At 44.3% G+C, this 219242-nt stretch overlaps 3 protein-coding genes, 1 long non-coding RNA gene and 1 pseudogene across 9 annotated transcripts; 2 read left to right on the top strand and 3 right to left on the bottom strand.

Moving 5' to 3' along the window:
* Nucleotides 1-17415: 17415 nt before the first annotated feature.
* On the bottom strand, nt 17416-63784 carry atxn3 (ataxin 3). Of its 4 annotated transcripts, none has more exons than XM_086002811.1 (12): nt 63696-63756; nt 58405-58641; nt 56580-56744; nt 54608-54652; nt 50272-50357; nt 49950-50016; nt 47380-47467; nt 38521-38659; nt 37590-37759; nt 24008-24140; nt 21813-21886; nt 17416-21181 (listed from the first exon to the last, which is right to left on the bottom strand). In XM_086002811.1, the coding sequence occupies exons 2-12, from the start codon at nt 58435-58437 to the stop codon at nt 21090-21092; spliced, it is 1092 nt and encodes a 363-aa protein (XP_085858937.1). In that variant the 5' UTR covers nt 58438-58641; nt 63696-63756; the 3' UTR covers nt 17416-21089. The 4 variants fall into 4 exon arrangements, with proteins under 4 accessions (XP_085858937.1, XP_085858938.1, XP_085858939.1 ...); XM_086002812.1 differs by lacking the exon at nt 63696-63756 and adding an exon at nt 63122-63646; XM_086002813.1 differs by lacking the exon at nt 58405-58641 and having other exon boundaries at nt 63696-63784.
* Nucleotides 63785-65067: 1283 nt separating this feature from the next.
* On the top strand, nt 65068-77054 carry LOC147109163 (uncharacterized; annotated as a pseudogene).
* A 1276-nt stretch (nt 77055-78330) lies between these two features.
* On the bottom strand, nt 78331-88022 carry ndufb1 (NADH:ubiquinone oxidoreductase subunit B1). 3 transcript variants are annotated; one of them, XM_086002808.1, is made up of 3 exons: nt 87913-88022; nt 81712-81852; nt 78331-78700 (listed from the first exon to the last, which is right to left on the bottom strand). In XM_086002808.1, exons 1-3 carry the CDS (start codon nt 88005-88007, stop codon nt 78664-78666), a joined length of 273 nt encoding a protein of 90 aa, XP_085858934.1. In that variant the 5' UTR covers nt 88008-88022; the 3' UTR covers nt 78331-78663. The 3 variants fall into 3 exon arrangements, with proteins under 3 accessions (XP_085858934.1, XP_085858935.1, XP_085858936.1); XM_086002809.1 differs by having other exon boundaries at nt 87758-87924; XM_086002810.1 differs by lacking the exon at nt 87913-88022 and adding an exon at nt 84230-84324.
* Nucleotides 88023-88108: 86 nt separating this feature from the next.
* On the top strand, nt 88109-132414 carry cpsf2 (cleavage and polyadenylation specific factor 2). Its single transcript, XM_086002807.1, has 15 exons — nt 88109-88329; nt 99851-100026; nt 102921-103080; nt 103395-103500; nt 105949-106078; nt 106729-106844; nt 108693-108880; nt 111347-111637; nt 112485-112582; nt 117913-118113; nt 122340-122492; nt 122610-122835; nt 124554-124862; nt 128915-129049; nt 129924-132414. Exons 2-15 carry the CDS (start codon nt 99878-99880, stop codon nt 130014-130016), a joined length of 2355 nt encoding a protein of 784 aa, XP_085858933.1. The 5' UTR covers nt 88109-88329; nt 99851-99877; the 3' UTR covers nt 130017-132414.
* Nucleotides 90269-99964, bottom strand: LOC147109161 (uncharacterized). Its single transcript, XR_015080179.1, has 3 exons — nt 99877-99964; nt 99390-99496; nt 90269-90571 (listed from the first exon to the last, which is right to left on the bottom strand). It is a non-coding gene; the product is annotated as an uncharacterized LOC147109161 (long non-coding RNA).
* Nucleotides 132415-219242: the final 86828 nt, after the last annotated feature.

The raw sequence follows: 219242 nt of genomic DNA, 5'->3' as shown, positions 1-219242 counted from the left end.
AGGCGATCGACACACCTGCCGGGCAGACCCGTTCCAACCCCCACATACATACGTAAATCCCCTGTTCCCCTTTCCACCATTTATTCCAGCACATTTCTACTCCCCCCCTCGCCCCCGTATTCTGTCGGTACGTATCGTCCCCCAGTTTCTCCCAGTCTGTGGATCTGTTACCCTTGGCCTGGCCCAACTTCCTTAACCACCACCACCGTCCCAAGGGAATGTGTCCCTCACATCTTAGACAGCCGCGTTTCCCCTCGGTCATCCTAACCCGTGTGGCTGTGACCTGCAGTTTGGGACACGGTATGGAAGCTTCTCCATAGGTGAAACCCTCGCTGCCGGAGTACCGAGTCGAGTTCGATCCCAGCCACACTGGCCACCTTCCCTTGTGGAAGTAAGTGGCTATTCCATCCGTGTCCCCTGTCCTACCCCCCGTGTCACGGTAGGCCCGTTCCCTCCTATGCAGCCATAGAGGAAGGACACCTTGGTGTCTCCTCTTTCCATGCTGCCAGTTCCGATCATTATGAATAGAAGTACGATATCCATATCCCTTTGTCCCTCCAATCTCCTTTGGTTCCCTAGCAAAACAAAAGCGAAACAGTTCCGTTCTGTGAGAGGGGTTTCTTCCACAGATCTGGTTTTGGTTAATTACAAGATATTTACAGTGTTCCCTGCCACATTGATGAGCACCCCATTTAAGACCTCTCCCATCGGGGCCTCTTGCGGCTCGCGGTCGGTGAGTAGGGAGGCGTCCACGGCACCCAAGGCCGTCGGACCTGACTGCTCCTCCTTACCACCCCGTCCTCCGGGTCATCATCGTCCCACACCATGGGAGGAAGACTTGCGTCCACCAGGCTCATGACTGTGCCCTGGTGCCTCTTGACCTTTGTTTTCCCCTCCTCGGGGTTAAACAACTTGCACTGGTTTACATAAAACCATTTCATGCGTTTCGGGAGTTTTACTGCATATACCATGGGGCTCGCTTTATCCATGATATTATAAGGCCCTATATACAGCGGCTCGAACGCCCTTACTCGGGCGAAATTACAGACTATTACCTGGTCTCCCACCTCCCACTCGTGGGTTCTCTGGGGTTCTAACAGCAGCCGATTTTTCTGGTGCTGGCTCCCCAGGTTACTGGCTGTTTGCCAGTGAATCTGTTTTAAAGTCTCGTACAGATTCTGGACAAACCTATCCCGTTTTACTTCCCTGACCTGCGCTTCGGTGAGGACCGGCGCCAACACAAGGGTTGGGGTGCGCATAATCCTCCCGGTCATAAGCTCGTGTGAGGAGTACCCTGTGCTTCTGGAGGGGCTGGCCCGGACACCCATTAAGACTAGAGGCAAGACCTTGTCCCATCTCTGCGGGAACGGGCTTATCTCCTTCCTCAGTCTTTCTTTCAGTGTCCGGTTCATGCGCTCCACAATCCCCGATGACTGGGGGTTGTGAGCCACATGCCACTTCCCTTGTATTCCCAAGAGTTTTAAGGTGGTCTGCATCACCTGCCCCGTGAAATGGCTCCCTTGGTCGGACTCCACGACCTGTGGCAGCCCCCACCGGGAGAACACTTCCCTCACCAGGATTCTAGCTGTTGCTAGTGCCGTGGCTGCTCGGCAGGGGAAGGCTTCCACCCACTTGGAGAATACGTCCACCAGGACTAAGCAGTACTTGTTGCCTGCTTTAGTGGTGGGCAGTGGTCCGATGAAATCGACTTGCAGGGACCGCCACGGCTCCTCTACCCTCCAGGTGTGTCCTATGGGGGTTTTCCTGCGCTCCGGATCGGGGTTATTGGCTGCGCACGCCAAACAATGCGCACAGAAAACTTGGACATCCTCCCTGAGCTGGGGCCACCACCCTGCCTCCTTTACCCTTTGCCAGGTAGTTTCTGGCCTTGGGTGTCCCACTCCCAGGCTCCCATGGGCCAACTGGAGGAACTCCTCTCGGTGCTGTGCTGGGACTACCCACCGATCCCCTTTGAAAAGCATCCCCTCTTTGATACTAATGTCCGCTGCCCCAAACGGACCTTCTATGGACTCCCCATTCTCTCTCTTTACCAGGACGGCCTTAAGGACGGGATCCTGGGCTTGGACCTGCTTTAAGTCCGGGGCCAAAGCTACCCACTGTGTGCCTCCCTTGTCCTGGATTGCGGCTACCGGACCTGCTTTGTACAGATCCCAGAATACTCCTTCCCTGGCCCCCTGTTTGACCAGCTCGTCTGCCTTTTGGTTGCCCTCCCACTTGGGCTCTGTCTTTGAAAGGGCTTTAACTTTGTGAATATAGTGATCTCCCTGGGTGCCTGTGGCCTCCAAAATTTTACCTAGCAGCGGTGTTGTTGCTAGGGGCTTCCCATCTGTGGACTTGAATCCGCGCCTGGCCCAGATTGCCAAGTATTCCGTGCATGAGTTGCATATGAACATAGAGTCCGAGCAAATGGTGTAGGGGGTGGGGAACTCATCGGGGTGGGTGACCACGTATGCCACCGCCGCCAGTTCTGCATGCTGAGCGCTTAGGGTGTTGGGGAGTTTAATGGCCTTCGCTATTTTTGCTGTAGGGTCATAGATTCCGCACCCGGTGAGATGCTCCCCCTTCACGACTGAACTGGACCCGTCTATATAGATGTCCCGGCCCGTCGGGTGTATCCCGGCCCGGAATCCTTCATCTACATCCCACACCCCTTCTACCGTACACGTGTGGGCCGTCCCTGGGTAAATCATGTTGGTTGCTAGCTTTGGCTCGGTCAACCCCTGCACTCTCAAGTTCATCTGCGAGAGCAATAAAGTCCAGCGGGCAATGTGAGCACTGCTCACTGTCCCGTCCTTTATTCTCCCGTCCAACAACATCTGAGTGGGGGTATGGTGGGTGAGTAGAACTATCAGGGATGATCCCGTAAAGAGCTGTGAGCGCTTTACGGCCCAATGTGTGGCGAGATGATGCCGCTCGCAATTGGAATATCCCTGTTCTACCTCGGTGAGAACCCTAGATGAGTAGACCACGGGCCGTAGCTTGCCGTGTCGCTCCTGGAGCAACACCGCGCTCAAGCTATCCCCGCTGGCTGCTACCTCGAAGAAGAATTCTTCCCCACCGTTGATGCCTCCCAATGCGGGTGCCGTCTGCAAATCCCCTTTGAGGTGAGTGAATGCTTCCTGGCAGTTCTGATCCCACTCCCACTCGACTCCCTTGCGGAGGAGCCGAAGCAGAGGGGCTGCCGTGGCTGCATAACCCTCTATGAAGTCCCGGCAGTACCCTGTGAGTCCCAGAAAAGACCTTACCCCGGTCACATTCTTGGGGGCTGGTAGCTCCTGTACTGCCTTCCTCCTAACCTCGTCTATGGCCCTTTCACCGGCCCTTATGGTCAGCCCGAGGAATTTGACTTCCTCCTGGCCGATCTGGGCTTTCTTGGGGTTGACCTTGAACCCCGCCTCCTGCAACAGCTTTAGCAGCTCGTCCAGCAGTGGCCTGTGGTTCTCCCCCTCCGTGGAGAACAAAAGCAGGTCGTCCACGTACTGGATTAACTGGTGGGATCGGCTGAAGCCTTTTAATGCTTCTGCCATGCATTGGTGGAATATGGAGGGGCTGTGTCCATGTATACTGCTGCCCTTCAAAAGTGAATGCAAACTTGTATTGGTCTTCCCGTCTGAGGGGAATCGACCAAAACCCGTTGGAGATATCCAGCACCGTGAATGTGGTTGCGGTTGCTGGAATGCTCCCTATCAGATCGGCGACAGCTGCGACTGTGGGCGCGCAAGTTGGGATGTTCTTATTGAGGACCTGATAGTCCACGGTGGCACTCCACGACTGGTCGGGTTTCTTCACTGGCCAGAGTGGTGAGTTCACGTGGGTGGCTATTAGTCTCGACACCCCCGTTTTACCAGGGATCCCAGTGCCGTCTCCAAGTCGGCTTCTGCCTCCCGGGGGAAACTATACTACCTTTGTGGCCGTGACATGGGGTTCCCTTGCACCTGGACCTCTACCCCGGCCACCCTGCCACAATCGTGTTTATGGCTGGCGAATGCGGCGAGGTTGTCCCGCACATTCGCCTGGTACTCGGTTGGGGCGCTACTAACCAACTGTTCCAAGTCGTAACTCCCTTTTGGTTTCATGGTGCATACACTACCCATTCCTCCCTTATCTCTGGGGATCACTATCACCTTCTCTGTCTCGTCTGAGACCACTGCCCCCTACAGGCAGTGATTCCTCAGGTCCACAATGACCCGGTTGGCTAACATGAAATCAGCCCCGAGGATTCCCCACTCTGGTTGCTCCCATTTCATTAGCACACACTTCCACGTGGTGCGGAGGGATCCTAGCTCTATTCTCAGGGGTTTGGACATCGCCCCCATCTGCTCGTTCCCTGTGAATCCTGTTAGGCTAAATGGGACCTTGTTAGACCTGAGTGAATTGGTCGGGTCTTCCAAATGGACCACCGTGCTGGAAGCTCCGGTGTCCACCAAATATCTCCCCTGCACCGTCTCCACCCCCACCTCAACACAGGGCCTGTCCCACTGATCATAAGTGAGCGGACACAGGTACTCAGGCTGGGCACGTTCTAGTCAGGAGGAAGGCGGACATGCGGGTGCGGTCGGCGTTATGCTGCTCACGGCAGCGTCTAGCCTTCCTTCGTCCTTCCCCAGCACCGTGCGAAGGGCGGGCACCAGAACATCAAACGGTTCATTGATCGCCTCCTTCGCCTCGGTGACCTGGGGTTTTCGCACGGGAGGACACCCTTGGCCGGACCTCCTCTTTTGGGCCGGGCAATCCCACCTCCAGTGTCCCATCTTCCCACACTTGAAACAAGTCTTAGACTTGTCGGTGTTACCCCCTTCCTGACGCCATTCCTTCCTATCCCCCTTCATCTCATGTACCCTCCCCTTGTGTTTGACCTCCTCCCCGGAACCGGCCCTAAAAGCGAAGCCCAATTTCTGGAGCACGCCTGCCTCCATGTTCGCGAGGTCCTCGGAGTCAAACCATGCTTCTGCCTTGGCTTTAATCTGTGGCAGGCTGTTTGCACCAGGGTCCTGAGCCAGTGATTTCTGGGGACCCCTATCAGTTGTGCGCGGTCTGGTGCACCTCCAGTTGCCTTTGCGTACACCGGCCATAGCCTGTCTGCAAATGCAGCCGGTGCCTCGCCGGCCAACTGTAGAGTCCGTTCCACTTGTGAGAACGGACTACCCTGGGTGTGCCCCATGGCTCTCAGGATCTCCTCTTCCAACCCTTCTGTGGTGCCTCGCCCCGTTTTTGTGGCTGCGGACAGGCTCCGATACAGTTTCCCATCAAGGGAGAGCAGCATCAGCCTGTGGATCTCGCCCTCGCTACACCCGTTGATCCCCCCTACCTGCTCGACCTCCATAAAGCTATCCTGTTTTAGTTTGGGCAACTCTGCTATCATGGCTTGCAACTGCGGGGTGGTGAATGGGACCACGTAATCGCTCTGCAGCGGGCCCTGGTCACCGTTTGGTGTGGGTGGACCGTACTTTTGCTGCTGCAGAGGATACATTGGTCTTGGTGGCGCTTCCGGCGCCGGTGGGACTTCCCGGTCCTGAACCTTATCCTCTGCTTCCTGACCCTCCTCATCCCAATCCACCCAGGTTTCCCCTGGTGCCATTAAACAGACCATGCCTCTGGCCCCAGACAAGGCTTGGGTCAATTTTTTAATCCTTTCTTCGCAGGGACCGTGATCAGAGTCTTCATAGCCCCTACTTCTAGCTACCTTATGAGCTATTTTAATGTCCCTTAGCTGACCCTCCAAACCGTCAACTCTCGTTGTTAATCTTGCGTTCTCCTCCTGTAAGGTCTGCTCATTTAACCTGGCCTCCGTAACCTGACACCGCAGGTATTCCCCCATATTACGGGAGGTCTCTTCCTGTGCATGTCTTTCCTCACGCAACTCCTCCACTAGTCTACTCCTGACTATCCCCCTTGCGTCTGACTTGCCTTCAGACTCCTTCAGCTCGTTTTTGAGCTTTTCAACCTGCTCCCAGAGCAGTTGAACTTGCTTTTGGAAGCACAGGAGCCAGATCGCCTTCTCTTTGGACTTCCTGTGCTCCTTGCTCCCTGTCCACTCTGCGGCCCTATCCTGGGGACACTCAGAGCGCAACATCTCCAGCACCCATTGCTGGGATACGTTAACCTTTTTAAAAACGTAGGAGGAAATTCTGTCCTCCATTCCGGATCTCTTGCCCTCCAAACTGTCCATGTCTAATCCACAACCTATTGTCCTGCCAGCGGTCGCCAAATCTGTAACCGGTTTTTACGGTGGCCAATTTCCTATGGCCCCTGCTGCAATCGCCAATTATTGTAAGTAGTTTTTGTAATGTATGTACCTTTAAGGGGGAGAACTACTTTTTACAGCTCATGTATACTGTAGTACCGGCAGTGACCACACCTGTATATAACGTTGAGTAGTAATCTGTACAGTTCAGTTGCAGTCTGAGCCACGTTGAGTAAACACCGTTTGTACCGTTCTCCGCAGTCTGTGTCTGATTATACACGGACATAACAGTGGCGACGAGGCAGATTCGAACCTACCTGCAACTCTGCATCACCTCCCAGGGATTCGCTCCTGGAGAACAGTGGAAGAAGGTTGAGTCCAGAAGCACGGGCGTCGACCACGGGCAACTGCCCAGTCATCCAGCGGAGATTTGAGCATCACAGGGGAGGCTGTCGAGAGCCAGGCTTGGCTTTCCAGTCACGGTGGTCCAGCGAAACGGGCTGGCAACAGGTACTGCGCAGACCCTTCCCGGACAGCGGCGGGCTAGAGCCCGACCGAGTGGCACAGAAAAAGGCCGAGCAGCGTCGACGGGGGAAGAGAGAGAGGGCAGAGCGCACAGGGCGCAGCCAGTGTTCAGGACCGAGCGGCGTCAACGGGGGAGAGACACGAGAGAGAACAGAGCGCAGCCGGTGTTCAAGGGCCGAGCAGCTTCAACGGGGGAGAGAGGCGCGCAGGAAAACGCGAGGCGCGAGGACCGCAGAGAGCGGCGTTGGCAGCAGCGCAGGAGCAGCGCGCAAAACCCACAGGGCGTCGCCATTTGCCACGAGGACCGCCGAGAGCGGCGTTGGCAGCAGCGCGGGAGACGCCATTTTAAGCCGCAGCGGGGAAGGAAAGCGCGGGAGACGCCATTTTAAGCCAGTCTAACCACACCCAAAAATGCCGAAGAGTGGCAGTATCACAGCGTTCGACAATGAAGTCGAAGATTGGACGGCATATGTCGAACGCATAGAAGTATACTGCAAGGCGAATGAAGTGCCAGATGACAAGAAAGCGCTGGTATTGTTGAATTCAATGGGTGCAAAAATGTATGGCTTACTATGAAACCTAGTAACCCCAGAGAAGCCAGTAGAAAAGGATTTTGAAAACATAGTGTCAATCCTACAGGACCACTTAAACCCCACACCGCTGCTGATAGCAGATTTAAGTTTCACAAAAGGAACCAGCATAAAGATGAAAGTAATGCTGAGTATTTAACGGAACTGCGCAAGCTATCGAAACACTGCCAGTTTGGAACGGGACTAGCAGATACTTTAAGGGACAAGTTTGTGTGTGGACTTCAAAGTGAAGGAACCCTGAAACGGCTTTTATCTGAAAAGGACCTTACGCTGGAAAAGGCTTTCAGCATTGCGGTATCATATGAAGCAGCAGCACGGGGCACTGCAGAGATACAACAGAGACCGCAAGAATATGGCACAAACGAAATGTCATATGGAACAGAGAAGTGCTATCACTGTGGCAGAACAACCCACGACCAGAATGATTGCTGGTTCAAAGACAAAGTGTGCAGACAGTGTGGAAAAGTAGGACACATAGCACGAGTCTGCAGGTCGGGAAAGAAAACCAGCAATAAGAAACCGACCAAAGGAAAGTACAAGAAGGTACATAAGATAACGGAGAATAGTTCAGACGAACAAAAGTGTGATAACGACTCCGAAAGCAGGGAACTGAGTTGTCTGAAACTACATAATGTGATCACAACAGAGGATCACCGAACCATTTGGGTCACTCTCAAGATAGCAGGAGTCCAGGTAAAGATGGAATTGGACACAGGATCAGCCCTAACAGTCATAAGCCGACGGGACTACGAGCGGCTATTCTCGCACCTACCCTTGAGAGACACAAAAATTATTTTGAAGACGTACACGGGGCAAAAAGTCTACCCCAAAGGAAAAATAAGGGTGACCGTTATATATAACGGTAAGGAAACACCAAAACTAAACCTGTATGTATTGCAAGATGGAGGACCACCATTACTGGGACGTGAATGGATCCGGGAAATACAACTGGATTGGCATTCCATACAGGCACTGACTGTGGCTGACAAAAAGGATGACAACGTCACACCTGGGCGACTGTCAAAGATCCGAACTGACGCGAAAGAAGTGTTCCAGCAAGGACTCGGAACACTAAAAGGCATGACAGTGACGATTAAAATTGAAGGAAACGCAAGTCCAAAATTTTTTAAGGCCAGACCGGTACCTTATGCGATCCGCCCAGCCGTCGAAGCAGAGCTGGAGAGTCTGGAACATTCAGGTGTACTGTCCAAGGTAGACTGGAGCGAGTGGGCTACACCCATCGTCCCTGTGATGAAAAAGTCATTGAGCAGCACGCCTGGGGAACCAAGGAAGGTTCGCATCTGTGGGAACTTTAAGGTAACAGTGAACCCGGTCCTTCACACTATACAATATCCACTTCCACGGATTGAAGATATTTTCGCCTCACTATCTGGAGGGAAATGCTTCATTAAGATTGATCTGGCCCAGGCGTATCTGCAAATGGAGGTAGAAGAAGCATCAAAAAAAATACCTCACAATCAACACCCATAAAGGTCTCTACCAATACAACCAGCTGGTATTCGGGGTAGCATCAGCTCCGGCTATTTGGCAGAGGGCAATGGAACAAGTCCTGCAAGGGATCCCAGGGACCCAGTGTTATTTGGACGACATCCTGGTCACGGGCGAAAATGACAGTGATCACCTTGCCAACCTGGAGCAGGTGCTTACTAGATTGCAGGTATATGGGCTCCGAGCTAACCGCCCCAAATGCGAGTTTTTTAGAAAACAGATCTCGTATTGTGGCCACGTTATCGATAAAGAGGGGTTACATAAGTCCCCAGAGAAGATTGAGGCTGTAGTCAAGGCTCCAGCACTGGAAAATGTGTCCTCGGGCTGGTAAACTACTACCATAAGTTCTTGCCAAATTTGTCTACAATACTACACCCACTGAACACCCTACTGCAAACTGGGGTGCCATGGAAGTGGAGTGACGAATGTAGACGAGCTTTCCAGAAGAGCAAAACACTAATCACATCGAAAGAGGTATTGGCCCATTACAACCCAGCATTACCAATTCGGTTGGCATGTGATGCGTCACCCTACGGCATTGGAGCGGTGCTGTCGCACAAATTCTCGGACGGCTCAGAGAGGCCAATAGCCTTTGCGTCACGATCACTAACCTCAGCCGAGCATGACTATGCCCAGATTGACAGGGAGGCCCTCAGTCTAGTGTGGGGAGTGAAAAAGTTCAATCACTATCTGCACGGACAGAAATTCACCTTGCTGACTGATCACCAGCCTCTTGTCTCCATTTTTAATCCAAAGACGGGCGTTCCGGTGATGACTGCGCAACGACTACAAAGATGGTCACTTTTTCTAGGGGCGCACCACAATGAGATTGAATATAAGGGCACGAAACAGCATGGAAATGCTGATGGGCTATCACGCCTGCCACTGCCTACTGCGGAGGAAGCACCAGCAGTGGATCCTGTCGAAATATTCCATTCGACTACAGTTAAATACCTACCGGTAACTAACGCTTGTATCGAAAAGGAAACCCGAAATGACCAGACACTGTCTCGGGTATATGATTTGACGGTGAAGGGATGGCCAGCACATGGCGACTCACTGTTGCCAGCATTCTCGACAAGGAGAGAACAGCTGTCAGTGTGCCTGGGGACCTTGATGTGTGGATCCCGAGTGGTAATTCCACCCAAGTTAAGGGATAGAGTGCTCAATGAGCTTCATGAGGGTCATCTGGGAGGGGTAAAAATGAAAAGCCTAGCCAGGGCTTGTGTGCTGGCCGGGAATCGATAAACAAATTGAGGGCCTGACAAGAGCTGCTCAGGATGCCAGAAAGTCCAAAATGCACCACCACAGGCCCCTCTACACCCATGGGAGTGGCCCTCATCTCCATGGCAATGGGTGCATATTGATTTTGCTGGTCCATTCATGGACTCAATGTTTTTAATAGCCATGGATGCGCACTCGAAATGGCCTGAGGTCATCAAAATGTCCTCCACCACCACGGAGAAAACTATTGCAGTCCTACGGACCATTTTTGCCAGGAATGGCTTGCCAGAACAGATTTGCTCAGACAACGGACCACAGTTTGTATCCGAAGAGTTCCAGAGGTTCTTGAAAAAGAATGGGATAAGGCATTACACATCCGCCCCGTATCATCCAGCCACAAATGGATTGGCTGAGAGGTTCGTACAAACCTTTAAGAAGGCAATAAAGGCTATGTACAATGACAACATTCCGCTGCAGCACAAGGTGGACAATTTCCTGTTCGCCTATCGGAATGCGACACATGCAGTCACCAACCAGGCCCCAGCCATGATGTTCTTTAACCGAAGGTTAAGATCTCGCCTGGATTTGCTCAGACCAAACGTACGAAGAGATGTTGAGAGTAAGCAATTCCAGCACATCCATGAGAAGCCAACAAGGAGCTTCAATGTAGGGCAACCAGTCTTGGCCCGCGACTACCGAACAGAAAAATGGCAGCCAGGAACGATATGCACATGGCAGGGCCCACTAATGTACACAGTGGACGTTGGGGAGAGCATCGTGAGACGCCATGCTGACCAGATCCTAGAGTCACAGGAACAAGTCAACCCCATGCCTCGCCCATACGTACCTGGTGATGAACCCGACATACAGGTAGCATCTACCCCAGAAACAGTAGCATCGGAAGCTGATGAACCAACCGACGACAGGGGGCCAGAATCGCCTCCGCACCAAGAGCAAGACACTCGGGAAAGGCGCTATCCAGAAAGGATCAGGAAGCCTCCCCAAAGACTGAATTTATAAATAGACTATTTTCAGCTAATGTTGCATGTTAAAAGTGTTAATTGTAATTAGTTTGATATTTAATTGTTAAATGAGTGTTATGGTACTGTTAATCTAAAAGGGGAGGAATTGTAATGTATGTACCTTTAAGGGGGAGAACTACTTTTTACAGCTCATGTATACTGTAGTACCGGCAGTGACCACACCTGTATATAACGTTGAGTAGTAATCTGTACAGTTCAGTTGCAGTCTGAGCCATATTGAGTAAACACCGTTTGTACCGTTCTCCGCAGTCTGTGTCTGATTATACACGGACATAACAGTTTGGCCCCGCCCGTAGCGAGCACGCAAACCCCCTTACTACAAGTTCTGGATGATAGGGATTACTGAGGACAGATTTGAACACGGACAGCGTTTTCAGGCTCACCTGTACAGTGTTTATTAAGGTTAACTAAAACCACTCCACTCGCATACAGTACAAGCGGTGTGAACACAACAGTACAGTTTAAAACAGTACAACCCTGACTTGTCCAACAAGCCCCTGCCGTGCTGACTTACCACGGCCAAAAAACAACCTCCCGTGAACTAAACTATCACAGGACCCTTCCAACGCTAAACCCCCTTCTGGTTTGGTAGGAACATACAGGTACCCCCTCACACAGCCAAGTGATCTTGTGGGTGTGTAGGCTTGGCAATGCTCACCTAGATTGCCCCTTTTATCTTGCTTGCAGCTTCCTCCGTACGTCTTGGCTACTTGGTTCCGTACCGGCCTTACGGCATGCGAGCCCCAGCCTTAGTTGACGTTCGTCTCGGTTGGAAGATGATGCGCTATCAATTACTCATAAAAGACTGAGAGTTAGAAGAGTAACTAAAGGCTTTTATTAACAACAGAATGGAGGTCTGCCTCGCGTGGTCGACCGGTCCAGGATACAAAGGGCTGGGGAGCAGTCACCTTTATACTAGGACCTGTGGGAGGAGTCAGCCGAGGCATGTCCAGGCATGTACACAGTGGAATACAAACAGGACAAACAGGAATACAAACAGTGGTTTACCACAGAAGACAGCTATCCAAACTGCTCTTTTTATACCCCTCCAATACACAAACCGTTGTCTGTGGTTTTAATGGACACATGGCCTGGGGGAATGGGTTTTCGATCTCTTTTCAATAACGAGTTCATCTTGACTAGAACAATGAGTTGTCAGCCTTGTTAATCAAGATTTGGGAATGGGCCTCTTGGGCCATTGTTCCCAGGACAATTTGTTTCCACACAAATGAGTCATCTCCAGCTTGAGTGGGTTTTACACTGCTCCCCCCCCCCCCAAACAGCCTGTCCAGTTTTTAATAGGGGTTAAAAATCCCCAAATCCATGAAGTCTGTGTTGACTGCTACACCGCATCCCTGCCCTCATAAGCTTGGAGTGTATTATTCATTTTTAGTTTTTTTTTTGTTAACATCACCTGTGATATTTGTGGTATATGGTACAGGTTATTTTTATCAATAGATGGATTATCAGCTCTATAGATACTTCACATAAAAACAAATACACCATAAACCTGCATCTCTGGTGCTCAGGAATTCCTTATGGGTATAATGAATTCAATGAAAAATATTAAAATCTTCACGCACACACATACATGCAAACTGAAAAAACAACGGCAAATTTTTCTGTCTTTGGAATCAGCTTTTATGCAGAAAGCCACTGCAATACTCCAGATAAAAACCCTTTGGGAAGGAGATAATCCGAACAATCGCCCACTCTCAACAGGAAACAAAAAATAAAGTTCAGCTGATCTAATTCTTGTATGCAGGATTTTATTAAATAGGATTACAATCATCACAAAAAGCAAAGCTTAAATGGTTAGATAGCATACAAGGAAACTAATACCTATTTTAAAGATAGTACTATTTATTCAATAGGATTAACACTAACAGATTAGGAAACATACCTGATTTTGTCTTCAGTGCAGCACAGCTTTGTTTTTCTGGTCGATCTGAATTTTGGGGTTGCAGGATGATATGCTAAACCTTTATAAAAGGCCCCAGTTGGAGTTTTGAGAGCAATTCTGTGTATCACACTTTAGGAACGATGTCAAGGTCTTGGAATGAGCGCAGAGATTTACTGGAGTGGTACTAGGGATGAGGGACTTCAGTTATGTGGAGAGACTAGAGAAGCTGGGGTTGTTCTCCTTAGAGCAGAGAAGGTTAAAGGAAGATTTGATCAAGGTGTTGGTTCTCTTACCACCTGCCACTGGCCCAGTCTGGCAGCTATGTCCTTCAGGACTCGGCCAGCTCGGTCAGTAGTGGTGCTACCGAGCCACTCTTGGTGATGGACATTGAAGTCCCCCACCCAGAGTACATTCTGTGCCCTTGCTACCCTCAGTGCTTCTTCCAAGTGGTGTTCAACATGGAGGAGTACTGATTCATCAGCTGAGGGAGGGCGGTAGGTGGTAATCAGCAGGAGGTTTCCTTGCCTATGCTTGACCTGAAGCCATGAGACTTCATGGGGTCCGGAGTCAATGTTGAGGACTCCCACTCCCTCACAACTGTATACCACTATGCTGCCGCCTCTGGTGGGTCTGTCCTGCCGATGGGACAGGACATACCCAGGTATGGTGATAGGACTTTGGGACGTTGGCTGAAAAGTATAATTCTGTGAGTATGACTATGTCAGGCTGCTGTTTGACTAGTCTGTGGGACAGCTCTTCCAATTTTGGCACAAGTCCCCAGGTGTTAGGGAGGAGGACTTTTCAGGGTCGACTGGGCTGGGTGTGCCGTTGTCGTGTCCGAAGCCAGTTGTCCATCCAGTTTTATTATTATTGTTTCCATAGTGGTTTGTTACAACTGAGTGGCTAGCAAGCCATTTCAGAGGGCAGTTAAGAGTCAAACACATTGCTGTGGGTCTGGAGTCACATATAGGCCAGACCAGGTAAGGATTAGTGAATCAAATGGGTTTTAAGAACAATCCGATAGCTTCATGGCCACCATTACTGATACTAGCTTTTTATTCCAGATTTATTTAATTTAAATTAAATACATTGTGAAGAAGAGCAGAAAATTGCAAAAGGACAGATAGTTTATGCAAGTAGTCAGTGTTGTGTATGTACCTTTAAGAGAGAACTGCTTTTATACTGTAGTACCGGCAGTGACCACACCTGTATATAATGCCGTAGCAGGCTTCTGTACTTTCAGTTCCAGCATACCCTCTGTTCAGTAAACACCTGTTATTACCGTTCTCCTGCAGTCCGTGTGTTATTGATACGCGGACACTACAGTCAGAATGATGGTAGATGCAGTTTAATGCAACAAATTGTGAGGCAGTAAACTTTGGACACAAGAATGGCAGATAGGAATACAATCCAAAAAGGGGAAATACTGGCGGGGGGGGGGGGGGGGGGAGAAAGAGAGCAGGAATACAGTAGATAGATAGAGATTTAAGGATACAGGTATAGAAGCCATTGAAGCGGGCTTGCAAGTTCAAAAAGTGATGAAAAGGGCCAACAGGATGCCAGGCTTCATCACAAGAGGTATAAAATGTCAAAGTTATGAAATATTACTACGTTGCTCAGACCTCATCTGGAATAGTGTGTTCAGTTTTAGGCACCCCACCTTAAGATAAACTGACCTTGGAAGGAGCCCAGCAACACTTCACAGGATGATACCTGCAGTGAAGGGATTCTATTCAGAGACTAGATAATGGATAATATTCTCTGGTAATGAGGAAGTTAAGGGGTTAACTAATTGAAGTATTTAAAATACTAAAGGGAATTGACAAGGTAGATGGTGAATGAATGTAGCAGGGGAATTTATAACAAAACTTAGGCGCAGAATTTGCTGGAGTGGGGCGTCTCGCGGCGTGCACTGTTAGTTAAGCTTGATTCTGCACCCTTCAGCTCAAACAAGTTTTGCCAACAAAGTTGCTGGAATTGTGATCTGATAACAGCGCGGTGAAGGCAACAGTGCCTCTAGGACCTTGGTGAACAATGCAACAACCAGTGCATCTCCTTAACCAATGAGATTGAAGGATTGAGAAATAAAGCGGAAGGACTGAGAATCCTTTGTCTTTACTTCAAAATAGGAAGCATTGTGAATTCACTTTTTTTTTTGCTTTGTCTGCTTTATTCATTCACCAATATATTCAGTTATTTACAGGCGGATCATGAAGAACATTAGTTTGCAGTTCTCTTCATGCCAGCTATCCCCATCATTTCAACCACCACAGGTACAGTCAGAATTAAATAGAACAGTAAGGACTTCTAGTGTCCTTTTCAGTATTTAACAGCAAAAAAAATGTATCCGTTAAAAAAACACTGCTGTAGGAATCTGCAGACATTAATGATTTGGATTGTGGTTTGTGCTACTGAAGCCTGCTCATATCCAATTTAACAGTCACACTTGTGGGTCTGTCAAAATGTGATTTACATCTACTTCTGCATTGGATTTCACAAATTTTCACTTGGACTTCAGCAAATCCATCGACTTATGTTTTAAATAGGTCAAAAGAAGTCAATGTACAAATTAAAAGATCCATTGTCTCAAACTAAAAATGGAGGGTTAACACAGCAACATGCTGAACCAAGACGGGGGGAGGGGTGGTGGAGAATGTGATCGCCCATCATTACCATAAAAGAACCTGAACAAATGGAAGCAAAACAGCAATTAGGTACCTGGGACGTGTATATCTAGAATAAGTTTTTACCATTTCTAGTGTTTAACTCTGCAGTAAAATTCCTCTCTGAATTGGACAAAGTGCAGGAGATCAAGTTTGAGAAGAATAAGAGAACATGAGGTAAATTAGGAAGTAATGATTAGTGAAGCTAAGCTTGAGGTTTCAAAAGCCTGAAACTGTAGAGGGCGGGGGGCAGGGGGAGAAAGAAAATGGGGGAAATTTTAACCACACCAGCCAGTGTCATCGGGACCCGACTGCAATTTTAACCCGAGGCCGGCCAGGGCGAGCAGTGATCCTTGCCCGCTAGGCCAAACCTACCGGAAGCTGCATGGAGGGCTAGAAGAGGCCCAGTGAGGTAATTTGTTTAACATTGTTAGGTTTCCTTGTGAGCCAGGAGAAGCGGAGTGCTCCTCTCAGCCTCCCCTGTTTTTCTCCACCCGCTGACCAGAGAGAATTGGATAAATGCTTGAAGGGAAAACATTAACAGGGCAATGAGGAAAGAGCAGGGGAGCGGGACTAATTGGATAGCTCTACCAAAGAGCTGGCACAGGCACAACGGGCCGAATGGCCTCCTGTGCTGGATCATTCTATAATTCTATGCAATAGGCAGAATCTTTAAGACAGGCAAAACAGGTATGATTGAACCAATCTGCAGTTACAAGATCGGATAGAAGCGGAAAATCAAGCTAGAATATCAGTTATTTCATTGGCACAAATAGAAGGTTCAGGAATTTGAAGCAACAGCGGGACCAGGAAAAGGCAGCAGAAAATTCTGAAAGATCTTAGTTGTGTGATCTATAGTGCCAAACTGATTTACAGAGTTTGTTGCAGAGTATTCTGCAATAGGTGGATACAAGACAATCATATGTCATATACAAACAAGTAGAAACAAAATATCTGCACAGAATGAGGCCATGACTAAGCCCACGATTGTGAGGACAGCACTAAATATTTTAAGTTTCAATAAAATATTAAAAATGTTTGGTGTCAAGAACTTCTAGTAAACCACTGGATCTGATTACCGTGGATGATTAGAAGTAAGTTTCCATAGGCATCTCTGAACATGGAAAGAGAAAACTACAAAAAACCGAGTATTATAAAAATTAGGCCTTGCAAAGACAAATCATCATAGCATTCAGTGTTTTCTATAATTGCAAAATCATAATCACTACACAAGAAATAAGCAGATATTAACTGCAACCAGGTGTTAAGTAACTGAATTCACAAACTATAGTTGTGTTCAATAGTGTACTAGATAATGAAATTAAACATTATACAAGGATTTAAGATCTGAAAAATTAAAATATTGCTGTTTATTAAAATAGTTATTCTTTTAAAAAAGTTGTCGTGAGAGAAAATGCTTTTCAAACACTTCCGTCTTAATTCAATATTTCTTTGGCTTACTTAACTACTTGTAATAATTAGTTGGTTTGCTGCTTATTCAGCATCTTTTAACGTGTTGTCAATGAGTATTTTTTAATCTGGATTTCCCGGTTTTGTGTTACCTAATTCTATTTACAGCTGAACTGCAAACTGTCTCAGTACTCCAGACAGTTCAGTTTCAGACAACTCATTATCTCTAAAAGACGGAATTGCACGTTTAACCAGTAAAAACATATACACGTGTCGGAAGTGCTTATCAGCTCATTACGTCATTATGACTGAACAGAAAATGACTCACAGTAAAACACATACGTCCAATTCCAAAAATGCAACTTTATTTGATACAGTGACATGGATACTATTTAGAGACCAACACATCTTATCTCCAGTGTGCACACGCAAAAAGTGTTGCAAAGCACATTTAATCATAGGTTACGCCAGCTGCCTCCTTGGCAAAGTGAAACAAGATAGTAAGGGACTCTTATTTCTTCCGACATTCGTTACTGTCTTGGTCTTTAACTTAAAAGAAGCCGAGTTCAAATTGCGATATTTGTTACTGCGGGCAACTTCTAATACATAAAGAAATTAAAATCCAAACTTCAGTAAATACCACCAACATAAAAGTATTGCAACTGTTTCAGCAAACACTTAAAACATTGCCACATTTAAAAAAAAAAATAAAGTAGCCGGAGATTATAGTAGTTTAAAATTATGCTATAGTTTGGAGGTGATACGGTTAAAAACACACTAAAAGCTGCAAAAAGAGCCAAGTTCTGGTTTTCATTTTCTGTTCAATGACCCCTTTCCTGAAAGCCCCGACTGTATCTGAGGTGAGGTTCTACAGGCAGTCGCCCTCTGGTTCCTTACAAAAGAGGCTATTTTTTCCATGAGCCTAGAGACTGTGTGTCAACAGGCTGTTCCTCTAGAGGCCAAGGACTGGATAGCGATCAGAAGCAGAAACTCGGTTTGATTTTTCCTTCTGTTACTCCAGGTACATGGAGGCCAATGATCCTGCCCACTGTCATAGAAACATAGAAGATAGGAGCAGGAGTAGGCCATTCGGCCCCTCGAGCCTGCTCCGCCATTCAATGAGATCATGGCTGATCATCCAAATCCAGTACCCTGTCCCTGCTTTCTCCCCATATCCCTTGATCCCTTTAGCCTTAAGATATATATCTAACTCCTTCTTGAATATATTTAATGAATTGGCCTCTACTGCCTTCTGTGGTAGAGAATTCCACAGGTTCACCACTCTCTGGGTGAAGAAATTCCTCATCTCTGTCCTAAAAGGCCTACCCCTTATCCTTAGACTGTGACCCCTGGTTCTGGACTCCCCGGCCATCGGGAACATCCTTCCTGCATCTAGTCTGTCTAATCCTGTTAGAATTTTATAAGTTTCAATGAGATCCCCTCTCATTCTTCTAAACTCCAGCGAGTATAAGCCCAATCGACCCAATCTCTCCTCATAGTCATTCCTGCCATCCCAGGTATCAGCCTGGTGAATCTTCGCTGCACTCCCTCTATGGCAAGAACATCCTTCCTCAGATAAGGCGACCAAAACTGCACACAATACTCAAGGTGTGGTCTCACCACGGCCCTGTACAACTGCAAGACATCCTTGTTCCTGTACTCGAACCCTCTCGTTACAAAGGCCAACATACCATTTGCCTTCTTAACCACCTGCTGCACCTGCATGCTTACCTTCAGCGACTGGTGCACAAGGACACCCAGGTCTCGTTGCACTTCCCCTTCTCCCAACCTATTGCCATTCAGATAATAATCTGTCTTCCTGTTTTTGACACCAAAGTGGATAACCTCGCATTTATCCACGTTATATTGCATCTGCCATGCTTCTGCCCAATCACCCAACCTGTCCAAATCATACTGGAGTTTCTCGGCATTCTCCTCACAGCACACACGCCCACCCAGCTTTGTGTCGTCTGCAAACTTGTCAATCCAACTGAGATCAGGTCAACTTTTCCCAGGCCAAGGACTGAATCTGGTCAAGAAACTATTTTACAGAATTTTCTCTGGCAAATTTGTTTGCCAGCTTCCCGATAAGTCAATGGTTAAATACTGTGCATGGTATCACACTATGCCACAAAGCAGGACGCTCTCATGTTTGATTCCTGGCCTTTGAGGAATTGATTCACCTCAATCAGAATGGCAATGTGGCTGCTGCAAATGGCCTCAGTGTTCCCAGGCTAGGTGATGGGAGGATGGCAGAAGTGGGGGAGGTAAAAACAAAATTATCGCCCTGACCACTATCATGTGCTTCTGCTCAAAGATGTGAGTTTCCTTCTATGCAGATAATTCAGCTCAGCCATGATTCCACTGTGCCATCTTGCCCCTCACTTTAGAATAACCTGCTGACATGCACGGTTTAGACCAGTGTGTGAAGAATGCCACTTACACCATGGTGCTGGAGGGCTGCTAGTACCTGCAAAACTGTACTCCAGGTTACGTCAAAACCTTCGGGCGAGAGCAGAGAAATGAGGGAATGCAATACAAATACTGGCATTCTCTCCTCAAATTTGCATTGAATTAAAAAAAATGCATTTTACAATTTAAAACAATTTGTTCTTGGGATGAGGACAACAAAGGCAAAGCAACATTTATTACTCATTCTAGTTGCCCTGAGGGCATTAAGAGTCCAGCACACAGTGGGAGACTGGAGTCACGTGTAGATCAGACTTACCCGAAGGTCATTAATGAACCGGTTGGGTTTTTAATGACAAACCGGCAGCTTTCATGGTCAATTATTCCTGGTACTAGCTCACTTATTATCTGATTTATTGAATTCAATTTCAAAATATGCCACAGTGGGATTGAACCCCTGACCTCTAGCTCCAGTACCAGAACCACTAGGCTACCATAGCTACAGTATTATTCTGAAGGCCTAAATTCGAGCCATGGACAAATAACCAATCATTTGCCAAAGGTTAAGAAGTTTGAGCATGCAGAAGAAAGGATACAGACTGCAACAGATTACACTATTTTATCTTGGTCCATACAATCAAACACATGGCCTTTATACAGACGTTAATATGCAGTGTAAGCATCAAGAAATCTCAATATACAGCAATTTTGACTGTGTTTATATTATTCAATCATAGGAATACAGCATACAATCCATAAAATACACACAGCCAGCATCTAGTCCCTTCTATTTCCCAGTGAAAAACTTGATATGAAACCACATTTAAAAAAAAGACTGAGCTGACCTCACATTGATGATTAAATGCAGTTTGCTTTAGGTCATGTAATTCAATTTTTTACACTTATGTTCCCTGGTAGGATCTTCAAGTGAAATTAACAGATTAAAGTGCAGATTCGAGGACTTAAAAAAAGAACCTGCATAACTCCAGTACACATTAAACATATGTGAACTATATGTGAGAGAACAATTAAACAGCATTTAAATACCAATGCAAGGTCAACATCCGAACAAAAACAATTCTGCAAACTTTCAAGTGTCAAAAAACCCACAAAGCTCACATGTTGCATATCATCTCCCTCAACACCTCCGAAATTTAAATGAACCTGATTTTCACATATGCAACAGGTAAGGGATTTAAAACAATTATATTCATTTTCAAAAAGAACATAACATTTCAGTATTTTTTCTTTCTAGGTCCCATCATTGGTTATACAATTAAACCATGAAATGCCAAAACACAAGGTTTATATGGGTGCAAAATCTTTCAACTCTTCCCTGTAATTTACTCAACTAGGTTGTGCATGAAGAGGGCATTTCAGAAGGTAAGGTGCTACAACTGAAGGCCAGAAACTTTAAACCTTGTAGTTTTATACCACAAATGATCCCATAAGACAGCCGCAAATGCTATTTGCATCAAGAGTGAATGTAATCTTTGCTCCCTCTGAAAACATATGTATATTTCTCTTTGTGGCTGAACTACAAGGGGAGTGCAGTTCACGCGCATCAGCAATGAGAGTACAGTTGTTGCTGGTACTTTAGTTTTCGTATTAACTTCCTTCCCCTTTTGAATTATCATTGGCATCAGCTCCTAGTGATTTCGACAGATCTACTTGAGGCAGCTCTCGTTCCGTGACGGCAGCTATTGATAGGGGGAGAAAAAAAAGCTTATTGGTTCTAAATATCACAACTTTTATAAGTCAGGTGAAGAAAGGATGTCCTCATCCCAACCTTAAAAGCTTGGAATGTATTATGTTTTATTTATTTTTTATCACATGCGATATTTGCGGTATATGGCATATACTATCCTAAAACATCAGATGATGGATCAATGCCAGCTCTATAGATGCTTCACATAAAAACTGATACATTATAAACCTACATGCTCAGGAATTCCTTATGGGCATACTGCATTCAATGAAAAATATTAAAATCTTTGCGCACACACATACAGGTAAACTAAAACTTAACAAAAGCAACAGCAACTCTTTCTCGGTCTTTCAGATTAGCTTTTATGCAGAAAGCCACTGCAATACTCCATAGGTAAAAACCCTTTGGGAAGGAGATAATCCGAACAATCGCACACCCTCAACAGGAAACTACAAATAAAGTTCAGTTAATCGAATTCTTGTATGCAGGATTTTATTAAATAGGATTACGATCATCACAAAAAGCAAAGCTTAATGATTAAGACACATAAGAAAGCTAGTACCTATTTTAAATATAGTGTTAATCCTATTGAATAAATAGTACTAACAGATTAGGAAACATACCAGATTTTGTCTTCAGTGCAGCACAGCTTTGTTTTTCTGGTTGATCTGAATTTTCAGGTTGAACTTGTTGCTTCCTGGCAGAAACAAAATGTATGGATGGAGACATAAGGCATTCCATAATATACCTAGCAGTACTTGCAATGTGTAGCTTCTCTGTTGCTCCTAAATATAGCCAGATATTCTCTACTGGGATAAATTAATTGTGAACAACACTGATTAATAGTTTAACATGCAAGAAGTGGTATGTGTAAATGCTGAACACTAAAAAAGTTTAAAATGATGATTTTAACTCTTAAGAGTGTCATGATTTATTTGAAGATAGTTATCTCTTTTACAGCAGAAGTCTGCAAAAGTAGGCTATTGGGAGAGTTTTGCCTTGTGCTCAGGATACTGGGATTATTGCTTATTCTTTTCCCATGGGGCCGTTAAAATCTACTGGGTGCACTAGATTATCACACTGTCAATTTACTTATGGGGCCGGAGTTCAATTGAAGCCAGACTGATGAAATGACCATCTCGCAGCCACCCCCCGCCCCCCCCCGGTTGCCTGTCAGGATTCCATGGAATTAGTTTGCACAATGCAAACTCAGTTCCTAACAGATGTGGGTCCACAGCACAAAAATGCTCCTACGTTGGCATGAATTGGCAACTTTCACAGATGCTATTAAGCTATGAAGAATACTGAATTGTGAAGAGAGCAGAAAATTGCAAAAGGACAGATAATTTATGCAAGTAGACAGAATGATGGTAGATGCAGTGTAATGCAACAAATTGTGAGGCAGTAAACTTTGGATACAAGAATGGCAGATAGGAATACAATCCAAATGGGGAACTGCTGGGGGGGAGCAGGAATAGATACATAAGAGATTTAGGGATACAGGTATCAAAGTAATTAAAGCAGGCTGACAAGTGCAAAAGTGATGCAAAGGGGCAACAGGTTGCCAGGCTTCATCACAAGAGGTATAAAATGTCAAAATTATGAAGTATTACTTCATTGGTCAGACCTTGTCTGGAATATTGTGTTCAGTTTTATGCACCCCATCAAGATAAACTGACCTTGGAAGGAGCCCAGCAATACAGTAAACTCTTTTGTATCTGGCACCTATGGGACCAGGATGGTGCCGGTTAATGAAAAATTCAGGATAACAGAGAGGTATACCTACCAAGGCAATTTTTAACACAAACAAAAATAAAAACCACTGACTAACTCGGCCACCATGGGAGACTCGGCCTCGGCAAAACGAGTGCTGGATAGATTCGGCAAGGTTAGCGGTTATCTATTTTGCCGGTTATTAAAGTGTTCCAGATGATTAAGTGCCATTTAAACAAGAGTTTACTGTAATTCACAGGATGATACCTGCAGTGAAGGGACTTAACTTAGAGACTAGGTAATGGATAATATTCTCTGGTAATGAGGAAGTTAAGGGGTTATCTAATTGAAGTATTTAAAATACTGAAGGGAATTGACAGGGTAGATAGGGAATTTATAACGAAACATAATCTTAGAATTCAAACTAAGTTGACTAAAAGCAAATCCAGAAAACATTTCTTCACACAGAAGAACTGTGTGAATGTAAAGCCTAAGAAGGCCATAGATGCCGTATCAATTGAGATATTGAAAATGGAGGTGGGTACTCATTTGGGAAGATGAAGTATTAAAGATTGTGGAGACAGGGCAGGGAATTGGGACTAAATGGTAGAGCTACAACAGCTAACAAAGTGGCGGAACAGGCACAATTACCTACTCTTGATCCTATGTAATTTCACTCAGATGGCTAGTAGAAGAAATTGAAAACAAATCCAACTTGTAGAAGTATGACGTATTCTTTTGAGGCTGGGGCTAAGAAATTGCTGAGACTAGAGTGGAGAGATAGGAAGCAAGCAAGCTACTTCAAACTGTAGCTGACTAGTATTTGGAAGTGCTCAATACTGACACTGGTGACTCAAACAGAAAAATTCCCTGTTCCTACTTCAATATCTCTTGCCTCAATGAGCACAAAAGTTAATCAAAAGAAAAATACTTGCAAAGTCTATTTTAAAGGAGAAGAAAGAAAACCTCAGAAAAATTGGCAATAACAAATATTAATACTGTGAAAGTGCAAAGAAACTCAGTCCTCAAAGGGTCAAAGTCACACATATTCTATCATGGACATTAAGCCAAGTGTTGTAGCAGTCCAGATCTATGGTCTGCTTGCCTCTCAAAGTATGCTTGTCTACGTCTTCGTAGCTCCTCTGCCGTAGGAGCTTCAGTTTGATTTGTCCCTGAAGGTTGTGCAATATCATTCTGGGATGAGGTCACATCTGAATTTTCTGTATCTTGTCCAAAACCTAGGAGATTTATTAATAAGATTACGTTATTAAAAACAGCATAAATCCAAATGCTTAAAATGCTACATTTCAATGGTGATTTGAGGATCAAATAAACCTATAAAAGTGCTTTATTTTCTTTCCATTATTAGTTTTGTTCGGTTTTATTTAAGCTCTTTCCCACCTCTTCAAGTTCCTCTGCAACATTCCTAACTGGAAAGGGTGGGTAGGTGACTTGTACCAACACTTCTGCCATTATCGTGACACACGACTGGGTGTGCAGATCCAAATATTCTTCCCCTTTTTAGGACAAAAGTATTGCACTCCACATCCACTGACCAAGTATGGGAGTTTTCCATGTGGGAAATCATGGTAAAAAGCTCACCTTGTATGGCACAACACACTGGTAAACCAGTGTGCTATGGTTCCAGTGCCTTGCCGAAAAGGCTACAGCAAACCAGATTGGGAGCCTCAGTGGTCACACTAGTCGACTGATATTTTTGCATCTGATCACTGATGGTTAAAATGATCATTTAAATGACTGTAATGGTGGAACAGCAGGATTTTGCAGTCAGAATATAGGTGATGCCCAGTTATCACATGGAATGACAAGGTTCTTATTTTGTTAGCTTATCACAAAGATTATCTTTGCTAGTCAGTGTACAAAAAGATGCATTCCATCCCCCCCACCCCATCTTTACCCATCCTTCCTGAAGGCAGTGACTGAACCCTGGTATTCATGCACAAGCCTGACAGCAAGTGTCAAACGTGGGCAGAGCACCAGTCAAAACCAATCCTGTACCAAACCAATATTCACACACACACACTTCCAGCAGGGGTGACTGGATTGTGACCTGACTGCTTTCTTTCCTTCCCAGCTCAGAGGGCAATTTCAGCAATTGACTGCTGCCCCAGCTCAGATCAGGTAACTAAGTGAGGGACTGAAACTGGAACTTTCTGGTCTGTGCAGTTAAGTAGCACACTACATGACAGTTACCCAATGAGCAATCAGGGAATTCAAAAATGTAATACAGGAAACTTTGGTTTATCCGGAGGTTGTATGTCCGGAATACTTGATCTAACGGCAAAAATCAGGAGCTGTTTTCTGTAAGTTTTTTTTAGATCTCGTTCTTTTTTTTTTTCCCCAGTCAGCCACTGCATGGTCTGTAGCTATAGCAAGAGCTTCAGCTACAGACGCTTGCAGCTGCAGCCGACTCTTTAGAAGCTGTTGCTAAGCAACAGTGTTTGTTGTCAGATGGAGATGAAAACCTCCGTATGCTTCAACATTAACTTTTTATGTCCGGCAGTTTTGATAGATCGGCAACATGCCGGTCCCGTCAGTGCCGGATATCACAAAGTTTCCTGTATTCAACAAATTACCAGTGTACAACTATGAAACAGGTACAATGGAATCCACATCATTAAAAAGGGGTCCTCACTAAGGCGCAGTCCTTGAGAAATATATATACTTTCAAAAATGAGACGCTAACACACTTTTCGGAAATAAGTCCAGTTTTAAGTGGGGGAAAATTTTAATTCGGTGGAATACCTGATTAACACCTTTTATAAGAAAAATCCACATTGCTGTGGAATACAAAAGACACCATTCCTACATACAATTTATTTTTATGTCGTAATTCCATTTATTTCCATAATTTGTTCTACATGGAAACTCCAATGGACCTAGAGTTAAACTGCAAACTAACGTATTCTAGTGGACAGTTATCCTAATGATTAACAAATAGTTCTAATGGAAGGTCTGCATGTGAAATGTTAACTTTTCTTGTCTCTTTTAAAATGCTGACAAACCAGCTGTGCATTTCCAGCATTTTCTATTTGTATTTCATAATTTCAGCATTTGCAGTTTGTACATTTGCTGGAATCAGGTCAAGATATCTGTTCTGTGGTCATGACAAAGTAATTAAATACCTGTAGAAATGTGAAATAAGGCCAGTTAGCCCATCTGACTTGCCCAGTTATTTAGGATCATTTTCAACTCCCTCCGGAACCTGTTGCTTATATCATCATGCTAACCAGATCACTGAATACCCTCCTCTGATGACAGTAATTAGTCTAATTAATAGGGCTCATTAACATGCATTCCCTGATCATTCAATCCACTTTCTAAACTATAAATCTCATTTGCTTTTTGCTACACCTTTCTTTTGCTGGTTCTGAAACAGCTGAATTGAAAACAAATTATTTAAATATACGACAATTACAGTTCTGTTACAAAACACCTCATATTGCCGTTGCCTATATAACATTGTTCGCCAAACTTCATACGATAAGAAGCAGACTCCCTGGAATACATTTCCACACCAGCGTATCCACTATGGCAAAGTTCCGATAAGACCAACTCAATTTTGTAATTAGAAAGTTGTAGCAAAGTAAAACTGTAACCTCATCCATGAAAAAACAGAACTAAAATGGTACACCTTCTAGAAACTGGTCAGACTGCTGGGGCCAGGTTGCCCATTCTTTTGGTCACAGACCTTGCATGGCCCACAGAAACCCAACTCGGGAAAGGGCAGGAAATTAGCATTAAAAAAAAACACAACTAAAATTGAAAATCATATGGAGAAAAAAAAATGACAAACTGATTTGAAGGAGCCATCTAGGACCAGCAGAAGGCCATTCGGTCCATTGAGCCTTCTCTTGTTATTTTGTTAGTTGTGGCAAATGACAGACAATAGGCTGTGGTGCCAAGCTGAATTGCTCAGGCAGAGGCAATGAACTTTTTCTATTAGAAAGCAACAGAGATGCTGCTGAGTGCAACTGGAGAAAAAGAATCGAGGTCCGAGGTTCCAGCGTTGATACACAAGCATACAAGGCTATAATGAACAATGCTAACGGTGGGCGTCAGACCGTATCCTAATATATGTAGAGAACAAATGCACACAAATTTGTTTTGCTTAGACTGCAATCTCTGGGCTCCCCTGGTGATAAAACAAATTTAAATCGAGGAAGGATCCAAGTTAGATCCTTAGTTTGTATTGAATTAGTTCTTCTCCATCTGGGGAAGGGGGCACTAGAGGGATGGAATTCAACAAATAGCCTGAAAGCCCTGTACCAGAAGGGGATAAACAGCCAGGGGTCAAACCCCGCTGGAAGTGAGCATGGGAGGGCATCAGGTGAGGGCAGGATTGAGCTTGGCTGGAGCGCAACTGTGGGAGAATAGCTTGTGAACACTCAGTAAAGGAGAACATATAAAATATGGCCATTTGGGGAAAAATACTGTATCTCAGAAAAATGTCAGTTCATTCAGAAGAGGGTATAAACATGGCAATGAAAGAGGAACAAATATATAAAGTTTCCATCATTTTGAAATCATGCTTTCTGCTTTCCTTTGCCACAAAAGTATTCTACACAGCAGCTACCTCATCGATTTTATTGAGATATTTCTTTTAGTCTTTTTCCAATGAGAGAAAGTTGAGTTCTTATAGCATCTCTTCACAGCTCAATGATGAAAAACCAGAACAATTCTTGTTACCTTTCTATGAAGAGTTTAGAAGAATGAGAGGGGATCTCATTGAAACTTAAAGAATTCTGACAGGACTGGACAGGCTAGATGCAGGGAGGATGTTCCCGATGGTCGGGGAGTCCAGAACCAGGGGTCACAGTCTAAGGATAAGGGGTAGGCCTTTTAGGACAGAGATGAGGAGGAATTTCTTCACCCAGAGAGTGGTGAACCTGTGGAATTCTCTACCACAGAAGACAGTTGAGGCCAATTCATTAAATATATTCAAGAAGGAGTTAGATATATTTCTTAAGGTTAAAGGGATCAAGGGGTATGGGGAGAAAGCAGGGACCGGGTACTGAACTTGGATGATCAGCCATGATCGCATTGAATGGCGGAGCGGGCTCGAAGGGCCGAATGGCCTACTCCTGCTCCTATCTTCTATGTTTCTATGAACTTTATCTATTGCCTGTTTTTTTGTAGTACAATAACCAAATACCGAATACTCTATGTGTGTGGTTTTACCAATACTTTATACAGTGTCAGTATAATTTCCTTAAATGTACTCTGCAGGTCAAATAATTCATCCATGTACTGTCTTTGCCTCACAATTTTTCCTTTACAAGGTGTAAATGTCTTGTCAACCCTCCTTGTGCTCCAGCTACTGAACAATATACTGTTTAAGTTAGTACAGGAATCCCGCCCCAACCGTGGTTTTGCCAAACGCAGATTTCACGTATACACGGTTTCCACTCTGCGACAATTTTTGTCAACTGCAGCAGTGAAATGCGCATATCTGCAGTTTTAAATTTAGGAATAAGGTAAAAAACATGATTTTTATGCTATTTATATGCTTTTTATATTCTTTTTTAAATTGTGTTTATACTGAATTTGCCAACCGCGGTTTTACTAACCACGGGGGTTTTCAGAGACGTATTCCCAGCGGTTGGGGAGGGATTCCTGTATATGTCAGCACCAATATTCATTACCTTACATTTCCCAATGTTAATTCCCTCTGCCCGGTTACTAAGCCTTTGCTTATCGTCCTGAAGAATATCCCCTTCTTTGGAATATTCGACTTTGAGACAACTTGCCATCTGGGAATGCAGACTTTCTATTTAAAATACTCTGAAAGCTCAAATAAATACTATGAGCAGCAGCAGGTGTCCCAAACCCATTCCTATGGGACTCCATCAGTTTAGGTAGAACCATTGCAAAGTCCAATATTGGTTACACTGCAATAAAATACTTCACTGGTTAGCTAGAAAATTACTGCACTGATTTGTGACTGACATTTTAGGTGTGGTAGAACACAAAAACCTGCACGAGGATGGGTGGGACTCCAGATTTGCATCTTTACCACCAATACCTTCTTTGTTCCCTGTTGCCTAGTTAAATGTTTAGCTAGTTCACAACTTTTTCCAAAACCTCAAAAGCTTTCAGTTCAGCTATGTGACTTGTGAGCAACCTTACCAAATGTTTTCTAAATGCCAAAATATAGAATAGCAAACACGTTACACATTTAGTAACTATATAACGACCTCAAAAATTGCTCAATGTGTACAATTGTCTTTTCATAAATCCACTTTGGCTTGGATTCACAGTTTTCACTCTCGCTAATTACTTAGTAAGAGGTTTTTCCAAATCAGTTGGTACAGGCGAGTTGTCTGAGCTTTGCAATTTTCCATTATAGTATCCCTTACACTAACTTTAATCAAAATGTATTTAAGATCCAGAATTGCTGGAACGCACTTTAGGCTAGGGGCTACTGTCTGTGCTTTAATAACCATTTATGAGATAACTGTCCTCCTTTAATGTACCCTGTTACACCAACTAATATAACAAAAAAAATTAGCTGGTTCTTCAAATGAAGCTTCAAATATTGCAATACCTCATCGACCATTTCATCGCTGACCATTATTTTCTCCACCACCTCAGGGGCATCCACTGCCATTTGTTACTCAATTGGGAATATTAGCAACATCTTCCAGGGACAACCACTGTGAAAAATAATTTTAGAATTCAACCGTACTATCTTAACCCTCTCATCTGTAAACATATATTACTTAAAGTGTCTACAGTATGGTTAAAAAAAATCAAAATGTTACTTCACTATTACAGGATTACACTACAACCTTAATTGCAGATTTTAACCCACAATCATTATACAAGTGGGCTCTTTTGTACATCTAAATCCCTTTTTGAGGCTACTCTTCATAACTTCACACAAGTCACCTAATGGCAATAAGAAAATCAGCATTACCCAAAATGATGAAAAACAAACACATCATAAATTACAAAATAATTTTCAAAAATGTAAAACCTTATATAAATGAAGAGAATAATCTGTACTTTATGAAGAGCCACAACAACATTTCTTGTTTACATCTGGTATCTTAAAACCCAAAAGTGTTTCATCAAGGCATTTTAATCTCTACTACATTACTCCAAAGCAAATCCTCAGCATGAAACAAGCCTCCTGCAGCACCCAACCACTCCTCTCCCGCTGTGAAGCACTGATGTCTGCTGTTGCACTTCTGATTCTCCTTCCTTTAGCGGTCACTCTTAAATGAACTTCCAAACTTAAGAACGCCTCCAGTCTACTGCTACATAGCTAATCCCTTTGTAATAGTGTCAACACACCAAATGAAAAGGTAGCCAGAGAGAAAACCAAGCCAGATGTACTATAATGAGTCACCAACATCCACCAACAAAATTAGACTCGCTAGATTCCAATTATAAAACGAATGCTTTTCTTTGTAACTCAAATGGAAAAAAAGCCGTTACAAAATAACACTGTCTGCTAATCCACAAAGTCTTGGTTTCTTTGAGTAACCATTCAATTTCCCATGGTACACGGTAAGTCAGCTAACACAGCCACACTCTCGCTGGCTTCTGCTGTCTTTGTGTAGCTGTTGTTCTCTCTCTCTTTCCTATCTTTTATTTTTCTTCTTTTCTGTTTTCCCTGCCGCGCCCTCCCCCCCTTTAAATCTTGCTTTTGCTTATCTGTCATTATCTTCCTCTGCCTTTTTCTTCCTACTTTCTTTTCAGCTGGAACGGTATGGCAAGGGGAGAAGCCACTAACAGCTGAAGGCTGCAGTTTATGGGTGGCAGTTGAGAAAAATGCAGCCATCAGCATCCCCAAGACCCATCCCTTCCTCCAAACACTCATGCCCCTCAAACTTGTTCCGCCATTCAATCAGATCATGGACCATCTGTACCTCAACTCAATTTACCTGCCGTTGCTCCATATCCCTCGATATCCCTACCTAACAAAAGTCTATCGATCTCAGAGTTCAAAATTTTAATTGACCCAACAACCACAGCCTTTGGGGGAAAGAGTTCCAGATTTCCACTGCCCTGTGTGTGAAAACTGCTGCTGGATTTTCCTCCGAAATGGCCTAGCTCTAATTTTAAGATCATGTCCTTTTGTTCTGGACTTTTCCGCCAAAAGGCAGCAGTTGTTCTGGATCTACCCTATCAAATCCCTTAATTATTTAAAATACGATGATTAGGTCACCTCTCAACCTTCTAAACTCAAAGAACACAAACCAAGTTTATACAATTTGTTTCTCTCTGAAGTGGATGACCTCACACCTCCCCACACTGAACGCCATCTGCCATAGTTTTGCCCACTCATTTAATCTGTCCTGATTCCATCTACACAACTTACTGCCAATGTTCCCTCTAAGCTGTGCGGCCGTGCAGTAAGGGGAAGGTCCTGTGCAGGCCGCTCACCCGGCTTCTCCATGTAAATACCGCGCATGCGTGGACATTTAAAGGGACCGCGCACTAAAAGAAACAGGCTGCGCAGAACAAAGCGCAGCTTACAGGGAACACTGCCTACTATACCTAACTTGATCTCATCTGCAACTCTCTATTCCTTTATCCAAGTCATTAACATATATGGTGAAAAGATGAGGCTCCAATACAGATCCCCGTGGAACACCACTTATCACATCCTGTCAATCAGTGAACAACATTTTTATCCCTACACTCTGTCTCATACCTCCCAACCAATTACCAACTCCTGTCACAACATTAACTCACAATTCTGCCCACTTTCATTTTTGTTAATCTCTTGTGTGGAACCTTATCAAATGCCATCTAAAGTTCATATAGACAACATTCAGACACTTCCCTATCCACAATGCTAGTGACCTCCTCAAAAAATGTAACTAGATTAGCCAAGCATAACATACCCTTCACAAATCCACGCTGACTCTCTGACCAGCTCCTACTTGTCCAAATGCTCAGTCATTCTGCCTCTGATAGTTTCCAGTAACTTCCCCACAACTGATATTAAACTGACGGGTCTGTAGTTACTTAGTTTCTCCCTCCCTCCTGAGAGATGCTGTGGTCTTCAAATGAAAACTTTATGGAAGGCATTAAAAGAAAATTCAGTGGATAAATTTAATCATATTATTGTGAAATATATAATTTGTTTAAATCCTTATTTTAGACATTAGAAATTTAATTACTGATCAAAAAAAAAAATCAGAAAGCATTGAGTAATTTGTGAAAACCCATTGGCCAGATTGCACAATTACAGGGTGATATGCTCCAACTATTAAACAACAACTATTGTGTCATACAATGTGAAGCCGTTAACATTGAAAAGACCGATCACATCGCCACTTATAGGGGTAACCGGTACTGCAGGCACTGGAAGTTTTCAATGAAAAGTGGGTCACATGTACTGAATTTAATATATAATAGGTAGCGCTATTTTTCTTTTCAATTTTTCCATGTTATGCCCTTCCCTGCTGTTGTTGATTGCTACAAGGTGTTTAAGAGTGGTCAGAGTTTGTCTCGTAGGAAAGCACCTGGTTTCCGCCTGCCTATTTCTGCATGGTTGATATTGGATACTCATGTAAGGATTCCTGAATGTATCCTAACATTTTGTAACATCACATGCTACAACTCCAACACTCCATACTTTAGTGAATGCTTAAATGGGTAAGTTGCATATTTAAATTAAAAGGCTAATTTTTATTGGTGGTTAATAAGACTATACATTCTTGTCAAATTTATGAAGTGAAATTCTTGTTAAAAATTGCAGAATGGAGGCTGATTTTGTAATGAACTTACTTTAGTTATGAGGGGAGATTAGAAAAATTGGGACCTTTTCATTAGAACAGAAAAGGGCAAGAGGAGATCTGACAGGTGGTCAAAATTATATGGGGTTTTGATAAGGAAAAACTATTTCCACTGGTCAGTGAGTCAATAACTGAAGGGAGAAATTAAGATAAAAAAAATGAAGGAATAAGTTAGAAGCCTTTTTACGCATAATGTTACCTGAACATGTAACGCCTTAACAGAAAATGGTGGAAACAGAATCCATAATAATTTTTAAAAGGGAAGTGGATAAAAAAATATTTAAAAGGGTATAGGGAAAGGGGACTAAGTGGATAGCTGTTTGGGAGCCAGCGCATGCGCGATTGGCCTCCTTCTGTGCTGCAGAATTATATGATTCTAACTTCGTACTAACAAATTCTCTGAAATTCATGGCTTTGAAACTTTTGGCAATGCAGTTACGTTTGTGGATTGCTAACTATGGAGATAGAGCCATGTCAAAAGAAAAATTCACCCACTATGTTACTTATCAGCATTCAACTAGATATCTAATTCTAGGTACTTTACAATTATAGATTATTCCTAAGGGATATACCTAACTGATTCCCATAATGGGTTTATTTCATTGAAGTAACCCGGAAATAGACATAATTACACTTTGACATGTCCAAATATATGAAAATATTTATTCTACTTTAAAAATAAATATATACAGGAAACTTTGTTATATCCGGCACCGACAGGACCGAGCTGTTGCCGATCTAGCAAAACTGCCGGACATACAAAGTTAATGTTGAAACATACGGAGGTTTTCATTTCCGTATCCGACAACAAACACTGTTGCTTAGCAACAGCTTCAAACAGTTGGCCCGTACCTTGGAAGCATCTCTGTAGCTTAGCAACAGCTTCAGAGAGACTTTCCAGAGCCTGACTGTTGGGGAAAAAAAAGCCACGAGAAGAAAAAGAACCTAACAAAACGGCTCCTGATTTCTGCCGGTAGATCGAGGTTTCCGGACATACAACCTCTGGATAAACCAAAGTTTCCTGTATAGAAAAATAGAAGATAGGAGCAGGAGTAGGCCATTCAGCCCCTCGAGCCTGCTCCGCCATTCAATGAGATCATGGCTGATCATCCAAATTCAGTAACCTGTCCCTGCCTTCTCTCCATATCCCTTGATCCTTTTAGCCTTAAGAAATATATCCAACTCCTTCTTGAATATATTTAATGAATTGGCCTCTACTGCCTTCTGTGGTAGAGAATTCCACAGGTTCACCACTCTCTGGGTGAAGAAATTCCTCCTCATCTCTGTCCTAAATGGCTTACCCCTTATCCTTAGACTGTGACCCCTGGTTCTGGACTCCCCCGCCATCGGGAACATCCTTCCTGCATCTAGTCTGTCTAGTCCTGTTAGAATTTTATAAGTTTCAATGAGATCCCCTCTCATTCTTCTAAACTCCAGCGAATATAAGCCCAATCGACCCAATCTCTCCTCATACGTCATTCCTGCCATCCCAGGTATCAGCCTGGTGAATCTTCGCTGCACTCCCTCCATGGCAAGAACATCTTTCCTCAGATAAGGCGACCAAAACTGCACACAATACTCAAGATGTGGTCTCACCAAGGCCCTTTGATTTTTTTAAAAACTACAAACAAAGGTAAACATAAAAACATAGTTTTCATGTTTTATTTGTGAATCAGTTATAGAACAGAACAGTAATGAAACCTCTCCCTCTCGAGACTGTATGTACATACGGTATACAGTACAGCTTTGCTCTCTTTCCAGCCATGCAGGGATGTGAAGTCTATCACCTTCTTTTGTACATTTCTGTTTCAAAGGATAAAAACTATTTTAATCTTCTATCTGTCCAAATAACATATATAGTAACTGTAGAAATATGGTAATTTAAATTTATTCTAATTGAAATGAAAGAAAACTGAACATTAGGACCAGTGGTGATTTACCATATCTTGCTTTTCACAGAAAGGGCATCAAAATCATCAACAATTTAGACAAATATGAGGAGATAAACTAAACTTGGCAAAGTCCCAAACTCCAAATTGTTGTAGATCAATTGAAGCAGAGGGAAAAGTAGGGAAAAATATGAATGCTCCACACTGCCTTAGCAGTTTTTCCTCCACATACTTTGGCTGTGGGCTGAACATATAGCAGCTAAAACAAAAAAAAAAGAAAAAAAAAAGACACTTGCATTTCTATAGCGCCTTTCACGACCTCAGGACATCCCAAAGCGCTTTACAGCCAATAAAGTACTTTTGAAGTGTAGTCACTGTTGTAATGTAGGAAATGCGACAGTCAATTTGCGCACAGCAAGCTCCCACAAACAGCAATGAATTAAATGACCAGATCATCTGTTTTAGGTGATGGTTGAGGGATAAATGTTGGCCAGAATACTGGGTGAACTCCCTGCTCTTCTTCGAATAGTGCTATGGGACCTTTTACGTCCACCTGAAAGGGAAGATACGGCCTCGGTTTAACGTCTCATCTGAAAGACGGCCCAGAAGTGCCAGTCTAGATTATGTGCTCAGGTCCCTGCACTAGGGTTTGAACCACAACCTTCTGACTCAGGTGAGAGTGGTACGACTCAGCTAAGGCAGACACCTTTAAAGATTAGAAAATTACTCAGCAGGCAGAGAATTTGAAAATATTTTGCTACTGTTTTGCTAGGTCCTACTTACTTTTTGCAAGTTATTTGGTGTTTTAATAATCCAGTGCATTCTCCATATTTGGATGGCAATTGCCCAGTTTGCATGTGAATTGCTCCAAACGGATGCACAATGATGTAGCTGTACCTGACCCTGGTTCCAGCTTTTAATCACTTCAATGCTAAGCCGAGGGCCACTTCCCAATACAAACAAGTGACTTTAGAAGCACACACACCTCCCAGTGGGCACTAATTCAATGTCCATCATTCCATGTTAACTCTACACATGCTGCATACTTCTACAATAAAATATTATTGAGAGTCGGTACCGAGGTGGGCAAGAGCTGAAACCAGCAAAAGGCACAAGCATGCTATGCGTGTGAAAACCAGTGTACGAATGAGGAAATGTCTGTAACAATCCAGATATGATGAACAGCTGGCAGATTAAATTATCAAAAAACCTATTCAACAGTACTGTAAGAGAAAACGTTACATTATCGATCAGCTCCTAAGGAAAGATTACCAATATTTGAAGTTTAATTTGACACGGGAACAGCCCAGCTAAATTCCAGGAAAACCACTGCGAGAGCAGGAAGGAGTCTAAGGGATGGCACTGCATTTTTCCTGCTTGGTTCACAGAGCAACTCCAGTGTACAAGTGCAGTGGTTTCATGATTAGAGCAGACAATGGCTAGACAGGGTAGATGCTGGGAGGATGTTTCCCCTGGCTGGGGAGTCTAGAACCAGGGGTCACAGTCTCAGAATAAGGGGTCGGCTATTTAGGACTGAGATGAGGAGAAATTTCTTCACTCAGAGGGTTGTGGATCTTTGGCATTCTCTACCCCAGAGAGTTGTGGATGCTCAGTCGTTGAGTATATATTCAAGACTGAGATCAATAGATTTTTGGATTAAGATAATCAAGGGATGTGGGGGTAGTGCGGGAAGGTGGAGTTGAGGTAGAAGATCAGCCATGATCTCATTGAATGGTGGAGCAGGCTCGAAGGGCCGAATGGCCTACTCCTATTTCTTATGTTCTTAATGCATCATATTGCGCAGACCAAGATTTCAGCTTTAAGTCTGAGTTGAAACAGGGTATAAAGATACTCGCATCATTCCAGGCAACTTATTTTCTGAAAGCAACATCACAAAAAGCTACCATAATTTTTATGGCCACCAAACTATATTGGGTCAGACAGTTTTCTTGGCAAGATGAATTACTGTTTCAATAATAATAATAACTGGCTCAGCCATCGCTACACAAGCTAAAACCTGCAATGATCACCGGTAGGACCTTACTCTGAAAACAAGGATCTGAAATATAAGCTCCGGATTGGCATGTGCTCCGAGAACCTTACTGCTGAGAAACATCTCTAATCTTCTCCAAAAGAAAATCTAAGAACAGTTTACGGAATGCAGATTTTGTGGATGTATATAACCAAGTAAAATTCCATGCAGCAAGTTGGGATAAAATAGAAATACTGCATCGTCTATGTGTAACAGAACTGACTTCACCATTACTTAAGACTCTGGACAATCTACATGTATTAGGACAATGCCACAAATAACATTGCATCAGAATTGCACTTATTTTGTTTTCAAATTTAGCACTTTGCATTAAACGATGGAGGATTTCCAGGTCAGCATCACTGCACAATTTAAAGACATAATAACGATGAAAGCAAAAAAATAAAAAAAGGTCATTTTTTTGGTTAAACTGTTGCACCCATGCTTTTTGCAATGCACTGGATTATAGTTGCCAGTAATAAAATATTTATCAGCATGAATTCCCTTTTATGCGTGCTTGCCTTATGCAGTAAATGCAGGGAGATATACAAATAGCACCTAGATTTACGTATAGTTGATGGGAGGTTTGCTACCAGGTGAAGGTGTTACAGGGTTGTACAATCAATCAGTTAAAAGAAGAAAAACAGAACAGCTTGCAAATGCTTTTCATGTCTCTCAAATGTCCCAAGCGCCTCATATGAATTATTTTCAAGTGCAGTAACGGTTATATTGCAGGCAAGTGCAGCGGCTGTTTTATGTGCAGCAAGATTCCCACAAACACCAACAAGATGAATGCCCAGTTAATCTGGTTTTCTTCCCTGGTACTGGGTGATGGAGAAATGTTGGGCAGGTGGACTCTGCTTTAAAATAGTGCTAAAGGAGCTTCAATGCCCACTTGAACAGGCAGACAGGGCCTAGGTTTAATTCTGTCATTTCAAGGACAATACTTGTGACTGGGCAGTACTACCTCAGTAGGGCACCAACCCTCACCTTGCATGCTGAGGTGAATTGCTCTTCGCAGATCTGCTTCTTCATCTTCTGTCTCCATGTGTTGGCGGCTTAGTGTCAAAGCCCGCTGCAGATTTTCATCATCTTCATCCAGAACATTTGTAACTGATTTATTCACATCAACCGCTTGTTCCCAGTCATTGCTCTGTACCCTATAAAACACAATTAAAAAAAAAATGAATGGCCAGAATATGCCGTTGATAAATACACATGCAAAAGCCTCTTACAGTTGTTTCATTCTTACTGACTTTTAATCATATTCCATATACTGTTAATCCAATACAGGGTATTTTTTCCATTAGTCTTTTCCAGTGCTTGTGTTATTATCCACTGCAAGATATAAACAACCACATTTTGTTTTCCGGAACATTCCTGATCTTAGACTGGGGAAATGGGTTCCTAGAGGAAATAACTAGAGTTAAAATCAATCAACATCCAGGCTCCTAATAGGGTAGTACAGGAAACTTTGTGATATCCGGCACCGACGGGACCGAGCTGTTGCCGTCCCATCAAAACTGCCGGACAAACCAGCACTAATGTTAAAATATACGGAGCTTTTGAGCTCCGTATCTAGCAACAAACCCTGTTGCTTAGCAACAGCTTCTAAACAGCCGTCCGCAGCTTGCAAGCGTCTCTGTAGCTAAGCAACAGCTTTAGCTAGACCTTGCAGAGCCTGACTGGTGAAAAAAAAGCAACGAAAAGAAAAAAAACTTACTGAACCGACTCCTGAATTTTGCTGGTGGATCGAGCATTCCGGACAGTTAACCTCCGGATAAACCAAAGTTTCCTGTACTGGGAGTGTTGCCACACGGGAGTCAGACATTTACATGGCATAACAGGCCTAGAAATGAGGCATATCAGGTGGAGATTATTTTACAAAAGAAAGAATTTTAGCAGTTTTATTCCTCAGTACCTCTGACCAATTTCTGTTTGCTGATTTGCCTCCTCTCCGATTAGCTTTGGTCTCTCTCGTTGCACCACTCTCATCCTTTTTAGTAACTCATCAGCTTCACACTCTGGCAGTTCTCCTCTTACTACAAATATCGAATAACCTGGAGAAATTAAACAAGATTCACTCGTTTTACTACAAACTGACCCATACTCATCCATCCTAAATGTGTTCATTCTGACATAATCACAGGCCTCTCTTCAGGCGAACACCCCAGATTTAGTCATATTTTACTTTACCGACTGACAATGAACCTGGTAAAATACCTAATTAGTCAAGATCAAGGATCTCCGACTTTTTGGAACAATGGGCCGGATCCACATGGCATAACTACTAAATGGGCCACATTTGACTAAAAACACTTTTGTGTCAAGCAGAATCACGATTAAGCACAATGTCCTACACAACCGCTTTCTTTTCCGCTAAAACATTTGCACATTTATTGAAAACCATCTACAAAATCCAAGCCCCATGCATTAAAACTCCAAGGACCCCCCACCCCCCCTTGGCACTAAAATTCAGAAACTCATCACTAAAAATCCAAGCCCCCAGGATGCAAACAATCTATCCCCATACGTTAAGAAATTTGCAACAAACAATGCATACTAGAGTGCCAGCTTGGCTCAGTCCAAAACACGATCACCTCTGAATCAGCGTATCTGAACCAACGTTCTCGCTAAGCTGTGCAGCGTTATGGCGTTCCTGCGCAGGGCACTCACTGGCTTTACAATGGGAACAACCGTGCATGCGCGAAAAATTGAATGGGCTGCACAGCCAGTTAAAGGGCCTGCGCACCAAAAAAAACCAACAGCGACTATTGGTCTGAACCCCACACCAGGTTTTGAGATCACAATCTAGACGATGCCGCAATGCAGTGCCGAGGGAGTGCTGCATTACGGGAGGTGCCATTCTTTAGGTGGGGCATTAAACACTTTTTGAGGAAGAGCAGGGAGTTAGCAGGTTATCTGGCCAACATTCCTCCCTCAACCAACACCACTAACAAAATTAACTTATCATTCAGCTCACTACAGTTTGTGGAATGTTGCTGGCACAGAACAAATGCTGCATTTGCATCTACAAAACAGACACTGCTTTTGGGGAAATTTTGATTGTGATAAGATACCAAAGTTTATTTTAACGACATTTTCCATGACATTGCCTGGTCTATGCAAATCATTTGAATAAATAAAAAGTAAAGGGAAATGGAAAATGTCACACTGGTGCACTGTTCTAAGGTTGAGGCTGAAGCATGTAGATAAAGACAGTAGAGAGAAAGGATCTTAGCTCTGAAAATCAAGAAGTAGAATCCGTTTGGGTGGAGCTAAGAAACAGCAAGGGGCAGAAAACATTGATGGAAGTTGTTTATAGGCCCCCTAAACAGTAGTTGTAATGTAGGGCAGAGTATAAATCAGGAAATTAGAGGCGCATGCAACAAGAGTAATACAGCAATCATGGGGGACTTTAATCTACATATAGACTGGGCAATCCAAATTTGCAGTAACAGTGTGGAGGACGAATTCATGGAATGTATGCAAGATAGGTTTCTGGATCAGTATGTTGAGGAACCAACTCGGGAACAGGCTACTTTAGATCTAGTATTGTGCAATGAGAAAGGGCTAATTAATAACCTTGTAGTAAAGGGTCCTTTAGGGAAGAGTGACCATAATATATGACAGAATTTTATATTGAGTCTGAAAGTGATTCAGTTAAATCCGAAACTAGAGTCTTAAATCTAAACAAAGCAAACTACATAGGTATGAGGGGCGAGTTGGTTAAGGTCGATTGGGAAACTACATTAAAAGGTATGACGGTAGAGAAGCAATGGCTAGCATTTAAAGAATACATAATATGATAGAATTTTATATTGCAAAGTCTATTAGAGGCATGGCAGGGCAGCTCAGTCCCGTGGAATGCACATCCTGTGCCATGTGGGAAGTCCTGGACGCTTCGTGTAGCCTGGACGACCACATGTGCGGGAAGTGTCGCCAGCTACAGCAACTCGAGCTCCGGGTTTCAGAGCTTGAGCAGCGGCTGAAGTCACTGCGGTGCATACGCGAGGCTGAGAGCTTTGTGGATAGCACGTTTCAGGAGGTGGTCACCCCTCAGCTTAAGAGTAGGCAGTGGAATGGGTGACCACCAGACAGAAGAGAACGGCCAGGCAGGTAGTGCAAGAGTCCCTGGAGTGCATCGCGCTCTCCAACTAGTATTCTGTTCTGAGTACTGGTGAGGGTGATGGCTCCTCTGGGGAGTGCAGCCAGAGTTAAGTCCATGGCACCACGGGTGGCTCAGCTGCACGGTGGGGGGGGGGGGGGGGGGGGAGGGAGGAAAAATTGTGCAAGAGCGATAGTGGTAGGGGATTCGATAGTTAGCGGAGCAGACAGGCATTTCTGTGGCCGCAGACGTGACTCCAGGATAGTATGTTGCCTCCCTGGTGCCAGAGTCAAGGATGTCACTGAGCAGCTGCAGGACACTCTGAAAGTGAACAGCCAGAGGTCGTCCTCCATATCGGTACCAAAGACATAGGCAGAAAGAGGGATGAGGTCCTGCAGGTAGAGTTTAGGGAGCTAGGAGAGAGATTAAAACGCAGGACATCAAAGGTAGTAATCTCTGGATTGCTCCCAGTGCTAGTGAGTACAGGAATAGGAGGATAGCACAGATGAATGCGTGGCTGGAGAGATGGTGCAGGAGGGAAGGCTTTAGATTCCTGAGGCATTGGGACCGTTTCTGGGGTAGGTGGGACCTGTACAAGCCGGACGGGTTACACCTCAACTGAGCCAGGACCAATATTCTCACGGGGTGGTTTGCTAATGCTGTTGGGGAGGGTTTAAACTAGCTTGGGCAGGGGGATGGGCACCAGCATATAGGAGTAGAAAAGAGGAATAAGGTGCATGAAAGAGTGAGTTTGTTGGATAGTACACGAGAAGAAATTAGTACTAGAGGCGGAAGTTGTACCATATTAGATCGGAGCAGACTAAGAAAGACTACGAAAAATTCAAAAATGGGTTTACAATGCATGTACGTAAACACACAAAGTGTGGTGAATAAGGTTGGTGAGCTACAAGCACAATTAGTCATGTGGCAGTATGATGTTGTGGCAATAATGGAAACGTGGCTTAAAAACAGTGAGGACTGGGCACTTAATATTCAAGGGTACAAGGTGTTCAAAAAAGATAGGGAAGGAAAAAAGGGAGGTGGGGTGGCAGTCCTGATTAAGGAAGACATTGTAGTGTTGGAAAGGGAGGATGTTCTTGAGGGGACAAGGACAGAATCCATTTGGTTAGAGCGGAGGAGCAAAAAAGGTAATATTGGGGGTATTCTATAGGCCTCCAAATAGTGAGAGGGAGGTAGAGCAAATCTGCTGGGAAATCGTAGAGATATGCAAGAGCTATAGAGTGGTGATATTGTGGGACTTTAATTACCCAAATATCCATTAGGATAATGCTAGGGTAAAGGGAAAGGAGGGGGAGGAATTTCTGAAATGTGTTCAGGAGAATTTCCTTGACCAGTATGTTCTTGGCCCAATTAGGAAGGAGGCATTGCTGGATCTGGTGCTGGGGAATGAGGTGGACCAGGTCGACCAAGTGTCTGAGAGAGAACACTAGGGTACGAGTGATCATTGTATCATAAGACTTAGATTAGCAATGGAGAGGGGCAAGGAACAATCTAGAGTGGAACTTCTAAACTGGAATAGGGCTAACTTCAATGGGATGCAAAAGGATCTAGCCAGGGTAAAATGGAACCAAAGACTGACAGGAAAAACTGTAATGGAACAATGGGTGATCTTTAAAGGAGATGTTCCAAGTACAGGCTAGGTACATTCAAACAAGAGGGAAGGGGAAGGGAACCAAAGCAAGGGCTCCTTGGATGACAAGGGAGATAGAGAAGATGATGAAACAAAAAAAGAGGGTGTATGAACCAGACCAAATACAATAAGCTGAGAGGGGATGTGATGAAAATACGATTGGCAAAGAGAGAATATGAGAGTAGAATGGTGGTTAACATAAAAGGGAACCCAATAATCTTAGAATCACAGAAGGAAGGAGGCCATTTTGGCCCATCGTGTCCACGCCGGCATGTAAACAGTAAGCGGGTAGTAAGAGGTGGGGTGGGGCCTGTTAGAGACAAAGAAGGTGATATATGCTTAGAGGCGCAGGGCAAGGCTAGAATGCTCAATGAGTACTTTGTATCAGTGTTTACTAAAGAGGTGGATGCTGACAAAATATCGGTAGAAGTGGAAAAGGTAGAAGCAATGGAAGGGGTGAAAATTGATAGACAGGATGTACTAGAAAGACTGGGTTTGCTTAGAGTGGACAAGTCGCCTGGTCCAGATGGCTTGCATCCCAGGTTGCTAAGGGAATTGCGGGAGGAGATAGCGGAAGGGCTTTCCATAATTTTCTAATCTTCCCTAGATGCGGGGAAGGTGCCTGAGGATTGGAAAGTGGCAAATGTGACACCATTGTTCAAGAAAGGGTGTAAGGACAATCCTAGTAACTACAGGCTGGTCAGTTTATCAGTGGTGGGTAAAGTTTTAGAAACGATAATCAAGGAAAAAATTAACGGGCACTTGGAGAGGTTTAAGCTAATTAAGGAGAGCCAACACGGATTTGTAAAAGGCAGATCATGTTTGACTAATCTAATTTAATTTTTTGATGAAGTAACAGAGAGGATTGATGAAGGGAATGCAGTGGACGTTGTCTAAATGGATTTTTGGAAGGCATTTGACGAAGTACCACATAGAAGGCTGGTTAACAAAATTGAGGCTCATGAAATAGGTGTGTCAGTGGGAGCTTCGATAAGGAATTGGCATAAGGACAGAAAACAGCGAGTTGTGGTAAATGGCTGTTTTTCAGACTGGAGGATGGTAGACAGTGGTGTTCCCCAAGGGTCAGTGCTGGGGCCACTGCTTTGATATAAAATGACCTAGATATTGGAATATAGAGTAGAATTTCTAAATTTGTCGATGACACCAAACTTGGGGGTGTGACAAACAGTGATGATGATACCAATCGACTGCAACAGGACATAGAAAGGCTAGCAGAATGTGCAGACAAGTGGCAGATGGAATTTAATACAGAGAAGTGTGAGATGATGCATTTTGGCAGAAGGAACAGGGAGAGGCAATATACACTTAATGGCACAGCTTTAAAGAGTCTGCAGGGACAGAGGGACCTGGGAGTTAATGTGCACAGGTCCCTGATGGTGGCAGGACATATTGAGAGAGTAGTTAAGTGGGATCTTGGGCTTCAGAAATAGAGGGATTGAGTACAAAAGTAGAGAAGTTATGCTGCACCCTTATAAAGCACTAGTTAGGCCACAACTGGAGTATTGCGTCCAGTTCTGGTCACCACACTTTAGGAAGGATGTGAAGGCCCTTGAGAGGGTGCAGAGGAGATTTACCAGAATGGTTCCGGGGATGGGGGATCTTAGCTACAAGGACAGGTTGGAGAAGCAGGGTTTGTTTTCATTAGAGAAAAGGAGGTTGAGGGGTGATTTGATAGGTGTACAAGATTATGATGGGTTTGGATAGGCTAGATGGGGAAAGGCTGTTCCCACTAGTTGATGGTACAAGGAGTAGCGGACACAGATTTAAGGTTTCGGGCAAGAGATACGGGGGGGGGGGGTGTGAGGAAAAACTTTTCCACGCAGCGAGTGGTGATGACCTGGAATTTGCTGCCGACGGAAGTGGTGGAAGCGGAGACACTCAATGTTTTCAAGGGGAGACTGGCTAGGCACTTGAAGGAAATAAACTTGCAGGGCTACGGGGATAGAGCAGGGGAAGACTGGATTGCTCTACAGAGAGCCGGCATGGACTCGATGGGCTGAATGGCCTCCTTCTGTGCCGTTGTAACTCGACATAATTTACAACAAATATACATTCCTTTAAGGCACAGAAACCCCACAGGAAAAGTGGTCCAACCGTGGCTAACAAGAGAAGTTAAAGATAGTATTCGATCAAAGGACAAAGCTTAAAATGTTGCCAAAAAGAGTAGTAAGCCTGAGGATTGGGAGGATTTTAGAATTCAGCAAAGGAGAACCAATAATTCAGCAAAGGAGGACCAAGAAATTGATAAAGAAAGGGAAAATAGAATATGAGAGTAAACTAGCGAGAGACATAAAGAGAGTGTAAAAGCTTCTATAGGTATGTAAAAAGGAAAAGATTAGTGAAAGTAAATGTGGGTTCCTTACAGGCTGAGACAGGAGAAATTATAATGGGGAATAAGGAAATGGCAGAGAAATTAAACTTTGTGTCTGTCTTCACGGAAGATGCAAAAAACTTTCCGGAAATAGTGGAGAACCAAGGGTCTAGCGAAAATGAGGAACTGAAAGAAATGAGTATTAGTATAAAAATACTACTGGAGAAATTAATGGGACTGAAAGCCAATAAATCCCCTGGACCTGATGGCCTGCATCCTAGGGTTTTGAAAGAGGTGTCTATAGTGATAGCGGATGCATTGGTTGTCATTTTCCAAAATCACAGATTCTAGAATGGTTCCCGCAGATTAGTAAGTAGCAAATGTAACCCCACTATTTAAGAGAGGGAGGGAGAAAACAGGGAACTACAGACCAGTTAGCCTGACATCAGTAGTAGGGAAAATGTTAGAATCTATTATTAAGGACGTGGTAACAGGGCACTTAGAAAATAATACTAGGATTGGGCAGAGCCAACATGAATCTATGAAAGGGAAATCGTGTTTGACAAATCTGTTCGAGTTTTTTGTGGTTGTAACTAGCATCGTAGATAAGGAGGGACCAGTAGATGTGGTGTATTTGGATTTTCAGAAAGCATTCGATAAGTTGGCACACAAGAGATTATTAAACAAAATTAGGGCTCATGGGATTGGGGGTAATATACTAGCATGGATTGAGGATTGGTTTATGGACAGAAAACAGAGAGTAGGAATAAACGGGTCATTTTCGGGTTGGAAGGCTGTAACTAGTGGGGTACCGCAAGGATCAGTGCTTGGGCCTCAGCTATTCACAATCTACATCAATGATTTGGATGAGGGAACCAAATGTAATATATCCAAATTTGCTGATGATACAAAGCTGGGTGGGAATGTAAGTTGCGAGGAGGATGCAAGGAGGCTTCAAGGGATATAGACAGGCTAAGCGAGTGGGCAAGAACATGGCAAATGGAATATAATGTGGAGAAATGTGAAGTTATCTACTTCGGTAGGAAAAATAGAAAAGCAGAGTATTTTTTAAATGGAGATTGGGAAATGTTGGTGTTCAGAGGGTCCTGGGTGTCCTTCTACACGAATCACTGACAGTTAATATGTAGATACAGCAAGCAGTTAGGAAAGCAAATGGTATGTTGGCCTTTATTACAAGAGGATTTGAATATAAGAATAAAGACATCTTACTGCAATTATATAGGGCCCTGGTGAGACTACACCTGGAGTATTATGTACAGTTTTGGTCTCCTTACCTAAGGAAGGATATACTTGCCATAGAGGGAGTGCAACAAAGGTTCACCAGACTGGTTCCTGGGATGGGGAAGATTGTCCTATGAGGAGAGATTGAGTAGACTAGGCCTATATTCTCTAGAATTTAGAAAAATGAGAGGTGATCTCATTGAAACATACACAATTCTCACAGGGCTTGACAGAGTAGATGCAGGAAGGATGTTTCCCCTGGCTGGGGAGTCTAGAACCAGGGGTCACAGTCTCAGAATAAGGGGTCGGCCATTTAGGACTGAGATGAGGAGAAATCTCTTCACTCAGAGGGTGGTGAATCTTTGGAATTCTCTACCCCAGAGGGCTGTGGAGGCTCAGTCGTTGAGTATATTCAAGGCAGAGATCGATAGGTTTTTGAATATCAAGGGAATCAAGGGATATGGGGATAGTGCAGGAAAGTGGAGGAGATACAAGATCAGCCATGATCTTATTGAATGGCGGAGCAGGCTCGAGGGGCCAAATGGCCTGTTCCTGCTCCTATTTCTTATGTTATTGGGACAGAGTAAAGGGAGCTTTACTGTATACACAAATATGCCCCGCCTGCCTTGGAATTGCTTGATGCTGACAGAGTACCTAAATGGAAAATGTTCCACACCTCCGCATAAACATCCATCATCTCAATGGTCACTGAAGTCACAGGAAAGAGAGAAGGGAGTAAAGGTAGAAAAGAATGGATTGTACTTGCAGAGCTTTTTAAGGGACATTCTAACTTACGTTGGGGTGAGACTTTAAAGAGTTATGATTGTTTTTGAAGAATCAGAGAAGTTATTTCTGAATTTTTATTACAAGATAACTGAACTCTATCCAGCAAACTGGGATCTCCACCTCCAAAAGCTCTTACTCAGATTACCATTAAACTGTACGTTGTCGCTGCTGTACATTTCTACATTTGTTTATTTTTCTGTCCAATTTCCTCCCCAGCTTTTCTGAAGGAGTTACCTCCTTGCTGAGCTATGGTTCCACGGCCACTAGAGCCTAAATGGCAAGCATTAGCAGGCTATTTAACCATGAAGGCTTGACAGGTTTTTACATTCAGAATAGATAATGTCTACAATTGAACTTTTTTTCTACAACTAAAGGTATAATCATCGGTATCAAAGCATTTCTTTGGTGCGTGTGTGCCCTAAAATATAACTCGCTGTCCTCATTTATGAAAGAAATGTAAAACCTGTGAGCGACTAATAATTTGCATCAGCTCTGAAATAACACCTGAAAGCTTTGCATCATTAGCTATACTGTTTATAAAATGGTAATTGCACCTCAAACTAATCAGAAATACTGTTTTGCCATTGATATTATTTATCTAGCTAGAATTCTACTTTTATTAATAATGAAAGAAATTGCTGGGAGATTGAACAAGGGATACCTTCTTGCTGTAATTGAGCCAAGAAGAGGGCGAGGTAAGTGTCGGAGATCAGCTCTGGACCCGTCAATAAAGAATTCAGGTTAAACCACTGGCCAGAAAAGAAAGCAGGAGTTATTCCTTACATCTATGACATGTTCATTAGAAAGGTTCATCACCTTCACATTAACTTATTTTCAAGTACATCTACGTTTTTCGCTCGTGATTTTTCCCCTGCCAGAAAATACATTAGTAATAGTACCACCTAGTGGTAAACCTCTGGTTAAACAGTCTGTAGTTCAATAGACTTCCGAAGCCTGGAAACAAGTCAGGCAAACAAAGTACACCCAAGGCCGAGATTAGCCAACTCAGCAGATGGGGATTGAGCCCGAAATATTCCTGATCTGAATGGCTCAATGTTCCACTATGCAGTAAATTTACCAGCTGAGATAGTGGAGAAGGAAATTTGACTTCATCCAATGTACAGTATTAGAATAGATTATGTTTTTGTGTAAAGGGCAATTTCTCCAGTGCATAAATGCACCCCTTAAAACATCTTAAAATTAGAATCATGGTGTAAAGTTAGGCTTTCTTGCATTTAATAACAACTTGTGTTTACAGGAAACTTTCGATTTACCGACACCTAAATAACCGGAAAGCTCGGTTAACCGGCAAAATTCAGGAGTAGGTTCATACTTCATATTACTTGCCTTCCTCGATGTGGTGCTGTGCAAGGGTGTGGCTGCAGCTGTTGCTAAGCTACAGAAACGCTTGGAACCTGTGGCCATTGTTCTGAATCTGTTGCTAAGCAACAGGGTTTGTTGCTTTATACGGAGCTCTCAGCTCTCCCTATCTTTTACTATAGCGCTCGGTTATCCGGAATTTTTGATGAACCGGCACCACGTTGGTCCCGGATAAAAAAAAAGTTTCCTGTATATAGTGCTTTTAACAAAGGAAATCATCCTGTCGTGCCTAACAGAGGCGCAATCAAAAAACATAAATGCTGAGCCAAAGAAGGAGATATTAGGAGGTGACCAAAAGCTTACTCAAAGAAGCGAGTTTTAAGGAGAGTCTTAAAAGAAAGAGAGTGAAGTGGACAGGTTTAGGGAGGGAATTCCAGATTGCGAGGTCTAGCCAGCTGAAGGCAGAGCTGTCAACGGTGGGGCGAAGGGAGAGAGGGAATGCACAATAAGAGTGGAGGGGGCAGATGATGCATGACTGGAGATGGTTATAGAAATAGGGTGGGGCAAGGCCATGAAAAGATCTAAACAAGATGATGAGAATTTCGAATTTGAGGCACCACGGGACTGGGAGTCAATGTAGGTCAGCAAGGACAGGGATAATGGACGAGCGAAACTTGGTACAGGATAGGGTACAGGCAGCAAATCTTTGGATCAGCTGAAGTTGACGGAGGGTGGAGGGTAGGTGGTTAGCCAAGAAAGCTTTGGAATAGTCAAATTTGGAGGTGAAAAAAAACATGGATGAGGGTTTCAGTGGCTGATGGGCTGAGGTGGCCAATGTTATGGAGGTGGTAGCAGGCGGTCTTTGTGATGGCGAGCATATGTGGTCAGAGGCTCAGCTCGTGACGTTGCAAACAGTCTAGTTCAACCTGAAACAGTGGCCTGGGAGGGAGATGGGAGTCATTGGCAAGGGTACCGAATTTGTGGCGAGGACCAGAAACAATGGCTTTGGTCCTCCCAGTGTTTAGCTGGAGGAAACTGCAGCTCATTCAAGACTGGATGTCAGACAAGCAGTCTGACCGCACTGAGGCAGTGGGGGGACTGAGACAAGCGGTGGAAAGGTAGAACTGGGCGTCATCAATGTACATGTGAAAGCTAATCCCATATCGGTGGATGATGTAGCCGAGAGACATTATGTAGATGAGGAAGAGGAGCAGGCCAAGGATAGTTTTAGGGTTGGTGGGGGGGGGGGGGGGGGGGCGGAGAGAGAAAGACTCCAGAGGTAATGATGCAAGGGCTGGAAGAGAAGACATTGCTGGGTACAATCAGATAGGTATCAATGGAACCAAGCAAGGGCAGTACCACTGAGCTGGACAACAGTGAAGTGTTGGAAGATAATGGTGTGGTCGACCGTGTCAAAGGTTGCAGAGAGGTCAAATAGCGGTAGTGCACAATGAACACAGTCACAGAGAATATCATTTGTGACTTTAGTTAGGGCCATTTTGGTGCTGTGGGAGGGGAAGAAACCTGATTCAGGCAGGAAAGGCTTGACCTGCTGAACCATAATAATATGCAATTATATAGCAACATTTTAAAACCCTATGTCTTCAAAAACAAACCAAATATGTTGGAACTTCTTTTTCCCTCCAGGTGAAGTTTTTTTTTTACATTAAATAAAAGTAATGAGGATTCCTGAAACAGAAGAAATTGCAACTATGGGGCTGTGCAGCAAATCTAAAACTGAATCTGTGGAATACTACAGATTTGTTTTTAAATCTTTAAGTTGATTAGAGGTGAAACAATCTTGGGAAATATTGGAAACATTTTGCAAAGGGAATGCTCCAATTCTTCTGATATTGTGGAGATGAGATTCAGAATTCTATAGCAGTTCTTTAACGTTAAAGAGGGAACTACCTGATTTCCTAATTTTCGTACTGTAAACCAATGTTCTTTGTAGTTGCATATAAATGCCTTTTCAATTCTGTGGAAACAACAAACATGTGGATAGACCTTAAACCATTTCATAAGGAATTTGTTGAATCAATATAATTTTTCAAAATGCCTAATTCCAAACAAAATGACTATTGTATATTTGTGACTGCTTTAAGAGAATAGTTTGAAAAACTGAATCCAAAATCTGAAAATTAAAATTAAGATCCACAATAAAAAAAAAATATTTATAATTTCAATCTTAAAATACTGAGAACACACTGTATTTATATATAATGTGTCTTACACTGGATCAATCCTTAATCGCTGATATTCTGGGCTGTTGAAGATGGTAATCTCTAAACCCCAGACTCTCAAGGCACTACTAATCACCTGCAGAAATAAAATTGCTTTGAAAGCTCTTTGGATTTTATAGCAATACAGTGGAACCCATTTAAAATACACAATTCTAAAAGCAACATCTAGTTTAAACACATGCAAAAATCTATGCACTAATTGTAAGACATGGCATTGACAAGGGACTATTGCTTTCATTTTCTTGGAGCCCAATGCATCAGTCCCTCCCTCCTCCCACCTAACAATTAGGACTGTTGTCGGTGTACAGTGTTTGCAGTTATTTTCCCAATGGAAAGCACTAGAGTGAAACTGATTGTTGTACCTCATTTCATTATCTTGTGTGACCACTCTAAAAACATGCTGTAGGTAGTCTGGTGAATGGGGAAATTACTTATTCTTTACAAGTGCTTTGTGTAAACAGTGTGTGTTTAACAGTCTCGCAAAATGTTATGCAATTTTCAATTACTTTCACAATACTTCTGCAACATCCCCTTTTGCAGGCTTGCATAGAAACATAGGAATAGGCCATTCAGCCCCTGGAGCCTGATCTGCCATTCAATTAGATCATGGCTGATCTGATATCACTTGATACCAATGTTCCCTCTAAGCTGCGTGGGCACGCAGCAATGGGAAAGGTCCCGCGCAGGCTGCTCACTGGCTTTTCCATTTTAAGTACTGCGCATGCGCAGAAATATAAAGGGACCATACAGTAAAAGAAACAGGCTGCGCAGAACAAAATGCAGCTTGAAGGGAACATTGCTTGATACCCTGACCGAATAAAAATCTGTCACTCTCAGTCTTGAAAATGACAATTGACTCAACATCCACAGCCATTGCTGGGGGAAGGGGGGGTGGGGGGGAGGGGGTAGAGAGAATGAATGAAAGAGTTCTAGATTTCCTGTAGCCTGTGTGTGAAGTGTGAAAAAGTCACTCTTGAATGGTATAGCTCTAACTTTAAGATTGTGCCCCTTTATTCTGGATTCCCTCACCAGAGGAAATAGCTTCTCTGCATCTACCTTATTGAATCTGTTTATCATTTTTGGGTGAGCTTCAAAACATGTAAAACAAAGTCCTCTTCCATTTGACTATCAAATCTCTTCATGCCTTATTCATCAAAAGAACATTAGCATGGCAGGATCCTGCTAACCCCAATCAAAAGAAGATTTGGAGAAGGTGCAGAAGAGGGTGACCAGGAGGATACCAAAATCTTACCCCTCTTAGTTATGAGGAAAGGCTCCAAAGATGAGGGTTATTTACTTTAGAGAAAAAGAGAAGCTTTTAAAGGTTTTAAAATGATGAAAGATTGGGTACATTCCAGTTAGATAGGTTATCTGAATTGGGTAAGGGAGATAGATTTTATAGACATGCTGTCTGGCCTATGAGCAAAGTTAGATTGGGTGCCAGGAAGTATTTATTTTCATGGTATGGCTCTTTAAAAAGGAACTTGTTAAGTTCCTGAGAGTTGATGTAATTTGTAGTTGTATGGGTTAAGTTGCTAATTAGTTGTGATTATAATGGGCCGTGGGGAACCACAGTCTTCTGGGGCTTTGCTCGACTGCCCAAGGAAATCGGGAGAGGAATTCCGTGGAGTTTTTTTTTGTTGCATAGACTGCAGTTTTATTTTTACTTCTTCTCAAATGGAGATACTGTGGTTAAAGGGTGGATGAACTGTATTAGAGGTTTCATCTTTGACTGACTTGGGAGGAGGGGTGGAGGGGGGCAAGGCTTGATGGGCCCAATAGTCTTTTTTTTTTGCCCTTTCAAAATGTTTGGAATTTTCACTGTTGATTTACTAATTATTTCAAAACTTTTCCTGAAAGGGCTGGGGTAGCAGCATGGATGGCTTCAGCAGTCGGAGGAGAGGTGCGGAGGGGGAGGGAAAAGGATTGGTCTAGAGGACTAGAAACTCTTTCAGAAAAACCCAACTATACACCCAAAGAACCACAGAGGAGTGATAGTATCAGAGGCCATGGAGGAGTCACGAGACTGTTCATGCCCTGCTGCACTTAGCATGAAATAAGCAGCTTATGGCGGGAAAGAGATAAAACGGAAAAAAATGCACACTGGGGGTGGTGATGGGCGTGTAAGGTAAACAACGGAACAAAAACAACTTTTCATAACTTCTCCAAGTTTTACTTCTAAAGATACAGGTCAAAGTTTGCATTATTTTGAAAGTTGTTGTCATGAATGCATTTTAAATACCTCAATTGCTTTGTGTTGGCTTATCCAGGGTTTTTTAAAAGTCAATCTACACAAGCAAGCAAAAAGGGATATTGCAGTTTGCTTTGATTCGTTGCATAGTCACATTACCCTATCAGAGCCACTAAGTCATATTAAAACTTAAATAACATAGCCCATGTAATCCTTCACCAGAAAAACTTGCAATTAAAAACATTACTTTTCTAAAGCACCACTTCAACATACTTTGGCAATAACAGGATTTGTTGGCACTTTCAATCTTGTACTGAATTATCTAGGTTAGTAAATTTGCAATGCCAAAAGAAACAGATCAGAAAGGGTAGCTGAAGATATTTTTTGCAATTAGCTTTCAGAATTTTGCATTTGTTGGTTATTGCTCAAAAATCAGCTGATTTCCTACACGTGCCTTCTAGTTCTTCATCTTCAATTGCCCTTAAATGATCGAGACAATTCAGCAAACCTCGCCAACTCTGTTAAATATCCCACTGGAATAGAAATGTCTGTTCACAATTGCCATATAAACATGTTGTCCTTTTTGTCTAAACATACTGACCAAAACAGATTCCTGCCCAAGTCAACAGATTAAAAAAGTATAATGCTGCCAAATTCAGATTGATATAAAAACACGAGGAGCTGAAGCAAAAAAGTGTTTACTCAATAGCTCCAGTGATGCACTGCACAGCTACACGAGAGGAGGACATTAATGCAGCACCTTGATGTTATTCTAACAATGCACCTTTTTATTTATGAGGGCAGAAATCCATTATTTTCCTGGTTATATTATCTCCTATTTTTCTCGTCTCTCCAAGCCCGGCATCAACTATCACTAAGAGGGCAGGCAGCTAACCTAGTCGGGAATGATTTTCCATCGGATTTTCCCATCTTTTGGCACCTTCCTAAAGCAACAACTCTAAAATGGGAAATTCAGTGGCATAAGATGGGGGAGAACAAGTATGTACTCCACCACTGAATGATTATGGTGGTGCTACAATGCTAATGCATTGTGCTTTCCAAATATTAAGCTATTTCATCATCAGATGAAGTATAGATTGGCTCGCTAAACAAAACAAAAACAAAAGTGAACTATTACAGTTATTATACCCTGAATAGTTTCCCCCTCAGGAACATCTTTTGCTTTCTTTATTGACAAATATAAAATGCTGACCCGTAATGGCCAAGAAAATAAATACTGGCTGCAAAGCACATATCCAAATATGACCAAATTTGTCCAATTCCTCCCCCCACCTGCCCCACATAAGTGTACATTAAAGTACATTTGAGAACAATGTGTTTACAATGATGAGTTATTACCTGCAGGACAATTAGGCCTATAACTGTAACTACCAAAACTGTTATTTATTTAATCATTACCTTCACATCTTACCCCCTCACAGGATTACATTCACCCGATTCCTTCACTAGTTAAAGCTGTTAATTTGTGACTATTGTGGTGTCTAAGCAACCGTAAAAACCCATGGTAGCCTCTTCATACCTGCCAATAACTAAAACATTGCCCATTTGTAAGCACGCCGATTTCCGGTTGCTGTATTACCCCCCACGCGACCCCCCCCCTTTCAATTCTTTGTTTGATGGTCATTTCAGCTATAGATTAGCCACATGCAACGTTTATAGTAGAGGTAGCTTGGAAGTGATAACTAGGGACAGAAATTCAAATTCTGCAAACGCCAATGATATCCATTTTTCTATACTAAAATTAATGCACACTGCTAGTTTATAGGTGAAACAGCGATCACAGAACTGACTTAGAAACAGCACTAACAGAAATTCATGAAGGAAATGACTTAGAAAAAAAGGTCAGAAGTTAAAATGAGATAAGTAAAAAGCGAAGGATGAGAAGGACAATGCAAGTGAGCAATAGAGGAAAAAAGACAAATCAAAACATCCAGTTAAATTCAGCTCGCTAGCCCTGTCCACTATGACTGTATTTAATAATCTTATTTATCAACTACAAGGGCTAAAATATAATGATTGTGTGCAGAAAAGGAGGGGGGGGGGGGGGAGAAATTAAAAAAAAAGTTTTATTGCTAAAGGCAACAGGTTACAGGGCTTAAAAATCAGACACTTACTTGAATTGAAAAGAATCCACTATCATCCATGTTCCCTGAAGGTTGCTATATTGAGAGAGAGAATGAAAAATAAAGATGGGATAATGCAAACTTTCATGGTACAGACTAAATGGCCAAAGGTGCCCATTGTTGATTGGCAGATAAATTATGTGAATATCTGCATCATTTCATCAGACAAAACTAAAAGTACCAAGGCTGGGATGGTGTTTTAGTAATATAGGATTCATATTACAGTTATAAAGCTGCTCTCGACATCAGAGTGAATTTACTATCGTAATTCTGGAATCTGTGTCAACATCATAGTGCACGAGTATTTTTTTTTTTTAGATGAGCTAGTCCAGGGAGCCTGAAATTCTCTGTAGTCTAAAGAAATTTTCCTTAAGGACCTGGCAGCAAGTGGAAAGTGAATGCATGCATTTCTTTTGAGGGGAGGAGTCTTTAGACTGCTATATCTGGTGGAGGGGTTAATATAGAATCATAGAATCAGAATAGTACAGCACAGAAGGTCGTCACTCGGCACATTGAGTCTGCACCAACTCCTTCGAAGAGCAATCCAGTTAGTCCCACTCCCCCGCTCTTTCCCCAGATCCCTGCTATTTTTTCTCCTTCAAGCATTTATCCAATTCCCTTTTGAAGGCTACTAATTCAACAAATTAACATATTTTATGTGGGTTTTCTAGTGTGATTTGATGAATTAGATCAAACTAGAGTTTCAAATTAAATAATTTAGCAATTTCAATCATCAGCTAGAATGGCATATGGGAGCTCCAACACTACACTGCAAAGTGGTAAGGACATATTCTGCATCTATGATTCCCTACACGGTGTATTCCTGGTCTTAGCCACATCACAGAGTGGACACCAGGGAGGCAGAGGAAGGAGAGTCACTCAAGAGAACATCTTTGCAGCTAGGCATAGGAGTAGGACTGGAAGAGCCCAGGAGCAGGTTGCTCACCTGCCCTCATACAAGGATGGTGCCCAGAGACTATGCCAAGGGAGGTACAAAATGGCAAGGACTTCTTTACACATCCTCTGTAGTTCAGAAAAAGTCGCAAAACTGCATCTCATTTTGTCCCACTTGGAGCAACACTAAAAGGATCCAATAGAAAGCCAAGTATCCTTAATTGCAAAAATTTGGATTTGTAACAAATGAAGTGAGTTGCCCTCATATCCAAAATCATAGGGATCGGAGGCTATGCTCTCACCTCAGATTTAAATTCAGTGAATTGGCTCCCTATGGGAAAATGTAATTAAGTGTCTGAACTGTTTTAGTATCTGATATGGTTACTGATTTTCTTCCCCGTTCGCTCAATGAAGTCGACATGACGAGGTAAGTCTTGTAGAACTACATTGCTACGGTCTTAATTGGGCTCCCAATATTGAAATGTAACATCTGCATTTGAAGTCCTCCCAGTCAATATGGAAAGAACTTGCATTTATATAGCACCATTCACAATCTCAGGCTATCTCAAAGTGCTTTACAGCCGACGAAGTACTTTTTGAAAGGTAGTCACTGTTGTAATGTAGGAAACAGCAGCCAATTTGTACACAGCAAGGTACCAAAAACAGCAATGAAATAAATGACCAGATCATCTGTTTAAGGAGTGATGGTTGATGGATAAATGTTGGCCAGGACGCCGGAAGAACTCTCCTGCTCTTCTTCGAATAGTCTTGGGATCTTTTACGTCCACCTGAGAGGGCAGACGAGGCCTCTGTTTACCATCTCATCTGAAAGGCGGCACCTCCAACAGTGCAGCACTCCCTCAGTACTGCACTACAATGTCAGCCTAGATTATGTGCACAAGTCTCTGGACTGGGGCTGGAACCCACACCGTCTTGACTCAAAGGCGAGTCATGGCTAACACCGAAAAGGTAGAAGTTCTCCGAAGCGGTCTACGGATGGGGGGGGGGGGGGGGGTGGTGGGTGGCAGCACTGCTCATACTGATGTTGATTTAAGGTGTAGTTTTTAACCTGTAAAAAGATTTTGTATTCCTCGGTGGTAGTGCCTCCCTCTGCCATTCTTGCTCGCTCCTCTTCATCCAACTGCTGCGCAATTGTAGAGAGGTCTATGGGGCTGAAGTACTCTCCCTGCAGCAAATTGTTGAGGCAATGTTGAGCACAGAGGGACCCTTCTTGCTGTGGAATCAAGCAGAGCAAAGCCCATCAAATTTTCATGTGAACTGCTGGAGACAGAGGTCTCGTGCACTGTTGTGTAAATATGTCGATATTGCATAAAAACACTCAATTGTTTATTGACAAATTAATCTTCAATTAAAAAAAAAAATCCTGCAATGGAGACAAAACATGTACATTGCAATTTGGACTTCTTACCAATATGGATTAAAGCTCAACTTCAATTGACCATTTCGCACTTTCTATGGACTAAACTCTGATTTTATGCACAGAATATCTGGAACAGCAGAATACATGGTGAACAGCGACTCCTTATAATATTGGGATATGTACCAGAAATAGTACAGAATGCCACCATATACTCCAGCTCGCTCCATGCTGGCAAAAAAACCACACTGATGGACTATATAGTAATTCATTATTTATTGTGGTAAGTAAAATTATACAGAAGCAAGATTAAATTAGCAATGAGATTACAATACAATATACTTAACTTTGATGCATTAATCTGCTCTCTGAATCAAACACAACAAATTGTTTTGAGATTCTTAACATCCTTTTATCGCAATTATTCATGTGCGGTTACATCATACAAGGGCTCTAAGCACCATAGAGTTCCAGTTCATCATTGCGACATGGAGCTAAATAGTTAAATCAAGTAAACCAAAACAACGTTCAGCAGTTGTCATATCTTTCCCAGCCTGTGCTGCCTCTGGAGACAGAACTGGCAAACACACCACCCCACTTAAAGGAGATTTTTACACTTCCAGGTCAAAGTAAACGTCAACAGATAAGAGTCTTGTTAGTGGGAGAGTCATCACAGATAACCACTGACTTTTTTTTGCCGTGGTTTGAGGAAGCAATCAAACCATTTTGTCCTGGCAGGAGGCTGACTAGAAGCAATCAGTATAAACAGAAACCAGTCATCTCCCTTCAAATCTGCCTCCTACACTCCAGATAGGGTTTGTGTATTCCTCATTGCCCCACACACAAAGACAAAAATTCTCGTCAAGATTGCTGCTAACAGAAGCTCAGTTTTAAATTTGTTACACCACTCAGCCAATTACAAATTCAGATAACATTTATGATTTGAAACTGGACAGATCAGAGATTTCTGCGACATTACAAATGCGTGAATGTACCAATTAACCCAGAGTGCCGAGCACCTTTACAATGCTTAAATAGATCTTCTCTATTACATCACAAAGATTAAATTAGTACCAAATCAATGACGGATGTATTTTGACTCTTGATATCAATGTAACAGGCGTTAAAAGGTCACGGGCCTCAAGTATGGAGCACACAGGTTTTAGATCTGTAGAAAATGAATCCTTACTGGTGCTGAAGACCAGTTAATTTAGAAAATTGAAACTGGTTAGATGTTTAAAAAAAAGTCAGCAAATGAAAAGAAATAGAAAGTAAATGATGGGAAGAGAAGTAGATGATATTCCTGCTCCCCCAATCTAAAAGCTGAAAAATATGCAGTAACCCAGGCAGCACCATGTAAACACTTTTCTTGGGTTATATTATCCAGATCAGTGGCTTGGAACTTGGATCTGAGTGTGGGGGTTGTGGTGGCAGAAGCAGCAAGAAATATTTTCCCCCCTTCTAACTAGGTAGAACATTGATATTCATTGAGTTCTTTAAAAAACTAAAAACTTACTAGTTTTAATACAGGTACTGGTGCAGAAATCATATCACAGTCCTCAAAGCATTAAGTGATTGTTCAATGTACTGAAATACATCAGCATTTTGTTAAATGCTATACAGACTTCACTTCCCAATATTCCTTGTTCACATACTGCTCCACAGTGACAGCTTATCCAGATTCCATGTGTATGCTGATAATATCCAGCTCTACATCTCCAGAACTATCCTTGACTCCACGAATGCCACTGTGCTGTGAAACATCAAGAAAGAACTTGCATTTATATAGCACCTTTCACAACCTCGACGTCCCAAAGCACTTCACAGTCAATGAAGTAATTTTGAAATGCAGTCACTGTTGTTATGTAGGCAAATGCAGCAACCAATTTATGAACAGTAAAATCCCAGAAAGAGCAATGAGAAAAATCACCAGATAATCTGTTAGTTGAGGGATAAACGTTGGCCAGGACACTGGGAATAACTCCCCTGCTCTTCTTCAAAAGAGTGCCATGGGATCTTTTATGCCATCCAAGAGGGCAGATGAGGCCTCAGTTTTAATGTCTCATGCATTGAACTGTCAGCAAAGATTCTGTGCTAAGTCTATGGAGTGGGGTTTGAACCCATGAGAGGCAAGAGTGCTACCACTGAGCCAACACCGACATGGGGGAAGAACTTCCACTGCTTTAACACGAGCAAGCCCATACATATGCGGTTCTGCTTCTACCAAAAACTCTGCGCTCTAGTCGTCGCAGACTATATCTCCTTACTCAGCTGCTTGCTCAGGTTGAAACCGACAGCATGCAACCTAGGTGTCCTGTTTCACTGAGCTAAGTTTCAAACCCCATACCCTATCCATCACTAGGGCAACCTATTGCCACCACTGCCTGCCTCTGTTAATCATCAGGAGTGACTTTTCCCCCAATGCTCTCCTTGCAGACTCCCTGCACGCCATCCTGAAGTTCTACTTGTTTGAAATTCTGTTGCCTGCTCTCCATCGCGCTTGCCCTCAATAATCTCCATTAACTCCTTGTCCTTAGAGATTGAATTCAAAATCCACAAATTACAAACTTGCCTATGCTTTACCCCACCCAAATCTCCAACATCCACCAGATCTACATCCTGCACGTGCCCTACACTTTTATTACTCTGGCACCCCCTTCAGCTGGCTATGCCTCCCAACTCAAACTTTCTTGACCACCTCCAAAAACCTACCTCTTCAACCATGTACTTGGCCACGTCCAACTACTGCGCACCTTCTGTTACTACTTTGTGACACACCTTGGGACAGTTACTACGTTAAAAGCATTATATCATTACATGGTCCAAAGTGAAACAACTTGAAATGTCAACTGTTCCACCACGAAAAGCAAAGACTTGCATTTATCTAGTGCCCATCATGACCACTGGATGTCCCAATGCACTTTATAGCCAATGAAGTACTTTTTGAAGTGCAGTCACTGTTGTAATGTAGGAAACGCGACTGCCAATTTTGCGCACAGCAAGCTCCTGTGGTAAACCACTGTTTGTATTCCTGTTTGTATTCCACTGTGTACATGCCTGGACATGCCTCGGCTGACTCCTCCCACAGGTCCTAGTATAAAGGTGACTGCTCCCCAGCCCTTGGTATCCTGGACCGGTCGACCACTCGAGGCAGACCTCCATTCTGTTGTTAATAAAAGCCTTTAGTTACTCTTCTAACTCTCAGTCTTTTATGAGTAATTGATAGCGCATCAGCTCCCACAAACAAATAATCTGTTTTAGTGATGTTGATTGTGGGATAAACATTGGCCAGGACACCAGGGGTAACTCCCCATCTCTTCTTCGAAATAATGCCAAGGGATCTTTTACGTCCACCAGAGAGAGCACAGGAGGCATCGGTTTAACGTCTCATCCAAAAGACAGCACCTCTGACAGTGCAGCACTCCCTCAGCACTGTGTCAGCCTAGATTTTTGTGCTCAAGTCTCTGGAGTTGGACTTGAACCAACAACCTTCTGACTCAGAGGCGAGTGCTACCAACTGAGCCATGGCTGACATTTTAAACAAGTCTGATTCTCTCTTCAATAGACATCCATACAAGCACACCTCAATTTCCCCCAGCTTTTTGCAGCAAGACTAAGGCCAATTTTGTGTCCCCACCACTGTCTACACAGAGATCAGCTAACTCACTAGAGACCAGGGGTTGAGCATGGGACTTCCTAGTCTGTACGGCTCAATGCTCACCACGTGGTGAATTTACCCATCGTCAATCACTATTCATCACGGATGGCACCACTGTATGCACATCTGCATTTTCCAACAGTGATCACTGGGGAGGGAACTGATCTGATTTTCCTTTTGGCTTTGAGACACAGTGCAATTGTAGCCTGCCCAAGTCAAAATCAGTTAACTGAGTACAGACCAAGCATGAAATCTGGGCCTGTTTTGATCTATAAATCGCTTGGTACCACACTGTGTTGTGTATTTATCCACTGGGGAGGCTCCATCAGAGAGTTCTATTTAACACAGACATCTAAAATTGTTATATGCATTAACATAAGCAAAAATATTTATTTGGATCCAAGGAGGCTGCTCAGTGCATTATTATGGCTTCTATGTTTGGTAGGTTGCAGGCTCAAACTTTAGATTTGCACGGGAGGAATGGCCATTTGGATGAGGGTCCTTGGTAAGGGGACCAGGGTAGGGGCAAACAAGCTCTCTAGCTGAGGCAAGGTGCTGAATCAGGGAGGAACAATTGGAGTGTAGCAACCCCCATTATGTTACTGACTGGTTTAAGAGTGGAAATGGCAGGACCTGTCAAGGGGTCAGCCTGCCCACTTTTTCCAATCAGAATATCGCTTAAAAAAAAAGTTAATGATAAAATTCTAGATCAAAGAATTTGTCGTTCTCTGATCAATAGATTGCCAACTTCCCTACTGGATGATCACATTTAAATAAAGAGGGCCACAGTGGTCATTTGAGCTTGTCACTGTTGGGGAACGCATTCCTTCACTGAAAGAGTTTTGAATAATCATCCCTTGCATGGCACCATATACATGCATTCAGCAATTAAGGTTCCAGATTATTTTCCTCAGAGAGGCAAAGGGAACCAACAGTATTTCCAGCATTTTGATCTCAAAGAGTAATCATTTATGAATTTGTTCAAAGTTATAACTGTTAGAATTTGTCTATAATTAGAGCCGTTAGAATCATAGAATCTTACAGCACGAAGGAGGCCATTCAGCTCATCGTGCCTGTGCAGCTCTTTGAAAGAGTTATTCAATTAGTTCCACTCCCCTGCTCTTTCCCCACAGCCCTGCAAATTATTCCTTTAAGTATATATCTAATTCCCTTTTGAAAGTTATTAAATCTGTTTCCACCACCCTTTTAGGCAGTCCATTCCAGATTTTAACAAATCACTGCGTTAAAAAAAAAAACTCATTTCCCCTCTGGTTCTTTTGCCAATTATCTTAACTCTGCCTTCCGATTATCGATCCTTCTGCCACTTGAAACAGTTAGCTTTGATACGAAAAGCTCTGTTCATTCAATCCTCACATTCCAAATGAAATGGCCAGAGAAAGGGGAACAATTATTATTTTAAAAACCTCATTTCTAGACCTATATTTCAAAACAGTTTCTTGAAGAACAGCAAGAGTTGCATCACTTCTAGAAAAGTTAAAAACACAAATCAAAAATATTGCAATAACACAAATCCAAATGTAATTTACAAAATTGGACAATCTGTGTTGTACATATAGAAGTAAAAATAGTACACTTGTACAGGAGATTCATCATCAACATAAACTTAACCAGTTTATCTAATACTGTATTGCTGTGCACAATAGTCAGAGGCTTACACAAGCCTTACATCAAATATGAATGGTCATTTACAATCAGATGTTTACTGTACACACACACAAAAAATCAATAACATAACCACACTGTATAATCAATGTGAAATTTACCACAATTAAGCAGAACTACTATATACAAGTGACTTCCTGTGACATTGTACACTGGGAGTCAAGAAGTGCTGCCTTCAAATGAAGCAGGTTTACAGGGTATGTGCTAATAGGACCAGGGAGCAGTTGTAATTCAGTCCCCATTTTAAAGTCATACATTCACATGTCACATTGTAATCACAACCAAAATTTTACTCCAACGAGCAAACCTATTCAATAACCTAACATGAAGGCAGCTGAATGTCCACACATTATAACTGAAATAAAACTGTATGAAGTCATATTTCCAGCAACTTTACTCACCATAATAAAACTATAATAGGACAAGTGTACTTTTATACAGTGCAGTCTTTCAGGCTAAACACCCAACTTTTCCATGTGCAGATGACCCCCTGCATGTCATCTTTGAGTCACACAAGGTGTAGTAATTAGTGGTGTACTATGCAAATTGTTTTCCTATGTATGCTTTATGATAACCATTAAATTTGTGTTGGCAGCCCTCGATTTCAAAATTCTCATCCTTGTTAGAATTCCCTGCCTAAACCTCTCCACCTCACTACCTCTTTCCTCCTTTAAGACACTCCTTAAAACCTACCTCTTTGATCAAGCTTTTGGTCACCTGCCCTAATTTCTTATGTGGCTGTGTCAATTTTTTGTCTTGGGACGTTTTACTACATTAAAAGCGCTATATAAATACAAGTTGTTGTTGGATCAGAAACGGAAGGTCAGAGATTGTTGCAAACGATGTATTTAACTTTTCAACAAACTGAAAAGATCAATTTCAGACGACTTACACAAACATTACTGGATAATAGTTGGCAGTCCTCGCCTGTTGAATAGCCTGTTCTGCGGGTCGCTACAGCTTTCTCTTTAGATACAAAAGCAAAATACTGCGGGACGCTGGAAATCTGAAATAAACCCGTTATATCTGTAACTTTTTCCAGTTCTGACGACAGATCATCGACCTTAGACGTTAACTTGGTTTCTCTCGCCACAAACGCTGCCTGACCTGCTGAGTATTGCCAGCATTTTCTGTTTTTATTTCTCTTTGGCTGTTGGGCTGAGACGTTAATCGCCCTCCCAAGCCCCCCAACACACCGAATTAAATGTAATGATTGCATTGCGACTCAGCTCATCCACCGCGCCGAGCCTTGAACGGCCCCAGTAGCAGGCGGCTAGCTTTCCGCCAACCAGCCGGTTCTGCGAAGCTCACAGCTTTTCCCTCCCTCCCCGCGGCCGTTTCATCGCCAACCCGCGGCGGGGTAGGGAGGGACAGCCCTTTGATCAACTGAACGGCAACCCCACACCAGTCTTTTCTGCCGCACACCGCTGCTGACATTTTAAAAGATAATTTCCGCCTCAACTTACTTTCTCGTGAAATATCGCCTCCATGATGGATAATGGACCATGGTGCTGTGCGGCGTGACCCCGCCGGGTCAAGCGCCACGAACCAATCAGCGCCCGGGCCACACAGGCAGGCAGACACTGCCGGCCTCCCTACGTAAACAGTGTGAGCAGCTGGTAGATGTGGTGGCAGGACTGAGGCCTGCACTGGGGCAACTGCTAGCACCTCAGTGCCATTGATAGCAAGAATGACACAAGAGTGCAACTCTCCTTGATGAAGATTTTTTTTTTAACACAGGCCTGGAGTTTTCCTACATTACAACAGTGACTACACCTCCAAAAGTACCTTGTTGGCTGTGAAGCGCTTTGGGACATCCGGTGGTCGTGAAAAGGCGCTATATGAATGCAAATCTTTCTTCCTTTCCGCAATCTCATTTACGCCGAAATCACGCCGTGTCGACGGAAATTTACACCCAAGTTTCCTGCCCAATGCTGGAATGTAAAGAAAAAGTATAAAACACGTGCACATTCAGTGTGACCAATAGGGCCCAAGGAAACTCGAACGGTGCACTACTGAAGCACTGAGCATACGGCCTGCCTTGGAAGTTGGAGGTAAGTGGCAGACTGCTTGTTCTGGACCGATGGACTATTTTATGTGTGCAGATAGCACCCTCTGGTGGTGGTTATTGTGTTAGCAGTGTGTTTGTATGAAGCAGAGGTCATTTGACCTTTGTTCCTTTCTTCCTGTGTGAAGTCATTTGACCTTTGTTCCTTTCTTCCTGTGTGAGGTCATTTGACCTTTGTTCCTTTCTTCCTGTGAGTGGTCATTTGACCTTCGTACCTTTCTTCCTGTGTAGCACAGGAAGTAGAATTCCAGGAAGAACCTGGCAGTAATGGAGGATTCCATAAGGGTTTCACAATCCAATGTAATCTGATTTCATATGTTAGGCCAAGCGCAATATCTGTGAGTATCTTTGTTTCTTAGCATAATAGCAACGTTGTCAGAGTAGTATTTTGATAACACTATGTTTATAAAAGGTTAATATTTGATAGTTACAGAAGTGAGTCTAAATGTTAGTTAGTTATACAATTAATCAATTCTACTGTTGTAAATATGTTATATCTTATGTAATATCGAATGTATAGTACTCAGTTTATGTACAAAACATACTTTATCTTTGTTTACAGTTTCACAAAATTGTTCAAGTAAAGGCTTCAAACAGCAAATGGCTTCACAAAGAATTATTTTGAATAGAGTGTTTAACTTGTTGGATAACTAGATAGGAGCACGTCTAGCGCGGCCAGTGCACTGCTTCTCGCTTTAATTTTTTTGGGGGTAAACATTTTTTATTCAATGTGTTTTCACTGTCTCAGCAGCATCTCAATTTTCACAGAGATGACCACCGCTGTAACATCCAAGAGAAGCAAGACAACCAGGAGGAGGACTTGTAGTTTCACTGAGGAAGATCTGCAGGCTCTCCTGGAGGAAGTAGAGATGAGGAGAGACCGACTCCTTGGGAGCAGAAAAGTCAAGCCGGTCCAAATCATTAGTTGTGGCACCTGGAATGAGGTAGCACTGGCCCTGAGTGCCAATTCTATGATTCCCAGGACCTCAGAGCAGTGTCAGAAAAAGTTTAATGACCTGACCAGATCTGGCAAGGTAAGACACTCACCATGCGCTCCCTTTCCTCTTTACCCACCCTGGGCACCATCATACTCTAAGCTCTCTGAATGACTGAGAGAGACATAGATATTGCACAAATTAAAGTGATAGATTGGGGGAAAAATCCAACTATAAGGGAGTGAGGATGGACCTAAGGGAGGTAAAAAGACAATTGGAAGGCAAAGAGGAAATATGACATTAAAATATCAAAGACTATAAAAAGAAATAGTACAGTATTCTACAAGAACATAAGTAACAAAAGAATAATTAAAATAGGAATAGGGCCACTAAGGGCTAGATAAACTCACAGGAGATGACACTGAAATGGCATTGATACTGAATAGATACTTTGCCTCAGTTTTCACTGAAGAGACTAACAATGTGGAGAGCACATGGAATTGGAGCTAACCTATTGGCTTGGATAGTGACTTGGTTAGGAGCTAGGAGACAGAGAGTAGGGATAATGGGTATCTACTCAACTTGGCAGGATGTGACTAGTGGTCCCTTCAGGAATCTGTACTGGGGCCTCGGCTTTTCACCATATTTATAAATTACTTGGATGAAGGAATAGAGAGCCGTATATCTAAGTTTTCTGATGGCACAGTAAATAGTGTAGGTGGGAGTAGAAAGTTGCAAAGGGACATTGATAGGTTAAGTGAATGGGCAAAACTGTAACTGATGGAGTTCAGTACGGGTGTGAGGTCATCCACTTTGGACTCAAGAAAGATAGAACAGAGTATTTTCTAAATGGTGAGAAGCTGGGAACTGTGGGTGAGCAGAGAGAATTAGGGGTCTAAGTACAGAAATCACTAAAAACTAGTGGACAGGGACAAAAAATAATTTAAAAGGCTAATGGAATGTTGGCCTTTGTCTCAGGGGGTTGAAATACAAGGGCTGGAAGTTATGTTGCAGCTGTACAGCGCTCTGGTTAGGTCCCATCTGGAGTACTGCATTCAGTTCTGGGCACCGCACCTCAAGAAGGAGAGATTGGCCTTGGAAGGGGTGCAGCGCAGATTTACCAGAAGCTTGTATTCCCTTGAATATAGAAGATTATGGGGTAATCTATTGAGGTGTATATGATGATGAAAGGATTTGATAGGGTAGATAGGGAGAAACTATTTCCTCTGGTGGAGGAGTCCAGAACAAGGGGGCATACCTTAAAATTTGAGCTAGGCTGTTCAGGTGTGCTGTCAGAAAGCATTTTTTCACACAAAGGGCAGTGGAAATCTGGAACTCTCTCCCTCGAAAAACTGTTGTGGCTAGATCAATTGAAAACGTCAAAACTGAGATTGATAGATTTTTGTTAGACAAGGGTATTAAGGATTATGGAACCAAGGTGGGTAGATGGAGTTACGATACAGATCAGCAATAAATTAATTGAATGGAGGAGCAGGCTCGAGGGGTTGAATGGCCCACTCATGTTCCTATGAAATGACAATAGTAGAAAAAGTCAAGAGGGATATTACAACAGTTAAAATAGAAAGAAAGGAGATACTGAACAAACCTGAGGAAGGCAAGGCCCTGGGTCTAGATGGATTGGACCTGAGGATACTCAAAGAAAGGAGGAGATAGCCGAGACAATAGTATCCATATATAAAAATTCAATAGATAAGAGTAGTGCCAGAAAAGTGGCAGATAGCAAATGTCATTCCTATCTTTAAAAAGGGAGATGGAACTATAGACCAATAGCTTGATGTCAGTGGTGGGGCAAAGGAAGTGGGAGATGCACAAGAGGCTAGAGTTGGAAGAATGCAGTGCCCTTGGAGGCTGCAGGGCTGGAGGAGATGACAGAGATAGGGAAGGATGAGGCTATGAAGGGATTTGAACACGAGGATGAGAATTTTAAAGTCAAGATGTTGCCAATGTAGGCCATTGAGCACAGGGGTGATGAGTGAATGGGACTTGTTGAGAGTTGGGATACGGGCAGCAGGTTTTTTGGATGAGCTTAAGCTTATGGAGGATGGAAGATAGGAGACCAGCTCGGAGAGCATTGGAATAGTCGAGGGGAGATAACAAAAGTATGGATGAGGATTTCAGCAGAAGGTGGGCTGAGGCAGGGCCGAGATGGGTGATGTCACAGAGGTGGAAGTAGGCGGTCTTTGTGATGGAGCAGATGTGGCGTCAGTAGCTCATCGCAGGGTTAAATAGGACGGCGAGGTTGCGAACAGTCTGGTTCAGCCTGAGACAGTGACCAGGGAGGGGGATGGAGTCGGTGGCTAGGGAACAGAGTATGTGGCGGGGATCGAAGACAATGGCTTCGGTCTTCCCAATATTTCACTGGAGAAATTTGAGATTGATAGATTCTTATTAGGTAAAGGTATCAGAGGATATGGAGGAAAGGTGGGTTGAGGTACAGATCAGCCATGATCTAATTCAATGATGAAAGAGGCTGAAGGAGCTGAATGGTTCCCAATGTTTAATTAGAAGAAATTTTCGCTCATCCAGGACTGGATGTCAGACAAGCAGCCTGACAACACAGAGGCATTGGTGGGGTCAAGAGAGGTGGTGGTGAGGTAGAGCTGGTTGTTGGAAGCGTACATGAGGAATCTGGCATGTTTTTGGATGATGTTGCCGATAGCCAACCTTATTAAATTGTTTGAAGAAGTAACAGAAAGAGTAGGCAAGGGCAATGCAGTGGATGTGGCATTAATGGACTTTCAGAAGGCCTTTGATAAGGTGCCACATAAGAGGTTCATGACAAAGGTCAAGGCATGCAAAGTTATGGGCCAGGTAACAGAATGGATTGAAAGATGACCAGAAAACAGGGTAGGAGTTAAGGGAAGTTTCTCAGATTGTCAGAAAGTGGGAACTGGTGTCCCGCAGATATCTGTGCTACAACCACTGTACCATATTTATAAATGATTTGGGCTCAGGAAATACGGTGTCAACATTTACAGATGATACCAAATTGGGGGAATAGCTAATAATGTGGAAGACAGCATCAAAATACAGGAAGACATAAACATGCTTGCAGAGTGGGCAGATAAATGGAAAATTAAATTCAATATAGTGAAGTGGTTCATTTTGATAGGAGGAAAAAGGAGGCCACTTATTTCTTGGAAGGTAGGAAACTAAATGGGGTAGAAGAGCAAAGAAATCTGGGAATAGAGATGCATAAATCGTTAACAGTAGCCGAAAAGCGTGCATATAAAGTAGTGGGGTTCATTTCTAGTGGAACAGAATACAGAAGCAGGGAGGTACTGTTAAATTTCGACAGAACCTTGGTTAGACCACCCTTGGAGTACCGTGTGCAGTTCTCTCCATGCTACAAAAAGGATATTGAAGCACAGGCAAAAGTGCAGAAAGGATTTACAAAGATGTTAGCAGAATTGAGAGGATGCAACTGTCAGGAAAGATTGAGCAGGCTGGGGCTCTTTTCTGTGGAAAAGAGAAGACTAAGGGGAGACCCGATAGAGGTCTTTAAAATCATGAAGGCGTTCGATAAGGTGGATGTGGAGAAACTGTTTCCAGTTGTAGGTGAGTCCAGAACAAGGGGGCAGAATATGATAGTCATTAACAGGTAGGTAAAGAATTTGTATACAGAGTGGTGAGAATGTGGAACTCGCTGCCACGTAGAGTGGTTGAAGCAGAGAGCGCTGAAGCTTTCAAGGGGAGGCTTGATGCATGCATGGGTGAGAAGGGAATGGAGGGGTACGGGGGCAGGGTAGGAAGAGATAATTAGATTGGGAAAAGGCTGGTGTGAAGTATAAATACTGGCAAAGACCAGTTTGGCCAAATGGTCTATTTCTGTGCTGTAGATTCTATGTAATTCTATGTAAACTTCAGACTGCACTCCGCTTAAGGGCACCTCTATCACCCAAACCTGCAGTACACATGCCTGCACAGCTCCCTAAACACATGGGAACTGACTAGCACAACCTCCAAACATGCTACACCAATTTGACACTCTCGCACCTGCACCTCTACAGTGACATTTGACACACACTGATCAACTGCAAGCCTAACCTACATTCTCTTTTCACTTTGCAGGATAAGTTGGCGTACAACGCCAGAGAGAGGAAGATCAGTGTGGAGCAGATCTCCATCTTTAGAACCCTGACCTCCCATGAAGAGAAAGCGATTCAGCTCCTGGGCTGCGACCCCATAGCGGCTGTGACGGAAGCTGAGGTCGGCAGTATGCCGCCGCGAGGTAAGTACCTATGTTCCTGTTATCTCTGCATGGCAGCCCTTTGCACCATTATACGGACCCTTCCGTTCGCCCCCTTTAAATGGAGACTGCATCCATTCTGACCTTACTCTTTTTTTCCCTACAGATCCACCAAAGGTGCAGCAGCTAACTGAGGAGGAGCAAGAGGAGAAGCTCCTGGAGGAAATGAATGAAGAGTACCTGGGCCTCCATGTTCAGGTGGACCTTCATGAGGAAGATGATGAGGCAGAAGCAGACAGGACCCTAGTCTTCTGTCCTCGTCTGAGAACACACCATCCTTGCCTCCTCCAAGGCCCTCCATCTCAACAGCAGTGTCACCTAGCTCATCTATTCCAAGCACCAGCGCAGAGACAGGCCCTCGGGGGCAGCTAGTTTGGCGGAGTCAGGTAAACGTACCGGCTGAGGCTGATGGTTCAAGGGACCAGGAAGAGTGGGAAGTGGGGGAGGATGTGGCCACTTCTCCACAGAGGCAGGGTAGAAAGAGGCCAAGGACTGAAGAGTCATGGGACCCAGACCTCACGAGTTGTCGCCTTAAAAGACACATGCTCCAAGAACATGAAAGGTACGCTGTGATAAGTGGCAACATCATGGAGGCGGTGTCTGCGTGAACCGATGCAACAAGTTGCAGCTGCATTAGGGCATGCAGTAGATCCCCAGGTTAGAGCCAGACAGGATGCAGTCAGGGCCTCCGCCTTCATGGAAGCTCATACTGCAGCTCTGGTGGCATTGGGGGACAGATTGGAGGGCACCTTGAATCATGGTTTCCAGTCTCTGTCTAACGCAGTGACTCAGGGCTTCCAGGATTTGGTGGCTGCCATCAGACTAGCCATCCAGCTGAAGACTGGGGCCGCAATTTCAGGACCAAGTGGAAGGGCGGTGGTTGCAGTCCAAGTGCCTGATGCTGCCGACTCTCAGGACACCAGCACTTGCCAGGATGATAGCAAAATACTGCAGATGCTGGAAATCCGAAATAACAACAGAAAATGCTGGAAAAACTCAGCAGGCCGAGCAACATCCGTGGAGAGAAATTAGAGTCGACGTTTCGGGTGAACCCTTTTTCAAAACTGGAAAGGAAATGAAATAGATCGAAGGCAGGGCTGCGATAGAATAAAAGAAGTAAAGAGACATTAAGAGGTATTCAAAACCAGACAAGATGGTAATAGGACAGTGGAGACAAAAGATGGCTCAGATTAGGTGTGAAGTGTACTGGCAGGATGAGAGACAGCTGCCATGTGGGAGAGAGAAAAAAAGGAAAGGGGGGGGGGAGTATGTTTATAATCTTGCAATTAATGTCTGCAGTTTGACAGTGTGCTTATTCTGTACTGAGTTACTGATGCAGGCCTATCTTTGGATATTTCTTTATTAAGGTTCAACGTGCACTAACAGTTCTGTGGAGAATGTTTTATATCTTGCAGTTAATGTATGTAGTTTGTGCACTTATTCTTTTCTGAGTCATTAATGCAGTTAATGGGGAGGGCAAACAAGGCAAGGGAATGCACAATAAATGGTAGAAGTGCGGAGGATCAATCAGAGGGACCTTCATGTCCACAGATCCCTGAAGGTAGCAGGACAGGTAGATAAGGCAGTTAAGAAGGCATATGGGATACTTTCCTTTATTAGCCGAGGCATAGAATATAAGAGCAGGGAGGTTATGCTAGAACTGTATAAAACACTAGTTAGGCCACAGCTAGAGTACTGCGTACAGTTCTGGTCACCACATTACAGGAAAGATGTGATTGCACTAGAGAGGGTACAAAGGAGATTTATGAGGATATTGCCAAGACTGGAGAATTTTAGCTATGAGGAAAGATTCGATAGGCTGGGATTGTTTTCTTTGGAACAGAGGAGGCTGAGGGGAGATTTAATTGCGGTGTATAAAATTATGAGGTGCCTAGATAGAGTGGATAGGAAGGACCTATTTCCCTTAGCAGAGAGGTCAATAACCAGGGGGCATCGATTTAAAGTAATTGGTAGAAGGATTAGAGGGGAGTTGAGGAGAATGTTTCTTCACCCAGAGGGTGGTGGGGGTCTGGAACTCACTGCCTGAAAGGGAGATAGAGGCAGAAACCCTCATTGCATTTAAAAAGTACTTGGATATGCACTTGAAGTGTCGTAACGTACAGGGCTACGGACCAAGAGCTGGAAAGTGGGATTAGGCTGGGCAGCTCTTTTTCGGCTAGCACAGACACAATGGGCCGAATGGCCTCCTTCTGTACCGTAAATTTCTATGATTCTATGGCGAATGCTCTAGATCTCCAATTTCTCTATTCAGCTTGAAAGTTCACTTATTTTGTGCCTCGTCATTCATGGAAGCCAGTATGTGTTCTCTTCATTGTTGTATTAAAGTTGAATTATCACTTTTATTCTCTGGTTTATTAATCATTGAAACCACAGTTACACAGGCAATGGTCCCCACAGATGGTTCTGAGTTCACTCAACTGATGAAAGTTGGCAGAGTGCTGTGGGGGATAAGAGAGCTAATGCATTGTCATGCTTGTGTGGGCATTGCTTTCAGTCTTTTTTGTTTGAGAGCAAGGGAGAAGGTGGGCAAGCTGTGTTGTGTAGGTGGAGGCAATCCGGTGCTGAACACCTTTGTAACAAGCTGCCCTCTGACAGTCCTGGCAGCTCAAAGCAGCGACACATCTGAACGGACATCATCCATGGGCTCCGGGGGGACCTTTGGCTCAGGATCTTCTGGTACCACAGGCTCCTTGCCAGGTATGTCCAGACTGAGCCCTTCCCATAAGGCAAAATTCTGAAGTGCACAGCAGGCCAATATTATTCTTGCCACTCTCTCTGACACGTACTGGAGGACACCCCCTGACTTGTCTAGGCATCGGATTTGACCTTTCAGAACCTCCATGATCCTCTCTATCACCTGGCTGGTTGCTGCATGGGCTCAATTGTAATGCTCCTCTTCATTGCAGGTTACACAAAATGGTGTCATGGCATCAGGGGGTAGGCCTTGTCCCCCCAGGATCCACCTGACAATTTGCCTCTGTTCCCTGAATAGCTGTGTGATGGCTGAATGCCACAGGATAAAAGCGTCATATGGCAGCTTCCCGCATGCTCTGCGTTGACATGCACTATCTGTTGCAATGCTTTATATTTAAAAGCGTGACAGGCAAATGTTGACATAGGATTTTTCCATTTTAATGTTGACTTAAAAATGGTGCTCTGAAGTTATGACACAGGAAATGCCCTACAGCAACTCATCCAAGCTTACTTTGACAACTCTTCAATCTCTACCACCAAGGAGGACAAGAGCCGCAAGACAGTGGGAACAAGTTTCCTTTCAAGTCTTACACCATCCCGACTTGGGCATATACCACCGTGCTTTCATCGCCACTGGGTCAAGGGCCTGAAATTCTCTATATAACACGGTAATGGGAACACCCATCAACAGAAGGATTGCAATTCAACAAGGCCCACCACCTCCGTCTCTGAGCAACTAGGAGTGGACAATAAAAATGCAAGTGTCGCCCACATCCCAAGAACAAAATAACCAAAAAAGTGCACACCAGTTGATGTATATACACATATATATACATAAATAGATCTCCTGTGGTTGTTTTATACTGATGTGTTGCCATGTAATGCACAGTGTGCTTTGAGCCACTGATTTATGATGACTGAATAAGTCAAATTCTATTCTAATTATATGGTATTCTTGAATTTTTTATGTGTTTAAGGGATTGAATTTTGTAACTATTCATTTTTCTGTGAAAACGAAATCTGGTTTTGATTATTTTATCTATGTATTTAAATTTTGTCCCATACCTTTTTTAAAGCTGAAGATATCCAACAATATATAACAATGTTAGCGACAGATCCCTGATTAGCAGTACAGGAGGGCAGCATCATGCAGTTTAGCAACACTGGTTGCAATCCTAAACTTTGGCAGCATGCAGGAGGGTTGGTCCTGGGATTCAGCTTCACTGGAATGGAGATTGGGGATGTTTTCAGCAATGGGGTAGACGTATTGAGGTTGAACAGCATGGAAGGTGGAATTTAGAGGAGGTTGGCAGAACTGGGCGGGTGAGGGGTAAAAGAGTGGTAAAATAAATGCATCGCTGCTGCATAAATAAATAACAGTCCTCTATTTGTGACTTTGCCTCTCTGGAATGGTAAATAAACTCATGGCTGCTTTGATCAAACTTTATTTTTAACCAGCAAAATTCAGTCAGCAATTTTTGCATTTCTTTGTAAACCCTGCCCCTTTTCAACCATTTACCATCGACATCCTTCATAAATGGATAGTCTTCCTATCGGGCACTTCCAGCAATTAACTCATCATTTGAGTGGACAAAACTTTTTTTTGGATTTTTTTTAAAAAAGTACTTATTTTTAGGTGTCAGCCGTGGCTCAGTGGTAACTCACTCGCCACTGAGTCAGAAGGTTGTGGGTTCGAGTCCCACTCCAGAGACTTGAGCACAAAATCTAGGCTGACACTCCACTGCAGTAGTGCACGGTTGGGAGTTGTTGTCTTTCAGATAAAATGTTAAACCAAAGCCCCTCTCAGTTAGAACCATCTTGAAGAAGAGCAGAGGAGTTCTCCCAGTGATCTGGCCAATATTTATCACCCAGCCAATATTACTAAAAAAAATTATCTGGTCATTATCACATTGTTTGTGGGACCTCATTGTGCGCAAATTGGCTGCAATATATCCTAAATTACAAGTAACTACACTTTAAAAGTACTCCATAGGCTGTAAAATGCTTCGAGACGTCCCGGGGTTGTGAAAGGCGCTATATAAATGCAAGTTATTTCTTTCCTACGTCCTTAGTAGTTCTAATGGCAGTTTTCTTGCCACTTCCTCATTTTCGATTCTCATGTTCCCTTCCTTTCAGTTGTATTTTGCTTGCTTCAACAAAGTGTGACAAAGTATGAGATGACAGAAAGTCAATGTAACAAGCAGCAAATGTGTGCTCATCAGAACTGTTATTATATCAACTATGTCTGCAGCACATGTACTGTACTTCACACCAAAGGCAGTCATTTGACACAGGAGTCAGTATGTCTGTAAACTGAGTGGACTCAGAAAATCACACTTAAAAAAAAAGCCTGCAATTAAGCAGACTTCATCCAGTGGTTACTTAACAGACTGTGTCTGTAAAGGGAAATAGTATTCTGCTGCTAAGGTGAAGCTACCTGCTGCATTGCAAGGTATAATAGTCTTTATATAAAAAAAAGTCTTACTGTGATTCAATGCCACGGAAGATCTACGAGGAAGATTAATAATGGCACCATATCATGTTTATCACATTACACTTTTTGATTGGCTCAAAAATACATTAAAAAAATCAAGTTGAGTTCATGGGACTTCCTTAAATGAAGAGCATTAACCAGGTAGCAGACTAGGTAAGCATGCAGGTGCAGCAGGCGGTTAAGGCGGCAAATGGTATGTTGGCCTTCGTAGCAAGAGGGTTCGAGTACAGGAACAAGGATGTCTTGCTGCAGTTGTACAGGGTCTTGGTGAGACCGCACCTTGAGTATTGTGTGCAGTTTGGTCGCCTTACCTGAGGAAGGACGTTCTTGCCATGGAGGGAGTGCAGCGAAGATTCACCAGGCTGATACCTGGGATGGCAGGAATGACGTATGAGGAGAGATTGTGTCGCTTGGGCTTATACTCACTGGAGTTTAGAAGATTGAGGGGATCTCATCGAAACCTATAAAATTCTGTCAGGCCTGGACAGACTAGATGCAGGAAGGATGTTTCTGATGGCTGGGGAGTCCAGAACCAGGGGTCATAATCTAAGGATAAGGGGTAAGCCATTTAGGACTGAAATGAGGAGGAATTTCTTCACCCAGAGTGGTGAACCTGTGGAATTCTCTGCCACAGAGGGCGGTGGAGGCCAGTTCATTAAATATATTCAAGAGTTGGATATATTTCTTAAGGCTAAAGGGATCAAGGGATATGGGGAGAAGGCAGGGACAGGGTACTGAGTTTGGATGATCAGCCATGATCTCATTGAATGGCAGAGCAGGCTCGAGGGGCCGAATGGCCTACTCCTGCTCCTATCTTCTATGTTTCTATGTTACACCTCCTGGAAGGCAGATGAAGGCCATCTCCCTTGTGAGTCCAATGAACATCATTTTTGAAGCGGGGCAGGGAAGCACATAACATACAAGGATTTTTTTTATTTAAAGAAAGACTGGTCATTTACAAAGCATGCCAAGACTTGCTGTTTATAAAGCCTGACCCCACCTCCTTCCCAACCTAGTGATAGAAAAGACTTGACAGCACTAAAAACAATAAAATAAAGCAGATCAACTGGTGTGCACATAAATAAAATCACAGTAAAATGTTCCTTCACCTCTCTTCAAGGCTTCTTGTGTGTTAAAAACAGTACACCAGCACGTGCAAAATTTGAAGTTTGGCACAGATGCAAGTTTTAAAGAGTAAAAAGCCAGTTGCCTATGTACTTCTGACCTGAAACTAACCCTTTACAAGTTGCAAGGTTTCCTCAGCAAACAATTAAACTTGAGTGACCTTAGCCTGTGTTAACCTTTGTTAGCTTAAAAGGACATACCTCTACTGTAGCCAAACAGTACATCATGCATTACATGTATAAAACCCGTCCTTTAAAATAGAATATCCAACTTACTGTAAAAAATGCCACAGGAGATCCACTATAGAGTCATAGAGTTTTACAGCACAGAAAGAGGCCCTTCGGCCCATCGTGTCTGCGCCGCCCATCCATCCCTGTCGTCTAATCCCATTTTCCAGCATTTGGTCCATAGCCTTGTATGCAATGGCATTTCAAGTGCTCATCCAAATGCTTCTTGAATGTTGTGAGGGTTCCTGCCTCTACTACCCTTTTAGGCATTGAGTTCCACATTCCAACCACCCTCTGGGTGAAAAAGTTCCTCCTCAAATCCCCTCTAAATCTCCTGCCCCTTACCCTGAATCTATGCCCCCTTGTTATTGACCCCCCTACTAAGGGGAAAATTCCTCTTTGTCTACCCTATCTATGCCCCTCATCATTTTGTACACCTCAATCAGGTCCCCCCTCAGCCTTCTTTGCTCCAAGGAAAACAACCCCAGCCTGTTTAGTCTTTCTTCATAGCTGAGGCGCTCCATCCCAGGTAACATCCTGGTGAATCTTCTCTGCACCCTCTCCAAAGCAATCACATCCTTCCTATAGTGAGGTGACCAGAACTGCACACAGTACTCCAGCTGTGGCCTCACCAGCATTTTGTACAGCTCCATCATAACCTCCCTGCTCTTATATTCTATGCCTCGGCTAATGAAGGCAAGTATCCCATATGCCTTTTTAACCACCTTATCTACCTGTTCCGCTGCCTTCAGGGATCTATGTACATGTACACCAAGGTCCCTCTGACCCTCTGTACTTCCTAGGGTCCTACCACTCATTGTGTATTCCCTTGCCTTATTTGTCCGTCCAAAATGCATCACCTCGCACTTTTCAGGGTTAAATTCCATTTGCCACTTTTCCGCCCATCTGACCAACCCGTTTATATCGTCCTGTAGCCTGAGGCTTTCCACCTCGCAATTTACCACCCCACCAATTTTCGTGTCATCTGCGAACTTACTGATCATAACTTTTACATTCTCATCCAAATCATTTATGTAGATCACAAACAAGGGACCCAGCACCGATCCCTGAGGTACCCCACTGGACACAGGCTTCCAGTCACAAAAGCAACCTTCGACCATCACCCTCTGCCTCCTGCCACTCAGCCAGTTTAGGATCCAACGCGCCAAGGCACCCTGGATCCCATGGGCTCTTACCTTCTTGACCAGTCTCCTATGCGGGACTTTGTCAAAAGCTTTACTGAAGTCCATGTAAACCACATCCACAGCATTTCCCTCATCCACCCCCCTAGTCACCCCCTCGAAAAATTCAATCAGATTTGTCAGACATGATTTACCCTTGACAAAGCCATGCTATCCCTGATTAATCCTTGCCTCTCCAAGTGGAGACTAATTTTGTCCCTCAGAATTTTTTCCAATAATTTCCCTACCACAGATGTTAGGCTCACTGGCCTGTAATTCCCTGGTTTATCCCTGCTACCCTTCTTGTATAATGGTACTACATTAGCTGTTCTCCAGTCCTCTGGTACATCCCCCGTGGCCAGAGAGGTTCTGAAAATTTGTGTCAGAGCCCCTGCAATCTCCTCCTTTGCCTCCCACAGCAGCCTGGGATACATCTCGTCCGGGCCTGGGGATTTATCCACTTTTTGGCCTGCTAAAACCGCTAGCACCTCCTCCCTCTCGATGCTAATATGTTCAAGTATGTCACAGTCCCCTTGCCCGATTTCTATGTCTGCATCGTCTTTCTCCATAGTGAACACAGATGCAAAAAATTCATTTAAAACCCCGCCTACATCATTTGGCTCTACACACAGATTGCCACTTTGGTCCCTAATGGGCCCTACCCTTTCCCTGGTTATCCTCTTGCCCTTAATATACTTATAAAACACTATAAAAATTAAATTTTAAATGAACAGAAGATGCTTCAAAGCTCGCTAACACTCTGGTAAAGCATTTAAGCTACTGAAATATTGAACATAAATTCCACTCCCAACATACCAAAATTCACAGGGATATCAGTCAGATTCTGTAGGATTATCGACAGCTCAAAACTGGTAGATACACGAATGAAACAATATCAAACATACTCCACTACAAGCATAGTGACCACTTGGAATTGATTGAAATGTTTATATTTTTCCCTTGCTAATTCCCAGGGCAGGAGAATGAGAAGGGGACCCATGAGCACAAATCTATGTCTTACCATTTCTCATTTAATATTTTACAATTTTAAATTTAAAGGTTGAAAGAAATGATTCAAACAAAAAATTAAATATATAAGGTTTATTAAGTCTGACTTGTATACATCCAAGTTAATGAAACAATAAATACAATGAACTGTCATGCATTTTTAAATTTTATACTCCAGTGATGGAAAGGGGAAACCGTGGCAAATCTGAGGATTTTAAACCAATTATCTGTTATATGAAGATAAGCATTTCTCGTGATGGGTCAAAATCTAATACAGTAGAACAAAACCAGCATTATTCAAATAAACTTTCACTGAATCCCTAATTGAAGATTTGTCAAGAATAAAACTGCTGTTGGGTTGGTTTTTATGCAAAAACAGTTCCTTGTTTTTTCAGCATAGTTTTCGGCTCTTCACTTCCATGTAGTTTCTTCATCTGGTTTCAATTCCCTAAAAGGAGCGATAATATGATTAATTAAAATATACAACAGTTCAATTACAGAAGTAGCTAAATAGGTATTAAACCCTGTTCTCACATTACTCACTTTCCTCACTATTCAAAGTTAAGACAGAAGTACCTCTGTAGCTCGTTACTTGAATATACTGATTCTGGGCAACTTTTTCAATTGCACACTGGCAATTCATATACGTAGTACAAAATTCCTCTCTGCATTTCATCATCCAGGTAACAAAAGTTTAGATTGGCTTCAACATGCTTCTGCTCACCAGTAATGTGAGCATACTAAAAAAAATGCAAGCTTTCTGTAATATTTGTGAAAAATGTATCTTCCGAAGCTTTGTTTTCTAAAGTCTCTGAATCTGGCCACAACAGCAGTATTTTCTTCTGAATCTTTATTCTGCATGGTATGAAGCCTGCAACCGACCCGATGACCCATTTCACTTCAGATCATAGAACCTTTACATTATGCTTCTTTTATAGGAATTGGTAGGTTGCCAATATTGTAGAAACTTTAAAAGTAGCTTCTGCAATTGCATCCTGGGAGAGTCTGTTCTTGTTTTTCCTCTATGTGGGGAAGGGCGGGGGTAAGACGAGAGGGGAAAGAGAAGGAAGAAGGTGGAGAAATCTATATTTCTGACTAATAGGTACGGTATTTGTAGGCAGTCTTCAGTCAGGACAAACAGTTTGCTTCTTTCAACCAAATGTGTTTGGCTGCTGCAAGAAAGACTCAGGACTATTATCCATGAACCGTGTCTCAACAGGGAGTTCTGTTAACTTGCAGGTGAAGATCTGAGAGGCCATCATGTTAACTGAAAATCCATCTTTCATGCAAGAAATATTTCACAGTGGGTTAACTTTGATGGTTTGCGAATACCTGTCCATCTGCCTTGGCACTAGCCTGGATCAAAAGAGAGATATACAACTGGGACTGGGGTCATTATTGGCTAATCCCCATCTCACTGCATTGCTCTATGAGCCACAAGCTAATGAAGGATTCCATAAGATAGTAACTTTCAGGCAGAAGACCGTTGGCATATTTAGCCCACTTATCCACATTATTCACTTGGTGCATTCCTAATAACCCTAAATCCCATTTGTTGACAAGAATCTGTCTAGTTCCTTCTTGAAATCCATTAAGGTTTCTGGCTCCACCACCCATGCTGGTAATCTTCCACATACTTGCCACCCTTTCAGTAAAGACGTTCCTTGTGCACTTCCTATATTCTTTTGTTGACCTTAATGTATAAATATGACCCCCTTAAGCTTAAATTTGGGATTAATAAAATTGTAAATATTTGGGATTAGCAGTCTATCCATGTAATTTTGTTGTTGAGTTTATGTCTGAAGAAGAACTTGTATTTATATAGCGCCTTCAACGTAGTAAAACACCCCAAGACACGTCACAGGAGCGTTATCAAACAACAACATTTGACACTGAGCCATATAAGGAGACATTAGAGCAGATGACCAAAAGCTTGGTCGAAGAGTTAGGTTTTAAGGAGCGTCTTAAAGAAGGAGAGATAGAAAGGCAGAAAAACTTAGGGAGGGAATTCCAGAGCTTAGGGCCTTGGCAGCTGAAGGCCACCAATGGTGGAATGATTAAAATCAGGGATGCTCCAGAGGCCAGAATTGGAGGAGTGCAGATATCTCGGAGGGTTGTAGGGCTGGAGGAGGTTATAGAGATGGGAAGGGGGCGAGGCCATGGAGGAATTTGAAAACAATAATGAGAAGTTTAAAAATCAAGGTGTTGCTTAACCGGGAGCCAATGTACGCGAGTACAGAGGTGATGGGTGAACGGGACTTGGTGCGAGTTAAGACACGGGCAGCAGAGTTTTGGATGACCTCAAGTTTACGGTGGGTAGAAAATTGGAGGCCAGCCAAGAGTGCGTTGGAATAATCAAGACTAGAGGTAACAATGGATGAGGGTTTCAGCAGCAGATGAGCTGAGTCACGGGCAGAGTCGGGCGATGTTACAGAGGTGAATGTGATGGCATCATGGGAGGAATAGGGGGAAACAGGTAGGAGCTACAGTGCTTAACAGCTTAAGGTTTTCTTCCCCCTGCTACCCTATGAGTCCATGATTAAGGTAGGCAGACAACATAGAAGGGGGCTCTGAAAATGCTACTTTGTAGTTGGTTGCAAAGACTTGCAGCAGAACAGCTTAGGTTCATAGAATCAAACAGCACAGAAGGAGGCCATTCAGCTGATTGTGCCTGTGCCAGCTCTCTGGAAGAGCTACCAATTAGTCCCACTCCCCTGCACTTTCCTCAGAGCCCTGCAAATTTTTCATTTTTAAGTATATATCCAATCCCTCTTGAAAGTTACTATTGAATCTGCTTCCACCACCCTTTCAGGCAGTGCATTCCAGATCATAACTCGCTGAGTAAAAAAAATTCTCATCTCCCCCTTGCTTTTTTGCCAATTATCTTAAAATCTGTGTCCTCTGGTTACCGACCCTCCTGCCGGTGGAAACAGTTTCTCCTTATACTCTTATCACAACCGCACATCAGTTTGAACATCTCTATTAAATATCCCCAAAATCTTCTTTGCTCCAAGGAGAACGATCTCAGCTTCTCCACATAACTGAATTTCCTCATCCCTGGTACCATTCTGGTAAATTTCCTCTGCACCCCCTCCAAGACCTTGACATCCTTTCGAAATTGTGGGGCCCAGAATTGGACATGGTACTTTAGCTGAGATCTAACCAGTTGGCTCAACTTTTCTCTTTCCCACATTCCTGCCTGCAAGAGGACATTTAGCAAGAGCACGTTGTAAGCCAACCATAAACAATGAGATTTTAAGCAAATCATGGACATTGAAAATTTTTCTACGGTTGGAATAAAGACTTTTTAAAAATTTTGTTGAACTTTTCGATCACTAAATGAATGACACTCATCAAGACCAATACAGTATTGTATTAAAATAATAAATCCTCAATAAGCGGTATCGCAGCCACCCAAATTAATCTGTAAATAAGGCAATATGTAAATCTTGTACTCACCGCTTGTACAATATACTTTTGTTTCTGAATGCAGTAAGTTTTCCATCATTTAATCTATCGAGATAACATCCCAGTACAAAACCCAGAGGGACAAGGATATTGGTCCAATGCTCACGTATGATGCTAACCAGATTCATTATGCTGAGAGGAAAGTAAAACAAAAAAATTCCTGAAGCACATAAAACAAATTCCTGATGAAAAGGTGCTATATTCCTACCTACATAGGCATGGCTACCCGTTTACCTTGGCTGTAAAAGAGATCCTGATAAATTGGTCTAAAAGTTATATCTATGATTTGTACTCCAAGTAAACAGGTGACAAAAGAGCCCTCGCTGTCCCCATATTTGTGATTTACAAGAAGCTGCATGAAGGTAGTATTCATTCACAATTAGTGTGGAAAGTGACTGAACAAGGATGACAACTTGAATTGAGAAAATGCATTAGAGTAAATTACATCACTAGAACAGGATTCTTTTCTGCAGTTTGTAGTTCATTATTACTGAATTAAAAAAATACATTTACATACCTCTATCATTTCTGTCAGAAATGTCTCAAAAGTGCTTCAAATACAAATTAATTACTTTGAAGTGCAGTGACTTATGTAGGTAACCGTGGAAGCCATTTTCTGCATAGAAATATCCCACATACAGCAGTGAGCTGAATGACCAGTTAATCTATCTTTTGATGGGACTAGTTGAAGAAGGAATTTTAGAAGAATTCTTTGGTCTTCTCATCTGAAGAACATTTTTAATGGCTACTGCATGCCTCTTGCTACATTGTGAACTCAAACATCAATCTTTAGGAACTTTGGCTGTTTGGTGTGTTTTGGCAGCTAAATGCATTTCAACTGACTAGACTGACACTGCTGGCAACATTACAAATAATATAAACATATGTATTTTAGCTTATAATTGAATTATCTGGACAACTGGTCACACATTGGATGGTCAATACAATACAAAATAATTTTTGGTTCATTTTCTGCTATGATTAGTATCCAGAACAGTAAAATGTTAGCATCACGATACCTTAACAATAGCGCTAACTATTTGGCTAGTTATAATAACTATTATGTTCTAATCAATTTTCCCTCAATTTGTTTGGCGCGCGGTCCCATTAAATTTGCTGTGCGGTCGCGGTATCTTTTCCAGCGGCAGCAGCTGGTGAGCTTCAGATTGGTGAGCGGCCGCCCACCTTAGGGGGAGCACTGGTTCCCATATAAAAGTTAACTTTCAAAACTGAAACAGGAAATAAAAGCCACCATTTATAAAGTAAAGCTGTATCATAACAACAACAAATTATATTTATATAACACCTTTAACGTAGTAAAACGTTCCAAGGCGCTGCACAGGAGTATTTTAAGATAAAAAGTTTGACACCGAGCCACATAAGGATAAATTAGGGCAGGTGACTAAAAGCTTGGTCAAAGAGGCAGGTTTTAAGGAGCTAAAGGAGGAAAGAGAGGTAGCGAGGCGGAGAGGTTTAGGCAGGGCATTCCACAGCTTAAGGCCTAGGCAACAGAAGGCACGGCCACCAAAGGTTGAGCGATTATAATCAGGGATGCTCAAGAGGCCAGAATTAGAGGAGCGCAGATATCTTGGGGGTTGTGGGGCTGAAGGAAATTACAGAGATAGGAAGGGGCGAGGCCATGGAGGGATTTGAAAACTATGATGAGAATTTTTAAATCGAGACATTGCTTAACCGGGAGCCAATGTAGGTCAGCAAGCACAGGGGAGATGGGCGAACGGGACTTGGTGCGAGTTAGGACATGGGCAGCCGAAATTTGGATGACCTCAAGTTTACGTAGGGTGGAATGTGGGAGGCCAGCCAAGAGTACATTCGAATAGTCAAGTCTAGAGGTAACAAAGGCATGGATGAGGGTTTCAGCAGCGGATGAGCTGAGGCAGGGGCGGAGACGGGCGATGTTAGTGAGGTGGAAGTAGGCAGTCTTTGTTATGCTGCGGATATGTGGTCGGAAGCTCATTTCAGGGTTAAATTTGACATCAAGGTTGCGAACAGTGTGGTTCAGCCTCAGGCAGATGTTAGGGAGAGGGATGGAGTCAGTGGCTAGGGAACAGAGTTTGTGGTGGGGACCGATATTGGTCTTCCCAATATATAATTGGAGAAAATTTTTGCTCATCCAGAACAATCAGTCTGACAATTTAGAGACTGTGGAGGGGTCGAGGGAAGAGGTAGTGAGGTAGAGCTGGGTGTCGTCAGCGTACATGTGGAAACTGACGCTGTTTTCGGATGATGTCGCCAAGGGGTAACATGTAGATGAGAAATAGGAGGGGGCCAAGGATAGATCCTTGGGGGACTCCAGAGGTAACGATGCGGGAGCGGGAAGAGAAGCCGTTGCAGGTGATTCTCTGGCTACGATTAGATAGATAAGAATGGAACCAGGCGAGTGCAGTCCCACCCAGCTGGACGGCGGTGGAGAGGCGTTGGAGAAGGATGGAGTGGTCAACCGTGTCAAAGCCTGCAGACAAGTCAAGAAGGACAAGGAGGGATAGTTTACCTTTGTCACAGTCACAAAGGATGTCATTTGTGACTTTGATGAGAGCCGTTTCGGTACTGTGGCAGGGGCAGAAACCTGATTGGAGAGATTCAAACATGGAATTGCTGGAAGGATGGGCTCGGACTTTCAAAACTGAAACAGGATATAAAAGCCACCATTTATAAAGTAAAGCTGTATCATAAAAGTCGAAGATGAAAGGCCATTCAGCCCATCATAACTCAAATCCGCCACTATTAGGGACACAATAGGAAAATTGGAGGTTAACAGAATCTACGTGATCCTCAAGCCATTAATGAGGTAATCAAAGAATCAGAAACGAGAAAACTTTTTCAAAAAATGTTACAATCCTCCCATTAAAATATTTGTTTCGCCCTCTTGTTAGCTTTTGCTTCGTCCTGCAATATTTTCTGTAACTCTTTGTAAAGAAGTTTCTCTTGCCCTCTGTTCTTGTCCTGGTTAATATTTATCCCTCAACCAACATTACTAAAAACACATTATCTGGCCATTACAAAAGCAAGATACTGTGGATGCTGGAAATCTGAAATAACAGAAAATGCTGGAAATACTCACAAGTCACCTTAACTCTGTCTCTCTCGCCACGGATGCTGTCTGACCTACTGAGTGTTTCCAGCATTTTCTGTTATTTCAGATTTCAAGTATCCGCAGTATTTTGCTAATGTATCTGTCTAATCTTGGCTCTACTGTGGCTGAGTTGGGAGCACTCTCACCTCTGAGTCAGAAGGTCATGGGCTCAAGTCCCGCTAAAGACTTGAGCACAAAAATCTAGGCTGACATTCCAGTGCAGTACTGAGGGAGTGCTGCACTGTCGGCGGTGCTGTCTTTTGGAGAAGACGTTAAACTGAGGCCCCGTCTGCTCTCTCAGGTGGACATAAAAGATCCCATGGCACTATTTCGAAGAAGAGCAGGGGAGTGCTCCCTGGTGTGACCTAATTAACATCACTAAAAAAATGATCGCCAGAACTTCGGATCCCCACGGGTGAGTACGCGCTGGGTACTCACGTGTAGGCCCAACGAAAGTGCCGGTTTCGTGCATGCACTGCACATGCGTGGGAAACCGGAACTTCCGTTCCCTTAAAGGAAGGGGTTCACAGGTCGAACACGTGTGCCAGAGAGGCAGCGTGTACGCCTGGAACTTATGTTTTTTTTGCAGGTTTCTCCAGGAGGGTAAGTCTCCAGCAGCTACGCTTTTAAAAAGCAGTCACAAGGCCTGCTTTTAACAAGGTAAGTGGTGAATTAAGTAAAATTAAAACAATTTTTCCACAGGTTTATTATTTTTAAATACTTTAAAGAAAGGTAAGTTTATTTTTAGCCCCGTTAGAAACTGTAATTAATTTTTTTTAAATTTAAATTATTGTTTAAAATAGTTATTTTATGTAATTTATAGTTATTTTAAAAATGATTTTGTAAAAAAATGTATTTGAAGTTTTAGTTATGTTTTGGGGCTTAACTCTATTCATAAATTTGACAGGTCTTCCTGTCAAATCTATGAATAGAGATTCCCTGCTACGATTGGCTCTCCGTGGCCCACATGATCCCAGGGCAGCACGGTGGCACAGTGGTTAGCACTGTTGCCTCACAGCGCCAGGGACCGGGGTTCGAATCCGGCCTCGGGCGACTGTCTGTGTGGAGTTTGCACATTCTCCCCGTGTTTGCGTGGGTTTTCTCCGGGTGCTCCGGTTTCCTCCCACAGTCCAAAGATGTGCTGGTTAGATTGATTGGCTATGATAAATTGACCCTTAGTGTTAGGGGGATTAAATACGTGGGGTTACAGGGATAGGGTGGGATATGTGTTGGTGTAGGGGTTACGGGGATCGGGTGGGATATGTGTCGGTGCAGGCTCGATGGGCCGAAATGGCCTCTATCTGCAGTGTGGGGTTTCTGTGATTCTGTGACACTTCGAACTAACAGCACCCCTGGGATACGCAAGCACTACGCGCCGGCATTTGGAGCAGGCCCAGGATCGGAATCCCGCGCGGGCCCACAACACAATGGCCGGCGCGCTAGGTAAACATAGAAGATAGGAGCAGGAGTAGGCCATTCGGCTCCTCGAGCCTGCTCTGTCATTCAATGCGATCATGGCTGATCATCCAAATTCAGTACCCTGTCCCTGCTTTCTCCCCATATCCCTTGATCCCCTTAGCCTTAAGAAATATATCTAACTCCTTCTTGAATATATTTAATGAATTGGCCTCAACTGTCTTCTGTGGTAGAGAATTCCACAGGTTCACCACTCTCTGGATGAAGAAATTCCTCCTCATCTCTGTCCTAAATGGCTTACCCCTTATCCTTAGACTGTGACCCCTGGTTCTGGACTCCCCCGCCATCGGGAACAGCCTTTCTGCATCTAGTCTGTCTAGTCCTGTTAGAATTTTATAAGTTTCAATGAGATCCTCTCTCATTCTTCTAAACTCTAGCGAATATAAGCCTAATCGACCCAATCTCTCTTCATACACGTCATTCCTGCCATCCCAGGTATCAGTCTGGTGACTCTTCGCTGCACTCCCTCCATTGGCAAGAACATCCTTCCTCAGATAAGGCGACCAAAACTGCACACAATACTCAAGGTGTGGTCTCACCAAGGCCCTGTACAACTGCAGCAAGACATCCTTGCTCCTGTACTCGAATCCTCTCTTTATGAAGGCCAGCATACCATTTGCCTTCTTAACCGCCTGCTGCACCTGCATGCTTACCTTCAGCGACTGGTGCACAAGGACACCCAGGTCTCGTTGCACTTCCCCTTTTCCCAATCTATTGCCGTTCAGATAATAATCTGCCTTCCTGTTTTTGCTACCAAAGTGGATAACCTCGCATTTATCCACATTATACTGCATCTGCGCAATTGCCCAACCTGTCCAAATCATATTGGAGTTTTGCTGCATCCACCTCACAGTACACACCCAGCTTTGTGTCGTCTGCAAACTTGGAGATATTACATCTAGTTCCCTCGTCTAGATCATTAATATGGGGGAAAGAGAAGGGTAGTGTAACTGATTGGATAGCTCTACTAAGGAGCCGGCGCAGGCTCGATGGGCTGATCGCCCTCCTTCTGTGCTGGATCATTCTATAATATAGGTAAGTGCAGGTCGGAGGCTTGCATCTGTGGGAAGCCTCCAACCAGAATTTCTGGGCCATTATCTGGTCATTATCACTTTGCTGTTTGTGGGAGCTTGCTGTGCACAAATTGGCTGCCGCGTTTCCTACATTACAAGTGACTACACTTCAAAAAGTACCTAATTAGCTGTAAAGCACTTTGGGACATCTGGTGGTCGCGAAAGGCGATGTATAAATGTAAGTCTATAAGTCTGCCTAATCTGTTAGCTTGTCTGTCGTCCTGAAGACGCTTGCGTTCTTCCTCACAGCTAACTATGCTCCTTATTTTTGTGTTGCCTGCACATTTTTATAACTGCTGTGTCCCCTTTACCCACATCTTCTTCTTCTTAGGTAGTCCCTCGGAACCAATCCAGGGTCCGGGGCATGCACTCGAAGCAGCGGCCCTCACACACTGACCTTTAGCGGCAGCGCCAAGCATTGGTTAGGCCGCGGGAGAGAAGCAACAAGGACAAACGGGTCTCGGCAACCCGGGCGGAGGCGGCGGCGGCCAGGGTTCAGGCTGTGCTCAATCCACCGCTGGGGTCAGCGTCCAACCCGAGCCCCAGACTCACCTGGCGCAGTTCTCTCTCTCTGTCACTCCGCCCACTGGTTCCACCGCCGCGTTCGCCACCGGAGTGAAGGGCAACGGGCTCGCCCATCTCACCATCGGAGAGCAGGGGGGGGCGGTCAGACAGAACCCCTCACCCTGGGACAACCGCCTTTATCATCAAGTTCATTATTATCAACTGCACTTTCAAAATAGGACCGATCGGAGGAAACAGATTCAAAATAGCGCGAGTTTTATGGGATTGGCCGATTTTGGGTGGTGGTGGTGAAATGGTCGAGTCCGTTCACCCCTGACCCGGTGGCGCACTGGAAGATGGCGGCGGCTGGCGGGCTCGCGTTGTGAAGTGTTCAGGGAGAGCGAGAGAGAGGCCTGGGCGGCCGGCCCGGTGAAACAAACGGCCTCGGCGCTTACATTTAACCCGGTATGTTTATTGTGAGGAGTCACATTCTCTTCCTTCAAAAACCAACGGGTTGTGTATCGGGGCCCGAGGGTCACCGCGCCGCCGGCCCCGGTTTAACGCACGGGGGAGGGATTGGAGTTTAAAGACTAACTCGGGAAGGGGTGGGTGTTACAGGCCGCAGAGACGCACTGTGGATCTAACCTGTCTGCATGTTCCTTTTCGGTGGGTAATCCCCGTACAAAAACTTTCACATGCACAGGGACTGAGGCAAAACAGCAGTTCTCCTTTAGTTTTACACAGTAAATCTCCGAGTCAAGTGCGAGAAACTCATGGATTTCTTTCTCGCTAGGACTGAGACCACTCGATCAGCTGCCTGTGCCGCTTCCCTCCCGCCTGAGCGCTCACTGGGCCAAACTTCCTCCAAGGTTCCCCCCTGCCCTAGCCCTGAACTCTCATCTTTCTCCAGTTTCTCTCCTATCTCCCCTCTCATATTGAAATCCACCTCCAGCTCCCTTGACCCTATTCCCACTAAACTGCTGACCATCTTCCTGGCTCTCATGTTAGTTGACATTGTTAACGGTTCTCTCTCCTCAGATACTGTCCCCCTCTCCTCCAAATCTGCTGTCATCACCCCCTTCTCAAAAAAACAATCCTTGACCCCACCATCCTTGCAAACTACTGCCCTATCTCCAACCTCCCTTTTCTCTCCAAAGTCCTTGAACGTGTTGTCGCCTCTCAAATTGGTGCCCATCTTTCCTGGAACTCCATGTTTGAATCTCTCCAATCAGGTTTCCGCCCCTCCCACAGTACCGAAACAGCTCTCATCAAAGTCACAAATGACGTCCTATGTGACTGTGATAAAGGTAAACTAGCCCTTCTCAACCTATCTGCAGGCTTTGACATGGTTAATCACACCACCTCCAATGCTTCTCTGTCGTCCAGCTGGGTCGGACAGCACTTGCCTGGTTCCATTCTTATCTATCAAATTGTAGCCAGAGAATCACCGGCAATGGCTTCTCTTCCTACTCTCGCATCATTATCTCTGGTGACCCCCACTGATATTCTTGGTCCCCTCCTATTTCTCATCTACATGCTGCCCCTCAGCGACATCATCTGAAATCACAGCGTCAGTTTCCACACGTACGCTGAGACATCCAGCTCTACCTCGCCATTACCTCTCTCGACCCCTCCAGTGTCTCTAAATTGTCTGACATCCCGTACTGGATGAGCAGAAATTATCTCCAATTAAATATTGGGAAGACCGAAGCCATTGTTTTCGGTCCCCACCACAATCTCTGTTCCCTAGCTACAGACAGTCCCTAAACCCTCATCCAGGCCTTTGTTACCTCAAGACTTGACTATTCCAATATACTCCTGGCCGGCTTTCCATGGTCTACCTTCTAAACTCGAGTTCGTCCAAAACTCTGCTGCCTGTGTCCTAACCCGCACCAAGTCCCATTCACCGATCAGCCTCGTGCTCGCTGACCTACACTGGCTCCTAGTTAAGGAACGCCTTGTTTTTAAATTTCTCATCCTTGTTTTTAAATCCCTCCATGGCCTCGCCCCTCCCTATCTCCTTCAGCCCCACAACCCCCAGAGATATCTGCGCTCCTCTAATCCTGGCCTCTTGACCATCCCCGATTTTAATCGCTCCACCATTGGTGGCTGTGCCTTCAGCTGCCAAGGCCCTAAGCTCTGGAATTCCCGCCCTAAACCTCTCCGCCTCTCTTTCCTCCTTTAAGATGCTCCTTAAAACCTACCAATTTGACCAAGCTTTTGGTCATCTGCCCATACATCATCTTATGTGGCTCGGTGTCAAATTTTGTTTTGTAACGCTCCTGTGAAGCGCCTTGGGACGTTTTACTATGTATAAGGCACCAGAAAATACAAGTTGTTGTTGTAGCCTAACTACCGCAGTTGACGTGTGATTTGTTTTTAGTTTATTACAACAATCAACATAAAGTGCTATAATTTATTATTTCTTTACCATGATTAAAATTAAAATGTTTTCAGTAGCATGCAAGTACATCCAGACCATAATTTGTACAATATTCTTGGAAAATACAACCAGTATTATTCACAGTAATTCAATGCAGGTGAATTGTTAAAAAATAGAATTCTAATTTCCCCCTGAAACTGATGTATGTTATACAATGGGACTTGGCGGTATACTGCCTGATGTAAAACTCATACCCTTAAAGCCTAAGTTGGTGATGGTGTAATTTTCTGTCAACCACGAAGTCCCATTCTTAGCCTCTGTTTGCTGTAAAAAGGAATGCAGTAGTATGAGAAAACGACTCATTTTTGTGAAAGAGCATTACATACGCATTAGTAGAGGTGTGAATTTGGGAGAAGGAGTCACTCACATTGTGCTGGATTTTGAGTCTTGGTTACTTGTTTATGAGACTATGATCAAGAGGTGGCTTGGGAGGATAGCGACAAAGATGAAAAGAAAGACCACAAGGGAGAGGGGAAAAGACAAAAAAGGAGCAGATAAAGTTTATTGGGGCAGAAATTCGGGTCGGGGGCTTGCCGCGCGTGCAAGCCCCCGATCTGCAATTACCCGACGCGCCGGCCGTTGAGCTTCAGGGACGCCTGGAATTCCTGTTTTAAAATGTTAACTCCCGGGCAGCGTCTGACGTCACGCCGCCCAGGAGTGCAGCCAGCGCGAAGCCTGGAGCGCGCTGTGCAAGTGAGACACGCCCCTTGAGGTCTCATTTTAATAGGACACGCCCCCAATGTTTCTCACAAGCTGCAAAGCATTTTTACATGTAGAGCAGCATTTTAAATAGGTTTTTGGTATTTTTAAGAAGCTTTTGGTAACTTTTATAAACTTTTAAAAACATTTACATTATTTTGAAGAATCTGAAGTAGTTTTAAACAGAATTAAAGCGATTTAAAGACTTTTAAAAGCCCTGAAAGCATTTTTTTCATTCCATTTATTTAATTAGCAACGTCGTCGTCGTACGTGTCTTCACACTGTTCCCTTTGGGGAACTGTATGAAGTGGTGGAAGGATTTCTGGCCGTGATTAACGCTCCTTCCGTGACCGTAACCATCTTTGTACCAGCCATTAGGGTGGTTAGTCCTATGGCGGGAGGGCTTTACGGGCTCCCACAACCTATACGAGGGGGGGGGCCACCCACACCCACGGATGCAAATATCCCACTGGATGTCTACCCAGAATTTAGAGCCGGAGCTCCGACTCCACTTGCCGGGACTGTCTGGAGCGGGGTTAGAAACCCTACGCCGTGTGGCCCAGCGGCGGGGATGCTACCGCTGCGCCAAAGGCCCACTCAGATTAGCAACGTGAAATGGCTGGAATGAGCACAATTCACGGCATTAAAAGAACTCACAATTGAACTGATGATGACCTCAGCAATCTCCTCAACGAGGTGGAGGCGCAGCACCTGCTCATCATTGGTAATGAGAAGTCAAAGGCGCCGCAAAAAGGACAGATGATAGCTTGGTCTTTCAAGTGGCAGCATAGGGCTCCAGTCACGGGGAGGGAAAAGGCGCAGGAAACGTATGGGTGTCACCTTTTGTGCGGAGTAGGCCTTTTGCGTAGCGGTAAGCATCCCCGCCGCTGGGCCAGAAGGAGTAAGGTTTCGAGCCCCGCTCCAGATAGTCCCGGCAAGTGGAGTCGGAGCTCCAACTATAAATTCTGGGTGGACATCCAGCGGGATACTTGCGGGTGTGGGTGGCCCCCCCCCCCCCTCAGATGGGTTGTGGGAGCCCGTAAAACCCTCACGCCATAGGACTAACCACCCTAATGGCTGGTATGAAGATGGTTATGGTCATGGAAGGAGCGTTAACGTGGCCAGAAATCCTTCCACCACTTCATACAGTTCCCGAAAGGGAACAGTGTGAGGATACGTACGACGATGACCTCTTGCGCAATGCACCTCCTTGGACCCTCAGTCGCAGATGCGAGGGGGCAAATCGTGCAATTGTTAAATTTTTCATTTTATTGCTATGTAAAATGTTGGCCCAGTAATTCCGTTCCAAACGCGTGAGTACGGTCGGGGTACTCACGCGTCTGGCCGGAGGAAATGCCGGTTTTCAGCATGCACAGCGCATGCGGGGAAAACCGGCATTTCCTGTCCTCTGAACGAAGGGGTTCAGAGGCAGAACGCGTGCGACTGCACAGGCAGCGCGTGCGCAGTAAAATTCGCCGGTTTCATTCATGCTTTCAGTGAGGTTAAGTCCTTACAACTTACACATGAAAAAAGCATGAGTACAGTTGCTCCAGAGGCTGCGGAGGAAGATATATTTTATCGTGGAGCTTCTGAAAGGCAATATTTTTGTTTGGGAAAGGGAGGAAAGTTATTTTAAGAAATGCTGAGGTAAGTTTTAAAGTTTATTTTTGTTTTTTAAAACGGGTTTTCAGTACTGTAGGTAGAAGGAGCAATTGTGGCTATGTGAATTGAATTTGCTGTGTTTATTAAATGTGAAAATGACTCCAACATTTTTAAGAGAGAAACTTTTCATCAGTAATATATTCTTTTAAGTAATTATGTATGTATGTCTGTATATATTCCTTTGCGTATATGTATGTATAATATATTCCTTTACTTATGTGTATGAATGTATGTATTTAATTATGACTTTCAGAGAAAGTAACTGATATACCTATCAATTCAGTTCATGAAAAGCGACGAGTTAAGTTAGTAACTATAGGTTTTTATTGGCTAAATAACAGAGCCCACCCTCGTGGGTGATCGGATCCAACAAGGAGGAATACCAGCCAGTCGACCACCTTTATACCTGGGCAAGCAGGCGGAGCCATGGGCGGAGTCAGCTGTGGTCAGCCCAGGTATAACAGCGTGGCAAGAGGTAACCTTGTGTAGTGATACAACAGTGATAACCATAGTGTAACGATATAAACAGTGATAACCATAGTGTAACGATAGTGAACGATAAAAGTGGTTTACCACATTCACCCCTTGTTTAAATTTGAGTCCGGCGGGGTGAAGTGTACTACCAGTTCGGGTATGTCAGTCTATCCGGAGGCCTCATAAGCCTTTCTGATCGGCGTGGCGGCGGAGGTGTAGTATTCGAAGTTAAGGCTGGTGTCTGCGTGGTCGGCGAAGGCTCATGGGGTTCCGGCATGCCGTCTACCAGGGCTGGATTTGGGGGAGTGGTGGGGGGTAACGGTGGTGTCTCAGGGGTGCCCGAGGGTGCAAGGTCTCGTAAGGAGACTGTGTCCTCCCGCCCGTCTGGGTATGCCACATAGGCGTACTGGGGGTTGGCGTGCAGGAGGTCCACCCTCTCGACCAGGGGGTCTGTTTTATGGGCCCTCACGTGCTTCCGCAGCAAGACGGACCCCGGAGAAGTCAGCCATGTTGGTAGCGAGGTTCCCGTAGTCGACTTCCTGGGGAAAACAAACATTCATTCATGGGGGGTGGCGTTAATGGCAGTGCAAAGTAGTGACCGGATGGAATGCAGCGCTGCCAGGAGGACTTCCTGCCAGCGAGAGGTTGGGAGGCCCTTAGACTTTAAGGCTAAGAGAACGGCCTTCCAGACTGTCGCGTTCTCTCTTTCCACCTGGCCGTTCCCTCGGGGGTTGTAGCTGGTGGTCCTGCTTGCAGCAATACCTCTCGCTAGTAGGAACTGGCGAAGTTCCTCGCTCATGAAGGATGAGCCCCGGTCGCTATGTATATAGTTCAGGAACCCGAACAAGGCGAAGAGGTCGTTCAGGCATTTGATGACCGTGGTACTGGTCATGTCTGGGCAGGGGAAGGCAAAGGGGAAACGGGAGTACTCGTCAATAATGTTGAGGAAGTACACATTACGGTCAGAGGACGGGAGGGGCCCCTTAAAATCGATGCTCAAGCGCTCGAAGGGGCGGGTGGCCTTGATCAGGCTTGCTCTGTCCGGCCTATAGAAATGCGGTTTGCATTCGGCACAGGTTTGGCAGTTCCTGGTCATAGTCCTGACCACCTCGATGGAGTAGGGCAGGTTGCGGGCCTTAATGAAGTGGTAAAGTCTGGTGACCCCGGGGTGGCAGAGGTCGTTGTGGAGGGTCTGCAGTCTATCAATTTGCGCGTTGGCGCATGTACTTCGTGATAGAGCATTTGGGGGTTCGTTCAGTTTACCAGGCCGGTACAAGATATCGTAATCGTAGGTGGAGAGCTCAATTCTCCACCTCAAGATCTTGTCGTTCTTGATTTTGCCCCTCAGCTTGTTATTAAACATTAAAGCGACCGAACGCTGGTCGGTGAGGAGGGTAAATCGTTTGCCTGCCAGGTAATGCTTCCAGCGTCGTACTGCCTCCACGATCGCCTGGGCCTCCTTCTCGACAGAAGAGTGTCGGATCTCAGGGCCCTGGAGGGTCCTTGAGAAGAAGGCCACAGGTCTCCCCGCCTGGTTAAGGGTTGCAGCTACGGCGAAGTCGGATGCATTGCTCTCCACTTGGAAAGGGATAGACTCATCCACCGCGTGCATTGTGGCCTTAGCAATGTCTCCCTTTATGAGGGAGAAGGCTGCGCATGCTTCTGCTGTCCGGGGGAAGGAGGTGGACTTCATGAGGGGTCTGGCTTTGTCCGCATAATTGGGCACCCATTGGGCATAGTAAGCGAAGAGCCCCAGGGTTCTCTTCAGCGCCTTTGGACAGTGGGGGAGGGGAAGCTCCATGAGGGGGCGCATTCTTTCGGGGTCGGGGCCGATGACTCCGTTCTCTATTATGCAGCCGAGGATGGCAAGGCGCGAGGTGTTAAACACACATTTCTCCTTATTGTAGGTGAGGTTCAGCCGTTGGGCCGTACGGAGGAATTTCTCCAGATTAACATCATGGTCCTGCCGGTCGCGGCCGCAGATGGTGACGTTATCTAGATAAGGGAACGTGGCATGCAGCCCGTTCTGGTCAACCATCCGGTCCATCTCCCTTTGGAAGACCGAAACCCCGTTGGTGACGCCGAAGGGAACCCTAAGGAAGTGGTAGAGGCGGCCATTCGCCTCGAAGGCGGTATACTGGCGGTCCTCAGGGCGGATAGGGAGTTGGTGATAGGCCGACTTAAGGTCGATGGTGGAGAATACCCGGTACTGTGCAATCTGATTGACCATATCAGATATGCGGGGAAGGGGGTATGCATCCAGCTGGGTGTACCGGTTTATGGTTTGGCTGTAGTCGATGACCAGGCGGTTTTTATTGCCGGTCTTAACGACTACGACCTGGGCACGCCAGGGGCTGGTGCTCCCCTCAATGATGCCCTCCTTCAGGAGACGCTGCACCTCAGAGCTAATAAAAGCTCTGTCCCCGGCGCTGTACCGCCTGCTCTTGGTAGCGACGGGTTTACAGTCGCGGGTGAGGTTAGCGAACAAGGAGGGGGGCGGGACTTTGAGAGTGGAGAGGCCGCAGGTGGTATGCGGCGGGCGGTTTAAAAACTGCTGGTTGTAGACTGTGAGTGGGGGGAGGGGTCCACCGTATGCCAAAGTGACACTTTGGAGGTGGCATTGGAAATCCAGCCCTAGTAGGACGGCAGCGCAGAGCTGGGGCAGGACGAGAAGTTTAAAATTTTTATACTCCGTGCCCCTAACCGACAGGGTCACAACACAGTAGCCGCTGATGTCTGTTGAATGGGACCTCGACGCCATCGAGATCCGGTTGCGCGTTGGCCGGACAGTGAGGGAGTAGCGGCTCACCGTGTCTGGATGGATGAAACTCTCCGTGCTTCCGCTGTCGAACAGGCAGGTAGTGGCGTGGCCGTTTACTTTGATGTCCATCATGGACTTGGACAGGTGATGCGGGCGAGCTTGGTCAAGTGTGACGGAGGCTAGTGTATGGCTGAGCGAGCTGCTGTAGTCTGCGGGTGAGGCGGTGGTCGGGTCTGGAGACAAGGTGGCGGTTGAGTGTGGTGAACAAAATGGCGGAGAAGATGGCCGCCCCCACAACTCACATGAGGCACTGCCGGCGTCGGTGGCCTTGATCAAAGATGGCCGCCCCCACGGCTCACACGAGGTGATGCTGGCATCTGTGGCCTTGATGAAAGATGGCCGCCCCCACAACTCGCATGAGGCACTGCTGGCGTCTGTGGCTTTCCCCCTGCAGGCCTTCGCGAAGTGGCCTTTCTTGTGGCAGTCTGAGCAGGTCGCGTTTCTTGCAGGGCAGCGCGCCCTCGGGTGTTTCGCCTGGCCACAGAAGAAGCAGCCGGCGGCCCGATCGCGGGGCTCCGATGTCGCAGCCGGTACCGGGGGTGGCGGTCCCGATCGGTTCCGGGACACCGACGCTGTGGTAGGCCCCAGGGGCGGCGGTGCGAGGGGTATTGCGGCCGGAGTCGGGCCCGAGTCCCAGGGTCGCGCAGCACAGTACCTGGAGTACGCCTCGAGGTCCCGATGGGCCACTTCCAAGGAGCAAGCGAGGATAGCAGCTGTTTTCAGGTCGAGGTCCTTTGATTCCAGCAGTCTTTGCCGTGAGTAGTCTGACCGAAGGCCTTTCACGAAGGCATCGCGGATATTTCCATCGGTATGTTCTGCAGCTGTTACGGCTTTAAAGTCACAGTCCCTGCCGAGTATTTGCAGCGCCCGTAAGAAATCATCAACCGACTCTCCTGGCTGTTGCGAGCGGGATCTTAGGAGATGCCTGGCGTACATTGAGTTTACAGGGCTCCGGTACTGCTCTTTTAGCAGGTTGAGGGCGTCCTCGTATGTAGCAATGTCCCGGATGAGAGCAAATACTTTAGGGCTCACCTGGGCGGTCAGAACTCTTAGTTTGGATACCGGAGGCACGCCGGATTCTCCCAGGTAGGCTTCGAAGCAGCTCAGCCAGTGTTCGAAGTCGAGGGCTGAATTCGCAGCCTGTGGGTTTAGATCCAGGTACGGCGGTCGGAGGGCTCGCAGCCAGGCCGGCTGCTGGGGCTGTTGTAGCTGGCCGTTTGGATGGGGCTGTACGTTTGGCTGGCCGTTTGGCTGCTCCAGTACAGACATTTCAAAATTTAACCAATAAAATTGATATACCTATCAATTCAGTTCATGAAAAGCGACGAGTTAAGTTAGTAACTATAGGTTTTTATTGGCTAAATAACAGAGCCCACCCTCGTGGGTGATTGGATCCAACAAGGAGGAATACCAGCCAGTCGACCACCTTTATACCTGGGCAAGCAGGCGGAGCCATGGGCGGAGTCAGCTGTGGTCAGCCCAGGTATAACAGCGTGGCAAGAGGTAACCTTGTGTAGTGATACAACAGTGATAACCATAGTGTAACGATATAAACAGTGATAACCATAGTGTAACGATAGTGAACGATAAAAGTGGTTTACCACAGTAACTTATTGGAAAATCATAATTAAATACATACATTCATACACATAAGTAAAGGAATATATACATATACGTAAAGGAATATATACGGACATACATACATAATTACTTAAAAGAATATATTACTGATGAACAGTTTTTTTCTTAAAAATGTTGAAAATGTTACATTACTCATTTTAGAACAGTCATTTTCACATTTAATAAACACAGCAAATTCAATTCACACAGCCACAATTGCTCCTTCTACCTACAGTACTGAAAACCCGTTTAAAAAAAAAAAAAAAATTAAACTTTAAAACTTACCTCATAATTTCTTAAAATAACTTTCCTCCCTTTCCCAAACAAAAATATTGCCTTTCAGAAGCTCCACGATAAAATATATCTTCCTCCGCAGCCTCTGGAGCAACTTTACACATGCTTTTTTCATGTGTAAGTTGTAAGGACTTAACCTCACTGAATCCATGAATGAAATCGACGAAGTTCACTGCGCACGCGCTGCCTGTGCAGTCGCATGCGCTGTGCCTCTGAACCCCTTTGTTCAGAGGACAGGAAATGCCGATTTTCTCCGCATGCGCTGTGCATGCTGAAAACCGGCATTTCCTCCGGCCAGACGCGTGAGTACCCCGACCGTACTCAGGCGTTTGGAACGGAATTACTGGGCCATTATTTCTCTGAATTATAGCAGGAGAAAAAATAGTTAGAAGGAGCCAACATGGATTTCAGAAAGGAGGAGATGTGGTGGGACTAATGTACGCAGATCACTTAAATGCTGCCTGGTATGAGGAAATAGAAATACGAAGAAAGATGTGAAAATTGAGGCTGTTTTTATTAGAACAGAGGAGGTTACAGGGTAATTTGAGGCAAATGTTTAAAATTATGAAGGGATAGATCAGAATAGATGGGAACAGATGGTTTCCAGTGGTTGAGTGATCCAAATGAGGGGATGTAGATTATGATTAAATGTAAGCGATTTAGGGGAGAATACAGGAAAAACCTTTTTACATAGAGGTTTGTTAGGCTGTGGAATACACTACCAGAGTTGCTGATTGCAGCAGGGAACTTGTCTACATTTAAGAACAGATTAGACAGGTGGTTGAAGGAAAGGGAGGTTAAAGGGATATGGGTACAAGGTGGGCACGTGGGATTAGGATTACTGCTTGTGTGGAGGATAAACACCAACACAGCTTGGTTGGACTAATTTCTACCTAATTCTGAGAGAACAATGACAGTGGGAGGTATAGGCTGGGGAATGGGGATATAGATGGGATAATAAACACGAAGAACTTGCGGGCAACAGATTGCTGGTGGGCGAAGGAAAATCTTGTAACATAGTGCTGGCAGACAATCTGGTTTTTAGACTTTTTGTTACAATTGATGTATAATATTTATATAACTGGTAATGTGGAATTTTGTGAGGGTGAGAAACATGGCTTACAATAAAGGAATTTATTTTATATCGATACGATCTATATAATCAATATAAATTATAATGGTACTTAATAAACATGGGTCTGTATTGGGGCCTCTCAGATTTACTGTATGCATAAGTGGTCAGATTTGAATAGAGGAACAGTGAAACTTTGGTGTGCAGCTACATGGGTCACTAAAGGTTACTGCACAAGTAGATATGGCTGCAATAAATCATTGCTTTTGTATCTAGAGGCACAGAATACAAAAACAAAGAGGTAATGTTGAACCTCTGCAAGGCCTTGTATGCAGTGTGGGCACCCCATTGTAGGAATGATATAAAGAAGTGGGAAAAGTGCAATGTAAATTCCCTGGGAATGAAATGTTAAGTTATAGAGCCTTGAGAAGTTACCTTACCTTACGAGCAGCAACCACAGTGCCCCATTCTTCTCCTTCACCAACTTTTGCACCCAGTATGTTCGCTCGGGCCTAATCTCGCCATCCTCCTTCCCGCCTGTCACAGCCTGTCCAGAAAGAAAATTTAGTGATTTAGAATCTTTTAGGAAGATGGAAGCGATAACAGACAAATGAAATTTAGCAGCTGCACATATTCACTAATCTGTGAGAATTGCAAGCCCTGTGTGCAGCACGCCAAACTGTTAAACTATTCATCACTGAGCGTGAAAGATCTTTTGGTAGGGCTCAAGTTAATTAGGAATAAAATACATTAAAATTCAGCTGCTGAATTCAAAAATAGATAATATTTTTTATGCACTGATCTCCAAATCTGATGTCACTTTGTCAGTGACATTTTATTTCTATTTAAATCCTATATAAATTCTGTTTATATGTATTAATAACTTTCTCAATTTTGCCAGTGGCGTTTGCTTATTTGAAAACCAACCATGACGTCCATCATCAAGCTGACCGCCATTTCTGGAGTTCAGGAGGAATCTGCCCTCTGCTATTTGCTGCAGGTGGATGAATTCCGCTTTCTGCTTGACTGTGGCTGGGATGAAAGCTTCTCCATGGATATAATTGATGCACTGAAAAAGTAAGCAAAATATTACTTATAATGACTTAATTTATAGCTAGGTAGCTGAAGGCACGGCCGCCAATGGTGGGGTGAAGGAAATTGGGGGTGTGTAAGAGGCCAGAATTGGAGGAACACAGAGTTCTCGAGGGTTGTAGGGCTGGAGGAGGTTACATAGATAGGGATGAGTGAGGCCATGGAGGGATTTGAAAACAAGAATGAGAATTTGAAAATGGAGGCATTGCTGGACCAGGCGCCAATGTAAGTTGGTGAACACAGTGGTGCTCGATGAACATGACTTGGTGCGTGTTAGAATACGGGCAGCAGCGTTTTGGATGAGCTCACGTTTACGGAGGGTGGGAGATGGGAGGCCGGTCAGGAAAGCATTGGAAAAGTCAAGTCTGGAGGTAACAAAGGCTTGGACAAGTGTGGATTAATTAAGGAAAGCCAGCACGGATTTGTTAAAGGCAAATCGTGTTTAACTAACTTGATCGAGTTTTTTGATGAGGTACCAGAGAGGGTTGATGAGGGCAATGCGGTTGACGTGATGTACATGGACTTCCAAAAGGCGTATGATAAAATGCCACATAATAGGTTTGCCAGCAAAGTTGAAACCCATGGAATAAAAGGGACAGTGGCAGCATGGATATGAAATTGGTTAAGTGACAGGAAACCGAGGGTAATGGGGAACAGTTTGTTTTTCGGACTGGAGGAAGGTATACAGTGGTGTTCCCCAGGGGTCGGTACTGGAACCACTGTTTTTCTTGATATGTATTAATGACTTGGACTTGGGTGTACAGGACACAATTTCAAACTTTGCAGATGACACAAAACTTGGAAGTATAGTGAACAGTGAGGAGGATAGTGATAGACTTCAAGAAGACATAGACAGGCTGGTGAAATGGGCGGACATGTGGCAAATGAAATTTAACGCAGAAAAGTGCAAAGTGATACATTTTGGTAGGAAGAGCAAGGAGAGGCAATATAAACTAAAGGGTACAATCCTAAACGGGGTGCATGAACAGAGAGACCTTTGGGTATATGTGCACAAATCGTTGAAGGTGGCAGGGCAGGTTAAAAAAGCATACGGATCCTGGGCTTCATAAATAGAGGCAGAGTACAAAAGCAAGGAAGTTATGATGAACCTTTATAAAACACTAGTTCAGCCTCAACTGGAGTATTGTGTCCAATTCTGGGCACCGCACTTTAGGTATTCAAAATCATGAGGGGGTCTAGACAGAGTAGATAGAGAGAAACTGTTCACATTGGCGGAAGGGTCAAGAACCAGAGGACACAGATTCAAGGTGACTGGCAAAAGAACCAAAGGCGACATTAGAAAATCTTTTTTACGCAGCAAGTGGTTAGGATCAGGAATGCAATGCCTGAAAGGGTGGTGGAGGCAGACTCAATCGTGGCTTTCAAAAGGGAATTGGATAAGTACCTGAAGGAAAAAAATTTGCATGCCTACGGGGAAAGGCCGGGGAAGTGGGACTAGTTGAAGTGCTCTTGCAGAGAGCCGAATGGCCATCTGTGCTGTAATCATTCTATGATTCTATTCTATAAGAGGCTTTCAGCAGCAGATGGGCTGAGGCAGGGGTGGAGACAGGCGCTTTATTGAGGTGGAAGTTAGTGGTCTTGGTGCAGGAGATGATATGGAGCTGTAAGCTCAGCTCGGGGTTGAATAGGATGCTATGGATGTGAATGGTCTGGTTCAGCCTCCGGCAGTGGCCAGGGAAGGGATGGAGTTGGTGGCTAGGAACGGAGTTTGTGGCAGGGGCCGAAGACAATGGCTTTGGTCTTCCCAATATTTAATTGGAGGAATTTGAGATTGATAGATTCTTATTAGGTAAAGGTAACGGGAGACGGAAGAAAGGTAGGTGGGTAAACGGAGTTGAGATACAGATCAGCCATGATCTAATTGAATGATGGAAGAGGCTCAAGGGGATGAATGGCCTACTCCATCACCTGTAGGTGTTAACTTGGTGAATATGGTACCGGGGTAATAGGAAACGTCTGGTACATTATCCAAATGGCCATTCTTCACATGGCAGTTGAGACAGTGAGTGTTTATAGACCGTTCAGTCATAGGAGGCATCACAGTTAAGACTGATTCCAGTATTTGTCTATTTTCCACACAAAGATACTTTCTTTCAGAGGTCATTGAACACAAGAAAAGTCAGAGATGTACAAAAACCATTCAGTCCATTGAAGTTCATCCCCCTTGTGTATTAAAATGGCCCATCACGACATCCAGTTGTACTTTCAATAACACCAAAGTTTTTGCAGCTATGACCTTACTTTGTAGACTTATAAATATTTATGACCTTTAATTGAATACATTTTTCCTTCTGTTTTAAAGTTTTTCACTGATTTCCATTTATGTCCTTGGGTTCTATTTTCTTGGTTTAATTTGAAGTCATAATCTGGGTTTATTTTATCTATATCATTTAATATTTTATACACTTTAATGAGGCCCTGTTGCCTCTGTAGACTAAATCTTAAAACTTCTCTAATATTTCCTCATGACTCATTCCCAGGGCTCAAACCTGGAATTTCCCAGTGGTCTGTATTGTTCAGTATAGTATCACGTGGCATCATTGAGCCATGGTAAAGCTTAAATCAGTTACATTCATCAGAAATTTAGAGAAATCTTGGTTCAAAAATTGCCTGATTTAATTTTTTTTTTTAAGTACAAACCAGTTGTGGGTTTTTCATTTCACTGTTTTTGCAGATTTGTTTCGTATCTGACCCAAATTTCAAATCTGCAGTTGCTTAAACTTTCTACAGCCATTTTATTGAATGAAATACATACAGTACTTTGTTCATAATTACTACTTGTCTGTACTCCATTTGAGTAAAAGGATCGATTAGATTTGAAGACAGTTACTTGTAATGAATTGCAATTTTTGTTGCAGATATGTTCATTTGGTTGATGCAATCCTACTTTCTCATCCTGATCCCTTACACCTGGGAGCTCTCCCTTATGCTGTTGGGAGGCTGGGTTTAAACTGCGCAATTTATGCCACCATTCCCGTTTACAAGATGGGGCAGATGTTTATGTACGATCTCTATCAGGTGAGTTAATTGAAAGAAATCTGTGTTCTCAATTCTGTCATTAAGAATACTGTTGATGTTCACCAAAGCCTGGACACCTTAATATTGGTAGTAACAACATTCCTGTAGTGGTCGCAGGAGCTGCCAACTGCAGCATGTCTCTACAATTCAGCCTGATGTGTTATTGTTTTTGCTTAAACGACGCATTGATTTAAAAATAATTAAAATCCTAAGAAAGTAAGACATGTTTATTCTAGTTCATTTTCAAACATTGAAATATTAAGCTCATAATTTAATTTGCAAAATTGTAAATGGATTTCATTTCTTCTTACAAGTCTCGGCACAACACTGAAGAGTTCGCCCTGTTTACTTTGGATGATGTGGATGCAGCATTTGACAAAATTCAGCAACTGAAATATTCCCAGATTGTCAACTTAAAAGGTGCGATCATAAACAGAACATGGCTAGAGAGCTATTAGTTGAATTTATTAACTTAGAACCATTAAATAATGGGAAATTTACAGTGGTAGTACAGGTTGATGTCAGTGTGCTGTAGTAGGTGGATAGCTTACAGATTTGTGCCTCCATGTTGTACTCCTACATGAATTTTCAATCTCACCTGGATTGTTTGAAGATATGTCATACGGAGACCAGGCACTTGACCTGAGAAAGAAAGACTTGCATTTATATAGTTAGTGCCTTTCATGACCTCAAAGTCCCAAAGCACTTTACAGCCAATTAAGTGTAGTCACTGTTGTAATGTAGGTAATGTGGCAGCCAAATTGCGCACAGCAAGGCCCCATAAACAGCAACCAGATAATGTTTTTTTTAGTGATGTGGGTTGAGGGATAAATATTGTCTAGGATACCGGGGAGAACTTTAAATAACAACAGAAAACGCTGGAAAAACTCAGCAGGCCAGGGCAGCATCCGTGGAGAGAGAAACAGAGTTAACGTTTCAGGTCGATGACCTTTCGTCAGAACTGGAAAAAAGCAGGAAAAGGAATAGATTGTGAAGCAAGTTAGGGGCTGGGAATAGGGGGAGGGGATGAAAGAACAAAAGGGAAGGTCAGTGATAGGCTAGAAAGCAGGAGAGATTAAGAGACATCAAGAGATATTCAAGGCGAGAGGAGGTGGTAATAGGACAGGTTAAGGAACAAAGGATGACTATAGATGAGGTGTGAATTGCTCTGGCAGAATGAAGGACAGCTGCCACGTGGGAGGGAAGAAAAAAGGCCAAACAAAAGTGTGGATTAAAAAAAATAATAAAAAATGTATATATATGTGATAGGGGCCGAGGCTATGATCTGAAATTGTTGAACTCTATGTTGAGTCCAGAGGGCTGTAGAGTGCCTAATCGATAGATGAGGTGCTGTTCCTCGAGCTTACGCTGAGCTTCTGTGGAACAATGCAAGAGGCCGAGGACGGTGAGGTCTGAGTGGGAATGGAGCGGTGAATTAAAGTGACAGGCCACCGGGAGCTCGGGGTCCCCCTTACGGACTGAACGGAGGTGTTCCGCAAACCAGGGAGAACTTCCCTGCTGTTCTTCAAAATAGTGACAAGGGAACTTTAACATCCACCTGAGGGGGCAGACGGGGCCTCAGTTTAATGTCTCTCCCGAAAGACGGCACCAGCACAGCGCTCCCTCAGCGCTGCACTGAAGTGTTAGCCTAGGTTTTGTGCTCAAGCCTCGAGTGGGGCTTGAACCCACAACCTTCTGACTCAGCGGCAAGAGTGCTATCAACAGCCATAGCTGACACCTGAGGGCGCGAGGTAAAGTTGGTTGAGCCTGTTCAATCTACTCTTGCACAACATCTATTGTTGATTTACAGTGCAGTATTATCATATACCTGGGACTGGCTTACTTCTTGGCTGGGGAATTGTGCAGAACACTAAAGACTCCCACTGTTGCCCTCCTTCCATCCCACAAAAGGTAGAATATATCTGAAAATATAATCTAAACAGGATTTCAGATTAGTTAATAAAACTTAATAGGTGGGGAAAATTGTCCCGGGCACAAAACGGGGGCAACGAGGACCGATTTCAGGGCACAATGTCCCGCGTCTGATGTGTGCCTGGGGTATGGACACAGCCATAGTGGTGGAGGCGGCTTTCCAGACATCCGTAGTGCCCACCGGAAATGGGCATTATGCCCCTTACATATGTAAATCAGGGACATGATGCCTGTTTCAAGACCCCTCCAGCAAATTCAGCAGCACAGAGTACATGTGGCGTATCCAGTAGTCCATAAGGAGACGGCACCAAAAATGTACGTTTTCAATATACTTACATTGAGCTGGTGCCAGGAGGAGCAGGTGTTCTCCTCCTGGTTCTACAGCACTACTGTGGGATGCTGCCAGCCCATGCTCAGCACCAGAATTCTTGCTGTGGTGTGCACATGGCCGTGCCGTGGTCTGAGAGGTTCCGTGCAACCTCTCTCTGGCTTTTCCATTGTAGATATCATGCATACACAAAAATTTGAATGGGCCGCGCATTGGGGGAGGCAAGCCATGCAGGAGGCAGTGCAGCTTACGGGGGGGACATTGCTAAGCACCTCTCCCGTTCTCCTCTCTCCCCCACCCCTACCCACCAAGCACTTGCCTGAGAGCCGTCACCGCCTAGGCAGCTGGCCCAAATTGGATCCCAGTGAATAGGCAAGCTGCCTCTGGTGCGACAGGCTCTGGCAGCTCAGTACTATTATTACAGCAAGGCTCACTTCCTGTTGAGCTTCAAGCCTAATGGTTTGTGCATGCGCTGGGGGCACGCCTTTAGTTATGCACCAAAACTGACTAACAAATTTCTGGTCCAATGAGTATTCAAAAATCCAATACGCAAGCTGGTATCTTTCACACTCAGTTTTTGAACTTTTTCCTTTCTGTCTTGTATCTAGGTAAGGGACATGGTCTATCCATAACTCCTTTGCCTGCTGGTCACATGATTGGAGGAACAATTTGGAAGATTGTGAAAGATGGAGAAGAGGAGATTGTGTATGGAGTTGACTTTAACCATAAGAGAGAGATGTGAGTAACATTGCTAGTGTCGGCTTAGCAGCAGTATGTAACATTTGCTTCTTGTGAAAACCCATATACTGCACCAGATAATAAGATCGTCAACGTCTTCTGAAGAAATCTAGACACAGCTGTACGTGGAGCGGTGTATTTTTAATAATAAACAGTATCTGTGGTACAAGTCAGACCACTTCACCTCTTCTCCACAACCATCCAATCTTGCCGTATATACCCATTTATCTTTTGACGCCTTTGAAAGTTTACATACGGGAAGCAAGATGAGGGTTTAGGAGAAAAATAAACTGAATTGTGCAGGAGAAAGAAGCAGTAATAAGTAATGTGCACAGTTTGGGAAACTATGTTAAATCCTAACACGTTATATTTGTCAAAAATCATCAAGCACTAGGATTATTTCTTTGTTTACATTTTTGACCTGATCTTTTCCTCTACATTCTTTTTTGCAATGCATGGACTATGCTATGCTATGTACATGGATCTTCTTTAAATGACTGATACAGGCCTCCAGCACAAAATCTGAAATCTGAATTTTGACTCCAGTCAGGCATGTTGCTAATAACTTTACATGGACCTTGGTGAAACCAGTTTCAAAAGTAATTACTAAAGGTACTACTTAAAAGCTAATTGTCTGTTTTATTTCTTAGCCATCTGAATGGATGTTCACTGGAAATGATTAGCAGGCCCTCATTACTCATCACAGATTCTTTCAATGCCACTTATGTTCAACCCCGAAGAAAGCAACGAGATGAACAATTGCTCAGTATGTATTTCAACAATTGCTGGTATTGAAAACCAGAATTGAAGTGGCTTTCACCAAAAATAGACCAGTGCCATTGTCACATTCAAGTTACAGCTATAGAGGGTTTTAGAACAGTTTTTTAATCTTTCTGTGCTTTTAAACATACGTTGAGAGGCATACAAAGGATAATTTTCAAGGTTTAAGTTTTCTACTTATTCTCTTATATTTCTGAATCATTCAGTACATGAACATTTACATCATGAAGAAACTTACTGGTTTGCATCAAAATGTGTTATTTTGCTCTATTTTCTTACTGTAAAATGAAGGATTTTTACATATGCAATGTATGGTGGCCAATCTAGTTCTCCCCTCTCCTTTCCCACTCCAAGAAAACTTAGTATTTGTGGCCACTGTTGCTTTACTGGCACCTGAGATTCCCAGCCCCTCCTTCATGTTCCCCCTTCTGCTTGTGTGAAGCTGGAAAATCCCTCACCAGCACTCATTGCTGACCAGCGTCGCTCCTCAGGTTGCTGGCTGTTATTCCAGCCAAATACTTGTCTAGGGGCTGGTTCTAGTCTTCCAATTGGAGGAAGTACAGTGCCATGCTTAATTTCCAGAGTTTTTAGCTGAAATGGCAAGCGGGGCCTGAGTATTCCAAGGCAAGAGAGAGACTGACAGCAGATGGGCAGGAGGAATTCCCAAGTAAAGGAGAGATTTCTTGAAGTTAGCAATGAACAGGAGGACAACTGGAATCGTGTTTATCTCTGGCAACCTTCAAAATAGCCAGACTGGTTCAACCACATTTGTCATTTACTTAAATAGAACCCCATTCACAGCTTGATTTGATTTTGCAATTGCTATTATAGTTTCTTTGCACCATCATGTTTGACTTTACAATTCAAAGTAAAATGAAATAGCAGTGCTAAATTGCAATTTTAAGACTTTTGAGCTATAATTTGCATATTACCTGCCAACAAAAGCATAATTTGAGACAAATTCAATACAGGTTTGCAGCTAAACCTTTGCACAACTCTTATCATATGCTTATGTTCAAATGAGCCAATGTAACTGGAACTGGCATTATTTCACTTTTGGAAGTAAGGGTGGAGGTAATATTGTTTCAGCTGATGAGTGTAATAAATTATTTTAATTAGCCAAACCTTAATTTAGGGTATCTGACAAAACCATAAACACACTTTGTGGAAGGGGCTGTTATCGCTATGAGCATTAATGACAATTATAATATTTTTTCTGTGCACCATTGTGCTAATTGTTGGTAGAAAGTGGATTTTTAAAGCTGCCAGAATTAGAATTAAAAAATTCTGGCATGCTTTTGCAAAATCCTTCGAGGTGAATGTCTATATTGATTTAAAGCTTCCCCGATCCCCCTCTTTGTTGTACCATTTCTAGAAGGCCTCATTCTAAAAGATTAAATCAGATGATCCAGAATGAGGCTGTACTTGTTTGGAAAAATCATGTAAACCTCAATGAGTAAAACTAGTTAAATCTTTGAAAGTGCATGTATCTCTTATTTTCCAAGTAGATTGGTGGTAGAGAAAAAGATGGATCAGCAAAACAAGGGGGGAACCGATACAGGGAGGAAGAGAGAGTAGCAAGCAGAGGGAGAGCATCATAGAGAGTTCTGTTAGTCCCATAAAAGCCAATATGGAAGTAACGTTCCTTCGACCCTTAGTAGAGTTAATTAATGTGATGCGTGCACCACATTTGAATATAATTGGGAATCCCTGCATTGGACATACACATAGCACAAACGTAACCATTTATTTCTCAAGTTATAAGCTTGACTGCTGGTTTGTGCCAATGTAACCATTCTCAGTGTTTTGTTTCTCCATTTGTTTTGCCTTGCAGCCAATGTCCTGGAGACTTTGCGTGGTGATGGCAATGTGCTGATCGCTCTGGACACTGCTGGCAGAGTGCTGGAGCTAGCTCAGCTTCTGGACCAGATCTGGAGGACCAAGGATGCTGGGCTGAGCGTTTACTCTCTTGCTTTACTCAATAACGTTAGCTATAATGTGGTGGAGTTTTCTAAATCACAGGTTTGTCTGGAAGCTTTTATTTCATTCTGTTTCGAGCCAGCTGGAATTGGCGATTTTACAAATTAATGAATCAAATTTTAATTGATCAAAAACCTTATTGGATCAAAGTTCAGTTTCTGCCCCTCTTCACAATATTAACAAAAAATTGTCAGTTAAATAAAAAGTTTACCATATTTTTAGAAATGGAAGTGTACAGGTCATCGGAAATTGTTTATGTAAAACACTCTTTTCCCCTTTTAATTATCACACACTGAAAACCCTTTTGTATCTAGTAAGAGAAGTCTATTTAACACCAGTCTTATATATAAAAAAAAATTTAGGCTCTGAAATTCAGGAATGAGCCATTCAGGCTGACTTCAGCAGCAAGCCTGTCAGTGAGTATATCCATAGAGTTAGCTATACTTGCTATTTTCTAGTCCTAAATACCAATTGGAGGATTTTGAAATTCAGCAGCTGAGTACATGGCATTACTTAATTAATGTGGAATGTGAAAAACAAATGGCTATCAATACTCAATTATTCTCCATGATTGAAGATAAACAAATACTTTATAAAAAATTAAAAAAAATCCCTTGCTTTCAACCTTTAAATAGAATTGCATTTAGATACATGGATTTTTTCTCCAGCGACTCAGCATTTGCTTATAAGCTGATTTCACTCCACCTCACTAAATTTTCACAAAATGACAATGGCTTCCTCTTAAATATTCTGAGTCGTAATTTGCGGCCCCTACGGGTGCATATGAGGTGTGTATGTGCCCGTGGGGGCCTGCGCAAGTTCCGGGTCTAGGCATGCGCTGCAACCCAGAACTTGCGATCTGTCAAGAATTCTTTTGACAAATCATCCACATCCGGAGAGTTGGGCTATTCTGCCCAGCGAATGCCCGTGAAATTCTTACGCCTGGTAAAAGGAATACCCCAAAAAGTACACCTAGACATTAAATACATTTTTAAAAAACCATCACATATTTAAAATGAATTAAAATGGCATTTAATTAAATATTTAAAACAAAAATGTAATTTTATTTTTAGCCCCTTTAAAACATATATTTATTTTTCAAAACATTATATTTTTGTTTTAAATATTTAATTAAATGCCATTTAACTTAATTTTAAATATGTGATGTTTTTAAAAACATTTATTTGATGTCTAGGTGTATTTTTGGGGATATTCCTATTCATGCTTATGGGGTTTCCATACATACGGAATCCCCATAAGTATGAATGGGGATTCATTTCTGTCATTCGTTGGTCTGGCCCACGTGATCCCAGGGGCGCTCGCGAACCGCCTGCACCCCTGGGATACGTGGGCCTCTGCCCACGCGTACCCAGAGAGCCCCAGGACCGTGGATCCCGAGGCCCCAGGTACGTGAGCATTTTATTTGTGGATCGGAGGCATTTCCCAGCGGGAAGCCTATGACCGCAAATTCAGGGCCTATGGCCTAGAAATTCATTAAGGCGCTGCCAGCTTTGCGGCCAGTTACTGCCTAAAGAGGGCTTCTGCGCCAAAAAGGAGTTTGCGCTGATATTCAGCGCAGCGGTATTGGCGGCGGTAGCCGTTAGCGCTGCGCCGGCACCGATGACGTCATCGGTGTGCGCAGTGCCCCGGTTCCGCCCCGAAACCGGCCCGATCCCCATATTTAGTTGCGGCCGCAAACAGCGACCAGAAAACGGGGCCATACTGTAGCCTTAGTGGGGCGCTTTAAGGTGAAGGTGCGGCCGGCCGCTTTTTCGGCGGCCGCCTGCCCGCACCTCCTTCCCCGGCCTCCTCCACCCCCCCCCCCCCCCCGCGGCATTGTCGGCTGCTTTCCGCGAACCCGGCACTTCTCCGTGGTGCCGGGCTCATTTGCCGGCACTATCCAGCGGCGATCTCCCCGTTGCAGGCAGCTCCCCCTTAAGAGAAGGAGGAGGCCTGCAGTACCGCAGCCTGCCGCTCCGCAGCAGCTGGCGCAGCGGCGCCAAGAGCGCTGAAATTCAGTTTCAGCGCCCCAAGCGGAGGCGGGCACACCCTGGAATAGCGCCCGGTTCCGAATTGGGGCGCAAAAACTGAATATCTGACGATCGCAAATGGCTACCCGCCCAGCGCTAACTTTTGGGCGCTAGCCAGCTGGCGGGGCCATAGTGAATTTCTAGGCCTATGTTTCTATTCAATATTTGTATGCATGACCAGTTTGCTACAATTATGAAAATCTGAATTCGAATCGGTAACCTTATTTTGAAAGTCTTTTTACAAACATGATGTGACTCATTAACCAGCATTTTGGTTTAAAAAAAAAAGTATTTTGGGAACATTCAGGTGTATGCCTATAAACATTCTATTGTTGAAATGTTAATGCCACTTTCCCTCAATAGTCAATCTGTTTTACTTAATTTATGCTGTTAGCAACCCTCACCGCTTATGGAATTTATTGAACTAGAATTAGGACACTGCAATAAAATATTGTCTCAGTTATTCCTTTAATTTTAGGTAGAATGGATGAGCGACAAGTTAATGAGATGTTTTGAAGACAAACGAAACAATCCCTTTCAATTTCGTCACCTTTCTCTGTGCCACAGCCTTTCGGACCTGGCTCGAGTGCCCAGTCCAAAGGTTGTACTGGCCAGTCAATCAGATATGGAATGTGGGTTTTCACGTGACCTTTTCATACAGTGGTGTCAGGACCCAAAGAATTCTGTGATCCTCACTTACAGGACGACACCAGGAACACTGGCGAGATATTTGATAGACAACCCTATCACCAAAAAAATGGATATAGAGGTAAGGATGCAACTGAAAAAGGCAATAGCTTAAAACTGGCGATGTTGTTGTCTTGGACGTATTGATGAAAAACCTTAAGCATAATAGAACCAGACTGTCAGTGAGTGAAGGCATTTGCAGCTGATGATGAAATATAGCTTCAAAAGGCAGCAAATGGATGAGAGTGGATGCCTCTCTGGTCTCCTGGGGCATGCACCATCCCCTGTCTGAGAGGACAGGAAGGCAGTCAGCTCCTAGGCCTCCACCAGTGATTCATTGGAGATGGTCCTGAATAGTTGCACAAAAACAAGTGGGGTGATTTGCCTTCTATCTCTATCGAAGAAAATAATTTTCCTGTACTCTGTTCCCTTTTAATGGTCCACCTGATGGTGGGAATTCACTGTGTGGAGAATTGCTGCCACAATCTACATCCCACTGCTCAGTGAGTCAGCATTCTGGAGTATCGGTGCCTTGTGCCATCCAGTGGTAGAATTTTCCACAGCTCTCGGCAGTCATTCTGTATTAGCTGTACCTTTATCCATTTTATATTTAAGTGCCATGCTTCTTAACGCATTTGAGCACTGAATAAGAAGAATTAAAGAGGGTATTTGATACTGTAACAATGGAGCTTTGAACAATATATATTCTATCAAGCACACATGTTTTGTTTTTGAAGAATTAAGTGCAACTCTTATTAATTGTAAAGAGTTTGAGCCCAGCTTTTAACTTATTTTCTCTGAGGCCCCTATTATATCTGGCTGGCTACATATTTGAACCTCTGATTAGTTTTTTTTTATGGTAAGCCTTGAAATACGTAACAATTTCTGTGTCATCCTATTCTGTGACGTTCATAATTTTCCGTTAATAGATTAGACGGCGTGTAAAATTGGAAGGGAAAGAGTTGGAAGAGTATCTAGAGAAGGAGAAGCTCAAGAAAGAGGCAGCTAAAAAGCAGGAACAAGAGGAGTAAGTAGAAGGGTTGAATAACCTGACAAAGTTGTGGTTTGGATTATTTTTTATTTTCATTGCTCTCTGGGGATGTAATATGGATCTATTTTATAGATGGTGTGTTGGTGATATTTCAGTCGTCAGTGGACACTTCTACAATTGCATGGACCTTTGGCCTTATGTTAATCCAAAAATAAATTAATGTAAGATTCCAGCCACAAAATGCAAAAAAAACTCGTGGCTGGATTTTACGAACCTCGGCGGGTCCATGGCGGATGACGTTGGTGGTGGATCCCGACCCCGCTGCTGTCTCCATCCCAGCCTCTGAAATGAATTTACCGTGATTGGGCTTGTTAAACCCACCCAGCGCTTTTCCCAACCAATTAGAGGAAGTGGGTCTGATGGCGTCATTTGGTGACGTGTCATTGGCCGGTTTCCTTAAAGGGACCATGGGCAACTTTCTTTTGACATTTGTGCTGTCAGTGTTCTACAGCATTGAGGTGCTGCAAACATTGACCAGCACTGCACAGAGGTGTAGGGCTGCATCCAAGCTCTCCCACGACTCTCTCCATATGCTTATGGAGGGAGTCACAGCACACAGGGAGGTCCTCTCCCCTTCCAATGGGCAGAAGAGACCTCCTCAGGAGATCAACACAGCCTGGTTGCACATTGCACAGGAAGACACAAGCAGGGATGTGATCAGGAGGACCAGGCTGTAGTGGCGCAAACGTTTCAATGATCTCAGTAGATCACGAAGCATTAGTACAAAGCCACACTCAACCTCATCCTGCTCATCATTGGCTGTAAAGCGTTTTGAGATGTCTGGTGGTGGTGAAAGGCGCTATATAAATGCAAGTCTTTCTTTCTTTCTGTTGTGCCTCTCATCACATCCCCATCACTTTGCCTTCCCTACCCTATTCCTGTACATCTTTACTCACACCAGCTTACCTTACACCTCCACCTGTTCCTCTCTATCTACATTATCACATTCCCATTTCACTAGCCACCCCTCATACTTGCCCTAGTGCAATCATACCAACTAACAACACACAAGGGTGTTTTATGCAATGTTCATGTAAAGTTTCTATTAATGTGGTGTCAAACATTGAACCTTTATTTTCAGCACTTTGTGTTCTTGAACAGATTTGTGTGCCCCTTTGGAAGTGGCTTAGTGAGTTGCAGTGAATGGGGAGACATAACGGTACCCCCTGCAATGGTGATGAGTGTGAAAGGAATGGCTTGGGCATTGTAGGGATGCTTTATGGTGCTGGTGTGGGGTGGTGCCAACCTGGCGCATCATGTGGCAGCCAGGGTGTACAGCGTCAAGTGAAGTAAATCTGGCCATGGTGAGGCCATCGCTGGCCTCCCAGGCAGCAATGTGGTCAGGTGCTGATGCCCTCTGTCCTGTGCAGCATCAATTGATTGTGGAGAAGGTTGGTGGTGGTGTTGGTGCTGCTGGTGTCTCTGGTGATGCTAGTGTTGGGGCTGATCATGGTGGGATTCTGAGGACCAAGGTGAGAAAGTTTCAAGGGTACTCATGCTGATGGAATAAATGGCAGGTGAAGTAGAGATGACGGAAGCGATCTGTCAATGGTGGGCGAGGTAATGAGGTCAAACTGGATGGAGACTTGTGTAAAGACTTGCAGCATCCTGAATCTGTAGTGGAAATGTAGTTTAGAGAAGCTAGTGGTTAAGGGAACATTTGTCAATCAGCTGGGAGCTTTGATTTGACATTTGAAGCTGTCAACTCATCAGCTGATTCAATGGCCACTGACCTCCCGCCTCAGCTTCACAGACGAGTTCTAGGCACAGCAGGAAACCGGTGGGCAACCTGTCAAATCCAAAAAGCTGGGAAAAAACCCATTGATAAGTGGCTGTAAACCAGCCATGAATGATTTTAATTGCTTCCTCCGCCGCCGCTGCGTGTCTGGTCTGCTCAGCGCTGTCAGACCCGACATTTGGTAAAGGCGCATGGTGACGGGTTCACAGTGGGGATCCGATCCGCTGGGGGGAAAAAAACACTTTCCCACATGACCCTCCACCAATCGCACCCGCTGACCCCTCGCAAAATCCAGCCCACTGTCATTGCTTTATTGCATTACTTGGGAGTTAAACATTTTACAACTTATAGCTAGTATATTGAGACAGATTTCAGTTTGTCTTTGTGGCTCTTAATGCTCAGCTAAGATCTCAGTGCTGCCTTCTATGGACTGTTGTGCCGTGAATATAAGAACATAAGAAATAGGAGCAAGATTCGGCCCTTCGCGTCTGCTCCGCCATTCAGTAAGATCATGGCAGATCTTCTACCTCAACTCCACCTTTCCGCACTATCCCCATATCCCTTGGTTCCCTTAGTATCCAAAAATCTATCAGTCTCTGTCTTGAATGTACTCAACGACTGAGCATCCACAGCCCGCTGGGATAGAGAATTCCAAAGATTAACAACCCTTTGAGTAAAGAAATTTCTCCTCATCTCAGTCCTAAATGGCCGACCCCTTATTCTGAGACTATGACCCCTGGTTCTAGACTCCCCAGCCAGGGGAAACATCCTCCCAGCATCTACCCTGTTAAGCAGATGTTGTAGAATTTACACAATTTCAATTCAGTGATTAAATGCATTGCAAGAAAAAAATCCACTTCAAATTTCTTTACTCTGTATATGAAATATGATAAAGAATGTTTTGAAAACAACAATAGTTGAACAGAAAGACTAGATTACAGTTAAAATCAACTGTTAAAACAACTGTACGCTGTCCAATACTGTAAGCAACTGCAAATTAAGATTCATAGTTTAAAAATGATAGTCTTCTATACTCTACCAGTACAGCTACAACACTGGCATCTATCTGACAATGTGGAAAACTGCCCAGGTATGTCCTGTCCACAAAAAGCAGGACAAATCCAATCCGGCCAATTACCGCCCCATCAGTCTACTCTCAAACATCAACAAAGTGATGGAAGGTATCATCAACAGTGCTATCAAGCGGCATTTACTCACCAATAACCTGCTCACTGATGCTCAGTTTGGGTTGCGCCAAGACCACTCGGCTCCCGACCTCATTACAGCCTTGGTCCAAACATGGACAAAGCAGCTGAATTCCAGAGGTGAGGTGAGAGTGACTGCCCTTGACATCAAGGCAGTGTTTGACCGAGTGTGGCATGAAGGAGCCCTAGTAAAACTGAAGTCAGTGGGAATTGGGGGGGTGGTGGGGGGGGGGACCTCTCCACTGGCTGGAGTCATGCCTAGCACAAAGGGAGATGGTTCTGGTGGTTGAAGGTCAATCATCAGAGCCCCAGGATATCGCTGTTGGAGTTCCTCAAAGCAGTGTCCTAGGCCCACCCATCTTCAGCTGCTTCATCAATGGCCTTCCCTCCATCATAAGGTCAGAAGTGGGGATGTTCACTGATGACTGCACAGTCTTCAGCGCCATTCACAACTCCTCAGATAATGAAGCAATCCATGCCCACATGCAACAAGACCTAGACGACGTTCAGGCTTGGGCTGATAAGTGGCAGGTAACATTTGCGTCACAGAAGTGTCAGGCAATGACTATCTCCAACAAGCGAGAGTCTAACCACCGCCCCTTGATATTCAAGCATTACCGCCGAATCCCCCACTATCAACATCTTGGGGGTCACCATTGACCAGAAACTTAACTGGACCAGCTGTGGCAACAGGAGCAGGCCAGAGGCTAGGTATTCTGTGGCGGGTGTCTCACCTCCTGACTCCCCAAAGCCTTTCCACCATCTACAAGGCACAAGTAAGGAGTGTGATGGAATACGCTCCACTTGCCTGGATGAGTGCAGCTCCAACAGCAATCAAGAAACTTGCCACCATCCAGGACAAAGCAGCCCGCTTGATTGGCCACCCCATCCACCACCTTAAGCATTCACTCCCTCCACCATCAGCGTACAAGATGCACTGCAGCAACTCGCCAAGGCTTCTTCGGCAGCAACTCCCAAACACGCGACCTCTTCCACCTAGAAGGACAAGGGCAGCAGGCGCATGGGAACACCATCACCTCCCAAGTTCCCCTCCAAGTCACACACCATCCTGACTTGGAAATATATCGCCGATCCTTCATCATCGCTGGGTCAAAATCCTGGAACTCCCTACCTAACGACAATGTGGGAGTACCTTCACCGCACGGACTGCAGCGGTTCGAGAAGGTGGCGCACCACCACCTTCTTGAGCAATTAGGGATGGGCGCCTTGCCAGCGACGCCCACATCACAAACGAATAAAAAAAAAATACTGTACTTCTATTTATGATTTTTGAAATTATAGTACCTTTTGAATCATCCTCTCTGAATAACCCTTTTGTAAAGTTCTGTTTTAATATGGCTTACAGTTGGTAGCCAGCTTTGAGACAAGATTACATTACACCTTTAAAAGGACGTAATTTTCCCTGAAAAGTTGTAATATAAATTTTTTCCTAGTACTTTGTAAACATGTGACCTGGTTATATAATTCCACATTTAAAGTTCTTTATTAGCTTTCATGTATTAACATGCCCTCTGGGTCCTTTCACTTCTCAAATAGAGGCAATTCCTCTTTAATATGTTAAAAGTTTAATTGAATGTGACACTGGAAGATACTCGGAAACTAATCATCAAACTTTGGATGTGTAATTACATTTATTACATAAATTTCAAATTCTCTTGATTACATGGCTAAGCTTTGTGATATGAAGATTAAGTGTGAATGGAGAAAAAACCCATTTGCGCTGTCAAATCCATTGCTTTCACGCTCCGTATTATGGTCTCACCCTCATTTAATCACCTCAGTAAGTTCTGCAAATTTGTTCCCTGCTCCCCAAGTTAGCCAAGTAAAACTGCAATATCTATCCAATTGCACTTCCATTATTAAAGCCTGGCCTTCCATTCATGATCTTTGCATGATTCGAAAAGTACAAAAACTATCCGTTACATATTAAAAAATTGGTCTCGGGATTTCAACGGTAATGCACTAGTAGGTGATGCTGTCACTGTAACGTAACATTATGTGATAATTTGAACACAATGGGGTGCTACCTAACGTTATAATTATTTTTTGTATTACCTAAAGAAATATTTTCAAACGGATTCTTTATATAATACACAAGTTTTTCTAATTATTTTAAACGTATACACAGGTGGGGGTTTGATAGAAAATAAGACTTTGTGCAGGATAACTGCATAACGAAACAGGGCCACTGCACGTTTAGAACGTAGCTGGAATTTTAAAATTTCACTATGAACAAAATACCATTGTATCAGTGTAATGTTAGTTTAAACTGTATTTGCTACGGTACATTTCTTTGTTTGGATCTAAATTTAATAGTGTCCTTGGTTGTGTTTTCCTTGCAGGCGAGATGTTGACTCGAGTGATGAGAGTGATGTGGAAGAAGACCTGGACCAACCACTGGCTGGAAAAACCAAACACGATCTCATGATGAAAAGTGAGAGCAGTCGCAAAGGAAGTTTCTTCAAACAGGCTAAAAAATCATACCCCATGTTCCCAACTACTGAAGAGAGAGTGAAGTGGGACGAATATGGAGAAATAATAAGGTATATCCGACAGACCTAACTCCTAAAAAGGGCATTTTCTTCATAAAAAACTTTTGGCAAACTTTTGTTCAAATATAGAAAACCATTTAATGTGTTTGCAAACAAGTCACAGTGCCTTGAATTTCTTGAGTCAAAAACAACTTTAATGTAGAGAAACATCCTGAGGTTATTTTTTTGTTTATTTATTCTTAGAATGCGAACAGCAGGTTTCCTTCCCTCAAGGACATTAGTGAACCAGTTCAGTTTTAAGACAATCTGGCAGCTTCAGAGTCACTTTTACTGATCCCAGTTTTTTATTTCCAGATTTAAAAAAAAATTGAATTCAAATTCTCAAACTGCCATTGCAGTAACATAATCACTACATCACCATACCTGCACTACTTTCAGAGGAAGAAAGGAATGATGGATGCATGCATGCATGCACAGCCTTGATGGGAGAATTAGGAGAGGTGACCAAAAGCGTGGCAGAAGAGATGGGTTTTGAGAAGGCTTTTAAAGGAATAGAATGAGTTCTTATGATGTTGAATGCACTGCCTGAAAGGGTGGTGGAAGCAGATTCAATAATAACTTGCAAAAGGAAATTGGATAAATACTTGAAGGGGACCAATTGGCCGGGTTATGAGGAAGGGGCAGGGGGATGGGACTAATTGAATAGCTCTTTCAAAGAACAGGCACGGGCACAGTGGGCCGACTGGCCTACTTCTGCACTGTATCTATTCTATGAGAAAGGTGACTGGGTTTACGTAGGGAATTCCAGACTATAAGACAGACAACTGAAGTCAAGTACCAACTTGACTGATCATCCGCTCCGACTTTTTACTGCTGGTGCAGAATAGGGCTAATTGCCCACCAACTGCCCAGCAATTACGTATGAAAATTTTACGGCTGGTGCAAATAGGCGCAGGGCCTGTTTGCACAGCATAAGGGGATACCTCCTGACAAATCCAAGTATATATTTAATTTTAAAAGTTTAAACTTACAAGCCAGTCTTTCAAACTTACCATCAGGTGAGTGGTGTTCTAAGTGAGGCTGCTATCTTTGAGATTCTGAGGCCGGAAATGGAAGTATTTACATATGACCCACAGGATTATTACAGTTATATTTATTGTCCATGAAAAGTATTTATTATCCAGGAAAAGTAAAGAACTGTCTTCGAATAGATTGCTAAAGTGGTTTGCTGGGAGGAAGAAAATGAAAATGTAGATCATTTGCAGAATAACAATGCATTCTGCACACACCCAGACCCCAAAATCACAGATTGAAGTATATTTTCGAAGTACTTAAGTTTAAATGGAGAATAGCCCTACGATCTCTAATAGTATTAATGAGAGACCTTCTGTTTGCTGATTGAAGCACCGGCCCACGTGATCCAGGTATGCTTACGCACACGGTGCGCCCCTGGGATCCGTGGGCCACTACGATACCCTCTATTCTGCAGTGTCTGACAGCAACTTCTCGGAGGAGGGTTCGCAGCAGGTAAGTGCGCATTTGGTTCAGCTGCCAGCAGCGCAATCCTTAGAATGCCGCCAACAGCAAAATCAGGGCCACATACATATACCATATGTATTTCCTTGCCAGATTCTAGTTTTAGTGTTATGAAGCATTTTGCCATTCTTAACCACACGATGGCACTATATCCCAGTTTGTTTTACAATATCGCACTTCCTTCGCAAATTTATTGCTTTCAGCATCTTTTCATAAAAAGTTTAGTTTTGGAGGGTCTGTGAGTGCAGATTATTCCTGAACTACAGAATTATGGAAGCAGTATATAGCTGCTGAGATTTTGCTGACTGCTAAAATTAAACATTTAAATAGAGACGGACCTGCACCGTCATATATTCCTGCTATTCACTAAATGTTGCTGATCTCAAATTTGTACTTTGTGGAAATTTGAATCGCAATGTTAGTACTGTACAACCTTCCATTGTTATTTAACTTCTTACACTGTGACTCTTTCTAGAAAACTTTTTTGTTCCCAGGTAACTCAAAATCTGAACACTTAAGTAGTCAGGAAGCATACAGTGCTGGACTTCCCTCATGATCTCGAGGGCAAATCTTCAGTGCAGTGTTGCCAGAAATCTTATGTAAAGGTCGCAACTGTATTAACTTATTTGTTCCTTTTAATTTTGGACATGAGTGGGGAACTTAGCTGGAATCATCCATTCATTCATGTCATGTTTTGTGTCTTGGATGACAAATGCTCCTGTCAAGTAAACCTGGCCTGAGTAATGGTTTCCTGGGCTAATGCACCAGCAACAACAGGTGATAAAACACTAGGGGGGAGAAATTGGGTGAGTAACGCCTAAAGAGGCAGTCAGTGGCTGTAGCGCCACTGGCTGCGTCTCCGGCGATATTCAGTAGGGGCGCTAATGGTGGCGTTAGGCATTTGCGCTGCGCCGCCACCGATGACGTCATCGGTGTGCGCAGTGCCCCGTTCGCGATATTTGGTAGCGAACGCCGCAGTTGCGCCGCTCGCTACTCGCGCCCGGTTCACGGGGCCTTACTGTGCCGGCAGCGGCGCAAGTTAAGGTGGAGGTGCGGGGCGGCCGCTTTTTCGGCGGCCGCCTGCCAGCACCTCCGTCCCCGGCCTCCTAACCCCCCCCCCCCCCCCCGCAGCATTGCCGGCTGTTTCCCGAGAGCCCGGCACTTCTCCTTGGTGCCGGGCTTATTTGCCGGCACTCGCGATCGGGGATCGCGCTGTTGCAGGCACCTCCCCCTTAACAGTGGGAGGAAGGCCTGCAGTACCGCAGCGTGCCGTGCCACTGCGGCACGTTGCGCTGCGATAATCAGTTTCAGCGCCCTAAGAGGGACGTGGAGCGCCTCGAGCCTCGCCCCGTCTCCCTCGAGGGGCACTGAAACTGAATTTCTGGCGATCGGTATCACTCCGATTGCTGCGCTAAAACCTGCGCTCGGGCGACTTTTGCGCCACTTTGGCGCCCCAACCCAATTTCTAGGCCTAGATTTTTATGAATACAGATACCTTCAACCATGCAACTCTTGGATTAGCTGCTTTGTTTTGAGAACAACTTTCAAAAGATAAGGCCTCGCCATGAATGTTCAAGTGACATGAGATACCTTGTGTATAATTACTCTTCCAGCATTACTTTATGTGCAATGTACATGATCCATTAGCTCTTTGTGGCCAGATCATGTATGCTGGGACGTGATGCTATTTATTTTAATCTGTTAGATTTCCACAGATCATTTCACCATTGCTGTCTACAGTGAACCACTTTGATTCTGACCAAACTGTTGACCATCAAATTTCCCTTCCTGGTGCCCATGCTAGCTGAGAATATAAATTGTTCTCTCCTCAGGTACAGGCCCCTCTCTTACAAAACTACAATTATCACCCTTCCTCAAAATCCCATCCTTGATCCTTCTTGCCCTTGCACATTACAGTCCCATCTCCAATCTCACTTTCCTCTCCGAAGTCCTTGAACCTGCGCCCGTCTTTCCTGCAACTCCATGTTTGAAACTCTCCAATCCGGTTTCTGTCCCTGCCATAGCATAACAACCCTAATCAAAGTCACAAATTACATTCTCTTTGATTGTGACCATTGTGTACTATTTCCTCCTCCTTGACCTGTGTGCAGCCTTTGACACAGTCGGCCTCACCAGCCTCCAACTTTGTTGACCAAGATCTTAGTTACACTTCCTAATATCTCCTTTGTCTCGGTGTCCATTTTTATCTGATTATATTTCATGGGATGCTTTTCTACATTAAAGGCGCTATATAAATGCAAGTTGTTGTCTGGTTTCGAGCTGCTTTGTTAAAGGCTTGCTTGTCCAGATGTGTGGTGCAGGGGGACCTAAAAGAAGAGGAAAAGGGGAGAACATTTTGTAAGGCAGCTGATGTTTAGCCCTTCCCCCTATATATTTTTTTAATGTTGTGATCTTTTACACATGAAGCAATAAAGCTGCTTAATGCCTATCTGGGTTGTTTGGAGAATGACAACTCCTGCTTGTAGCCTCATTGGATCTGAGCAAGTATTGGTTTTCTCCAAAGTCATTGATTGCTTGAACCTCTGCAGCTTCATTGAACTCTGCCATATTTCTCATTGTATATAGACAGCTGACTTCTCTTCTGCTGTAGAGACTTAAAAAAAAAAACTTCATTTTGACGTTCTATTTGATATATATATATAAGCAGATGTGAAATCCAAAATTGAGCTTCCTTCTTCTGTGATTCCTCGTTGGTGTTTATTGCTGCTTCTTTATTTCAGAGCTGAGGATTTCTTGGTTCCTGAACTTCAGGCAGCAGAAGAAGAAAAGAGCAAACTCGATTCTGGTCTGAGCAATGGCGAGGAGCCTATGGATCAGGATCTGTCTGATGTTCCTACAAAGTGTGTCTCCGCAACAGAAACCATAGAAATCAGGTTGGTAATTTCTTAATGTTTGAAAGCGATATGCCTTGTATACAGAAAATCTGCTTATTTTTCTTCCACTAAGATGAAATGTATTGGTTCATCAAGTAATTTGCCTTTATCTTACAGAGCCAGAGTGACTTATATTGATTATGAAGGACGCTCAGACGGTGACTCTATTAAAAAAATTATTAATCAGATGAAACCCCGGCAGTTGATTATTGTTCATGGACCCCCAGAGTCCAGCCAAGATCTTGCTGAATCGTGCAAATCATTTGGTGGAAAGGACATTAAAGTTTACACACCAAAGCTTCAAGAAACAATAGACGCTACTAGTGAGACTCATATCTACCAGGTAATACAATTTGAAGAGTAATATAGTACATGGATATTAATTGCTGGCTATTCAGATTTCTGCCTTTAATTCAAATGATATTCTAGGCTGAATAATAACTTTCAAGTGTCAATTTTGAGTCAGTAGGTGCTGGGTCCAATCCCTACTCTCGGACTTCAGTAAATAATCTAGGCTGACAATTACGTGGCAGTATTGAATGAGTGCTACATTGCTAAAGGTGCTGTCTTTCAGATGCGATGTTAAACCAAGGTCCCGTTTGCCTGTGTAGATGGGACTAAAAAATCCTATGGTGTTACTCAAAAGAAGAGCAGGGAGTTCTCCCAGTGTCCTGGCCAACATTTATCCCTCAACCAGCTCTACCAAAAATAGCTTAACTAACCATTCATTTATTTACAGTTTTTGGGACCTTATTGTGTGCGAATTGGCTGCCACGCTTGCCTACATTACAATAATGGCTACACTTTAAAAAGTAAGTTGTGAATTGCTTTGGAATCTTCCAAGGATGTCAAAGGGGCTAAATACCTCCCAAACCCACGACCTCTACTACCTAGAAGGACAAGGGCAGCAGGCGTATGTGAACACCATCACCTGCAAGTTCCCCTCCAAGTTACACACCATCCTGACTTGGAAATAGATCGTTGTTCCTTCATCGTCGATGGGTCAAAATCCTGGAATTCCCTCCTCACCACCACCTTCTCGAGGGCAATTAGGGATGGGCAATAAATGCTGGCCTTGCCAGTGAATCGCCCACATCCCAGGAACGAATAAAAAAAAATAAGAACAAGTTCTTTCTTTAAAATAATTTTAAAAAATTAGAAGTAACAATACAATTTCTTGAGTTCTGCTGCAGTTTCCCAAAAGCCAGAACCATAATGCACCACAGCATTGTCAACATACTGCTGCTTAAAACGTTTGATCCAAAGTAGATAATCCTGAGCGGTTGATTGTATCTGCATACTTTTGGAAAGATATCTTGTATATAAGATTCTCTAATGAGATAGGAATCACTCCTAATTTGCAGCTTCAAAAGGCAAGACATCTGCCCTGAGTGAACAGAATTTATTAATTTAACACCCGGTTATCACAGTAGCCTCAAATCTTTGGAAGTCTGCCGGAAGCCCTACATATTTCTGAAATTGATTTTATGTGAAGCCAAAGTTTGATATTTTCCAAACCAAATTAGAGCGACACAAATAGTAAGATGCTTATCAGTTGAGGAAATGGAACCCTTCAGGGTGTTGGCACTGCAATTAGATTTATTCAAAGATTACAATTGTGTTCAAAGTGAAGGACACAATAACCATAGCCAAAAGTTTAAAACAAACAGAGAAACTACTGAATTATTGCTCAGTACTTTAATATATTCTAAAAAATTGTTTTAAATTCTTATCAATGAAAAAAGCATTCTAAAATACATTAGAAATAAATTCTAAAAGAACTTCAGTGGAACAATGCTTTTGAAAATGTTCATGAACGTACTGATTAATCTAAATTCCAGGAATGTCATCTTTAGACCGTGTTTCAAAAAAGGTTTAATACATATTTAATTTGTGGATTTTATATTGTGTATGAAATTATTATAGTTCCCTCTACATAGTAGCTTATTGTTAAACTGCTCTATCTTTGCATAACCAGCACCGGCATGATGGGCCGAATGGCCGCCTCCTGTGCTGTATCATTCTTTGACTTCCTAATGTTTGTATATTTCATTCTCACAGGTTAGACTAAAGGATTCTTTAGTCAGTTCTCTTCAGTTCTGTAAAGCAAAGGATGTGGAGTTAGCCTGGATAGACGGTGTCTTGGACATGAGGGTGTCAAAGGTAGATACTGGGGTCATTCTGGAAGAGGGAGAGTTAAGAGAGGATGAAGAAGGGGAAATGCAGGTTGATGCTCCGTCATCTACACATAGCTCGGAACAAGTTGCAGCTCAGCAAAAAACGATGAAGAGCCTCTTCGATGATGATGAGAAAGAGACCAATGAAGATCTCGATGTAATTCCCACGCTGGAGCCATTGTCCCCAAACGAGGTATGGAAATGACATTGAGATACTGTACATTGTTAGATCGTCAACATTCATTTCCCTGCAAATCGGACCATAATCTAGGTTGATTGGACATTGCAAATAATGGGAATTGTTGAAGTCCTGTACTGTTAATGTGTCTTTATCGTTAAAAACAAGTATTAATTTTTTTTTAACAAACATTGTGTATTGGCATTTAAGTAATAGTCATTCCATTATTCTTCCAGCTTTTGTTTTAAGATAAATGTTACGTTATTGTTCTGGATTGCAAGCTATGTTCTAGCTTCCTCTTGCACAGACTGTGTAACAGTATCTCCCAGTCAACAGAAGTCTGGGAACAGGTATATGATAGAGAGAATAATGGGGCTTAAGAAGTATAACTTAATTTAAATTAGCCAAATTTATCTCTTCAGTATACACCGCTATAGGTTAATAAACTTTGGAAATCACAGATTTCATTATAGGCCAAATGTTTTTTCACACATGACTGTTACATGTCAGTAATTGATACAAATAAGCTAGGAATTGAAATATATGGGGTTTATTTGATTCCCATATATGGCTAAAAATATCTGAAGTGGAAAAAAATCTGATTAGGCAGCACACTTCAGTTGCCTGACTTGACAAGAGAATGACCTGTATATTTAAAATTAAGTGTCAAGATATGTGTACTTTTAGAAAGCCTTTGATGTCAAGAGCATCTTGTTAATGGCTTATCTGTGCTTTTTCCCCTCTTCAGCATGTAATTGAGTTTGAGTGACTGGGCACAATAGATTAAAGCTTGTAAACAGAGTCTGTGAAATTTGATAGTTGGTGATGTGACTGAAACCTAAATTTAATTAAAATTTACAAGTCTAATTATTATTCAGCCTTTGCCCTTGCCAGAAACCATAACTGTTCATGGAAAAAAAACTCTTGATGAAGTCAAAGTATTAGTCTGTTTTTTTTAATCATCCATCTCTTCAAACCATATCTTGTACAGCAATTATTCCTTACTTGTATTTAATTTGTGTTTCAGTTAAGTACTTAATGTAATATGGTGCAAATTTACTCTTTAACTGTAAAACTCCAACAAACTACTTAATTGATAAACAGAAAGAATCCTTTTAATAATACAAAGTATGCAACTTAGTATGACCACTCTCAAAAGAAAAACATCATGCTCCTTGTGAGTCAGTAAAGGTTCGGTCCTGATTCTATGAAAGTGCTTTGGTGTTAGTTCCAGCCACTGTTGTGAAAAATACTTTGTTTCTAAATTGTTGGATTCAGTGTTTTCTTTTTATATTCCCTGGGAAACAAAGAATAAATTCTAAATTTCTTAATTGTTTTTAAAAGTTAAATGTCCAAAGATGGTTAGTAGTGGCTATAAGGATGATTTTTTTTAAAAGAATTTGGGGTTATAAATAACTTTCCATCAGGACCAACAGCATCGCTGGGGCTAGTAGAGTTGTAATCATTCATACTTCTAAAAATAGGTCGAATTACTGGAATGGTTTTACAAATGTTACGGTTTTTTAATTAGATATTCTCTCTGGTCACTGTTGTCGTTAGTTCATATAAGTGGACCTCATGTCCTGTATGATTCAATGTGCACCTTTACTGTTCAATATGTAGTTAAATGATAGCTTGACTTCGGGGCTGTAACATAGAACCATTGTTGTGTGTACTGGATACTGTGATCTTGCAGCTGCAGCCTTGAGCATTCTCCTATCTTCACGGAAGGTGGACTAAAAAGCACTCCAATGAGCTGATTCAATTGTAAACCAACAAACTGATTTATTCTACATAAAATACATGAATGAACTGAATACAGTTTTTGCAGCAAGATTTATCTATTTCCTATTACAGCTCGTAGCATAAAAATAATAAAAGTGCAACTCTACTGCTGTTCTGGGTGAAAAGTCACTTTCAAGCTAGTATTCCCAAGTTAACTGGCCATGTCTTTCTCTGTTAAAGGCCGTATTTAAGGGCTGTAAATACTATTTTAACATAGCCAATTACCACTCCATCAACCTCCATCCAAACACCAGCAAAGCGATGGAAGAAGTAATAATGATGAAACAATAATCAAGCAACACTTGTCAGCAATAACCTGCTCGCTGATGCTCAGTTTGGGTTCCACCAGAGCCTTTCAGCTCCTGACCCCGTCACAGCCTTGATCCAGACAAAAGCTGAATGCTAGAGGAGAAGTGAGAGTAACTGCACTTAACGTCAAGGCAACTCTCGACTGCTTATAGCACCAGTGAGCCCTAGCAAAACTGAGGTCACTGGGAAACTACAATGGCAGGAGTCATACCTGACACACAGGAAGATCGGCATGGTTGTTAGAGGCCAATCATTGCAGCCCCAGTACATTGCTACCAGAGTTCCTCAGGGTAGCATCCTTGGCATAACCATATTCAGCTGCATCCTCAATCAACGTCTCTGTTTCAAAAGGTCGAGTGAAACTGTTTGCTGATGAGTCTACTGTGTTCAGCTCCATTCACAACTTCTCTGATAATGGAACAGCCATGTCAGCCTACAGCAGGATGTGACTAGCAGGCTGGCTTGGGCTGACAAGTGGCAGGTAATATTCGCCCCACACAAAAGCCACGCAATGTCCATCTTCAACAAGAAAAGGGCCCAGCCACCTCCCCCTGACCTCAACACCACCCACCATCAATGTCCTAGGGGTTTCCATGGACCAGAAGTTTAGGTGGACCAACCATACCATCACAATGACTAAAGCTCAAGTCAAAGATGTGATGGAATTCTCACTACTTACCTGGAAGGGTACAGCCACAGCAACACTCAAGAAGCTCAACATCATCTAGGACAAAGCAGTCTGTTTGATTATCCCTGTGTCACTTAACTCATTAGCAATCCTGTCCACCATCAACACACTGTGGCTAGTACGTACTTATCTACAAGATATATTGCAGCAATTTGCCACGCCTACTTCGACAGCAACTCACAGCCCTGTGACCGCTACCACCTAAAAGAAAAAAAGCATCAATGCCATGAGAACATCATCACCTGCAAATTCCCTTCGAAGTCACCCATTATCCTAACTGGGACACATACCGCTACTCCTTCATCATCACTGGGTCAAAATCTTTGATTTCCCTACCCAATGCCATAGTGGGAGCAGCATCACAACAAGGATTGATCATTACTATTACCTCAGGGCAGTTAGGGATAGACAATAAATGTGGTCTTGCCTGCATCGCCCACATCCCGAGAATAAATACAAAAAATAAAGTAGAGACGAGAATGGCTTGGAATCAAACCCAACGATCCCAATTGTCCCAAAGCTAAAGTATCTGATCCTCTGAAATAGCAACAGAAAATGTTGGAAACATTCAGCAGGTCAGACAGCATCTGTGGAGAGAGAAACATAAGGTTAACATTTCAGGTTGATGACCCATCGTCGGAACTCTTGATGGCCGGGCCTCCCTGGTATTTCACTCTGGAACCATCTATCACTATGACGCGAACAGTTAGAGAATGAATTCCCGTTGTTTCTTTATTAACAGTCCAAGTCACTCTAGCTCCATGTCTGCTAGTTATTGCAAAGCAGTAATATAATGCATTTGATATGTAAGAAATATTATAAATTGATGAAATTCTGCTCCGGTAATGCTGGTTCAACAGAAAATGCTAGAGTGGTCAGTGATGCAACTATCAAGAAGCAGGTTGCTGTGGTTTCTCTCTATAGGACCACTCTCTCTGCTCAATATCATTCAACTACAGATTTAATTTGAACAAACTATTGTTTCCCAGCATCAGTCCTGGAAATAGTCAGTGCAGCTGAAGAGAGAGGTTGAGAGCGTGCATGTGGCGGCGCATGGCGTTGAGCGTGGATCTCGGGATACGGCGAGAGCATCTGCAGTATTTTGCCTTTGTATCAGTCCGGGAGATGTGTGTGCTTTCCGAATTTATTTCTGCATTTGCCATTTAAATCATCTCAAATGTTGTGTTAATCATATGAAGTTCTCATTTATTGAATAGGATAACCATAAAAATGCAAAACTGCACTTGATGTTTAATGATTGAAATTTTTAATCCATTTTTTTTAGGTTCCTGGTCATCAAGCAGTCTTCATTAATGAGCCAAGGTTATCCGATTTTAAACAAGTTCTTTTGCGGGAAGGTATTCAGGCAGAATTTGTTGGAGGTGTGCTGGTCTGCAACAATTTGGTAGCTGTTCGAAGAGTGAGTATTTTTAGTTGGTGGTGTGTTACTGCATTAAAAGACCTCCTGCAGTGTCCAGACATCTGACAGATTTCATAGTTTTAATTCCTATATTCGAGTAGAAAATAATTTTCCTTTGAGCAGTCAGGAAGACAACTCCCAGGTTTATCTTGGTAGTGCCATTGTTGAACAAAATTAGGTGTAAGCAGAAAATGTGATTAAGCACTTTGTTCTTTTTGTCATATATTTCCTTTGACTCATGTTGGAGAATGTAAAAGCCCATTGTCACAATCAGTTGTGCAGCAAGATGCGCATTTGTGTCTATTAAGGTGAAGTTACTATTTGTTCCTGCAGTTTCTTGCGTCTCCGGTGAAACAACATTTAGAAGGCATGCTGCTCTTTAGTGATAGACAAAGGTTCCGAGTGCCCCTATCCCATTTCTATACCGTTCTGTTTTACGGCATCATTTACAAAGTACAGGTGTAAGAAATTATTTTTGATTTTTGTGCTTCTGGTCTGCCTTTCAGCCGCATGATAACTAATGATGAATGTCCTTTTCGATAGGAAACACCAGAAAATAAATTAACATAAAACAAAACACATTCTGGACATTGTAGAATAACTTTTAAAAAGTACATTTATTCAATTCGGTTTGCTGATTTACAACGAAACCAGAATAGCTATATTACATACCCAACATTTTATTAGTTTAGGAGATTTAGTAAGAAATTTTCAAATGGTGAGCATTATGAATTGCTCCACCCAACTTTCCTTTGCAGTAAATATAGACCTGTGTTTAAATTCTAAATCCCACGATTACTTATTGATAACATCACTTCTGAAAAGAGGGTGGATCTCCTTTAAATTCTTGTTGGTCTTTCTATTTTATTTTCAGACTGAGACAGGACGCATCGGACTGGAAGGATGTTTGTGTGAAGATTATTATAAAATACGGGACCTTTTATATGAACAGTATGCAATTGTGTAATAGTACTTGGAATACTCTTGGGAAAAACTATGGATTCTACTCTCCAGGAGTTTCCTAGATCGTCAGTGGGCTGGACAACATTTGTGACATGTAAAAAAAATCTGGACAACTTTTTCTAACTAGAGTAGCTTGTGTCTGGCTTCCTTCTCCAACCTGGAAGAAATTTGAAAAGTCAAGTGACTCTTATGTTTAACACAACAGTTCAACAGAAGTAAAATACATAAGAATACGTTCTCTGTTCACCAGTTTCCACCCTACAGTGTTATTTTTGGTGATCACCTACAGTACGTTTTGCTGGTTTACAAAGCTCTACAAACAAAATGGGTTTGCAAGACTTATTGCACCTGATTACATGATTATAACACAGCAACTGCAAATTAAAGCATCCCAAAGCTCAAGTCATTAGGCTGTGAAAAACTAGCCTAACCTATTGTATAGTGAAGAAAAAATGACAAAGCAGAATGGGTGGTTTTTCAACTGATCTGAGCTCACAACAGTTTTAAAGTTTTTAAAGTTTTTTTTTGATAAGTCAAGGTTGTATTTTTGGTATGAGATATTTGGTTATTCACTCGCTTTATAAAGCTGTTGAGGTTGGTTATCAGTTTTTAGTAAAGTTATAACTGCAGAACTCCTCAGCATACAGATATTATTGTGAACCGGTTTGGTAAATAGTTACATCACGTTTATAAAGGCTAAAATTGTTATTTTGTGTTTGTGTTTACAAATAAGTTGTAACTTAGTTTTGAAACCCAAGAAAAAATAATTAAATGGTTTATAAAATTCCTCTTTTAAATTTCCTTGTTGCGAATTCACCCCCAGTTCTTGTTCAAACTAAGCATCTTTACAGGGAACCCTCCGGTAGCTCAGTCCTTGACAGTGAGTGTTGGGAGATTATTTGACTGTGAGAAGTATCACATCCTACCCTCAGCCTATATCTAGACATGCGTGCTTTCAGTAGGTGTCACTGGACAACAAACAACATTGAGAAATGAGAACCGTGGCAGAATTTCACCTTGGAACCCAGGGTCGCTGAGACTAATTGTGGTATCCCTACCACCCACCATGGCTGTGCTCATTTGCGATACACTGCAAATGTATTGCAGCCATATTAACATATTATTGAAATCCTAGTAGAATAAACATGAGCAAGAGCACTCTTCTATTCTGTGAGCTGGTAATCTTATTTTTTTTGTAACAAATTTATATCATGTAAAAAGTTCTCCGGCAAGAAGTACTATCAATCTAAAGATTTTCCCTCTGTCATGCACTTGTCTTTTTCAAAAAAATAAGTTCAGAAAGTCTCCAGTCTGCAAAGAGAGAGTCCTCATCTGCCTAGTGTCAAAGCACTCTGTAAAAAAAAAACTTGCCATGTCAAATCACCTGGTTGGAAAGGAAACACTTTGATGATCTTTGTACCCCAAGGAACTTGTTTTATTTTCCTTTCTCTGCAGCATTGGGTTGCCTCCATATATTGCGGCTGAAACTGGGAAAATACCAGTTGAACAGTTACCAATATAAAATTCACACTCTGACTCTGGTATAGCTCACTGGAGAGACAGTACTGCACTGCTCCAGCTTCTCAGATTTGATTTCAGGTACATATAGATTAGTAGAATATTTATTGTATCACAATATTTGAATTTACCATTTTATTCAGTTTATATTCTCACAAAGATTTGCTGATGTAGGCAACAGAACTCAAGCTTTAGAATAATGCCCAAATCAGAATTGTAACTGATTGAAAGATGCTTTAAGATTGCCGACCAATGCTATTTCTGTAATGAAAGTTCCAAGGCATTAACTATTCAAACTTTTTTATTTCTAGCTTTAGTAAAGTATGTAATGTCTTAGATGATATCTCTCTCAGATAAAAGGCCAAACCTGATATGAAAGATTTGATGACCTTTTGAACAAGAAAGAAAAATACCAGTCACTGGCAAAATGTCCTGTGGGTGTCTTTTTTTTCAGATCCCCAAAACGGTTCATACTGCTGCTTCTTGGTATCTGACAGGCTGCACGGTGAGATGGGTTAGCTCAGATCAGGATTTCTGACAAAACGTTACAATTGAAACATTCATTTGTTTTCTGGTTACAAATGTTGAAGACCTACTGTATAATTTCCAGCGTATTGTGCGTTTGTTTTAAAATGAAACCCAGTATTGAAAATAAGGCATATAAAGGGTTAAAGCTTGTTTTCACGAGTAATTAACTGACTTTAATGGCTCCTATGACAATAGATTTGAACAGTTTCAGTGATTGAATCATGTCTATATCATTTTCTGATTCCATTTTTGATGGTGGGCTACAAAATGGGGTCCATTCCAAACGTATGCTTCCTTTAGCATTGTCAATTAACTTACCTTTTCTCATATTAAATTCCATCTGTTTGTGTGCTTGATATTGTGCCGATCCTTTTGATCTTATCGATGCTGGAAACAAAATTTGTTGATTCAAAACGCTACTGTATTCCGATTCAGGGAATGGCTGGAGATTGTCAAATTTACCTAAATGTATATAACAGGCATAAGTTGATGTATTTCTTTTAGCTCCTTACCTGCTGAGCAGTTGGAAGGATTTCGGTTAAACCTTTAGCCCAAGAAAAGTATAAGTTCACTGCAATATTTAGCTAACCAACATAAGCCATTCAAAAAATAAGTACTTAACCAATAATTAGGCATGAATAATTTCTGGATGCACCACCTATATAAGACAACAACTTTACACCAATCAATATAGAACACACTCATTATTTGTTTGTATTTTTTCCATGTCTCAATATTTTACACTAATTAGTCTCTGCTTAAATCTATTGATGCATGCTATATCACTCCTGTTTAAAAACAAGGGGTGGCATTTAATTAAAGACCACAGACTATCCTGCCATTCATGTGACATTGGAAGAGATCCCAATACAATGCCGCCTCTGGAGAGTAATACGGCTTTGTTCAAAGGCCATAGCTTATTTGTGGCAGGAAAGAGTGAACAAGCTCTACTACTACAATATGAATGTAAAAGTAGGATTACTATATTCAAATGTCTGAATATCTGAGTCAGACTTTTTCCAAGGTCAAAAATGAACTTTAATATTCCAAATGTACATTAGATTTTAACTATTAGAAACTTTACATGGCATTGAAAGATGTGTAATATTACAAAATGATACATCAAAAATGGTATACCTGTAAAATATCCAAAATGTTGGTAGACGTTTTAATAATTGGAGTGAGGTTGCACTTTCAGTACAATGAAAACATCTAAATCTATGACGAAATACACAATATCCTATCATAAATAAACAGAGCTACTTCAATGAAACACTAGAGATTATGACGGAGGTATGGATTTTCGGATCTATCCAGAGATCCATCCTTGTACCTATAATAGATGTTTAGATAATTCCTCCCTTATGTAGCTTCATAAATTTTATTACACGCATGAATATTTAAATTCTGTGGTGAGATTATGTGTCCGCTATGGATTTATGGAGGTCTGTTTTAACTTGGGGGCGGGATTCGGGGGGTGGGGGTGTGCGGCTGCCAAAGCGGGCGGCGATCCATCTGGCCGCCCCGAGGGTGAGGCCCAGAAGATTGTAACTCTCTGGCCTAATTTGAATACCCTGAAACGAACTCCCAGCTGAAGATGTCGGGACGTCAACACCAGTGGGCAAGAGCGGAGGGTCAGGCCGCCGCTGGGGACCCACGGAAATGGTCCCCGGTGAGGAAAGTGAGCAAGGAGGGGGATTGGGAACGATTGCATTTGGGGTGTGGTGGGGTGGAGAAGCCCAGCCCAGGGGAGACCCAAGGTATCCTTGCACAGCCCAGGGGATAGCCCCTGCTTCTGGGCCACAAGGATTCCATGTTAAAAAATTATTTTGCCAAACTTACCATGGCCTCTTCTGGCCACTCAGTGGAGATATTAGGGTTGGCCCCTTGCGGGTCTTCCGAATGCGGAAGTTAAAATGATGTAGCGCCAATTACTTCATCGGACTGCGACTTTAAGATTTAACTTCGGCCCCCACCTGCCTGCAGTGGGATCTTTGAAGGACTTCAAAGTCGGCGAAGATAAAACATCGCCGGGCGGGAACAATGTGGCCTCGGATAATTTTAACCCCTCCTAGGCTCCATTCTCGGTGGGTGAGGGGGTTAAAATCGACACCATGAAGTTTATTTTCACACTTGTTAGTTAATGTTATTAAATGTAATTATCCTCAAAACGTATGATGTTACCAGTTAAAGTATTAAAAGCATATTTGAAATTTGCTTAGGGAATTCAAGCATCAATGAAGAGTTAATGATTCTTCAAAAGCAAATTATATAAGAACATAAGAATTAGGAGCAGGAGTAGGGCATATGGCCCCTCGAGCCTACTCCCATTCAATGGCTGATCTTCGACCTCTACTCCACTTTCCTGCCCGATCCCCATATCCCTTGATTTCTCATAGAGTCCAAAAATCTATCTCTCGGCCTTGAATATACTCGAGGATTCAGCATCCACAGCTCTTTGGGATAGAGAATTCTAAAGATTCACAACCCTCTTGAGTGAAGAAATTCCTCCTCATCTCAGTCTTAAATGGCCAACCTCTTATCCTGAGATCTAGTTCTAGACTCTCCAGCCAGGGGAAACAACCTCTCCACATCTACCCTGTCAATCCCCTTCAGAATCTTCTGTGTTTCAATGAGATCACCTCTCATTCTTCTAAACTCCAGAGAGTATAGGCCCAATCTACTCAATCTCTCCTCATAGGACAACCCTCTCATCCCAGGAATCAATCTAGTGAACCTTTGCTGCACTGCCGCTAAGGCAAGTATATCCTTCCTCAGATATGGAGACCAAAACTGTGTACAGTACTCCAGATGTGGTCTCACCAAAGCCCTGTACAATATAGTAAGACTTCCTTACTCTTATACTCCAACCCCGTTGCAATAAAGACTATTTACCTTCCAATTGCTTGCAGTACTTGCATGCTGTGCTTCCTGTACAAGGACACCTAAATCTCTCTGAACACCAACATTTAATAGTTTCTCACCATTTAAAAAATCTACTGTACTTCTTGCTATAGGAAACTCTCTGTATCCGGCACCGACGGGACCGGGATGGTGCCGGTTGATTAAAAATTCCGGATGACGGAGTGGGTTATCTACCGAGGCTATTTTTAACAAACAAAAGTAAAAAAATCAAGAAATGTGCAGTATACAGTAATTGGGTACTCACCTACAGAATGTTGTTAAACGGAAGGTGGAAGATGCTTGATTAAGTACAGTACTGCCAGTTGAGGGTAATCCATAACTCTTTAATGACTTCTGACAGCACCAAGAAGCTGAGTAGTGGCAGTTTGAAGAACTACCCCCACTGACTAACTCGGCCACCGCGGGAGACTCGGACTCGGCAACATTTCCGGTTATTGAGGTGTTGTTTTCAGAGTATGAATTTTGCCGGTTAATAGAGAATTCCGGTGCCGTTTAAACGAGAGTTTCCTGTAAAATGAATAACCTCACATTTCCCCACATTATACTCCATCTGCTACCTTATTACCCACTCAGTTAATCTGTCTATATCCCTTTGCAGACACTTTGGGCTAGATTTTGTCAATGGGGACGTGATGGAGGCGGGACTCCCACTTTTTGGGTTGTAGTCCCGTCTCCATCGATTTGTGATCAACCCACGCGATTTTCCCTTGATTGACCTTGTTGAGCCTGCCCAGCGGGCTCAGCAGGCCAATTAAGGGACACCCGGTTACAGGTGATGTCAGGGATTGACATTTCATCTGTCAAGAGCTTTTGACAGATGAAATATCAGCATTTGACAGCTCTGTGAAGCTGTCAAACACTGACAATCTGACTTCTAACTTGAGTCCTTCGCCACAGACTCAGTTAGAAATCTCTCCAGAACAGAAAGCAGACTGCTGCAACTTTTGACAGCTCGCGGCCATTCTGCTTTCTGCGCCGGTGAGATGAGGGACTCCCGAGACCTGAAGGAAGGAAGCCTGCATTAGTAAGTAAAGGTAAGTAAAACTTATTTAAACACACCAAACACACTTACCTCTGCACTCATGCACCCATCACTCGCCTGAACACCGGACATCTCGAACCCTCCAAGCCCTTCAGCCCGACGGTCCGCTTCGCTAACTTGGCGTGGTTTGGAGCCGTCGGGCAGCCCACACTTCAGGGCAAAAAATAGGGATTAGGCCAAAAACTGCCTGTTAACTACCTGTTAACAGGCAGTTAATTGGCACTAATCCCCTTCCCGCCTCGGGGAGGCGGCTCCCAGCACAGGTCGGGTACCTGCCTCCTGGGAAATGGGCATGGAGGTGGGTTGGGGCGGGAAGGGTTCGTGCCCCCCAATTCTGCAATTTTCCCGCCTCCAAACCCGCCTCCACAGGGCTTGGAAAATCCAGCCCTTTGTGTTCTCCTCACAGCTTATTTTCCCACTTAGCTTTGTATTGTCAGCACATTGCACTCTTTCAGAAAATAATATTTTGGGATACAGCCTATGAGTAATTTGAGACATAACATTGTAAGTGTAGCAAGCTTGGGAGGAACAGGTGAATTTGGACCCATGGTTCCCAAAACTTTCCACCACCTGGGGGTTTTGGTTTTCCTTGCCTCACATCTGGGCCTACTGTAGACTAATTGATAAAGATTGATTAGTCAACAACGCCATTATAGTTGTATTATGCGACTACCAGGATTGTAGAAGGCGAACTAGATGCACCTTGGTCATTTGTCGTCTAGTGATTCATATGTTATGAAATACCTTTCCAGAAATGGCTATGGACAGTTTCTTTCCATCTTAGGACTATCCTTAAAACTTCCTAATCTACAATGAAACTGCAAAGTCTGAGTTGAGTGTTTCTAGTGTGTGAAATGGGGACTATGGTATCAATATGGAGAATTTTTGTTTTACTATAAAGCTTTAATAAAAAAAATAACTCTTTATATAGTGGTTTCCATAATATTGATTTAAAGCTGATCTCTGAGCCAGCTTGACCAGGAAATTGCAGCCGGGGTGCGGTTGGCTCATTATAATTGATCTAAAGAGGGGACAAATAGTCCCAGTTTACCACCTTGATCACTATTCCTTGACCCCTGCTGAAAGTGCTTATCAGTTCAGATGTGACGGCCTCATTATTCTCTTTTGACATTCAGTGTTCAAAATCATAGAAAGAAGAGCCAGGCAAGATACCAGGGGGTTGCTATTGGCCCAGAAATTAGGATCGGGTGCTTGCCGCGCGTGCAAGCCCTCGATGTGCACTTACCCGGCGCACCGACAGCTGAAGCCTGGGACTGCTTGGAATTCCTGTCACTGGCCCGGTTCAGCTGTCGGCGCGCTGTGCTTGCCTGATCCAGCGGCGTAGTTAGTGCGATGTGCCGGCTGGGATCAGGTGAGCACTGGGCAGCCAATCAGGGGAGGGGAAACTTCATAAGTTTGATAGTAAGAACTGTCAAACTCATGAAAACTACAGGTGCCCAAAACACTACTTAAACTTTAAATAAAATGTTTAAAAAATCCCACTAATTAAATGAACTATAAATAACTTAAAAAAACTATTTTAAACAATTAATCAAATTTTTGAAAAGAATAATTTTTTAAGAAATCGGGTCTAAAAATAAACTTACCTTACTGTAAAGTCCTTAAAAACAATAGAGCTGTGGAAAAAATGTTATAATTTTAAATAATAGACCACTTACCTTAAAGAATCAAGTCCTTACGCCTCCTTTTTATATAGCTAAAAAGTTCAGGCCCTTACACACGGGCAAACCTGTAAAAAAGAAGGAAGTTCAACGCGTGCGCGCAACGCGTTGGACCTCTGAACCCCTTGGAGGAAATGCCGGTTTCCCGCGCATGCGCTGTGCATGCTGAAATCCGGCACTTCCAACGGGCCCATGCGTGAGTACCCCGTCCGTACTCACGTGTTGGGACCGGAATTACTGGCCCATTGTCTGTGAATCTGTATTGGGAAAATGGGAGGATATGGAAACAAAACATTCACTTTTCATCCTGGTACTTATCATTCAGTATGATTATTTTAGCTCTTCAAAGTTAGTTTCACGTTTTCAACTATTGGGTCACAGAAAGTGGACACATTCTGTTTGTGGAGAGTGTAGATAAAGGTGACAGTAATATAAGATTTACATTTCCCAGGACTGAAAGCCATTCTTGGTTGGTCATAAGTGGTACTACAGTTTATAAGGCAGAATATGGTAAAACTCAGCAATTTGGATTAAATAATATGATGCATTGCATTTCACCTAGATCTGCAAAAGATGGCACTGTTTCACCTTCATTGTGCCATCGTGTGCAATACAAGTATATTATTTCCTGTTAATCAGACAAGTCTGTTAATAGCTCAGTACTATTCAAAAATAATTCAGTATATGTCTAATGAGTTGCCTACCTCTTCGGATGATGTTTCTCTATTATTCAGTGCGTAGATATCGCCTCCCCATCACAGTTTACTTGGGACTTCTCCAAAAGTAAGCAGTTCAAAGTCAGAGAGAAGGGAGTGAATATTAAGGGGACTAAAATAATAAAGCTAAACACTTTCTAAACACAGGAATTGAGTTCTTCCATGTACAGCTGAAAATTGCCCCAGAAGCTGCATTTTTCTGCTAAATGTGCTCTGATATCTTCATATGGTGATATGTTCTAAAAAAAAAACAACCTATGGTTAAAAGATGACTTCAGAGGTATAAGCTCCTATTACAAAATTAATACATTTTCAAAAAGTCGTTTCACAAAGTACCACATAATAGACTTGTTGGCAAAATTAAAACCCATGGGATTAAAGGGAGAGTGGCAGCATAAATACAAAATTGGCTAAGGGACAGAAAGCAGAGAGTAGTGGTGAATGGTTGTTTTTCAGACTGGAGGGAAGTATACAGTGGTGTTTCCTAGGGGTCGACTTTAGAATGAATGCTCTTTTTGATATAAATGACCTGGACTTGGGTATACAGGGCATAATTTCAAAGTTTACAGATAATATAAAACTCGGAAATGTAGTAAACAATTCTATTAATAGACTTCAGGAGGACATAGACAGATTGGTAAAATGGGCAGACACATGGCGAATGAAATTTAACACAGAAGTATGAAGTGATACATTTTGGTAGGAAGAATGAGGAGAGGCAATATGAACTAAAGGGTACAATTTTAAAGGGGTTCCAGGAACAGAGAGACCTATGGGTGTGTGTACACAAATCTTTGAAGGTGGCAGGACAAGTTGAGAAGGCTGTTTAAAAAAGCATATGGGATCCTTGGCTTTATTAATAGGGGCCTAGGCGAGAGTTTTAATCCCCCAAAACGGGTGGGTTTCAGTTGGGTGAGATGAGCTAATTTTTAAAAATCTCAAACCCGACTCCAACCCACCCACTTCTAGTTTTAACAGAGTTGGGATGGGGAGTTGTTTGAACAATTCTAACTGGTTTCTAAGCAATAATGTAAAAATATGCATAGATGTATTCATCCCAACAGGTTTACAAGCTGGCTTTTATTCATAAAATTCTCACTGTTGGCAATGGTCTGACGTTGGTAGCTACAACATGACCTTATTAAGGAGAAAGGCAATAGAACAAGAATTAAACAGCAGGTCAGTTACTATCGCAACCTGAGACCAATTGGTTAAATATAAAAATATGCTGATTGTGAGGAGTTCTAAATATTTCTTTATGCTACAGGAGCAAACCCTAGAGGCACCAGAAACTAGTACTTTTCCTTAAGTTCTTTCCTTTCACCATTTCCTGCTGATACAAGTCTCATTCCCATGCTGCATTGCCTATTATTTTGTGTCCCAATTTCATTGCACCCCATCACTACAGCAACTTGAATTAAGGCCACAGCTAGAGTGCTGTGTACAGTTCTGGTCACCACATTACAGGAAAGATGTGATTGCACAAGAGAAGGTACAGAAGCGAGACTGGAGAATTTTAGCTATGAGGAAAGATTGGATAGGCTGGGGTTGTTTTCTTTGGAACAGAGGAGGCTGAGGGGAGATTTAATTGAGGTGTATAAAATTATAAGGTGCCTAGATAGAGTGGATAGGAAGGACATATTTCCCTTAGCAGAGAGGTCAATAACCAGGGGGCATAGATTTAAAGTAATTGGTAGAAGGATTAGAGGGGAGTTGAGAATTTCTTTCACCCAGAGGGTGGTGGGGGTCTGAAATTCACTGCCTGAAAGGGTGGTAGAGGCAGAAACCCTCATCACATTTGAAAAGTATTTGGATATGCACTTGAAGGGCCGTAACCTACAAGGCTACGGACCAAGAGCTGGAAAGTGAAATTAGGCTGGATAGCTCTTTTTCGGCTGGCACAGACATGATGGGCCGAACGGCTTCCTTCTGTGCCGTAAATTTCTATGCTTCTATATAGTGCCTTTAACATAGAAAGGTGCATCACAGAGGCATAATCAAACAAAAAGAGAGGTGAAGGGGTTTAAGAAGAGAATCCCAGCGTGTGAGACCTGGATGACCAAAGGCACTGCTGCAAATGGTGGGACAAAGGGAGCTGGGGATGCGCAAGAGGTTTGAGTCATTGGAATGGAAAGGTGTTGAAGGGTTGTAGAGCTGGAGGAGGTACAGAGATAGGAAGGTGTTAGAGCATGAAGGGATTTAAACACAAGGATGAGAAATTTAAATTGAAGGCTTTGGGGGTCTGGGAGCCAATGTTAGTCAGTTTGTCCCATTAACTGCACATTTACGTTCCATCCTTGCTGTGCTCCACAGCTGCCAACTCATGTCTTACCTTCATTGTACCTCCACAACTTGTCAGCTTCTGCACATCTTCTCTGTGTTCCCTAACAACCAGCTCCTGTCCTATCTTCACTATGCCCCCAAACTAACAGCTCATGTTCCGTCATTATTGTGCTCCACAATTACTAGCTCATGTCCTAATGCACTGTACCCCTTGTGAGCTTATGTCCTATTTGCACCGCTAACTGCCACATGCTCTCTTCACTGTGCCACATAACTGCCAGCTCTTCTCCTAATTTCACTGTGCTCCAGTTTATGTTCTGTGTCCAGGATGCACCCTCATTCGTGAACCCATGTAATATTTCATTTGTCCATCAATAAATTGCACTAAATCTTTATCACTGACAAGTTAGTGCCACTTATTTTCCGGAATCCTATTTTTACGTGTCTACGCATGCAGAAGTAGAAAAAGATAATGGCCCTGAACTTCCTCGGTGTAGTAGCAGGGGACTGGTGGAACCCCCCAGAGCTATGGTTACACCAGATTTCCGCATTTTAACTTGAAATTCTGTGGGAGTTTTCCCAGTGATTCACCATAACTCCATCAGGAGACCAGTGGAGCTCCCAGGGAAATAGTGTAAATGGCTGTTTACAAGGGCAAATGGTGGGGCCAGAGGCAGGGACTCTAAGCTGGGAGCTGCTGCCTCCTGCTACACCGAAGGGACCTGGCATTGCAGTGGTGCCACTGTAGACAGTGAGGTGACGTTTACTGGCCCTCACAAGGGCACGTGTGGACCTCCTGAAGAATTAAAAGATTATTCTTTTCAAAAGCCAGCTTAGCCACTTAACTCAAGGGGACAATGCCAGTCAGTTTCTTCACAGTGTAAGGTGAATGCAAGAATATGGCTATAACTGCATGATCCTAGTGCACAAGGCTTAATATAGTTGATTAAAAAAAGATGGAGGTTCCTTCTAGGAATGATTGTTAATAACCACAACCAGATTGCACCAGAAATGAGTCAGCAGCATGGAAATGCTGAAAAATCAACTAATTCAGCAATCTTCTTTTTAAATGCCCAGGAGAGAGATGATTAGAAGCTGCATCTGGTGCAGTGAGTGTGTTCATTTAGGCTTTACTGATCTGAATACCATACACTATCACAAGCTGTATCAGTGTAGCAGGGCTTCACACTTTTCAGTACATGCCTTTGGGAAATAGTGTCCAGTTCATTAAGCACAAAGATTCCTCATCTTAAAGAGCACCTTAATAAGATAAAAAAAAATAATGACCAGCGATATTGCATGTTTTGTATCTTAACTACGTCAATAGACTCAGCGTTATATAAGGACATAGTAGCTTAAATTTTCCACGGGGCACGCTCCCTACCAGAGGTGTGGTGAGGCAGAACTCCCAGCTGCCCGATAATATGAGCACCGACCCCAGAATAGTTTCTGGGGTCAATGTGAGTACCAAGAATTTCAAATGTGTCTGATTGCCTATTTTCAGTTGGAAACAGCATTCTGCTTCTTGCTTTAAATGTTTTTTAAAAATTCATTCATGGGATGTGGGCATCACTGGCAAGGCCAGCATTTATTGCCCATCCTTAATTGCCCTTAAGAAGGCAGTGGTGAGCTGTTAAGAGTCAACCACATTGCTGTGGGTCTGGAGTCACATATAGGCCAGACCAGAAGATTTCCTTCCCTAAAGGACATTAGTGAACCAGATGGGTTTTTACGACAATCCAGTAGTTTCATGGTCACCATTACTGATATTAACTTTTTATTCCAGATTTATTTAATTAACTGAATTTAAATTCCCCAGCTGCCGTGATGGGATTTGAACTCAAATCTCTGGATCATTCATCCAGGCCTCCGGTAACATAACCACTAAGCTACCGTACCCTGTAAATGCCTGCTGCAGCTTAAAAGGGGAGCCATTGTCATGAGACATTTTTTCAAATGACCACATGGAGTGTCTAAAAGGTTTGTTGCAGGGCCCAGAGACCCCAGATTTGCTCATGCCTATGTAGCAGAATTCCTGCAGGAGGTTAGGTACAAGGGGAAGGAGAGTGCTAGGGACACAAGGGAGGCCCTATTTGGAACTGAGAGATGCATAGCCCCAATAAAAGCAGCTCAGGGCCAGGGCAGTCAGTGTGAACTCCACAATCTCTGTACTGCTTTTCGGTGCAGGAAGGACTTTAATGATCTTACCAAGTCAGGTAAGCTAAGAGGAGTCAGCCACATCATCGGTCAAGATTGTACAAGATGGCCATTATCTCCAAGGAGGCACTCAGATACTTGCTTTTCTAAGTTAAACAATGGTGGCACCATGAAGTTGCTTAAAATAAAGGCCTAGTGGCAGCTGCCACAGGAGTGAGAATCACTTGCACCAGGTGGTGCTGCAAGTCACAAACAAGCTGCACATTGAGAGAGTCTATCTGTTACTCTTGGTGTACACTTGACCATTGATGAATGGAGGATGTATGGCCCGATTGGTGCCATCTGCGACTCCTTGGATCCTGCCACTTGGTAAAATTGTCATGTTGGCATCAGTTGTCCTTGAGGGAGCTGGTGAAATTGTTGGCTCTGGAGAACAGTGTTTCTCCAGGAACAGCTCCAAAGGAGGATTGCCCTCTTTGGACCTGAGATGCACCTTCAATTGCCTAGGTGGAGGTGGTTGAAGAATTTAATCTTCCACTCAGATAAAAATGAAAGCTTCTGGACTCACAAAGGTTGCCATGGTCAGAGTACCCATATTTTGCTTACTTTAAATATATAGCCCCAAGATAAAGGCCAACAAGAGCTTACTCTCATCTTGGTGTTGTTTCACTGTTCATGAAAGTTGTAGGAACAGGGATAGGGGCCTGTATGACTACATGGATGTCTTCAGTAAGAAATTGCCATTGAAAAGGTGCAGTGGTGCTGACACTTTCCATGGGGAAATAAATTATGGAGTTAGCATTAGGAAACAAGTCCTGCTTGCTGTTTTGGTGTACTGTTGGTTGTGCAGTTTGACATATATCCTCTGTTGCATCCCATTGTTACCTCTAGACTTAACAATTCCAATGCTCTTGGCCGGCCTCCCACCCTCCATAAGCTTGAACTCATCCAACGCTCTGCTGCCCATATCCTAACTTGCACCAAGTCCCGTTCACCCATCATCCCTGTGCTCGCTGACCTATATAGGCTCCGAGTCTGGCAGCGCCTCAATTTTAAAGTTCTATTCCTTGTTTTCAATTCCCTCCATGGCCTCGCCCCTCCCTATCTCTAACCTCCTCCAGCTCTACAACCCTCTGAGATCTCTGCACTCCTCCAATTCTGGCCTCTTGCGCATCCCCAATTTTAATTGCTCCACCATTGGCGGCTGCGCCTTCAGCTGTCTGGGCCCTAGGCTCTGGAATTCCCTCGCTAAGTCTCTCCGCCTTTCCATCTCTCCTCCTTTAAGATGTTCCTTAAAACCTACCTCTTTGACCAAGCTTTTGGTCATCTGCTCTAATATCTCCTTATGTGGCTCGGTGTCAAAATTTGTTTGATAACACTCCTGTGCAACACCTTGGGATGTTTCCTATGTTAAAGGTGCTATATAAATGCAAGTTGTTATTGTTGTTGCTTGAAAGGATCCAGTATAGGAGTTAAGCCTGTTGTCACCTTGACAGCAACTAGCAGAGCCATCCCTGTGCTGGAGCTTGCCTGAAGGTCTAGCTTGAGAGCTTGGCACTTTTCCATAACTGTTTCCATAAAGAGGTAGTGTCAGCTGTGGCTCAGTTGGTAGCACACTCGCCTCTGAGTCAGAAGGTTGTGGGTTTCAAGTCCCGCTCCAGGAACTTGAGCGCATAAAGCTAGGCTGACCCTCCAGTGCTAGTGCTGAGGGAGTGCTGCACTGGCGGAGGTGCCGTCTTTCGGATGAGATGTTAAACCGAGGCCTCGTCTGCTCTCTCAGGTGGATGTAAAAGATCGCTTGGCACTATTTCGAAGAAGAGCAGGGGAGTTATCCCCGGTGTCCTGGCCAATAATTATCACTCAACCAACATAACAGAAACAGATTATCTGGTCATTATTACATTGCTGTTTGTGGGACCTTGCTGTGTGCAAATTGGCTGCTGCATATCCTACATTACAACAGTGACTATACTTCATTGGCTGTAAAGCACTTTGGGACATCAGGTGGTCGTGAAAGGCACTATATAAATGCAAGTCTTTCTTCTTTCCTTAATGAAGCTTAAGAGGTAGATGCAGATCTCCTCAAGGTAAGTACGCCTTGGTCTGTAGCTACGGGTAGCTAGGTAAAGGCAGGTTTGGCAAGATTACCTCTGGTGTAAAAGCACCTCCTTTTCTTCTCAGATCCTCCTCTTCCACCTCCAAAACTGGCAAAGAGGTATGTACAGTAGGATGCCCATCTTCAGAATTGTGGCTGTGACAGCTTCAATTGCAGCTGTTAACAAGCTACATATGACAAATAACGAACTATTGTAAAATCCCAAAAATATCTCTTGAAAGTACACCACAACTTAAACCAAGAATAAATGTGAGGAAAAGTGAAGAGAAAAGCTGAATTAACAAGTACCGCACCAACTCAAAGTTCTATCCTTAATAATGGCATTCCCTTTTATGAGTTTAATTTCCAAAATTGCTGAGAAGGCCTTGAAAGTAGTTCTCATTTTAAATGGGCCCTAAATGACTTCAATGAAACGCACAAAATGGCACCATTAACTAATTCAAATGTATTAACAGATTCTTAAGTCAATTGTGTTGAGTGCACATTGGGTGAGAAACAGTTCTAAGGCCTGCCAATCTGATAACACGTCCTCTGCTCACTTGATTGGGCCCCACTGATCGCAGAATTGGTGTTTGATGCTTTTCATTTGGTATGCTTTTCCAGACCTAAGATTTTTATAGTGTAGGTCTGGGCAGTTTTGAAAAATTACTTACAGAAAATGCTGGAAATACTCAGCAGGTCAGGCTGCATCTGTAGAGAGCGAAACAGAGTTAACGTTTCAGGTCGATGACCCTTCAAAAATGAAAAATTACTTTCCAGTTTTACTACATTTGGTATATTCTAATTCTTTTAAAAGTGTAGAATCATAGAAAGTTACAGCACGGAAGGAGGCCATTTCAGCCCATCGTGTCCGCGCCGGCCAACAAAGAGCTATCTAGCCTAACCCCACTTCCCAGCTCTTGGTCCATAGCCCTGCAGGTTACAGCATCCCAAGTGCACATCCAAGTACTTTTTTAAATGTGGTTAGGGTTCCTGCCTCTACCACCCTTTCAGGCAGTGAGTTCCAGACCCCCACAACCCTCTGGGTGAAGAAATTTCCCCTCAAATCCCCTCTGAACCTTCCACCAATTACTTTAAATCTGTGCCCCCTGGTTTTTGACCCCTCTGCTAAGGGAAATAGGTGAAATAGGTATCAGAATATTTTTACAGAGTTAGAAAAGATGATCATATGACACAGTGTATAATTGTGCTGCTTTCATCTTTAATTCAAAATTAAAAGGCCACGGAGAATCTTTGAAAGAAATCTTGTACACATGTCACATGATATAAATGATTGAAAACATTTGCTAGCAAAAAAAGAGCCAGCATTTCTTTAATACCATAATCTTCTGAGACCTTGTTACAAATGTGATTAGGAATATGAAACTCATTTATCCTATTGACGTTCTTGAACCCAAACCAACCAAGACAACTGACGGAGAAAAAAAAAACCTGACAGGGTCAACTTTCCTGGGTTTAGCACCCAAAAACACCTGAAAAACAGGCGCTATACACAGGAACTGCACGTCTGTGAAGCATGTTGGGACATTTTTCTATGTTAAAGGCGCTATATCAACGCAAGTTGTTATTTTTGTTTGTCATTGTTGTGAAGGTGCAAACCACAATTGGCCTTTTCATGGTGAGGAGAACGACCCAAGGTATGCCCAAACTAGTCGTCAGCTGAGATGTCTGCACGAATCCTGGATCTTTATGTGTGCCCAAAGTTAGCCCTCAATATACAGATGAGGGACAGTAGTTTGAGAAAAAAAACTGAGCATACACAATGGAAGGTAACTTATTCTTGGTGGAATTTGTATTCAAATCTTACTAGTCTAATGAGAGGAATCACGGGGTTAATTTTAACCTACAAAAACGGGTGGGTTTGGTTCGGGTGGGAAGTAAAAATGTTAAAAATTTCAAACACAACTCCAACTCGCCTTGTACCCGCCCACTTCTGGTTTTAACGGAGGCGGGACAAGGGGCGGGCGACCAATCCACTCTCGGGGCAGGGCGGTCATTGAAACCTTTTAAAGAGGCTGCGTGCCTCCATTTTAACAAGGTTTCTATTTTTAACTACTGTTGGCCAGGGTCCCCAGGCCTTGGGAAACCTGGCAGATAAAAGAAGGTGACAAGGGCTGGATCCATAAAGTAAGTGCCTTTACAGCACTGCTGGTGGACCAGGAGGAGCAGGAGTGTTTCCTCCAGGCCAGACAAGCTAATCCTGGAAATCAACCCCCCCACCTCCATGATCACCTACCCCACTATCTCTCCCCTCCTGTGATCTCCCCGGCCCTATGACCTGTCAGCTCCCCACCCCCCCCCCCCCACCCCCAAACCTTTTCTCACAACCCACCCCAACCACTCCAGACACCTGCCCCACCCCCCACCCTTGGCCACCACCACTACCTGCTTTCAATCAGGCTGGCTGTCAGGCGGGGAACCTGGCAAAAACAATTCAAACACGCTCGAGTTAAAACTCCATGGCGTTTGGGGAATCCCGCACTTCCGGCTTTCCTGACAATAACCCCGCCCCCCCCGCCCCCCACACCCTGGCTCCAAAAACACGCCCCAGTAAATACCGAGGCCCATGTGTTATGTTAGTGGTGTATCCATTTGATCACTGATAGCCCTGTAGCCAACCTTGAGCTATTGGTGTGTTCATCAGGTGGTACAGTCGGCCTTATGTTAATGTGACATCTATACAGTCCCTTGAATCCAACTCAAAGGGTGATGTTTATAACCACAAACAATGTTCCCCCTAGGGTGCGTGGCCGCGCACCGATCAGGAGGTCCCGCGCAGGGCGCTCACAAGCTGTTGCCGTTGGAAGATACTGCACCTGTGCAGCTGCGCAGCAAATTTAAAGGGACCATGCATGAAAAAAGAAATTAGAGGGCACATTGACCACAAACCATGATTATAAGCACCATTCTTTACTGTTGCCAGCTAAATCATGTTAAAAACCACCATCACATTGAATTGTACAAAATTAACACTTGAATTCAGCTTTGCATAAACATTTGGAGCTTCAGAGCTGAACCTCAAACTCAAATCTGAAGAGCACTGAGCTGTATTTTTTTCTGGTTATATATGACGATAGTGCTTTTAAAGTAATGATTTCTCATTAAGTAGCAAGGCGCCTGTGCGGTTCAAGACTCTAGGCCCTGATAAAAACAATCAGTGTGATAAGTTCTTCATAAATTGTTGCTTGGCAACTGTTTCCTCAGCTGTGGAAATATGCAATTGGTGCATTATACTGTCTGCACCCTGTATGAATGCGTGCTTACTTTCCTGGTTGGAGTTGTGATGGAGATTAAAAGACAGAGAAAAAGGGTGATTATTAATCCACTGTCAATGAATAAAAGAGACCTAAACATCTGCAGGGTTCCGCTGGTCTCCACCATAGCTCCAGTGGGAGACCTGCAGAACCCACTAGAAAATGGTAGGCATCTGTTGACCACAAAGCAATGTCCTATTAAACAATGCTTTTTTAAAAATCAGTATTGGCTACAAATTAATAACATTTTAATTGATATATATGCGTAAATCTAAATGAATTCAAATGGGTTGCCTTAGGGTAGTCAAATTACAATATATCGACTCCATCACATAATTTATAACATCATGTCGCAATACGTTGGACCCTTATTTCAAAATTAATTTGACATGGGTTCAAGTCCCACTCCAGGAACTTCAGCGCCATTTCCAGGCTGATACTCCAGTTCAGTACTGAGGGAGCGCTGCACTGTCGGAGCTGCCATCTTTCGGATGAGATGTCTGCTCTCTCATAAAAGATCCCATGACATTATTCGAAGAAGAGCAGGGGAGTTCTCCTCGGTGTCCTGGTTAGTATTTATCCCTCAATCAACATCACAAAAACAGATTATCTGGTCATGATCACATTGTTGTTTGTGGGAGCTTGCTGTGCGCAAATTGGCTGCCGTGCTTCCTACATTCCAACAGTGGCTACACTCCAAAAGTACTTCATTGGCAGTAAAGCACTTTGGGACGTCCAGTGGTCGTGAAAGGTGCTATTTAAATGCAAGTCTTTTCTCCTTTCTAACAACTACTAAAAGTAATTCAAATGCTTCAGCTGTAATTTAAAATATTATTGGTGTTTCTCCCCAAAAACGAACATCCTGCTCTCTCTTCCATGATGGATGATGGGGACAGGAAGGCAGTGTGGGGGTTGGGTGGGGAGCTAGGGGGTTGACTTTGTGCAGCTCACAGAATCTCCATCAGGATATCAAGTAACAGCTCATCTTGTTTGATTCACTAGGATAACTATCTGATAGATGAACAAATGTATTCTGTTCCTCCCCCCTCCACATTCCAGACAAGCCCATATTTTTCTGTCAGCATCAGAGTATTTAAACGATATAACAACTTGCACTTACATAGTGCCTTTAACTCAGACAAATATGCCCTAATGCACTTCACTGAGGCATATGGAAAAAACTGATGCTGAGCCAAAGCAGATATTAGGTGGGGGAGCGACCAAATGCTTGGTCACAGAAGTGGGTTTTAAGGAAAGTTTTAAAGGAAGAGAGAGATGTGGAGAGGTGGAGGGACTTGGGGGAGAATTCCCGAGTGTGGGGCCTCAATGGCTGATGGCATAGAAACATAGAAACATAGAAGATAGGAGCAGGAGTAGGCCATTTGGCCCCTTGAGCCTGCTCCACCATTCAATACGATCATGGCTGATCATCCAAATTCAGTGCCCTGTCCCTGCTTTCTCCCTATATCCCTTGATCCCCTTAGCCTTAAGAAATATATCTAACTCCTTCTTGAAAATATTTAATGAATTGGCCTCAACTGCCTTCTGTGGTAGAGAATTCCACAGGTTCACCACTCTCTGGGTGAAGAAATTCCTCCTCATCTCAGTCCTAAATGGCTTACCCCTTATCCTTAGACTGTGACCCCTGGTTCTGGACTCCCCCGCCATCGGGAACAGCCTTCCTGCATCTAGTCTGTCTACTCCTGTTAGAATTTTATAAGTTTCAATGAGATCCCCTCTCATTCTTCTAAACTCCAGCGAATATAAGCCTAATCGACCCAATCTCTCTTCAGACGTCATTCCTGCCATCCCAGGTATCAGTCTGGTGAATCTTCGCTGCACTCCCTCCATGGCAAGAACATCCTTCCTCAGATAAGGTGACCAAAACTGCAAACAATACTCAAGGTGTGGTCTCACCAAGGCCCTGTACAACTGCAGCAAGACATCCTTGCTCCTGTACTCGAATCCTCTCGCTATGAAGGCCAGCATACCATTTGCCTTCTTAACCGCCTGCTGCACCTGCATGCTTATCTTCAGCGACTGGTGCACAAGGACACACAGGTCTTGTTGCACTTCCCCTTCTCCCAATCTATTGTCATTCAGATAATAATCTGCCTTCCTGTTTTTGCCACCAAAGTGGATAACCTCGCATTTATCCACATTACACTGCATCTGCCATGCATCTGCCCAATCGCCCAACCTGTCCAAATCATATTGGAGTTTCTCTGCATCCTCCTCACAGCACACACGCCCACCCAGCTTTGTGTCGTCTGCAAACTTGGAGATATTACATCTAGTTCCCTTGTCTAGATCATTAATATATATTGTGAATAGCTGGGGTCCTAGCACTGATCCCTGCGATACCCCACTAGTCACTGCCTTCTTCTCGGAAAAAGACCCGTTTATTCCAACTCTTTGCTTCTTGCCTGCCAAACAGTTTTCTATCCAAGTCAGTACCTTACCCCCAATCCCATGTGCTTTAACTTTGCACGCTAGTCTCTTATGCGGCACCTTATCGAAAGTATTCTGAAAGTCCAAATACACCACATCCACTGGTTCTCCCTTATCTATTCTACCAGTTACATCCTCAAAAAATTCCAGTAGATTAGTCAAGCATGATTTACCTTTTGTAAATCCATGTTGACTTTGTCCGATCCTGTCACTGTTTTCCAAGTGCTCTGCTATTACATCTTTTATAATGGACTCTAGCATTTTCCCCACTACCGATGCCAGGCTTACTGGTCTATAATTCCCCGTTTTTTCTCTACCACGTTTTTTAAATAGTGGGGTTACATTAGCTACCCTCCAATCCATGGGAACTGTTCCAGAGTCTATAGAATTTTGGAAGATGACCAGCAATGCATCTACTATTTCTAGGGCCACTTCCTTAAGTACCCTAGGATGTAGATTATCAGGCCTTGGGGATTTATCGGCCTTCAATCCCATCAATTTCCCTAACACCATTTCCCTACAAATACTGATTTCATTCAGTTCCTCCCTCTCATTAGACCCTATGTTCCCCGACATCTCTGGGAGTTTATTTGTGTCCTCCTTTTTGAAGACAGAACCAAAGTATGTATTTAATTGGTCTGCCATGTCTTTGTTCCCCATTATAAATTTCCCTGATTCTGACTGCAAGGGACCTATGCTTGACTTTACCAATCTTTTTCTCTTCACATATCTATAGAAGCTTTTACAGTCAGTTTTTATATTCCATGCAAGCTTACTCTCATACTCTATTTTCCCCCTCTTAATTAATCCCTTTCTCCTCCTTTGCTGAATCTTAAACTGCTCCCAGTCCTCAGGTTTGCTGCTTTTTCTGGCCAATTTATATGTCCTCTCCTTGGATTTTATGCTATCCCTAATTTCCCTTGTTAGCCAATGTTGAGTCACCTTTTTTGTTTTATTTTTATGCCAAACAGGGATGAACAAATTCTGTAGTTCATCCATGCGATCTTTAAATGTTTGCCATTGCCTATTCACCATCAACCCTTTAAGTAACATTCCCCAATCCATCCTAGTCAACTCGCGCCTCATACCATCGTAGTTTCCTTTATTTAAATTCAGTACCCAATCAAATTCTGAATCAACTACTTCACTCTCCATCTTAATGAAGAATTCTATCATATTATGATTGCTCCTCCCCAAGGGGCCTCATACAACAAGATTTCTAATTAATCCTTTCTCATTACATAATACCCAGTCTTAGATGGCCTGATCTCTAGTTGGTTCCTCAACATATTGGTCCAGGAAACCGTCCCGTATACACTCTAGGAATTCCTCTTCCACAGTGTTGTTACTAATTTGGTTAGCCCAATGTATATGTAGGTTAAAGTTCCCCATGATAACTGCTGTGCCCTTATTGCATGCATCTCTAATTTCCCATTTAATGCCATCCCCAACCTCAGCATTACTGTTTGGGGGTCTGTATACAATGCCCACTAATGTTTTCTGCCCCTTGGTATTTCTCAGCTCTACCCATACAGATTCCACATCGTCAGAGCTAATATCCTTCCTTACTATTGTGTTAATCTCCTTTTTAACCAGCAATGCTACCTCACCACCTTTCCCCTTTTGCCTGTCTTTCCTGAATAGTGAATACCCCTGGATGTTGAATTCCCAGCCTTGGTCACCCTGGAGCCATGTCTCTGTAATCCCAATTATATCATATCCGTTTACATCTATTTGCATAGCTAATACATCCACCTTATTACGAATGCTCCTCGCATTAAGACACAAAGCCTTCAGGCTTGTTTTTTTTAACACTCTTAGACCTTTTAGAATTATTGTTTACTGTGGCCATGTTTGATTTCTCTGACTTCCACTTTTGCTTTTCTCCTTCCTGTCTTTTGCTTCTATCCTTGCTTCCCTTTTCTCTGTCACCCTGCACAGGTTCCCAACCCCCTGCCATTTTAGTTTAAACCCTCCCCAACAGCACTAGCAAACACTCCCCCTAGGACACCGGTCCCGGTCCTGCCCAGGTGCAAACTGTCCTGTTTGTACTGGTCCCACCTCTCCCAGAACCAGTTCCAATGTCCCAGGAATTTGAATCCCTCCCCCTTGCACCATTCCTCTAGCCATGTGTTCATCTGAAATATCCTTCTATTTCTACTCTGACTAGCACGTGGCACTGGTAGCAATCCTGAGATTACTACCTTTGAGGTCCAATTTTTTAATTTACCTCCTAACTCCCAATATTCAGCTTTTAGGACCTTATCCCATTTTTTACCTATATCGTTGGTACCTATATGTACCACGACAACTGGCTGTTCACCTTCCCCCTCCAGAATGCCTTGCAGCCGCTTCGAGACATCCTTGACCCTTGCACCAGGGAGGCAACATACCATCCTGGAGTCTCGTTTGCGGCTGCAGCAACGCCTATCTATTCCCCTTACAATAGAATCCCCTATCACTATAGCTCTCCCACTCTTTTTCCTCCCGTCCCATGCAGCAGAACCACCCATGGTGCCAGGAAGTTGGTTACTGCTAGTTTCCCCCGATAAGCCATCCTCCCCAACAATATCCAAAGTGGTATATCTGTTTGAGAAGGGGATGGACACAGAGGACCCCTGCACTACCTGCCTGTGCCTACTACTCTGCCTGGCGGTCACCCATTCCCTTCCTGCCTGTGCAGCCTTTACCTGCGGTGTGACCAACTGATTAAACGTGATATCCACGACGTCCTCAGCATCATGAATGCTCCAGTACGTATCCATTCGCAGCTCCAACGCCGCAATGCAGTCTGCCAGTAGCTGCAGCTGGATACACTTCCCGCACACATGGTCATCAGGGACACAGGAAGTGTCCCTGATTTCCCACATAGTGCAGGAGGAGCATGCCATGGGGCCGAGCTGTCTTGCCATGACTTACCCTTTAATTAATTTAAATCAAATCAATACCACCAATTATACTACAATTAAATGATATACTCAAGGGCCCTTGTTTCCTAGCACTCCCCGCTGCACAACAGAGACCTTAGAAACTATAACCACAAAATTAAGACCATTTAAACTTTATAAACTATGAACCTTAACTGTCAAACTATAGAGTAGTATAAATACTTACCTGGCTGTACTCACCCAATCAGCTGCTTCCTCCTGCCCGCATCACATTTTGAATCGTGATGTGGCTCTGGAATGCCGCCGCCGGTCCGTGAGATTGGTAAACCTCTGTAAAAAAGCCTGCGAAAGTGAGTTTAAATACTCACTGAACCTCCGCTCCCACCGCTCCTGATAATGGCCTGTGAAAAAAAGCCCACGAAAGTGAGTTTAAATACTCACTGAAACTCCGCCCTCACCGCTCTCGACAATGACCTGTGTAAAAAAGCCCGCGAAAGTGAGTTTAAATACTCACTGAACCTCTGCTCTCACCGCTCCCAACACTGGCCTGTGGAAAAAAAACCCGCAAAAGTGAGTTTAAATACTCAGAGTCTCCGCTCTCACCGCTCCCGACAATGGCCTGTGTAAAAAAGCCCGTGAAAGTGAGCTTAAATACTCACTGAATCTTCGCTCTCACCGCTCCCGACAATGGCCTGTGTAAAAAAGCCCGTGAAAGTGAGTTTAAATACTCACTGAACCTCCACTCTCACCGCTCCCGACACTGGCCTGTGAAAGAAAGCCCGCGAAAGTGAGTTTAAATACTCACTGAAACTCCGCTCTCACCGCTCCCAACACTGGCCTGTGAAAAAAAGCCCGCGAAAGTGAGTTTAAATACTCACTGAAACTCCGCTCTCACCACCCCGACACTGGCCTGTGAAAGAAAGCCCGCGAAAGTGAGTTTAAATACTCACTGAAACTCCGCTCTCACCGCTCCCGACACTGGCCTGTGAAAGAAAGCCCGCGAAAGTGAGTTTAAATACTCACTGAAACTCCGCTCTCACCGCTCCCAACACTGGCCTGTGAAAAAAAGCCCGCGAAAGTGAGTTTAAATACTCACTGAAACTCCGCTCTCACCGCTCCCGACACTGGCCTGTGAAAAAAAGCCCGCGAAAGTGAGTTTAAATACTCACTGAAACTCCGCTCTCACCGCTCCCGACACTGGCCTGTGAAAAAAAGCCCGCGAAAGTGAGTTTAAATACTCACTGAAACTCCGCTCTCACCGCTCCCAACACTGGCCTGTGAAAAAAAGCCCGCGAAAGTGAGTTTAAATACTCACTGAAACTCCGCTCTCACCGCTCCCGACACTGGCCTGTGGAAAAAAAGCCCGCGAAAGTGAGTTTAAATACTCACTGAAACTCCGCTCTCACCGCTCCCGACACTGGCCTGTGAAAGAAAGCCCGTGAAAGTGAGTTTAAATACTCACTGAAACTCCGCGCTCACCGTTCCCGACAATTGGCATGGTGGCCAATGATGGGTTGAAGGGATGGGGGGTGGTTAAACAAGAGTTGGGGGAATGTATAGTTCAGGGGAGATTGTAATGCTGGAGAGGTCACAGAGATAGGGAGGGGCAGCCCTTCAAGTCATTGGAAGTCAGGGTAATAAGAGGGAGTTGTCCAGGAACAGCTGGGTGGTTTAGTGGTGGCCCAATAAGACAAGTGTAGCTGGATTTTCGTCTGCTATCCTGCCCAAAATTGGAAAACATGGGAAAATCAGCCCCTTCAATATAAATGCTCATGTCTGAGGCCTCCAGAATGTACAACAATAAGTTACTGTCTCTGAATTCAGCGCCTTGTAAATCAGATAGTTGAGCCTACTTGTCTGGTTCAATGAAGCACACTCACAGGATATGTGAATGTGCTCTCAGTGTGCTCACCATTGTGAAATTACCCCTGATGTTTAATATAATAAATTTCTAATTTATAAATAATTCATACTTTTGGCACTTTTTTCTCCCCCTTACTTGGAGCAGATGTTTGAAACAGCTGGAGCAAAATGGTAAGATGGCAAAATGGTAGTTGATGAATGAATTATAAATTAAGGGTGCACTACATTAAAGAAAAAACATCCCTGATGAGTGCAGTGTATTCGGTGCAGTGACATCACACAAGCTTAAACCCTATTATACCACGCTAACAATGCTTGCTATGGCAATGCAGGTCCTTTGTTGTTTCTTCTTTTTTTTTACAGATGTAGCAGTTTCCTCAGCAAAACTGACACAACTGGAATCATGCTTGAGATTTCCTTTGAGATCGCTTCGAGTAAACTATTTTAGCCCCTGGGAGCCTGTTCGTGAAAAATTGCTCATTTAAATCATTGCGTATTTATGTTTGATGGACAGACAGAAGAAAGGTCAAGTAGCTGACACAGGAAACAATGCAGAGTATACCATGTGATGCCATAAAGAATATAGTCCGAATTCACATGTAATACTGTTGAGCCAAAGGTAATTCTCTGTAAGCACATCTGCTGCTGTAACAGTTAGGCTGTCCTCTGTGTTCTGTGTGTTATGCAACATTGCAGTATAAATGATCTATCACACTCTCTGAGGCTGCAGCCCATTTGAATGGACTGCTAAATCAAAGCACATTATGCTCTTGTGCCTTCCTTGTAATGAACAGATAAAGAATGAATTGAGAACAATAATTTCTGGCTGCTGGTTTCGCATTCATTCTATCAGCTCGGCTAATAATGTACTGGGTGTAATTTATTGAACTGTGTCCTGAATGATACACCCAGCATGTTGATTAACAGTCTGTATTTGTCATTGGCAAGGGCAGTGGGAAGTAAGAACCATTTTGGAGGATCATTTTGCTGCAGAAGTTCATTAAAATCAGTCTTGCCACACACAAAAAAAACCTCCAGATCTGATCGCTGGAATCTACTATAATGGGTTTTGTTTGTTTGCTTCATTGATAATAGCTGACTACTGAGAAATGTTATCCCTACATGCTGCAAAAATGCACTCATTATATCAGAAACATGAATTTACCTGTGCTATAATTCAACTAACTGTCCTTCAAATCAATCATAATGTGTATCTGCTGTTATAGTATTCTCTCCTTAAATTTAGCCCATGTTATGATTGATTAACAGTTATACTCAGGTGAGTGATTACAAGGATGTCTCCTTTTTCAGGACAGCAATTTAACTTGTCTCTTTTTAAATATTTAATGGGAAAAGCTATAAAGTGGATTATATAATGGGAAATGTCATTATTAGAATTCAAACATCAAAGATACATATTACAGATCTCAATAAAAGCAGGAGAGTACTTCAAATTGCAGCTCTTGCATTCTAAATCGAGGAGATTGATTTGAGTGTACTGCAATGCTGTGTAGAAATGATGACATGCACTTATTTCAGTTAAGTTTTTACAGCTGGATTGCAACTAAACATATCTTACCATCATGGAGTGAAGGAGCGTTGAATGAAGATGTTATTTTATCGTAAACCTGAGTAAGTGTGTTCTTTTAACATCCACTGGGTAAACTCTAAAAACTGTGGGGCAGCGGTGTCATGGAATGTGTCACAATTCAGACTCCTCTCCCAACCTTCTTTATTTGTGCTCAGTGTAAAAGACAACTTCCATAGGCATGCCTGCTTTTCCTGTGAATGGATAGCTTACCTTCTGCATGAATTGACTGGGGTTACCCTTGTGCCACTGGGATATACATTAGAAATAGTATGGGATGCCCACAGTATACGCCTGACCTGTCCGTTAGGTGGAAGAACGTCATGCGAGCAGACCATATGCTTAGACTACACTACAGATGTGTATTTATGGTGAGATGTAAATTTATATAGAAGCATGATAAATCAGCACAATAAAAATAATTTGCCACTCAACTTGCATTTCAACATTTTTTTTCAGAGTCTTTATAATTGTGTCTGGATGATGAGTGTGTTAACTCCACAGAGCACTTGTATGATGTAGAGCTTAAAATACTTGGAAAACATGAACTAAATAAATGGTGAAAGCTTGTCATATTTATCTTAGCCTGAGAGGTCTTTGGATACTGAACTGCCAATTATGATGTGAACAAGGACAAAATGAAGCATCTGGAACAAGCAGCAACTTGATTACTAAATGTTTTGCCCCTCATCTATGCTTGGCAGATCCAATTAATGCTTTGACATGACTTAATGCGATTACTTCTGGGGAAAACTGTCTGATTTGCAGGTCAAAGCACCTGAGCTGTGGTCTGCAGACCCCCGCCACCCCCCTCCCCCCAGCTCCAACGCATCATGTCATAATCAGCAGGGTGAGGCTGCCACCTTAGCATTAGTTTGCTCAAAATCAGTCACTTTTCACTATATATAATTGTAGTCCTAAAAACACTGGCCCGCATTTTCCGATCGCAGGCCTCCCGCGGGCGGAGGCCTGCCATCTGGAAAAATCTGCACCTTTACCCAAGGGCTCCCGGGACGCACACGCTTCCGCTCCTGGGCCTCTCCAAACTCCAAATGCACAAGGCCCACGTATCCCAGAGGCACAGGTAGTTCGCAGCGTCCCTGGGATCACGTGGGCCATGGGGAGCCAATCAAAGAAGGGAATCTCCCTTCATGCACTTGACAGGAAGACCTGTCAAATATATGAATGGAGATCACCCCCAAAACATAGTAAAACTTTAAATACATTTTTTTTTTAAATCACATTTTTAAAATGATTTGAAATTACAATAAATTAAGTACTTTAAACAAAATTTAATTTTTTGAAAAAAATAATAAAGTTTTTTACGGAGCTAAAAATAAACACTTTTTAAAAAGTATTTTTAAATGATAAATCAATGAAAACATTTTTTAAAACTTTTTTCCACTCTTATCCTGGTAAAAGCAGGCCTTACGCCTCCTTTTACCAGGTGTAAGAATTGTAAGGGTTTTCTGCGGCCGGAGGGTCTCCGAAAAGCGGAACTATCCGCCCGCAGAGGCCCTTCTCCATGGCAGGCGGAGGATTTGGCAAGAGCATTCTTGACAGATCGGTAATGCCGGTTTTCAGGCTATGCATGCCTGAAACCAGCATTTCCGATGCCCCTACGGGTGGGTACACAGCGCGTACCCACCCGTAGGGATCGGGATATCTGGGCCAATGTCCTTCAAGGATCCATAATTAGCAGTACCGAGGGAGTACTATCGGAGGTGCTGTATTTCACCTGAGACCATTAAACCGAGGCCCCATTTGCCCTCACAGGTGGATGTAAAAGATCCCATGTCACTATTCGAAGAAGAGCAGAGGAGTTCTCCCGAAGTCCGCGCCCTCATTTCTTCCTCAACCAAGATCGCTAAAAAAACAGATTATCTGGTCATTATCGCATTGCTGTTTGTGGGAACTGGCTGATGTGTTCCCTACATTACATCAGTAACTGTTGTGTATGTACCTTTAAGGGAATAATTGGTCTCAGACTGCAGTACCGGCAGTGACCACCCTTGTATAAAAGGCCCTAGCAGGCTTCTGTAGTTTCAGTTTCCAGGTTGTCTCCATTCAGTAAAGACTTGTTATAATCAACTCCTGCAGTCCGTGTCTCAATTATACACGGACATAATACTGGCAACGAGTAAGAAACGAACTTACCTGCAACTCGGCAGCACCTCAGACGATGTTATTGAAGGTCGGAGCCAGAAGAAAGAAAAAAAAAAAATAATCCAAAGAAACTCGAGAAACGGGCGTTGACTGTGGGCAACCGCCCTCCAAATCATCAAATTGAAAAATTGCAGGAGAGACTGTCGAGAGCCAGGCTTGGTTCTCCAGTCTGTGGTTTCCCAGCTAATCGGGCTGGTGGCAGGTAGTGCACTGATCCTTCCTGGGCTGCGGCGGGCTAGAGCTCGATCGGGTGGCTCTGCAACGGGGCCGGGCAGCGAGTCGGGAAGCAAAGAGAGAGAGAGAGGGTGGAGCACACAGGGCGCGGCCGGTGCTTCGAAGCTGGGCAGCGTTCGGACCTAAGAAGAGGGAGGGAAGTGTCCCAGAGGGTCCGCTCCACGACGGGAACGGTTCTTCAATTAACGGAGCAAGTATTGAAGCGCGATAGAAAAATAAAAATACCGCGGAGAGCGGCGTTGGCAGCAGCGATCGGGGAGGCGCGAAGACCATAGGGCGTCGCCATTACAGGATAGTAAAATAAATATAATCGGCAGCAACAGCGTTGGCAGCAGCGGCAGCGGCGGGAAAGCGTGGGAGGCGCCATCTTAACTCGGCGGGGAAGAAGGAAAAGCGCGGGAGGTGCCATCTTAGATTTTCAAGATGCCAAAGACTGGCGATATCACTGCCTTCGATAATGCAATAGAAGACTGGACCACGTATGTGGAAAGAGTTGAGGTATATTGCGAGGCAAACGAAATAGCCGATGAGAAAAAGGCATCAGTATTGCTAAATTTAATGGGCGCAAGAACGTATGGCCTATTGCGGGACCTGATTACTCCAGCCAAACCAAAGGCGAAGAGTTTTAACGAAATTGTTGCTATCCTACAGGAACACCTAAATCCTACACCGCTGCTGATAGCAGAAAGATTTAAATTCCACAGGAGAAATCAGCATAAAAATGAAAGCAATGCTGATTACCTTACGGAACTACGCAAGCTATCAAAGCACTGCCAGTTCGTAGCAGGACTGGCAGATACCTTACGGGACAAATTTGTCTGTGGACTCCTGAGTGAAGGAACCCAGAAGAGGTTACTCTCAGAGAAAGAGCTGACGCTAGATAAGGCTTTCAGCGTGGCAGTATCGTATGAAGCAGCAGCAAGGGGAGCTGCGGAAATACAACAAAAGCCACAGGAATACGGCACCCACGAAATGACACGGGGATTTGCAAAATGCTATCGCTGCGGCAGAACAAACCATGACCAGAAGGATTGCTGGTCCAAGGACAAAATATACAGGCAATGCGGAAAGATGGGACACATTGCATGAGTTTGCAGGTCTGGGAAGAAGACCAACGACAACAAAAAGGCTACTAAGGAACCGTACAGGAAAGTACAAAAGATGACGGACAGTATTTCCGAAGACCAGATGAGCGATAGTGAATCCGGGAACAAGAGACTAAGCTGTCTCAAACTTCACAACGTAATCACAAAAGAGGATCACCGAACCATTTGGGTCACCATCACGATAGCAGGTCCAAGTCAAAATGGAATTGGATACAGGATCAGCTCTAACCGTCATGAATCGACGAGACTACAATCGGCTATTCTCACACATACCCTTGAGAGAGACATCCATTGTCTTGAGGACGTATACGGGGCAAAAAGTATACCCCAGAGGAAAAATAAGGGTGCCTGTCGAATACAACGGCAAGAAAATATGGAAATTGTATCTCTACATTCTGCAAGATGGTGGACCACCGTTATTGGACGTGAATGGATCAGAAAGATAAGTTTAGACTGGCACTCCATTCAGGCACTGACGGTGGCTGGTAAAAAGGATGACCACACCACTCCTGGACGATTGTCAACAATCTTAGCTGACGCCAAAGAGGTATTTCAACAAGAACTGGGCACTCTTAAAGGCATAACCGCCTCAATAAAAATAGAGGAGAATGCAATTCCCAAGTTTTTCAAAGCAAGACTGGTACCATATGCAATTCGCCCAGCCGTCGAGGCAGAGCTGGAGAATCTGGAGAATGCAGGCGTGTTATCTAAGGTAGACTGGAGCGAGTGGGTGACACCCATCGTTCCTGTCATGAAGAAAACATTAAACAATAAGTCTGAGGAGCCAAGGAAGGTTTGCATCTGTGGGGACTTCAAGGTGACGGTGAACCCAGTCCTTCACACAGTACAATATCCTCTTCCAAGGATAGAAGATATCTTCGCCTCACTATCTGGAGGGAAGCGTTTTACAAAAATTGACCTAGCACAAGCATATTTGCAGATGGAGGTTGAAGAATCCTCTAGGAAGTATCTCACGATAAACACTCACAAAGGTCTTTACCAGTATAATCGACTGGTATTCGGAGTAGCATCAGCTCCGGCGATATGGCAAAGAGCGATGGAACAAGTCCTGCAAGGGATTCCGGGGACTCAGTGTTACTTGGATGACATCCTAGTGACAGGTGAAGATGACAGTAAACACCTTGCCAACCTAGAGCAGGTGCTCACTAGACTACGTGGACATGGGCTACGAGCCAATCGCCCCAAGTGCGAGTTTTTTAAGAAACAGATATCGTATTGTGGCCACGTGATTGATGAAGAGGGGTTGCCTAAGTCCCCTGACAAAATTGAAGCGGTAGTTAATGCTCCAGCACCTGAAAATGTGTCGCAACTGAGGTCATTCCTCGGATTGGTGAATTACTACCATAAGTTTTTGCCGAATTTGTCCACAATTCTGCATCCACTGAACACCCTACTACGAACGGGAGTAGCATGGAGATGGAGCGATGAATGCAAGCGGGCCTTTCAGAAGAGTAAGGACCTAATCACTTCAAGAGAAGTATTGGCTCACTACAACCCATCACTACAGATAAGACTGGCGTGTGATGCGTCTCCCTACGGCATTGGGGCGGTACTGTCACATAAATTCCTTGATGGTTCAGAGAGGCCGATAGCTTTTGTGTCACGCTCGTTAACTTCAGCTGAGCGTAACTACGTCCAGATTGACAGAGAGGCCCTCAGCCTGGTGTGGGGGGTGAAGAAGTTCAATCACTACCTGCACGGTCAGAAATTTACTCTACTAACTGATCATCAACCTCTCGTCTCCATTTTCAACCCTCAGAAGGGCGTACCGATAATGACGGCACAACAGCTACAGAGGTGGTCCCTTTTCCTAGGGGCTCACCAATATGACATCGAGTACAAAGGAACTAAACAGCATGGGAATGCTGATGGATTGTCGCGCCTACCGTTGCCGACGGTGGAAGAAGAACTGGCAGTGGATCCAGTGGAGCTATTCCACTCGACTATAGTCGAATGTCTCCCTGTGACGAATGCAAACATAGAAAAGGAAACACGAAATGACCCGACACTCTCCTGGGTCTATGATTTAACGGTGAAGGGATGGCCAGCACATGGCGAACCACTGCTGCCAGCATTCTCGCCGAGAAGAGAACAGCTGTCAGTGTGCAGAGGAACCTTGATGTGTGGATCCAGAGTAGTAATTCCACCCAAATTGAGGGATAGAGTGCTCAATGAGCTTCATGAGGGTCACCTGGGAGGGGTAAAAATGAAGAACTTAGCCAGAGCGTTTGTGTGGTGGCCGGGAATCGATAGAGAAATCGAAGAGATGACCAAGAGCTGTACAGGATGCCAGAAGGTCCAAAACGCCCCACCACAAGCCCCTCTATATCCATGGGAGTGGCCCTCATCTCCATGGCAAAGGGTGCACATTGATTTTGCTGGTCCCTTTATGGACTCGATGTTTTTAATTGCGGTGGATGCATATTCAAAGTGGCCAGAGGTAATAAAAATGTCCTCAACCACCACAGAAAAACTATCACAGTCTTACGAACCATATTCACCAGGAATTGGCTGCCTGAACAGATTTGCTCTGACAATGGACCACAGTTTGTGTCTGAAGAGTTCCGGAGGTTCTTAAAGAACAATGGTGTTAAGCATTACACATCCGCCCCATATCATCCAGCCACTAATGGATTGGCCGAGAGGTTTGTTCAAACATTCAAGAAGGCTATCAAGGCAATGTGTAATGAAGATATACCCCTACAACACAAGGTGGATAACTTCTTGTTTGCCTACCGGAATGCGACACATGCGGTTACCAACCAAACTCCAGCCATGATGTTCTTCAATCGAAGACTATGATGCCGCTTGGATTTGGTTAAGCCAAACGTCAGAAGAGATGTGGAGAACAGGCAGTTTCAGAATATGAATGAAAGGCCGACCAGGAGTTTTAAGATAGGTCAACCAGTTTTGGCCCGGGACTACCGCACAGAGAAATGGCAGCCAGGAACGATCTGTACACGGCAAGGACCTCTAATGTATACCGTGGACGTTGGGGAGAGCATTGTAAGACGCCATGCTGACCAGATTCTAGAGTCACTGGAAAACGTCAACTCCACACCACGATCTGATACACCTGACGATGAAACCGAAGTACCAATTGCATCTACCGCAGAATCGGTGATATTGGAAGCAGACGAACCAAACAACGACATTGATCCCGACTCAACCTTGCCAGAAGAACCTGATATCCCAAAGAGGCGTTATCCAGACAGAATCAGGAAGCCCCCTCAAAGACTGAACTTATAATTGCTTAACTTCAACCAATGTATCTAGCAACCGTAATTGTAATCGTAATTAGTTATTATTTAGTTGTTAAATGAATGTTATGTACTGTTTATCTAAAAGGGGAGGAATTGTTGTGTATGTACCTTTAAGGGAATAACTGGTCTCAGGCTGCAGTACCGGCAGTGACCACCCCTGTATAAAAGGCCCTAGCAGGCTTCTGTAGTTTCAGTTTCCAGGTTGTCTCCATTCAGTAAAGACTTGTTATAATCAACTCCTGCAGTCCGTGTCTCAATTATACACGGACATAATAGTAACTACACTTCAAAAAGTACTTAATTGGCTGTAAAGTGCTTTGGGACATCCTGAGGTTGTGAAAGGTGCTATATAAATGCAAGTTGATTAATACAGCTGGAAATGGGTTTATCATAAAAAATAAGCATTTTTAATCAGAATGTCTAGTCCACCACCTGTGAGTAACCCGATTTTAAATGACTGAAAGTGACTTAAAAAAAATATACAGAACCATTTGCTCATTATATTGGAGTATAGTAATCAGTTTCTTCATAAATTAATAAAAAAATTACACTTAAAAGCTTTTAAAATGTGCCTGTTAGTGTCCTTGCACCTAAAATAGCTTAATTTAAGAGCCTCCTTGAAAGTCCGCAAACGCGCGTAATTAGCGGAAACTCAGAATGGTGATTAATTCGATCGGGGCGTGGCCAGTTTTGCAGGCGGGGCGGCTTCTAGCGCCATGTTTTTTAAACTAGCGCAAAAGATCACGGAAACTTGAGTTGCGCTGAACGTAATTTGCACTTGAAATTCCTCGATCTTTTATGCTGGCTTGGCCGATTTTGGGTGAAATGCGCTGAAAAAACCAATGCAACCTAGTGGAAACTCCTGTCCCCAGTGCCTAGGCCTAACTAAAATTCCAACAAAAAGATTTAAGGATTCATTTCATGATCCCGCTCTCCCAGCAAGGGCAGATATTCACAGGGAGCATAGATTAGAAAATACTGTAGCTCTTTCTCTGACCTCCGGCCCCTTCAAAGGCGGCTTATCTGCTGGAATTGGAGAAGTGCAGGATTAGCCTTAAAATGCAGAAATATTTTATAATGTTTAACAGGGGGAAACTTCCTTTCCATCACAGGGTTATTGTTTGGTAGCTGGTGTTTACACGGCCCTGAGTAGTGAGTTCTCAGTCACGGCTGTGCTGTCAGGTGGAGGTAGCACGTGGAAGCCAAGCAATTCCCTGCAGGGAGGTTGGAAGTAATTTGTTGGTGTCTTAGCTTAGCCTACTCACGTACATCACCTTCCAGCTAGTTACACAGCTGGATAGGCAGAGGTCTGGGGGAAGACTGCCTGCTCTGAATGTGTGAATAGGATTTGGCAAGTGTGGAAAAAGAAAAAGAAAGACTTACACTTGTATAGCACCTTTCACGACCTCAGGACATCCCAAAGCGCTTTACAGCCAATTAAGTATGTTTGAAGAGCAGTCACTGCTGTAATGTAGAAAACACAGCAGTCATTTTGCGCACAGCAAGCTCCCACAAACTGTAATGTAACAGATAATCTGTTTTAGTGATGTTGGTTGAGGTATCAATATTTGCCAGGACAGCGGGACAACTACCCTGCTCTTCTTTGAGATGGTGCTATAGGTTCTTTTACAGGCAGACACGACCTTGGTTTAGCATCTCATCCGAAAGCCGGCGGCACCTCCAAAAGTGCAGCACTCCCTCAGCACTGCACTGGAGTGTCAGCCTAGACTTTGTGCTCAGGTCTCTGGAGTGGGACTTTGAACCCACGACCTTCTGAGTGAGGCGCGAGAGTGCCTCCCACCGAGCCACAGCTGACACCTCATAGAGTCTAAAAAGAGAGGGAGAAAATAAATAGGAAGATGGGGTGATTCCGTGATCCGCTATTTCCAATGGGGAGCTGAGGTTGCAGGGATTTCAAGCAAGCACACGACCCGTGATTTTCCACCTATTAATTGTAATTAAATTTAATGGATGGAAAATCATGGGCTACACTCGCACAGTTTCCTAAGATGCTTTTTCTGCGAGTGTTGCTTCCTAATGGGAATACCAGGCTACAGAATCACCTGATTTATAATGTCGAACCAAATTGTGGAAATACATGTAAGCAGAGCCACTGGAAAATCATTCCACCTTCTATTTTTGCCGCATTTTGTGGAATATTTGCCTCCACTCTCCTTTGAAAATGATCTCCTGCTCCCTGATTCTTCCTCCACTGCTTGTACCTGATGCTGCCGCTTTGTGCTGCTATGTGCTGTGCATACAAATTCCTGATCTTACAATAGTTTTGGCAGGCTAGGAATTCCGACCAACAACCTATGGCAGTGTTCTATTCCCGAGTATTGCAGGAGTATCAGGCAGGAGCCGTGATATGCAAATCAGGAAAGATGAGTGTCTTGGTGAACTGGGGCTTAGGGGGGGAAAAGAGTATGGGCTAAAAATTGGGGGGCTTTACGGCACCTGTTACCGGCAAAAAGACAGCGACCGCTGCTCTTTCGCCAGCTGGTGGCGGGTCCCGTGACGTCTGTCATTTTCCAAGGTCCGGCAGCGCTGCTGATAAGAACGATGGTCCTGCAGATTTAAATTAGGGAGAGGTGATGTCAGTTGGTGTACAACGCTGACTTAACGTCACCTCAACGAACTTGGACCTTAGCGCTGAGTTCAGCACTGGGTCCTAAGCTCGCCATGAAAACCTAGCGTGCAGCAGACTGACAGAGGCACTGTCAGCACCTCTTAAAGGGACACACACATCTTTCAGGTAAGTTTGCATTTAAGCTTTTGGACCGTTTTTTTTTAAATTTTATTGAAGTAGTGGCTTGCTGCAGTACATGGTAAAAAAATTTTAAGTGTGTAGGGAGTGCTGCTGGACACTTGCAGGGCCTCGGATGGTAAAGGAAGGCCTCTGAGAAGACAGAAAATGCTGCAAATACTCAGCAGGTCAAGCAACATTGGTGGAGAGAGAAAGAGAGTCCACGTCTCAGATCAAGATGCTGCCTGACCTGCTGAGTATTTGCAGCATTTTATGCTGTAATTTCATATTTACAGCATCCACTCACTTAAGAGGAAGAAGCCAAAGGGGAAGAAGCCAAAGAGGAGGAAGCAGAAGAGGAGGAAGCAGAAGAGGAGGAAGCAGAAGGAAGGAGGCAACTCAGACAGCCCCTTTCTGGCTGGGATATCCGGGATGGAATCATCCGCCTGTGGTCCCAGTGACCACAACCCCAATTCCCCTTTCAATATTTCTCCCACACCTTCCCTTCCCTCTGTTACTGACCATCACAGCGCCCTCTTGGCCACGATGCTGAAATAAAAGCCACCACAAAGCAAACTTTCCAATCCAACTTTATATATCTATCCATCCAATATGACATCAAGAAATCAACTCATCACCCTTATGCATTCTCTTAGTGACTGTCTTGTGTGTGCCTTTGCCTATCCTACTGATGTCACGCTGTGCTCCCCCAGTGGCTGCAGATGGCTGGTGGAAGGCTGCTGACTTTCAGTGGGGGACACTGCAAATGGCCTTGCTGGTTGACCTTGAGAAGCTGGTGGCTGGGAGTATGAAATCGAGTGACGGTGTTTCTTCTTCTTCTTCACTCTCCTCTCCCTCTTCAACCACTGGCTGGGCAGGCTGCATTTATTGGGTGTGTGAAATAAGGAAGGCACAAGGGTGGAGTTGTGGTGAGGGGAGGGTGGAAAAGGAAGGGGTACATGCCAGAAGGAGGATAACGTATGAGGATACCAACATCTTGTATCCTTCCTGCTCCACCGCTGGCCAAGGGCTCAGCCTTGCCCCTGCCAAGAATGGCCTGCATCGTCTCCTCCAAGGGGGTGAGGTGAGGCTGGGAATGGCCGTGGCCATTTTCAGCAGCCGTTAACCCAAGGTCACAGTGACACCAGCAACGTTCGTGGTGGCCACGAATTTCTTGGCCTAACTCTGGGAACTGGACAGAGGAAGAAGTGTGGGGGGAAAGGAGTGCCTCCATGAAATTGGGGGGGGAGGGTCAGTAGGGATGAAGCGAAGAGTGCCTCCATGAAATGGGGAGGAGGGAGAGAAGAGTGCTTCCACGAAATTGGGGTGGGGGGAGGGGGGACGATTTCTTCTGTGAATTTGGGGAAGGGGGAAAGGTGTCCCATATCTACATATAGAAGGTAAGTGGGTTATTGGAGGTTGCATCACCCAGTCACTCTGGTCTCCTGGAACTTGCTTGATTACCTATGGGGGTAAAGAGAGGAATTTCCCCGGGTTTTATCCAAAATTTGGCCTAAAGTTTTTTCTTTGGCTTTTTGCCTTTCCCAGGAGATTGCATAAGTTGATGGGTGGGAAGGTGGGGTGGGAAGGTTGACAGGGGCAATGGTGTGCAGAAGTAACACCATGCCAGGAAAGGTCAGGCTCGATGGACCTGCTGGTCTTTACCTGTCCTTTTCTTCATATGAAGTGTGGGCAAAAGACGGCCTTCATGAAGTGAGGATGGGAGAGCGCCTCTGAACACTTGGGTGAGCGAGAAAGAACGTACATAACGTTTACTTCTTCTGAATAAAGGAAGAATCTACTGCCATTCTAACATGAAAGAATGAAAAACAATGAAGCAGTCGAGAGCCCCTAGCTACTGCTGCTGTAGTGTTGCACCGGCTGTATCTGTTAGATTGAGCTACCTTGCATGAGTCTGACCTCAATATTAGTGTGTATCATTATTACTTAATTTAAGCTCGGTGTTTATTTTAACCACTGTAAGTGCAGATTTTCTGATATAACCAGTCGGCTACTGCAGGTTACACCAAAACAAAATCTTCAACTCAGTGAGCACAATCACCAGAGGGATCGCAAAAAAAATTTCCGCTGTGGTGCTCCTGTTGCAGTAATTTCCATATATGATGTGCTGTCATTGTAAGTGTGGATTTTTGTTTTCATCGATGGGGCTTGCTTTCTGTACAAGATTCATTTATTATTGTATTTTTTCATTCGGCAATTTCTCTGCAGGACATTGAGGGGAAATTTTGACAACATATAGCGCCTTTAATCTGGAAAAAACATCCCAAGGTTCTTCACAGAAGTGTAACCAGATACAAATTGACACCAAGCCAAAGAAGGGGATACTTTTATTTTACTTTTTTACGCAGCGAGTGGTTAGGATCTGGAATGCACTGCCTGAAACAGTGGTGGAGGCAGATTCAATCGTGGCTTTCGAAAGGGAGTTGAATAAGTACCGGAAGGAAAAAAATTTGCAGGGCTACGGAGAAAGGGCGGGACTAGCTGAAGTGCTCTTGCAGAGAGCCGGCATGGGCTTGACAGGCTGAATGGCCTCCTTCTGTGCTGTAACCATTCTATGATTCTATGACTAAAAGCATGGTCAAAGAGGTAGGTTTTAAGGAGGGCCTTAAAGGAGGAGAGGGAGGTGGATAGATGGAGCGGTTTAGGGAAGGAATTACAGAGTTTAGGGCCTAGATGGTTGAGTAAGGCCATGAAGGGCTTTAAACACAAAGATGGGAATTTTAAATTGGAGGCACTGGGGACTGGGAGCCAATGTCGGCCAATGAGCACAGAGGTAATGAGTGAACGGGACTTGGTGTGGGTTAGGATACAGGCAGCAAAATCTCTATACAATTTTTGCCACAGGCTTCTACAACTTTCCAGTGACTCAGCACACAAGACACACTAGGGACAATTTTCCAGTTCTGGCACAAAGCGATGGGAATGGATCTCTGTGAGCATATCGTTTGCCGTTTCCTTTAAAGCTCGAACTCATGCAACGGGTTGATTATGAAACTGGGGTCAGCAGTTGTGCAGGTGCTAATCGTGCATGCCGGGGGAGGGGGCCTGCGTATTATCAGACGAGCAGGCCTTAGGTGGGCGCCAATCTGCAGCCAGACTGCAACTTCAGAGCACAGGGCAATCACACTTTTTCACACTTTTCCTTGATTCGGCTTTTCAAAATTATGCAAATACATTGAAAGATGCCAGTTCGTGTATTTGGCACCAGGAATGTCCTGAAGAAGTACAACACCCAGTTAAAACTGATGCTGCTTTGAAGGACTCTTCAGCCTTTTTGGTTATATGGGGGTACCATTGTCCGTGGTAGAACCTAAATTTACTGCAGTACTTGTTGCTTATGTAGTTTTAATACCCATTGTTTACATTAGATTTGTTGCTGGTTTTGGTTGTGGCCTAGGTTTTTGCATTTTTTGGATTTACCAGCAGCTCCCTATTTTCTACCTGTGGCTACAATCACAATGCCCAACACGGGCATCTTGCTGGATATACTTCGAAGAGAAAGAGGGCCTGAGGAGGCACAAAAGGCAGGTACCCTTACATTTACCCAGCCACCGGTGGCCCTGAAATTCCGCGCAGGCTCTACTGGTCTCTTGTTGTGGGAGGCTGGCGGAACCTCCCAGGAAACGGATGTTTATCTCGTTATCCTGCGGGTTCTGCTGGTCTCCTTCCAAAGTTACTGTGGGAGACTGGTAGAACCCACGCATTTCGGTTTATGCTGTCTTATCAAACAATAACCAGCTATTTTTTTTAGGTTAAAAATGAACTTACTGTTATGGCAAAAATAAACTAATGGTAATGCAGTAGATGTAATTTATCTAGATTTTCAAAAGGCCTTCGATAAGGTACCCCATAATAGACTGTTGAACAAGGTCAGAGAATGCGGATTCAGGGGACAAGTAGCAGAATGGATAGTTAGCTGGCTTCAAGACTTATTACTTGGAGGGTGCCTGTCTAGGTGAGGTAGAGGAACAAAGGGATCTCGGAGTACAAATACACAAATCACTAAAAGTTGTGCCACAGGTTAACAAGGCCATTAAAAATGCAAACCAAGCACTAGGGTTTATTTCTAGAGGTATAGAATTGAAAAGTAGGGAGGTTATGCTAAACCTGTATCAAATCTTGGTTAGACCACACTTGGAGTACTGCGTACAGTTCTGGTCGCCATATTATAAAAAGGATATAGAGGCACTGGAGAGGGTGCAGAAGAGATTTACATAGAAGAAGATAGGCGCAGGAGTAGGCCATTTGGCCCCTCGAACCTGCTCCACCATTCAATGAGATCATGGCTGATCATCCAAACTCAGTACCCCGTACCTGCCTTCTCCCCATATCCCTTGATACCTTTAGCTCTAAGAAATATATCTAACTCCTTCTTGAATATATTTAAAGACTTGGCCTCAACTGCCTTCTGTGGTAGAGAATTCCACAGGTTCACCACTCTCTGGGTGAAGAAATTCTTCCTCATCTCTGTCCTAAATGGCTTACCCCTTATCCTTAGACTATGACCCCTGGTTCTGGACTCTCCGACCATCGGGAACATTCTACCTGCATCTAGTTTCTCCAGACCTGTCAGAATTTAATAAGTTTCGATGAGATCCCCTCTCATTCTTCTAAACTCCAGCGAGTATAAGCCCAATCGACCCAATCTCTCCTCATACGTCATTCCTGCCATCCCAGGGATCAGCCTTGTGAATCTTCGCTGAACTCCTTCCATGGCAAGAACATCCTTCCTCAGATAAGGCGACCAAAGCTGCACACAATACTCAAGGTGTTGTCTCACCAAGGCCCTGTACAACTGCAGCAGGACATCCTTGCTCCTGTACTCAAACCCTTTCGCTATGAAGGCCAGCATACCATTTGCCTTCTTCACCGCCTACTGCACCTGCATGCTTACCTTCAGTGACTGGTGCACAAGGACACCCAGGTCTCGTTGCGCTTCCCCTTCTCCCAATCTATTGCCATTCAAATAATAGTCTGCCTTTCTGTTTTTGACACCAAAGTGGATAACCTTGCATTTATCCACGTTATATTGCATCTGCCACGCTTCTGCCCAATCACCCAACCTGTCCAAATCATCCTGGAGTTTCTCGGTATCCTCCTCGCAGCACACACGCCCACCCAGCTTTGTGTCATCTGCAAACTTGGAGATATTACACCTAGTTCCCTTATCTAGATCATTAATGTATATTGTGAATAGCTGGGGTCCAAGGACCGATCCCTGCGGTACCCCACTAGTCACTGCCTGCCACTCGGAAAAAGACCCGTTAATTCCTACTCTCTGCTTTCTGTCCGCCAACCAGTTCTCTATCCAAGTCAATACCTTGCCCCCAATCCCATGTGCCTTAACTTTACACGCTAACCTCTTATGCGGGACCTTATCGAAAGCCTTTTGAAAGTCCAAATACACCACATCTACTGGTTCTCCCTTATCTATTTTCCCAGTTACATCCTCAAAAAATTCCAGTAGATTAGTCAAGCATGATTTACCTTTTGTAAATCCATGTTGACTTTGTCCGATCCTGTCACTGTTTTCCAAGTGCTCAGCTATTACATCCTTTATAATGGACTCTAGCATTTTCCCCACTACCGATGTCAGGCTTACCGGTCTGTAGTTCCCCGAAATGCGGGGGTACACATATCAGGAAAGGATGAACAGGCTGGGTCTCTTTTCTCTTGAAAAAGAAGGCTGAGGGGTGACCTAATAGAGGTCTTTAAAAGTATGAAGGGTTTTGATAGAGTGGATACAGAGAGAATGTTTCCACTTGTGGGGAAGAGCAAAACTAGAGGCCATCAATATAAGATAGTCACCCAGAAATCCAATAGGGAATTCAGAAGGAACCTCTTTACCCAAAGAGTGGTGAGAATGTGGAACTCGCTACCACAGGGAGTGGTTGAAGTGAATAGTATAGATGCATTTAAGGGGAGGCTAGACAAGCATATGAGGGAGAAGGTTATGCTGATAGATTTCGATGAGGAAAGACGGAAGGAGGCTCGAGTGGAGCATAAACCCTGACATGGACTGGTTGGGCTGAATGGCCTGTTTCTGTGCTGTATATCCTATGTAATCCTATGTAAACTAGAAAAATATGGATAAAAAGACATATTTTAAAATATAAAAATTACAAAAAAGCAACACAAAATAGTACTAAAAACATAATGAAAACATGGAAACGTTGTTGACATCTGATTAAAATCCTTTTTACTAATTCCATTGGCTCTTACTGAAACTCCCACATGTTTCATTTGAGATCACTCTTACATTACAAACTTTGTTAGTTGAAAAGCAACACTTCATTAGAACTGGGCAAGAGGCAGGCCTAAGGCTTGCTTGCCTAATTTCCTAACCTTTGCTTGCCTAATCTATACCAGCACTACCAGCAAAGTGGATCAGAAAATCGACCCTATTATTTGTAGTAGCATTTGCAGAACTTTTCCTCAGGGTAGGGTTCCTTCTTAGAGCATAATCTGTGGAAAAAACAGTCTCAATGTACCGATTGGTCTTTTCTGTTTCCATGTTTTATGGCCTTATAGACTTCCCTCTCCAACCTTTAAGAAGAATAAAGTAAAATATTAATATATGTTGCACTAATCATTATTTTGGAGTCTCCACATTGCTGCTAGTGCTGTTTGGTGATTGCTGACAAGGACTGAGTCTGGTCTTGTTCACCTTTGGTTTCCTGTGACACAGAACATGTTGTGGCATTGATGCCCTCCATCTGTCAGCCTAGTCCACAGCTAGTGTAACTCACCCATTCACATTTCAGCCTGGGATTAAAACGTGGGCCATCTACAACTTGATATTTAAGTAACCATTAAAGATAATCACAGATGATTATCTTTAATGGTTACTTAAATATCAAGTCGCTAGAGTTTAGAAGAATGAGAGGGAATCTCATTGAAACTTATAAAATTCTAACAGGACTAGATAGACTAGATGCAGGAAGGATGTTCCCGATGGCGGGGGAGTCCAGAACCAGGGGTCACAGTCTAAGGATAAGGGGTAAGCCATTTAGGACTGAGATGAGGAGGAATTTCTTCACCCAGAGAGTGGTGAACCTGTGGAATTCTCTACCACAGAAGGCAGTTGAGGCCAATTCATTAAATATATTCAAGAAGGAGTTGGATATATTTCTTAAGGCTAAAGGGATCAAGGGATATGGGAAGAAGGCAGGGACAGGGTACTGAATTTGGATGATCAGGCATGATCTCATTAAATGGCAGAACAGGCTCGAGGGGTCAAATGGCCTACTCCTGCTCCTATCTTCTATGTTTCTATGTCAATTTTAAAAAGCGGCTGCAGTGGAATGCTTTAGTGTCCCAGGTTAGTAAAGGGAGGAAAAAAACATTCAATCAGGGTTCCTGCTCCCGATCAATATCCAATGACCCTGGCTGGAAGTACATGTATAGATGTTCAACAGGTTAGGCTTGGCTTTGACGCACTCCTGTCAATGCTTACTGTCGTGGCTTACACATGATGAATGGTCGCATAGGTGAGTCACCAGATGGTTGTCAGTATGGAACGGTATCCCGCAGAGTTGCTACCATTAGGCGAAAAGGGGGAGGGACAAAATCAGAAGGAAAAGTCCATGAAGAAAAAATATGGACATGCAAGGAGTAATTTAGGAGTTGGTAGGGGAAATCGACAGACAATCGTCAGGGATTGGTGGGCAGCATGTGCCCAAGTTTCTGATCTGCTCTCCTTGTGTGTGAGGCTCACTGCCAGCTGCAAAGACTTGTACAATTACCCCAACAACGTAGGTGTTGTTCAGGTTGTGCATGCACCAACACACTCCAGCTATCCTTGTCACAATTGGCTCCAGGTCCTCCCTGTTGCTATGCCACCTTAATCAATAAAAAAAATTAAATTCAGACATCAAGGACATGGAGTGCACTGGCGGCCACTACCAGCATAAAAACTGATTACAAATGGACTAAACACCCCGTATGAAATTGAAACAACATATTATAAACAGTAATAGAAACCGGAGCGACTTCAAGGTTGCAATCTAATCTTGGGATGAGCATTAAAATCACTGGGGCTTTGCTCTTGTGGTTTATGATGTTATTTGAACATCTTGATTAGATTACTACCTTGAAACCTCTCTCAGGTACCTGTTTTTCTTTATAGAAACATGCCGGTAGTGAGGAAGTAGCACTTTCCAAGTCCTCTGCTAGTTCCATTTATTAACAGTTGAAAGCAAGCTGTAGTCCGATGTATGAGCATTTGAAAAATTGAAGTATTTTATGCTGTCAAATAGGCATCTGACAACGTAGTATCCTACAGTACAAAAGAAGGCCATTCGGCCCATTGTGCCTGTGCTGGATCTTTGAAAGAGCGATACAATTAGTCCCACTCCCTTGCTGTGTCCCCATAGCCCTGCAATTTTTTACATAAGAACATAAGAAATAGGAGCAGGAGTCAGCCATTTCTCCTGATTTACTCTATCAAAACCCCTCATAAGTCTCTCATTACTGGTTCTGGTAAAAAAAATAGCTTGGTTCAGTTGTTAGCACCCTCAACTTTGGGTCTAAAAGTTGTGAATTCAAGCCCCATACCAGGACTTGAGCTCATAATTTAGGCCCCAATGTAGTATCTCATGATCATGCTGCATTGTTGGACTGCTGTCCTTTGAAAGAGGTCTTAAACTAAAGCTCCATTTGCTTGTTCAGGTGGAGGTAAAAGAATCTATGAAACTATTTGATGTAGAGCAGGAAGGGTTCTTGTTGTGCTAAGGTAGATTGGGAAACTACACTAAAAGGTATGACAATGGATGAGCAATGGCTAGCATTTGACACCGTCACACTGCAGAATACTATAACATCCGCAGGGAACCAAAACACAGGCAGATTCTACGCATCTATCTAATTATTCTAATACTAGTCTGAGAGTTTCTGTATCTAGTTCTAATATAATCATGTAAATACAGCATTACTCGCGTCACAGTTTTATCCGCATAACCATATACATTTTTAACACCCCTGATTTCTAACACCAAGAAATTGATAAAGAAAGGGAAAATAGAATGAGAGTAAACTAGCGAGAGACATAAAAACAGACTGTAAAAGCTTCTATAGGTATGTAAAAAGGAAAAGATTAGGAAAGTAAATGTGGGTCCCTTACAGGCTGAGACAGGAGAAATTATAATGGGGAATAAGGAAATGGCAGAGAAATTAAACAAATACTTTGGGGGGATTTTGCCAGCACTCAGGGGGCGGGTTTGGAGGCGGGACCGGTGGCAAAATGGTAAAAAATGGGAGCGGGTCCCGAAACCACTCACAACCCGCCTCCAAACGATCTTCCCGGGAATTGGGTCCCTGATTCGCGCAGGGACCCGTCTCCTAGTGGTGGGAAGGGGATTAGAGCCAATTAACTGCCTGTTAACAGATAGTTAGCAGGCAGTTTAGAGGCTTTTTCCCATTTTGCGCCTACTGCTGTGGGCTTCCCGACGTCGGGAAACCCCGCCAGGGTAAGTGAGGCGAGCTGTGTGTCTGTTGTACTGTAACTGTAGAAATGACAACTGCAGAGGTAGTGTGAAGGCTGCAATGGGACACTGGTAAGTATGACAGGTGAGAGAATGTTGGGGACATTTTTTTTTACTGTGGTTTGATGCTTCTGCAGGTGACAAGCTGTGATGTGTTTGTGTAGCCTCATCCCATCGGGAGAAGTGACAGATGGCTTCTGCAATCTCACATGCAGCCGCCATCTGTTTCATCCTAAGGAGAGAGTCATTGGTTTACCAGACTGATTCCTAGGATGGGGGAATTGTCCTATGAGGTGAGATTGAGTAGAGTAGGCCTATATTCTCTAGAATTTAGAAGAATGAGAGGTGATCTCATTGAAACATACAATATTCTTACACAGCTTGACAGGGTAGATGCAGGGAGGATGTTTCCCCTGGCTGGAGAGTCTAGAGCCAGGGGTCACAGTCTCAGAATAAGGGGTCGGTCATTTAGGACTGAGATGAGGAGAAATTTCTTCACTCAGAGGGTGGTGAATCTATGGAATTCTCTACCCCAGAGGGCCGTGGAGGCTCAGTCGTTGAGTATATTCAAGACAGAGATCGATAGATTTTTGAATGTTAAGCGAATGAAGGGATATGGGGATAGTGCAGGAAAGTGGAGTTGAGGTAGAAGATCAGCCATGATCTTATTGAATGGCGGAGCAGGCTCAAGAGGCCAAATGGCCTACTCCTATTTCTTATGTTCTTATGTGCTTATGTTCTTACGTAATCCTGTCACAGCACTGATGGCAGGGGGTGGAGGTGGTGGTGGGGGTGGGGGCTGGGTGGGTGGGTGGGGGGGGTGGTCGGGTGACTGCTGCTCCTCCAGGGCTGCAGGAGCCTGTGCCTAGGGTTGCCTACTCTGATTGGGAGTATTCCTGGAGGATTCATCACATGACCTCTCTCCTCGAACCATATTGACCCCACACTCCTGCCATTGGTCCATTCTCCAGGCACACTGCCTTCCCACAGCCAATTGGAAAGGAAACAGACTCTTTGGGCTGGATTTTGTCAGTGTGGGCGGGCTGTGGCGTGTCAGGTTGAAATCGTGTCAGGACCCCGACTCCTAAGTGAAGTGTTGAAAAAGTGCGATTTTCCCCTAATTGGCCAATTGATTTCCAGCGTGTGGGAACCACTGGCCCAATTAGTCTTTTCATACAGAAAGTTGCCTCCGATGACGTCATCAATGCTATTGGATTTAAGGCCTGCAAGCAGCCTTGATTCTTCTGGAGACTGCAAAGGCGCTGCAATTTATATGAAGGAGTTGAATTGTGGAAAATGTCAACGATCAAGCAAAAGTGTGCTCCTCGGTTTGATGAGCCCTCCCTCCAAGCTCTGGTGGAGGGAGCCAGCTGTAATAAGGAGGTGCTCTTCCCTTCCTCAGGGAGAAAAAAGCCACCCCAGCAGACAAAAGCTGTGTGGCTACAAGTGGCCCAGGTTGTCAACTCCATTTCAATGAGCCACAGAACCTGGCTGCAATGCAGGAAGAGGTTCCATGACCTTCTCCGCACCGGAAAAGTGAGTATGACTTTCCCATCACCCTCAATCTGATCCCCATCGCCTCTCCTCACCCGCACTCTGCTTTGCCAACCTCTTCCTCCACATCCCACTTGACACTTACATACCTGCACCCTTACCCATTCCCTCTCTCCCTATGGTCACATTCACTTAACTATTCGACCATGCAGCCCTCACACTTCCTATCACTGTCATGCCATGACAACAACTACTTACAACACAGAGGGGGGGTCCTTTGTATCCTTCTAAGCATCTATGCTATGCATTCACTACACTCACTCCTTCCATGGTCCATGGAGGAGCTTAGTCACAAGGGTATTGAAAACATGGTCATTGTTCAGAATAGAATGACATCTCTTGAGGAGAGATGGTCAGCTATTGGGCAAACAAAGCAGACCTTCATGCAAGTCCTCTGGAGTAGGACTTCCAGTGCAGAAATGGGTCCTCATGGCCCCCCTGCAGTGCAGCAAGGTGCTTTCAAGCCACTTGTTACCTCTGAAGTGGGGCTGACCCATGGGAGGGATGTTGGTGGCAGACAACAAGGAAGTGGGGGCTCCTCTCCAAGCGCTCACACGACCATGCCACAGCAAAGCCCTCGGTCAGAGCCCCACCAGAATCCTCACCCAAATGAGATGGGCGTCTCAGCCCCTGCACAGCCATAGGAGCAGCAGACTGTTGGCGAGCCTGCACAGGTTCACCACCCCAGAGGATGCCCGCCAAAGGCATCGAGACAGTAGCAGCAAGAGAGCGAGCAAGGGGCCTCCACATCTGCTGAAGCCACAGAGGAAGCACCACATAGAAGCACGCGTAAGAGGAAGATAAAGCACAAGTAGCCACAAGGGTAGTCACTTGGGTGCTGTGTTGTTTTGTTTTTGGACCAGCCATCATTGTGATTGTATTATAAAGTGTTTTGATGGCAAACTGTTGAAGTTGTGGCCTGTGTCATTTCGCAAATGGGACTTTCACATTGAGGGCTTAGGGCGCCTTGCGATTATCAGAATGGTGGTCAGAGTGATAGGATTCCGTAGGTTCTTCTCCATTGTCGATGATCTGGTAAGAAGGAGCGAGACTAAAGTGTTTGATTGTGCAGGCTAATCAAATCTGGCCAGGATGAGTGCGTCCCTTGCCTCCCGGACAGCAATATGGTGGTGCTCTGGTGCCTTCTGATCTGTGCATCTTCAGGTGGGTGACTAGCAGCTTGGCGCTCCTGTTGATGTTCCTGCTGTTGGTGCTGCTGTTGTGTGATGAAATATGCCATTCATCACTCATCTGTATTCTCTGTGTGATTGTGCCTGTGACTGTGGTTTAGTTTCAGTTTCATTTCCCTTACCTCAGTTCCGTTTCCTCTCCTTGTATTGTATTGTGTGTAGGGCTCCGCCCATACCTGGCCCCTATGTAAGCAGGCTCAGCGTGCCTCACATCCAGTACTGCAGACCTCTGGATGGAAGACACCTCTCCACTGTGTGTTACCTTCTAAGTTAATAAAAGCCTTGTTTTGTTCCGCTAACATTGAGTCTCGGATTTATTGAGGCATACCAATTTTATTAACTTACTTTTCAACACAATGGATCAACTCTTGAAACCCGAACGTTTGGATTTGGACCAGCATGCTTCGGACGCATCGGCACGCTTCGGACACTGGTTTATGTGTATGGAATTCTTCCTGGACAATTCCGCAGCCGTCACAGGCGCTACGGACGCTGAAAGTATGAAACTCGGAATCCTGCGGAATTGGGTAAGCCACAGGGTTTACCCCCTCATCCAAGACGCCGACACGTACCCGGCCGCCTGCGACATCTTAAAGGCGCATTACCAGCAGCCTACGAATGAGGTGTATGCTAGGCATCTGCTTGCTACTCGCGCACAGCGACCTGGGGAATCGCTGGATGAGTTCCTAGTCACCCTGAAAACGCTTGGCAAAGACTGCAAGTGCCAAGATGTAAAAGCCGCAGTGTACACTGACGAGCTTGTTCACGATGCCTTCATCATAGGCCTCAGCTCCACTTACATCCGGCAGAGACTGCTGGAAAAAACGGGATTGGACCTGAAACAGGCTGTGGACACAGCGCGATCCCTGGATGTGGCCCAGAGAAACTCGGACGCCTACTCTTCAGCCCGCGCTGCCCACGCCACCACGTGTGCACCAAGGGTGCCGCCATCTTGGAAGGCATCTTCCCTGCCCGGCAGCCCGACACCGTCGGGGCCCCGCTCTCCCCCCAGAAGCCCTACGACAGCCGCGACGCGTCGGGGACCCAACTGCTACTTCTGCGGGCAGTCGAAGCACACCAGAAACCTGTGCCCGGCGAAAGGCACCACCTGCTTTAAGTGCGGTTAGAAGGGGCACTTCGGGAAGGTGTGCAGAGGGAACCCCGCCGGAAAACCCGCCACCGCCGCGTGTGCGCCGTGGGAGCGGCCATCTTGGACGCCATCTTGCCCGACCTCGTGGGGTCCGCCATCTTGTGAGCAGACAGCGTGGACGCCATCTTGTCTCGATCAGGGCCCTACAGTGGCATCGGTCACAGTGGACCAGACCAGGCCGCACCCACTATCCAAATCAATGGTGGACATCGAGGTAAACGGGTGCGGGGTTAAATGTTTAATTGACAGTGGAAGCACGGAGAGTTTTATCCACCCTGAACTAGCACAACAACTCTCCCTAAAGGTGGTCCCTACTCGGGGTACCATCTCTATGGCTGATAAAACCCAGACATCGACCATTATGGGTTACTGCATGGTACAATTGTCCGTTAACGGAACTGTATACGATAATTTTAAAGTACTAATCATGAAGAATCTATGTGCGAGCGTGATCTTGGGCCTGGATTTCCAGTGCCACCACCAAAGCATCACGTTCAATTACGGTGGGTCCCAGCCTCACAGTGTGCGGTCTGGCTACCCTGAAGGTAAAGCCGCCTTCGCTATTCGCGAACCTTACCCCTAACTGCCGGCCAATAGCGACCAAAAGCAGGAGGTACAGCTGGGAGGACAGGCGGTTTATCGCGACCGAGGTAGACAGGCTCCTGAAGGAGCGCATTATTGAACGCAGCAACAGCGGACACCTCTACCAATTCCTCAGAGTCCCCTTTGGGGTGACGAATGGGGTCTCGGTCTTCCAGAGGGAGATGGACCGCATGGTCGATGACCACCACTTGCAGGCAACCTTCCCCTACCTCGACAACGTCACCATCTGCGGTCACAACCAGCAGGATCACGACTCGAACCTCGAGAGGTTCCTGAAAACCGCACAAAAACTCAACCTCACTTACAATGAGGACAAGTGCGTTTACAACACCACGCGCCTCTGCATACTAGGCAGCGTGGTGGAGAATGGGGAAATCGGACCAGACCCCGACCGATTGAGCCCCCTACGGGAGCTGCCCCTGCCCAACATTCCCAAAGCACTGAAAAGGTGCCTGGGGTTATTTTCTTATTATTCCCAATGGGTCCCCAACTACTCCGACAAAGCCCGCCCCCTCTTGAAAGCATCCTCTTTTCCGCTCTCTGCTGAGGCCCACGCCGCCTTCAAAAAGCATTAAGCGGGATATTGAGCGGGCCACGCTACAGGCAGTGGACGAGAACACTCCCTTTCAAGTGGAAAGTGATGCGTCTGACTTTGCCTTGGCGGCCACCCTCAACCAGGTGGGGCGGCCCGTAGCTTTCTTCTCGAGGACCCTCCAAGGGCCCGAGATCAGACACTCCTCCGTGGAAAAGGAGGCCCAAGCCATCGTGGAGGCAGTGCGCCACTGGCGCCACTACCTAGCCGGCAAACGCTTCACCCTACTTACCGACCAGCGGTCGGTAGCGTTTATGTTCAATAATAAACAGAGGGGGAAGATTAAAAATGATAAGATTCTTAGGTGGTGGATCGAGCTCTCCACCTTCGATTATGACATCATTTACCGGCCAGGGGCCCTTAACGAATCCCCCGACGCCCTCTCACGAGGGATGTGTGCCAGCGCCACCGGGGATCGGCTACAGACCCTCCACAACGACCTCTGCCACCCAGGGGTCACGCGGCTGTTCCACTTCATAAAGTCCCGTAACTTACCCTACTCGATTGAGGAAGTTCGGTCTCTGGCCAGGAACTGCCGCACTTGCGCTGAGTGCAAGCCTCGGTTCTACCGCCCAGATAGAGCCCACTTAATCAAAGCTACACGGCCCTTTGAGTGGCTCAGCTTAGACTTCAAGGGCCCCCTCCCGTCCGTCGACCGCAATGTTTACTTCCTGAACATTGTGGACGAATACTCCCGGTTCCCATTCGCCTTCCCCTGCCCAGACATGACCAGCGCCACGGTCATTAAATGCCTCAACAGCCTGTTCTGCCTGTTCGGTATGCCGAGCTACATCCATACGGATAGGGGGGCGTCCTTCATGGGTGAAGAGCTACGCCAGTACATGCTGTCCAGGGGGATCGCCACGAGCCGTACCACCAGCTACAACCCCCGGGGTAACGGTCAAGTGGAGCGAGAGAACGGGACAGTATGGAAAGCAGTCACTCTAGCTCTAAGGACCAAAGGCCTCCCTATCTCCCGCTGGCAGGAATTCCTCTCAGATGTGCTCCATTCGATACGGTCGCTATTGTGTACGGCCACTAATGCCACGCCTCATGAACGAATGTTTGTCTTTCCCCGGAAATCCACCTCAGGCGTATCCATGCCGTCATGGCTCTCCACCCCAGGTCCGGTATTTGTGCGAAGGCATGTGAGGGGCCACAAGATGGACCCTCTCATGGAGTCAGTGCACCTACTCCACGTCAACCCCCAATACGCGTATGTCCGGCACGCCGACGGAAGGAAGGACACCGTGTCCATAAAAGACGTCGCCCCAGCCGGTAACGACAACAACCACGACAACAGCAGCAACAACGATCACAGCAACTCTTACCCACCCACTACTCTTTCATCACCCCCGGAAGAACATCGGCCAACGGTACCCCCACCAACACCAACTACCCCTTCAACAACCCTGGCGGCGCCCCCGGCAGAGACCCAGGAGGCCACCGGGGACACCCAGCCAACACCCGCGGCACCACAACAGCCACGTTGGTCACAGAGGACTATCAAACCCCCGAACAGACTAAATCTATAGAAGGGGTGAATGTGATGAAACATGCCATTCATCACTCATCTGTATTCTCTGTGTGATTGTGCCTGTGACTGTGGTTTAGTTTCAGTTTCATTTCCCTTACCTCAGTTCCGTTTCCTCACCTTGTATTGTATTGTGTGTAGGGCTCCGCCCATACCTGGCCCCTATGTAAGCAGGCTCAGCGTGCCTCACATCCAGTACTGCAGACCTCTGGATGGAAGACACCTCTCCACTGTGTGTTACCTTCTAAGTTAATAAAAGCCTTGTTTTGTTCCGCTAACATTGAGTCTCGGATTTATTGAGGCACATCATGTTGCTCATGGTTCTGCTGTTGCCATGGCTGGTCTGCATCTGAATCTGATGTCCAGGAGGAAAGGAATGAAATGGTCGCCAAGTTTCTGGTATATGCCTCAGTTGAGGAAGCGCTTAGTCAAGGTGGGGAGAGGGGTTTCCAAGGAGGTCACACTGGAGATGGGTGCCAGGCTCCAAACTTCCACAACACTGAGTAGGCCTGCTAAAAGTTCCCCCAGACCTGAGACAACAAAGTTCTGCCACCTGCAAATGATCATCGGTGAAAACTCCTTTGTAATGGTGGAGCTGCAGCTGTTCGTAAGCAATCCACTAGTGAGGCCGCCAGGATTACCTGCCGTGTTCCAGAGGAGGCGCGTAGGATGGGGGAAATGTGTTAAAATCGGAAAGGCCTCTCAAAATGGGATTAAAGAGGCAATTAAGTGGTTGTTAAGGGCCTTAAGGGCCTATCCCACCTCTTGGAGGCGGGATGGAAAGCGGGTCAGAAAACACGCACTTGGGAAAATTGCTTGGAGGCGGGATGGAGGTGGGAATGGGCCCGCCCGCCAGTTTTGGTGATTTTAACAACTCGCACGCCTCCAAACCCACCTCCTCGGGGTTGGGAAAATTGAGCCCAAATTTGTTGCCCAATTGGATTAAGCTTGAGTGTCAGTGAAACAGCCTTTTTTTCCCCATCTCCATTTATTACAACTAGTAAATGAAAGTGTTCAAAGAAAAAAACACAATTTTGTTTATTGCCCCTATGATTTTTCTCCAGGGTTGCTCGCAGCAGTGTCCAGGAGAATAATCTTCTATTCCTGGAGACTCCAGGGCAATCCTGGAGGGTTGGCGACCCTACCTGTGTCCCATGTAGCTGGCCTCGCAGCATGATGTAAATTCAGCTCATTTACACATGTAGACAACACTAGTAATCCAGAGGCCTGGACTAATGATCCATGAGACATGAGTTCAAATCCCACCACAGCAGCTAGGCAATTTAAATTCAGTTAATTAAATAAATCTGGAATAAAAAGTATGGAGCAATTTTGCCAGCCCTGGGGAGGTGGGACTGCCGGGAAAATGGCAGAATCTTGGAGCGGGTACCCATCCTGCCCCCAACCCGCCTCTGTGCCATCTTCCCAGGAGGCAGGTACCCGACCCGCGCTGGGCAGTTTTTTTGCTAATCCCTATTTTGAACCCTAAAGTGTGGGCTTCCCAACAGCTCCGAACTTCGCCAGGGTCAGCGAGGCGAGCTGTGGGTCTGCGGGGGTCGGAGGGGTCGAAAAGTGCGCTGTGGAGGTGAGTGATGAGTGCAAGTGTGGAGAGGTAAGTGTGCGAGGTGAGTCTAAAGTGTTTTAATAAGATTACTTACCTTTGCTTTTTCCTCCAGGCTTCATCCCTTTAGGCTGCGGAGCTGCCTCATCTCCATGGCAGAGATGACAGAATGGCTGCTGCAGTCTCCGATGCAACAGCCATCTGATTTCTGCTACAAGGACTCACCAAAGATAAGAGATTGTCAGTGTTTGACAGCTTCTTAAAGCTGTCAAACGATGACAATTCATCTATCAAAAATTTTTGACAGATGAAACGTCATGCGCTGATGTTCTCTGTCACCGGCTTTCCCTTAATTGGCCTGCTAAGCCCACTGGGAGGGCTTAAAAAGGTCAATCAAGGGAAAATAGTGTGGGTTGGCCGGACGTCGATGAAGGCGGGACTAAAACCCGACAAGCAGCAATCCCGCCTCCATCACGTCCCCATTGATAAAATCACTCCCCTAGTATCAGTAATGGTGACCATGAAACTACAGATTGTTGTAAAAACCCATCTGGTTCACTACTGTCCTTTAGGGAAGGAAATCTGCTGTCCTTACCGGGTCTGGATTATATGTGACTCCAGACCTACAGCAATGTGGTTGACTCTGAAATGGCCTAGCAAGCCACTCAGTTACAACAAACCGCTCCGGAAAAACAATAATAAGAATAAAACTGGGCCGACCACCTGGCATTGATCTAGACATTGGCTTTGGACACCATAATGGCACACCCAGCCCAGTGGACCGTGCAAAGTCATTCTCACTAACATCTGGGGACTTGTGCCAAAATTGGGACAGCTGTCCCACAGACTAGTCAAGCAACAGCCTGACACAATCATACTCATAGAATCATACCTTTCAGCCAATGTCCCAGATAATAACAGAGCACTTGGAAAACAGTGACAGGATCGGACAAAGTCAACATGGATTTACAAAAGGTAAATCATGCTTGACTAATCTACTGGAATTTTTTGAGGATGTAACTGGTAGAATAGATAAGGGAGAACCAATGGATGTGGTGTATTTGGACTTTCAGAAGGCTTTCGATAAGGTCTCACTGATGTGCCAAATAACTGCCCGAATCCGAAGTTAAAGCTTAATGAAGCCTTTTATTAAATAAGAATCATGGCAGAGTTAACAGAGTCCATCATCGACCGAGCCCTTGGTAGAACATACCAGAAGAGGGGCGGGGCCAGGGAGGAGTATTAGTGGTTCCCCCCAGTGGAACATTCCAGACATTACAAGTACAAGTACAAATATCAGAACACAGTTATTCCATCACATTCACCCCCTGCTATAGATTCAGTCTGTCAGGAGGTCTGATAATCCTCTGGGAACAACGTAACTCTTGCTGAGGCTCCTCCCGGGGTACTAACTCCGGTTCATTCGAATTCCCAGAATCATCAGTATTTTCCACACTGAGGGTTTGTGTCTCTGAAGGTCCAATACCACGATTGAAAACTCTACTCTCAGAGTCGAACTCTTTGAGCTCCAGCAGGTGCAAGGTCTTTAATAGAGACCGTATCCTCTCGCCCATCCGAATATTGAATATACGCATACTGGGGATTAGCATGGAGGAGTTGTACTTCCTCCACCAGTGGATCAGTCTTGTGGCCTCTCACATGTCTGCGCAACAACACAGGGCCAGTGGTCGTCAACCATGTGGGTAACGATACTCCATTAGTAGCTTTTCTTGGAAAACTAAACATCCTTTCATGAGGGGTGGCATTCGTCGCTGTACACAAAAGAGACCTTATGGAATGCAACACGCCTGGCAGGACATCATGCCAGTGAGAGGTTGGCAGGCCTCGTGACTTCAGAGACAGTACGATAGCCTTCCACACTGTCACATTTTCTTTCTCGACCTGCCCATTACCACGAGGGTTATAGCTGGTAGTTCTACTCGTTGCAATCCCCTTCGATAGCAAAAACTGTCGTAATTCTTCGCTCATAAAGGAAGAACCCCTATCACTATGTATATAGTTAGGCATGCCGAACAAGGAAAACAGTTGGCAGAGGCATTTAATTACAACAGCACTAGTCACATCCGGACAGGGGATAACAAAAGGGAACTGAGAGTACTCGTCTATAATATTAAGAAAATAGACATTACGGTCGCTCGATGGAAGGGGACCTTTAAAATCGAGACTCAAACGCTCAAATGGTCGAGTTGCTTTAATAAGATGAGCTGGCTCGGACGGCTTATAGAAGCGGGGTTTGCATTCAGCACAAACATGACAGGTTCTGGTCATTGTCCGGACCTCCTCAATAGAGTAGGGTAGATTGTGGGACTTAATGAAGTGGTTCATTCTGGTAACCCCAGGGTGGCAGAGTGCATCGTGGAGACTTTGAAGCTTATCTGTACCTAGACTAGCACATACTCCTCGTGACAAAGCATCCGATGGCTCATTAAATACTCCAGGCCTGTACTGAATATCATAGTCATATGTTGACAGTTCTATTCGCCATCTTAAAATCTTATCATTTTTGATCTTGCCTCTCTGCTTAGTGTTGAACATAAAGGCCACAGATCGCTGGTCAGTAATGAGCGTAAAACGTTGGCCAGCAAGATAATGTCTCCAATACCTGACTGCTTCAATAATTGCCTGTGCCTCCTTTTCCACTGAAGAATGTCGAACTTCTGGTCCTTGCAATGTATGAGAGAAGAAGGCTACTGGTCTACCAGCTTGGTTAAGAGTTGCTGCCAACGCAAAATCAGATGCATCACTTTCCACTTGAAATGGGATCTTCTCATCCACGGCACATACCACTGCCTTCTCAATGTCCCGTTTGATATTAAGGAAAGCCTCCTGAGCTTCCGCCGATAGCGGAAAAGACGTCGACTTAATAAGAGGTCGGACTTTATCTGAGTAGCTAGCCACCCACTGGGCATAGTGCGAGAAGAATCCCAGACACCTTCTTAAAGCTTTTACAGTGTGAGGTAAAGGTAATTCCTTAAGTGGGTGTAATCTTTCAGGGTCTGGCCCGATTACCCCATTCTCCACAACGCAACCAAGAATACACAAACGTGTAGTATTGAAGGTACACTTGTTTTCGTTGTAGGTCAGGTTTAACCTCTTTGCAGTCTCTAGGAACTTCACGAGATTTTGATCGAGTTATTATCTTAATGGCAAGAAACTGGAAAGTACTGAAGTACAAAGGGATCTGGGGGTCCTGGTGCACGAAACTCAAAAGGTTAGTATGCAGGTGCAGCAAGTGATTAAGAAGGCCAATGGAATGTTGGCTTTCATTGCTAGGAGGATAGAATATAAAAATAGGGAGGAATTGCTTCAGTTGTACAAGGTATTGGTGAGACCGCACCTGGAATACTGCATACAGTTTTGGTGTCCATACTTAAGAAAGGACATACTTGCTCTCGAGTCAGTACAAAGAAGGTTCACTCGGTTAATCCCGGGGATGAGGGGATGGACATATGAGGAGAGGTTGAGTAGATTGGGACTCTACTCATTGGAGTTCAGAAGAATGAGAGGCGATCTTATTGAAACATATAAGATTGTGAAGGGGTTGGATCAGGTGGATGCGGGGAAGATGTTCCCGATGATGGGTGAAACTAGAACTAGGGGGCATAGTCTTAGAATAAGGGGCTGCTCTTTCAAAACTGAGATGAGGAGGAACTACTTCACTCAGAGGGTGGTAGGTCCATGGAATATGCTGCCCCAAAAAGCTGTAGAAGCTACATCATTACATAAATTTAAAACAGAAATAGACAGTGTAAAGTCTGTAGGTATTATGACGAATTAATACACAGACTACAAGAGTAACTTTAACAGGACTTTACTATTCGAAGGTCAGGGCGAATCTGCCCAATAAATCCTGACACAGCACTTATATACCGGTGTGGTCACCGTCGGTATTACAGTATACAGCAGCCAAGATCAAATAGTGCCACACCTAAAATAGTTCTCTTAAAGGGGGACGGTTACATACAATAGTTCTCTTAAAGGTAGAACAGTTACATACACTACAATCCTCCCTTTTTAGCTTACAACATACTTATTCCCCATTAAACATAACATATATTCACTTCATGTAAAAACAGTTCACAGATATAGTCTCTGCGGAAAACAGTTCACAGATTTAGTCTCTACGGAAAACAGTTCACAGATTCAGTCTCTGCGGGAAACAGTTCACAGATTCAGTCTCTGTGGAGGCGTCTCCTGTGCTTCTTGACTCGGTCCGGACAACGGCTCCGTGGTGTAGCAGTTCCTTGTGGTGTAGTCGGTTCACGTTGCTGGAGTGACTCATCCAATAGTCCTTCCCTAACTTAACAGCTTGAACTTCCGTCACTTCTGAACCAGCATTGTTGACTTTTACAAACAGCTAGATTGCCTTGGGAAGTTTCTCTACTTTCCAACTGATTTGGCTCCGTTCGGAGGGACCACGTGCGTGATCTGGTAGAGGTGATAATGGTTCAGATGGTCATCGTCTTCTGCTTCGTCTTTTCCTTTTCTGCTTCCTGGAGACTCTCTGGGCTCCACTGTCAGCTGCCAGCTGCATGCACAGTTCCTCCCTCTCATCCTCCTTTTCCCGTAGTAGCGCCACCATCTCCCGATGTTCCTTAGACTTTAGGTGATTCATCATGGTTTCGGCACTTTGGGAGTTTTCAGCACAAGCTGGGCAGACCAGGTCATCGTAATATTCAGTGTCGCTCAACAGGTCATGGTAATATTCGGTGTCGTCCTGAGCTAGACCAGCGAGAGGGTCTTCTATTTCCTCCTTACCCAGCTGGACGTTAGCCAACTTTTGTTCCAAATCCAGACATCTTTCCTGAAGAGACTTCTTCATGCGTTCAGCTTCATCCCGCTTTTCCTGGGCTTCCTGCAAGTCTTTTACTAATGACCTCATTTGTGATTTCAATACTTCAACTTCATTCAGAGGTTGATTGATCGGACTATTCAATCCTTCTACTGAAGTAGCTGTTTCAGCATTCCGTTGTTCTACATTGACGCGAGTCAGCGTACTTTTGGCATCCAAGGGCTGCTCTGCTGCAGTCTTCTCAGTCTGTGTTGCCACCTCAGCTATTTCAATAACTTTTGAGAGCTCCGAACCCCTTTTCTTTGACGATTGAGGCTCGTGTTCCAGTTTTTTCCATTTTAGAGTCTTGTCCCTCAGCATATGACGGAGTTGGCTGACTGTTAATTCTTCTGCCATCATCCATTTCCCATTAGCTGCAGGGCTGTTTATAACCTTGCCCTGGGGCTCCTTTGCTGTTTCTACTTCGCCATCATCCGCAGCCTCCACCATTCGAATTTCCACAATTGAATCGTCCGGTGATGCTGCACCCAACTTCAATAGGAGCTCGGAAGTCATGTCGACCAACTCAGCCTTTTCTGCCTGCAACCTGCTAACAAGCGCCTTCAGTTACTGAACATCATGTTCCACCAGATTAGAGCACGCACCTTCAGAACCCGAATCAGCTTTGATTCGTTTGGCCTCCTCGCGCAGGCGGTTTGTGTGCTCCTGCTCCCTTTTCTCCCTCAGCTGCTTCTGTTGTCTTTCCAGATTCTCCCGTTCGGTGTCCAAGAACTTTTGCATTGCTTTCATCTCTTGCTCGAGACGGCAACTCAATTGTTCTAATTGCTGTCGTAATTTGCAATGGAGTTGAGTTCGAGCTCGGTGTTCCTCCGTAATGTATATGTCTGTAACCTGGACAGACTCAGAATTCACTGTCAAACTATGTTGTTGTTCAGTGGAATTCTGTTCTGCAACTTTGTTCTCCTCTGGAGCATAAGCATTTATGCACGCCTTCGTTTTTCCAACCTTAGTCAGCAAGTCCATTTTAGACTTGTCTTTCGTACTTGGGCTGGTCTTATCGTCATCCGTTTCAGAGTCTGAGCTGATTGGCTGCACCGAGTCCTCACTCGTTATTGCTTTTAGGTAGTGCCATTCCATGTTTATTTTCTTGATCCACTCCCATCCTAGAAGTGGTGGTCCTCCCTCAGGTAGTACATATAAATCCATTCCTGGGTGTTCTTTGCCCCTGTCTCTCACCTTGACTCTTATCTTTCCCATGGGGTATACTTTATGCCCCGTGTATGTCTGCAATACAAACTTAGTGTCTCTCAAGGGTATATGTGAGAATAGCCGGTTGTAATCCTTTCAATTTATGACTGATAGGGCTGATCCTGTGTCCAATTCCATTTTCACTCGGACTCTGGCTATTTTTAGCATGACCCATATAGTTTGTGGGTCAGTTTCTTTACTCACATTGTGAATTCTCAGACTACCCAGTTCCTGGCCGTTTGGGTCTGAATCCGAATTCTGTTCATCTGAACTCTTCTCAGCCACCTTGTGTACCTTGTTGTACTTTTCCTGCGGTGACTTTTTTTTGTTGTTGTTGGTCTTCTTCCCTGACCGGCATACCTTAGCTATGTGACCAAGCTTGCCACATTTTCTACATTCCTGGTTTTTAAACCAGCATTGGTTCTGGTCGTGTGTTGTCTTCCCACAACGATAACATTTCGATGTACCCGAAGTAATTTGATCCACACTGAGTACCGCTGCCTTCAGCTGCATTTCCGCTGTGCCTCTCGCTGCGGCTTCATGCGATGCTGCAATAAGGACAGCCCTATCAAGTGTAAGATCGTTTTCTTCGAGCAGACGCTTTTGTGTTCCTTCCTTCGACAACCCGCACACGAACTTGTCTCTCAATGCCTCTGTCAGATTTTCCCCAAACTGGCAGTATTTCGCTAGTCTACGCAGTTCGACCAAGTATTCCGCGTTGCTTTCCTCTTTCCGTTGTGTTCTCGCATAGAATTTGAATCGTTCCGCCAACATCAGTGGTGTGGGGTTCAAATGATCCTTCAGGGCAGTAACAATATTAGCGAAAGTCTGATCCGCTGGTTTAGCTGGTGATAGAAGATGCTTCAATAGCCCGTATGTCTTGGCCCCCATTGCGTTTAATAAGGTGAGAGCTTTATCATCATCTGTTATTTTATTGGCCTCACAATATATCTCAATACGTTCTACGTACGTGGCCCAATCTTCCACCTCGGAATCGAAGTTGTTGATGTTACCATGCTTAGGCATTTTCACTATCTCTCACTATCTTTCTGCAAAACAACAACGAATTTGTTCGCTAACTTTTTTTTTTCCAAAATGGCGGTTTCCCGCGCTTGTCTTCTTCCCCGCCTACTGGCAAAATGGCGGTTTCCCGCGCTTGTCTTCTTCCCCGCCTACTGGCAAAATGGCGGTTTCCCGCGCTTGTCTTCTCCTGGCGGGAGGGTAAGCTTTTTCCCTCGGGCGATGACCGCTGGCTTTTGGGGTTCGCAGCCTGCGCGTCGGCTTCAGTGCGTTCTTTGTTCCCTTTTCTCGGCAGGGCAACTGGCGCTGGGGACAACCCGTTGATGGCGAACAGTTCCAGCCGCGGACTGGATCTCGCTCAGTCTCCCTCGCTCGGGCTCTGTCTCTCCCGCTTGCTCGGGCTCTGTCTCTCCCTCAGCGGCTTCCAATCGCGCCTCCCAGCCCTCTCGCAGTCCGGTGCTTTCCTCCCCGGCTGCAGCTGAGTTCTCCGCGATTTATTTATTTTTATATCTTCCCGCGCCTTACGATCCCGGTCGCAGAGCTTCGTGGCCTCGGTCGCTGCCTGGCCTTTTTCACTCCAATCGCGCCTCCCAGCCCTCTCGCAGTCCGGTGCTTTCCTCCCCGGCTGCGGCTGAGTTCACCGCGGTTTATTTATTTTTATATCTTCCCGCGCCTTACGATCCCGGTCGCAGCGCCTCGTGGCCTTGGTAGCTGCCCGGCCTTTTTCGCCGGTCGCGGTCTAGCTGTCTCACGACGCCGTTGCGTCTCCCAGCCCGCTTGTACCGCGGCTTCCGTGCTCCACGCTGCCCCAGTCTCAGCGCCTCTGGGCCCGACTTCTGTCCGGCTCCTTTCCCCCGACCGTGGTCGAGTTCACCGCCCTTATCCTCCATTTATTTTTTTATTTTCCCTTTACTCACAGTCACCGTGGCCGACTTGCTTCTCGTGCTGATCGGCTCACTCACCACCGTGGCAGAAGGGACAATCAGTGCCTGTTGCTGATGGAAGGCTTCGTGTCTGAATTCTTCCTTCTTCCTTGCTCTGCAGACTCGAGTTTTCTCTCAGCAGAACGACGAGGGCGGGTGCCTCTTCTCGACGCTCGTTAACTGCTTCGGAAGTATTGTTGCCGCAGGGTAAGATCGAACTCGTCGCCACTGTAAAGTCTGTAGGTATTATGACGAATTAATACACAGACTACAAGAGTAACTTTAACAGGACTTTACTATTCGAAGGTCAGGGCGAATCTGCCCAATAAATCCTGACACAGCACTTATATACCGGTGTGGTCACCGTCGGTATTACAGTATACAGCAGCCAAGATCAAATAGTGCCACACCTAAAATAGTTCTCTTAAAGGGGGACGGTTACATACAATAGTTCTCTTAAAGGTAGAACAGTTACATACACTACAGACAGTTTCCTAGAAGTAAAGGGAATTAAAGGTTATGGGGAGCGGGCAGGAAATTGGACACGAGTCTAGGTTCGGATTGGCCATGGCCCTGTGGGTAGCGGAGCGGGCCCAGGGGCCGTGTAGCCTGATCCTGCTCCTATTTCGTGTGTCTAATTCTGTTAGATTCAGGAGATGGTTCTGGGATAGTGGATTGGCGGTTAGGATCAGATCAGCCATGACCTTATTGAATGGCGGAGCAGGCTCGAGGGGCCGATTGGCCTACTCCTGCTCCTATTTCTTATGTTCTTATGTTCTTATGATCATGCTCCCGTTGGTCACGCCCACAGATGGTAACATTGTCCAGGTACGGGAATTTTGCTTCCAATGCGTATTCATCCACCATACGATCCATCTCCCGTTGGAAGACGGATACCCCATTCGTCACTCCAAAGGGCACCCGAAGGAATTGGAACAGGCGCCCATTAGCTTCGAAGGCCGTATAAGGTCGGTCTTCTATTTTGATGGGGAGTTGATGGTAGGCAGACTTTAAATCAATGGTGGAGAACACGCGGTACTGAGCTATCTGGTTCACCATCTCAGAAATACGAGGCAAAGGATAGGCGTCTAATTGGGTATACAAGTTTATAGTCTGGCTATAATCGACCACAAGTCTTTTCTTCTCATTAGTTTTAACCACCACCACCTGGGCACGCCACGGGCTACCACTGTGTTCGATGATTCCCTCCCGTTGAAGCCTTTCCACTTCCTCTTTTATAAATGTTTTATCTTCTGAACTATACCGTCGACTCTTAGTCACTATAGGTCTACAATTAGGAGCAAGGTTCGCAAACAAAGAAGGCGGACTTACGTTTAAAGTAGAAAGGCCGCAGACTGTGAGCGGAGGCTGAGATCCACCATACTTAAGGGTAACGCTCTCATGCTGACACTGGAAGTCCAAGCCTAATATTAAGTTCACACACAACTGAGGTAATATGAGGAGTTTAAAGTCCTTATACTCCGTATCCTTAACGGTCAATGTGACTTTACAATATCCAGTTACCTCCGAAGTAAGGGATTTGGACGCCATCACAATTTCACTTCGAGTAGGATACACCTTCAATGAACAGGAGTTAACAAGGTTGGGGTGTATAAAACTTTCAGTACTGCCACAGTCTATCAAACACCCAGTAGGATGACCATTAATCTTAATGTGCATCATAGATTTTGACAAGGAACACGGTATGGTCTGGTCAACCGTAGCCGAGGCTAGAGTAAAACGATAGGCGGCAGCAGAGAAGACATCGGGTACAGGATTACCCTTACACACTTTACTAAAATGTCCCTGTTTCTTACATTTAAAACAGGTAGCCTCTCTGGCTGGGCAACTTTGCCTGGGGTGTTTAGATTGGCCACAAAAATAACACTTAGACCCATGGGGCACAGCTGCAACAATAGGATTAAGTGGGGGCTCCATTGGTGTTATGGATGCCTCCATACTCGGAACACACGAGGCTGAGAGAGATGCATGGGCTGATGCATACACTTCTGAATTCTTCTGGGCTACATCTAACGATCGAGCAGCAGCGACAACCATTTTTAAAACTAACGAGTCGTTCTCGAGGAGTCTCTGTCTAATATAATTAGATCAGAGGCCAGATATGAAAGAATCGCGGATGGCTTCTTCCTGATACACTATGGCAGAGACAGCCTTGTAGTTGCAACCCTTAGCCAAAGCCTTAAGGTCCTGCAGGAAATCGTCCAGAGATTCCTCGGGTAATTGCCTGCGAGTAGACAGGAGATACCTGGCGTATACTTCATTAACCGACTTAAGGTACTGGGCTTTAAGAGCTGCGAGGGCCTCTTCATATGTAGTAATATCTTCAGTTATAGAGTAAGTTTGATGACTTACCAAGTTGGTTAGAAGACCCAACTTGTTAACCGTCGGATCGGTCGATGATGCGATGAAGTGTTCAAAACATCGGAGCCAATGCGTAAATTTCTTCGACGCATCTGCCGAATGGGGATCAATATCCAGACGCTCTGGTTTCAAAAATCGATCCATCTTCCAAAAGTTGTTATTTAATAAAATTGATGTGCCAAATAACTGCCCGAATCCAAAGTTAAAGCTTAAGACTGAAGCCTTTTATTAAATAAGAATCATGGCAGAGTTAACAGAGTCCATCATTGACCGAGCCCTTGGTAGAACATACCAGAAGAGGGGCGGGGCCAGGGAGGAGCATTAGTGGTTCCCCCCCGGTGGAACATTCCAGACATTACAAGTACAAGTACAAATATCAGAACACAGTTATTTCATCACACTCACATAAGAGACTAGTGTGCAAAGTTAAAGCACATGGGATTGGGGGTAAGGTACTGACTTGGAGAGAAAACTGGTTGGCAGACAGGAAGCAAAGAGTTGGAATAAATGGGTCTTTTTCCGAGTGGAAGCTATTCAAAAAGGGTGGTAGAGAAAAAGCGGGGAATTATAGACCGGTAAGCCTGACATCGGTAGTGGGGAAAATGCTAGAGTCCATTATAAAAGATGTAATAGCAGAGCACTTGGAAAGCAGTGACAGGATCGGACAAAGTCAACATGGATTTACAAAAGGTAAATCATGCTTGACTAATCTACTGGAATTTTTTGAGGATGTAACTGGTAAAATAGATAAGGGAGAACCAGTGGATGTGGTGTATTTGGACTTTCAGAAGGCTTTCGATAAGGTCCCACATAAGAGATTAGCGTGCAAAATTATGGCACATGGGATTGGGGGCAAGGTATTGACTTGGATAGAGAACTGGTTGGCGGACAGAAAGCAAAGAGTTGGAATAAACGGGTCATTTTCCGAGTGGCAGGCAGTGACTAGTGGGGTACCTCAAGGATCGGTCCTAGGACCCCAGCTGTTCACAATATATATTAATGATCTGGATGAGGGAATTGGATGTAATATCTCCAAATTTGCAGACGTCACAAAGCTGGGTGGGAGGGTATGCTGTGAGGAGGATGTCGTGAAATTCCAGTACGATTTGGACAGATTGGGTGATTGGGCAGAAACATGGCAAATGCACTATAATGTGGATAAATGTGCGGTTATCCACTTTGGTGGCAAAATTTGAACGGCAATAGATTGGGAGAAGGGGAAGTGCAAAGAGACCTGGGTGTTCTTGTGCACCAGTCGCTGAAGGTAAGCATGCAGGTGCAGCAGGCGGTTAAGAAGGCAAATGGTATGTTGGCCTTCGTAGCAAGAGGGTTCGTGTACAGGAACAAGGATGTCTTGCTACAGTTGTACAGGGCCTTGGTGAGACCGCACCTTGAATATTGTGTGCAGCTTTGGTCGCCTTACCTGAGGAAGGACGTTCTTGCCATGGAAGGAGTGCAACGAAGATTCACCAGGCTGATACCTGGGATGGCAGGAATGACGTATGAGGAGAGATTGTGTCGATTGGGCTTATACTCACTGGAGTTTAGAAGATTTAGAGGGGATCTCATCGAAACCTATAAAATTCTGTCAGGCCTGGACAGACTAGATGCAGGAAGGATGTTTCTGATGGCCGGGGAGTCCAGAACCAGGGGTCATAGTCTAAGGATAAGGGGTAAGCCATTTAGGACTGAAATGAGGAGGAATTTCTTCACCCAGAGAGTGGTGACCCTGTGGAATTCTCTGCCACAGAGGGCAGTGGAGGCCAGTTCATTAAATATATTCAAGAAAGAGTTGCATATATTTCTTAAGGCTAAAGGGATCAAGGGATATGGGGAGAAGGCAGGGACAGGGTACTGAATTTGGATGATCAGCCATGGTCTCATTGAATGGCGGAGCAGGCTTGAAGGGCCGAATGGCTTACTCCTGCTCCTATCTTCTATGTTTCTATGTTTATGTGAGTGTCTCACCACCTGTCTCCCCAAAGCCTTTCCACCATCTATAAACGCAGAAGTCAGGAGTGTGATGGAATACTCTCCACTTGCCTGGATGAGTGCAGCTCGAACAACACTCAAGAAGCTCGACACCATCCAGGACAAATCTGCCATTTGATTGGCACCCCATCCATCACCTTAAACATTCACTCCCTCCACCACCGGCGTACCGTGACAAGAAGCACTGCAGCAACTCGCCAAGGCCTCTTCGGCAGCACCTCCCAAACCCATGACCTCTACCATCTAGAAGTACATGGGCAACAGACGCATGGGAACACCATCACCTCCAAGTTCCCCTCCAAGTTACACACCATCCTGACTTGGAAATATATCACCGTTCCTTCATCGTCACTGGGTCAATATCCTGGAACTCCCTCCCTAACAGCACTGTGGGAGTACATTACCACACCGACTGCAGCGGTTCAAGAAGGCGGCTCACCACCACCTTCTCAAGGGCAATTAGGGATGGGCAATAAATGCTGGCCTTGCCAGTGACGCCCACATCCCATGAATTATTGGGGCAGTAATTCCTCCCCAAACGCATGAGTACGGAAGGGGTACTCACGCGTCTGGCTGGAGGAAATGCCGGTTTTCAGCATGCACAGCGCATGCGCTGAAAACCGGCATTTCCTCTCCTCTAACCCAAGAGTTGAAGAGGCTAGTGCGTGCGCTGTAGGGGGCAGCGCGTGCGTCTTGGATTTCCTCTGTTTTGGGGGATTTGCGCATGTGTAAAGGCCTCCGGTCTTTACGCTTGTAAAAAGCACACGTAAGTATTTATTTTTACAGGTAAGTGGTCTTTTATTGCAGTTTAGAATTTTTTTTCCACAGGTTTATTATTTTAAAGAATCTACAATAAGGTAAGTTTAGTTTTAGGCCCTTTTTATTAAAAATTTATTTTTTTCAAAAAACAATTATTGTTTAAATTATTTTTTTAAACTTATTTATACTTAATTTAATGATTGGGATGTTTTTTAAATTTTTACTTAAAGTTTAAATAGTGTTTTGGGCCCCCGTAGTTTTCATGAGTTTGACAGTTCTTACTCTCAAATTCATGAATGAACCTTCCCCTCCCCTGATTGGTTGTACAGTGCTCACCTGATCCCAGCCGGCACATCGCACTAACTACGCCGTTGGATCGGGTAAGCACTGCGCGCTGACATCTGAACCGGGCCTGTGACAGGAAATGCAAGCTGGCCCGGGCTTCAGATGTCAGCGCGCAGGGTGAGTGCAGATCGGGGGCTTGCACGCGCGGCAAGCCCCCGACACCAAGTTCTGGGCCAATAAAGAAAATGACACCATGGCCCTATTCAGTAAACGTGCTTTGGAGGTCCGGCTGCAGGAGGTGTAGCACAATTTGGAGGACAGGGTCGCCCTTCAATAAAGAGTGCAGTTAGGAACTTATCCCCTGCAGCAGAAAACAGGCCTAGGATATTTTAACTCCCAGGCTTCATAAATATGCTGTCGGTTCACTTTCCGCCCAGATTGGAGGTTCTTGTGGGAGGGAAGGGGTGAGGCGGGGTTGTGGGGTGGGGATGTTTGGGACCGGAGAGGCATGAACTTTGCTTGTGGGGCCTGGTGGAGTAAAAAAACGGATAGGCAGGTCCCCTCCCTCCGTTCCTTCCTTCTTTCATCCTTTCCCTACCTTCCCCTCCCCTCTCTTCCTCCTTCCCTCCTTTCCTTCCTTCCTAGTCCAATGGGAAAAGGAATTCCAACTGTTAGGCATGCAACTAAGAAGAAATATAGTTGGGCAATGGCTGAAGTGTTCAATGTTCAAGGATGACTACTTGTTTTGTACTGTAGCTACCCCTTGCTGTGTGACTAACCTGGTTAGAGATTGATGTAAGCAATTTTCAATATAACATTTAAAAAAGATCAAAATTTCATGTGTGGAACTACATGTACAGTGATGTTATTATCATGAATGGAGTGGGCCTTTGATGGGAATCAATTAATTGTGTGTAATAGAACTCTCTGCACTGCCAGCTCCGTCTATTACTTAAACCGTGATTAAACAACCCTGCACCATGGCTATATTATCATATGGGTCAAATCGGTCCATGTTAAAGTTTAACTTGGTGAAAACAGACTTCTTTATGTTGATGAACAATCTCATTATTCTTTAAGTGTACAGGAAATTGACTTCATTTTTATTTCAAGTTATGCATCTGGATGGTTTTCAGTATAGTGTTGTCCAATTAGTACACGGTAACCTGATTTATCTGTACTCAAAGATCACACATTGAAGGTATGCTAAAAAAGTGCGGCAACCTTATTTCTAATTAAATGTCAAACTATTTAAGTGAAAGAATTAGTTCACAATCAACTTTTCAATATAACCTTTAAAAAAGATCAAAATTTCATATAAAATAAGCAATTACACATTCTTAAATGAAGTTTTTCAAACAATGCCATTGGTACCTACATAATAATAATTGAGACAGAGTCACAACGGTGGGCCGAGGTCAAGCCACAGCCCTCCTGGGAAAATCTATCCCTGAGTATTATCTGCTTCATGAGATTGGCTGAATGACTCTAAAATTGCCCATGTTATAGAATCATAGAACAGTACATCAAAGAAGGAGGCCATTAGGCCCATCGGGTCTGTGCTGGCTCTTTCGAAGTGTAATGCAATTAGTCCCACTCCCCAGCTCTTTCCCCATACCCCTGCAATTTTTTCTCCTTCAAGTGTTTATCCAATTCCCTTTTGAAAATTACTATTGAATCTATTTCCACCACCCTATCAGGCAATGCATTCCAAATCTTAACCACTTGTTGCTTAATTTTTATTTCCTCACATCATCTCTGGTTCTTTTGCCAATCACCTTAACTCTGTGCCCTCTGGTTATCGACCATTCAGCTATTGGAAATAGTTTCTCTTTATTTATTCAATCTAAACCCTTCATGATTTTAAACACCTGAAATAAAGAATAGATTTGCCTTTCTAATCTAGGCTTTATTAACTTAAAAATCCTGTAGCACATCTTTCAACACCCAGTCCCAACTAAAGGCTGGAAAGAACTGAATTTAAGATGGCCACCACAAATCACATGACATCAACTACCAATGAGATTACAGCATATATCCCAAGGCAGGAAACAAACAACCAATCACAATACTTCTTACTAAACATAAAGAATAATCACCACAACACCTCTATCAAATCTCCTCTTAGCTTTAAGAACATAAGAACATAAGGAGAACAACCCCAACTTCTCCAGCCTATCCACGTAACCGTAATCCCTCATCCTTGGAACCATTCTAGTAAATCTCCTCTGCACCCTCTCCAGAGCCTTCACTTCCTTCCTAAAGTGTGGTGCTCAGAATTGGACACAATGCTCCATCTGTGGCCGAGCTAATGTTTTATATAGGCTTAGCATAACTTCCTGGCTTTTGTACTCTATGCCTCTATTTATAAAGCCCAGGATCCCATATACTTTATGTACTGGCCTCGCTAGACGTGCTCCTATCTAGTTATCCAGCAAGTTAAACACTTATTCAAATAATTCCTCGTGAAGCCGTTTGCTGTTTTGAAGCTTTACTTGAACAAATTTGTGCAACTGTAAACAAAGACAAAGTATGTTTTGTACATAAAACTGAGTACTATACATTAGATATTACATAAGATATAAACATATTTACAACAGTAGAATAGGCTAATTGTATAACTAACTAACATTTGGACTAACTTCTGTAACTACCAAATATTAACCTTTTATAAACAAAGTATTGTCAAAATACTACACTGACAAAGTTGCTATCATGTTAACAAACAAAGATACTCACAGATATTGCGTCTGGCCTAACATATGAGATAAGATGCAATTGGATTGAGAATGGAATCCCTCATGGAAGATCCTCCATTACTGCCAGGTTCTTTCTGGGAAACTACTTCTGGGTTCAAACAGGAAGAAAGGTCAACTGACCTCTGCTGTATACAAACACTGCTAACACAATAACCACCACCAGAGGGTGCTATCTGCATGTAAAAAGCTGGGTGGGAGGGTAAGCTGTGAGGAGGATGTCGTGAAACTCCAGTACGATTTGGACAGGTTGGGTGATTGGGCAGAAACATGGCAAATGCACTATAATGTGGATAAATGTGAGGTTATCCACTTTGGTGGCGAAAACAGGAAGGCAGATTATTATTTGAATGGCAATAGATTGGGAGAAGGGGAAGTGCAAAGAGACCTGGGTGTTCTTGTGCACCAGTCGCTGAAGGTAAGCATGCAGGTGCAGCAGGCGGTTATGTTGGCCTTCATAGCAAAAGGGTTCGAGTAAAAGAACAAGGATGTCTTGCTGCAGTTGTACAGGGCCTTGAGTATTGTGTGCAGTTTTGGTCACCTTACCTGAGGAAGGACGTTCTTGCCATGGAGGGAGTGCAGTAAAGATTCACCAGGCTGATACCTGGGATGGCAGGAATGACGTACGAGGAGAGATTGTGTCGATTGGGCTTATACTCACTGGAGTTTAGAAGATTGAGAGGGGATCTCATCGAAACCTATAAAATTCTGTCAGGTCTGGACAGACTAGATGCAGAAAGGATGTTTCTGATGGCCGGGGAATCCAGAACCAGGGGTCATAGTCTAAGGATAAGGGGTAAGCCATTTAGGACTGAAGTGAGGAGGAATTTCTTCACCCAGAGAGTGGTGAACCTGTGGAATTCTCTGCCACAGAGGGTGTTGGAGGCCAGTTCATTAAATATATTCAAGAAAGAGTTGGATATATTTCTTGAGGCTAAAGGGATCAAGGGATATGGGGAGAAGGCAGGGACAGGGTACTGAATTTGGATGATCAGCCATGATCTCATTGAATGGCGGCGCAGGCTCGAAGGGCCGAATAGCCTACTCCTGCTCCTATCTTCTATGTTTCTATGTTTCTATAAGTCCAGAACACTTTATTAACTGTTTTGTTAACCTGCCCCACCACCTTCTAAGATTTATGCACAAACACCCCCAGATCTTTCTGTTCTTGCACCCCCTTTAAAATTGCACCATTTAGTGTGTATTGCCTCTCCTCATTCTTCCTACCAAAATGTATCACCTCACACTTCTCGGCATTGAATTTCATCTGCCATGTGTCTACCCATTCCACCAGCCTTCTTGAAGTCTATTACTAGCTTCCTCACTGTTTACTACACTTCCACGTTTCATGTCATCTGCAAATTTCAGAATTGTGCCCTATACACTCAAGTCCAAGTCATTAATGTATATCAGAAACAGCAGTGGTCCTAGTACTGAATCCTGGGAACACCACTGTATACCTCCTTCCAGTCCAAAGAACAGCCATTCACCACAACTCTCTTATCCCTTAGCCAATTTTGTATCCATGCTGCTACTGCCCCTTTTATTCCATATAAGCTTCAATTTTGCTAACAAGCCTAATATGTGATACTTATTCAAACGCTGTTTGAAAGTTGTTTAAATAACAACTTGCATTTATATAGCACCTTTAACGTAGTAAAACATCCCAAGGTGCTTCACATTGAGCCACATAAGGAGATATTAGGATACGTGACCAAAAGCTTGGGCAAAGAGGTAGGTTTTAAGGAGCATCTTAAAGGAGGAGAGAGAGGTAGAGAGGCGGAGAGGTTTAGGCAGGGAATTCCAGAGCGTAGGGCCATAGGCAACTCAATTCATCAGCGTCAATGGTGGAGTGAAGGAAAGTGACCAGAATTGAAGGGGTTCTGAGATTTTGGAGTGTTGTAGGGCTGGAGGAGGTTACAGAAATAGGGATGGGTGTGGTCATAGAGGGATTTGAAAAACAAGGATGAGAATTTTAAAAGTGAGGCATTGCCAGACATGAAGCCAATATAATTCAGTGAGTACAGGGGCGATTGGTGAGTGAGACTTGGTGCCAGTTAGGATGCGGGCAGCAGAGTTTTGGATGATCTCATGTTTACAGAGGGCTGTAGGTGTGAGGCTGGCCAGGAGAACATTGGAATAGTCGAGTCTGGAGGTAACAAAGGCATGGATGAGTGTTTCAGCAGCAGATGGACTGAGGCGGGGGTGGAGACGGACAACATTACGGAGATGTAAGTAGGCGGTCTTGGTGATGGACAGGATATGAGGTCAGAAGCTCAGTTCAGGGTCAAATTGGACGACGAGCTTGCGAACGATCTAATTCTGCCTCAGACAGTGGCCAAGGGAGGGGGGTGGAGTCGCTGGTTAGGGAACGGAGATTCTGGCGGGACCGAAGACAATGGTTTCGGCCTTTTCAATATTTAATTGGAGGAAATTTCTGCTCATCCAGTACTGGATGTCAGACAAGCAGCGTGACTAGTCAGAGGCAGCGGAGGGGTCGAGAGAGGTGGCGGTGCTTACCAGATATTGCAGTGTTTCTGTGTTTGAAAACAATTATTTCCTTACCATCTCTTGTTTATTGTTGCTATACATCTAAAATTGTTGCAGGTTGATTTTAGCTTGACAGTACATGTGTGCTTATTACCACAGCCCAGTGCTCAGTGGCTATTGTGAACCTGTCATCTGCAGCAGACAGCCTAATTACTTTTGTAGTTCACAAGCATATTATTTTTGCAGGGAATCCCCATTAGTTGTCACTCCTACTGCTGAAATGCAATTTTAATGTTTTCCTAGTGGGATGTAAATGAAGGAAAATTTAGTAATATGCAAATATATTCAGTTCAGGCAAGCAGTAGGTGGGATTTCAGCGGGGATTTGTTTACTCAGATGCTGTTAGGAATTCTAATGATGTGAAAATGTCTTGCCGAGAGCACAATGAATTACACATAATTAAGAAAGTTCTGCTAAGTTTATGTGTCTCATAGAGTAGTGGGTTGTCAGTAAATCCCTCAGTGGGTTGTCATTAAACTCTTCATTCACCCCAAATCCAGTTATTTCATGTAACATCTGCCAAGAATGAACTTATTACCCAAATGTTCTCGGTTAATTAAAATGTAATTTAACATCAAACACTTTGGGATGCTGGCACTGTTCAAACATTCACAGCCACCCTACAATGACACAGGCTGACTACAGGTCTTTGTGATAGTTATACCACAATTCAGAATGGGGGCTAATGTTTTCACCCTCTACTGATTGAAGGGAACTAATAGACAAACTATCTGTACAATCTTGAAGGAGATATTTCCCCCTCTCTCTTTTGCTGATACTACGGTGCAATTTGCTCCCAAATGGTTAGAAACGAGCGCAAAGCTCACCTGAAGTGAATTGAGCTGTTTGCATGAGATATCCTGTGATCAGGTCATCATAATTATGCATAGGTCCAGGTGCATAGGAAACCTACTGATGATGTGAGCGGAAAATTGTATCTGAGTGAAATTTAAAGTGGCTTGGAAAATTAAAGTGTAAGAATATGGAATGAAAATCGGCAGGGTTCTATAATGGGCCGATGATCTGCTCTGCCAGATTACTGCCCATGTGGTGAAGATGGAAATTTACCCCATGCACTGTCAGCAGGGAGTCGCTGATTAGTGATCATGAGGGAAGACCTTGGATGATTGATTCCCCTCCCTCACCCAAGGGCACTGAAGTATCAGCTGTGGCTCAGTGGGTAGCACACTCACCTCTGAGTCAGAAGATTGTGGTTCACAGTCCCACTCCAGGGACTTGAGCACATAAAGCTAGCCTGACACTCCAGTGCAGTGCTGAGGGAGTGCTGCACTGTCGGAGGTGCCGTCTTTCGGATGAGACGTTAAACCATCTGCTCTCAGGTGGACGTAAAAGATCCCATGGCACTATTTCGAAGAAGAGCAGGGGAGTTATCCCTGGTGTCCTGGTCAATATTTATCCCTCAATCAACATAACAAGAACAGATTATCTGGCCATTATCACATTGCTGTTTGTGGGAGCTTGCTGTGCGCAAATTGGCTGCCACATTTCTCAAATTACAACAGTCACTACACTCCAAAAAAGTACTTCATTGGCTGTAAAGTGCTTTGATATGTATGGTGGTCGTGAAAGGCGCTATATAAATGTAAGTCTTTCTTTCTTACTTTTAGCATTCCCACTATGACATCAGCAAACTCAACACAGACCAGGGATCAAACTTGGAACCGTCTTTGTCTGTAAAACTTAGTACTACCAGATAGTATATTTACCCGCCAATCACTTTTAACCACATCTCAATTCAGCTCTTTAAAATGGATGGGGAATGTGGATAACCCTTCAGTTAACCCAGCAAATATTCACAACTTCAAGACTAAGTCTAATGTCCAGCTCCATTAGTGCCAGTGCTCTGTCACTTTCCTCTAGGTCCTTCCTGGCAGCAAGAAGCTCCTGAAGAGGACAATCCGCTTAAGGATGCACTGTCACGTGCTCACCCCTCCCAAGCACCAGTTCAGACACTGGGGGCTGGATTTTCATTGAGGAGGTGGGTAGGAGGCGGGACTACAACTTTTGGGGTTGTAGTCCCGCCTCCATTGAGTTCTAGCCAACCCACGCGATTTAGACTTGATTGACCTTGTTGAGCCCGCCCAGCGGGTTCAGCAGGCCAATTAAGGGCCACCCGGCAACAGGTGATGTCACAGATTGAAATTTATTCTGTCAAGACCTTTTGACAGATGAAATATCGGCGTTTCACAGCTGTTTGAAGCTGTCAAACACTGACAATCTGTACTCCAAGTTAATTCCTTCCTGTCAGGATGATTTAGAGATCTCCCTGGAACAGAAAGCAGAGGCTGCAGATTTTGACAGCTGGTGGCCATTCTGCTTTCTGTGCCGGTGAGATGAGGGACTCCTGCGACCTGAAGGAAGGAAGGCTGTAAAGGTAAGTAAAGGTTAGTAGAACTTCTTTAAACACTTTACACAGACCAAACACACTTACCTCTGCACTCATGCACCCATCACTCACCTGAACACCGGACAGCTCGACCCCTCCAAGCCCTTTATCCCGACGGGCCGCCTTGCTAACTGGGCGTGGTTTGGAGCCATCGGGAATCCCACATTTCAACAATGAAAATAGGGATTAGGCTAAAAACTGCCTGTTAACTACCTGTTAAAAGGCAGTTCATTGGCACTAATCCGCTTCCCGCCTCAGGGAGGCGGGTCCCAGTGCGGGGCGGGTACCCACCTCCTTTGAAACTGGCATGGAGGCGGGTTGGGGGCGGGATGGGGTCGGGACCCCCGATTTCAGGATTTTAAACCCCCACACGCCTCCAATCCCGACTCCACGGCCCAATGAAAATACAGCACTGGGAGTTAGATAATTTTTTATGTGGTATGTGACTGTTGTAGGATTCTCAAAATTTACAGATCCCCCATTATGAAAGAAAAACCATATTAAAGTGACTGTGAAACCTTGCTAAAAACCTTAGGAGGATAAAAAGCATGTTGGGCCCAGCAGGGAGATTCAAGGTCAAAAAAAGACTTGACATTTTTAAAAGGACACGTTCAGGCATGTTTGGGAAAAAGGCTGCAACAAAGAATTTGGGATAGAAACATAGAAACATAGAAGATAGGAGCAGGAGTAGGCCATTCGGCCCCTCGAGCCTGCTCCGCCATTCAATGCGATCATGGCTGATCATCCAAGTTCAGTACCCGGTCCCTGCTTTCTCCCCATACCCCTTGATCCCTTTAGCCTTAAGAAATATATCCAACTCCTTCTTGAATATATTTAATGTATTGGCCTCTACTGCCTTCTGTGGTGGAGAATTCCACAGGTTCACCACTCTCTGGGTGAAGAAATTCCTCCTCATTTCTGTCCTAAAAGGCCTACCCCTTATCCTTAGACTGTGACCCCTGGTTCTGGACTCCCCGACCATCGGGAACATCCTCCCTGCATCTAGTCTGTTCAGTCCTGCCAGAATTTTATAAGTTTCAATGAGATCCCCTCTCATGCTTCTAAACTCCAGCAAGTACAAGCCCAATCGTCCCAATCTCTCCTCATACGTCGTTCCTGCCATCCCAGTTATCAGCCTGGTGAATCTTCGCTGCACTCCTTCCATGGCAAGAATATCCTTCCTCAAATAAGGCGACCAAAACTGCACACAATACTCAAGATGTGGTCTCACCAAGGCCCTGTACAACTGCAGCAAGACATCCTTGCTCCTGTACTCAAACCCTCTCGCTATGAAGGCCAAAATACCATTTGCCTTCTTAACTGCCTGCTGCACCTGCATGCTTACCTTCAGCGACTGGTGCACAAGGACACCCAGGTCTCGTTGCACTTCCCCTTCTCCCAATCTATTGCCGTTCAGATAATAATCTGCCTTCCTGTTTTTGCCACCAAAGTGGATAACCTCACATTTATCCACGTTATATTGCATCTGCCATGCTTCTGCCCAATCACCCAACCTGTCCAAATCATCCAGTAGTTTCTCGGCATCCTCCTCACAGCACACACGCCCACCCAGCTTTGTGTCATCTGCAAATTTGGAGATATTACATCTAGTTCCCTTGTCTAGATCATTAATATATATTGTGAATAGCTGGGGTCCAAGGACCGATCCCTGCGGTACCCCACTAGTCACTGCCTGCCACTCGGAAAAAGACCCGTTTATTCCAACTCTTTGCTTTCTATCTGCCAACCAGTTCTCTATCCAAGTCAATACCTTGCCCCCAATCCCATGTGCCTTAACTTTACATGCTAATCTCTTATGTGGGACCTTATCGAAAGCCTTCTGAAAGCCCAAATACACCACATCCACTGATTCTCCCTTATCTATTTTACAAGTTACATCCTCAAAAAATTCCAGTAGATTAGTCAAGCACGATTTACCTTTTGTAAATCCATGTTGACTTTGTCTGATCCTGTCACTGTTTTCCAAGTGCTCTGCTATTACATCTTTTATAATGGACTCTAGCATTTTCCCCACTACCGATGTCAGGCTTACCGGTCTGTAATTCCCCGTTTTCTCTCTACCACCTTTTTTGAATAGTGTGGTAACATTAGCTACCCTCCAATCCATGGGTACTGTTCCAGATTCCATCGAATGTTGGAAGGTGATCAGCAATGCATCTACTATTTCTAGGGCCACTTCCTTAAGTACGCTAGAATGTAGATTATCAGGCCCTGGGGATTTATCGGCCTTCAATCCCATCAATTTCCCTAACATCATTTCCCTACAAATACTGATTTCTTTCAATTCCTCCCTTTCATCAGGCCCTATGTTCCCCGACATCTCTGGGAGGTTATTTGTGTCCTCCTTTGTGAAGACAGAACCAAAATATGTATTTAATTGGTCAGCCATTTCTTTGTTCCCCATTATAAATTCCCCTGATTCTGACTGCAAGGGACCTACGCTTGACTTCACCAATCTTTTTCTCTTCACATATCTATAAAAGCTTTTACAGTCAGTTTTTATGTTCCCTGAAAGCTTACTCTCATATTCTATTTTCCCTTTCTTAATTAATCCCTTTGTCCTCCTTTGTTGAATCCTAAACTGCCCCCAATCCTCTGGATTACTGCTTTTTCTGGCCAATATATATGTCCTCTCCTTGGATCTTATGCTATCCCTAATTTCCCTCGTTAGCCACGGTTGAGTCACCTTTTTTGTTTTATTTTTATGCCAAACTGGGATGACCAAATTCTGTTTATCCATGCGGTCTTTGAATGTTTGCCATTGCCTATCCACCATTAACCCTTTGAGTGACATTCCCCAATCAATCCTACCCAACTTGCGCCTCAGACCATCGTAGTTTCCTTTATTTAAATTCAGGACCCTAGTCTCTGAGTCAACTACTTCATTCTCCATCTTAATGAAGAATTTGATCATATTATGATCGCTCCGACCCAAGGGGCCTCGTAGAAAAAGATTGCTAATTAATCCTTTCTTGTTACATAATACCCAGTCTAAGATGGCCTGATCTCTGGTTGGTTCCTCAACATATTGGATCTACCTATGCAGTAGCCAGTTTGAGTATTCAAGGTAATCAAACTGTCTGGGGGAAACTGTAATCGTCACTCAGGCCCTATCAAGACATTTACATGCTGACAATAGACCCACGGAAGAACAGCCTCACAGAACCCATCAAAATCATGGATAAACCAAATTGTTTAGCCAACCTACAAAGGATCTCAGGCCCCACAGGAAACTCAAAGCTTGAGAACAATTCAATACAATTAGATAAGAGTTCAACAGCTCATGGAACCACCCCGAAACCACTTTAAACAACTTAATCAGATTAGGAGGCCCCAATTAGTATAATTGAAAGCCTGTTTTCTAAAGACAGAGTACAGTAGCAGTTCAGCAAGGTGGGATGTCAAGAAGTGCGAAAGACTCGTCAGGAAGGTTTCAGCAGGACAGTTCAAAGTTACAGTTCAGCAAGGTGGGAGTTCAAGAAGTACAGAGAGTTCCAAGTTTGAGTTCAGTAAATGTAAGCATCTCAAAGCAGTTCTCTCTCTCTCTCTCTCTCTCGAAGAAGAAGTAACACACAAGAAGAAACCAGAGCAACAGTTTCAGTGGCCATCGGACACCTTGCGGCAACAAGGGCCTTACGAAACAACCAACCGAACATTACCATCAGCCAACCGGGTAATATTGGGCCACCGCGACCAAAGAAAACCAACTTGGAAGAAAACCGAAGATTCGCAAGTTTTTCCACTCTACAAACTGTCAAGGATTCATTTGGTGAGCATTATCCCTGGTCCTTCCAGAGCCTAACTTAACTAGTAAGGTGGGATTGGGAGGGGTGAGATATTTGTCTACTGTAATTTTTCCCTTGCGTATGTCGAAGTGTTTTCCCCATTTTATTAGAGTGTTATTATTGTGTTGTATTTTCTTTCTCAAATAAAGATCAAAGTTCTTGCACCAAAATCAGTTGTCTGCTGCACTTTTATCACAACCTTCAAATAAGTCCCAGGTCTAGAACCAAGGGAGTGGGAGCGATTTGAACCGCTCATAAGTCAGGGGTGAAGCTGACCCCAAACACCACCCCCTACAATGTTGCTGGCAAAGCCGCCATTTATTGCCAATCCCTAATTGCCCTTGAGAAGGTGTCAACCACATTGCTGTGGGTCTGGAGTCACATATAGGCCAGACCAGGTTAGGTACAACAATCCAGTAGTTTCATGGTCATCATTACTGAATGTAGCTTTTTATTCCAGATTTATTTAATTAACTGAATTTAAATTCCCCAGCTGCCAGGGTGGGACTTGAACTCATAAGTTCTGGGCCATTAGTCCAGGCCTCTGGATTACTAGTCAAATAACATAACTGCTATGCTACCCTACCCTTAATGAGTCAGTGGTGTCTGCATGTGATGAAACACCTGGCATGAATGAGCAGCAGCAGGTACTGGACAGCCCAGGAGACAGCTCGCCGGAGGGTAACCCCTCTCCCAGTACTGCTGAGCAGGACAGAGATGGCGTCTTCAGAGGCTCAGCTATGAAATGAAAATCGCTTGTTTCACACATGCAGTTACATCAGGTGTTGGAGGGTCTGGCTAGGAGTTTCAGCACTATGGCTGAAAGTGTGGAGGAATCTGCTTCCAGCCTGTGGGGCATCATCTCGCATGGCATCTGCACTCAGCAGCCTTCCCTGGACACATGGGAGTCAGTGCCAAAAGCCTTTACAGCTTTGGTGGAAGCTCAAATGGCTGTCATACAGGCTTTGGACTCCACCATGGAGAAACAGGTGTCTACTTTGGACAGATTAGTGGAACAAATTGCTAGAGGTTTTCAAGGAGGCACTCATCTTCTGCAGTTTGCTATCCCACAGATCAGTGGAAGTGATGAGCCCCAGCCCCATGGGAGTGGCAGTGGCATGATGGAAGCAGACATGTTGTCCTCTCTCACGTTTTGCCAGCATGTCTGTTCCTTCACCGCCCTCTCAACCAATACCTGCCATGGTGCCAGCAAGTCAACTGGGCCAGACTGCCCCAGCAGGTGAGGCAGTCTGCAGCCGAGCCGTCCCAGACACGAGCACCGAGGAGTCACCGGCCACAAACATCTCAAGGGTCCCAACGTGAGGAACAGCAGCTGTCTACCAGCTTTGCTGAAGCCATTAGGGGAATACCTCATAGGAGTAGTAGAGTTAGTAAACTTTCTAATAAGAAAGGCACCATCGGTTGACACTTGGGTGAGAAATGAGTGGAAGGCAATTACTACGTTTGCCATTAAATGAATCATCTTTACGATATTTGGCATTGTGCTCTGCAGTGTAGTTTAATAGCAGCTTCTCAGTCAGCATTGTCAGCATGTCACTGATAGACAAGTTGGCTGAATGGTTTGAATGCTTGTTAATGCAGAATTAAGGGAGTGGTGATAGAAGTAACAAGGAATGTTAATTCAGAGGGGCTTTGTGTATGTTTTGAGGACAGGGGAATGAGCAGATCACCAGAATTGCTGAACAATTACCTCATCCCTCACACGTCTACTGCGTCCTTACCTTCCTCCTGGTCTTCCTCATCCAATGAGGACTAATACTGATGCTACTGTTGTGCCTCCTCCAAATGCAGTCCTCTCTGTATGGCGAGGTTGCACAGTGCAAAAGACAACCAGTTAAATCTGTATTTTAACGTATTATTAAAACAACTCCTTTTGTCTGACGTGTCGGTGCACTGAAGATAGAAGAGACTCTGGTGGATGGGAGCCTGGTTGGTGTCATCTTGGATGATTGAATGTGCTCAGCTGGCACAATGCGTGGTTATTGACTGTGGAATCTGTCATATAGATGATCTGCTGACCGCTTCTCTATAAAGGTTGTCTAAAAACAATTCCAAAGGTGTCCGCTACAGATAGTTTTCAATGTATTTCATCGGTATATCAGGAGGAAAAGACTGGTAAAATCCCAAGTCGGTCCCTTGCAGTCCGATTCGGGAGAATATATAATGGAGAATAAGGAAATGGCAGACCAATTAAACTCATACTTTGGTTCTGTATTCACAAAGGAGGACACAAATAACCTCCCAGGAATATCGGCAAACATAGGGACTAATGAGAGGGAGGAGCTGACAGAAATTAGTATCTCTAGGGATATGGTGTTGGGTAAGTTGAGGGGACTGAAGGCCGACAAATCCCCGGGGCCTGATAAACTACATCCTAGGGTACTTAAGGAGGTGGCCCTGGAGATAGCAGATGCTCTAAGGATCATCTTCCGGAACTCCATTGACTCGGGAACAGTACCCGTGGATTGGAGGGTAGCTAATGTTACCCCAATATTTAAAAAGGGGGGTAGAGAGAAAGCAGGGAATTATAGACCAGTAAGCCTTACATCGGTTGTGGGCAAAATGCTAGAGTCCATTATTAAGGATAAAATAGCGGAGCACTTGACAAATGGGGAAAGGATCGGACAGAGTCAACATGGATTTACAAAGGGTAAATCGTGTTTGACTAATCTGCTGGAATTTTTTGAGGAGGTAACTGGTAGAATAGATGGGGGAGAGCCAGTGGATGTGGTGTACCTTGACTTCCAGAAAGCCTTCGATAAGGTTCCATACAAAAGATTATCATGCAAAATTAAGGCTCATGGGATTGGGGGCAAAGTATTAACGTGGATAGAGAACTGGCTGGCAGATAGAAAACAGAGAGTTGGAATAAACGGCTCGTTTTCGGAGTGGCAGGCAGTGACCAGCGGGGTGCCGCAAGGATCTGTCCTGGGACCCCAGCTGTTCACAATATATATAAATGATCTGGATCAGGGAATTGGATGCAATATTTCCAAATTCGCTGACGACACTAAACTAGGAGGAGGGGTGGGCTCTGATGAGGATGTCAGGAGGCTACAGTGCGATTTGGACAGGTTGGGGGAATGGGCGGATACGTGGCAGATGTACTATAATGTGGATAAATGCGAGGTTATCCACTTTGGGGGTAAAAACAGGAGGGTAGATTATTATCTAAATGGCAATAGATTGGGAGATGGGGAAGTGCAGAGGGACCTGGGTGTTCTTGTGCACCAGTCACTGAAGGAGAGCATGCAGGTGCAACAGGCGATTAAGAAGGCAAATGGTATGTTGGCCTTCATATCAAGGGGGTTCGAGTATAGGAATAGGGATACCTTACTACAGCTGTACAAGGTGCTGGTGAGACCGCATCTGGAGTATTGTGTACAGTTTTGGTCGCCCCATCTGCGGAAGGATGTTCTTGCCATGGAAAGAGTGCAACGGCGATTCACCAGGCTGATACCTGGAATGGCGGGAATGACCTACGAAGAGAGATTAAATAGTTTGGGCTTGTACTCACTGGAGTTTAGAAGATTGAGAGGGGATCTCATCGAAACATATAAAATTATGGCAGGCCTGGACAGGCTGAATTCAGAGAGAATGTTTCCAATGGCCGGGGAGCACAGAACCAGGGGCCACAGTCTAAAAATAGCGGGCAAATCATTTAAAACAGAGATGAGGAAGAATTTCTTCACTCAAAGAGTGGTGAGCCTGTGGAATTCCCTGCCACAGAGGGCTGTGAAGGCTAATTCAATAAATATTTTCAAGAGAGAATTGGATATATTTCTGAAGGCTAAGGGGATTAAGGGTTACGGAGAAAAGGCGGGGACGGGGTACTGAACTGGTAAGATCAGCTATGATCTCAGACGAAGATCAGCCATGATCTCATTGAATGGCGGAGCAGGCTCGAAGGGCCGAATGGCCTACTCCTGTTCCTATCTCTATGTATCTATGTATAGACCTGCAACATCATTTTAATGTTACGGTATGCCATGCAGTGATATAAATGATCAAGGACAGTGAATAAATTGATTTATCAAGATATCCATAACAGGAATCCAATACATCCCAAATGTAGCTTTCATTGACACAGCACAACTTTATTAATCTTGATTAGCCTCAAGGGCGTGGCACCTAATTCACAATGTGTTATCAGGGCCACTGATTTATGGCAACTGAATAAGTCTAATTCCATTTTTGGTTATATGTTTTTCTGGAGTTTTTACGAGCGTTTTGGTGATTTAACTCTGTGACTCAGTCCATTTATTATATCTATATCATGATATCTCTTTTACCTATGTATTTAATTTCGTCCCTTGCCATTTTAAAAGCTGAAAATACACAGCAAGGTGGTGGGCTTAGAAACTATTCTTACACAAAACAGTTATCTTGGTGCTAAGCCTGCCATCTATGCCAGTCACTTAGTTTCACAGAGCATTCTACACTCAAGGCAATCACCCTACCTGATACAAAGCAAAGCTTTACAAGAGTCAAGTACCACCTACTCCATCCTTCTTTTTCTGGCAAAGGAGACTCCCATTGTTCCTGAAGGACTAGGTTCTTTAAAAGTTATGTCATAGACAGTCTGATAATTAATTTTTTAAAAATATATGGTTAATATACCTTAAAGAAAGGGAGTTGATTTGTTCATGCGATGTGGGCATCACTGGCAAGGCCAGCATTTATTGCCCATCCCTAGTTGCCCTTTGTTGTGTATGTACCTTTAAGAGAATAACTGGTCTCAGACTGCAGTACCGGCAGTGACCACCCCTGTATAAAAGGTGCTAGAGAGCCTCTGTTGGTTTGATTCGTTTATGCCTTTCACCAGTAAAGATCTCTTTGTTTCTCTCCTGCTAGTCCGTGTCTCAATCATTCACGGACTTAACACTGGCGACGAGTTAGAAACGAACTTACCTGCAACTCAGCAGCAGCTCCGACGACGTGTTGAAGGTCGGAGCCAGAAGAAAGAAGAAAAAAAAAAATAGGCCATTGAAACTCGAGAAACGGGCGTCGACTGTCAATCATCGATTTCAAAACTTGCAGGAGAGACTGTCCAGAGCCAGGCTGGGTTCCTCGGTCCGTGGTTTCCCAGCTAATCGGGCTGGTGGCAGGTAGTGCTCTGATCCTTCCTGGGCTGCAACGGGGCTGGGCAGCGAGTCGGGAAGCAAGGAGAGAGAGAGAGGGTGGAGCATACAGGGCGCGGCTGGTGTTTCGAAGCTGGGCAGCGTTCGGACCTCAGAAGAGGGAGGGAAGTGTCCCAGAGGGTCCGCTCCACGACGGGAAGATAATAAATGAAAACGAATTAATATTTAACGCGCAGGAAACCGTGGAAAGCAGCGCTAACAACAGCGGGGAAGAAGGAAAAGCGCGGGAGGCGCCATTTTGTTAAATCGGAGAAGAAGGCAAAGTGCGGGAGGCGCCATTTTAGATTTGCAAGATGCCGAAGACTGGCTGTATCACTGCTTTTGATAATACATTAGAGGACTGGACCACGTATGTGGAAAGAGTCAAGGTATATTTCGAGGCAAATGAAATAGCGGAGGGGAAAAAGGCATCAATATTGCTAAACGTAATGGGCGCTAGAACGTACGGCCTATTGCGGGATCTGATTACTCCAGCCAAACCGAAGGCGAAGAGTTTTAACGAAATTGTTGCTGTTCTACAGGAGCACTTAAACCCTGCACCGCTGTTGATAGCAGAAAGATTTAAGTTCCACAGGAGAACTCAGCACAAAGATGAGAGCAATGCTGAGTATCTTACGGAACTACACAAGCTATCAAAGCACTGCCAGTTCGGAGCAGGACTGGCAGATACCCTACGGGACAAATTTGTCTGTGGACTCCTGAGTGAAGGAACACAGAAGAAGTTACTCGCAGAAAAAGAGCTGACGCTAGATAAGGCTTTCAACGTGGCAGTATTGTATGAAGCAGCAGCCAGGGGAGCTGCAGAAATTCAACAAAAACCACAGGAATACGGCACCCACGAAATGACACGTGGATTTGCAAAATGTTATCGCTGCGGCAGAACTAACCATGACCAGAAGGACTGCTGGTCCAAAGACAAAATATGCAGACAATGCGGGAAGATTGGACACATTGCACGAGTTTGTAGGTCTGGGAAGAAGACCAGCGACAACAAAAAGGCTACTAAGGAACCGTACAAGAAAGTACAAAAGATGACGGACAGTAGTTCCGAAGACCAGATGAGCGATAGTGAATCCGAGAACAGGAGATTAAGCTGTCTCAAACTTCACAATGTAATCGCAAAAGAGGATCACCGAACCATTTGGGTCACCCTCACGATAGCAGGGTCCCAAGTTAAAATGGAATTGGATACAGGATCAGCGCTAACCGTCATGAATCGACGAGACTATGAGCGGCTATTTTCACACATACCCTTGAGAGAGACATCCATCGTCTTGACGACGTATACGGGGCAAAAAGTATACCCCAGAGGAAAAATAAGGGTGCCTGTCGAATACAATGGCAAGAAAATACGGAAATTGTATCTCTACATACTGCCAAATGGTGGACCACCGTTATTGGGACGGGAATGGATCAGGAAGATAAACTTAGATTGGCATTCCATTCATGCAATGACGGTGGACGGTAAAAAAGATGAAGACGTCACTCCTGGACGATTGTCAACAATCTTAGCTAACGCCAAAGAGGTATTTCAACAAGAACTGGGCACGCTTAAAGGCGTAACCGCCTCATTAAAAATAGAAGAGAATGCAGTTCCCAAGTTTTTCAAAGCGAGACCGGTACCATATGCAATTCGTCCAGCCATCGAGGCAGAGCTGGAGAATCTGGAGAAGGCGGGCGTGTTGTCTAAGGTCGACTGGAGCGAGTGGGCGACACCCATCATTCCTGTCATGAAGAAAACGTTAAGCAATAAGTCCGGAGATCCAAGGAAGATTCGCATCTGTGGGGATTTCAAGGTGACGGTGAACCCTGTCCTTCACACAGTACAATATCCTCTTCCAAGGATAGAAGACATCTTCGCCTCACTGTCTGGAGGGAAGCGTTTTACAAAAATTGACCTAGCACAAGCATATTTGCAGATGGAGGTTGAAGAGTCCTCTAGGAAGTATCTCATGATAAACACTCACAAAGGTCTTTACCGGTATCATCGATTGGTATTCGGAGTAGCATCGGCTCCGGCGATATGGCAAAGAGCGATGGAACAAGTCCTGCAAGGGATTCCGGGGATTCAGTGTTACTTGGACGACATCCTTGTAACAGGTGAAGATGACAGTGAACACCTTAACAACCTAGAACAGGTGCTCACTAGACTACGGGAACATGGGCTGCGAGCCAACCGCCCCAAGTGCGAATTTTTTAAGAAACAGATATCGTATTGTGGCCACGTGATTGATGAAGAGGGGTTACATAAGTCCCCTGACAAAATTGAAGCGGTTGTTAAGGCCCCAGCGCCTGAAAATGTGTCGCAACTGAGGTCATTCCTCGGGTTGGTGAATTACTATCATAAGTTTTTGCCAAATTTGTCGACAATTCTGCATCCACTGAACGCCCTGCTACGAACGGGGGTAGCATGGAATTGGAGCGATGATTGTAAACGTGCTTTTCAGAAGAGTAAGGACTTAATCACTTCGAAGGAAGTATTGGCTCACTACAACCCAGCACTGCCAATCAGGCTGGCGTGTGATGCGTCTCCCTACGGCATTGGGGTGGTACTGTCACATAAATTCCTTGATGGTTTGGAGAGGCCGATAGCTTTTGCGTCACGCTCGTTAACTTCTGCCGAGCGTAACTATGCCCAGATTGACAGAGAGGCCCTCAGCCTAGTGTGGGGGGTGAAGAAGTTCAATCACTATCTGCACGGTCAAAAATTTACTCTACTAACCGATCATCAACCTCTTGTCTCCTTTTTCAACCCTCAGAAGGGCGTACCGATAATGACAGCACAACGGCTGCAGAGATGGTCCCTTTTCCTAGGGGCACACCAATATGACATCGAGTACAGGGGAACTAAACAGCATGGAAATGCTGATGGATTGTCACGTCTACCGTTGCCGACGGTGGAAGAAGAAGACCTTGCAGTGGATCCAATGGAGTTATTCCACTCAACCATAGTCGAATGTCTCCCTGTGACGAATGCAAACATAGAAAAGGAAACACGGAATGACCCGACACTATCACGGGTCTATGATTTAACGGTGAAGGGATGGCCAGCACATGGCGAACCACTGCTGCCAGCATTTTCGCCAAGAAGAGAACAGCTGTCAGTGTGCAGAGGAACCTTGATGTGTGGATCCAGAGTAGTAATTCCACCTAAGTTGACGGATAGAGTGCTCAATGAGCTTCATGAGGGTCATCTGGGTGGGGTAAAAATGAAGAGCTTAGCCAGAGCGTTTGTGTGGTGGCCGGGAATCGATAGAGAAATCGAAGAGATGACCAAGAGCTGTGCAGGATGCCAGAAGGTCCAAAACGCCCCACCACAAGCTCCTCTGCATCCATGGGAGTGGCCCTCATCTCCATGGCAAAGGGTGCACATTGATTTTGCTGGTCCCTTCATGGACTCGATGTTTTTAATTGCGGTGGATGCACATTCAAAGTGGCCAGAGGTAATAAAAATGTCCTCAACCACCACGGAAAAAACTATCGCAGTTTTACGAACCATATTCGGCAGGAATGGTTTGCTTGAACAGATTTGCTCTGACAATGGACCACAGTTTGTGTCTGAAGAGTTCCGGAGGTTCTTAAAGAACAATGGTGTTAAGCATTACACATCTGCCCCATATCATCCAGCCACTAATGGATTGGCTGAGAGGTTTGTCCAAACATTCAAGAAGGCTATCAAGGCAATGTGTAATGAAGATATACCCCTACAACACAAAGTGGACAACTTCTTGTTTGCCTACCGGAATGCGACACATGCGGTTACCAACCAAACTCCAGCCATGATGTTCTTCAATCGAAGACTACGATGCCGCTTGGATTTGGTTAAGCCAAACGTCCGAAGAAATGTGGAGAACAGGCAGTTTCAGAATATGAATGAAAGGCCGACCAGGAGTTTTAAGATAGGTCAACCAGTTTTGGCCCGGGACTACCGCACTGAGAAATGGCAGCCAGGAACGATTTGTACACGACAAGGACCTCTCATGTATACCGTGGACGTTGGGGAGAGCATTGTAAGATGCCATGCTGACCAGATTCTAGAGTCACTGGAAAACGTCAACTCCACACCACGATCTGATACACCTGGTAATGAAATCGACGTTCCAATTGCAGCTACCGCAGAACCGATAATATTGGAAGCAGATGAACCAAACAACGACATTGATTCCGACTCAACATTGCCAGAAGAACCTGATACTCCAAAGAGGCGTTATCCAGACAGAATCAGGAAGCCTCCTCAAAGACTGAACTTATAATTACTTAAACTTAACCAATGTATCTAGCAACAGTAATTGTGATTGTAATTCATTATCATTAGTTGTTAAATGAATGTTATGTACTGGTTATCTAAAAGGGGAGGAATTGTTATGTATGTACCTTTAAGAGAATAACTGGTCTCAGACTGCAGTACCGGCAGTGACCACCCCTGTATAAAAGGCGCTAGAGAGCCTCTGTTGGTTAGATTCGTTTATGCCTTTCACCAGTAAAGATCTCTTTGTTTCTCTCCTGCTCGTCCGTGTCTCAATCATTCACGGACTTAACACCCTTGAGAAGGTGGTGGTGAGCCGCCTTCTTGAACCGCTGCAGTCCGTGTGGTGAAGGTACTCCCAGAGTGCTGTTAGGTAGGGAGTTCCAGGATTTTGACCCTGCGACGATGGAGGAGTCTCAGACATTGGCTGAAAGGTATGATTCTGTGAGGATGACTATGTCAGGCTGTTGCTTGACTAGCCTGTGGGACAGCTCTCTCAATTTTGGCACAAGTCCCCAGATGTTTGTGGAAATGGTTACTGCAGTGATCAGGACACTGACCTTTAATCTATGGGATCTGGCATCAAAACCAGCCCAAACCGATGGGTGTAGTGAGTTTAGGCAGCCTCCTTCCAGTTCTGGGTGGGC

The sequence above is a fragment of the Somniosus microcephalus genome, chromosome 12 (genome assembly GCF_052327205.1).
Source record: "Somniosus microcephalus isolate GS21.2 chromosome 12, FLI_Smic_1.0, whole genome shotgun sequence".
NCBI lineage: Eukaryota > Metazoa > Chordata > Chondrichthyes > Squaliformes > Somniosidae > Somniosus > Somniosus microcephalus.
The sequence above is the reverse complement of the archived record's forward strand: the minus strand, read 5'-3'. Positions and strand labels throughout refer to the sequence as shown.

Bases quoted from the DNA above. Each gene is read 5' to 3' on its own strand.
- cpsf2 (XM_086002807.1), top strand. From the start codon at position 99,878: ATGACGTCCATCATCAAGCTGACCGCCATTTCTGGAGTTCAGGAGGAA. The intron at 103,501-105,948 runs GTGCGATCATAA...TCTTGTATCTAG, and splicing joins CCAGATTGTCAACTTAAAAG to GTAAGGGACATGGTCTATCC. The intron at 111,638-112,484 runs GTAAGGATGCAA...TTCCGTTAATAG, and splicing joins CCAAAAAAATGGATATAGAG to ATTAGACGGCGTGTAAAATT.
- atxn3 (XM_086002811.1), bottom strand. From the start codon at position 58,437: ATGATTTCTGCACCAGTACCTGTATTAAAACTA. The intron at 54,653-56,579 runs GTTAAAAACTAC...CTCTCAATATAG, and splicing joins AATACAAAATCTTTTTACAG to CAACCTTCAGGGAACATGGA. The intron at 21,887-24,007 runs GCAAGCAGACCA...TGTTTCTGCCAG, and splicing joins AGACAAGCATACTTTGAGAG to GAAGCAACAAGTTCAACCTG.
- ndufb1 (XM_086002808.1), bottom strand. From the start codon at position 88,007: ATGGTGAGATGGGCGAGCCCGTTGCCCTTCACTCCGGTGGCGAACGCG. The intron at 81,853-87,912 runs GTGAGTCTGGGG...CTTTCCTCTCAG, and splicing joins GAGAGAGAGAACTGCGCCAG to CATAATGAATCTGGTTAGCA. The intron at 78,701-81,711 runs GTGAGTACAAGA...CGCTCCTTTTAG, and splicing joins AAAAGTATATTGTACAAGCG to GGAATTGAAACCAGATGAAG.